The 229,223-nt window shown below is 47.3% G+C and overlaps 10 protein-coding genes across 22 annotated transcripts; 6 read left to right on the top strand and 4 right to left on the bottom strand.

The window, feature by feature from the left end:
- The first annotated feature begins 4,034 nt into the window (after window positions 1–4,034).
- On the top strand, window positions 4,035–18,042 carry ISM2 (isthmin 2). 3 transcript variants are annotated; one of them, XR_009500969.1, is made up of 7 exons: window positions 4,035–4,516; window positions 11,236–11,475; window positions 12,835–13,204; window positions 14,569–14,709; window positions 14,967–15,050; window positions 16,343–16,975; window positions 17,176–18,042. XR_009500969.1 is itself a non-coding variant. In XM_059914754.1 (6 exons), the coding sequence occupies exons 1-6, from the start codon at window positions 4,385–4,387 to the stop codon at window positions 16,858–16,860; spliced, it is 1,485 nt and encodes a 494-aa protein (XP_059770737.1). In that variant the 5' UTR covers window positions 4,035–4,384; the 3' UTR covers window positions 16,861–18,042. The 3 variants fall into 3 exon arrangements, 2 of the variants coding, with proteins under 2 accessions (XP_059770737.1, XP_059770738.1); XM_059914754.1 differs by having other exon boundaries at window positions 16,343–18,042; XM_059914755.1 differs by lacking the exon at window positions 14,569–14,709 and having other exon boundaries at window positions 16,343–18,042.
- Window positions 18,043–22,065: 4,023 nt separating this feature from the next.
- Window positions 22,066–29,928, bottom strand: AHSA1 (activator of HSP90 ATPase activity 1). Its single transcript, XM_059914752.1, has 9 exons — window positions 29,705–29,928; window positions 28,167–28,357; window positions 26,387–26,469; window positions 25,868–25,985; window positions 24,675–24,763; window positions 23,688–23,816; window positions 23,126–23,227; window positions 22,580–22,631; window positions 22,066–22,462 (listed from the first exon to the last, which is right to left on the bottom strand). The coding sequence occupies exons 1-9, from the start codon at window positions 29,782–29,784 to the stop codon at window positions 22,290–22,292; spliced, it is 1,017 nt and encodes a 338-aa protein (XP_059770735.1). The 5' UTR covers window positions 29,785–29,928; the 3' UTR covers window positions 22,066–22,289.
- A 481-nt stretch (window positions 29,929–30,409) lies between these two features.
- VIPAS39 (VPS33B interacting protein, apical-basolateral polarity regulator, spe-39 homolog) lies at window positions 30,410–54,694 on the top strand. 3 transcript variants are annotated; one of them, XM_059914742.1, is made up of 21 exons: window positions 30,410–30,498; window positions 31,865–31,915; window positions 33,247–33,339; window positions 33,966–34,068; window positions 35,880–36,023; window positions 37,130–37,168; window positions 37,522–37,586; window positions 38,311–38,367; window positions 41,934–42,026; window positions 42,680–42,713; window positions 43,221–43,323; window positions 45,312–45,339; window positions 46,709–46,782; window positions 48,519–48,594; window positions 49,042–49,176; window positions 49,784–49,825; window positions 50,149–50,238; window positions 51,634–51,720; window positions 52,310–52,399; window positions 52,820–52,924; window positions 53,681–54,694. In XM_059914742.1, the coding sequence occupies exons 3-21, from the start codon at window positions 33,247–33,249 to the stop codon at window positions 53,699–53,701; spliced, it is 1,479 nt and encodes a 492-aa protein (XP_059770725.1). In that variant the 5' UTR covers window positions 30,410–30,498; window positions 31,865–31,915; the 3' UTR covers window positions 53,702–54,694. The 3 variants fall into 3 exon arrangements, with proteins under 3 accessions (XP_059770725.1, XP_059770723.1, XP_059770726.1); XM_059914740.1 differs by lacking the exon at window positions 31,865–31,915; XM_059914743.1 differs by lacking the exons at window positions 31,865–31,915; window positions 50,149–50,238.
- Window positions 54,695–54,746: 52 nt separating this feature from the next.
- NOXRED1 (NADP dependent oxidoreductase domain containing 1) lies at window positions 54,747–74,335 on the top strand. The gene is made up of 7 exons (XM_059914751.1): window positions 54,747–56,521; window positions 58,348–58,519; window positions 60,225–60,436; window positions 64,773–64,953; window positions 65,517–65,668; window positions 66,300–66,522; window positions 74,158–74,335. The coding sequence occupies exons 1-7, from the start codon at window positions 56,518–56,520 to the stop codon at window positions 74,333–74,335; spliced, it is 1,122 nt and encodes a 373-aa protein (XP_059770734.1). The 5' UTR covers window positions 54,747–56,517.
- Window positions 74,336–76,163: 1,828 nt separating this feature from the next.
- Window positions 76,164–85,698, bottom strand: SAMD15 (sterile alpha motif domain containing 15). The gene is made up of 4 exons (XM_059915239.1): window positions 85,693–85,698; window positions 83,829–85,577; window positions 82,880–82,978; window positions 76,164–77,112 (listed from the first exon to the last, which is right to left on the bottom strand). The coding sequence occupies exons 1-4, from the start codon at window positions 85,696–85,698 to the stop codon at window positions 76,876–76,878; spliced, it is 2,091 nt and encodes a 696-aa protein (XP_059771222.1). The 3' UTR covers window positions 76,164–76,875.
- Window positions 85,636–125,878, top strand: TMED8 (transmembrane p24 trafficking protein family member 8). 5 transcript variants are annotated; one of them, XR_009500968.1, is made up of 7 exons: window positions 85,636–86,010; window positions 98,836–98,917; window positions 103,154–103,283; window positions 105,034–105,160; window positions 105,903–106,208; window positions 107,121–107,217; window positions 107,499–107,580. XR_009500968.1 is itself a non-coding variant. In XM_059914746.1 (7 exons), the coding sequence occupies exons 1-6, from the start codon at window positions 85,893–85,895 to the stop codon at window positions 107,147–107,149; spliced, it is 792 nt and encodes a 263-aa protein (XP_059770729.1). In that variant the 5' UTR covers window positions 85,636–85,892; the 3' UTR covers window positions 107,150–107,193; window positions 107,499–107,586. The 5 variants fall into 5 exon arrangements, 4 of the variants coding, with proteins under 4 accessions (XP_059770729.1, XP_059770728.1, XP_059770727.1 ...); XM_059914746.1 differs by having other exon boundaries at window positions 107,121–107,193; window positions 107,499–107,586; XM_059914745.1 differs by lacking the exons at window positions 107,121–107,217; window positions 107,499–107,580 and adding an exon at window positions 125,640–125,878.
- Window positions 120,124–130,211, bottom strand: GSTZ1 (glutathione S-transferase zeta 1). 2 transcript variants are annotated; one of them, XM_059914749.1, is made up of 9 exons: window positions 130,048–130,211; window positions 126,984–127,035; window positions 125,088–125,155; window positions 124,461–124,541; window positions 123,961–124,086; window positions 122,882–122,960; window positions 122,283–122,335; window positions 121,447–121,496; window positions 120,124–120,674 (listed from the first exon to the last, which is right to left on the bottom strand). In XM_059914749.1, exons 1-9 carry the CDS (start codon window positions 130,060–130,062, stop codon window positions 120,548–120,550), a joined length of 651 nt encoding a protein of 216 aa, XP_059770732.1. In that variant the 5' UTR covers window positions 130,063–130,211; the 3' UTR covers window positions 120,124–120,547. The 2 variants fall into 2 exon arrangements, with proteins under 2 accessions (XP_059770732.1, XP_059770731.1); XM_059914748.1 differs by lacking the exon at window positions 130,048–130,211 and adding an exon at window positions 127,338–127,425.
- A 166-nt stretch (window positions 130,212–130,377) lies between these two features.
- Window positions 130,378–177,891, top strand: POMT2 (protein O-mannosyltransferase 2). Of its 4 annotated transcripts, none has more exons than XM_059914739.1 (21): window positions 130,378–130,794; window positions 138,725–138,809; window positions 143,333–143,437; window positions 145,195–145,303; window positions 147,475–147,583; window positions 148,826–148,985; window positions 150,351–150,457; window positions 151,246–151,328; window positions 153,464–153,573; window positions 157,493–157,559; window positions 163,835–163,904; window positions 165,930–166,008; window positions 167,163–167,314; window positions 167,763–167,854; window positions 168,923–168,999; window positions 172,495–172,566; window positions 172,848–172,907; window positions 173,000–173,105; window positions 173,968–174,108; window positions 174,287–174,401; window positions 175,248–177,891. In XM_059914739.1, the coding sequence occupies exons 1-21, from the start codon at window positions 130,547–130,549 to the stop codon at window positions 175,351–175,353; spliced, it is 2,253 nt and encodes a 750-aa protein (XP_059770722.1). In that variant the 5' UTR covers window positions 130,378–130,546; the 3' UTR covers window positions 175,354–177,891. The 4 variants fall into 4 exon arrangements, with proteins under 4 accessions (XP_059770722.1, XP_059770720.1, XP_059770721.1 ...); XM_059914738.1 differs by lacking the exon at window positions 130,378–130,794 and adding an exon at window positions 130,996–131,087; XM_059914736.1 differs by lacking the exon at window positions 130,378–130,794 and adding an exon at window positions 131,203–131,269.
- A 4,333-nt stretch (window positions 177,892–182,224) lies between these two features.
- Window positions 182,225–186,252, top strand: NGB (neuroglobin). Its single transcript, XM_059915798.1, has 4 exons — window positions 182,225–182,313; window positions 183,850–183,961; window positions 184,586–184,705; window positions 186,118–186,252. The coding sequence occupies exons 1-4, from the start codon at window positions 182,225–182,227 to the stop codon at window positions 186,250–186,252; spliced, it is 456 nt and encodes a 151-aa protein (XP_059771781.1).
- Window positions 186,253–195,081: 8,829 nt separating this feature from the next.
- Window positions 195,082–228,458, bottom strand: TMEM63C (transmembrane protein 63C). The gene is made up of 22 exons (XM_059915797.1): window positions 228,309–228,458; window positions 227,679–227,758; window positions 227,185–227,266; window positions 223,023–223,060; window positions 218,011–218,153; window positions 216,558–216,606; window positions 214,626–214,734; window positions 213,133–213,206; window positions 212,439–212,519; window positions 212,203–212,326; window positions 211,316–211,449; window positions 209,742–209,864; window positions 209,132–209,285; window positions 207,807–207,913; window positions 206,688–206,774; window positions 206,044–206,109; window positions 203,386–203,548; window positions 203,044–203,149; window positions 202,511–202,678; window positions 200,164–200,273; window positions 198,718–198,786; window positions 195,082–195,823 (listed from the first exon to the last, which is right to left on the bottom strand). Exons 1-22 carry the CDS (start codon window positions 228,456–228,458, stop codon window positions 195,623–195,625), a joined length of 2,418 nt encoding a protein of 805 aa, XP_059771780.1. The 3' UTR covers window positions 195,082–195,622.
- Between the last annotated feature and the right edge of the window lie 765 nt (window positions 228,459–229,223).

Here is a 229,223-nt window from a genome sequence, read left to right as displayed (position 1 = left end):
ACCACAACGAAGAGTAGCCCCTGCTCGCCACAACTAGAGAAAGCCCATGCGCAGCAACAGAGACCCAACGCAGCCAAAAATGAATAAGATAAATTTTTAAAAATTAAAAAAAAAATACCCATTAGCTTGCTTTTTTGTATACAATGACAAGTTGATAAAATTTATGTGGAAATGCAAAGGACCTAGAATAGTCAAAACAATTTTGTAAAGAAACTTATACTACCTGATTTCAAAACTTTGCACAAAGCTACAGTAACCAAGACTGCAACTGGCATTAGATTAGTCATATAGAACAATAAAACAGAATAGGGAGTCCAGAAATAGACCCACATGTGTATGGTTAGCTGATTTTTGACAAAAGTGCCAAGTTAATTCAATGGGGAAAGAACCTTCAACCTTACATCACATACCACAGTTGACTCAAAACAAATCATAGATCTGAGCATAAAAAATAAAAAAATATGAAACTTCTTGGAGAAACTATAAAAGAAAATCGGTGACTTTGGGTTGGGTGGCAATGATTTCTTCAGACACAAAAAGCATGACTGAAAAAAACTGATAAACTGGACTTCATCAAAATGAAAATTTCAGAAGACAATGTAGTTTGCAGACTGAGATAAAATATCCACAGTAGATATATCTGACAAAGGCTCTCTATTTAGAATATATAAAGAATCCTTAAAGCTCAATAAGACAAGATTATTAAATTAAAAATTGGCAAAAGATTTGAACAGACACTTCACAAAAGGAAGTATACTAGTGGCCAATAAACACATGCAAAAATGCTTAATATCATTGGTCATTAAGGAAAGGCCAATTAAAATTGCAATAAGATTCTACTACTCACCCACCCTCTAGAATGGCTAAATATAAAAAGAATTACAATACCAAGTGTTGACAAAGGTGGGAATGCAAAATGGTACAGCCGTTGGAGAAAACAATTTGGCAGGTTTTTGACAGCAATTTCACCCAAGAGAAGTGAAAGCATGTCCAGAAGAGAATTGGCACTTGAATATTCATAGCTCCTTTATTCATAATAGCCCCAAACTGGAAACAATCCAAATGCTATCATAGTTAATGGGAAAAGAAGCAGAATGGTCATATGATGAATACTACTCAGCTGTGAAAAGGAACAAGTTACTGACACCTACAACTAGATGGATGAACCTCAAAACCATGCTCAAAGAAAGAAGCCAAACAAAAGAATACATGAATGTGACTGCACTGATACAAACTTCTAAAACGGCAGGACTAACCTATGATGACAGAGTGGAGAAGTGCTTACCAGGAGCCAAGGGTAGGGAGGTAGGGATTAACTGTACAAAGGGACTGTTAAAAGATAATTTTCAAAAACAAATAAAATCATGACTCTTACAGATGTAAAAATGAAAGATGTCATTTAACTCATTAATGAGAAAACTGTTAAGGGTATTACAGCCAATTCAAAGGAGATATTGAAAAACAGAAACTTTATAGATCAGGAACACTGAAGTGAATGTACAAATGAAGACAAAACTGATTTCTTCCACACTGGGGGAGGGAGGTCAATCGAACCTCCACAGAACAGGACAGAATTTGCATTTATATAGACAAGAAGTATTTTGCTTTGCTATTAGTTACCTACAACCTACAAAGTTGTAAAACAGCCCCAAGACAATGAAAGACTAGAATCAGATAACTCAAAAGGATGCATTGTATGTAGACAATGCATTACTTTCCACTGAAGCATATTTATTTTTCCTGCAGTGCACAGAAGGATATTGGAGTGATGAGAAATTTCTAAATCATGATGGTGGTGGTGGTTACCTGGATGTATACATTTGTCAAAACGCATTGAACTGTACAATTAAAATAGGTGTGTTTATTGTATGTAAATTATATCTCAATAAAGTTGATTGAAAAAAGAAAACAACCAACAGCATTTGGGGAGGAGAGAGTGAGAACGAGTAGATACAGCAGGACTAACTGGGAGGCTATTATAGCTGTCCAGGTAATGGGGAGAGGGGCTCCCATTAGCGGTAGTTACTGACTTGGAGACAGATACACATGAATGAATGAATTCCTTATTTTCAAACTCCATGTTTAATCTGTGGGAAGATTCAAAAGTTTGATGAAAAGACAAAATATTCGACTGGATGTGAAAATAGTTTTACAAACAAAAAGAAAAATCCTAAAAAACAACACAGTTGCCTCACATTTAGTAAAAGCAATATGGCGTAGCAGGTTGCTCAAATGCTAGGTTTCTTTGGGCTAATATTTGAGTGTTTACCATGTACCAGGCATCTTATTAGGCTGAACCACATGAAATTGCCAACATTTGACCCTTTTGACCCAAAAGTGGCAACTTCCTGTAGTTCATCCTAATATAAGTCCTTAGATTCTTATTTACTCCTCACACCTGTGAGGTGGGTAGCCCCTCCCTACACCCCAGACTTTTACAGATGACAAAAGCACCCACCAAGGGGTCAAAGAATTTGCCCAATAATATCATCTTCTTAGTAAATGATAGAAGCAAGGTTCAAACCCCTGTGGCGGACTCCAGACCGGCATTGTAACTAACCCCTGTGATGCACTATTCAAAACACTGCAGAAGGATTTCCCTGGTGGTGCAGTGGTTAAGAATCCACCCACCAACACCGGGGACATGGGTTCAAGCCCTGGTCCGGGAAGATTCCACATGCCGCGGAACAACTAAGCCCGTGCACCACAACTACTGAGCCTGCGCTCTAGAGCCCGCGAGGGGGAGCCCTGTGCCAAAACTACTGAAGACCACGCGCCTAGAGCCTGTGCTCCACGACAAGAGAAGCCACCACAATGAGAAGCCCGCACACTGCAACAAAAAGTAGCCCCCTCTCGACGCAACTAGAGAAAAGCCCGCACGCAGCAACGAAGACCCAATGCAGCCAAAAATAAATAAATTTAGTTTTTAAAAAAAGACAACTGCAGAGTCCTGGGCAGTGCTGTTGGGGATAGGAGTGGTTTCTCAGAAATGTGCCCAGTCTCCTAAGAGTTTCTAAGGCTAAACCCAGATCCCAAATTTTACCCTATGGCCAGGTTTCTGGCATGCTTCCCAGGACCTCCAGGGATCTGCTGTCCCTGCCCAGAAACCAGGCAGCCTTTGTGTTCCTCCATATGGCCCCTGGGTAGGCATCTTCCTAATAATGCCTTCTGACTGCTCCTCACCTACCTGTGCAAACCCCACCCCACCTGCCCTGTGTCACGGAGCTCACAGTCCCCAACAGCCCCCAGCCATGAAAATCGTCACTGCCACTCATAGTTCCTGATCGTTATCATAAGCTGAGGTTTTATTTCATGACTGCACGCCCTACACGGGAGGATCCCTGCACGAGTGTCCCTCTGGAGGGAGTGGGTGGCCCCACTGTTTTACCCAGGATGAAACTAGGTGACACCCAGTGGCAGGGCAGGATCTTCTGACCACTCCTTCAAATGTGGCTAGCTGCTGTCCTGGGACTTTATCCTCACATCTGAGTCTCAGCTCTCTCCTGGCTCTTGAAGTGCTGAACACCGTGGGGAAATTGGGTGCAGAGTGGCAGGTGTTTTTTTCGAGTCTCCACCTCCAGCAGGGGAGCTGGAAGAGCCTTGGGGGAGTTACTTCCAGGCCTTCCTCCCCAAGCCAACCTACCTGGGTGCACATTTGCCCAAGAGCTGAAGGCTCCAGCGTTGGGCTGCGGCGTGTCCCTCGCCCGCGAGGCTCTGGCGGTCGGTGAGCCCCGGCGCCGCCCTCAGGACCCCGCAGCAGTCGCACAGCTGGACTGGAGAGCGCCGGCAGGCGGGCTGCGACTTTCCCCGAACAGGAATTCGCTTGGGGCTGCGCCGGCGACAGCGGCGGGCACTCAGGGCGGGGAGGCGGCCAGATCAAAGGGAGCCGCCCGCTGGGCCGAGACTTGTCCGGGAGCGCGAGGGGCCACCCCTCCGGGGAGGGCGGGGGATATCCCGAGCGCCGACCCGAGAGCAGCCGGGGCGCCCACGCCGGGCCAGGGAGAGAGAGAGAAGAGAGAGAGAAGAGAGAGAGAGAAGAGAGAGGGAGGGAGAGAGAGAGAGAGAGAAAAGAGAGAGAAGAGAGAGGAGAGAGAAGATAGAAGAGAGAAGAGAGAGAGAAGAGAGAGAGAGAAGAGAGAGAGAGAAGAGAGAGGAGCGAGAAGACAGAGAGAGGAGAGAGAGAGAGAGGAGAGCCGCGCGCCCCCGCCCCGCGCGCCCCCGCGGCCGCCGGAGCTCCCCTCGCGAGCCCTGAGCGCTGGCGCGGCCGGGCCTGCGCCGCCGTCCCAGCGCTCCCGCCCCCGGAGGAGGCGAGGCCCGGCGTCAACAGACTCGCCCGAGCGGGCCGGGAGGCGCGAAGGCGCCGGGCGGAGCAGCCTCGGAGAGGATGCCTCGACTCCCCGGCCGCGCGGCGCTCCCCCTCTGCGTGGTGCTGCTGACCGCGCTGCTGGCCGCGGTGCGAGGGCTCCCCCTGCGGAAGCCGCGGGGCCCCGGCTGGAGCCACGTGAGGCTGGCGGAGGTGAGCGGTGGGGCGCGGGCTGCGGCGCGCTGGGTCCCTGCTCCCCCGGCCCCCAGCTCTGGCCGCGCGGGGAGCAGGACCGGGACGCGAGTGGCGGCCCCCGAGTGCGAGGGGCGGGACCGGCCCGGACGTCGGCGGGCACCGGACGGTGGCCAGGTGCGCCGGACCTGCGGGAAACACCCTCGGGCTGTGAAGCAGGTCAGCCTGGGGAGAAGCGTCACTTCTGTGCTGAGTGAGGTGCGCAGACACCCTGCAACCGCCCGGCTTCCTTTCCCTTCCGCCCTCCGCCTCCCCGCGGCTGCCTCGCCCTGAGCGAAACTCTCCTGCAGCCATGCGGTTCAGGTGCGCGCTCCTAGAGGAGTCCGGAGGATGCTCGAGGACCGCAGCGCTTTGCGGAGCGGCGGGCGGGTGTTGCTGAGGTTCCAGCGGTCAAGTGAGCCCCTGGTGCAGCCTCTTCAATCAAATCTTCAAAGGATTTGGGTCCTTTGGGGTGTGAATTGAGAGAAGGTGAGGTAGTAAGTGGGGGCCTCCAACTTGCTGAGTGGGACCTTTATATCATTAGGTACTTGAACAAGTAGAAGAGGTCGCTAAGAGGTAGAGGAGCGCTTTCTGGGGATGGGGAGGGGCTGTGAGTGGGCTTTTGCGGGCGACTGAAGACAGAGGAGTGAGACCAAGAGTAGTTTAGACACGAAGAGAAATCACCGTCTGTCAAAACCCGCGTCTCCCGTCGCCAGGGGTCAACAGTCCAGCCGTTCCCTCCTGGACCACAGCGGACACAGCCCCATGGGGACAAAGCCCGCCAGACTTGTTCCAGGGTTCGCAGGAGCAGGCCTGTGTGGCAGGGGGTCCTGGCCTCTAAGTGCACGGAGCAATTCTAGGAGGAGGCCAGAGTGGCTCTTCTCATTTTCCAGATGAGGACACTCAGGGCCCGAGGAGGGTGCAGGAGAGCAGTGAAGTGAGCGAGAGCCCCAGCCCCAGCTTGGGGCCCTGTCAGTGCCCAGGCTGCTGAGGCCCTCCAGAGGCAACGGGAAGAAAGCACGTCCCCTGCATTTTAGGGGGGGTCTCTGTGGACCCTTGTTTGTCCATCTTTTCTTCATGACTGCCCTCCCTCCTAAGGAGATTTTTAGACTCTATTTGTTCTAAGTGCCTCCCCCATGAAATTTTAATACCACAGATATGCTCTCTATTCATGCACTAAGGCCCTTTGGAGTGTTACAAACCATTGTATTGCAATAATACTTAGATTTTTTTGCCTCCTCCTCCGAGATCTAATTTTTGCCCCTGTTGAGAGTACATCCTGTAGACCAGGGGTTCTCAACCTCCGCCCTACCATCATCTTGGGGTTATACAATTCTTCGTTGTGAGTTGTAGCATCGTAGGATGCTTAACAGCATCTCTGGCCTCTACCCACTAGATGCCTGTAGCACCCACTGCCCAACAGAGCCAGACGTTATTCCCTGTGGGATACCCCCTCTTCCTGCCCGTTGTTGGGGGCCACGGCTGAAGGCAAATCCAGAGGAACTGAACAGCCTCTGGCCAGTCCACTTCCTCAGTGGAGATGACAATGGAAATAAAATTAATTGAATTGGCATTTTTTTCTACTCATTTGGCATAAATACTTTTTTACTTACCCCTTTGATTGTAATTATTTTTAATATGTTTGCCCCTTGACTATGAACTTTGTTCTCCCTCCAGACCATTCTTCTCGCTCTGAGAGGTCAGAACCACTGGAAAGCTGGTTGAGGGAGAGAAGGAAGGTCAGGAACTGGGGCCTGGAGGCTTGGCTGCTCAGTGGTCCCAGGCAAGTCCCAGCCTCACTGGATCTCAGTCTCCTAATCGTCCCTGCCCTTCTCACCTCACTTGGTTGTTACGAGGATCAACGGGAAGGATGGATATGAAAAGCAGAGCATCCTGTCCTAGTGTTTTGTTCATTCGACACATTCCGCACCCCAGAGTGGCAGGCAATGAACCAGAAAGTGTTGCCCGTGCCTGGAGCTGGCAAAGCACAAGGGTTAAGAGCAGACTCTCTAGCCAGATCATCTGCCTCAAAACCTGCTCTGCCAGCCCCCTGTGTAACCCTGAGCAAGTTCCTTCACCTCTCGGATCCTTGGCTGCCTCCTCTAGGAAGTGAGGGTGATACTGGTACCTCGTGGTTGTGAGGATTCATTGGGTCAGTACCTGCAGGGTGATCGACAGCACTGGCTTCATAGTTCATGGGGCCCAGTGCAGAATGAAAATGTGGGGACTCTAAGCATTTCAAGATGGCAACAGCAGAGCAATAAACCCAGTGCAGCGTGCTGTACAAGTGCACAGGTCACGCAGCATGAAGCCAGCCCTGGTGCTTGGAGGGTGTGCTCTGAGGTAGGTCTCCCTCCCAGGCCAGGGTGGGCTGGGTTAGAACAGCACACACCAGTGAGGAGGGTGACGTCCAGCCCCATTCCTCTGCCGGTGGTCCTCTGGCCTGTCTGGAGAGGCAACTGCCTTTGAATGATGGGGCTCCAGCACCTCCGGGAAGCCGAGGTGACTGTGTGTGCAGCCGGGCTCTGTAGGGATGGGCCCGGGCCTCAGCAGTGGCTGCGGGGAGGAGAGGTGCTGGACTGCACCTGGCAACTGGATTTGATTATCCGGAACAAGTTTCTGACCCCTGAGAGGAGGCAGAGGGGAGAAGGGAGAGTGGGGGGACTGTGAGGGGAGCTGAAGCAGGTTAGCAGGCAAAGCTCAAGCAATGCAGTAAGGGTTTGTGGGTAGGGGGGGCTCTTAGGTTAACTGGAAACACATGGGTCAGGGCTGCCCTGCCAAGTCTGGGAGCATATGCGTGGGCCCGTGTGTGTGTGTGTGTGTGTGTGTGTGTGTGTGTGTGTGTGAGAGAGAGAGAGAGAGAATGAATGGTGGGGACATATCTTGGTGTATATCTATATATCTCATGTTTATCTGGGTAATGACACCATCCCCAAAAGAATGGAGCTGTGTATGTGTACACGTGTGAAACTCCACATGTAAGCATAAAAGATGTGGGAGGTGGTCCCGTGGGATAGGGCAGGTGTTCTTAAACAGGCCGGAGCCTCAGAATTTGCTTCAGAATGTCATGGAAATACACCGCCCAGAGATCTGCATCAGTAGTGGAGGGGGGCAGTCTTCAGACCAAATAAGATGTAAAGAACCAACACCGTGCTGGTGAGAGGGGTGCTGCCCGCTCTCTCTCTGAGAACTATCTGTCACCACCTCTAGGTAACACTCACTGCATGTGCCAGGCGCCGTTCTAACTCAACAGCCCTATGAGACAGGGATGGCTGGCCCTTTCCCTAATTTACAGGAGGAGAAACTAAGGCAGATTAAGTAACCTGCCCACGGTCATACAGCCAGTAGGGGTCCAAGTTGGGGTTTGATCCCAGGTGATGTGGCCTCCAGCCTGCACTCGTTACCACCACCTTCAGGGGCCAGACAAGAAGGTGAAAACCGAAGCGCTTTTTGAAGGCAGAGGGGGTTGCGCTTGAGGGGTTATTGGCCTGTCTGCGCAGGCGCGTGTGCACCGATGCCTGGGCGTTGAGATCCGGCAGAGCTGAGTTTGAACCTAAGCTCCCATAGTGTAACCTGTGAGACCGTATGTAAATCCCTTCCCCTCTCTGAGCCTCCACAGCCTCATCGTTAACACAGAGATAGTCACACTCACCCCTCATCACTGCTGGCGTTCATTCAGTCACTCAGCAATGATTTACTGAGTGCCTGTAGCGTGCCAGGCACTGTGCTAGGCATGCGATACAGCGTGAACAAAGCAGACAAACATTTCTACCTGCATGGAGCTTACACCCTAGCTGGAGTAAGTGTCAGAAGGTATGTAAAGGGCCTGGTCCAGGCGTAATACGGAAGATGCGCTCAGACAGTGCTTACGTGTCAGGGCTCTGAGTTGTCTGCCCACATCCCTGCAGGCCTCACTTCCAGTTGCCTGAGGGCTTTTGCTGGCACTAGGGCCTGCTCTGAGCTGTGCACGGCCAGCCCGAAGCACCTGGAGTGCCCATCCTCTCCCCCACCCAGCCTCCCTCAACCGATGACTGATGGCATAACTGAGGTGCCCAGTGGGATGCACTCCAGTTGTGCACCGTGGTCACTGGCTTCATGGAGCATTCTTTATTAGCTGCCTCCCTTCCCTGACTTGCTCCCCCACTCCCTGCTGGTGTCTCCAGGGATCACCTTCCAAAGGAACCACTTGCCTTGAATCTTTGTCTCAGGGTCGGCTTCTCAGGGAACCCAAACTAAGGTCAGATGTCCCCCTCCGCTCTGGGGAGTTCCCCAGGGGCTGACACACAGGGCAGGAGGCTCCAAGAGAGGAAGGCTGGTGTGTGTGGCTGTGATGTTGAGCCAGGGCTTTCTATGGTCTCTGCTCATCGTCTGGTCCGATTGGGCACCAGGGTGGGGAGGGCTGGAAACGGACACTTTGAATGCCTGCTTGGTACCAGCTCTGTCCCATCACTGTCTCCATTTTACAGATGAGGACGCTCACAGAGGTTATGTCGCCTGCCAGGGTCCCACAGGTCAGAAGCCAGGCCACCACTGGCATTCAGACCCAGGCAGCCTGACTCTAGAGCAGGGTTTCTTAACTGCAGCACTGTTGACATTCTGGGCTGGATAATCCTTGCTGTGAGGTTGTGCTATGTATGCATTGTAAGATTTCTGGTTTCTACCCACTAGATGCCGGTAGCACCCGCTTCCCCGCCCCAGCTGTGACAACTACAAATGTCATTGCCAAATGTCCGCAGATGAAACCTGGTGTTTATGCCCAGGAGGCTGGGGCGTCTAAATCAGCCAGAAAGGCTGCAGACCCTGAACTCCTGCTGCCCCAAGTCTGCCTGTTTCTGTGCCCAGAGGCTGCAGACAGAGGAGCTGCTGAGCAAAGTCGTGGGAACAGTTAGGGCTTCCGTGGAATTATGGGTGGGAACTGCTAGGAAGGTGGCATCTGGGGATGCTCCAGGCCTCCAGGATTGGCCAGAGAAGGGGTTGGGTTGTTCCATTACTCATCTGTCCATCTTCTGCTCATCCATCCTGGCTATCTGGACCAGAGCACTTTCACTCATCGAGAGACTCTGGGCCCCGGTTGAGATGGGCCCACGGCTGTCCTGGGACCAGGTGTTTAGTGCAGGAGCCTTGTTTCTTTTGGTTCTGTTTTTTGTTTTGTTTTGTTTTTTTGGCTGCGCCACATGGCATGCGGGATCTTAGTTCCCTGACCAGGGATTGAACCCGTGCTCCCTGTAGTGGAAGCATGGAGTCTTAACCACTGGACCACCAGGGAAGTCCCAGTGCAGGAGCCTTGGAGCCAGGCCTCTGGGGACCACAGAAGGAAGGGGTCAAAGGGGAGAGACATGAGAAACAAGACTGATTCAGCCCCTGATTTGTGAAGTAGACTCTCAGCGCTCTCACCTGCAGTGTTGGAGCATGATGGTTAAGAGTGTGAGCTCTGGCTGCCTGGTTCAAATCCTGGTTCTAACAGTAAATGTCTGTGTGACCTCAGGCAAGTTACTTGCCTTTTCTGTGCCTTAGTTTTCATGATCAAAATGGAGATGACAGCTAGCTCTTACCTCTGAGGGTTGTTGGGAGGATGAAACAAGTGATTTAAGTGTTTAGAATAATGCCTGGCACACAGTGGATGCTGTGGAAATGTTTGATAAATAAAATTCTGACAATCCTTCCAGGTAGGAATTATTATTCTCATTTTGTTGATGGGAAATCATCAAATTGAATGAGCAAGTAAGAAGGAGAGCTGGGATTTGAACCCAAGCTGATCTGACTCTCCAGACCCTTGTTTTTCAGCCGTACCACACTGCCCGAGGTATGAGGTGGGAGGTGAGGTCCAGGCTGTGGCCTGGGTGAGGCAGGGTCCACAGGCCCCTGGCCCCTGAGGCTCACAGGGCAGCTCTGGACCTGGGCAATGGCTGCAGCCTGGAGGTAGGTGCTGACCCAGTGCTCCACTGTCTGAGCAGGGAAGGCCAGAGCAAGAGTCAGAGACATCCAGGATCTGCTTTCGCTTATTATTTGAGCTGCATCAAGGACAGTCCCAGTGTGGACCTCATGGCACTGGCTGGTGGAGGGAATTAACTGGCAGACAGACGCCCACACAAGCAGCCTGGAATAGGAAAAGGGGCCGGGCCCCAGGTGAGCAGGCGGAAGGTCAAGGATGCCGAGAAGTACAGCCCCCGCCCGGATGGCTTGGGAAGGCCAGGTGGCAGGGCACTGTGCTGCGGGGAAGGGCCTGGGCCTGCTGCCCACGGCCCTGTCGGCCTTCCTGAGCCTTCCTGAGCCTTCCTGCCCTGACGGGGGAGGGCCTGGGTGTCTGTCCTCTGACAAGGGCCCTGGGGGATTCTGAGGCAAGTGTCTGCAAACTGCACTTCGGAACCACCGCCTTAAACATCTCACTTCCCCTCTGGGCCTCAGTTTGTTCATCTGTGAAATGAGCAGGTTGGGTTGTGTTTCTTCCATGTGTAGAAACTGATTTGAGCCCTCCTTCTCGTGCCTCATGCTGGCATCATTTGCCCGAGCACTTTGGGGACGCAGTCCACCCTCTGAGGTGGTAAAGAAGACATGTTTGGATACACGGTCGCAAGGCGAGTTTGTGACCTGGTCTGCCCCCAGGGCTCCCGAATCTCCCCCTGCTCCCGCCCCCCACCAGCCTTTTCCGGGTTCGCATGGGCCCTGACCTCAGGCACCCCTCCCTCCCATCTCTCCCTCAGGTCTCGGCCTCCCCAGACCCCAGCTCTCCTAGAGAAGAAGAGACCCCTCTGCTCTCCAGAGCCCGCCTCCAGGCAGGGCTGCGCCGACACAGACGCTGGGCTCTAACTGAGCCAGCAGCCCTGACCCTGGACAAGACCTCCTTGCCCGGGACCCTGGAGGACGCTCCCTTGCTGCTGGAGCTGCAGAAGCTGCCGGGATTGGCCAACACAGACCTGAGTGCCCCAAACCCCAATATCCAGGTGAGAGCTCCAGGGGGGCCGTGGGCCCAGTGGATACCTGGAGAGAAGCTGGGCTGAAGAGCTCAGCTCTGAGGTCAGGCGTCCCATCCGGTATTGCTTGGAGGACAGGGGTCCTGTGCAGGTCAGAGAAGGTGACTGCCCCCGCCCTGCCTGTGGAGCAGTGGGAGGTGGAGGTGCTCCCCCCTCTCTAGCTGCAGACCGTGAGCAAGTCCCGTGGCTCTCTGAGCCTCCATTTCCTAGACCATAGCAAGGGGCAAACAGCACCAACCCGGCAGGGCTGTCATGAGGACCAGACGAGCAGAGAATGTTTTGGGAGCTGCAGGAGATTCCTGGAATATGGGGAGAGGTCTAGTAGAAAGGCTGAAGGTCTGATCATCCCCCAGGCCCAGCCCTTACTGCAGGCTCCTGGCGAAGGACGGGGTGGGCTGGTGGGGCGGTGACCTGCCCACCAAAGGGGCTTTATGGGAGAGAAAACTAGAGGGGTTGGTGGAATTCCAGTTTACATACTCCACCGTCAGTCCCGAATCCCTAATGACAATAATTCCTGCATTTTGTGTACCATCTATAGCTTACAAAACACTTTCACCAAAAGAGAAAAAAGGTCACAAAAATATAGAACACACAACGTTCTAAAGTTGTTTAAAAGTGTGTGTGTGTGTATGTGTGTGTGTGTCTATATATCTAAACTTGGAAGGTTAATCACCAAAATGTTACCTGTCAGAGATGGAATATGGGTGACTTCCATTTTCTTCTTTATATTTTGCTTGTTCTTTTCCCCAGATTTTGTTCTGTGACCTCATATCGCTTTGTAATAGCCAAAAGTGATGTTTTTAAAGTTCACTTTCACATAAATGGTTTCACGTTACTTATTTCCTGTCCACAATGTAGTGGGTGAGAGCCCTCCCCAGGGCTGTCGTGGGGATCTGCTGTCATTTGGCCTCATTTTCCGGCCCTGGAACGAGGAAATGGAGGTTCAGGGCGGTCAGTGGCCCCAGCAACTGGGCAGCCTGTGGGCTGGTGGAGCCAGAATTCAAACCCAGCTTTTCTTAAATGAGTGGGTCTCCACCCTGGCACATGTTAGGACCACTACGCCTGGCCCTACCTCACACCAGTTAAATCCGTGTCTGGGGTGGGGTCAGGGGGTCAGGAATCTCCAGCAGATTCTGATGCACAGCCAGGTCTTAGACTGTGACCCTGTGTGCCCGGGGAGACCAAGAAGGTGGACCAAAAGAATGGGCTGGTTTGGAGAAAAGGTTAGGCCTTCCCCCTGCCCCTGCCCCCAGGCTTGTCATCTCCCCTGCCTTTGGAGTCTGGCTCTGAGCCTTCCCTCACTGGCCGGGTGTGTCTGTACCTCTGCAGGTGACCATCGAAGTGGTGGAGGACCCCCAGGCTGAGGTGGAGATGGACCTGCTGGCTGAGCCTAACAATCGCTGGTCCCAGGGTGCCCCCAGCTGGCTACCTGCCAAGGAACTCTTCTGGCCCCTATTCTGGGGCTACCTGGAGGGCGAGGAAGGGAGGCCCAGCCTCAAGGGCAGAGCCCCAGGGGAAGAGGAGGAAGAGGAAGAGGAGGATTACCCTCCAGAGTACAGTGAGAGTGAGGACCAAGAGGACAGCGATGGGGAAGACGATGACGCCGACCAGGAGCGTGGGTTCAGCGGGGCCGCAGGAGGCTGGGAGCAGGGCTGGCTGTCCCCCGGGGACCGGGCCTTCAAGGAGCCTGAGAGCTACGGTGAGCTCCCCCATCCTGACATCCCCAGCCCTGGAGGTCCTGAGTGGAAATGGGGGTGAGAGCTTCCTGGGCAGGGGCAGCTGGGGAGAGGCCTGGAGCTTAGGCCTGTACAGACACCATCATCAGCCAAGCATTACCCATAGCTTGCAAAGTTTGTGGTTTTTTTTTTTCAAACATTTGACCCTCACAACAGCCCTGAAATCCCCTAAGCAGAATAGACATTTGTTAATAATATATATATTCATATCTGTTTCCAACAAATCAAGAAATATTATAAATCCCACCACTCACAACTGACCTCATCTTCAGATTGTGTGAGTTTGAATCCTGGGTCTGCTGCTTACCAGCTGAGTGACCTTGGGCAAGTTAACCTCTCTGGGCCTCAGTTCCTTCTTCTCTAAAATGGAGATGGGCACAACCCTGACTACGTAGAATTGGGTGTAGAGAGTAGTAAGTGAGTTAATACTTTTAAAGTGCCAGTGCATAGTAAACAAAGTATTGGCTATTACTTTTTTTTTTAGAAAGCAACATAACAACATAGACTATTCAGAAAATATCACATAAAGCCTGCCCCCCGTCCCATGACAGGCATTTTTTTTTTTTGCATATTGCAGTTTCAATTTTCCCTGGGTACAGACATGTTTCACACACAGTTATAGCACTTCTCCCCAGAGCCCTGGTGTCTCATCGTTGGTTCAGACTAAGTCGTAGCAGGCTTTTTCCATTTCACCAAAGTCATGTAAGCTAACAGGCAGAATTTTCATGACTTTCAGCTTTTCTTCCATTGATTTTCCTTAAACACTTGGAACCAGCCTGTCAGGCCTGCCTGGGAAGCGAGGAGAGAGCTGGGTGTGTGTGTCAGTACTTTGGGGGTTCCACAGAGAGCCCTGGGTCTCAGGCCCGCGCAGCCAAAGGCCTGTGGGTGCTGTCGTGGTGCATTTTGGGTCCCTCAGACCAGGACGTGGAGAGCAGGGACATTCTTTAATACCCCCAGTGCCAAGGAAGTATTGTCACCCTTGGTTTTGATTGACATAAAAACTGTAGCTCAGAGATGTAGGGGGACTTGCCCAAGGTCCCCTCAGCAGTGGTCAGGTGGCCTCCAGGTAGCTTTACCTCTTCGTTGCTGTGTGGGCACAGAGTGGGTGGCTGGGAGTTGTGACACCTCCTGCATTTTCCGGGTGTTCACCGCACAGGGGTACCCAGATGAGCAGACGAGTGGGGCTGAAATTCAGCCCATGCTCCGTCCGCTAGGGGCGTCCTGGCCCGGGCCGTATCCTCCCAAGGAAGGGGTGCCTTCTGCTAATTCGCACCAAGGCACCCCATGGGCTCTGCTCCCTCACCCCTGGCTCCCTGCCTTGACCCAGACTCTGAGCTTCAAGAGGAATGGAGCCCCTGGTCTCCCTGCAGTGGGAGCTGCGGCAGCGGCAGCCAGCAGAGGACTCGGCCTTGTGGCTACGCCTGCACTGCCATCGAGTCCCGTGCCTGCGACCTGCCCCCCTGTCCTGGTGAGACGAGCCCCAGCTCCCGCAGAGGGAGCGGCTTACACGCTGGACTTGGTCCCCTGGGAATGTGGGCGTGTAAGCCTTGTATAGGGTGGGCTTGGGAGAGGGGAGGCAGGAGGCTAACACACACGGTGGTCCTGCCCCGTGCCAGGCCTGTCCCAGATGCCGCGGGCACCGAGAGCCTAGTGAGGGCTGGGCTCCCCTCGGGAGCACAGAGGTGCCCTGCGGCACCACCAGTCTGGCCTCCTCTCTTCCCAAAGGCGCTGAGGACAAGGACCCCTCAGGCTTCCCCAGTGAGAGGTGGCAGCCCCTGGCCCACAATGCTACGGACATGCTCAGCCCAGGTCAGTGGGGGGCTAGGCCCTGCCCCTGGGGGTTTGGGGGAAACCTCTCTCGGGGGGGTGGAGCCTCACTGCACGGGCAGGAATCTTGCCTCCATCCACTGAGGCGGAGAGTACGCCTTCCAGGTGGAAGGTTAGCCTCCCCGGCAAGGGGACCGTAACATTTCCAAGCCCCCTAGCCAGGCCCATTGGCCTTTCCCAGCCTGATATTCCTGCTGGGAAGAAGGTCTTGAGGGGAGCCCAGAGCTTGGAGATCATCTAGTGGGGCGTACGCTCCCTGGCAGCAGGATAGGATGGGGACATTCTGGCTTCCACTCCCTGGGCACTCTTGGAGGCTCCTGGCAGGCTCTTGTCTGGCGAGCAGTTGCCCTCAAAAACAGGTCAGGGTCCAGAGCTCCAGGACTGCTCCTTTCAGCAGCTTGGAGCGGGCCGTGCTTTCCCCAGCACGCTCCACATCTGTGTCTCTTGCACCCCACAAGGAGGCAGGCAGCTGCCGACAGCCCCCTTGCAGATGGGTCCTACGCTCAACGCCGCAGACGCTCACTGAGCGGGGAGGGTGCCCCCGGCCCTGTGTGGGGCAGGGGATTCCCAGAAGACCAAGCCCAGTCCCTGCCCTCAAGGGGCTCAGGTCTTCGGGGGAAAGACGCACACAACCAGCTTAGGTACAGCACTGCCAAGTGGGCCCAAGGGTCTGCAGCAAAGAGGGAGGAGCAGTTCGTTCTGGGTGGCCAGGGTCAGAGGCCACATTTTCCAAGGTAGGGAGAGGGGAGGAGGGCAGCATAGACAGAGGGGTCACAGGGGGCCCAGAAAGACAGAGTGAGCCTGAGAAAGGCAAAGTTAAGAACAAGAACGGGCCAGTGGTGAAAACAGTGGAACATTTTCTTACCAGGAGGCTAAAACTGCTGTCCCTGCCCCCACCCACCCCAGCTCGTTCCCCACGATCCCAGGACCTCTCCCGCCATCCAGCATCTAAAGGGACAAGGCCTAGCTCAGCAGAGGGCCTGTAGGCCCCTCCTCCAGCCCCTTGGCCGACGTCCATTCGGCCACGGCCTGTTGCTTCAGCTTGCCTGGGTGGTGTGTGGTTGCCCTTATCTGTCAACAGTGGCAGCCAGGTCAGACTGCCCCCAGCTCTGCCCCAGGTGGGTCCTTCCCCTCCTGCCCCTACGGCCCTACCAAGCCACAGCTTTGCACCAGCTGGGGCCTAGGCCTTCCCCCTCCGTGCGTTGGCCCTTGACCAGTCCCCCCTACCCCAGGGGCTGACCGGTCCCCTTCCCACGCTCCCCTGCCCTCTGCAGATGTGGACAGCTGTGAGAAGTGGCTGAACTGCAAGAGTGACTTCCTAGCCAAGTACCTGAGCCAGGTGCTGCGGGACCTGCCCAGCTGCCCGTGTGCGTACCCGCTGGAGGCCGTGTCCAGCGCCGTGAGCCTGCAGGACGAGCACCAGGGCCGCAGCTTCCGGTGGAGGGACGCCAGCGGCCCACGCGAGCGCCTGGACGTGTACCAGCCCACGGCTCGCTTCTGCCTGCGCTCTCTGCTGTCCGGGGAGAGCAGCACGCTGGCCGCCCAGCACTGCTGCTACGACGCGGGCAGCCGGCTGCTGACCCGAGGCAAGGGTGCCGGCGCGCCCGACCTCGTCAGCACCGACTTCTCGCCCGAGCTGCACTTCAAGGTGGACACGCTGCCCTGGATCCTGTGTAAGGGGGACTGGAGCCGCTACCACGCCGTGCGGCCCCCGAACAATGGCCGGGCCTGCACGGACAACCCCCCCGAGGAGGAATACCTGGCGCAGTTGCAGGAGGCCAAGGAGTTCTAATGAGGGCTGCTGTGCTGGAGAACTTTCCTCGTGGGCCACTCACCCTGCCTGGCCCAGACCTGGTGAGGCCAGTCTGGTGCCTCGAGCCCTCTGCCTTCGAACCCGAGGCGGGGAGGTCAGCACCCCAGGTGTCGGTGTGGGGTTGGGGAGAAGGTTGAAGCGTGTATAAGGCCCAGGGTGAGAGGAGGGAGCTCAGCTCCCAAGGCCCCCGGGGCTGCCGGGAGATGCGTATCTGTGGCGGCCTTACCTCTTGCCTGCTGGGAGGTGCTGTCGCAGCCTGGACACCCATTGTCCTCCCTCTCCCTCTGTGCTCAGGTGTGCGCCGGGCTCTCCACACACCCTGATTCCCGGGACCTGCGGTGAGTCACTTAGAGCCCCAGCCCTGAGGGCCAGTCTCGTCGTCCTGGCCCGCGGGCCAGCGGCCAGCCAGCCCTGGGCCAGCAGCCCTCCTTAGCGCTGAGCAGTTGCACGTGGCCCGCTTGCCCACCCCCGCTGGGAGGGTTAACCTCAGCCCCGAGCTGCCTTTCGTTGGACACCACTTTAGTCTAGGGCTGAAGGCCATCAGTGGGACCATAAGTGGATAGACAGGCCGTGGCAGCCAAGACAAGGCAGGATCCAGGTGCAGAACGGATCCATGAACTCTGGTCCCTTTCTTTGTCCAGCTCACCTCTGTTCTGTCCAGGTTGTGGGAATGTGTGGGGCTGGGAGTTCACAGCGCCCTGAATGAGCACAGCGGCCAGGCTTGGGGTGGGTTCAGAACCAGCCCAGAAGGATGTGTCATGTGCAGGGTGAGCTGGTAAATCAGCTCTCCCGGGGGGGTGGCAGGGGGACAGCCCCAATTTGTAGCATTTGGGCAATTTCTGTGGTGTAAACGTTCCCACCGTGGCCCACTTCAAGCTCCCACGGTGATGTTGCTGAATGCACTGAGCTCAGGGTTGGGAAGAGATGCGTATGATCAGCTCTCCCAGCACATCTCGTGCCCCTTCCCTGCCTCTCCTCACCCCGCTTCTCCCCCTCCCCTCTGCAACCACACTTTCTTGCCTTCTGTGGGGTCGACATGCTGATATCCCAACTGTCTCTGTTCATAAAAGCCTCCAAAAGTAGGGAAGTTCAGTCCTAGGCCCTAGGCAGCTGCCCTGAAACTCTCTGGGAACCTCAGCAATAAAGCACTTTATTTTCAAATTCTGTCTGATGAAGAATTTGGAGCCCCAGCAGAGCAGAGGGGCGTAGGGAGCCCTTGCTTGCAGTCCCAGCCAAGCTCCCCTGGGCTGCGTTTGTGATTACCTAACCCTGCTGGGCAGGCAGAGCTCCGGGGTGCAGAGTTTAGCTTAGACTAAACATCAGTTAGGTTATCTTTACTCGGTTATCTTTACTCAAACTCGTGAAGGGTTACCTGGGAAGCAGGGAAGAGCTAGCAGGACCTTAGGGGCACGCTCACGCCAAGTCCTTTGGTCAGATAGATCGAGTGCCCTTACACCAGAGGAAGCGACCCCACTTCCCCAAGCAACTTGCTGCAAGGGGCTCCGATGCGAGCTGTCCCAAGAACTACACCTGTGAGAGAGGTGGACCCGCCCTACCTTAGTTGGTACCCTTACCACACACTCCACTGTCACTTCTGGCATCTGGGGAAGTCACATCAGGAAGCAGAATGAGACAAGGTGTGTTCAGAGTCACTACCTGGAGAAACTCAGAGAGCCAGATATTTCCAATTACATCACACCTAGAGGGAGGTTTATTAGTCTGGTCCTGGATCACCGTCTAACAGCACTCTGGGGCAACTAGAATATTACAGGGTCAGAGAGGCCAGGATCTCAGGTCACTAGGTGGGAGCCAAGTTCCCTTCCCTGTCTCTTGTCTGGGGAATTCAATACGATTAGCACAGGAATGTTTTAATTATGTTTTAGCTGAAACTTAAAAAAAAAAAATAACAAGATAGAGATATCCCGGAGTCTGTTTTCACAGGAAACTGCTAATTCCCCTCCTTTCTAACATAATTTACCTTGACACTTAAACACACTGTCTAAATTTAATCTATACCTAATGCTTTGTCTATTACCCAAACTGAACTTAACCAGCCCCATTTTTAATCTAAGTGACATGCTAAATTGCTACCACGTCAGGCCACAGATGAGAGAAACTAAAGAAAAGGGAGCTGGAAAGGAGCCTTGAAGGGGCTGGGGCATTGATCAGCTATAAAATGGTGTTTATTCAAACTGTACAAAGGAGAAAGAGATGCTGTGCAGGTGGCTGCCGGCTTAGGGAACACCTGTGTGTGAGGAGAAAGAGTCACAGAGGGGTCACTGACCCTGTTAAAGGGAGGATTTCAGGAGCCGCTGGTATCAGCCAGGAGAGGCCCATGAAATCAGAGAGGACCCTCCCCGGCTCTGGTCCAGTGTAGGCCGTCCTGGCTCACCTGGCTATTCTTCCCATCCTGGACACCAGGAGCCATCCGTGGCTACGCATCCAGCACGGACCCCACAGCTGTTTCTAACTTAGCTGCCCCGGCCACCTGGATGTTTTTGCCCCATTTTTCCTCCTCTGGGTTACCTCGTAAAAGGTTCTAGGCTACGCAAGACTGGTCACGTTGAGAGCTTCCCTGGTGGCCCAGTGGTTAAGAATCCGCCTGCCAATGCAGGGGACACGGGTTTGATCCCTGGTCCGGGAAGATCCCATATGCCATGGAGCAGCTAAGCCCGTGTGCCACAACTACTGAGCCTGCACTCTAGAGCCCACGAGCCACAACTACTGAGCCCGTGTGCCACAACTACTGAAGCCCGCGCACCTGGAGCCTGTGCTCTGCAACAAGCCACCGCAATGAAAAGCCCACGCACCGCAACGAAGGGTAGCCCCTACTCGTCGCAACTAGAGAAAGCCGGCATGCAGCAACGAAAATCCAATGCAGCCAAAAATAAATTAAAAAAAAAAAAAGACTGGTCACATTGAATTCTTACTAGGGTTTAAAACAACCAACAGTACAAACCTGCCGGATCCTGCTGGCCTCCCTCGTCTCTTGGAAGACAGGATGTCTCAGATCCTTTGTCTCATTGTTCACAAGAGGGACCCAGATGTGCTTCTTTGGCTCCTCTATTACAATTAGATTTTCTTAACATGTTGAAGTGCTTCTCAAAATTCACCCCTGGTATCAATATCACCTGGGATATTAAAATGTAAGCTCACAGGGCACACCCCACACCCACTAAGAGTATCTAGGGGTGGAGTCCACTTTCCTGCATGTAACAGGTTCCCCTCAGGTGGTTCTTAGTTAAGAACCCTTGGCCTAGGATTTGCAATTTGGCCAATTAACCAGATTTTCAAAAGATCAATTCCTGCTCACGGGAAAACGTGTGGGCTTGGGAGCCCAGAAGTCAGCAGGTAACATGTCACCAGGGGCCAGTGCTTCTACATCCATCTCTAATGCTCTTATAGGTACCTATTATACTACCCATTTTACACGAGGAAATTTGCCCAATTTGTTAGCAAGTGACACATTTACAATTCAAACCCAAGTCCAAAGTTCTGTTTTTAGCTCTGTCATTCTGCTTTTTAGGCTCTGATGGCTAACCAAAATGTTATCAGTGAAATGGAAGTGGTGAAAATTGGAACAGCCGTCAGTACTGGGGATATGAATGTTACCGAGCTGTCATATAACAGGAACTTTGCCTGGTGCTTTGGTTATTACTAAGACACTTGTAAACTTCACTTCAGATTTTTCCTAGGTATTATGGAATTGGTAACTCTCCCGCCAGGTGTGAAAGGGGTCCTTTTTTGTCACTGGTCTCTGTGTTAGAAGGGGTCCTTGATTTGCTTTTTGTTTTTGTTGATTTTGGCCACGCCGTGCAGCACGCAGGATCTTAGTTCCCTGACCAGGGATCAAACCCATGCCCCCTGCATTGGGAGCACGGAGTCTTAACCACTGGACTGCCAGGGAAGTCCCAAGGGGTCCTTGATTTGATTCAAGCTAGAGCACAGGTACTTTATCAAAAAGTATCTGTTCGGACCCCCAGGAAGCAGATATAATGCCGAACTAGATGCAAATTAGTTCAGCCCAGCACTTGTTGGATTAATTCAAGCCAAAGGGGGATATTGGGGGTCTAAATTATCCAGATCAGTACTGATTTCCTACTTTAATTACATTTTGGCCAAGTCATGTTGGTTGGATTAGCCTGCAGGCCTCACTGCCACCTAATAAAACAGGCAAGGACAGATGAAGGAAATAGCTGTAACTGCAGGAGGTAGTGTCTGGATTAGAGCGTGCTGACTCACACTGGGGTCACCAGGGCGGGGCTTGTCGAGGAAAATGACCCTCCCTGTGAAGGTACAGTTTACCTCTTCCTGCAACGTGGCAGCCTGGACCCCACTGGAACCCCTTCGCCAGTGCTCAGTGAACTTGCTTAATGGAACCAGGTATTTAAACATACTCTATATTCGTTTCTTCCTTTCTCTGGGAGTAACAACAGGCCTGGAATTTCCTATTCCAGGAAGGATGCCTAACATGCTAGAAATGCAGCTGCTTCTTTTCAGGGATGAACGCGACAACAAGGCAGTAGACAGTGGTTTGGACTTGAGCACTGGCTCTGCCGTTATGGTTCTTGTTCCAAATTCCAACTCTGCTAAATCATCTGTTGTAGAGTCTGGGATATGCGTTAAGAAATCCAAGGACTAGGTTCTTGTAAAACAGAAATGATGGTAGTATCTGTTTCATGGGGGCTAAATAAGCTACTGTAAGGGAACTGCTTAGTACACTGTCTGGTACATAGTAACCGCTCAATAAACAGAAGCTCAGTGAACGGAAACCCAAAGCCCACAGTTCCCCTTGGTCACAGGGTGGGGAATCTCTTTCCACACCTCAAACCAGCACCTGGTTGATCACCTCTTCTTGGAAGAGGATAAGAGGCCATGGAGAGTGGGAAGCCCAGGATGCCACCTGGACCAGCAATAAAGTTTCTTGGTACCGTTCACCCCAGGGAAACTCCACCCCACTGAGGGAAACTCAGTGAGGGGAAGAGACCCTTTTTGCGAGTCTGCACTATGAAAGGACATGAACTCAGGAATGCTTGCTGGTGAGAAGTAGGCTCTTTTCAGGCCTCTTAATTATGTACACTTACACAGAACGGAGATAAAACCCCTCCGTTGTTTTTTTTTTGTTCAAAACCTTCAAGGGAACTCTTAATACCAGCCACCCCGTCAACACAGGTTCCAGCCATGCACGATTTTTAAATTACGTTTATTTAGCGTATGTACACATAAAAGAGAAATCACCCTCTGTTCCCACCCAGCAGAAAACATGCACAAACCCAAGGTATACATGAAGGGAAGGGGCCCCAGCCCCAAGTTAGTGGTTGGGATGGTGCAATCCTGTAAGTCACAAGCCCCAGTCAGGAGAGGGCTGGACTGAAGTGTTCGGTGGGCTGTACCCCCTGCTGCTGGTCCTAAAATAAGCGTGCGCCGTAGCCAAAGGTCTGTTTGATGCCCTCAAAGTAGTACCGCTGCCAGCCCTGCCGTGTCCTCTCCTCCTCAGGGGCAGGGATGCCTCGGCCTTCCATACACAGCTCAGTCTCTCCATTCTTGTCAATGAAGGTCAAGGTGATGGTGGCAAAGTGCCCTGGGGAAAGGCAAAGGGGAGGGAGGTTTCAGATCCAGGGTTTCCATGTGGGTCTGAGGCTAAGGGGAAAAGAAAAAGTTCTGGGGGCAATGGCAATAACTACATATGCTTACTTACCTTCTGGCCAAGATTTAAACCTCCACTTCATCACAATATGTTTCTCAGGGATCTAAAATAATCAAAGAGGTCAGCCTATACTACAAACTGCAACGTACCCAATCCTAGCAAGCATCACCCATCTGCCTTTCACACGGAGCCCATCATCTGCCGCTGTACTACTGATGAGGACAAAGTGGACCAGAGTTGGTAGCTTCGGCACTGACATCAGCCACAGCCTCTCCTCTTACTCCTAAGTTGGGTCCAGTCACCTGTGCCCACGTGAAATTTCAGTGCCGCAAACGGAAAGCCGTAAGCCACCAATGTGGCTAGCCACCTCTCTTCCATGTTTGATTTTTCCAGGAAGAAGCAATTTTACCCCATTAAAGAAACATTTATATGAAAGCAAGAGAATTCAATTGTAGCATTCTTTTGAAAAACAAAATGAAGTTTTACTAACCAAAGAGATTACAGCCTTAAATTTTATCTACAGGGCTGAAAAAGAAAAGGGGGAAATGTTATTCTTCTGACCAGACAAAAGCTATATCCTGGCAAGCACGTACTCACCAGATCAGTGAATTCTCCAGAGACACTGCCATCTACCAGGTGAAACTTGCCACCTTTGTCTGCTTCTAACATTGCAGGAGCATGGGTAAAGGCCTGAACAAGCTGCAGAGAATAAGGAGGTAAGAAGATGCATGGCTCTCAGTGGGACTCAGAAGAAACGCCAGCTGACACCTGCAGGCCTCAGCTCTCACTTCCAAAGACACTACTTTGCCCAAGAACCAGGTTTAGGCTCTTTTCTGTTCCACTAGAGACCAGGCTTCGACTCAAGTAACTCTTTCTGAACCTAGGATGCCATTACTTCGAATCCATTTACTTTTCTAACGAGAATGATTCCAGTGGTTCCCACTTACATGACCCAAAACTAGCATAAAGGAGAAAAAAGAAGACGCATCCACTTTGACGAGGGGGTTGAACAAAAGTGTTTTCCCTTTGCCTCTGAGCGTACAAGGAAAGCTTCATGGTTCCACTCAGCACTTCCTCCGCACAGTGCGAGGATGTGCCCACAACTCCAGTCACTCGGGACAGCAGATGCCAGGAGCTGGAAGGACAAGACTATACTTACCTCCTGGGTGGTAAAAACTCTATAGAGCTCCTCTGGTGACGTCAGGAAGGTTTCTCTAAGGGTGATCTTACAAGTGGGGATTTTGACACCAACAGGTCTTGCCTGGGTTTTTGAAGGAGCAGACTTAGCCTGTGGAAGTGGCAGTGAAATTGTCAGTTTAGAGTAATGGTGAAACCTCAATTAACAGGGCTTCAGAGATAGCCCTGCTATTCATTCTCACAAACTTTTTCACCTCCAAGGCTAATCATTCCAGGGAGTTAGAGGAAATTTATGTGCACGGGCATTTCAGTCAGAAGGGGAACTTTCCCAGAAAATCCTCAATGCCACTCTAGGTGAAAGAACAGTGACACTCACTTAAAAGCCCATTGATGAAGGGCACACCAAATCATAAGGTATTTCTGAAGAGCCCCAAGTGATTCTTAAGCAGAATTTCTATGCTTAAATAGCTGGAAGCAGCACCCCCAGCATATCCTTCAGTGTGCTGACAAAAGGGCAACAGGGCTGAAAACCAAGTGCTGAACCCAAACCACACAAGTTCCATCTCCAGAAAAAATATTTGCTCACCCTGCAAATGGAGTGAAATCCATCAGTTTCCTGTTAGGTGAAGTTAGTGATCTAAGTAACCCCTGATACCTTGATGACACCTTTAGTATCAAAGTATGAAATGTAGACATAACACTTAAGATGCATGTAGGTGAAGAGCACCCTGCGTTCATAACCTCCCCACTGGGGTTAAACGCAACAGTCGGACTCTGAAGTCCCTGATGGCTTCCATTTGCTCTAAGGGGTCTGTTATGAATGAATAAACACCAGGTTAAAGATGGGGAGACAGACAACTACACTCTGTGGACTCTCTACAAAGCACCAGCTCTGGCTCAGAGGTTAGAGTGGGAGAGAAAGAGCTGAGATAGAGACTTATGAAGGAGGCAGTGCCTTAACTCCCTTTCCAGACGGCCTCCCGCCCCAGCACATGGGGACACCGGTTACCTTGTGCTCCTCAGTTTTCAGTGCTGGCTGCCTGGCTGGGTCTACTGACTCTCCATTCATTGTAGGCAAGATCATACCCTGCGTGAACTCTGAAAAGACAAAATCCCAGCTCTTGGAAGTTATTTCTTAGTAGCTGAGACTCAGGGCTTCATTGTAGTTTGACAAACATGGCCATCTTAACTCAGATGGAGGTCACGACAAGGGAGGGAAGAGTAATCCACTTTAGCGTCTTTAACTTTGATCTATGCCAGACAGGTATCTGAGTGTATGCTACAGAACACAGTATGTTCACTGGGAATATTTTAAACCCCTGACTCAATTAGAAGCATCACGACTTGTTAAATGTACGTGAGGTCTACTGTGGATGGCAGCCAATGAATGCAGTGGCACTTCCAAAGACCTCAAGAGCGTGTCAAGATACCCACAGCTGCATGTTTAGTCCCCTTTCTCCACTCTGCCTTACCTCTGTAGGACAGCCACAACTAGTTATGGCATCAGAGCACTGGTTCCCACCAAAAAAGGTTTCCACCTCTATACTGGTTCCCTCTGATGATCATCATATGTACTCTGACGCCAAGATCAGAACACACTGGCAGAACTAGAATTCTAGGGGACAGCTGAGCTGACTACTATTCAAATAACCTTCTAAATGTCCCTGGAGAATGCGTATCAAAAACAGTGCAGGACTATGCTCACGTGGTGAGTCTGGGGCTGCCAAGTCTTTAGATCAGCAAGTCTAACAGAAGTACAATCTCAACCTCAAATGTAATGTTAAATTTTCTAGTAGCCACACTAAAGCGTTACAACAAACAGGTGAATTTAATTTTAACAATATACTTAACCTAACATATCCTAACTACCATTTCAACATGTTATCAGTATCAAAAAATTATTGAGATATTTTACTTTTTTTTAAAATACTAAGTCTTCAAAATCCATTGTGTTTTTTGTACTCACAGCACATCTCAATTTGGACTAGACACATTTCAAGTGCTCAACAGCCAACACATTAGACAACATATCTGTAGATCTTTCCCTTACTTAAAGTTTATAGACTGATTTTAAGATGAAATAAACCTCCTCCCCCCAAATTTTTATCCATTTGCCAAAGAAAGACCTGTCAAGCCCCTTAATTAGCATCTGACAGGTGGAAAACTATCTTCTCAAGGCACTCATAACTACTCAAGGGATACCTGTTTTAAGGGTGCTGATGTAAATCCCCATTGCTTCTCTTAGAAGTTTCACCCCTTCTTCCTTCATTAAGGCCACGAGATTCGTGTCAGGCTCATCCTTGGCAAGGCTCACACTAATCTGAGTGAAAGATCAGAAGTAGGTGGTAAATAACTTGAGAGGCACCCACATTGTGGAATGTCGGTGCTGAGCAATCAGATAACTGCTAACATTTCCAAAGGAAATGAGGGTTGAGGTTTTTGTACAATTCCCATGAGTGTTCCTTCTCGAGGTCTCTCTGCCAAGACAAAGGTGGCTAATGTTAGAACCCACACTACTCACTAAAGCAAAGTAATTAAATAAGCACAAGCTGCTCTGGGAGCTCCCGATGGCACCAAAGACCTAGAAAATCATCTGCAGACTGGGGTTCTGAAGGCTGGGGCCAAGCCTGGCCTGTAATCTTGAATGACAGGTCATTTTTCTCATCTGAGAATAAGAGGATGTGGAAGACTCAGACAGATGAGGAAATAGAAAGCACAAACCTCCACTTCATCCACGCTATTTTCATCAGACAAATTGGGGATCTCCACATGGCCCTTGTACTGCACCCCAGACTTAGAGGTACCTGTCAAAAGTAATGCAATGTTATCAGTCTCCTTCTCTTCTCTCCTCCTCTTCTGCTCTGGAGTGCTAACTACTATTCTGCTTACACTTCTTTTGGACAACTGAACTGACCTTCTTTATTCTGAGAGAATGCCACGCCAGATGCAGCCACTGCCCCCCACCCTGAAATGTCTTTCCCCATCAGATTTCTTGAGGCTGTGCTATTACAGTGTGGGACCAAGAACTATGTGAATTTGGCACCAGCATGAACTCTGCTAAGGAGGACTTGGTTAATAGTCAATACAAACAGCTCTGCTAGAACGCTTGTTTTGAAAATACAAATTTGTTCCAATACTAGTGATATATTAAGGGACGATTTGATCATAACATGAATTTCATGTTTGCTTATATGTGATTTCATCCTTGAGAAACACTAGGTGAACCCAAAGAAACCCAAACCCAGCTGAATGGAGCTGTATAGGAATACGCGAAATACACATCTCAAACATCTGTCTGCCAGTGACTTCAGTTCACGGTGTGTGTTAGGAGCCACGCCACCCACTAGTGGTGTTATAATGCTCCTTCTGATTTCAGGTGACTCCCCTTCCACCACCTCACAATAACCCACATGCCTCAATGCTTCTGAGGCCCACTTTCACAAGCAAACTTCAGGTCTTTGTCAAGGTAAAGCATCATATTTATCATGTTATTTATGTATTTCTTATGATTTAACATGTGTAAACTGTGCCATCAGTTTTTACATTCCTAAATTTAAAAAAATATCACTGATGAAACTTTTGAGTATAGTGTCATGTCCCTAACCCCATCTTCCCTATAAGCCCTGTGGTTTTTGTTGTGAGATTCTGCGTAGTGTGGTGATTTTTAGAAACACATGTGTCACGTTACAGCAGAACTAACTGTATTTCAAAGTTAACTCACAAAACACTTATTTATCTTTACTTCTCTAGGCCTCAGTTTCTCAATCTATAAAAAGGAGACTGGGCAAGATGATACCTAGGTTTCTTCCAGACTGCTGTGCTTTAGTAGTTTAAAAAACAAAAAAAGACGATAAATACATTTCCCCTCTTTATTAACATTCACTTGAGAAATGTTTATTGAAACAAAAATTTATTTCATGCTTCGCCCCATACATGTACCTTTTTAACTTTACTGTCTTTTAAAATTCAGCCTTCCAACAGTCAGGACAATCTAACCATGGGCCCAATTCTATGTTAATATTTTCACAAAAGGGACATTAAGCTAGAGAATAAAACTGACCCAAGTTATAATCACATGCAAGCTTCATTACCACAGCACTCTGAACTGTTAGGGTCACACTGGAGAGAGTTAAAAAAAATTAAAAAAAGAAAGAAAACCAAAAAACTCCCCCTCCCCACTTTAAAATCATCCAAGAGGCAGAAACAGCTAGTCTGAGAAATGTCACATTATATGTCCCAACACAGACCAGGTCCAAAGATTCAGCAGCTCAGCTGCTTCATCGGTGGGGACTTGTAAGACCCAGAGAGAGGAAACCCATTTATAGTGTCCCACAGTGGCAGAAGAATTTCAGCATCCAATACTGTTTTCAACAGGACTCCAAAACAGCACTATCTCCCTTGAAAAAAGTTCATAACCTCTCAAAAACTGTTCTCCCTGGCTCCTGAACAGGTCAATCAAAATGCGGTTAACCTCTGTCCTAAAACCCAAGCATAGACTTACCTGTCCAGTTTAGTTTGATGCTCCACTCATAAAAGAAGATAAGTTTGCCTTTGCGATTGTTAATAGATGCCTCTCCATCAAGCTTATTCACTTCTGTCACCTCGCACTTGCCTTCCTCATTTTGCACACGCACTGCGAGGAACAGTGTTTTCAGCTTATCTGTGGACCAGTTTGAAGCATCTCTCTCTGTCCTGCAAAACAGAAACAAAGCTATGGACCAGCAGCCAAGTGAAGGATACAACTGCTTGCTCTACGCAAGAGCATCCAAGGCTAAAGGAGGCTGGAAAAGAATACAAAACCCTCAGCCCCACTCCAGTATGTCCACAGACGTGTTACTCCTTATTGACAGTATGGGACTCCTAAAAGGAAGACCAGGTCAATTGCTGTAATAGAATGGTTTCAAACTAAATGGAAAATTCTGCTTTCCTTTCTCAGCATGATGGTGCTGGGGTCAGCATTAGACACTTTAACGTGGCGCCCCCGTCTGACCAAGTGGAAAACTGCACATCTTGCTGAAGTCAGGAGCACACAACGGGGCCACAGAATGCAGTATTGAGCTAAAAGGTCCAGTAACGAATAAACCAATAATCTTGATCTCATTAGCACAGTGTTTTGACCTGTCAAATTCAGTCTATGCTATAAAGGCTCTACACATTCTATGCCCTCTAAATGGCCATGAAAACGATGTAAGTCCAGCACTTCAAAACAAACAAAAATTAAGTCAAACACTCTGTGTTAAGAGGAAAGGAGGCAGGCTGAGATATAGAGAAGAAAAACTATCTACCTCCCCACTTTCTAACTAGTAGAGAAAACAACAGTAAAAAGAACTGCAACAAAATAAAAATACAGTAAAGACAGTATGAACAAAGTTCACTGGACTCAAAAAATAAGACATTACTTGTAGAGGATTTCATGAAGGAGAGCAGGCTTTTAAGAGTGGTTGGGTTATAAACCATCATTGCCCGGCAACCAGGGGCAGTCCCTGGAGCTACAATACAACTAACTTAATAGTTCCGGGTGAGAGGCCACACGGCGCCTTCAGCATCACTGAGCTCTGGGCACCGGCAGAACACGTTCTAAACCTTAGCTTTCTGGAGTGAGGCAGCAGTCCCCTATGACTGACTTTGAATTCCACCCGTAAGCCGGAAAATAGGAATTCCAACCCTCCCGAGACTAACACTGCAGTCTCCCAACACAATCCACAGCGGTTTGGGTCTCACTGACTCCTGCGGCTACGAGTGGGAAGCATCTCCCCGCTCAGGCTGAATGCAGCAGCCAAGGGGTTCTGTTCTCATATCTGAAACCCCTCGTCTGGGGCGCAGCCCTCCATGTCGTCCCCCCGCTTCCCCCGCCAATGAAACGGAGACCGGAGGGTGGAGGGACCTGGGACTACGGACCCCTGCAACAGGAAGGACCCACGCCCATCTCTGGGCAGGAAGGGCTGCCTCGGCCCCAGCTTTGTCCCGGCCGAGGTTCCAGGGACCCTGCAACCCTGGCCCGGCCGGAGCGCTCCCGCGGCCTGGCCCGCTGGCCCTCACCAATGCCAGTTGTTGACGTTAGTGGCATCCGCCCGCTCCTCCACGATCCAGCGTGGGTCGCCCTCACCCCACTTGGCCATCGGCTCTCCGGTCGCGCCGCCACCAGCTCCCGAGCAGCCACAGCCTCAGGACCGCGCGGACCCAGCCGCCCAGCAGCGCCTGGAAACTACTAGAAGCGGCCGCAGAACCTCCTGGCTTGCTTTTCCCTCCACCTCCCCGCCCCCGCCCCCTCCCCGCCTTAACTTCCGGCTCCTCCTCCCTCCCACCAGGTGCTTCCGTTCCGCCTCGCCGGACCTTAACTTCTGTCTCTTCTAGGGATCCTTCAAACTCCTTCGGGTTATCGCCTAAAAGACACGAAATGCAACCGCTCACACGATCATTCCTCACCCGTGGAGACACAAAGGACACTTCTCATTGTTTCCCTGAACCCTTAATCGGCCTTGCTAAGCCTCATGGGAGTTGTAGTCTTGTTGACTGACCCGCAGGATAACCGCGGGAAATGCAGAGGAAAAGACTTAAGCGCGGTACGCTGTGGATTCTGGGAGTTGTAGTCAATAGGCCCCTGTGGCCCGTCCAGGCAGCGCCCGATGACAGAGGCGGGAGGAACTACAACTTCCAGCATGCCCTGCGGCCGCTTTTTTGACCCCACGGTCCCCACCCACACAGCCGACCGCCTCTCCCCGGGACTATCCCCTTCCGCCTCTTTTCTATGCTGCATAGCCTGTCTAGAAAGGCCGGTCCAAAGGCTGAGGACTCTGACGCTGACCTGAGAGGGAGGGCTCGGTGTGGAAGAGGTGAGGGTGTCCCAAAGCCCTTGGGCCACATATCTGGCCAAGTCAAGCCTCTCCGCATCCATATCCTTTCACCTTGTTCTCTGAGGCGTCCCTAGACCCCCCCAGGCCTGACTCTGTTACTCCGGTCCCGGCGACCCGTGGGCTGGGAGCCGCTGTCCACTCGGGGTTGGGGCCGCGAGTGAGCCCGGACAACTGATTTTGAACGAGCATTTACTGTACCAGGGTTCTGGGCTCTGGCCACTGCGGTTGATCCGTGTTTCCTGGACGTTCGCCCGTAGAGTCTTCCTAGTTTAACCCACATTTCTTCGTCTCAGTTCGTAGCCTGGCTCTAAAAATGATAAATGAATCCGAATGTAACTTCTCAGTAGCTGGTTTCTGGGGTGTCCTAAGGCCGGGAGGGTGTTGGTTATAGATATTTTTGGTTGAATCGTTTTCCTTTCTTTGTCGTGTTCCTGTTCTTCCCTCGGATCTACTACCCTATATGGTGGGATCTCAGTAAACAAGTGACAAGGACAAGCCTTTGAAATATTTTAAATCATGTTGAAGCAGCTTTCTCAGTCCCTCTTAAAATTGTACCTGGTTGCTTTATAAATTCTAGAACCATTAAATCATTATCTTTTTACTTGCTAAGTAAATCTGTGTTCTGACTTGGCGCTAGAAGTACAGATTAGTGTCAGATGTCCACTGCTGTTGCATGGTTAAAAAAGATTCCAGAAATCCTCTGGTGGATTTTTGGGTTTGTTAGACACATTCTATGCCTATCCGTAGATATTTACATTTATTTATTTACTGTAGTAATGACCTGCTCTCGTTTTCCCTAGAGTGATAAAAGGACCATGCAAATCAGAGTGGAAATGACCCAGGAGACAGAAAACCTGGATTAGCTAGGAGCAACTAGCTTTAGCTTAATACTTTGATAATGAATCCTTTTGTGTCTCATTTCCCTCATCAGTGAAATGGAATCTGCCAGGCCTACGTTACAGGGTTGTTCTGAGGATTACAAAGTGCTTTATAAACCGGCATCTGTACCAGAGGCATTTACCTGCTGTATGCACACCTTCAGTGTTTGTGATGGCTACTCAGAATTTTTGTATCAAAATTTTTTTAAGCTTCAGGAGTGCTTTGAAATATTCTTCTAGCTTTTTCCAAGATAGCGATTTATTAATACTAAAAATTAATACTGAACATTAATTTTCTGTCAGCACGTGTGCTTTACATGTATTGTTTTAACTGGTTTAAGCCTCACACCAGTCTTAAAAGGTAGGTTTCTGTTGTTACGCCCAGATTTTGCAGATGGCCGAGATAGAAAGATGGCAGAAGATATCCTATACTAAAAAGAACTAACATTTAGTATTTATTTTACTAGGCACCTTGTTAGCTGTTTCTTGACTCCTATTCTTCACTGCAACCCTGTGAGGTAGGATATCACTTTCTCCAAGGCTTAGAAGTAAATAACAATATTTACCCAGTTTGCTCAGAATTGGAGAAGCGACATTTGAATTCAAGTCGCCTGACTACAAAGCCTATGCTTGTTCCAATATAAGGGATGATTTTATTGTGTCTGCTAGCTTTTTTATTTGCTTTTGACTCCCTGGATTAAATATACAAAAAGATTTTTAAGCCATATTTGGGTTCAGTAGAAATCAATTAGTGATGTCCGCAATGGGAAAGGATCAGATAGTAAAAAATTGTCATCCTACCTTTGCCATCCCTAGATCCCCTGAAAACACAGTGAGAGCAGAGTATGTTAAGGGCCATTGGGAGCCTCAATGGGGCTGCCATGATGAGTGTTTCTTAACCTTCTATTGAGAAAGGTGCTACTGAGATGAAAGAAAAAGCAAATTGATACTTTAGAATTTGACACTTTGTAGCCTTTGGAGTTATTTTGGGTGCTGTGGAAGGTTCCGTACCTGGTTCTTGGCTTACATCAGTTTTCACTCTAATCCAGTTGGCATTGATAGTTTAGTCTGTAATTCTAAGGCAAAACTTTTTTTTCGGGGTGAAATCTAATTTTAGAGTAGTTATGAGAGGGACTTGTCATGTTTTGACTGATTCTTTATATACTTTTTTGGCCATGCCCTCATTTCCCACATTTTGGCCAATACTTGTTAATAAATTAATCATGATTTGAAGATACAAGGGGGATAATTTAGCTTCCTTTAATTGCTTGCTTGCCTCCAGGCATTTAACAAGCACACATGAGAGCAAGATATATGTCAGTTTTATTCACTGTAGTATTCCTAGAGCCTAGAACAGTGCCTCAGAGATGGCACTCAATAGATATATGTTGAATACATGAATGCAGTTATTATCTGTTTTATTCATGCTTTGTTTGATCTTGGATATTCAGCAAAGTTCGTGATGCATTCTTTTAACACTTGCCTGCTTTGTACTATTACCTTTATACATAACCTATGCTGAATACCCGAGTTCTGTTGTAGGGTCCTTCAGAGAGAGACTATTTTTTGTACTTTAAATTTTCCTTCCAGCACCTGAGAGAGTGCCATGAAGAAAGTAGCTGCTCTAGGAATGAATGACTACTTGTGGGTAATCAGAGGATCAAAAGTATGAGTTGATTGGAGACCCAAGGATCTGATTTTATATGGCATGTTCAGTATTTGCTTTACCAGACACTTTCATACATCCCTGATTACTGTGGGGAGTTTGTAGTCTAGGAACTTAAAGCTTTTGGAGCTCTTTTGAGGGGAATCCAGAAAGGGACATATATCTATCTTCCTCTCACTCCAGATGAATCGGACAAAGGGTGATGAGGAGGAGTATTGGAATAGCTCCAAGTTCAAGGCTTTCACCTTTGATGACGATGATGATGAGCTCTCACAGGTGGGTTTCCATGAACAATTGCTGAAGGTCTCACCCTCTTCCACTGTGCACCCTTCCCCTTGCATCCTCAGTAACCTGTCTCCATGAGGCTCAGAAGTGTTTTCAGTCAGATCTTTAGAAAAATCTTCATGGAAAAGAACCCTGAGAAAAGAGGGGGATTGTAAAAACCAACTCTCTGCCCTTTTTCCTTTACATTCTTAAGATGATTCATTTCTTTGAGTTTTTTTTTTTCAAGAACCCTAAGTCTTTTATCGTGTGATATAATTTATTATTTTTGAAGGATGAACTGGATTGGAAGTTTGTCTTTATTGTGTCTATTTTACAAATGGGGGAGCAGATTCGTTTTTGGAGAGATGGATAACCTCACTACAAAGCAAGTCAATACCAGGAGTGTGATTAGAATTCAAAAGCGGCTTTGATTCCTCCTAACCTTTTGCCACTGGACTCCAGTGTTGGCTAAAAAGCAAATTGTTTTCTTGGCAGATGTCTAGCAGGCTAGGCTTTCAGTTGCAGAGGGTGAAAATGTTGGCCATCTTCAAGTCCCAGTTCCTCAGCCTTCTTGGCTGTCAGAGAGAGAGGTGAGAAGTGGTGACCGCCTGAGTGCCCTGCCTTATGTCTGTCTGCAGTTAAAGGAATCCAAGCGGGCAGTGAATAGCCTTCGAGACTTCGTGGATGATGATGATGACGATGACCTGGAGAGAGTCAGCTGGAGCGGGGAACCTGTGGGAAGTAAGTAGAAGAGGCCCTAGGAAGGATTAATTAATTATTCAGGGTTCTTACCACTAATAAAGTCTCCTCAATACTTGTCAGGAAAGGGAATGAGGCTAAACTATTTTCACATGAGCATACATCTGGAAATTTAACCCAGGAGAAGATACTGGGGAAATACAGCAGTAGTTTCCATATGGCTATCTAGGCCTGCTACCCTAGGGCTAATGCTTGGCTGGCTATTTCAGACTTATTTGGGGTGCTTGTTAAAATTAGATTTCTATGTCTCACTCCAGAGACTCTGCTTCCGTAGGTCTTGGGGTTGGGGGTGGTTGGGAGGTAGAGTGGGGTCTCAATTGATAATAAGCACTGCAGATGCTTCTGATATGCAGTCATATTTGGGAACTGCTGACTTAAATGCTCATAACTGGCTGGAAGAACTGATTTCCTTAGCCACCAAGTCTCACTGCCTAGCTGTTCTATAATACCACTTAATACCTTTGCAGAGTCCATCTGACTTTTTAAAAAATTTTTCATTTATTTATTTATTTATTTGTTTGTTTGTTTATTTATTTATTTAGGGTGCCTTGGGCCTTCATTGCTGCTGGCGCGTGGTGCTCGGGCTTCTCATTGCTGTGCTCAGGGCTTCTTGTTGCGGAGCTCTAGGCTTGCGGGCTCTACAGCACAGGCTCAGTAGTTGTCGCGCACGGGCTTAGTTGCTCCATGGCACGTGGGATCTTCCTGGCCCAGGGCTCGAACCCGTGTCGCCTGCATTGGCAGGTGGATTCTTAACCCCTGCGCCACCAGGGAAGTCCCTTCATCTGACTTTTAAGCGTATTTTTAAAGGTTTTTTTTTTTTAAAATAGGAAATACTGTCACATGATTTAAAAAGTAAAAAGTATTTAAGGCACACAGTGAAAAGTTCCCCTCCCCCACTGTCATGCATCTACTCAGTTCTCAGGCCCTGGACACCCAAAATACAACTGCTGTTGTTTGCTTTCTGTGTATTCAGCTAAAGATTCTTTTTGCATTTGGAAATACATATAGGAATATATATTTTTACTCCCTTTTTTACACCAGTGGTAGCATACTTTATACCCTGCTCTTTTCACTTGACAGTATAGCTTGAAGATCTTTCCATATCAGTACATAAAGAGCTTTCTCATTCTGCCTCTTCCTTTTTAAATATAGCAGCATAGTATACATTGTATGGATTTCTCATAATTTATTTACCCAGTCTACTGTTGATGAACTTTAGATTGTTTCCAATCTTTTGTTGTTTATATTGCTGTCAATAACCTTGTATTTTGCCCATATAAGAGGGCCCGAAAGATCAATTCCTAGAGTGGAATTACTGGCAGAGAGTATTTGTATCTGTGTTGGTTAGATATTGCCAAGTTGCCTTCCACAGGGGTTGCACCAGTTTGCATTCCCACCAGCAGTGTGAGTATTCCTTTCTCCACCACAGCCTTGGCAACACAGGGTATTACCAAACTTCTGGGTCTTTGCCAATCTTATAGGGGGCCAGTGGTATCTCAGTGTACTTTTATTTTGTGTAATTCTCTTATTAAGAGTGAGGTTGAGCATCTTTTCACATGTTTAATAGCCACTTGTATTTCCTTTTCTGTGATCCATTTATTCAGTTCCTTTGCCCCTTTTTTCTGTTGATTGGTCTATTTGATTCTGTCCTTTCTCCCTGCCCCAATTTTTTAAGTTCATGTTGACAAGGGACCAGAGCCTCTGATGAAAAGCTTTTAGAGTTTATTGGAATGCTGGATGCCAAGGCATTATTTTGGATGAGAATTACTGATCTAGATCTTATTATCTTGCAGGTATCTCATGGTCCATCAAAGAGACTGCTAGTAATAGTGGGTCAAACCATGAGCGTGAACAGCTAAAGAACCGAAACAGCTTCTCCTCCTATGCACAACTACCCAAACCTGCTTCTACCTACTCCCTGAGCAGCTTTTTTAGAGGTAAAGAGTGATGGTTAAAGGGACAGGGAGTCCTTTTCTTTTTTAAAAAAAACCACTGAGGCTATAATTTTCATTTACTCTGTAAGAAAAAGATTATTGAGGGATGAAAAATCTTTGGAGCTGGCAGTTGGGGATCAGGAAGGGCAGAAATGAGGGAAATTCAGAGGGGTTGGACTGGGTTTCTAGAACATGATGAACAAAACTGACATTAACCCTGTGACAGGTACTGAAGAAATTTGCGTAGGTCAAAATTCCTCCCTACCCCTGTGCGTTTCTGTTGGGAATCCTTGTGCACTGCTGGTGGGAATATAAAATGGTACAGCCACTGTGGAAGACAGTTTGGCAGTCCCTCAAGAAATTCAACATAGAACCGTCATATGATCCAGCAGTCCACTTCTAGGTATATACCAAAAAGAGTTCAAAGCAGGGACTTGAACAGGTATTTATACACCAGTGTTCATAATACGATTATTCAGCATAGCCACAATATGGAAACAACCCAAATGTCCATTGACTGAAGAATGAATAAGCAAAATATGGCAGGTATATGCAGTGGAATATTATGCAGCATTAAAAAGGATCAAAATTCTCATACATGCTACAACATGGATGAACCTTGAGGACATTATGCTAAATGAATTAAGCCAGACATACAAGGACATATACTGTATGATTCCATTTCTATGAGATACCTAGAATAGTCAGATTCATAGAGATAGGAAGTAGAATAGTGGTTACCAGGGGATGAGAGTGAGGAGGAATGGGAGTTATTGTTTAATGGGTACAGAGTCTCAGTTTGGGATGATGAGAAGTTTCTGGAGATGGATAGTAGTGATGATTGTACAGTGTGGATGTACTCAGTACCACTGAACTGTGTACTTAAAAATGGTAAAGTTTATGTTATGTATATTTTAACCGCAATTTTAAAAACTGTTCCTCAGTGCTTTTTTTTTTTTGTAGCACCTCAAATTTCTGAAGTTGAATAAAAACTTTTCTAAGCCTTAAGTTCTCATATTGCATAAAAAAGTTCTATGTGCACTGCATCCTTAACCAAGTCTGAATGGCTCTGACTTGAACTGTTGACCTTATGTGTACTTTACCTTTAGGGAGAACTAGACCTGGAAGTTTCCAGTCCCTCTCTGATGGTAGGCATTGACCCTCTTCTCTTGATTACTGTGGGAGATGTTACTGATCTGGGGTACAACATGGGGAGTCATGGGGACAAGTGATAATTAGATGATGACATTTCTTCTGAATCTATCATCATTATTAGAAAGATTTTCTGATGCTGAGTAAGGAGGTCAAGACCATTCTGGTTACAGGGGCAAAGGGTAACTTCTAGGGATGCTGTCTTTGGGGGAGGAATGGGATCTACTTTGGGCCATAATGATGCCTTGGGGGCCAAATGAAAAAAAAAATGTGCCTGAGAAGGAAGCAGTAGAGGAAGGGAGTGGCAGGAGATTGTGCCCTTCTGAATCAGTTGCCTGTTTTTTTTCAGCTCTGTCGGACACACCTGCCAAGAGCTATGCTCCAGAGCTAGGGAGACCCAAGGGGGAGTATAGGGTGAGTTATATCTTACACTGTGTTATATCTTTACACAGTTTGACATACCTTGACGTATGTCATCTTGCTTGATTTTCTCAAATCTTTGAGCAGGTATTATTTTAAACCCCTTTTATAGGTAAGAAAACTGGATTTCTAAACATTAGAACTTGCCTGGAGTCTCACAGCTAGTTAAATGGTAGAACTTGGACTCAGAATCTCTATTTTCTGATTCAGTCCTGGCACACTTTCCTTACCCATTATGCTGCCTTTTTTTAGGTTGTACTTTGAAACTTTTGATCATCACTGTGGTCTGGAAGCTTGGTGGAACTCATATTCCCATGAAGCACATAAAAAAGCAAATCGATTCAAAAGGAAGAAACGATATCATAAGGTCCAAAAAAGGAACATGTTTCTCTCTTTCCCTCTGTTGGCAAAGCCGTTATTTAGAGTCCCAAAACTGCATTTAGGGGTTGAAATCCTGAACCACTTAGGCATAGCGTTGCTGGGTTTGTTAGTTGATCCATTCCCTGTATGATCCAACTCCTCCTGCCTGTATTGTCTCTGTTCTAGTTCCTTAAGAAACTCAGAACAAGACCATCCCAGTTCTTGTTTTTTCATCCGTTTCCTTCCACAAAATATCTTCCCTTTAGGGACTAAGATTATGAGTTTGAGATGAGGAGCGGGCACACTTATAATTCTGATCCCTTAACTTCCTGGGATTCACGCGTTGCTAATATTCCAGGATTACAGCAATGATTGGAGCCCCAGTGACACAGTGCGACGCCTTCGGAAGGGCAAGGTAAGGCCACTGGGGAGAGAATTCTTGTGAGATTTTTTGGGAAGCTGGGCAGCTTGACCTTTCTCTTCAGTTATATTTGTTAAATGAAGTGCTTTTCAGGAGGAAAATCAATCCACTAAGATGACAAGTCAGCTGCAAAATTTCTGATTCTCCAGGGTTTAGTGTTGCTTTGATGGGGAAGGGGGAAAAGAGTGATGGATGAGAGTGAAAAGTAGTGCCTTTAAGAGTGAGAACAATCTTTTATGTTTAGGTCTGATCCATTGTGAGTTAACTTTTGTGTATGGTGTGAGGTAAAAATTGACATTCATTTTTTCCCACGTGGTTCTCCGTTTGTTCCAGCAGTATTTGTTGAAAAGACGATTCTTTCCGCATTGAATTACTTTGGTGCCTTTGTCAAAAGTGAATTGACCATATATATGTAGGTCTCTTTTTGGACTCTCTTCTAATTGATTGATTTATTTGTCTATCCTTATGCTATTACCAAGGCCTTGATTATTGTAGCTTTGTAGTAAATCTTGAAATCAGGTAATATAAGTTATTCAACTTTATTCTTCTCTTCCAAAATTATTTCAGCTATTCTAGATCCTTTGTATTTCCATATAAATTTTACTATCAGCTTGTCAGTGTCTACAGAAGAGCTGCTGGGATTTTGATTGGGATTGCATTGAATCTATATACCAATTTTGGGAGAATTGACATCATAATAATTAATGGATCAAAATGGATCATAAACCTAGATGTAGAATAAGTGCTAAAACTGTAAAACTAGAAGAAAATATAGGTGAAAATCTTTGTGACCTTGGGTTAGGCAAAGACTTATTACCTAAACACACAAAAACCATCAAACGGAAAGGGAAAAATTGAAAAGATGGACTTCACCAAAATTAAGAACTTTTGTTCTTTAAAAGCACTGTTAAAAACACAAAAAGACAGGCTTCCCTGGTGGCGCAGTGGTTAAGAGTCCGCCTGCCAATGCAGGGGACATGGGTTCGAGCCCTGGTCCGGGAAGATCCCACATGCCATGGAGCAACTAAGCCCGTGCACCATAACTACTGAGCCTGCGCTCTAGAGCCCACAAGCCACAACTACTGAAGCCTGTGTGCCTAGAGCCCGTGCTCCACAACGAGAGAAACCACCGCAATGAGAAGCCCGCGCACCTCAACGAAGAGTAGCTCCCACTTGATGCAGTTAGAGAAAGCCCTCACGCAGCAACGAAGACCCAATACAGCCAAAAATAAATAAAATAAAATAAATTCAAACAAACAAACGAAAGAAACCACAAAAAGACCATAGCTGGGAGAAAATATTTGCAAAATACATGTGTCATAAAGGATTTTATCCAGAATATGTATATAAAAAATAATGAATTATCTTCAGTAATAAGAAGATAAACAATCCAATTTGTTCTTTTTTTTAACTTTTTAAAATCTTTTTGGCTGCGTTGGGTCTTTGTTGCTGTGCGCAGGCTTTCTCTAGTTGCGGCAAGCGTGGGCTACTCTTAGTTGCAGTGCGCTGGCTTCTCATTGTGGTGGCTTCCCTTGTTGTGGAGCACGGGCTCTAGGTGTGCGGGCTTCAGTAGTTGTAGCATGCAGGCTCTAGGTGCACGGGCTTCAGTAGTTGTGGCACACGGGCTTAGTTGTTCCGCAGCATGTGAGATCTTCCCGGACCAGGGATCAAACCCATGTCCTCTGCATTGGCAGGCAGATTCTTAACTGCTGCGCCACTAGGGAAGTCCCAAACAATCCAATTTAAAAATTGGCTCAAGGGGACTTCCCTGGTGGTCCAGCGGTAAAGAATCTGCCTTACAATGCAGGGGACGCAGGTTTGATCCCTGGTCAGGGAACTAAGATCCCACATGCCATGGGTCAGCTAAGCCCACGAGGCACAACTACTGAGCTCGTGTGCCTCAACTAGAGAGCCTGTGTGCTGCAAACTACAGAGCCCACACACCCTGGAGCCTGCACGCCACAACTAGAGAGAGAAAACCCACATGCCACAACTAGAGAGAAGCCCGCGTGCTGCAACGAAGAGCCCACGTGGCAACGAAAGATCCTGCATGCCTCAACCAAGATCCCGTGTGCCACAACTAAGACCTGACGCAGCCAAAAATAAATTAAATAAATAAATAAATCTTTAAAAATAAATAAATAAAAATTGACTCAAGATTTGACTAGTTATATCACAAAAATGATACATGAATGGCCAATAAGCATTTGAAAAGATGCTCAACATTATCAGTTATCAAGAAAACATGAATTAAAACTGAGATATCACTATACAGCCACTATAATGGCTAAATTTAAAAATACTGATCTTACCACACATTGGGAGGATGCGGAGCAGCTGGAACTCATACAGTGCAAGCAGGAAGGTAGAATGGTAAAACTACTTTGGAAAATAGTCTGACAGTTTCTTACCAAATTAAACACATTTAGTTTCACTACTAGACATTTACAATCCAGGAGGAATGAAAATATGTTCATACAAAGACTTGTACACAGATGTTCATAGTAACTTTATCTGTTACAGCCCCTAAAGTGGAAATAACTCAAATATCCATCAGTAAGTAAATGGATTAAAAAATTGTGGTATGCCCATACAATGGAAAACTACTCACCAATAAATAGGAGCAAACTACTAATACCACAACATATAGATCCATCTCAGAAACATTATATTGAGTGAAAAGCCAGATACAAAAGAGTACATATTGTATGATTCTGTGTTTCTGAAAGTCTAGAAAAGGCAAAATTTTAGTGACAAAATAGATCAGTGGTTGTTGGGGGGTAGGGATGGGAGAAGGGTATTGACATCAGAGTGGACAAGGGAACTTTCTGGGGTGATGGAAATGTTCTGTATCTTGATTGTGGTAGTAGTTACATGGAATTATTGTCAAAACTCACTGAACTGTACATTTAAATAGGGTAGATTTTATGCTATGTAAATTATGCCTCATTAAAAAGAGAACAAGTTGGCCTCAGATAGCTGGTCCCCCACTGTCCCCAGTGGCGTGGCGTACCCTGCGGCACATCGGGACCGGGGTCCAGTGCAGAGAGCCCTTCGTCCTAGGACATGGGGCACCGCTGGAAAGGCGGCCGCCGCCTTGCCCATCACACACCACACGTTCCTGGGGAACCTGGTCCTAAACTATTCGTAGACGACCTGCTTCTGGGTCGGCGTCTCGTTCGTAGCAGAGCAGCTCCGTCGCTGCGACCTACTGAAGGTTGGCCCTCGACACAAGGGTTTGAAAAAAAACAACCAAACAAACAAACCGAAAAACCAGATTTAAAGAAAAAGAGGAAAAGAGAACAAGTGAGCTCTCTACCCGTTGACTTTGGCAAGAGTTCATCAGGACATCAGCATCTTCTAGGGCATAAGGCTCAACTAGGGAGGGTGTGATGGGAATCTCTTGGCTCATAGAGTGCTGGGGGCTGTTGTATGAAAACAAAGAAGCTCTCCTTGGGGACATTTTAGTTTATTCTTGCCCATTCTTCAGTATCCAGTGACAAAAGAATATAGGAAATTGTCTTCTTCCTTGCACACCAGTTCTGTTCTTACTCTGCCAGGTCTGCTCCCTGGAAAGATTCCGCTCCTTACAGGACAAGCTACAACTCCTAGAAGAAGCAGTAAGCATGCATGATGGAAACGTCATTACTGCAGTGAGTTGTGGGTTTTGTTTGTTGTTTAAGTATTGTTTTCATTAGTTTCTGAAAGTCTAATCAGAATAGATTTTTTTAAAATCTCTTTATTTATTTGAAGTATAGTTGATTTACAGTGTTGTGTTAGTTTTGGGTGTACAGTGAAGTGATTCAGTTATATATGTAGGTATTCTTTTTCAGATTCTATTGGGTATAGTTCTCTGTGCTATACAGTAGGTCCTTGTTGGTAATGTCAAGTAGAGACACTGGGTTTCCTCTTGAAGTGGAAGATTCTCAGAAGTACGTGTTCTAAGGCTTAGCTGGCAGGATATGCATTGTGTGTGGCACTCTTGATTATGACCCAGAAGCAGTAGGTTGGCCACTTTGTGTTCTCAAAAATAATCTGAAGGAGGAGAGTTATGAGAGCAGCTTCTCACACAGGGAGGGAGGTGCCTCTCACCAGTAGGGGCACAGGTATGTGGACTTCCAAGACACAGCTCATTCCATATGTCCATCACCTGTCCTTCTATCACATAGAGAAACCTGTTGTATAGACTGGCAGAGATTCCTAATGAGTTGGCTGGCCTTATTCCTAGACATCAGGTGCTCAGACAGGGCCTTGTGTTTGGAAGGTTACACAGGATAATTCATTCTTGGTTCTCTTTTTCCTCTAGGTTCTGATCTTCCTGAAGAGGACATTGAGCAAAGGTGAGCATGGTTTGAGGGAAATCTTCAGTCAGTAAGGTGTCTACTACATTTGAAGGGAGAATGGCATTGTGGCTTTCATACCAGAATTTACCAGCATCAAGTCTACTTTAGGGACAGCTGGGGTGGCCTGAGACTTCTGAATACACATCACAACCCTGAGGGCAGTTGTTCTTCCTTCAGGGTGATAACTACAGTAACTACAAAGGCCCTCCATTTATCGGACAGACAGATGGCTGTGTGGGTTTGAGGACGTGAAAGTCCATGCTCAGTGCCTGATGTTTGGGTTGGTGAGAACTGAAAGTTAACACAAAGGCTAAGCATTGCCCTGGACCATGGAGTATGTTGCTGGTGGGTTGAGCCATAGGGATGGGCACCATAGAAAACCATTCCTAGCTTCTATGGATTTTGAGGAGATCATGTTTGGAATGTGTGAGTAGGGAGAGCAATTTCCTATTGAGTAATAGGCTTTAATCTTTCCCCGTCTAACTCCTTCTTCCTGCCTGCTAGAGATCCTCTTCCGAGAGCTGGAGGTGCGGCAGGTTGCCCTGAGACATCTCATTCACTTCCTTAAGGAGATAGGGGATCAAAAGCTGCTTTTAGACCTCTTTAGGTAAGAACTGATCATCTGGTCTATAAAGTTCGTTAAGTACTTTGTTCAAAGCACTCTGGGCGATAATACAAAGAAAGAGACGACACTGCCCCTCTTTTTTTTTTTTAATTTTTTATTTATTATTTATTTATTATTTTTATTTTTGGCTGTGTTGGGTCTTTGTTTCTGTGTGAGGGCTTTCTCCAGTTGCGGCGAGTGGGGGCCACTCTTCATCGCGGTGCGCGGGCCTCTCACTATCGCGGCCTCTCTCGTTGCGGAGCACAGGCTCCAGACGCGCAGGCTCAGTAATTGTGGCTCACGGGCCCAGTTGCTCCACGGCATGTGGGATCTTCCCAGACCAGGGCTCGAACCCGTGTCCCCTGCATTGGCAGGCAGGTTCTCAACCACTGCGCCACCAGGGAAGCCTGACACTGCCCCTCTTTTATGGAAACGCTTATCAGACAGGATATTGAGATGTGATGGGAGAATTCCTTGGCGGTCCAGTGGTTAGGACTTGGCACTTTCACTGCCATGGCCAGGGTTCAGTCCGGGTTAGGGAACTAAGATCCTGCAAGCCGCGCAGCACGGCCAAAAAAAAAAAGAAAGAAAAAAAGAAACGTGATGGGATAACTAATAATGTACCACAACCTGTGATAAAGTGACCGTGCAGCAGGTGGTTAAGAACCAGGCTCTGGAGTCAAGCACCTGTGTTGACTGTTGTCTCCACCACTTAGTTCATAGCGTGACCTTGAACAAGTTACTCAACCTCTCCAAGCATCAGTTTTCACATCTGTAAAACGGAGATGATTTTACCCACCCCACAGGTCATTATGAAGATGAAGAGTTCGTGTGTGTAAAGCACTCAGCATAATGCCTAGTCTGTAGTATTAATATTTATTAAGTATTTTCTTACAAAAGACCTAGGATAAATGTATCTTTTCTTACTTGGTCCCCAGTGATGCCAGTGAGAAGTACAGTGGAAGAGCAGAAGAAGCAAATATAATTTTCAGTCAGGATATCTGCAGAGAGCCTCATGGAAGTGATTAGGAATTGAGTTGGGCCTGTGAGACTAGGTAGGATTCCGATAGGTAGAGAGGCAAGAGGTAGGCGTATCTACTGGGGGTGGCTGTCTTCTATCATGTGTTTCTTCCCTGTCTCATTTCAACTGGTAGGGACTATTTTATGTCCTTTCTTCAGTATCAGAGAAGGGGTTGGAACCTCTGTTTAGGCTGACATGTGGCCCAAGGTAACTTCGTTTACCCCATGGCTTCAGCACAGCGATGAGCTGCCCGGAAGCCTAAGGTGGGGAAAGCAGGTCACCTGGGCAGGGTGAAGATTACAGATGGTTAGCCAGGAATTTGCAGAAGACATGTTCCTCGAGACAGGTTGTTCCCCCAGCCCTTTCCTCCCTCCCTCCTTCCTTCGTTCCTTCCTTCTTTCCCTCCTAATCAACAAGGCTTTATCAAGTATCACCTCTATGCCAAATTAGTGATGTTAATTATAGTGGTCCATTCAGGGTAAGAAGGAATCAGAAGACAAGTCCTTGTTCTCCAAGGCCTTACCACCTTTGGGGAGAGACCAAACACATTGTATGCTGTACCTGAAAACAACAGAGGGCAGTATAGACAATCTGTTTCCAAGATAGTACTGACCGAGAAGAATGTTTTCATCTTTAAAAAAACCCAGAAGGCTGCTGTGGGCTAAGGTCTTGTGGAGGCTCTGAGCCTTTCTGTCAGGTCTGTGAACATTACAGTTATGAGTGCCCTGCAGTGTCTTGTCCTTGCTCTTTGCTCAGCCAGGTGGACGGGGGAACGATGATACCTGGTTCACCATGTGTTCTCAAGGGGTTGCTGATTAGTAGAGAGTTTAAGAAGAGAAGGGCTTATCTTATGTATGGAGGCAAATGAGTTTGAACTGTGTTTCTTTTAGAGCAGTCATACCATTTTGTGAGGTTATACTGCCACACATCAATAAATAAAAATGCCCTGCTCCCTTCTGCTTCTTCCCAGGTTCCTAGATAGAACAGAAGAGCTTGCGGTAAGTGTGGCCTTTGTTTCAGTTGGGGGCCTCTTTTAACAGAAGTCTAAGCCAAAACCCAGCCTCCAAGATCCCAAACTGACTGAATATTTTCTTTCCTTTGGTATTGATTATATCCAGGGGAGAAAGGCATCTGGGAAGCCTAAAAACAATCCAAATGATGTACCATTTTGTTTCTTTTTATATGCTGTTTTGATTAGGCTTATGAATAATTTTTTTTTTTAATAGCTGAATGAAAACTGGCCTGGTCAATTTGGAATTTGTCTCTTAATTTCTAGTTGTTTTCAATTCTTGGTTTGTTGGAGCTTTGGGGTTTTGGCTTCTAATACTAAAGATAATACTGAAAGCAAAGAGGGATAAGAAACCAGATACAGGTCATGAAGGAAGATAGGTCAGGCTGCTGGTGGTGCACCCAATACACATTTTGGCTGAGAGCTCAATGACTAAGTGTTAAAATTGATTTTGGGCAGATTTTTACCATGAGAGAAGAAACTCCTGGAATACAAGAATAAATCTGAAATTTTACCCAAAATGTAATTGTATTATTCAGACTTCAGTGATCCATTTAAAAAGTTGAACATTATAGTTCAGGGGTAAGAATTTCTCAGTGCCGTCAATGTCAGGATTGTCCTTTTAGTTGCTGTACCACACATTGGTGGTAATATATTTTTAACCTTCTTTGCACAACAGAATATAATTCAGGAAAATGTTTTTCAGTAATATTTTGTAAAAGGAACTTGTACTTAATATTCAAGGCATGGGAAAATCTCAAAAACCCTTTATCTTAATCTACTCAAAATGATTGGGAATCTGTAGTAATCATTTTGAAAAACTTTTTGTTTACATTTTTAATTCTGTAGGTTCAAAACTATAAGGAATTTTCTTCAAATAGCATTCTTATAAAGTTTGTTATTTTGAAGTTTGATTAATCAGTGAAATGTGTTTTGCATAACTTATTTTTATCTAAAACTTTCATATTTTCTTCATATTCTGTATTATGTCTGAATTGAAGGTGATTTATCATGCATGCTGTTGTATATAAATTTGGAGTTTTTCAACCTTGTAAACTTCGGAATTGGCAAAGCTGATAGTCTGCTTTTAGTTTATCCCCGTAGAATATGAAGATTTCCTAAGAACAACTTTTTCTTGAAACTAGTGGCTAGTGGCTACCATATTGGATAATGCAGTTAGAGATAATAATTTTGAATCATTCTTTGCCCTCCTCCCCACCCTCTGCCACCTCATCTATTCACAGAGGAATCTCTGGTAATGAGAATTTAGTTTTTAAGCATGGGAAATCTACTTACAGAGCTACCTTGCCCTTCTGAGGAAAAGAAATAGCTCAAAGCCTTTCTCTGTTTTTTTGTAGCTAACCCATTATCGAGAGCATTTGAACATTCAGGACCCCGAGAAACGAAAAGAATTTCTTAAGACCTGCATTGGGTAAACGGGGGAGAAATGTGTTTAACTATAAATACTCTTATACAGAGCATGGAAGAGACTAAAAAAGGGTAGAATGGATAGATGGTTGTAGGGAAAGGCTAACAGTGGATCATACAAGCATCATTAATGATCATCTCATTCAGTGATTCCAAACACTAGTCCCCCACAGAGTTTTCTCTGATAGGTGGTAAGTTGAGAATAATAAGGGCAATGTAGAGAGTTTTCTCCTAAAGCTAAATTTATTTAATTTGAAAGACTGCCTTTTATTCTGGGATTTTTTTTCCCCTCCTCCTCCACCCTCTTTTTGGTAGAAAAATGGGTTATAATTTTTTTTGTGTGACCTTATGTATTAAAAGAAAAAGTTGGCAACATTTTACCTTATATATTATTTTCAATGTTACTGGTCCTTGAAACTCCACAGTCCAAGAACTACTGATTCAGTCCAGCTTTCATTCAGAATATAAATCCCTGTAAAAACCAGCCCCTCATATTATTCTTCCAGTGATGGGGCACATAGTTCTCTGGGAAGTAGCTTATTTTATTGTCAGATAGCCTTCATTATTGGAAAGTGCTTCCTTATTTTGAGCTAAAACTTGCTTTCCTGTATCTGTCAAGACAGGTGTGGAGTCTACCCAGTAGACCTTGCTCGAGGTTCAGTGGTCACAGTTGTTTCAGTCATTCCTCATGTGACATGATTTCCAGGTTTCACATTTAGAAATTTGTTTATTTCAATGCAATCTGTAATTTTAACTTTATCAGCTACTGAGCTGATAGGTCGTATGGCCTCTCATAAACAAAGAGAAGTTAGAATAGTGAAGTAACTGGAACCTTTTGCTGTCTTCTTTATCTCTTCCAAAAATTGGCTGGGGATCACACTTATCTGGGAGAGTGTAATTGAATTTCAGAATTCTTCCTGGAGTGAGTGGAGTAGGGGAATAAGGCAGCACTTTCTGAAGGAAGGTCTGGGAACTGGGAGTTTAAAATCTGGCTTCTATTCCTGGCCTTACTCATTGACTTACCATATAGCTTTTAGGTAAGACACTATTTGTCCCTCAACTTCTTCATGTGTAAAAATATAATGTAGTGTTGAAGATGGGACCCTTGACATTATGTAGAGCTCTGAGATCTTTACTAATCTACAAACATACCGCCGTGCTGTGTAACTTGATTTTACCTTATTACTCTGCATTAAAAAATGGCTAACATGATTCACTTTGCTGTACAGCAGAAACTAACACAACATTTTAAAGCAACTATACCCCAATAAAAATTGCTCAAAAAAAAAAAATTGCTAACAAATGTAAGTGCCCCTTAAGGAGAGTTAAGCATTGACATTAAGCAATGACAGGAACCATGTGCTTCACGGGGATGTGGATGATAGGCAGCTGGCTAGGCTCACTCACTAGCTAAGTGACTCGTCCATCAAACATTCCAGCTCCCACAATGAGGGGATTCCAGTTCATTCCTCAGCAGAATCGCCAGTGACTGTGTATATTTCGTGGACTTTCAGGCTCCCTCTCGAATTGACAAAACCTTTAATATAAAATCCCAGCCAACGGTCTCCTCTATTTTCTGCTTTCTCTCTCTCTGCCTTTCAGGGATGCTCTAAAGGAGAACTGAGATCAGATTTATGAAGCCCCATGAGCTTTCTGTGCTTACAGTGGTGATTTGGTTTAGTTGGGTTTGTTTCCTGTTTGAGTAGAGAATGAGGTACTAACCTTCTGGCCCTCTCCCAGTTTGCCATTTTCAGCAGAAGATTCTGCACACATACAAGACCATTACACGCTCCTGGAACGTCAGATCATTATCGAGGTTAGACTCCTCGTCTCTACGCTTTCTGCTTCAGTGCCAAAGCTCACTGCCATTCAGCAGCTAGGAGACTTCTGCTCTGCCCACATAGGTCATTTCCTGTTACGTTTTCTAAGAGCCTTTCATTCTCTGTCTCTACGTGGTAGCCTTCTGTCCATTGTCTTCAGGCATCCTTTTTCTTCTCACTTGCTGTTAACCTGGAAGTATTTCCTCTTCATCCCAGAACTCCATTTCATCACTATTTCTCTGGTCTTCCTCCATCCAACTTGGACCTGTCATCATTTTCTGGATTTTAAGCTCCTCTGGGCTATCCTAGGCAATTTCTTTCTTTTTCTCTTCTTTGCCTCTTTCTTAGGGTAGGAAGCACAACTGCTGTAATATTAAAGGCTTCTCTCCTGCCTCTACTCCATGGACATTGTTCTTTTTTTCACTTGGCTCACGCCACCACAGGCAAATGATCGACATCTAGAATCAGCAGGACAGACTGAAATCTTCCGGAAGCACCCCCGCAAAGCTTCTATCCTCAACATGCCGTTAGTGACGACGCTTTTCTACTCCTGCTTCTACCACTACACAGAGGCTGAGGTACAGGCAGAACGTGAAAGAAAGGCCCCACACATTCTCACTGCACAAGACGAGCATATTTCAAAGCCAGTACTTCAGCGTATCCTATTTACAATGGGTGCGCATAATTCTCGGCAATCCATCTGGGAAGCCTTCCCGGCTCTCACCAGGGGTGAACCGAGAGGAGAAAAGAGGTCTGTAAGGGTTTGCATGGCTTCCAGTGAGCTGGCATCAGCAGTGCTGCTCCCATAGCAGTCTCTGTGCAAAGGTCCATCGTTTCAAATGGATTCACACAGTATAGGGAAGAGCAGCGGGGGGTAGATACTTGTGGGTACTTTAAAAAAATTTTTTGAAGAGGTGTAAATTTAATGACCGTAGGTGGGCATGATCATAATGATCATAGGATTAGCATAAAGTTGGGAAATACACCATACCTATTAATCCAGTCCTCTTAAGCTGGGTTGTGGTGATATCCAATTAGACCTGATGGAGCTTTTCTCTTAAATTAATTTCCGGGTTTAAATGGTTACAGAGTGAAATGTAGACTGTCTATGTAGTGGAAAAGAAAAGGGGAGATGGGTAGTATTTGAGAAATACCACTAAAATTCCTTCTTCACTTTCATCCTAGGGCACATTCAGCAGTCCGGTCAACCTGAAGAAGACATTTAAGGTAGATATAAATTAGTCAGTGTTTGGTAAAAGTAGTATCAGAGTAACTACATGGAGTGGATGTTGCTTTCTATCCCTGCACAGTAGTAAGTCCCTTAACGTTCAAGGTTAAGGGGAAAATGGAGTAAGTTTGTGGGAAGTGAGGGAAGGCTTTAACCGAATGGCCAGCAGCAGTGCTGGGGCTTGGAAACCTGAGAGATTTGTGGATTTTAAGAGGCAGAATCAACACCAGGGAATATTTTTGCCTATCTTTCCAGAATTCTCAAGCACCTCCCCTGATGCATTTCTACTTCTCCTTAATTTCCCCTGGCCTCTGCTTTCTAGATCCCAGACAAACAGTATGTGCTGACAGCCCTGGCTGCTCGCGCCAAGCTTCGGGCCTGGCATGATGTCGATGCCCTCTTTACCACAAAGGTGGGTGCCCTGGGACTGTTCCATGCCGCTGATGCCTTGGCAATACCATCTTGTCATTCCACGCCTCCTGGGAGTCTCAAGTTCTAGTTACTGGTAGACATTTTTCCTTCAGATTTTTATTTTCCAAAGTTTCAAACCTAAAGAAAAGCTGAAAGAATAGTTAACAGTCTTCACCTGCTTCACTAATTTGGTTGTTTTTTTTTTTATAAATTTATTTATTTATTAATTTATTGGCTGCATTTGGTCTTCGTTGCTGTGCGCGGGCTTTCTCTAGTTGCGGCAAGCGGGGGCTTGCAGAGCACGGGCTCTAGGCGCACGGGCTTCAGCAGTTGCAGCACACGGGCTCAGTAGTTGTGGCTCACGGGCTCTAGAGCACAGGCTCAGTAGTTGTGGCTCACGGGCCCAGTTGCTCCGCGGCATGTAGGATCCTCCCAGGCCAGGGCTCAAACCTGTGTCTCCTGCATTGGCAGGCGGATTCTTAACCACTGTGCCACCAGGGAAGTCTCACTAATTTGTTAAAATTTTTGCCATATGCTTTTTTCGTTTGCTGAAACATTTGAAAGTAAGTTGCAAATATCATGATACTTTTCCTTTAATTACTTAGGCATTTATCTCATTTGTAACCACAATATTATCAGTCTCAAGAAATTTAACATTAATATAAGAATATTATCATACACATAAATTAGCTCTTTAGAGCTGTTTTTTGTTTTTTTTTGTTTTTGTTTGCTGTCAGGATCCAGTCAAGGATCTTGCATTACATTTGGTTGTCATGTCTCTATTAGTTTATGATTAAATATCCATTTTTCCATTATGGGTTTGACAATTTTTTGTTCTCCCTCTTTGTTAGTTATTTAATTGGCTACATTAACTACCAAAGCAATATATGCCTGTGTCAAAATCAAACACGATATGACAATGTAGAGGGTAAAGAGTGAAGTTTCTCTTCCATTGTCCACCTGTTCCTTTCTCAGTCCCTTCCTCAAGGCAAGCACTGTGAAAAGTTTGACGGGTGGCTTTCCAGACCTTTCCTCATGAACTGACAAGTAAACATTTATATGAATATAAAGATATAAAGGGTAGGATTAGTCTACCCAGATAAGTTCATAGTACAAGGATTGTTAAGTAAATTGCTTATTTTATTTAGCCATATTTCACAGACATTTTTCTGCATTCGTGCCTATAGATCTAAGGGCTTATTTCATACCTCTGACTCTTTTCCACCCTCCTGAGTTCCTTGACTTTTTTGAAACTCTCATCTCTCTTCATTTCTCTCTCCCCCACCTCCCATTCATCCACTCCTCATCACCATGTTATTCTAGTCTGACCATAAAACGTAGGGAGATTAGCTCAGATGTCTGGCCTACCCACGGCTGCCCCATCTTCCTTTTTCAGAACTGGCTGGGCTATACCAAGAAGAGAGCACCCATTGGCTTCCATCGGGTTGTGGAAATTTTGCACAAGAACAGTGCCCCTGTCCAGGTAATGGCTCTTAGAGGGTACAGGAGGAGGGTACAGGATCTTCTAGGAAACCTAACTTTTGGCCTCTAATGCTCAGCGATGGGAGACTTGACCTGCTCTGGTCTTATCTTAAAGGCAGCATAATGGCTGTACTGCACCTTGACATAGAAAAGGCCAGGGAAGGAAGTTCCCCTCTGCCCTTAAGAAGTAATCCCAGTCTCCCCTCTCTGAGGAGCATCTACTGTGTTTAGCCCGGGTGGAGTACTGACATACTATTCAAATGATGCAAAAAGAGAGCTTAATGAGAAAGGACATCAAGGAGCAAGGGGGCACAGCATGGGGTCAGATCTAGGGCACACGTGTTGCTGGCATGGGTATCTAGCTCCGGGATAAGGAGGAATGGGCCCTGCCCTTCTTTCCTGGGGGAGCATGGAGGTACTGCAGGGAGTCCACCTCATTTCCCTCTGCAAAACTAGTCCTGTGGTTGATGGTAGGAATTGTAGACAGCAGATACTGACTCTTTTCCTTCTTCAGGATTTTTTTTCTACCTTTCAGAGCTCTGGGTTTAGTACATCTGGGAATCATTAATCAGAAGTACTTCTTTTCACAGATATTACAGGAGTATGTCAATCTGGTGGAAGATGTGGACACAAAGTTGAACTTAGCCACCAAGTTCAAGTGTCATGATGTCGTCATTGATGTGAGTCCATAAGAAATGAAAACCCTGAGTTAGACCTCAGTGGAAAGTGGGAGATTATAGTCGCAAGTCCTAGATCCTGAGGTTCGTCTCTCAGTTTCAACTCAGTGGATAAAGTGGTCTGGCAAGAGTTAGTTTGGAGACCAGCACTCCTGTATGATTTTCCCAGCCCTCTGACTGGTTTCTCTCTGCTTTTATAAATTCGTTGCACTTGGAGAATTCATAGAACTGAATCAAGCCATGTAACCTCTTGTAGACTTCTCTTCAGCATGAAGTTCACTGGGTGCTTGACCCCACTGTCATCCCACTCTAGCTTCCTGGATTCTCCTTGAACCTTAGCTCAAAACGGGAGTGACAAAAGGAAAAAGGCCCTTCTGGAGAAGGCTGATTGGTGGTTTTTATTGTTGTCTGTTTTGGTGATAGACTTGCCGGGACCTGAAGGATCGTCAGCAGTTGCTTGCGTACAGGAGCAAGGTGGATAAAGGATCTGCCGAGGAGGAGAAGATTGATGCCATTCTCAACAGCTCGGTGAGCAGCTGCAGCTTACCCCTCCAGCAGTGTCAGTAGACAGTTCATAGAGTAGCGCTGAGTTTATATTCCCACGGCCTGGATGGGATTGCTGTCAGCCAAGCCTGTGGATCTCTTGATAAGGGTCTCCTATGGGCCTACAGGGCAAAAGCACTGGTTAGGACAGCAGAAATCACTCCTGAGATGTGGGATGACATAAGGGTGATGTGGGGACCTTGGCTGACAATTGTAGTCCTCCGATCATTGTTAAACCTAGCAGGTAGGAAGGACTAACTACTGGGAGTCTAGAAACAAACATTACAGATTCAGAATATCCAAACTGTATAGTTTCCTGGGGCTGGATGTGACTTACCTGTTGCAAGAAAGAAGTGGGTGAAATAGATTTTAGCTATTTGGGGAACACAGCTGACTCATCTCTCATAGCATAAAATTGCTGAGCTTATTGTTAACGTGGAGCTTAGGTCCCTGTTAGATATATTGGAACCTTCCACAAGCTAAAGCTAGTGAATCTTTGTCCTCGGGCGGGCAGAACCAGAATAAATGCACTGAATCAGGCTTGTAAGATACAGAATAGGTATTTAATCCATCTCTAAATAAATGAACTCCCTCCCACATTAAAAAAATTTTTTTTCTCAACCTCCCCCCTCCATCCTTCTTTTCCCTACATTACCTAGCTGTGGGCCTTGTTTTATTGAATTCCCTCTGCCTATCTGTAAGGATCAGTGAAAAACTGATCATTGTTTGTTTTTTTCACAGCAAATTCGATGGAAGAATTAAGTGGCATCAGCTCCCTTGAAACCTGCCTCATTTCTTACTTTCCTGCCTGTGAAAGTAGAGAGCGCTCTTCTTGGGAGAGTTAAGCATCACATCGCTTGGGCCCATCGTCAACAGGCAGTGCCTGCTACCCGTGGGACAGAGACTAGCACCTGGGCACCGACAGCTTCAGACCGATCTTTTGTCCAGGGGCCATCATCTGAGGGGCAAGATCTAAAGCTTTGCCTCATGAGAGACTCTCTCCACCTGGTGCTCTTGTGAAGGTGGGAATAATTTCTAGATTGGGCCCATATTGGGCAGGATCTCTCTTGGTCTGCGGAAAGGGACTGCTCCAGAAAGGAAGTCTCCTAGACTGAGAGGTACAGGTGTCATAAGGTGGCCACTCCATTCCCCTCAGCTAATTATGACCCTGGACTTGGTGCTGGACATTGGCAGTTTTGCTCTGAAGGAAGTCAGGACAGAACCAGAAGGGCTCTCTCCCAGGGGGCCTCAGGAAGGGCTGCCAGTGTTGCCAGGACCTGTTGGAGGTGCCCTCACACTGTACAGTCCTCCGCCTCATGACAGAGATTGCCAGCGTCCCTCTGCTGCCATGGTCTTCCCTTTGTACAAAAACTGTGGTTCCTCTCTCACCTGCACCCTGAGGTGGCCCTGTGTGAGAGATGAGAGCATCCCCCTTACCTTTCCCTCCCACCCAGACCCCTAACCTTATATGGAGCTCAGATTCAGCATTGCTGGAGCAAGCTCTCCTTTTCTGTACAAATCTCATTATTTCACTAGGACCTTCCACAAGTTGCACCGGGGCTAAACTCAGCAGCTTTTCTGTTAGGCTATTAAGATGGAGGTTTTAGTTTCATGGTTGGTTTTCGAGAGGATATTCTGTAATGCCAGTTTCCTGCATTCCTGTACCAATATTAGCCTTTCTTCTCTGTGACTGAACTGGGTTTCCCAGACATGCCTAGACTCCTAATAAAGCTGCTTCTTCCTTGGTGCCTTCTCTTTCCCTCCCAGTTATTTTGTACAGAACAGTGAAGCATTTGCCCTGTCTCTTGGGACCACTACAAATCTGCCTTGGTGACTGCATTCAGCAGCCTGTCAACACTTCAGGTTATGGAGTAACAGTGCTTACGGCAAAGCAGGGCTGTGTGGTTAACAGAGGGAGCGCTGCCCCCTGGCTAAAGACCTGGCCTCTCGTCCCAGCTCTACCGCCGACAAGCTGTGTGGTGCTGGGCGAGTCCCCTTCTCTCTGGACTCATCTTAATCTGTGAGGGGAGGGCACGATTCTCTCAGAGCTTGTAGGATTCTGTGCTCTTGTGGCTGTGTGGAGTGGGGGCACACACTGAAGTGGTGCCCTACCCTGAAGTGGTAGGGGGAAGAGAAGACGCTCGTACAGAGGCACACAGCAGGATTTAAGGCAATGTGGTTCTCATCTGGGGGAAATTTTGCCCCCCAGGAGACGTGTCAATATCTGGACACACTTTTTTTTTTAAGAATTTATTATTTATTTATCTATTTATCTATCTATTTATTTATTTATTGGCTGCGTTGGGTCTTCGTTGCTGTGCGCGGGCTTTCTCTAGTTGCGGCGAGCAGGGGTTACTCTTTGTTGCGGTGCACGGGCTTCTCATTGCAGTGGCTTGTCTTTGTTGTGGAGCATGGGCTCTAGGTGCGCAGGCTTCAGTAGTTGTGGCTCGTGGGCTCTAGAACGCAGGCTCAATAGTTGTGGTGCACGGGCTTAGTTGCTCCGCAGCGTGTGGGATCTTCTGGACCAGGGCTCGAACCCATGTCCCCTGCATTGGCAGGCGGATTCTTAACCACTGCGCCACTAGGGAAGCCCTGGAGACACTTTTTGTTGCCACAACTGGATGGAGCTCCTGGCATCTCGTGGATAGAGGCCAGGGATGCTACTAAAGATCCTACAATGCACAGGCAGCTCCCTACAACAAAGAATTATCCGGCCCCAAATGTCAGTAGTGCCAATGCGGAGAGAAAGCCTGCTCTAAGGGGGTCAGATTCCATCTTTTGCTCCTCTACTTTGCAGTGGCCTTTGCAATTCCAGGTAACCTCATATTTGGTTCCTTTCTGGATCAACCCTCTTGCTATTGAAGAAACAGGAGTTTAATTCGCTAAGTTGTGCTGAAGTTATTGGCTGATCTTCAAATAAACAGTGGTGACCTAACTAGTGTATGAGGGTTCATTTAGAGAAGCAGAACCACTAGGAGTATATAGTCTGCCAGTCTGTCTACCTATCTAATCTATATGTGGGATTCATTACAGGGCTTTGACCTTGCTCAAGTATGGCAGCTGGTACAGTCTCTGGAAGGTTTGTCCTCATGTCTGGTGGTAGAGCTAGAAATCCGTGGGGAAGGGAAGATGGATAAAAAGTGAGGGGAGAGGGAGCAAGGATGAGCTGGAGCCCATGAGGATGCACTGGAACCCCTGCCAGTTCTCACCGCCGCCAACCTGAGGAAGTGGATGACCTGCAGGGGAAGCTCACTGGCGGCCTTTGTCACACAGCTGAACACACACCTGGCCCAGGAGCGTGAGAAGCTACAGGAGGATCCCAGGGAAGGTATAGCAGTTGCGGGCCCGACTGCTGCCCCATAGCCACAGCGCCGCCCACAGACAGCGAAAGTGCCCGCCCAGCCTCGCAAGCACAAATGGCTGCTGCACTTCCACCTCCAGATCCTGCACGGAAACCTCTCCTGTGGTGGCACACCCTAACTGGAAACAGACAGGGAAGGGAATGCTGGAAAATGTAGTTCAGCCTAGCCAACTCGACGTGTTACAAAGCCACAAGCAGCAGATCCCCATTTTTGAGAATGCGTAAGTAAAGGATGGGTCTAGAATCCACGCTTATACAAGTTAATGTGTGCTGCGTTGTCATGCTGGGCTGGAAGGTTTTGAGCGTCTCTTTCCTTCGGATCAGAAAACATCACTTGCAACATTCAGATGGCCTACCCACTGTTACGGTCTAAGGAAGGGTTTCTTAGACTTGAAAACTTGTCTGCTCTTCACTTCAAGTGCTGGAGACTTTGCTTTTAAAGAGATTGAGAGAGTGACCTAACAGCCCTCCTACAAAAGGGATTAGAGAAGCCAGATACTAAAGGTCACGTTTTGTATGATTCCATTCATGTGAAATAGCCAGAAAAGGTAATTCCACAGAGATAAAAAACAGATATGTGGTTGCCGGGGGCTGAGTGGGAGGGTGGGGAGGAAATGGGGAGTGACTGCTTATTGGGTATAGTGTTTCCTTTGGTGGGAGTTGAAAATGTTTTGGAACTAGAGGTAGTGGGTGAACAACATTGAATATACTGAATTGTTCACTTTTTAATGGGTGTTTTGTGAATTTCACCTCAATAAAAAAATTTTTTTAATTTAAAAAGCAGGTTAGAGAGGAGTAGTTTTGAATTCTGATCTCAATTTTGCCATTGCTATAAAATAGATTAGAGTTTTGAATATTATTTTTCCCAGCTTTATTGAGGTATAATTGACAAATAAATATTGTATATATTTAAGTGATAACAATATAATGATTTGATATACACTGTGAAATTAGTACCACAGTCAAGTTAATTAACGTGTCCATCACCTCACAGTTAACCTTTTTTGTGTGTGTGGTGAGAACACTTAAGACCTACTCTTAGCAAATTTCAAGGAGACAATACAGTATTCTTACCTATAGTCACCATGATGTACATTAGATCCCCAGAATTTATTTTATCTGTTGTTTTGTTTATTGTTTTATTTATTATTATTTATTCATTGATTTCTTGAACACAAAAAGAAGGGGTTTGAAAAATAACTCTTTGAGTAGTGCTAAGATCTGTATGATATTGCAGTCTGCAAGAAAAAAAAAAAAAACTAGAAGTCTAGAAACTTCTGTTGGGAAAAGGGGGATCCCATACTGCCCTGGTGTAGTACTCCAAGAAGTAGTGAAGGAATTCTTGCCCTCATGTTGCAGGTCTGGAAAACCTCTAAGTGGGGCTGGCCCCTTTAAGGCTCCAAGACTGAAGTAATCCGGTAGCTAAGGAGTCATAATGACAATCTTCTTGGGTGATTCTCCCTGAAAATGTAGTTCTTACCCTCCAGGACCAGAACCACTGAGGAGCAGAGCCATCTTCTCCGTTTGGTTGGTGAGAGATATATGTGGATGGGCTTGTACATCTCTGGCTTCATTTTCTAAAATCTAGATGTCCCCGCCCTAGACAAAGGACCGTGATATTTAGTTTGGGTTCTTTTCTACCCTGTGGGGAACACAGAGATTAGTGAAAGGGGGGAATTTCTGTGAAATGTGGTCTAAGTGTTCAGTCCTATTTCTAAAACCTAGGAGAGAATGGAAGGGAGAAGAGTGCCTGTGAAACCCATTGCTAATGTAAATGCATCTGCTGAAAACTGTGCCTGGAGCCTATATGGATTTTGTCCAGGTTTTTCATGAATTCAGTATTCCTGATTCACGGGTAGTCAGTGCTTAGGAATTCTCCAGGAGTCACACTCAGAGAAGTGGATGAGAGCTGCCAGTTCAGAACTGGGAGGACAGGTGCTGAAGCCACCATCAGGAGAGCCTGAGACTTGGGCACACACACCCTCCTGCATAGACTCCTTCTTCTTCCCGGACAGGGAGCCAAGTTGATTGGTATCTGTTGTTGCAGGAGATGCTGGTTTGGAGATGGACATGCTAGAGGACCTTGAGACACTGCAGTTTGAGTATGGGATTCAAGAGGAAGACCACAGCTGGCTGTATCTGCTGGGCCGTTCTCATGGGCTGATGACCAAGGCCTGTGCCCATGCAACCTTCTTCTGCAAGCTACTCCATAATTTGAGGTAAGCTGGGTCTCCAAGGTCAGACAGACGGAGAAGAATCTCACTGCAGAGAATCCAGATGACTTAAACTTTTTATATTGGAGAATAACTTTGGCAGGGCGAGTGTCTTCCTACCTTTTCCAACCCACACTCAAGTACTCCTGGTCTGAAAGCACCAGGGAAATGCACACCAGGGTCCCTTGGCTGTGTTTATGTAATAAAGCACGGATTAGTGGTGATTTCCTTTCGGTGAGTAGACATTAAATAATCCATTCATTCATTCGTTCATCTATCCATCCTATCATTCACTCCCTCATCAGGATGACCAGCTTGTCTGCCACAGCTACTAATCACTAGCCATTCCTTGGCTATTGGCTGAAAATGGGGTCATTTTTTTCTTTTGGGGCTGAGCTAACAGTGGAATGCTTCCTCACAAGAAAGCTTCCTGGGAATTTGGGGGTCCTTATGGCCGGATGACTTGCCTGGAAACAGGAATACTGATTTTCAAAGAAGCTCTCAGTCCAGTCCTGGCTTCTGACGCTTAAATAGGAGGTGTGTGAGAGCCAAGTACCTAGGACTAGGCTCCTGGATTCTGTAACTCTAGGTCACTCCTGGAGCATCTGTCCCCACCCCGCAACCCCTCAGTCTGCTTCTCAGTTTACTTTTCTCTGAAATTAGGTTAATTCCTAGATGGTGGGACCAGATCTGAATTAAACATGTTATAGATACAGCACATACCCGAGGAGGCAGACTACTCAAGAAGTTTGCTGACTGGCTGACTGATGCAGATGCGTAAACCTATTGGCTGCTTCCAAGATGAGTGACGAGAAACCAATATGGGAAACTTCCAGGAGGCATCTTCTATTTGCAAGGATCAGGCACAGAGAGAAAATGCTCTCCTTTTAACCAAAAGAGAAGCCTTAAATGGAATGGGGCTTGTGATGCTTACATGGAAACTCCAGAGCTTTAAGACTCCAATTTTCACAGAAATACAGAACAAATATAAGATTGCCATATAACAACATAAAAAATGCCTTATGTATTCAGAGGTCAGACTTTGTTCATCTTGGGTCAAGTGAACCTCCAGAAAGAGAGGCCTCAGGTCCTTGATCCTCAGTTTCTTAGGTCTGTTTTCCCTCATAAACCATTTACTTTTATAAATCATTATGTTTGGAAAAAAGCTAAGTTACGTGGTTTCCTGGGTTTGTGCAGAACTGAAATAGCAAACTAGAAAGAGGAGGTGTATAGTAGGAGAGGGGTGCACTCATCCTGATGGAGATGGAAATTGACAGCTGTCTGCACAGGAAACAGTGAAGGAACTGGCTCCCCATGTTCCAGGATAAGGTGTAATTATAATTAGGCTGTTCACAGTGATGGTCCTGAGTCAAAGAAATGGTTAAATAGTCAGACCTTGTGTTTAAGAAGGCAGGGAAATGCACGATACATATAACCAAAGAAATGTTCACTTAAGAATGTTTTAAACAAGTTCTGATCCTTTGAAAGGGGTATGCTTTACTTCCTGGAAAATTCACTCAGGAGGAAACATTCCATTCCATCAGTGCAGCTGGATCAGTGGGACATAATTGGAATTCTTCTCTCTGAAGTACTTAAGGTGACACAGCAGGCTGCATGTGAGGAAGTTAAACCAGAGAACGTCAGAGGTTGACAGTCAAGAAGGACTAAGGGTCTGCGTTTATTTGGGTGTGTGTCTGTGTTCATTCTCCAGAGAATCATTCTCCAGAAAATCATTACAGGAGAAGCAAACTTCTAGATGTCCCTTGACTGGACTGCGTGAAGACACTCCTGATGACGATGAGTTAAAGGTGGGCATCATTGGAGGCGGCCACCTTGGGAAGCAGCTGGCTCATACACTGCTTCAGCTTGTCCCCATCCCAACTGACAGCCTGAGGATCTCCACTCGGAGGCCAGAGGCCCTGGGTGAGGAGCACTGCGCAGTAGAAGGGGGGCTTGGGTGTGCTCTTTAGGTGGTGACGAGGCCATTTTGAAAGGGTCCCTCAAAAGAGGAATCCTCACATACAGCATGCCGAGTTCTCAGCTTGCTGGCCCTGAGAAAAGCCAGAAAGATGGTTTTTTAACTTGTTCCTTGAAGCAGCTTTCTTCTCCACCTAAATATTTATATCCATCTCTCCTCCTTGTGCCCTTGGTGGCGAGGTATCTTTCTGGGTCTTTGATATAGAGAAGCTTTCCAAACAGAATTCAGATCTTCTAACTGGACCAGTTAGAGTCCGAGTGGTGTCTACCAGTTCCAAATATTTGGCCTTATTTTTTTAAAATAACATTTACTGAAAAATTGTTTTAAAGTTTTATAATGATTCCATTTATTAACTTATGGTGATAGAAATCAGAACAGTGGTTGCTTCTGGGGAGACTGAGAAGAGGCCCAAGGGAACTTTCTGGGGAGCTGGAAATATTCTGTATCTTGAGAGAGGTGTGAGTTACATAGGTGTATGCATTTGTCAAAATTGATCAAACTATTTACTTCAGATCTGTGTGTCGCATTGTATGTAAATTATACTTCAAAAAAATGTTTAATGTAAAATAATATATGAATGTTATAGAAAATTTAGAAAACTACTCTATAGGGAAGTAAATAATAACTACCTATAATTCTTCTAACAGGGTTATCATTTCTTTCCCATTTTTTCCTCTCATTATATCAGATTATATCAGTAATTAACACTCTACAAAGCTTTTTGTAGCCTGCTTTTTTCACTTAATGTATCATGAGCCTATTCTCATGTTATTTGACAGTCTTCAAACTCAGGATTTTAAGGTTGTATAGTATTCCTAAGTATGACTGTATGATAATTTATGTAACTGTGCCTTATTTAGTAGGACTTCCTTGTACATAATTTAAAAAACAAAATTACTAGGTCAAAGTACACGTACAGCTTTATTAAGATATACTTTGTATATAATAAACTACACATTTAAAAAAAAAATTTCTTGGTCAGGCCACAAGGCATGTGGGATCTTAGTTCCCCAACCAGGGATCGAACCAGTGCCCCTTGCATTGAAGTGCAGAGTCTTAACCACTGGACCACCGGGGAAGTCCTAAACTGCACATTTTAAAAGTGTACACGGGGACTTCCCCGGTGGTCCAGTGGTAAGGAATCCGCCTTCCAAAGCAGGGGACGCGGGTTCAATCCCTGGTCAGGGAACTAAGATCCCACGTGCTGCAGGGCAACTAAGCCCGTGTGCCACAACTGCTGAGCTCACGCGCCTCAACGAGAGAGCCCGCAAGCCACAAAGTACAGAGCCCACATGCTCTGGAGTCCGCGTGCCACAACTAGAGAGAGAAAATCCACGGCCACAATGAGAGAGAAGCCCAAGCACTGCAATGAAGAGCCCACGCACGGCAACGAAAAAAAGATCCCTTATGCTGCAACTAAGACCCGACACAGCCAAAAAAAAAGTAAATAAAAAAAAAAATAAATATTTTTTAAAAAAGTGTACAGGGACTTCCGTGGTGGTCCAGTGGGTAAGACTTAGCTCCCAATGCAGGGGTCCCAGGTTCAATCCCTGGTCGGGGAACTAGATCCCACATGCATGCCGCAATTAAGAAGTCCACATGCTGCAACTAAGAAGCCTGCATGCCGCAACTAAAAGATCCTGCGTGCTGCAACTAAGGACCCAGCGCAGCCTAAATAAATAAATAAATATTTTAAAAATAAAAAAATTAAAGTGTACAGTTTGATGTTTTGTGACACATGTATACTCCTGTGAAACCATCAACGTAATCAAGGTAATGAATCTCTCTACCTCCCTTTAGAACCCACTCAGGAAACCACTGATCTGATTTTTTTTTTTATTATTTATTTTATTTTTGGCTGCGTTGGGTCTTCGTTGCTGCATTCAGGCTTTCCCTAGTTGCAGAGAGCAGGGGCTACTCTTCATTGTGGTACACGGGCTTCTCATTGCATTGGCTTCTCTTGTTGCGGAGCACAGGCTCTAGGCGCGCAGGCTTCAGTAGTTACGGTGTGCAGGCTCTAGAGCACAGGCTCAGTAGTTGTGGTGCATGGGCTTAGTTGCTCCACGGCATGTGGGATCTTCCCAGACCAGGGTTCAAACCCGTGTCCCCTGCATTGGCAGGTGGACTCCCAACCACTGCGCCACCAGGGAAATCCCCACTGATCTGATTTCTGTCACTACTGATTAGTTTGCATTTTGTAGAATTTTGTATAAATGGAGTCATACAGTTTGTACTTTTTCTTTGGTCTGAATTCTTTTTTTAATTAATTTTTTTATTGAGGTATAGTTGATTTACAATGTTGTGTTAGTTTCAGATGTACAGCAAAGTGATTCAGTTATATATATTCAGTTATATGTATGTATATATATAGAATATATTATACAGAATATATTTTATATACATATATTCTTTTTCAGATTCTTTTCCCATATAGGTTATTACAAAATATTGAGTGTAGTTCCCTGTGCTATACAGTAGGTCCTTATTGTTTATTTTATATATAGTAGTGTGTATATGTTACTCCCAAATTCCTAATTTATCCCTCCCCACAATGGTCTGAATTCTTTCACTCTGCATAATTATTTTGAGATATATCCGTGTTGTTTCATATATTGATATTCTTTTTATTTCTGAGTAGTGTTTTATAGCATGGATATTCCATAGTTCATCTATTCCTCTGTTGATGGACATTCAGGTTGTTTCCAGTTTGGGGCTATTACAAATAAAGCTATTATGAACATTTGTGTACAAATATTGGTGTGGAGAAATGCTTTAATTTTTCTTGAGTAAACACTTGGGAATGGGGTGGCTGGGTCATATGGTAGGTATATTTAATTTTTAAAGAAACTTGTAATATATTTTTTCAAACTGACCTACAAAGGATGTTGTTCAGGTATAAACTTTCATCAACAGTGTGTAAGAATACCTATTTTACTCACGCTTGTCAATTCTGGGAATCTTTTTTTTTTAATCACCATTTTAATATGCCTTTACAATTTTTCTTATTTTAATATGTCTTTCACTGATCACTAGAAGAATTAAAATTTTTTATAGGCTTATTGCTATTTCATCATTTTTGAGTTCTTTTTTGTTCAATTTTTCTGTTGGATGCCTGTATGATTTTTCTTATTGATTTGTAAATGTTCCTTCTATATTAAGGAAACTAAAAAAATCTTAACCCTTCAAGGCAGATTTCTTAAATCTCATCAATAGGACCAGTATATATGACACTTCAATAAAATACATATATTCTTCTGGGAAGCAATATGTTTATTAATAATAAAATTACAGTTATAGAATATCACTGTATGTTGTATTAAGGAAGCAAGAATTCAAAATGCTCAGCATCAGCTTCTGTGCACTTTTGAGAACCACACATGGAAGAAGAGCAGATGTGCATGTTTTCTAAAGTTCTTTGTCCTATGTATCTTCCTACCTGGAAGTACCTGAGTACTTAGATAACCTCAGCATCAACTTTATCACATACTTGTGGTGGTTAAGGGAAGAACTGACCTCTGCAATGTCTAACGTCCTGTTCTCCGATAACACTTAAAACATACTACCGTATGTGAGTTCACATTTTTACTTTTGAGGAACCAGATCACAATAAGTACAATTAAATGATTAACTACCAAGAAGTGCTTTTAGCAACTACATGAGTTTCTTTCTACATTTATAAATATCTTATTGACATTAAATTGTGTATACTTTACTGAAACTGTAAGCATATTTTTCCAAATTCCTCCCAGCCTCTGCCCTATACTCTTCCACTCTCTCAGTCTTTCCCACCATTTCAAGCCAGTTAAGCTGTTTTAACTTCGGCCCAGTCACAGAATTCTTGAAGCCTCAGTTTCCGCATCTATAATATAGGAATAATACTAGCCTCTGTCTCATAAGGTCCTTATGAGATTCCCTTAGATAACGTATGTACTTTGTGCATTATCTGGTACACGATGAATTCTGTAAATTGGAGAAGCCTTCATTCAGACTTTTTTTCTTCCTAAAAAAAAAAAAAATCTGAAAAATTCTAGCATTTGGTCTAAAACATAAGATAAGGATGAATCATCTTACAATCTCGAGCACTGCTGCAGTGGCACCTGCTGCCATAGTCATGGGGTCAGGGCTTTGCTGCCTGGCTTTTAGAAGGCATGAGGGAATCTCTTCTGATTTATGTGGTGACAAGACTTGAGATCAAATAATTGTCATCCTCTCCCCACAGTTGATGTTGAGTTCAAAGTTCTTTGTACTGTGATCTTTCTGACTTCCTTTATTCCCTCCCAGATGAATTCAAGAAACTGGGAATCCAGTGCTTTTACCATAACTCTTCTCTGGTGGAGTGGGCCAGCGTGATATTCCTCTGCTGCCTGCCATCTCAGCTGTCTAATATCTGTGTAGAAATTCAAACCAGCCTTGGAAAAGCCTGCATTGTGTACAGCTTTGTAGCTGCCGTCCCACTACCCAGGTATCTTGTTAGGGGGAGCACAGGGTTGGCAGAACTGCTCTGTCTCCTCATCTCCACCCCCGCCCCGACCTCTTGGAGTTGGCCATTCCCAGTCATAAGGTGGAAGCAGCTTCATTGGCAGAAGGACCCAGCCAGCCTTTGAAATTGTGTCTTCCCCGCTTTTCCACTAACAGCACTTGTGGGTGGGACCTTTTCTTTGATGTGCAAATATTCAGAACTGCAGTAGAGCATTACTTCCAACTACTTGAAGCTGATTAGTGTTCCCCTTGTACACCACTCAACAGCATGAAAATTGATCTAGAGCATGTGTCAGATATTATTTTTGTACCTCGAGTATCTAGCTCAGTGCCTGGCTCGTGGTGACATTGAATAAGTGTTAAGTGGATGGGTGAACAATCCAGCTACGATGTAGTGCCCCAGTGCCAACCCACACCTGCGTTTGCCTGTGAGCGGTGCTGTTCAGGGGACTACATTGTTGGGGCCGGATGTGAACTCAGTGGGTCACGTGGTGCTTTATTCCAGTCCGGGCCCTGTACTTCCTGCATTGGTGGCTTTACTTTCAGGTTGAAACTCCTACTGAACCACACCAATGTCTTACGGCCTCAGTATCAGTGTGTTGAAGATCTTGCCAGCATCTGGGGGGCCAATAAGGAAATCACAGCTGCTCTCCAAGACCCTGTGATTCTTCAGGCTACCTGTCCCTACAGTCCTGCTGGTAATGGCTCACGATATTTTTGGCACTTTTAAAAATTACCTTCCTCTTGGCCTGTTGCTATCTTATTAAATCCCTGAGTGTGTGTGTGTGTGTGCGCACGCGCGTGCATGCGTGTGTGCTGAGGGGGTGTGTGTGTAAGTACAAGCTAGATACATTCTCAGCTATTTAGGTTTTACATGGGAATAGCTTTGGTGGCAAAAAGTAGCCTTTTTAGGGAAAGCTAAGAAGTGTGATTAATCGGACCCTTTAAGGATGAATTGGAAACAACCAGAGGAGAGAGCCTATTTAAACCAGAGGATGCAGTGTCTGGGACTAAATGGCTTTTCCTTACGGTAATCTTGCAGTTTGGCTTATTGGCAAGGACCGTTCTAGAGATTTCTAGAGATGCATTTGTCATCAGCAATGCCTACATTAACATATCTGTCTTCCTCTGGTAGGGTCAACACGTGATGTGTTATAAAGGGCACACACAGGGCTCTTGGCCTGGAAAGGAAGAGCGCTTATCTTGAGGTTCATATAACCAAACTGTCTTGGACAGAAGGTGGCTGTTCACCGTCTGGGGTTTGTCCTAGGTTCCCTGCAAACCTTTTTGGTGGTGCTAACTGGTATTTCCTTTCTCACTGATGTTTAGGGGGAATAATCCTCAATATCAAGTGGTTGGAGGGAGTGTTCTATGCAGCCATAAATGTCTGCACGGCAAAGGACATGCCCCACTCACAAGTGCTGCAGCTTCTGAATGAACTGTTCCTCTCCAAGCACTTTGAAGCCTGTGAGAAGGACAGAGTGTCTTTCCAAAAATTTCAAGCACAAGATTTTGTCAGCAAAGCCTATGCCAAGAACCTGTCTCGGAAAAGGTAAAGTATTAGACGAGTGGCCATTCTAACTTCTCCCACACTGTTTTCTTAGCAGATGCTTTTAATCTTTTTCCTTTCATGTTATCTTTAAAAATGTATAAAACGAATACATTCTTATAAAAAAATCCAACTAGTGGAAAAAATCCAACAAGTGAAAAAATCCAACTAGTGGAAAAAATCCAACTAGTGGAAAAATCCAACTAGTGGAAAAAACCTCCTTTGCCCCCCAAATCCCTTTTCATAGACTTTACCTCTGATGGTTTTTGTATTTTTGTCTTTCTACCTATGCATTTACAAACATATATTTATATTATCATTATAATGTATATGCATATCTGTATCTATATATACATTTTAGAAACATGGGGATTATACTTACTACATCATAGCTACCATTCTATGTTAGTACAATCATATCTATTTCATTTATGAGCACTGTGCAGGCATCCATTGGATACATTTCTTTAGCTACATTTATTCATCCTATTTCCTCTTGATGGCAATGTAGTTCCCTCTGCCCCACATTTTGCACAAAGGGCTGCTTTGAACATTTCATCCTTAAACTTTGCACACTTGTACCAGTAGAATTTCTGGGTCAGAGGTTATATATAGTTTATGTTTGATAGGTATTCCTAAATTGCTTATCAAAAAAGTGATACTTATATTTCTACCAATAGTGTATGAGAGTGCCATTTCACTATAGCTTGATAACTATTAGATCATTCTTTTTAATCTTTAATAATCTAATAGGGAAAAATGGTTGCCCTTGTTACCAGTGACTTCCATGTCACTAAATTCACTGGACACTTTTAAATCCTTTTCTTCCTTGGCTATTGAACATGCCTTCCTTCTTGAAACAATCTTTTCTCTTAGCTTTCATGATACCCTCACGTTCTCTTCATTTTCCTCCTGTCCCTCCGATCCCTCCTTTGCCAGCTCCTCTTCTGCCCCATCCTTAAATCTGGCAGTTTTCAGGGCTCTGTCCTAGGCCTTCTTTTCTTTTCATTCTACACTTTGTTCCTGGGTGATCTTTTCCACTTCGGGGACTTAGGTTGCCATTACATGCTCCTTCGCAGAGTTATTCAGGCCAGAACCTGGAAGTAATCCTTGATCTTCCCCCCCTCTTATCTTTTGTGTTCTAATTAATCACCAATGACTTGTGGTACACTTTCAGTTTGGGAATTTTCCTTCCCCCTTAGCCTGGGATTCTCTTCACCTCTCTCTTATGCTGTATCTCTTTTTCCTAGACCCCTCTTCCTCTGGCTTCATTTCTTTCTTCATTATGGTGGAATCTGTCCTCCTCCAGTAGCTTCCTTAGAAAAGCCTGCATAGGAAGTAATTTTTAGGGACTATGTCAGAAAATGTTTTTATTCTAACCTAATATTGAGAACATAGCCAGGTATAGAGTCTAGGTTAGAGCAGAAGCAAGAACTACAATCCTTCAGCCTGTGGAAAGAAAGCCACATTCACAGAAAGATAGACAAAATGAAAAGGCAGAGGACTTTGTACCAGATGAAGGAACAAGATAAAACCCCAGAAAAACAACTAAATGAAGTGGAGATAGGCAACCTTCCAGAAAAAGTATTCAGAATAATGATAGTGAAGATGATCCAGGACCTCGGAAAAAGAATGGAGGCAAAGATTGAGAAGATGCAAGATATGTTTAACAAAGACCTAGAAGAATGAAAGAACAAACAAACAGAGATGAACAATACAATAACTGAAATGAAAACTACACTAGAAGGAATCAATAGCAGAATAACTGAGATAGAAGAACGGATAAGTGACCTGGAAGACAGAATGGTGGAATTCACTGCTGCGGAACAGAATAAAGAAAAAAGAATGAAAAGAAATGAAGACAGCCTAATAGACCTCTGGGACAACATTAAACGCAAGAACATTTGCATTATAGGGGTCCCAGAAGGAGAAGAGAGAGAGAAGGGACCCGAGAAAATATTTGAAGAGATTATAGTCGAAAACTTCCCTAACATGGGAAAGGAAATAGCCACCCAAGTCCAGGAAGCGCAGAGTCCCAGGCAGGATAAACCCAAGGAGAGACATGCTGAGACACATAGTAATCAAATTGACAAAAATTAAAGACAAAGAAAAATTATTGAAAGCAACAAGGGAAAAATGACAAATAACATACAAGGGAAAAATGACAAATAACATACAAGGGAACTCCTCCCATAAGGTTAACAGCTGATTTCTCAGTAGGAACTCTACAAGCCAGAAGGGAGTGGCACGATATACTTAAAGTGATGAAAGGGAAGAACCTACAACCAAGATTACTCTACCCGGCAAGGATCTCATTCAGATTCGACGGAGAAATCAAAAGCTTTACAGACAAGCAAAAGCTAAGAGAATTCAGCACCACCAAACAAGCTCTACAACAAATGCTATAGGAACTTCTCTAAGTGGGAAACACAAGGGAAGAAAAGGACCCACAAAAACAAACCCATAACAATTAAGAAAATGGTCATAGGAACATACATGTCGATAATTACCTTAAACGTGAATGGATTAAATGCTCCTACCAAAAGACACAGGCTCGCTGAATGGATACTAAAACAAGACCCATATATATGCTGTCTGCAAGAGACCCACTTCAGACCTAGGGACACATACAGACTGAAAGTGAGGGGATGGAAAAAGATATTCCATGCAAATGGAAATCAGAAGAAAGCTGGAGTAGCAATACTCATATCAGATAAAATAGACTTTAAAATAAAGAATGTTACAAGAGACAAGGAAGGACACTACATAATGATCAAGGGATCAATCCAAGAAGAAGATATAACAATTATAAATATATATGCACCCAACAGAGGAGCACCTCAATACATAAGGAAACTGCTAACAGCTATAAAAGAGGAAATCGACAGTAACACGATAATAGTGGGGGACTTTAACACCTCACTTACACCAATGGACAGATCATCCAAACAGAAAATTAATAAGGAAACAGAAGCTTTAAATGACACAATAGACCAGATAGATTTAATTGATATTTATAGGACATTCCATCCAAAAAGAGCAGATTACACTTTCTTCTCAAGTGCGCACGGAACATTCTCCAGGATAGATCACATCTTGGGTCACAAATCAAGCCTCAGTAAATTTAAGAAAATTGAAATCATATCAAGCATCTTTTCCCACCACAATGCTGTGAGATTAGACATCCATTACAGGGAAAAAAACGTAAAAAACACAAACACATGGAGGCTAAACAACACGTTACTAAATAACCAAGAGATCACTGAAGAAATCAAAGAGGAAATCAAAAAATACCTAGAGACAAATTACAATGAAAACATGATGATCCCAAACCTATGGGATGCAGCAAAAGCAGTTCTAAGAGGGAAGTTTATAGCATTACAAGCCTACCTGAAGAAACAAGAAAGATCTCAAATAAACAATCTAACCTTACACCTAAAGGAACTAGAGAAAGAAGAAAAAACCCAAAGTTAGCAGAAGGAAAGAAATCATAAAGATCAGAGCAGAAATAAATGAAATAGAAACAAAGAAAACAATAGCAAAGATCAATAAAACGAAAAGCTGGTTCTTTGAGAAGATAAAATTGATAAACCTTTAGCCAGACTCATCAAAAAAAGAGGGAAAGGACTCATATCAATAAAATTATAAATGAAAAAGGAGAAGTTAGGACAGACACCACAGAAATACAAAGCAACAAGGATGTCCACTCTTGCCACTATTATCCAACATAGTTTCGGAAGTCCTAGCCACGGCAATCAGAAGAAAAATAAAAGGAATACAAATTGGAAAAGAAGAAGTAAAACTGTCACTGTTTGTAGATGACATGATACTATACATAGAGAATCCTGAAGATGCCACCAGAAAACTACTAGAGCTAATCAATGAATTTGGTAAAGTTGCAGGATACAAAATAAATGCACAGAAATCTCTTGCATTCCTATACACGGACAACAAAAGATCAGAAAGAGAAATTAAGGAAACAATCCCATTCACCATTGCAACAAAAAGAATTAAAAAAAAAAAAAAAGAATCTAGGTTAGAAACAATTTTCCCTCAGAATTTTGAAGGCATTGCTCCATCATCTTTCAGCTTTTAAATTGCTGTTGAGAGGTACAGTGCCCTTCTAATTCTTCAATTCATGCTTGGTCTGAAATCTGTTCCTTTTCTCTCTGGAAGCTTATAGTATCTTTTGACTTCAGCATCCTGAAATTTTATTATGCATCATGATGTGGATCTATTTTAATGCACTGTGTTGGGCAGTTGGTGGGCCTCTCCTTTTCTTCCCCTTAACTTAAAAAGAAAAAGATTGTGAAATATGTACACAGAAAAGTACCTATTCCATAAATTCATAAATATACAGTTTAATGAATTATTGTAAAGCAAATATCCATGTAATTGCCACCCATAAAAGAAACAGAACATTCAATGGTCCTTCTCAATCTGCATGTCAAGTTCTCCAATTTTCTCCTATTATGTTTTTGATAATTTCCTCCCCTTCCCTCTGTTTTCTCTGTTCTCTCTTATGAATATTTTATTAGCCAAACGTTGGACCTCCTGGGCTGATCTTCTGATTTTCTTTAGCTCTCCTATTTTCAGTATCTTTGCCTTTTTGTTCTGCTTTCTGAGAGATTTCCTCAACTATCCTGTTTTTACTATTATATTTAGAACATATTTTCATTTTGCTGTATTTTGACTTTCAAAGATTTTTTTAGTCTCCAAATATTCCTTTTTTATGTAGCATCCTGTTGTCATTTCCCTATGCAATACCATCTCTTATCCCTTTGAGAATGTAAATGATAGAGTTTTTTTCTTCTCTGAGGAGTCTTTCCTTCAGGATTTTTTTGACCATTTATTTTGGTCTCTATCATTCATTTTAGAGGCTTTCTTCAAGTATATGGAGAACCTTGATTGTCTGCTCATATTTTTTTTTAAATAAATTTATTTATTTATTTATTTATTTTGGCTGCATTGGGCCTTCTTTGTTGCGCATGGGCTTTCTCTAGTTGTGGCGAGCGGGGGCTACTCTTCGTTGCAGTGCAGGGCTTCTCACTGCGGTGGCTTCTCGTTGCGGAGCACAGGCTCTAGGCGTGCGGGTTTAGTAGTTGTGGCTCACGGGCTCTAGAGCACAGGCTCAGTAATTGTGGTGCACGGGCTTAGTTGCTCTGTGGCATGTGGAATCTTCCCAGATAAGGGCTTGAACCCATGTCCCCTGCACTGGCAGGCGGATTCTTAACCACTGTGCCACCAGGGAAGTCCTGTCTGCTCATATTTAAGATCCTGGTTACTAAAAAGTTGCTTGGAAACTCTGTGTTTGCTACTGTGGTCTTTAATACAGAGTGATTTGATCAGCTTTTTCCTTGGGAAACCCTGAATATTGGTATCTTTAAGTCTTTGGGACCCAACTTGGGGAAAGAAAGCTGCACATGTATAGGGAGAGGGGTGGTCTTATCATTCAGAATATATTTTTTCACTTTATTTCTCCCCTTTTCAGCATATTCTTGCCACTCAAACTGCCTGATAACCATGCCATCATCTGGGAGTTTGTTTAGAAATGCGGATTATGGGTCCCCACCCCAGATGTATGTAATCAGAATCTGCCTTTTTACAAGCTCCCAAGTGATATGTCCATTAAAGTTGGAAAAGTGCTGCTCTATGGTCTTTTTCATCAGATGACCTGTTAGAATGGGAGGCATGGCATATTAATATTTCTACTATGATTGTAGTTTCTCAAATTCTCTTTATATTTCTAATCTTTGTTTTATAAAGTTTGAAGCCGTATCATCTGATGAACAGAAGTTTGTACTTCTTACATCTTCTTGGTAGATTATACTTTTTAATTCTATCCCCCCCTTTTAAAAAACTTTTTAGATAATTTTGATTCACATGCAGTTATTAAGAAATAATACAAAGAAATCCCATGTACCCATTTATCCAGTTTCTCCCAATGGAACAAACCATAGTACAATATCTATACACAGATATTGTAAAACTATAGTACAATACCACAACCAGGATATTGACACTGACACAGTCAAGATACAGAACAATTCTATAACTAGGGATCCTTCATCTTGATCCTTCCTCCCCAACTTGGCAACCATTGAGCTGTTCTCCATTTCTATGATTTTGTCACTTCAAGAATATTATATGAAAGGAATCATATATTATGCAACCTTTGGGGATTGGCCTTTTTCATTTAGCATAATTCTCTGGAGATTCATCCAAGTTGCTGTGTGTATCAATAATTTATTCCTTTTTTTATTGCTGAGTAGTTTTCATGGCATGTATGTTTTCATGGCATGTATGTACCATAGTTTGTTTAATCATTCACCTGTTGAAGGACATCTAGGATGTTTCCAGTTTTTGGCTATTACGAATAAAGATGCTTTGAACATTCATGTACAAGTTTTTGTGTAAACCTAAGTTTTAATTTCTCTGGGACAAATGCTCAGGGGTGCAATGACTGGTTGCATGTTTATTTTTTTAAGACACTGCCAAACTGTTTTTCAAAGTTGTTATATCCTTTTACATCATTAGCAATGTATGATTCAGTTTCTCTGCATCCTCACCAGCATCTGGTGTTGTCACTAATTTTTGTTTTACCATTACATCTATAGATCAATTTGTGGAGAGTTGACATCTTTATAATGTTAAGTTTTCCCATCCATGTACACAGTATATCTCTCCATTTATTTATATCTTCTTTATTTCATCATCATTTCATAGTTTTCAGTATACAAGTCCTGTACATGTTTTGTTAGATTTACACCTAAGTATTCTATTTTGTGTGTGTGAAAGGAACTGCATTTTTAGGTTTTTTTTGCCCAAGTGTTCATTGCTAATATATATAAATAAAATTTATTTTATGTTTATTTTATATCCTATGACCTTGCTGAATTCGTTTATTAGTTCTAGGAGATTTTTTTTTTAGATTCCTTTGGATTTTCTACATGGACAATCATGTCATCTATATATAGCAACAGTTTCAGTTCTCCCTTTCCAATCTGTGTGCCTTTTATTTCCTTTTCTTGCATTATTGCACTGGCTACAACTTCTAGTGGTATGTTGAATGTGTGGTGAGAGCAGATATCCTTGCCTTACTCCTGATTTTTTTAATACTATAAAACCCTATGTCTTAATACTTTTTAAGTTGAATTCCACTACAGACTAATATTTAACATTGCCCCATTTTTATTTGCATGTTAACTCCTACTTCTTTCCCTATACAGTTGAAGAGGGTATCTTTTTTTTTTTTTGAAGAGAATATTGTAAAAGAATGGACATTAGGACATTCCTAATGTCCATGATCCTCTTATGTATTTTCTTTCTAAATTCAAGGAAAATATACTGAAAAGGATGTTGATTTTATTGTCATAATCATTCTCTAATTATGAATTCCTCCCCAAATGCACTTAGAGAATTTTAAGTGTGAAAACTCATAAGTACAATTAAATCCACGTGTTGAATAAACCCAGATGAATTTTTAATTTAACTAAGAATTTTAATTAGTTTGATATAGAAAATGAATAACCTTATTTCCAAGTAGAGGAGAACTTTCTTTAAAGGAAATGTTTAACAGCAAAATCAGATGTATTAAACAGACATAAAAATGTAACACTATTTTTTTCCCTACCCCAGGCCTTTCCCCTGGTTTGATCTGACTGCTGTGCAACTCAAGGAAACTCCCTTTAGCCAATATCTCTTACACAGCACTACTTTTCAGGACAACCTTACCCATCTATACTGTGATTCATTTGGCATCACCCTAACCAAAGAACAAGAGCCAGAGGTTTCCACGGGTTCTTCATCCCAATAAGAGAAGAGACCTCAGGAATCAGGATTTCTTTCTCCCTCTACAGTGGTAGTGCCCTGATTATCATAATTGACAGTGGAAGTCATGTGACTGTATGGTGCTTGCCATATGCTAGGCAGTAAGGAATTAGAAAATTGTACTGATGGCTCTTTAAAAACTAGAATAAAACAAGAGGTTCTTTACATCAGTATATTTGGGTGTGTCTGGCTTTTGGAAGCAACTGAATGAAACCACATAACCTGACACACTTAAGTAAGCTGCTTCCCCAGCAGCTAATTATCAATTCAGTTAATTCAAATTATCTCTTGTCTAAAAGCTAAATTCAAGAAGTTATACTGTCATTATTAAATGGTTACATACTTCTTCTGTAGCATTCTTTTCCTACAATATATAGCTACAGTACGTAGTTACATTCTTTCCCTGTAGCAGTATGTAGCTGACAAATGATACACCTTGATTGTCCCACACTTTGAGTAGAAAAATAAAATGTGTGGTAAACAATCTTAATTGAATTATGACTCATTTTAGGCTTATTTCAGCTAAACATGACTGTTCTGGTACTATCTTATTTAAAGCTGTTCCCCTTTAAACTATTTTAAACCATAAAACCATTCTTAAAAATAGCTGGCATTACAACTACTGAAGACTGCATGCCCTGGAGCCTGCATGCCCTGGGCCCACACGCCGCAACTACTGAAGCCCGCGCGCTCTAGAGCCCGCGTGCCACAACTCCTGAGCCCATGTGCTGTAACTACTGAAGCCTGCATGCCTAGAGCCCATGCTCTGCAAGAAGAGAAGCCACCGCAATGAGAAGCCCACGCGCTGCAAGGAAGAGTAGCCCCTGCTCGCTGCAACTAGAGAAAGCCCGTGCGCAGCAACAAAGACCCAACACAGCCAAAAAAAAAAAAAAAAAAATAGCCGGCATTTATATTAAATGGCTAAAAATAATTCTGCAAAATATAGATTTTATTCCTACAGTTCAAATTTATTTCCTTTACGTTTTGCAATTACTTTATGTCAATCATAATAGAGTAGAAAACAATAGCAGTAACCATAAAGTTGAGAAAGCATGGCGCTGACTATGCTCTGTCACTGAACAGAACTATTGTTTGCCAAATGCTAAAGCGCTTTGGAACAAAACCATTCACTCTACATGTAAACCACCATGGTCTTAGGTTAATCATTTACATTTTTCTTTTTTGCATGCTTGTGAGCCAAGCAGACTCAATGGTATGGTGTTAAATGGTATAAGATAAAATTTTGCTAGTCCACTTGGGAAAAAATTAGGTTCATCATCAAACATTAACATGTGACATGAATGCTAATTTGAGGCACTGTTCTTTCTCTCAGTAGGAAAAAAAATGGATTCCTTTGACTATTCATTCAGATGTAAGGAACTGCATAGGGTACATCATTGCGCTTCTGGATTATGGTAGCCCTACAGTGGTTCTTAGGATTAAGAAGTTTGGCTGGAAAGAGAAAGAGAAGTTAGTCTATAAAACTAGAGAGGAATCGGAGTCATTCAAGCAACAAGAAGTATTTTTAATTTCTTTTGAACAGTCCAGTCACAGGTAGACTCTGGTCTGAATTTCATTTTATAAAGGTCTGGAGTTACCACATAAAACGCCTTGTAAACAAACCCCAGACCCTAGTCCATGGTCAATGATATACTTCTATAAGCCATGTTGTTTTAACAGGTAAATACAAATCTAAAAAAATATTTTTAAAATTTTGTTCTCTGATGCCAAAAAGGAATGAGAACTTCCCCCCTCCTTTTTCATAACACATTTCCTTTTAAAAACTTGTAATATAAATCCTTTTTCTCTGTTTCCGAGACGTATGCTAATCTTCTAAAAAGGTGAATAAACCTTCTGCCAGTTTTACATCCCAGGACTGTCTTTTGGGGGAGGGGGCCCTTGGAGCCACCTCTTTGAAATGTGAGCATTTAGAAGAATGGCACTTTGTCTCCCTGACTCTGGGGGTTTAGCCTAAGTGCCTGGCTCCAGGTAGTAACTTTCTGTTTGTCACAAAGATTTGAGAACTTTTATTTTTCCTTTGGATACAGACAGTTAACATGTAAATAATGGATTATATCTGCCTGGCTATATAGAAGGGTGAGATTTCCTTGTCTTGGCAATCTCTTTAGTGGCCTGCCTGTAATGTGCATCACAGTCTGATTTTATGCTGATTCAATAATAAAACTGTTTCCTGTCTGCACTTATGAAGAGGATTATCTGGGTTGGCAGGTGATTTTACTTTTAGTCTGTTTCTCCAACATGTTTCTACTACCAGATGAAGTACTAGACTTTATCAGGAATTCTTACAATTACCCAGAAAGAGAAATATTGCTATCTTTGTTTTAACAAGGAACTAAATTGACACACAAATAAAGAGAAGGTGCTGTGAGTCAGTGGCAGAACTAGGAATGGAGCCAGCAGTTCTAACTCTGATCCTGAATGAAGAGAAAAAGAAAATGCAGAAATACCACACTTCTTCCCCCACATAATTTAATTTGATTTTCAAGCTAAGTGAAACGGCTTGCCCTATGGTTCAATGGAATATGATGCTGCATCCTCTTCAGGGGTGGTTATTTCTGGAGCATAATCCTGTAATCCCACTGCTTGCACAAATTCAGACAAGGTCAAGGAATCAGATTTAACTCCACTATGACATTTTTGCTCTAAAAATAAACCGATATTGTCCCTGTAGGGAAGGCTGATGGAGCGTGTGAATAATGGCTCTTCAATTCCCAGCAGCTCCCGGGTATGCTGAGAAATTAGCTGTAATGCAAGGATAATTTTTTAATGGGATTAACCTGAAAATACAACTAAATCAAGTAAGTTTTACTTAGCTTCCTAGACCTCTTGAATGCTAACCCCTTAAGCTAATTCTATGGGGAAATAATAATGAAATAACACATTGAAAGGCTTCCTACCCTGGCATTATCAAAACACAGTTCTTAAGAGAAACATCACATGATTTATCTTTTTAAAAGTACCACTTAAAGATGTTTCTAGGCCCTTGCATCAGATAGCCATGGATGGGTTCATTTCTTTTTTTTGGCTGAGCAATTTGACCAACGATATGAGCAGATAATATGCTCAGATTAGGAGCCATGACTTTCTCTAGGAAGGTTAATAAATAACTTTATAAGGGGCTCAGTTAATATTCAACTAAGAAAAAAATCATTACTCAGTTATTCAATTTATTTGCCTGGAAAGAAATCTCAAACACTAAAAAGCAGACATTAAAGTTCCAGTTATTTTATTAGTGCCTATACTTGTATATTCTTTTAAAATATCTTTTGCCACAATTTCAGTGTCTCTAAAACATACTTTGTATTCATTGAGTACCATGCCACTTGATATCCTAAACTGTCATTGCATTTTCAAAGTCTAGTTTTAATTGCAGGTCTGTTATAACACTGCTATTTGAATTCATATTCTGCCTCTGGGTGAGAATGTAGTCCGTGAAATTGCTGCTAGAACACAGTCAAAGGAGTACGTGGAATGGATTTTTGTTTGTTTAAAACTACTGGCCATAGTTACAAGGCTGGAAAATTCACACCACAGACAATTCTTAACCTGATGCAAAACTGCCCATTAGGAGTACATTTTAGATAGGCAAAATACCATTATTAAAGCAGATGTATAATGTCCTTAAGATCTGCTTGTTGATTCATATAACAGTGTGGATTAATCTTAAATGCATTTTGCTAAGGGAAAGAAGCAAGACTCAAGGCTTACATATTATTTGATTTCATTCGTGTGACATTCTGGAAAAGGTAAAACTATAGGGACAAAAAACAGATTAATGGTTGCCAGGGATTAGGTGGAGGGATAGGCTGACTACAGTGGGGACACGGGAAGTTTCAGGGTGATAGAATCGTTCTATACAGTTCTGTGGTGGTGGATACATGACCCTGTGCATTTGTCAAAACCCACAGAACTGTATACTAAAAAGAGTGACTTTACTGCAGGTAAAATTTTTAAAAGCCAGGATGTTGTGGGAACCCATGATGGAATATAAACTCTGGGCAGATGAATCTAACTTTATTACAAATTAAGATATAATCTCACTGAAGGGGGCTGGGAAGAAAGGAGCTGACCTAAATAACTTTAACTTTGAAAAACAGTGCTTTGTCTAGTTAGTGTAAGGCTAATGACAAAAAGAACCGTACACAAATACTGTACTCTTTTGGTAAATTTGTTTCTCATAGGGATACATATTTATAAATAAGCAGAGCCAGGTTTCTCACTGTCAGAGAAAGAAGTTATAAAGAAGCAAAGTGGGGTAGGGAGTAGGAAGGATGAAAGCTAGTATGAACCCTGTGGTGATGGACTAGAGTCAGGGATATCAGTACGAACACATGCTTACAGAAATAAGATAAATATTTGTGTATACATGGGTTAGTATATATACATATATTTCCTACATGCTTCTGCTGAGGGTGCCTAGAAGCAGTAACACCTCAGTAGCAACAAGCACAACTAGTGACCACATCTTGGTTTCTAAATACCATTCTCTAATAAAAGCAACCAGGGCTCCTTGGAGACATGCCTGCTTCTAGGGCTGTAGCAAGGAAAATAGAAAATGAGTGAAGTGAAGTGTAGTGCCAGAAAATGCTAAAAAATAAAATAACAGAAACATGTCAAAAGGACACAGGAGACAAACTGAAAGAGTTCCCAAATAGGGAAGAAGGGACAATTAAACAAAAGAGTTCCTTAAGCAGAGTTCCAATTAAACACGGAAGGAATGAGGAAATAGAAAATCATCATTAGAACAACATAGTAATAACTGATGCAGGCAAGATACACTGATGAATGCTAAAATTAGTGGGCAAAACTTTAAGAAGAAACAGGTAATTTGCATAGCCTCAAACTACCTCCCCCAGTATATCTATTACTGTGGTATTTACTCTATGTCCATAAACTCTTTGATACTCTTCCCTCCAGGAGGTGGAGATTAATTCCCCTCTCTTTGAGTATGGGCTGGACTCAGTAACTCACTTCTAATGAATAAAATATGAAAAGGGAAACACAGTAACTTTGTAGTGAAGAAACCTGCAGGCACCACCTTGACCAACTGATCAAAGTTAACATCTCCAGTAATAAATCACATTGATACCATGTACTCCCTGATATGATTAGATGAGAAGGGCTCATCATCTCTGTGATAGTCTCCCCCCAAAGCATAATCTCATGGGAAACATGAAACAAACTCAAACTGAGGGAAATCTACAAAATACCTGATCACTACTCTTCAAAGTGTCAAGGTCATGAAAGATAAAGATCAAGAAATTGTCATATATTGGAGGAGACCAAAGAAACATGAAGCTAAATACAAGATAGTATCCCCAACTGGATCCTGGAACGAAAAAAGGACATCAGTGGAAAAATTGCAGAAATCTGAATAAAGTCTGTAGTTTGTTTAATAGTACTGTGCTGGTGTTAATTTCTTAGTTTTGATAAATATATAAATGGTTTGATAAATGGTTACATAAGATGTTAACATTAGGGTAAGCTGGGTTAAGAGTATATGGGGGACTTCCCTGGTGGTCCAGTGGTTAAGAATTGGTCTTGCAATGCAGGGGACGCCAGTTCGATCCCTGGTCAGTGAACTAAGATCCCACATGCCGTGGGGCAACTAAGCCCATGCACCACAACTAGAGAGCCCAAGTGCTGCAACTACAGAGCCCGTGTGCCACAATGAAAGATCCCACGTGCTGCAACTGAGACCGACGCAGCCAAAAAATAAATAAATAAATAATTTTTTTAAAAAAAGAGTATATGGGAACTCTCTGTACTATCTTTGCAACTGTTCTGTAAAACTGAAATCATTTGAAAATTTAAAAAAAAGAAAAATATTTTTGTTTAGTGACGATTGCTGACATGTTGTTATGAATTTGTGCTATTTAAATAGCTTGCAATAAGGCAGGTGTAATAAAATTCCTGAGATATTATTAAGCTTATAAGGCTCTACTTTGTAACATAAAATCATGCATATGAAAGGAATAAGCAATTCATCTATATTCTTCTCCAAATATTTATCACAGAGTTCTTTTGTTCACTTGATGGAGTGAATAGTTTAAAATATTTTGTGAATTATTTTCTAAGACAGAAAGCTGAAGTAAGTGCTATCTTGTCTAGCTTGTCCCTAGAATAAATAAGATTGACTTTCTCTCCCCTTTTTACCAAGCTAGTGCATCACTATAAATGGGAAAGACAGAATAGTGGTTTCCAGTGCTCCCTTGGCCAGGTGAGAAGAATCAGTGTTTCTCTTTCACAGAACTAGAACAAAAAATCTTAAAATTTGTATGGAGACACAAAAGACCGTGAATAGGCAAAGCAATCTTGAGAAAGAAAAACAGAGCTGGAGGAATCAGGCTCCCTGACTTCAGACTATACTACAAAACTACAGTCATCAAAACAGTATGGTACTGGCACAAAAACAGAAATATAGATCAATGGAACAGGATAGAAAGCCCAGAAATAAACCCATGCACCTATGGCCAATTAATCTACGACAAAGGAGGCAAGAATATAAAATGGAGGAAAGATAGTCTCTTCAATAAACAGTGCAGGAAAACTAGACAGCTACACTAAAAAAATGAAATCAGAACATTCTTTAACACCATACACAAAAATAAAGTCAAAATGGATTAAAGACCTAAATGTAAGACTGGTTATTATAAAACAGAGGAAAACATAGGGAGAACACTCTTTGACATAAATCGCAACAATATCTTTTTCGATCCGTATCCCAGAGTAATAGAAAACAATTGGGACCTAATTAAACTCAAAAGAAACCATAAACAAAACGAAAAGACAACCCACAGAATGAGAGAAAATAGTTGCAAACAATGCGACTGACAAAGGATTAGTCTCCAAAATTTACAAACAGCTCATGTAGCTCAATATCAAAAAAACAAACAACTCAATCAAAAAATGGGCAGAAGACCTAAACAGACATTTCTCCAAAGAAGATATACAGATTGCCAACAAACACATGAAAGGATGCTCAACATCATTAATCATTAGAGAAATGCAAATCAAAACTACAATGAGGTATCACCCCACACCTGCCAGAATGGCCATCTTCAAAAAATCTGCAAAGAATAAATGCTGGCGAGGGTGTGGAGAAAAGGGAACCCTCCTACACTGTTGGTGGGAATGTAAATTGATACAGCCACTATGGAGAACAGTGTGGTGGTTCCTTAAAAAACTAAAAGTAGAGCTACTATATGATTCAGCAATCCCACTCTTGGGCATATATCCAGAGAAAAACATGGTTCAAAAGGATACATGCACCCCAGTGTTCATTGCAACACTGTTTACAATAGCCAAGACATGGAGACAACCTAAATGTCCATCAACAGATGAACAGATAAGAAGATGTGGTACATATAATAGAATATTACTCAGCCATTAAAAAGAATGAAATAATGCCATTTGGAGCAACATGGATGGAACTGGAGATTATCATACTAAGTGAAGTAAGTCAGACAGAGAAAGACAAATATCATATGATATCGCTTATATGTGGAATCTAAAAAAAAATGATACAATGAACTTATTTACAAAACAGAAACAGACTCACAGACTTAGAGAACAAACTTATGGTTACCAGCGAGGAGGGGAGGGGTAGATTGGGAGTTTGGGATTGACATGTACACACTGCTATATTTAAAATGTCTTTCCATGAAAAAAGAAAAGAAAAAAAGTTAGTGTTTCTTTCTTCCTGCACCCCTCACCAGTCTCACCTATACCTTCTCTGGTCATCTTAGTATTTTGTAGGAAGAACAAAGGGAAAGGTGAGTCATTCCTGTAGGTGTTAGAGACATAAAATGTATGAGAGCTTTGGAGGAGAGGTTACTGTGGGCTGGGAAGATCAGGAAAGACTTCATGGGGAGATGAGAATTGAGTTGGGTCCTGAGGGATGGTTAAGATTCATATTAGTCTTGCGGGGGAGGGGGGAACTGAGCAAAGATGTAGAGGGAGGAATGCACAAGACAGGTTTGTGAGGGTGTGAGCTGGACCTGTGAGGCTGAGGCAGAAGATTCACATAGAAGAGTACCAGGCGAGAGAACAGTGGTAGGAGAAAACTTGTGGAGGGCCCTGAATCCTAAGCTGAGGAGTTGAGACTACTTTGTAAGTAGAGGGGATCCAAAGAAGCTTTGAGTAGTACGCTGTATAAATAGTTGGAAGGTGAGAGTCTAAAAGCAGGGTCCGTGAATCCAAAGGGCCTAGAGACAGAGGCTAAAAGCAGGCTACTGGAACACTCTAAGTACATTCTAGTAAAGGTCTGATAAAGGTCTGAACAAGTGGGAATGGAGAAAACCAGATGCTATAGGAGGAACTGATAGTTCTTGGGATCTTTGTGGGGATCAAAGGAAAGAGAGGAAGCAACCACTCTGAACCTGGGAAACTAGGAGTATGGTAACACCGTTGGGAGAAACTGGAGGCCAAGTTGGAATAAAAGGAGGATGGTTTGAGATAGATGGTAGCACTGTTTCAGTGCTCTAGTGGGAAACTATACACAACTCACCTTCATGTCCTCGAAATCTGTTATACCCATCTGAGGGAGGTTTGAGCAGTTTATGTGGATGAGTTTTCGGCCACTGATGAAGTTTGTGGTAAAACACTCCTGTCAGTACAATGAGAACATTACTCAAAAGATGTACGGCAAATACAGGAAGAAAAAAAGCAAGAAAGAGAAAAGGAGGTGGGAAGGAAGGAAAGAGGGAGGGAGGGGAGGAGGAATAAATAAATCATGTTTGTCTCTAGCTCTGTACTGAGAAAAAATTTTAATTTAATAATCCCACATATTTTCCATCTAAACTCTTGATTAAATTTCATACTGCTGCTTAATTTTTTTTTTTTGGCACGATACAACCAGTGCTTCTTTCTTGCCTCAACTACATTTTTAAGTACAGTGGTACCAAAGATTTCAGATCTTGTTTTGTTTTTGGAACATAGTTGGCAGTGAAATAATAGGATTCACCCTATTTTAAAAAGAAAACTATCCTTGGTTAATTGGCTATATAAATTAGTACTGTTAGGTGATCATGATACATATAACACATTTGGGGCAGACACTAAGATTAATAGTACAAGTTCAAGTTAGGGGAGTTGCTACTAAAACAACCTAACAAAGTACCAAAAAGTCTACCTTGGATGAAGTCTTTTTAGAAATACAGATTTCTATGAAAAGAAACCTACATAAATTTCTTAGTCTTTATTCAAGGATTGCAGAGAAGTATAATCACTGTGATGAATAGGAAAAACAAACAAATGTGACCTTTCCTTCCTCTCCCAATATACAAATATGTGTGTATCAGTGGAAAGGCCAAAATTAAAATCCAAGTTACCTCTACCATAGTCCATGCCTCTTCTACACTCCTTCTAGTGAAGATGCAAAAGCTCAGGTAAGGATAGAGGAATAAGAGGTAGAGGAATGAGAGTATACGATTTCAAAAAATGTTATTTTTGTATACCTTGTATTGAGGGAAGCCTAGCTGGCAAATCCACTCTGCAACTTTCTCTGGGCTCCATTCAAGATACTCAAATTGTAGGTCAGTACTTTTTTTTGGCTGGGTTTCTTTATCTTTATGTACCAGTGTCATTGACACTGGGGACAGATCTTTCTTTTCATTAGAGGACTCTTTTAAATTCCTCTGAGACTCAGAGAAATATGAGTAGAATTCATAATTGGTATCAGAAGGCTGAAACAGATTTTGGAGTTCTTTAGAAAACTCATAATCTGTATTCACTGAGTCTACTTCACTTATTGGAAGAGACTCTAACACAGAGTCTTTTGAAACATCTTTAGTTTCTTTTACTAACAACTTTCTTGTTTGATAGTCAGAGTACTCTGGCTCATCCCTGTCTACAGAATGCGTAAGTCTGATTGGTTCTGGCCTATCTTCCTTGGCAAATTCTACACGTGTCTCTCTTCTAAGTAGTGGTTTGGCTTTATATGGTAACTCTGAATCTATCGTCTTAGTTGGCTCTGTTTGTGTCTTCTCTTGCACCTCTGGTATGATCTTCTGTGGTGGTACCTGACCTGTTTCTTCAGTTGACTTTCTCGGTTCTTTCTTTGGAAACTCTGGTTTAGTCTGTTCTGGTGGCTCTGGAACTTTCTCCTCAGTCGACTCTCTTAGTGTCTCTTCTGATCTGGACTTCTGTGATGGTGCTAGACCTGTCTCCTCAGTTGATTTTTTCTGCTTATCTTTTTGATCTGGGGGTTTGGTGTCCTCTGGTGGCTCTAGAACTTTCTCTGCAGTTGACTTTCTTTGTGTCTCCTCTTGAACTTCTGGTTTGGTCTTTCCTGATGGCTCTAGAACTGTCTCCTCAATTGGTTTTCTTGATTTTTCCTCAGAAAACTCTGATTTGATCTCTTCTAGTGGCTCTGGAATTTTCTCTTCAGTTGACTTTCTTTGTGTTTCCTCAGTAGACATACTTGGTTCCTCTTCTGGAAACTCTGGTTTGGCCTGCCCAGGTGGCTCTGTCCTTTTCTCCTCAGGTGACTTACTTTGTGTCTCCTCTGGAATCTCTGGTGTGGTCATCTTTGGTGGCTGCAGATCTGCCTCTTCAATTGATTTTCTTGGTTTCTCACTTGGAAATTCCGGTTTGGTCTGCTCTGTAGGTTCCAGACCTGTCCTTCCATATTGCTCTCTAAGTGACTCCTCCCAAACTGCTGGTTTGGTCCCCTCTAGTAACTCTAATCTTGTCTCACTGATTGTGGCCCCTGGAACCTCAGTTTCCTTTCGTAGTATATCCTCTGCGACATCTGGTTTGGCTTCCTCCTCTGGCTCCCCACGCTTTTCGTCCACAGGGACCTCCAAATCCTTGAAAAGCTCTACTTCTATCTGTCTGGATGTCTCCGACTTTACCTTTTTGGGAATCCCTAGCTCAATCTCGCTAGAAAGGTCTGTCTTGGACTTGTGGGGAGCCTCTTCCTCGGACGTCCAGGTGGGTTTCAGGCGTAGGTGTATATTCTTAGCACTTGCCGGTGTCTCCTCTTTGAAGCCCTCTTCTTCCGTCTCTGGTTGTGGCTCTTGGTCAGTCTCTACAGGCAGCTCCGGGACTGCCTCTGTCATGCTGCCTGGTTCGACATCTTCAGTCACCTTAAGAGACTGAAGTTTTGGTCTTTCAGGCTGCAGGTCTTCATCTTCACCGGGGCCGGAATCGTAATCTTCTGGAACTTCATCCGTGACGCAGACTAGCCGACGCGCCCAGGCCTCCTAGCAACCCCAATTTCCGATAGCGTGTCTATGGATACCACGACTTCCGGCCGGGTCTCACGGAATCTTCCCCAGGTTTCGTTTGTTCTTTCAAGCACTGACTTTAAAAACCTGCGACCATAAGCACGCAGTAACCCTCCCCGAGCCCGCGTCGCAGGCCTCCGCTAGCCAGAGCTCTCGCGACCGCTCGGGGGCCGACGCGCTGCCCCTTCCGGCCCGCAGGCTCCGCTCGGCTCTTCCCGGCGCGCTGGGCCTTCGGCTCTTTCCGGAGCCACTTGCGGCAGGCTGCGGAGGCGCTGCGGACGCGGGCTGCAGATGTCGGACCGGCGGGCGGCTGAGGGGCCGGGCGTCTGGAGCCCCGCAGCCCGCCGAGGGCCGGCGCGCGGCGTCGGGGACGGCCCGGGAGTGGAGGGGAGCCAGGCGGCCGCCTCAGGTACGCAAGGCCGGGCTCCGGCGGGTGGGTGCCGCCGGCCTCGGGGCCCCGCACCTCGGTGCGAGGCTCGGCCGCGCTCTGCCCCGCGCTGCCCGGAGGAGCGGACCGGCCTGGGCAGCCCCTTCGCGCGCGGAGCCCCGGAGCCCCTGCCTTGGCTCCTGCCCGGGCCCCGCTCCCCCGGGCCGCAACTCCCGCCCCCGCCGCTGCCATCCTTCGGGCCTGGTCTTCACTCGAGATTATTTTCTACTCCTGTTTCGAAATGCCTTGGTTCCTGCCCCGCTTCCTTTCTCAGAACAGCCCGGATGGTAGTGACAGGGCATCTCTGACCCTGGCGCCTCTTCAGCTTCAGCACGCCTGCCCATCTCTCCTTGGCTGCCGACCCCGACCCCACCGGCCTCGCTGCCCCTGCTTCTGGCTCCCCACCCCAGTCCTCACCTCTGTCCCAGGTCCCAGCCTTTCCACGCGCCTCTCTGCCCCCATCCGACTAGGCAGCCTCGCCTTCATCTGTCCAGAATCCCGTTTGCTCTAGCCTCCCTGCATATAGGCCCCCGCGCCTCACCTCGCATCCATCCTCTCCGCCTCTCAGAGTGGGCGAGATGAAAAGCGCGGTTGCAAATAGGTGGGCTCTGGGGTCTTTTGAACGAACATAGCGGCCAGAGCCAAGGCAGGAAATCGGGGCCGAAATAGGAACTTTGGCGACCTCCCTCATTCTCCGGGACCCTCCTTTTGTTCCGGAGACTGTCTTACTTCTATCCACGCTAGTTCCTCCGTGTGGATTACTTCATTGTCAGTGTCCGAAGGCGAAAGTGTCCAGCGATTACACTTTTACCTTCCAAACCTCCTTATGATCACCACACAGGATGCAACTAAAAAGATGCTCATTTGAAATACGGAAGGGTAGGTAGGGGGAGAGTACTGGTCTCACTAAGTAGCAAGTAAAAATTAAATTTCCAGTTCTGAAATTAAAATAGACACCATGAAGTATAGCGGTAGAGGTGGTGCCATGATGCCTGGGTTGGAGTGTGAATCTTTAATTTACTTGGGCAAGTCACTAATCTGTGTTTGTTTCCTCATCTATAAAATGTGGGCACTATAAGATTGCATGGACCACTGTGTTTGAGGCACTTGGTGCCTAAGCCACGGTACACACTAAACTGGTATTATCCATTATGAGAATAAGAGGTCTGTTTTTTCTCACCGAAACTCCACGTGCTGTCAGAGGAGGTGTTCCTGGATGTGTATCTTCGGGTGTGGTGACTTTCCCCGTCTTTTACTTCTATCCTAAATATCTCCCATTTCCTAATGCTGCTTGGGTCAAACACACACACACACACACACCTTTGAATCACCCAGCTTTTTCATGTGACTTTATATTCTCTTACTTTAAAATATCTAACAATTGTTGTCTTTTTTCCTTCTTATGCTTTGTAGTAAATTCAGAATTACTGGCATGTATTTAACATTATAACAATAGAAATTTTAAGCATACTTTCTGAACGATTAAGCAAATGAACACTTAGAAAGTCTCATAAACATCTGTCCCTTGCATGTGTTAATATTTATAAATTAAGGATTTTTTTTTTTTTACTTCCTCTTTAGATCCTTGTGGCAAATATACCCAAGCATTTTAAACAGAAAGGTCTTAAGAATAGTCCAGGAATGTATTGGAGGATAGTGGGTTTGTCTCTGGTGTGTCTCCCCCCACCCACAAACCTTGTAATTGGTTCCTGCGTTCACATTTTCCTCCCAAGATATAGATGGAAATACTTATGATTACTTTCTTCCTCTTGCCCTCAGAAAGCAGGGTGAGTGTTGATTTCTTTTATGTCACGTAGGGGTTTGTTACTGTAGCCCAGAGCAAGCTCTTCCCCTTGAGGTAAGATTTGTTGCTAATAAAATAGCTAATAAAATAATAGTAATGATAACTTACATTAATTGAATGCTTACTCTGTGCCAGAATGTGGAAAAAGATTTCCTTGTATTATCTGACTTAATCCTGTCAACAGTCATTTCCTCCCCATTTTACAGAAGAACAAACTACAGCTGAGAGAAGTTAACTTATTTGCCCAAGTGAGGTGTGGAGTTTTTACTGTCTGTCTGAAATTGTCACCTTGTTATGATGAAGTTCAGAACAGTTTATTTTTTATTTTTATTGGCCATTAATCAAGTATTGGTATTCTAGGGCAGGTTATGGTCTTTGTTGTCTAGGGGTTTTTAGTTTGGTGAGATGAGAGTACCCAGGAAGAAAAATCGACAATTCAAAACTTTATATAATTGGGTGTCTTTTATTGCAATTCTTGCCACGCTGTGCAGCATGTGGGATCTTAGTTCCCTGACCAGGGATTGAACCCTCACCCCCTGCAGTGGAAGCACAGAGTCCTAACCACTGGACCACCAGGGAAGTCCCTATTACAATTCTTTATGTACGTACCCCCAAGAAACCAGCTTAAGGGTAGGGACAGAATCTATCTTGTCTGTTTCTCTCCTAGAGTCCTTGATGTGTCCTAGAGGTTCTGTAAATATTTGCTGGATTGTGAGACAAAGTCTCGACACAGACTTGAAGGAGCATCAAATGAATATGAGGAATTAGGGTTGAGATATCAAGAATGCTCTTTAGGTTAAAGCAGTGGTTCTCAACCAGCAGCGATTTTGCCTCTCCCAGGGGACATTTTGATTGTCACAATTTGGGTTGGGGAGGAGGGGGAGCACTGTTACTGACATCTTGTGGGTAGAGGCCAGTGAACCTGCTAAACATCCTCCAATGCACAGAACTGCCCCCACAATGAAGAATTATCTGGCCCAGATGTCAGTAGTGCAGCTGTTGAGAAACCTTGAGTTAGAGTTCAGCTGGGTTTCCAAAGTGGTGTGCAAAGCATGCATTTGACTTAACTCAGAGTTGTATAGGCTTGGGAGTAAACTCAAAACACTGCTTGGAACTAGCAGTTTGTTTGATTGGATCTTTCTGCCACCTTCCTCTGGAAAATGATCCAATGAGTAAGCAATAGAGGCCTAAGAATGAAATCAAAAGAGGTTTCGGGGGACTTCCCTGGTGGTCCAGTGGTTGAAGACTCCATGCTTCTACTGCCAGGGGAGCAGGTTCGATCCCTGGTTGGGGAACTAAGATCGCACATGCCACGCGGCCAAAAACAACAATAACAACAAAAGAGGTTTCTGTCATTCTCTCAGCAATAAGAAATGAGATTGGACATTCAGTTGTTATTGAATTAAGGGTTTTGATTTTTTTTCAATGTGTCTTGTTCCTTCAAAGCAGGAATTTATAATTATCCAGAATAACCATGACTTGTTTTTTAAAAGTATTCTAGGCAAAGAATACCTTTTGAGGGTCTTCGTGTTTGTCAGCTGCAGTTTTGGTTATAAAGTAAGAAAAATGTTGATGTTCTTCTGAACTAAGCTCTTCATTGGTCATAGTGTTCTTGTTGTTTTATGAACTGTAATTGTTTTTAATAGTCTTTTATTTGGGGGCACCTGGGTCCTTCAGTTCTGAAGAGGAGAGAGAGAACACTCTTTATATAGTGAAACTCTCTGAGGCATATGTTACATCACTTAAGAACAGGCCTTTTCTTTCTTTCGTTGTTTTTTTTTTTTTTTTTTTTTAAGTTTAGGGAGCTTTGGGGAAAATAAAGGGCAAAGTCTGTTATGACCTTGAAGTGAGCAGAACTTGGTCTGGTATATATGACCCTGAGAGCTATCAATGCATGTAGACGTCAAGGACTGCAAACAGGTCAGGTGAACTTGTTCATTATTCTTATGTAGGACTTAGAGCAGTGCAGTAAGTCTTTCTGCAGTGATGGAAATGTTGCTTGTCTGTGGCTATTTCGAGTTCAATTAAAATTTAAAAATTGGTGGTTACTATAGTAGGTGGAGCAAAAGAGTGGAAGTCTATGCCAAACAGCCCCAGTGGTTTTTGGGTTTTTGTTGTCTTTTTTAAAATTAATTAATTAATTTATTGGCTGCGTTCGGTCTTCGTTGCTACGCGCGGGCTTTCTCTAGTTGCGGCGGGCGAGCGCGGGCTACTCTTTGTTGCGGTGCGCGGGCTTCTCATTGCGGTGGCTTCTCTTGTTGCAGGGCACGGGTTCTAGGCGCGTGGGCTCAGTAGTTGTGGCTCACGGGCTCTAGAGCGCAGGCCCAGCAGCTGTGAAGCTCGGGCCTAGTTGCTCTGCGGCATGTGGGATCCTCCCGAACCAGGGCCCAAACCTGCATCCCCTGCATTGGCAGGAGGACTCTCAACCACTGCGCCACCACGGAAGCCCTGTTTTCTCTCTCTTTAAAACAGGACTGCATCTTCCGCACTTTAAACTTCTAGAAATAAACATATATTTCTTTCTCCTTTTCTTACTTCTTGCCTCTCTGAATCCAATTACAAGTTGTTTTACCAGTAGTTCTTACATAGTTTAGCGAATATCTTTAAACTTAAAAATCAAAAGCAATATCTCTTTTCACTTTTTTTCCCTGCATACATTAAGTTGTTAAGATGCTATGAGAAGTGGCTCTTCACACATGAAAGATGCTCAACCTAACTCACAATAAGGGAAGTGAAAATCGTAACTATGCTGGGTAGTTCAATATCTCACTATGTTGGTAAGGGTGTGCAGAAACAAAAACTTTCATGTATTGCTGATGGGTGTGGAAATTGATACAAATGCTATGGAGGGCAATTTGTCAATATCTTTCAAAATTACAATATATGTCCTCATTGATCCATTTTCTTCCAGGAGTTTATCCTATAGATCACACACCTATTTAACGACACAGACACAAGGTTATTATAGCATTGCTTGTAATGGTAAAAGATTAGAAAGGACATAAATGTCAATAGGGAAGTGGTTAAATAAATTATGGAATATCCAGCCATTGAAATATTAATCAGCTGTGGAAAAGAATGAGGAAGTTTTTTATATATAGTTATGGAAAGGTCTCTGAGATGTTAAGTAGAAAAAACGTGTATGCTAGCATGTCTAGTATGTCCATTATTTGTGTGAAAAAGTATATATATATATTCTTTTTATACACACATACACACTTTTTTGATGCAAAATATCTCTGGAAGACTATATAAAACCTAGTAACATTGGAGGTAGGGACTGAGATGGGAGGAAGTTTTCACTGTATACTTTTATGCTTTTTGAATTTTGAATAATGTGCATATATTACCTATTAAGAAAAAATACACACAAGCATGTCATGAGATTCTTCACTGTGTTTATATTGTAAGTTGGAGCCATTCTATGTATCACTTTTTGCCTTTCTGCTCATCAGGAACTGACCTCTTCTGGGTTTTTTTATCTCAGATGAAGTTTCTATGAAATACAGTTTGTAAATCTCCTTAGGGATTATTTTCATACAATTCTTTTTTAAATTGAAGTATAATATATAAATTACAGGTGTACCATATAGTGATTCACAATTTTAAAATGTTATACTCCATTTATAGTTATTATAAAATATTTGCTATGTTCCCCGTGTTGTACAGTATATCCTTACAGCTTATTTTATTATGTTACTCTTTAAATCCACTACTGACTTCCTTTATTCTTGTGCTAATTTTCATTTCTGTCTAAAAATTCAACCTTATCGAAGTCTTCATTGTGATCCACTACTTACAGAGGCTGATACTGTTAGCCAGTGACAGAAAGAAGGCAGACTTGTAAAAATTCTATTTTGTTTCCATTTTATTCACGAAGGTATCTTAAAACTGAAAAGGGTAGAGGCAATGCAGGTTTCTGTTTTGAGTAACGGTAGACTAGGTAATTGGGATTATTTCTCCCACTGGGGACAATTAGGAAATAATTGTCAAAATATAAACATCTGCTTGAAGATCCTGGAAAGCTAGTCAGCTAGTCAGATAATGAATAATTATTAGGCTATGATCCATGTGAGGGCAGAATTATAAAGATAGAGGTCCAAGGATGAGAGTCCAATTTGGGGTTCCTTTCTCCTCTGAGAGGATATGCTGGACTCCTAAGTGGGGAGGCTGAATGGCAAGACTGTGGAAGTGCGTCTCTGAACTAAAGCAACAGGGGTTAATCAAGTAGGGGGAACCCTGGTTAACCCCCTTTTCTCTGGGTTAGGACCATGAAAGGCCATGTTCTAGAAGTAAGGGTAAGTTAGAAGCAGGCCATTGCAAAGACTACAGCTCAGCTTCAGAAACATCTGAGTTCATGAAATTGGATTAAGTTAACCCCAGGGTGCTAGTGCCCCCAGGTATGTGGAAGAAGCAAAGGCAAATCTTTTCTGAAGGGTCACTGTAGTCTTCAAATTATTTTGACAAACAGTTTTACAAGAACAATTTCTGGCATGTATCAAAAATGACCAAATGCATGAAAAGACACAATATGAACAAAAATCAAAAGAAACGACAGTAAAAATGGATCCATAGGAGCATCAGATTTTTGAGTTACCAGATACAGACTTAAAAATAATTATATTGTGGGCCTTCCCTGGTGGCGCAGTGGTTGAGAATCTGCCTGCCAATGCAGGGGACACGAGTTCGAGCCCTGGTCTGGGAAGATCCCACATGCCGCGGAGCGACTAGGCCCGTGAGCCACAATTACTGAGCCTGCGCGTCTGGAGCCTGTGCTCCGCAACAAGAGAGGCCGCGATAGTGAGAGGCCTGCGCACTGCGATGAAGAGTGGCCCCCGCTTGCTGCAACTAGAGAAAGCCTTCGCACATAAACGAAGACCCAACACAACCATAAATAAATAAATAAATAAAATTTAAAAAAAAATAATAATTATATTGTAAGTCAACTATACTTCAATTAAAAATTATATTTATTATGTTCAAGGAGGTAAAAGAGAAAGTTGAGAAATTTGGCAGAGAATTGAAATTTATAAAAATAGAACCAAATAGCAATTCTGTAACTGAAAAATACAGATGAAAATGAAGAATTCTGTTGATAGGTTTAACAACAAGTTATTAGACCTGAAGAGAGAACAGTGGACTGGAAGAAAGGTCAGAAGAAAATATGTAAAAATACAACAATGGAAAATTCAGGAAAGAGATGAGACATAGCGGATATGGTAAAAAGGTCTAACATTTGTATAATTGGAGTCCTAGAAGGTAAGGAGAGCAAGAATGGACAGAAGAAATGTTTGATGAGATAATAGTTATGAATTTTCCAAAACTAATGGAAACTACAGATTCACAAAGCCCTGTACACCCCAGGTAGGGGTATATAATCCACAGTAGGTACACATTAAATTAAAACTGCTATAAAACCAAAGCAAAGACAAAATATTAAAAGTAGCCAGAAAAAAATTACAGTTTGCCTTCAAAGGAATAGTAATTAGACTGAAAGCTGACTTATGCACAGAGCAGTGAAAGCTAGATTATCTTTAGAATACTGAAAGAAAATAACTACCAATATAGAATTTTTTTCAGTGAAAATAGTCTTCAAGAATGAAGGTGAAATAAAGATATTTTCAGGCAATCAAAAACAGGATTTATCACCTACAGGTAACTAAATTCTTTAGGCAGAATCAAAATGATCCCAGATGAAAAGAAAATTGCAGTTTAATCTCCCTCATTAACATAGATGCAAAAAGTCATTAGCAAAAGATTAGCAGACTGAATCCAGCAATATATATGACCAAGTTGGGTTTTTCCAGGAATGCAAAGTTGCTTTAACATTTTTTTTTAGAAAGTCAGCTGTATAATCACCATTTTAATACAGTAGAGGATAAAAATGATCAGTTTAGCAGAAGGAGAAAAAAGTGGTAAAATTCAGCCTCTACTTATGATTCAAAACTCTTAGCAAACGAGGAATAAAGGAAACTTTCTTAATTGGATAAAGCATATCTACAAAATCCCTACAAGCAGCATCAAACTTAATGGGGAAATTTGAAAGTTTTCCTTTTGAGATTAGGAATAGGACAAGGTTGTCCACTCTCACCACTTGCTTTTCATCATTTTACTGGATATTCTAGCTAGAACAGTCAGGCAAGAAAAATAAAATATATGAGGATTATAAAGGAATCCTATTCAGTCTGTTGTTTGCAGATGATGATTGTGTACATGGAAATCCAAAAGAATCTATAGATAATTTATTGAAATTAATAAATTTGTCAAGATTGTTGGATATAGGTCAATATGCAAAATTCCATTGCATTCATGTATACTAGCAAAGAAGTTAAATATATATATATATATATATATATATATATATATATATATATGTAATTTACTATAGAGTAAAGAAACTTCAAATACCTAGGAATAAATCTCACAAAATATATGCAAAAACTTTATGCAGAAGATTATAATACATTATTATTGAGAGAAATTAAAGAATAAGTAAATGGAAGGATCTACCATATTCTTAGTTTGGAAGACTCAGTTTTGTAAAGATGTCAATTCTCCCCAACTTGATTTATAGATAAAATACAATCCCAGTAAAAATCCTAGAGGGTTTTGGTGGGCCTTTTGGGTGGAGTTTGACAAGGTGGTTCTAAAATATATATAGAAATGAAAGGCCATAAATACCAAAGACACTCAAGTAAGAACAACAAGATGGGAAGATTTGGTCTATCAGGTATCAAGACTTTTTTTAAAAAGTTTTATTGAAATATAGTTGATTTACAATCAAGACTTATTTTAAGGCTTTTACAGAATAGCCCAGTTAAGCCCTAGGAATAGAATAAAAGCCTAGAAACAAAATCTTTCATTTGCAACAAAGATTGTACTGTAGAGTAGTGGGGCAAGAATGGTAAATATTGCTGGTAAAATTGAATATCCTAAGAGAAAGAAGGAAAAGAAAAAAAACCTTGATCCTTATCTCACACACCATAAACACAAAAAATCAACTCTAGTTGGATTGTAGATCAAAATGTGAAAAGAACTACAATAAGCTCCTAGACGATAATAAGGGAGAATATTTTCTTGATCTCAATGTAGGGAAAGACATCTTAAACAGGACACACAAAGACTAATAAAGGAAAAGATTGATAAATTTTGACTACATTAAAATTAAGAACTTTGGTTCATCAAAGGACAGACACCATTAGAAGAGTGAAAAGGTAAATCGCAGAGTGGAAGCAGGTATTTATAACATACAACTGACAAAAATTTGTATCCAGAACTCCTATAAATAATAAAATGACAATCCAGCGCTCAGCTTTTGGCTCAGAGGAGGCCAAAGTGCAGCTTTCTTTGGTTGTCCCTAATCCGGGCTCACCTGACACCAGCTGCCTGGACCCCACCACGCCTTGTTTCTTTTTGCTTGAATGCATTATTTTCTGTCTCTGACAGTTGTCTCCTCTGCTTAGTCATCTGCTTTTGCATGGCATGCAAAGGCTTCTTCCAAAAGGTAGCCTCAGTCCCTGACCCGACTGAGGCTCTTCACAGTTTGTTTTGGTCTCTGGTACCAACCCCAGACTTGGGGGAAGAGAATTGCAAACTGTGGGGCAGATGTTCACCCAAAACCAATAGCAACATAGTGTTCCCTGGTCACAGGACTGCCCCTTCAAGGCTGTGGACAGGCAAAGTTCTTAAGAGAGGGTTGTAGACATCTCTAATATAACATCATTCTCTATAACAGGGAAAGATTTGAAACAGAGTCTAGCTCTAACAATAGGGGCTTGGGGATTGGTTAAAGAAATTATGGTACAGCCTATGGGATAATATGCAGCCATTTAAAATTATTTTTTTAGTCCCATTTTTATTGACCCTGAAAAATTTTCATGAATAATGTTCAATAACATTAGGTACATGTCCTTCAGAAATATAGGTATATAAATAGAATTTTTATATAAATATTTATATAATATGTACATATATAAATATTATATATACATTTATATTTGTACTGAGCCCTAGAATGAGTAGAAACTATGAAACATTACTGGAATAATTAATGAAAAGCTGTATTCATACCTGAGCTAGTAGGTATTATAGTCCAACTGATCAACTCATGGTACAGTATTGTCCAGTAGAACCTGTGGTCTCCATGCCCCACCGAAAGTTGGTTGCTGGGGATAGGGGGGAAAATATATAAATATACAGATGTATATATGTATACATTTATCTATATATGTAATACATATAAATATGCACATATATGTGTATGTATATGTATAAATATATTTCTGAAAGGATATGCACCAAAATGTTAACAATGGTTATTTTTGGCTAGTGGGATTGTGTTTGGTTGTTTTATTTATTTCTTGTCTGTATTTCCTGATTTTTCTACACTGAATAATGGATTATTTGTATATTAAAGTCTGGAAGGGTAAATGCAGAATGTTTTCTTATCTGTATTTAATTTGTTCTACAATGCGCAAAGCACGTACTTGTGTCACTTCAAAAACCTAATTTAAAATCAATAATATGGATACATAAAGTCCTGCATTTAAGTTAAGAAGTCAGTTATTTTCCAAAAATCTGTTTCAAAAATAGAGCATAGGAGAGACTTAGCTTGGAATAAGTTTATTTTTATAAGCCCTTGGAGATCTTGATTGACTTATTTAGGCCAACGGGGTAAGTTTGCAGTTAAAAAAATCTAGTGCCCAGTTAATGTCTTACGTCAAGAAATACTGTGTCCTTATTAAGAGATGATTGTCTCCATGTACTCTGCATGGTTTAGAACTCATCTGAAAAAGTTGTCCATTTTAGCTCTTTTCTTGAAATGGAACAAAGAGATGATGGAGAGAGCTGGAGATGGTAGGCCTGGGAAGGAACTTTCAGGAAATGTGATAGCAGGCTGTAAATATTTGAAAGGATATTGTGGGGAGTAGTGATCGAAGAGCAGAATTTATTAGGAAGCAAATTTTACTTAGGTCAACATAGGGAAGAACTTTCTATTCTCATTATCTCTTGGTGAAAAGGGCCTCTTCGAAGACTAGGGGACCCTGGGGAACGTCTGACTTTTGTCTTAGTTCCTTTGTTGAGAGGTGTAAAGAAAACCTCAGTCCTCCTGTGTTTCTCCTTTACTCTCTCACACAGCCACACTCTCAACACTTCTGACACCAGATGTGTGGAGTTTTTTCCCCATACCAAGCAATTCTGCAACACCAGCTGGGTGTCCTACAATTTAACTCAATTCTAAACACCATCTACCTGGAGATAGTGTCAAATCCCACTGGTTAAGGGCTCAGTCCTACAAGATTGCTCCCATCCCACTTCAGATGCCAATCGCCAGTAGTAGTTCCCCAGGTTACCCACAACTTCTGTCAGACTTGACTACAAATTGGTAGTTCCCATGACTTCCTCCCCCTTGGGTTTGATTAAATGCCAGAACAGCTCAGAGGACTCAAGGAAACACTTATGTTTACCAGTTTATTAAAAGATATGGTAAAGGTTACAGATGAACAGTCAGATACAGAGGGCGAGGTCTGGGAGGGTCCCAAGTGAAGGAGCTTCTGTCCCCACAGAGTTGGGGTGGGTCACCCTCCTGCTATAGAGATGTGTTCACTGAGCTGGCCGCTCTCCAAACCCAGTACTTTTGGGATTTTTATGAAGGCTTCATCATGTAGGTGTGATCAATCATTAACTCCATTTCCAGCCCCTCTCCCCTCTCTGGAGAATGGGTGGTGGGGTTGAAAATCCCAAGCTTCTAATCATGGCTTGGTCTTTCTCGTTACCAGCCCCCATCTAGGGGCCCAAGAGGCACCTCTTTAGAACAAGAGACATTGTTATCACCCAGGAAATTCCATGGGATTAAGGGACTCTGTGGCAGGAACCAAAGTCAAAGACCAAATATTAGAACAAAAGGTACTCATAGTGCTCTAATCACTTAGGGAATTATAAAGGTTTTAGTTCTGTGCCAGGAACTGGGGGCAGAAACTAATACATGTATTTTCTGTTATCTCACAAGAGGAAAATCAGGTGGCATAAGCTCTAAGGTCTTTCTACCTATGAGAATGTGAGTTGACAAAAAGAAAATAGATCCTATTCACATACAAAAAAAAAAATGAGACTAAAGTTGAACACAAATATTTACCTATCATTTATACTTTTATGTTGCTACCAAACTCTGAAATTTTCAGTGTTTGAGGTTTACATCAATAAGTTATATTTTATATTGAGAAGTGAACTTTGGGCTTCAGTTTTTTTGCTGTCTTAACTAGAGGAGGTTCACCAGGCGTTATGTAAACACACTAAACCATATGGTTTTCTGAGTGCTCACGGAAAGGCTAAATGAATACACCATGAAACTTAGTAACACCTAATGGTTAAGAGCATAATTGCCTGGGTTTGCATCCTATCTCTATGCCTTAGTTTCCTTACCTGCAAAATGGCAATGATAATACCAGTCACAGGCTTGTTGTGAGCCTGGGAAACTGGACTTCGTTGTACATTTCACCTGCATATTCCTTGATGATGCCCAGCAGTTATTCAGTAAGTCATTGGTGAATGAGTGAATGAGTAAATGAATGAAATTACAAAAATCCTTTACCTGACCCTGGATACAGTGATGTGAGCTGATCGAATGTAGAGGTGGCACTCTCTGCTTTGGCACTGAATTCCCGTTCATTTCATTCTACATTCCATTCTGTCCTCTACGTTCTGCCTAGTTTAACCATTTGCTTTCTGTGAAATGTGATTCTTGAATTAGGATGAATTCTGTGGGGACTTGTTTTGGAAAATGACATTTTTTTTTTATGAGTGGGTTATAATGGTCTGAGAATACTTGGATGTGATGACTTGAATAATTTATGTACTAGGCCTCCCAGAGTATAAAGTTTGTGCCTAGATTATTTTTGGAAAGAGAAAGTTGGTTGAAACTGCCAGATTTTTTAAAAAGATACAAGATAATTATTATTGTGTTCCTTCTCCAGTACTGAAGTTTTCTTCCTGTGATTTTCTAGACAATGAAGATCTAGAAGTCACCAAGGTCACCTCTCTAGCAGCTTCTGCCTCTGATCCAGAACCCCATTCCTCACCCTACAGGTAGGGACCGCAACTACTTTGGATATAATGCTTCTCGGGGTTTTATCTTCTGAGACGGTAATTGATGAAAGAAGTAAACAGTGACTTTAAGGGGGAAGACAAGATGAAGTGAAGAGTATGGAGTGTTTTGTCATTAATTAATCAATCCTTAAGTGTGTTCTCATCAAATCCTGTGAGAAGAGTGTCCTTCTGTCCTTCTGTTTTCCTGCCACCACCCTTTTTCTGCACATGTTGATTTTTGTTTGTTTGTTTCGTGGCCACGGCCCGTGGCATGCGGGATCTTAGTTCCCTGACCAGGGATCGAACCCCTGCCCCCTGCAGTGGAAGCGCAGAGTCTTAACCACTTGACCACCAGGGAAGTCCCTGCACATGTTGATTTGAAGGATCCTTGGGGGATGGCTTTTGGTACAGAGCTGATTTTTTCATCCTAAGAGTAAATAAATTTTTTGAGTGAAGAATATAGACTATTCTTAGAAAAAAGGAGATACAAATTACAAGTTTTGTTTCTAAAATCTAATGTGTGAAGAAAAAAAATCCAGCATGCATGACGCCTGAAGTCTGGTGTTTGTGTTTTGTATATTTTAGAAATGGAAACGGCATGACTCTCGATCTTTTCTAGTGAGGCTGGCTGGCCAATCTCTCCCTCCCTTTGGGATGGCCTCCCTGCTCTGGGTTAGCATAAACCAGAAGGCTTACAGTGAGAGTTTTTCCTTTACATGGTTTATCATCTGCATCAAGTGATTTGCAATTTATCTTTCCCAAAGTACCTTTCACTAATTCTTCAGAGCATAAAATGCTAATGTGAATATTAAATTTATGTAGCTGTGCATGTCCTGTTTAAAATATTTTTTAAATAAGCAGAACCATATTTGTGCCAAGTAGCATGCACAAAGGCAAAGAAGAGACTACATTTTAGATGCCATATACAGTAAGGTCAGGCTGATGGTCAGATTAACTATTGTGTTCTCACATTCCGAATAGTTGTCTTTTGTTCCCCAACAGAAGTTAACTTATTCATTTATTCATTCAACAGATATTTATTCAGAGCCTGCTATTACCTGGCAGTGTTCTAGGCACTGAAGATACCACAAATGAATAGACAATCCATATCCCGGGTCTCATGTAGCTTATATTCTAGTGGGGGAGGTAGATGGAAAAAAAGTATACATCGTATTTCATAGAATCTAAGTTGTCATCAACTATAAGATGTACTGTTATTTTATATATCACCAAGAAAGGAAAGAATGCCCAAGATAGGCTAATAAGAGACCTCCCGCAAAAGCCTGCACCTTCAGTGAAAAGAGAAACGAGGAAAGAGATTGCTCCACACAGAAAAGGAGCTCAGGGCAACTTGAATGTCTCAACCTTGGCGCTGTCTAAGGCGGGAAAAATACCTCCCCTGAGAATATGAGCCACAAGTCTGTTGTGTAAATTCTCTCTGCCAGTGTGGTCCAAACAAAACTCTTAAACAGAACATAAGTCAAGTCACCTCAGTTGGTAGCATTCCCAAGCCCTGGCAGAAGCAAATGCAAATCCCCTGAGGAGGGATTCCGTGTCACTCCAGGCCCACGGCAGTTTTAAGATACCACCAGTTTTTAGGACATCCTGTATTTCAGTTGTATTAAAATCTGAAAACAAATATGCATCTCGCAGTCAACAAAATATGTTATATAATATGTCAGGCAGTCATCAGTGCAGTGAAGAAAAATGAAGCAGGGTAAGGGTGTAAAGAGTGATGAGCCAGGGAGGGGAAGCCTCTCTGAAAGTGATGTCTGAGCAGAAACCTGAAGGACGGAAGGAAGCCCTGAGTAACTGGGGGAAGAGTATTCTAGGCTGAGGCCATAGCAGGCCCCCAGACCCTCAGTGGGGGAGTGCTTGAGGTGCTTGAGGACTCTCAGAGATTCAACAGGCCATTGTGACTGGCGTGGACTGGGCAAGGCAAGAGGAGGTCATTCTAGGAGATGAGGTCAGAGTGCAAAGGGCCTTAGGGTTCCATGCGACAAGCTTGGCTATGGAGGCTGTTAGTATAGAGGGAGTAAGACCCAGTCCCTGCCATCAAGCTCACCTCCTAATAGAGGAAGAGACATAATAAGTAGTGCCAAGGAACCAAAATGGACTCTAATTTCTGGGTTTAAGGGAATAAAATAGGCTCACAGCCTAGACCAATTTACAGTTTGCACAGAATAATCAACCACAGCTCTGATTTTCATAGTAACTACCTCTTGTTTGTTCTGAAGTAAATTGGAGTGACTTAGATATTCCAAAAGATGGCTCTGTTTTATCTGAAGAAGAGGTAATTTATAAACTAGGAGTGATCTTTCTTGTTTATGTTAAAAAAGAAAGAAAGAAAGAAGAAACTAATGAACTCCAAAATAAGCCCTCTGTTTCCCCATGCAGTTTGTAGTGCTGTTTCCCAGTTGTTTGCTCAGCCTGTCTGAGGAAATGGACGATACCCTAAAGCAGCAGTTCTCAAAACTTTACACTCTTAAAGTTATTGAGGACCTCAAAGAATTTTTGTTTATGTGAATTATATCTTACAATGTTTACTATACTAGTAATTAAAACTAGAAAATTAAAAAATAGTTATTCATTCATTTAAAGTAATAAGGAACTCATTACATGTTAATATAAATAACATGTCTTTAATGAAAAACAATTGTTTTCCAAAGAAAAAATAATTTAGTGAGAAGAGGGATGTTGTAAATCTCTTTAATGTGTGTCTTAACAAAAGACAGTTGGATTCTCAGATCTGCTTCTGCATTTATTCTGTTGTGATATCATATGTCATGTAGTCTCTGGAAAACTCCACTGTAAACTCTTGAGAAGATGAAAATGAAAAAAGGCAAATAATATTTTAGAATTATTATGAAAAGGTTTTGACTTCACAGACTCCCCTGAAAGAGTCTTAAGGATGCCAGGGGTCCCTGGACCATACTTTGATAACTGCTTGTCTAAAGACTCCACGCCACCTTTTGTTGGCAACAGATTTCCAAGAGGCCTGGGATATTGTGCTACAGCCCCAGCTCTTAACTCATTTTCTAGTCTCTCCAAAGCCAAAAGAAATGGAAGAGAGCATAAATTATTCCCTTGCTTCTTTAAAATCAACTATTAGAATAGTGATTTTCTTTTTTTTAATTTTATTTTTGGCTGCGTTGGGTCTTCGTTGCTGCCTGCGGGCTTTCTCTAGCTGCGGTGAACGGGGGCTACTCTTCGTTGTGGTGCGCGGGCTTCTCATTGCAGTGGCTTCTCTGTTGCGGAGCATGAGCTCTAGGTGCGCGGGCTTCAGTAGTTGCAGAACATGGGCTCAGTAGTTGCGGCACGCAGGCCCTAGAGTGCACGAGCTTCAGTAGTTGTGGCATGTGGGATCAATAGTTGTGGCGCATGGGCTTAGTTGCTCCATGGCATGTGGGATCTTCCCAGACCAGGGCTCGAACCCATGTCCCCTGCATTGGCAGGCGGATTCTTAACCACTGCGCCACCAGGGAAGTCCCAATAGTTGTGTTTTAAGTTATTGGGATAGTAGATTAACGTGCTTAAAAAAGTGAACTGGGTGTGCTATGGATATCAGCGATAGGGTGTGAATGGAAACGCTGAACTGCTCCTGGCAGAGAGGGTTGCCTTGCTAATCAGTCTGTACTTCCTTTGTTTTGTGATCAGTTTCTGGCTTAGGCGAGGCCTCCTCCCTTTGCTTCTAACAGCAGCTTTACGTGTGGAACAGAACTGGGATTCTAACACTTCTTTTGTTGAAATTCTGTGCGGAGCAAATGGCTTGGGCCCCAGAGTGAGGAATAAAAACCAGACCTGCGGTCTATCTCAGATAACTGAGCTGTGTGTTTACCATGGTTCTCGGAGCCTGGGATGTGGTGTTGTCAGTCCTGAGCCCTCACATGCTGTCACTGCTTCATTGTAGGCCATTTCAGCCCTGGGCAGTGGTCAGCTGAAATGACGGTGGGCCCAAATGCCAGAGGAAAGCAGGGCTTGGGGGTACCCTTTGAAGGTTTTTTTTCTTTCTGAGTTTCTCCAGGACCATTGTGCCTTTGGAAAGAGTCCTTGAGGGGAATTCCCTGGTGGTCCAGTGGTTAGGACTCCACGCTCTCACTGCCAAGGGCCCGGGTTCAGTCCCTGGTTGGGGAACTAAGATCCCACAAGGGAACTAAGATCTCATAAGCCGCACGGTGCGGCTGGAAAAAAAAAAAAAAAGAGTCCTTGAACTGACATGCTCTCTTTCTCGGGGAGGCCACAGATGGTGTCTCCGGTGAGGGAGGATGCCACAGAAGATCAGCAGAAGGCAGCCGGTGCCATGGAGGCACAGGCCTCGGTGGAACAGGAATTGCTGTCTGCAGACCAGGCCCAGGTCCTCAGCAAGGTAGGGCGCACATTCTTACTCTCTCTCTGAAAAGCACTAGTTTGTGGCAACAGAATTTAGATGCATTTGGATGGGTTGGAATTAGAAAGCACTGTCATCTCAGGTTTAATTATTTGGGGAATGATCATGTGTATCCTCCCCAGGGCCCATCACTATACTAGTACCCAGTAAGCATCTTTTCAAAAAATAAAGTGTTATAATGAATGTTCCCATGTTGTCTAAAATCCACTCGATGTGAGGAAACTTTAACCATTGGATTATGTGTTAGTCTCAGTTTTCTTGTGGTAGATCTACTTGGTATTTATGGTAAAGATTCCATAGAAATGGTACCAATAGTAGTGGTCTCCCTGCCATGGAAGGATGGGTTGTTTGTATCATTATTAACATATATATTAGAATAACAAATGGTGTCAGTAAAGACAATGCTGAACATTATAGTTACATTTGTATGATGCTTTAGAGTTTACAAAGCATTTTTATCCATAATACAATACTTCATTTACTCCTGAGAACAACCTTGTGAGATAGGTACCATTATGTCCCCATTTTAGAGATGAGGAAACTGAGGCTAAGAGCTGTTAGTGACTTTACTAAGTCTATGCAGCTAATAAGTTGCAAACTAAATCTTTTGTTTAACCTTCTGTAAGAGGAAGGACTCATTCAAGCAAGTTAGTCAAAGTCTGATTTACCTCATTTAACATTGGAAATAAGAGCTGAAGGACTTACTCTTCAGAAACAGATACTATGAGAAAATAGTCTGGGAGGATTACAGCATTCATTTATTCATTCATTCATTTATTGCAAATATAATTCTGATTCCTTAACTGGACTGCTGTCTCACTGATGTGCTCTTCCGTGTTGGCAGTAGGCGTACATTTCTTCTTGAGTTGCTTGTCAACTGCTTGAGAAGGAGCAGGAAATTAAGGCATAATAGCATGAAATAGGGGAATGGTAATCTGAGTGGTTTGAAGTGAAACCCACTAGGGAGAGACTGCAGGCTCCTGCCATGGGTCAGTGAGGGCTTTGAGTATTGAGTGATATTTGCACTTATGTGCAAGTTAGATGTCTGGCAGCAAATATACTGTTTAAATGTAAATCCTGGGGCTGGTCTAAGGTGAGATTGTGATTATTTATACAACATTGTTAGTGAATGAGACAACCTATAGGGTAAGACATCCAAGGTGTGCCATGGGTGAGAGAGAGAGACAGAGACAGCCAGAGAGTAGGAGCCAGATTCTCTCTCTGCAGTACTTTGGTGAACTGATTGACAGTGACCTGGAAGTAACCTTTGGATGGAAATTGTAGCAGGAGGATGTGTGGCCGAGTGAAGGTTGAGCTAAAGCCCAGATGCAAGAGCTGTCCTGAGAGGAGCCGAAGGGAGGGACTGCAGGCGTGGCCCAGAAACGCTGGACCCAGAAACGCTGTCGATGGAAAAGTCAGTAGCAAATTTTGAGGATGTTCGTGGGCAAGGATTTTATGAAGAGTCTGAAGTGGGAAAGTTGCAAAAAGCAGGAGAGAACAAGAAAGAAGCTTTAAACTAGGGAACATGTTGATGGCATTAAAAAAAAAAGTTGATAGAATTTATTAGCAACCTGTAGCTGGAGGAGAGAGCGGGAATGTTGACTAGCACTCTCAGACTGTGAGTTGGGAGAGTGGAGGTAATAGGGCAGGGGAGGCAGCCTTCAGGTTGAAAGAGGCTAATTGGAATCCGCCTTTATATATGTCCCGTAACCAGAGTTCTCTTGTGCAGATGGCCAAGTACCATGGTCTGCCAAGGTCTGGGGACATCGTTATGATCCAGTCTGAGCACACAGGAGCTGTAGATATTCTTTCAGCTGATTTGGAATCTGCAGACCTTCTGGGGGACCACAGGAGAGGTGAGAACTTTGGGGGTGTGGAAGGTGTTTTTTTTTTTTTTGGTTCCCAGTGGGTACTTAAAGAAAGGCAGGCAGACAGATGGAAGGAAAGAAAGAAAGGAAGGAGAAAGCATAAGATTACATAGGTGATGGGCTTCCCTGGTGGCGCAGTGGTTGAGAATCTGCCTGCTAATGCAGGGGACACGGGTTCAAGCCCTGGTCTGGGAAGATCCCACATGCCGCGGAGCAACTAGGCCCGTGAGCCACAACTACTGAGCCTGCGCGTCTGGAGCTTGTGCTCCGCAACGAGAGGCTGCGACAATGAGAGGCCCGCGCACCGCGATGAAGAGTGGCCCCCGCTTGCCCCAACTAGAGAAAGCTCTCGCACAGAAACGAAGACCCAACACAGCCAAAATTAAATAGATAAATAAACTAAAAAAAAAAAAAAAAAATTAAAAAAAAAAAAAAAAAAAAAAAAGATTACATAGGTAATATATTACAAAAAGAGGAAAAACAACTAGTGTCTGAATATTACATTCTGGATAGAGTACCAGGTATATATATGGTACTTAAAGAGACCTATTTCTTAAGCTGAGTAGCTGACCCACCTCAGGGCAGTGCTCTCTCCTTCCTTGTGAAAAGAAGTCAGGGAAGCCAGTAGGAAGAATGTCTTCGACTATGACAACCTCTCTGAGCAAAATGCCGGGTGTGGCAGCATTTCCTCTGGGTTTCTTTCTCAGTAGTAAGCTGCCTGTCCTTTCAGTCTCCCCACCTCTGATGGCTCCTCCGTGCATCTGGACCTTTGCCAAGATGAAGGAATTCAAAAGCAAGCTGGGCAAAGAGAAGAACAGCCGTCTGGTGGTGAAGCGGGGTGAGGTGGTGACCATCCGGGTACCTACCCACCCAGAGGGGAAGCGTGTCTGCTGGGAGTTTGCGACCGATGACTATGACATTGGCTTTGGAGTTTACTTTGACTGGACCCCTGTAACCAGCACTGACATAACGGTGCAGGTCAGTGATTCCAGTGAGGATGAGGATGAAGATGAGGAGGAAGAGGAGGAGATTGAAGGTAAATTTAATTTTAACATAATTTGCAGTTTCCTTTTCTGTCTCAACCTAATTTGCAGCGATCACTTCCTGTGTTGTACCAGTCATCCTCTTCCTGAGAATGCAGGTGAAGAATCCCTTTCAGCATGACAAGCTAAGTTGAGTGATGCAGGTCAAAGTCAGACCCTCAAAGAACATTCTGGTGGGGTGGCTTTGATGCCTTAGTGGGAAGCTTCTTTTCTTTTTAATCAGTACCTAGCCATGTCCCCCAAGATCTCCTTGGGGCCAGGGATGGGTCGGGGGCAGGGAAAGGGGTGGGTCCGTGCTGGTGTATGTATGGGCAGTGTTTTTCAGATCACATGTATAAATCTGAGATTATTTTATGTTTCTCTCTTACTTGTGGGATATTTACATTTATTCTTGGTCTGGAACCAAACTGAGTGATTACAGTTTGCTAAATGTACCCATTCTCTCCTCCCTCCAAACTGTCACAGCTGGTTGACAAGAGCAGTTTTAAAAATAGTCTGTGTGCTCTGTTCCAGCTGTTACTTGCAGCGCCTACTCACATGGCCCTGAAGCTGCTTTTTTTTGTTTGTTTGTTTTGTAGATTAAGAGTAGATTCTAAGCATTAGCCTTATTCCTTTATTTTCCTGTATAATCTTACGGGAAAGATTAAGTCATTAAGTCATTCCCTTAACTTGCTTCTTCATGGAAAAGCAAGTCTGCAGGGAAATCAGCATGTATTCAGGAAGGAGGAGAACCTCAGATCTTATTTGCTGCCCTTCAGGCGGACCAGTAGGAGTTCGGGGTCACTCCATATAGCACTTTCACCTGCATTTCCTACCTCCTTTAGCTAGTTCTTTTACCTGTTGGATGAAAGGATGTCAGAATTTTCCCTTCTAAATATCTTTTTCTCCCCCTTGAAAATTTCCAGATACTCCTGGAGCTAGGAAGGCTCTATAAGGCTAAATCATTGTTTCTCAGTGCAGATACTGTTGGCATTTGGGGTGAGACACTGCTTTGTTGAGAAGGTACTATCCTGATATTTAGCACTCCTGGACCCTTGAGCACTAAATGCCCCTATCACCCAAATGCTGTGACCCGTATCACTGTGACCCATATCACTGTGACCCGTATCACTGGTCACTCTGATGGCCCGAAGGCCACCAGACATTTCCAAATGCCCGTAGGAGGGCAGTAGTATCTCCCCTGGGTGAAAGCCACTGGGTTACCTGGTCCATCTTTTCACCCTCAGGTAGGTGTATTTGGTCTCTGAGCTCATATCCAGACACTCTGCCTTTTGCTCATGCAGACCCTGTCCCAGCTGGAGACGTGGAGCGAGGCTCCAGGAGCTCCCTGCGGGGCCGCTATGGGGAGGTCATGCCCGTGTACCGGCGGGACAGCCACCGGGACGTGCAGGCCGGCAGCCACGACTACCCTGGCGAGGGCATCTACCTGCTCAAGTTCGACAACTCCTACTCCCTGCTGCGCAACAAGACTCTCTACTTCCACATCTACTACACCAGTTGAAGGCCCGCTGGGACAGTGGGTAGGCGGTGTTCGCTGGCTGGAGCAGGCTGCCAGCTGGGGCCTCTTGTTTTGGATAGGCAAGAGCTAAAAGTTGAGCGTGGGGCTCCTGACCCTCACGCCCTGGCTGGCGTGCCTGACTGTTGACCCCATGTAGCTTTTCCCCCTCCCAGGCTTCTGCAGATGGTGGTATAGTGCCCCTGTTCCGCGGTCCCTGATTCACGCTCTTCTGGCTTTAGACTCCAGCAAAATCTTTCTGTGGAGGAAACCATCAGGCAAAAGCCTGAAAGGAAGTTGGGTGTTGCCTTTTAAAAATAGGTTTGTTTTGGTACAAGGTGTATTATTTCAGTTGCTGTTCTCTTCTCTTCCAGAGCCTTTATTGCAGATGTGTTTAGTGGCACCCACTCTCTTCACTTTTTGAAAGGGCTGGAAGAGGGCAAAGCGCTTTGTCCATGAAGGAGCCCAGTTTCCTGGATGGAGAAAGCTCTGTCTAGCCTCTCACCACTGCCATGTTCCCACCTGCGGTTTCTCTGTGGTCTCTAGCACGGGCTGGGGGCCCTCGCTGCCTTTGGAGGGGTGCTACTAGTCCTGATGGTTTGACTCCGCCTCTTTCTCTCCTCTTTTCCCTTTTCTAAGTCTGCGTCTTTGCCATTACAGCAAGAACTTCCATGCAATCCAAAATGATGATCACTGTACTCTATGATCTTCTGGGAAGAAAAACTGCCTCCATCACTCCCTATTTCAAGAGGCACTGGTGGTCGAAGCGGAAAGGGTGGAAATTAGGTACTGGATTGATGTCAGAACCCACATTTTTGAAAGTCAAGTATTAACTAAATTATTATTTTTTTGTATAATCAAACAAGGAGGGGTACAATCTGAGAGAGGAGGTTAAAAAAACAAATAAAACAACACTCCAGATTCCCCACGATTTTTTTTTTTTTTTTTTTTTTTGGTCTTTAGGAGTGTTATTTAGAAATTTTGCTTTGGCACCAGTCAGATTTCCAGAGTTTCTGGATTTAGATTTCTTGCATTGAGGGCTCAAAGCTTTTGGTGTTCAAAGTCTCTCAGGAAAGGTGATAATGAAACTTCACTGTTGCTGCTGGTGTATTTGTTCTTTAGTCCCTGGTGACCGCATTTTCCACCCTGTGAGCCCTGAGGCCCAGGGTGCTGCAGCCAGTGTCACCAGAGCAGTAGGGTGTCCAGGCCCCCAGCAGAGGAGGGGGCAGAGAAGGGACCACTGCGATTATCTGTACCTCCTTCTTTCTTATCCCTTGTGTCAAGCCTGTTACTGCCTTAGGATTCTGAGGAATAATTAGATTTATTTATTACTTTATTTATTTTTAAAGCACATTTCATTTTGCCTTGGAAACAGTTTCCGTCTGTTTCTCAGAAGGCTTCCATCTGCTGTGAGCCATTGAGGGCACCTCTTCTGTGGAGTTAAAGCTGACGATTTCAGGAGGAGTGGGGAAGGGCTGATGTTGCACTCCTGCAGGTCAGTCCTGTGATGCTTTGGGAGGAGTCCGCCCCTTCTCAGACGGACGGGTTACGCCAGCTTACCCCGGCACTCCCTGTTAGGAATTCTAGATTGTGAGGGGATCTGCCCATTTGCCCCAGATTGTGCAGAGGACTTGACTAGCCAACCAGAGGCATCCTGTGATTCTAGGACTTCAAAGTCCTTTGCCTACTCTGAGGAGTCAGCTTCTTCACGATGTGTCCTTTAGCTCATTCATTCCTTGTGTGGGTGCCTCACACCAAGCCTTCCCTCTGCACAGAAGCAGAAACTCAAAGAACAGGGCTTCTCACAATAGTTCTGTAGTGGCACCTACGTTATGAACAAAAGGGCGATACAGCCGCACCTTCTGTTCCTCTGGGGGCAAAGCCCCAAGTAGGAGAGGATGCTGTAGACCACCATAGCATCCCCATCCTCTGAGTGGCCTCATACCTCCATTATTTTATATTTGAGTGCATTTTATAGAGGATTATACTGGCCCAAATTTATATACCTTGTAAGAAGTTAGAAATTATTTTAGTGACTGCCTATTTGGGCAGTGAAAGCAAACTTGCTGTGCGTCATCCCATCTGGTAGCTGTATGACTGCTCTTTTCATCACTGAAGTTGAATCATGCCTTAGCTAATTGAATAGAATCTTTATAAAATAATTTTCTACTGAGCTGTTCTCCAGTCAGCTAAAGCCTGGCTTATTTTTCCTGTTTATTATTAACTTCTGACTTTCTCTTAAAATGGAGCTGTCAGGCCATTGGAAGCTCCCTGGGATAACATTTATTGTTGTTTATTTTTGCCATCAGAGCCTGTACTTATTTTCTTTGGAATCCTAGTTCTGTGGCATCAGGGAAGCCTGAGGGACTTGTTCCCATCGCCTCTGTGTGCCTCTTATTGTCTGGTCACTTTTTAAGTCCTGGACATTGTTACATTTCATTCTATACTGGTGTTTCATTAACAGTCAGTGCTTCTTTGATCCATTCACAAAAAATAGGTAAATTAATTCACCGTCTAATTAATTCACTATGCTGTATTAAGTATCTGAAATTATTGAACTTTAGGGACAAAATATTACTTACCGAACACAGGTAATTACTGAGAATTTCATAGTCCACCAGACCCCTTCACCCTCTTCTTTAGAGGATAAATAAATATTAACATACAATGGAAAGAAGATACTTCACAGTAGGAGAGAGACTGGAAGTCTCTCCACAGAGTGGCTGAGTTCTTAAGTTTCTTCAGTTTGTTTAGTTTTGCTACTTTGTTGAGAGACAGGGCTTTTAGAAAGTTTAGAGTATTAATTTTTCCCAACATTTTATTTTGAAAAATTTTCAGCAAACAAAATTTAAAAGAGGGCTTCCCTGGTGGCGCAGTGGTTAAGAATCCGCCTGCCAATGCAGGAGACACGGGTTCGAGCCCTGGTCCGGGAAGATCCCACATGCCGTGGAGCAACTAAGCCCGTGCGCCACAACCACTGAGCCTGCGCTCTAGAGCCCGCGAGCCACAACTACTGAAGCCCGCGTGCCTAGAGCCCATGCTCCGCAACAAGAGAAGCCACTGCAATGAGAAGCCCGCACACCGCAAAAAAGAGTAGCCCCCGTTCTCTGCAACTAGAGAAAGCTTGCGCGCAACAGTGAAGACCCAACACAGCCAAAAATAAATAAAATAAATTAAAAAAAAAAAGAATGTTTAAAAAAAATTTTTTTAAAGAAGTATATAGTAAGCACCCTTATGTATATCCAGCACATAGATTTTAAAGTTATAAATTGCTAAGTTTTAAACAAAGATGATTCTGCCATTCTGTTCCTTTTGACAAGTATCCAATAGAGTATATTCCCTGCACAGACATCGGCGCTCCTATGTCAGAGAGCTCCTGGTTTATTAGCAGAATTATTTCATGCAATGCCAGTTACCTGGGGAGGTGGTCCTCATAAAAATGTTTCTTGGTCTCCATCTTTCAAAACTCATGCTGTATTTCCCCTCTCCCTCAGGCCATAATTTCTCATGTTTTCTTCTCTACCTGGCATGTCAGACTGAAGGTAATTGTGAAACTGCTCTGGAAGGACTTTATTCTAATCTCTGTTGCTTTCCAACCCATCCTCAGAACTCTGAAATTAAAACTCAATCCTCAGATAATATGTAGCTTTAAAAGGGAAGTAGGTAGCAACTTGAAATTAGGCCATTCTTAGTTATTTTTTTCTTAATTGATTCATGCACTTTAAAAATATTTTTATCTGTTATTTAGGAAAGAAAATCTTAGACTTTTAAAAAGTATATATTGTCCCTTATAATATGTATATGGAAGAGTTAAACCTGAAAGCTCACTGTCTTATCTTGATCACTGGGTTTAGATATTGTTGTAAAACATCATTTATAGAAAATATGTGTTTGCATGTTTTTGATGAGCCCTATCCAGTCCCTCTTTGAAAGAATTAGGTGAGGCCCAAACCCTAAAGTCTGTATTTTTATATTTATTTTAAGACTGCTTTCCTGCAAAGGGTTGCCTTTTAACCCCAAAGTATAAGGTTCTAAGGTACAGAGCTGAGTGACCCTAACATTTACACAAAAGGCTATTGTTTTAGAGGAAGGGGCAAGAGTGAAACAGTTCATGCAGCTTGTGAACTGCCTTGTTACATTGATAGTAAGGAATGAAAACAATGAGAGGAAGAGAGAAAAGCTATCAAATGTATCCCAGAATTCTCCTCATATCCTGATTTTGTGTAGTTCTTTAGTTTGCATTTCATCCGTTGGAATTGTTCTTTAGGCCAGAAGCCTCACTGGTTCTCACTGTGCTTGTTGGAGAAATCCCAAACCTACCTGTCTTTTCCAACAGGATCGACTTTAGAAATATTTTTGAGTAGGTCTCCTCTGCTAAGTGTAATCCTGACCTGAAGATTGATTTCATCTCTATATTCTCTGAGACTTGTGAGTCCAGTGCCATGAAAAAAAGATGGTGAGTTTAGAAAGAGGCTAGGAGGAGTTCCAGCTGTGTCACTGTAGCCTCAGTTGGTTTTGACTATGGCTAAAAAGGGAAGAAACAGGTTAATTTTGACCAACATCCCAGAAGAGCCTCAAGCCACAAGAGTGTGTTTGTGAACAAGCTCTGCCCTCTGTAGGCTGACTTCCCTGTGAGGTGTAGGAATTGCCATCTTCTTTAATCTGTGTGGGACAGTCATACACACAGCAGGCAATGGGACCAACCAAACAGACACAGTTTGTTCTTTATTTTAGAGCTTCCATTTAGAATTTCTCCCGGGTCTAAAAGGTCCAAAGCAACCACTTTAACTAGTCTCTTTCCACCTGGCCAAAAGTGTAGACCTTTTAGAAACCTGAATTTGCTAGAAAAGGAAAGAGCACCATCCATGTAGAATCTCAGTGGTTGAAAAGGGAAAGTGAGTTTCTGTCTGAAGGAAGGTGATTTCATTTTTTGTTGTTGTGAGGGGTAGCTTGCTAAGGGATTTATGCTCTCTAGAGAGCAAGTCATTGTATTCATTGTATTTGATTGTGCTCATGGAGCCATGATGCATGATTCTTTGGGGAGTAAATAGGGAATGGGTGTCTAAAACCAGTCACAAGTTGGGTGCTTTCCAGCAACCCAGTATATGGTGAATATTCATATGGCCAAAGTCCCAATTTTCATGCACATGGGATCCTGCCCCTAAGCCTTCATTCCCACACAGCTGAGAGGTAAAGAGAGGGACTAGGCCCCCCTCCACTTCTCTTATTTATGGTATTGTTTAGCACTGGCAGCATGGTATCCAAGGCCTCAGTTTACCTGGTTAACCAGAATTAAATAATAACGTGAGTTGAGTAGATAAAGGCAATCAACCTAGGTTGGAAGTAGGGCTGAGGAGGGATTATGACTTATAGTCCCACACTGGGGTAGCTGGGTAACTCGTGTATGACTGTGTGGTTGGAACTCTTACTTTACCAGGTGAGTGAAGCAAGAGCTGCTTTGGCTCTCTTGGTACCTGGTTATGGTCAGTGTTGCCCCTTTGCTCTGTCTAACCAGTCCAGCACCTGTGGGCATTCCTTTGACACCTACCCAGTTATTTAGGTAGTGAGGTTAGGGTAGGATTTGGGACCTAAAGGGTGAGAGAAACTTTGCTAAGTATTGCGTGGCCAGATTTCAGAAATCACTGCTCCCTCTGGGGTGTTGCATGTCCCTGCTGGAACCAAGAAGGCCAAACAAAACTCCTCCTATTTAAAAGTCTTGTCACCAACCTGAGAAAACCCAATTAATTGCCTAAAGCCTTGATAGTGGGGTTCATTTACAGTTAGTCCCTCAAAAACTAAGTCCAAAGGCACAAGACTCTGGCTTTGAAATTATTTGTAGTCCCAGTCACTGGTTTGAACTCATGATCTGATTTCTTTTAGTCCCCCAGGCATGTGGACCAGAGTTAATTTCATGGCTGTTCTTCACTCTTAAGAGATAAGGAAAAGGTGCCCCAGAAGTCTAGAGATACAGGCTTTTTCAAAATTAAATTCCACAGTTTTCTGTCATTTTAAGCAGATAGTTTTGACTTATCTAGGGATAAAATAATATATGTGAAATGATTTCCAGGGGACAAAATGTATTTTCTAAATGTTCTGATATAGGGTCATGAACAATTGTTAAGTTTTGGTTTGAAATATTATAGTATATGGGATTACAGAAGAGCCCTTAACTCACCGTCATGTAAAGGAGCTCTCTTCCTGAACTCTTTCTCTCACTCAGGTTTGAAATGCCTCATCTGTAATGTTACCTGTAAGTGATTGTTATTGTTGGTTTTCAGGTTCAGGCAAGAATCATCTGGAAAACATTATCCTAGTTCCTTCTCTCATGTCCTAAGCAGTACATTTTACTAAGAAATTCTGTATTAAAAACAGTAACAGCCCTTTCTGAGATTATTGTCCCATAAATGAATTTGTTTTTATTTAATCAAGTTGAATTATTTCCATTTAGCCATGTTCAAGAGCAAGTAAAGTCTGGAGAAAGCAATCCAGTAACCCATGAATCTGGTGTACCCATTCCCTTAATAATGGGAAGTGTTTTGAAATCCCCAGAAGAAAGCTGCTTTGTAATTAAAGTGATGGATTGTAAGGAAGCCAGACTTTGGGTAAGGATTTCCCTAAACTACTTTATGCCACTTAGCTTATATTTCTGAAAGGCCTGCTTTGGTGCCATGCACTGAGATCTATCAGTTGATTGAAAGATGATCACGCTTTCTTGGTAAATATTTAAGCAACTGGCAACCACAACGGCATTCTTATCGTTCTGTATCATGCACTGAAGCTGACGTTACAAAAAGGGGTCTGGAAGGGAAACAGTGTCACAGTCTTTTCTTTAAAATCAAAGTATCCCAAGCAATCGTTTATTGAGGTCAACTTGTTTTACATGTACCCTATCATGAGGAATGCTGTCAGCATCTCCTATGATTTCTAAGAGCTCTGACCGAAATTGTTATTTGTTATGTCCTGCTGAGTGGTTTTTCCTTTAAAACACCATACTTTTACCACCCTGTGGCACTGAATGTGTTGCTGAGATACATAGATGATCCTGAGCTATGGTTCCTGAAATAGCTCAGTTCTTTTGTTTTTATATTATGTAACAGTTTTGTGATGCTTTTGTGCATTCTTTGTCTTCTCTTCCGAATTTTGGAATCTGTCATAAATAAACTTTTTCACTATGCACCTGAAACATTTGAGTTATATCTTAATGAACGTGACTTAGAGTTAAAATTTTTTTATTCATCTCTCTTCTGCATCTTAAGAAGAAAAGTATTCTTTAAATCTATACCAATTATTTTATAATCTATTATTATAAAAATTAAGAAAAATTAACAATTAAGAAAAATGGAGAATGAGATTAATGATAGATCTTTCATCTGCATTTAAATTTATGGCTGAGTATGAACTGGGATCTGGGTTTGGCCCAAGGGCAGAAAAATTGGGTTTAGAGTAATGATTACTTAATAGAATATTACTGAGTTTTGTTAGTATTTGGTCCTCAGTGATGTTCATTTTCCAGTGGACTGACTTATCTATTCAAATTTGGAATCAGTAGTTTGGACACCACGGTAACCATTTAACATAGTCTAGGTGATATTAATCCAGCCTACTTTCATTTACAGAAATGACACCATAAGATATCTTTGACATCTCTCAAAATGCTGCCTCAAAAAAAAAAAAAAAAATGCTGCCTCTGCACATCCTTGGTGCCTATTACAGAACAGGAAGGACTCACATCTGAGCAGAGAGGGGTGCCATTTAAATATTTTCTTCGGTGATATCTGTGGTCTAAGATGAGCCTGTTAGATCTTTCCCTGCCTTCCTCTGCCACATATTTTAGAGGCTGATGTATAAAGGAGGAAGAGATCTGAACTAATTGTGAGTTAGATGAGTATAATCTTCCCACCAAACTACACCACAAGCAATAATAAAAAGCCCAGGCAGACTACACATAGCTGGGGAATCTTTAAAGCGTTGTGTTTGGGTGAGCCAAATGTAGTATGTCACTGCTGACACAGAACATATTGGAGATTATTTTCCAACTTTTAAAGGCACTCATATCTGCCATATCATTGACCCTGACATAGTTCAGGATCATATAAATTTGTGCAGGCCACACATTGCAGCCTTGACATCCAGCCTGATGCTCCTTAGCCCACGAGGTTCTGGCTACACTCAGCAGCCATCTTAGTTCACATATTCGCCCAAATGGGATGACACCTGCTTACGTCCTTGGAATCAAGAGCTAAATAGCTTATCTTTAAAAGTTAGGAGGAGCCAGTAGAGTGAGTACTTATCTTATGAATATGTGTATCTACCTGCTTGTCCAGTAAGTTTACTACTTTCCTTAATGGTTATATAAAATTGCTTTGGAATAAAATCGTATATATTTTGCTTTGTTCTCAAAGATTTCCTGGCAGCACCCCCTTCCTGTTTTCATCCTTCTAAAGTATTTGCCAGGACTTACTACTTCCATAGAGTTGGAAGATCCTCCACATCTAATTACCAGCATCAGGCCACTCCAACGTCTGTTCTTCATCCGCTGTGGCCACAGCCACTGCGGGAAGATGGCAGATCAGATCTCCCTGCGGTCCCTGGTGTCCCAAGATCAGGTGTCTGTGGATCGTTCTTCACAGATCTAACAACTGATGTGGAAATGAAGAAGGACCTGACTTTTCACCATTCAGTCAGCCTTTGGGGAGAAACCCCTCCTGGAAAACATCCTCTGAATAGGTGATGGCTTTTGGTTTGAGAGATACACCTGACCCCCCAAAATAACAATTTATTTGCAGACTTGAGGGAATTGAAGGGGGGGTAGTTTTTACAAACCCTTTATAGAAGCTTAATTATTGCTAAGCCTTGGAGCCATTGTCTGACCTCTAGAGAAAAGTCTATGCACTTGGGGAAATATTTGCTCCTTCATGATCTTCCAGGGCCCTGAAAGAGGAGAGAGACATTCAGGGAGGGAGGGGGTAGCCAGCCACGGTTGTACGGGAAGGATATGTCTCAGTTTCACATGCATTCATGGGGCAGGGCTAGTCATCTTGCTTGGTACTGGGGCAAGAGAGGTCAGGAGTGTAGCCCTAGAGGAGCTTGAGAGAGCTCTGCTTTCACATGGGGAAGAAGGCTTAGTAACGCTGCATTCTCTTACTCCTCAGAGCACAGCTAAGTTCCTCTGGGAATAGAGAAGAGGCTTCCCTTCTCTCCCATGTATCCAGCCCCAGGTCCTGGGAGGATGGTTCCCTAAGGGGAGGGGCTGCAGTCGGCCAAATCTCAGGTCTCCACATTCCTGAGCAGCAGGGCAGCTACGCATGTCGATGACCTGGACCCCACAGAGGCCCCGGGCCTGGAACACGTGATAGTCTCTCTGACATAAAACTGCAGGCCCAGAAATCCACAGAGGCTCTCCTTTCTCATGAGCTGTGGTCATTCAGTGAGGCCTCAACTCTACTCATCCCACTGCCCCCCCCCCAGTCCTTTCCCATCCCTCAGGGGGTCCTGAGCCGGTGGCTCCCCTGGGCCTGCCTTCTCTTGGCAGCCCTTCTGAATCCATCCCCCCAGGTCCCCTCACCTCTACAGCCCCAGCCCCCAAAGGCCAAAGGAGACTCCAGGAAGTTCTGGCAGGCCTTTGGGAGCTGAGTTGGTCCTGCATTAGTCTCCTTGGCTCCAGGTGAAGAAGGCAGCAAGGATGGTTCCCAGCCCTGGCCTGGAGACCAGCTTGTGTTGCTACAGACTGTGTGGAGAGCTCTATGGCTTAGGTTCTAGCTTTTTTTTTTTTTTTTTTTTTGGCCGAACCGCGTGGCGGGGTCTTAGTTTCCCAACCAGGGATCAAACCCGGGCCCCCTGCAGTGCAAGTGCGGAGTCCTAACCGCTGGACCACCAGGGAATTCCCATGGTTCTAGCTTTAAAACACAAAAATCTCCTTCACAAAAGCATCATGAAACAAGGAGGACTACGGTTCTCCTACAGCTGAGAACCACAAAGGTTAGTCCGCCGTGTCTCTGGGTGGCTCAGGTCATGGATGTGGGGACACTTGAACCCAGCACTTCCCAGGTGAGGCAGCTCAGAGGAGGCTGGAGTGAGTTTCTTTGGCTTAGACACATCTGTTTTTGTGAGGAAGGACAGCTTTGTCTGGGTTTGGGGAAAACCAGATGATAAAGGAGGGCCTCAGAAATGTCATGGACTCCAAGGATCTCACTGAGCCCAGAGGAAAAGCCACAGCGTTTGATCTCTACCCTCCCCTACCCACGGCTGGTTTTCACCTCACACTCAGACACGTATCTCAAAACTCCTGTTGAACTAGAGGACCGGAACTATGAGAAAAATATTAAAATGAGTTTTGTGCATTAAATGCGGATGGTGTTTATAAATGCTTGATAATGGAGGCTGTATCGCCTCTTTACCTGATTTAGATTTCCTTAAAATCTAAATTTTAAGGTGGCCAACTCAGTTTTGGCCCCCAGTTTTAGGATGGCTGATGGAGCCTCAGGTTAACCAAATTAATATTTTGAGACCGTCCAGGAGGAGACCTGAGTCAACTCTTGGATGCTATCTCAGATCAGACAGACAAGCAGATAGATAGGCAACAGGCCCATGATGTTGAGGGGTGGAGATAGAGATGGCCAGTTAAATTTCCAGGAATAAGTGGAGGGACATAAGCTCAGTAAGAGCAGGGGCCATGTCTGCCATATCCCCAGTCACACCCCCCAGCTCCCAGCGCGGGGAGTCCCCTGGGAGGGCTCACTGCATGCTGAGTGGGGGGATGTGGGACGTGCATTACCAGCCGGAGCAGGACAGCCACCAGATAGTTTCCTTCTACGAAGAACCCCCGTCCGCCCGCTCGTTATACCTAGTTCCCCATAGACTCATTCAGGGCTGGGGAGTGGTCTCAGGTTGTGTCTGCGCCTGTACCTTGTCCTAGATGTGGATTCTATCTACTGCCTGTACTTCCCAGAAGTCTCTGTGCTCCTCTGTTGCCTAGGAACGAGACTGGGAGGAGGGAGGAGTAGGGGAACCTGGTAACCTCAGCAGTACTGGAAATTGTTTTGGATCATTTGGGCTCCCAAACGCACCTGTTAGTGACAAGCAGAGCCAGCTGCCTCCTTAATCTGGGAAAGTGGTGGCAGCTCCCCATTTGGCCAAGCCTAGCCCCTGCAGCTTGCCCGCTGCTCCTTGCTGGCCCCATTGTCTCTCCAGGGCCGGGGAGCACACTGCCGTGGGAGTTGCAGGAGCACAGCCTGAAGTATGGGGCCACCCTGCTTTCCCCTGAGTTCATTTTCTCTTTAAAATCCACAGGAGCTTGAATCACCTTCAATGTCAAAAGTCCAAGTCTGGTGACTGGTCACTGATCCCTGAGCTGAGGAGATTAGTCTCTTATCTCAAGTCAAGGTTTCTTGGCGAGAGCCCAGGTGAGCCTTATGCAGCCAGGCAGGTCTGGAGTAACCTGAGGAAAAGGTCCAGATGGCAGCAGGCAGGGCAGGCACAGTCTCCCTCACCATTGCTGTGTCCCCTCTACCTTCCTGGGCTTCTCTCTTGGCTCTGCCAGGACAAACTCACTTTGGGAACAAGAGTGGCCCACCTTGGTCATTCTAGAGCCTGGAACCCAGGCCATCTAAGAGAGGAGGAGAGGCCACTAAGGAGCCCAGGATGAGAGGGGAGAACTAGGTGCCCTGGGATTGGAGCTAAAGAAAAGGGACTCATGGCCGAGAAAGGTGGCTTCCATGTGGACCAGACACATCTATCTTAATTCCCTGTTTAAACCTCAGCCACACAGGGGAAATGAAATCTCACGTATGGAACATAAAAGTCATCTTGCTTCACTCCCAGAAGTGACCCGCATCTCCCTACAGTACCTCTGCCCGAGGTGATCCTGGTTCTGGCTGAGCACTGCCAGGCGTGGGGACCTGCTCCCCCCAGGGCAGCCCAAGGTAAGCCGTTACCCGGCTGGCCCCCTGCTAGCTTGGTCAGTAGCTGTCCATACTGCCCACGGAGGAGCCTGCCTCCAGCTCCCAGGACCGCTCACAAGTGGATGTATCCTAAGCACCTAATCCTGAGGCTGGTCCAGAGGACGCTGCCCCTGAAGATGAGGGACTGGGTTGAGAGGGCCAGCGTCTCCTCAGTGCTGCCATGGCAGTGAACAACGGGACCACTCCCAGGCCTGGGCACTCATCTGGTCACAGGAGGCTTTCTTTCCTGCTTCTTATACCTGGATAAGGTATAAGGTTCTCTTCTGGATCTTGTCTGATTTTCTCAGGCAGGCTTTTGGGCTTATTTCTCTTCCTTGCCCTTAGGTCCCAGGGGCCAGGCCAACCACAGGGTGGGCAAGTGGCTGGCTGGCTTTCTCTCCTGGTCCAGACGCAGAGGGATTCCAGCTAGGAAGAGTGTTCACCTTCTGGAACCCGGAGGGAACAACCCGGAGGCCTGGGCTTTAGTTTAATTATCAGATTTCAGTGTGGGCATTCTTTGGAGTCAGGTACAGTCGAGGGGATGGGAAAAGGGGCTCAGACTTCCTCATGGCTCTCTGGTAAACTCGCCATACGTTTTAGTCTACGTTCACTTCATCTTCATGACTGCCCGCGACACAGTCATGAAGACTTCCTGCCTACCCGCCTCCTGGCATTCTCCCACCCCATTCTGCCCGCATGTGACAGATGAAGGGGCTGAGGCAGAAGGAGTTTCATTGGGAAGGCAAATCCAGGGCTAGAGTTCAAGTTCAAGGGCTAGGAGTTCAGGTCTTCCGCCTCTCCAGTTAAGGCTCGCTCGTTTCCAGGCCTCTTCAGCCCATGCAGCTTCTGCTCCTGCACCCGCTCCCTGACCCTGCACCAGTGGGGCACGGTTTGAGAGCTAGGCCCTCAGCTCAGGGGGTGTATCTGGCTGCCGGCAGGGGTGAGACACTTGGAAGGCCTCCAAGGCCAGCAGTGACTTGTTGATACGGCTGATGGTAGGGTAGGGAGTGAGATCCACCTTGAACCTGTGGCAGAGAAACATCCACCTAAGCCAAGGTCTGCAGGGGCACAGGGAGACTGCCCTGCGGGCGATGGGGGAAGCACAGAGGCAGGGCTGGATGAGGTCCCTGGGGCTGGCCAGGGAAGGCCTAGGAAGGCAGCCCTGCCAGGTGGGGGGGTCCTTGTTCACAGGTAGCTCTCTGGGGAGGGACAGGTCTTGTGCAGTATCGTCTGGCATCTCAGTTTCCTACTGCTCCTATTCCAGGCCATGGCTATCTATACAACCTACTATGTGTACGGCCAGTGCTGGGCATTTATATACAGATTATCTCCCCACCCATGTCATAAGCTTCTCAGGGGCAGGGAATGTGTCACACATTTCCATACCCCTAACAGTGCCCAGCACGATGCCTTCCACAGAGAGGTTCTCATCTGTGCCTTCCTGAAGGGCTGATGGAGCAAAGCGGAGGCAGAGCTCACTGCCGGGCACAGACACACCACGTCTGGGGAGAGCAGGCTCTTGGAGTGGACTCTTGCGGCGGCATCCACCAGGTGAGACGCCTCCTCTTAGGAGCGGGGGCTATGCGGTGTCACCTGGGCTGCAGTGGGCATGGGAAGGGTGTTACACCGGCTTCTGCCCGTCTCTTACGGCCACAGTGGCTGCTGGGGGCAGTGGGGGAGAGTCTGCATGAGATGCTACCTCAGTAGATGAAGTCAGGGCCTGACTGTACAAGGGAGCTGGGCATTTTGAGGGGAGGAGCCAGGAGGAAGAGGGAGGGTGGCACGGCTCTCTCTTACCTGTCGGCATTTGCCACCTGAGGCGCTAAGCACAGGTCAGCCATGGACACCTGCAAAGAGGGTCGGGCGGGCTTGCATCAGGGTGCGCACCCCAGACTCCCACCGGTGACAGTACTGGGGTGCTGGCCCCTGGCACTCCCCTCTGCTTCTGGCTCTTCTACCCCACCCCCACTGCCCCACCCCCTCCTCATCTCCCCGGGCCTGGCTGGGTCTGTCCCTGTAGCTGAAGCGCTTCTCCCAGGCTACACTGCAGTTGCGCTGACAACCAACTCTGTGGGTAGCCAGAGAAGGCTCGATTGCCTTAGTGGATGTTACTGTGCTTGTTCAAAATTGCCATCACAGGCACTTAGTGAGGGCTCCCAGCAGGGAGGGAAAGCCTCTGGGTGCAGGTGGGGGGCTCTGGAACCAGAATTACCATAGAGCCAGGGCCTTAGCCTGTAGGAGTCAAGGGCACCTGAATCCTAGAATCTTAGCATTGGAAGGGAATGGAGACATCACCTAGTCTAATCCCTCATCTGATGGCTGGACCCCCTCCTCATCTCAGAGATGAGGTCTTCAACTTGAATACCTCCAGCAATGAGAAACTCACTTCCTCTTGAGGCAGCTGACCAGGAAGGAGCTGAGAAGCTCCCCGTGAGCTAACTTCTGCTTAACGCAGAGAGGACGACCTTGGGTTGCTGACTCCCCACCCGTGCTACAGCTGCCCCCTCAGGAAGCTCTCTGAGCTGTGCCTGCCCTGGGCTGGAGGGAGATGGCAGAGTCTAAGTGGAAGACAGTGGCAGCCTTAAGTAGGCCTGAGGGAGGAGGCCACCCCCGTGGGCCTGGGGAGAGCTTACCTCGTCTCCCACACAGTACTTGCCCGCTGTGCTCTGCAGGATCTGCTCCAGAGCTGGAGGGAAGCAACATGAATACTCTAAGGGGAGAGCAGCCTTTCTGGGCCTTGGTGCATAGCTATGACATGGCAGCTATCTGAGTGGCAGGCTGGAGTGTGTGCTAGAGGGAACATGGCAGTCAGATCTGGAGAGAGGTGATGGGCACATGGGGATAAGATGACGCCTCCCTGTGCTCTGCAAGCTCAGCTACCATTCCCTCCCCTGAGGGGACAAGGTTGCCACTGGCCAAGGCAGCAGTTCTCACACTGATGTGCTGGCGCTTTGCTGGCCTTGGCTTCCTGCCTGGAGTGGGCAATGGAGCGGAAGTTGGGCCATCCATCTCCAAAAGGCCTCAGGCATGAGGTTCCCAGAAGTGCCAGGGGTTGAGGCCAGGTTGGATTCTGCCCAGCCCACTGCCTCCTCGGCCCTGCCCACCCCCCCCCCCATCCATGCCACTGTCAAGGCCAAAGAGCCCGGGAGGCTGCCAGATGCCAGGGCCCCCGGTGTGAGGGCCATTTCTCTAAGAGGTCACCAGGGGGCAGCTCACAGGGGCAGGGACTCACCGTTAAAGCCAGAACTGATGGCCTGCTGGGCCCAGGTCAGCTGGTTCTCCTGTCCCACTTGCTTCAGGACAGACAAGTTCTGTGTAGCCCAAGAAGAATCTGGGATGAGCTTTGGGAGCCAGGCTGAGCCCACCCACCCAGCCAAGTCCCCTCAGGCGAGCTTGGTTCCCATGTGTCCCTGGCTGTACACCTGTCCTACCCTGGACCCTGTGAGCTCCCATCTGGGCCCTGAGGTGGAAGGGAGGTGACGATCCGAGGCCACCTTCTCTGGCTGCCCCCGTGGCCCCTATCACTCTGGCAGAGATGTGTAAGGGTGGAGGCACAACCCAAGGCCTCTCTCCCTTGCATCCAATGCTTCTCCCTGACATGGTCCCTTGTGAGGAGAGGGAGTGTGACACAAGGTTGGGGAGGGCAGCATGGGGGAGGCACATAGGATTGGCTTTCAGGAGATTTGGATATCTGTCTGCTTCAACCTCCTCTGTTAAAAAAATTTAAAAAGTGACATGGGGCGGGGCGGGGGGGCACAGGTACACAGTCAGGGGGTCTGTCACACTTAGAGTGACTCTGCAGTCACTCCACCTTTCTGGGGCTATTTCCTTATTTGCAAAGTCAGGGATTAGCATAGATGAATTTTTCTTTTAAACAGATGAATTGTTTTAATACTTTTTTGTTTTACCAGTGAAAACTTACCAAAAAAATCTTAGGAGAATCCCAATCTATGACACAGAACAGGTGAAAGGAAGGCTGCTCTAGTTAAAGGCGGGAGGCCGGGACATGTGCTGCTCAGCCTCTCCCTGCCACCTGGCCCTTTCCCCACCTCGGCAACTCCGGACGTGTCCTTGGAAACCTGGGGCTTCCTGGAAGGCGGTTGGGGTCCCAGGGAGTGGATGCTTTCTGGCCTCCCTCCTCCCTCTGCCACAGGGGCCAGGGCCAAGCCCCTGAGAATCCCCTCTGTCCTCCTGTCACCCCGCAAGCTGGGCACCTCACAGTGGGCTGGCCAAGGCGCGCATGGAGAGCGCGTGCGTGTGGGGATACGAGGGTGAGAGGCGCGTGAGGGAGAAAGCGCACGGGAGCCGCACCTGCAGGGGCTGGATGCCGCTGGCCAGGAGGTGGGAAATCATGCGCACGTGGGCCCTCTTCTTTGGGTCCTGAGGCAGGAGTCGCGGCGTGGGCCGGGTCTCCTCCAGGTACTCAATGATGGCCAGCTGTCCGGAGGGGAGCAGTGAGGCAGGGACCACGGGGGGACTGTAAACTCCTCTTCCTCCCCCACTTCCAACACCACCATCGTCACCACCCCCCTTCTTACCCTTCTTACCATCCTCCACTTGAGCCCTGTGAAGCCAAGAGGCTCCCCAGGAGGATGAGATCATTTTGGACCCTTGCCCTACAGAACTTAGTCCCCCATATGCTTGAGTCTCCCTTCACTTCCCAAAGCAAGCAAGCAACCTTCCTCCCTCCCTCCCTCCCTCGTCCCTGCTAAGAGCTGGGTGCCTGGGGCAGACACAGGCAAGGAAGAGCGGTGAGGTCCTCTTGCTCAGGGCACCACGCTCATGAGGGGCCTCCCAAAGCCGCCACTCACTGACTGGCCAATGGTGATTCCGTCAATCTTCAGGACTGGCACCTGCTTCATGGGATTCAGGGCCTGGAATTCTTCAGAGAACTGTGGAGACAAGGCCCTGGTGGACTGGGCAGCCTGGCCTGAGCTGGCTAAAGCAGAGTCTGGCAAGCAGGAAGCCCCTAGCCTACTGCCCACCTGTACCTCCCTCCCCTGGGAAAGGCCCTGGCTCCCAGGCCCAGGGTGATACCTGGGGGATCTGTGAAGTATCCTGAACCCCAGTGGCTGCTGAGATACAGGTTTCATCCCAACGGCCTGGCTATGTGCTTGTCCCTGCACCTTATATGTGGTCACCAAGGCACATCCAGAGGGCCTGGCATGGGGCAAGGACCCCCTCACCACCCACACTTCTGGAGTCAGATGTGGAGAAGCCAGGCTGTGGCACGGAGCCTGGAACCTGGGCCCTTCCCATGGCTCCTCTTGCTGCACAGCTGGCCGCCCTGTCCCACAAGGGAGAGCCAGCAGCCTCCTCTGGCCATGGGGACCACAGGGCGCATGTTCATCTCTTGCCTGCAGAAGTCTGCACCCCCTGCCGGGTCCCTCTCCAAGGCCTCTAACTCCTACATTGTGGCCTGGGGGCAGCCTCCTTACCTGCTGCCCCCCATCCTTTGTGAGGTTGATGGTTATCATCTCATAGTCCATGTTTTTCAAGGCCAGAGCTAGGAGAGACGGCAGACAACAGTCGGTGACAGCCTCTGACCACACTTCCCAGGGTGACGAGAGGGAAGGAGGCTTCTTTCTCCGCACTGCTGGGTAGCCCTGTCGCCTTCTTCCCAGCTTCCTGGATCACCACCTGCTCCCCTACCCCAGGGCCATGATGCTCTGCCTCTCTTGCCCCTGGACTCTCTGTATCCCCAGCGGACCTCTCATGCCCCTAGGTGGTGCTATGAGGGTGTGTGCCCTGGCCCGCTGAGGGCTCCTGGAGGACAGCAGGGAAATGTCCCCTTCATCTCTGCCCCCGGCAGGGCCTTACCCAGTGGCAAGCAGGGCTTACTTGTTGGAGACATGCAATCATTCCCCCATAAAGGTCATCTGAGGGCCAAGGGAAGGTGCTCAGTGACTACGCAGGGCCCACACAGGCAGAGGACACTCTTGTTCTGTTTAGAGGAGAACCCCTTTCTAATCCATTCTCTCTGTTCTCAGGGCTGTTCACTACAGATTCCAAGGCATCAGGGCTCTCTGGTGACCTCAGCACACCTGCTGTGACTCCCAGTGGCTGGATTTCCTCTCCATCTCCTTTGATGCTTTCCTCCCAGCAAGGTGAGGGCAAAACACTCGGTCAACCCTAGTGGAGGAGACTGTGTGTGTAAGTGTGCACACTTGTGCATTAAAATATGGTGATGGCCGGTATCAGGCAAACGAGCGAGGGGAGGAGGGCAAGACGTGTCACAGTCTGCAGACAGCCCAGGAGACGCGGGGCTCCTCCTCAGCGCTGGTCAGCTCCACCCTGGAGAGTGGAAGCGGTCGGGGCCAGGCAGGAGGCCAATGCATGGTGGCCCTGCAGAGACAGTGCCCACGCTGCTGGTCTGGCCCAGTCAGGGCAGAGGCTCTGGGCCCAGGGAGGGCGTCTTCTTGGAGAAATGTGTCCTCGGGCACCCCAGTGCTCTTGCCTACTGAGTCTAGCAAATACCAAGTGACTGTGGGAGGGGGAGGGTCATGAGGTTGGCTTCCGAGTTGGGACCAGGTTCCTGGCAGCAGGCTACCTGGGTTTAAATGTCATCACATTCACTTGCTAGCTGTGTGGCCCTGGGCAAGTAACGTCAGCCTCTGTGCCTGTTTCCCCATCTGACAGGCAGCATAGCGTAGTAAAGAGCATGGAATAGCTGCAGCTAGGCTAGCTGGTTCAGATTCCAGCCCTGTCTCTTACTAGCTACATGATCTTGGGCAAGTTATCTAACCTCCCTGTGCCCCAGTTTTCCCACCTGTACAATGGTGACAATAATAATACCTCCCTCCCAGGGTTGTTGCGGTTTAAATGGAATCATGTACACAAAAACACTCAGCACCGTTCTCTTTCTGTATGAGCTGCTATGACTACGACCTTGGCAGAGGCTGACTTAAGCTGAGGGAGAGGAAGGTCAAACCAGGACTAAACCAGAGGGCCCAGTTTCTCCTTCCCTGAAGCCTCTGGGGGCGACACTGGCCAGCTCTGTTTAATTTGCCAGATCAAATAAGATAAGAACTGAGGAAGGCCAGCTGTTGCCTGCCAGTTACCAAGGATCTCTGGATTCTGTGAGCCTGCCTGAAGCATGGCTGCTAAGGGGCTTTGGAGAGCAGAGTGGGAGGGGTGGCAGGCCCAGGAGAAAAAACGCCCCTCTCCCCCTTCCTCTAGGTGGACTTCCGAGGTGGAGGTGCCATTCAAGGCTGAGGGCTCCAGGAGACTGGGGATGCTGTGGCTGGTGCCCTGTCTGACAGAGGCTTTTCACCCAGGCCTCCCTCCACCCCACACCACCCCACTCCGGCTCTCAGTGGAGGTACAGCTCTTACCGATTCGAACTCTCCATGAGCAGGAGCTTCGGAAATAGGAATAGAGGATGGGCTGAGGAGAGAAGACGAGGATGCATGTTACCCATGCTTGGTGGGTTCTCAGCCCCAGGAGCCCACTGGAGGGGAGGCAACAGCTCCCAGACAGGGGGCTCCAAGCCAGCACTGTTTCTTCCCAGCCTGCTAGGCCTCCTTCCTCAGGCCTGCGTCTGGAAAACTCAGGCCAGACTCAGAGCTCTCTGGGTTAGAGGCCTAGGGAGTCATGTGGCGTCCCTCAGCTCCAAACTGTGCTGTCATGCATTCCTGATGTCCGGGGGGCCCCCAAAGGGGCAGCCAGACTGCAAGTGCCCTCCTTACCTTGCTAGACTCAGCCATGATGATGTGGTGACCCTTGGCCTCTCAGGGAATGTCCCCTCCCACAGAACTGCGGGGCAGGGGGAGGAACCCTAAAGGGGTGGATCCCATGAGCCAATGGGGAAGCTGAGCTAAACAGGCAACAGGAGAACTTTGACTCTGGTCAGAAACGGCATCTCTTTCTAACCTGGGGGAAGCTTTTTATGCTCCTGGTGGAGCCAGGTCTGGTGTCCTGGGCAGACAGCGAGGCCTGGTTTTGAAGCAGTAGTTCATGTGGTGCAGTGGGCTGGGAGCTGGCATATCAGGAGTCTGGTCCCAGTGCAGGAACTAGCCCCGTATGACTGGGGACAAATCCCTGCCTTCTCTAGTCTTCAGCTCCCTCATCTGTAAAACGAAGGGTTGCCCTAAAATGATAGCTTATTTCCTTCCAATAGTGGCAGAAGGACCAGGAAACCTAGTTTTCTGCGCTTTGGTGCCCATCTCTTTCAACATTCCACCCACCAGTCCTCCAGACTCTCAGCTGGTCTCATAAAAATAGCATCTGGAAAACTCAGGCCAGACTCAGAGGGGGGAACTTTCCTGGCGGTCCAGAGATTAAGACTTTGCCTTACAATGCAGGGGGTGTGGGTTCGATCCCTGGTCAGGAAGCTAAGATCCCACATGCCTTGCAGCCAAAAAACCAAAAAACATTAAAGAAAACCAGAAGCAATATTGTAACAAATTCAATAAAGACTTTAAAAATGGTACACATCAAAAAAAAAAATCTATAAAAAAAAAATAGCTGGGGAATATGCCCACTGACTCCAAAGCTGAAGTCATAAGCTGGCAGCCCACAGTGTTCTGTTTGGTCTATACTGTATTTTAAAATGTTTCAATTCATTGCTAACATTAAAAGTCACATTGTTTCATATACAAATCCTGTTGTCCGTTTTTTCTTAAAAAAAAAAAAAAAATCTGGATAGTGAACTCAGTTTCCTGAGGAGCAAAATTGATCAGAGCCAATTAATGGCCCCCTTTAGAGAGGGTGTGCCCTCTCAGATCTTCCATGGCCCCCACCTGGCCCACTTCTTTCATTTTTGTCACTCTCAGGCCCCTGAAGGCAGCAGGGTGTGTGATCTCTCCTCTATAAAGTTTAGGGAACTCAAAGTTAATTTCTCTGGTGCTTCTTGGTCATCAGCATTTCAAAGCAGAACCCAGAACAGAGTTACCAGTAATTAGCACTCAAGAATCTTTTGGCAGACACATATGTAGCCTTTTGGATGAGGGAGAACGCAATAGAATTTCTTAGATCACCCTTGTCTACCATCCCTCTGACTACAGACATTTCAACCAAGTTCGCTCTCCCTTCTGTATGCCCCAGCTCACCAAGCTGCTACCTGACCTTGCTTTCATCACCAACTCCATCTTCTACTCCATCTTCTACATGGGCAAGGGCACAAGTGGGAACCCAGTCCCTCCCAAGTTAGTTCCTGAGCCTGGGAGTTCCAGTCTATCCTGAAGGCAACTTTCGAGGGGAAAGTGAAGATACACAGTTCTGGCACAAAGGTCAAGTGATAGGCAGCAGGCATCCTTGGAAGGAGAAGAGTTCGTTGGCTACAACTGGATGTACCCTGTTCCAGGGTGCATCCCTTTCCTTATTTGGTTAGGCTGGAGGGGCCCCTGGGGCCAAGAGGCAGCGACACCGAAACAGAATGGAATCATTAGAGAGCTGCAGACATCAGCTTAGAATCCTTAAAGAAATGCCTTACCTAATTACTAAATGTTACACCTTTGACCTGGACTAAGGGTGACCACAGAATCACTGTAAATGCCCTGCCCTCAGGTTTCTTACTTATGGGCCATCAGGAGATGTAATGCAGGGCGGTTTCTGATCTTTCTCTTACCAATGATAACTGCATAAACCATCCCATGTTCCTTTTTGCATTTGTAGGGTTAAATTTTAAGCCCAAGTAAAATATCCATTTCATCACCACTCCTGGAGGAATTATTTTTAATTCAAATATGGATTCTCACCCCTCTAGCAGATTTTATTTTAAAACCATCTCTTACACATGATTTTTGAAAAAGACTCCTAAACTCCCATTTGGGAGTGGGAGGGCTATACACTGTTAAAGTGATGCTATATCCCACCTGATGGGCCTGCCACCTTCCTTTGAGCTACAATAGCTGTTCTCAATCTTTAATAAAGAGATTGATAACAGTGGTTCTGGGGCGGTCCTGGGAAATGCAAATTAAAACTGGTAATAAGGTCCCCAAGTGACTGTGATTACTATAAGTGCCACAGCCTCCCCTCGCCCCTGGCGCTCTCTCAAAACGCAAACAACCCTGAAAGGCTATTTGTTAACTGTTAAGACCTGCCGGGCCGACCGCCAGGGCTGTGCGGAACAGGGAGACGAGGGACGACGCTTGTAAGTCCTAGCAGGTCGGGTGGGGTTGGGGGTGGGTGGAGACACAGATGAAGAGCAAGGGTACAGCCACCAAACCAAGCCGGGTACTCTCCACGAGGGCCCAGCACCTCGCGCCCAACACTCTCGGGATCACGGGCCACAGCGGGTAGCGCGCAGGTGCAGAGCGGTGCCAGCGCGGCGCATTGCATGCTGGGAGTCGCCGTAGGAGCTGTGGGCGGGGCCGAGCGGCTCACCTTTGACCCCGCCCCCCAAGATTTCTCCGTGTTTCTAAGTAGAACCTCTCTCCCCGGATGCGTGACACAGACCTTCCCCACTTGCATCTCGCACTCTGGGCGACCCCTCTTCCAGGCCAGGAAACTTCGCGCCTGCGACTCTCCGAGTCGTCGACGATTCAGGCCCAGTGAGACCCCGACACGTCAGAACGTACGTTTTCGTCTCGGTAAAGCTAGGGCTTGGACTAGAGTGAGCTTTAAGGTCTCTTCTAGCTTGCCCCGCCCTGCCGCCACGCCCCCACTCCTGGCGCTGCTGGGAATTGCAGTTCCGTGAGCCCGCTTTCTCCCCGGCCCGCCCGGACGTCATGCTCTGCGCCACTAGCCGCCTCCTAGCGGCCCGGGCGGCGACCGCACTCCCCTTCCAGCCCAGAGACCGGGGCAGGGAACTACATTTCCCAGGGCCCCCCGCTGCCGGCGCAGGGAACTACATTTCCCAGGGCACCCCGAGCCGCCCCTTGGTGACTTCTTGGCGGGGCGGCTCGCAAGACCCAGCGTGCTTGCGGGCCGGAGGGCCATCCTGAGGAGGGGAAGGATGCCGCCGGCCGTAGGCGGAGGCCTGGCAGGGTCCGAGCTGCGTCCCCGGAGGGGCCGCTGTGGGTCCCAGGCTGCTAGGGCCGTGGGCCCGGACGTGGCCACCGAGGCTACAGCACGGAGCCCCAAACGGCCTGCTCCGAGCTCGCGGCGCTTCGAGGCGCCCGGCCGGTGGGCTCTGCTGGCCCTGGTGACGCTGATGTCCTTCGCCACCCGCTTCCATCGTCTGGACCAGCCGCCGCACATCTGGTGAGTGATGGGAGGGACTGGGCAGGCACCATGGCAACTGGGAGGGAGGGGCGCGCCTTCTCATTGGTCCGGAGGCACAGAGAGGGCGGGATTCACAGGCGGAGGGGCGGGGCCGCGCTGGAAGGGAAACAGGTTTCTGGTGGTTGCCTCTGCCCAGGTGCAGTCTCCGTGAGAGAAACCTTTTTGCTCCGGTGTGTGGCGGTGGTATTCCTTAGGATCTGAGGAAGCAGTCTTCATGTCTTGCAGTTTATGCTGCAGCGTCTCACCTGGCTCTCAAATGGTAGCTTTTAAAGGTGCTTTGAACTGACCCAGGAGAATTGGAAATTATTAGTACAGAATTTCCTAAGGCCTGAGTTCCTAATCTGCAGGATTTCCAGACCTCCGCGGAGGGGAACATTCCTATCTGAGTACCGCATTCTCGGGAGCCGGGACAACCTGTGTGTCCACGGATGATAACAAGGGTCCCAGGAAGCAGGTCTGGGGTCATCCTGTGAGGATGTATTTTTTTTTTTTTTAAAGAAATTCACGTTCTTTTATTTATTTATTTATTTATTCATGACTGTGTTGGGTCTTCGTTTCTGTGCGAGGGCTTTCTCTAGTTGCGGCAAGCGGGGACCACTCTTCATCGCGGTGCGCGGGCCTCTCACCATCGCGGCCTCTCTTGTTGCGGAGCACAGGCTCCCAGACGCGCAGGCTCAGTAATTGTGGCTCACGGGCCCAGTTGCTCCGTGGCATGTGGGATCTTCCCAGACCAGGGCTCGAACCCGTGTCCCCTGCATTGGCAGGCAGACCCCCAACCACTGCGCCACCAGGGAAGCCCACAGGATGTATTTTCTTAAAGGCTTTATTTTGTAGGACTAAGGTGCAGGAGTCAAATTTCGTTAAAAAAGCTTAAAAAGTCTCCAGCTCGAAGGAGGAAAATTTTTATACAGTTTGAAAATGGTTAATTTGTTTGGCCAAGACGTGATACCATGTTTTCTCAGTATCACTGAGGAGAAAGTTAGTGTAGAGGTTGTTAGAAATGGAACTCCTTGACTAAAAAGCAAGCAGGCTAACAAACTATCAGGGTTACCCTACTTGGAAGTTAATGAATTAGCTTGTCACTATTTCATGAGTGCTGGCAGAAGATGTGAGACTCCTGGGTCAGAGTCAAAAGATTATTACTCGTAGCAGAGGAAGCAGGATGAACATCGGCATATTGGATTCAGTTTCTCATGGCTCCGAAGTCCCACGGGGTGACATTATGGGCTCAGATGGATGACTGCACACACTGTGCGTTGCCTTGCAGCTAAGGAGCAACAAGTTTGGGGAATTTACAAAAAGCAAGCGTACTTTTTGTCCTGGAGAGAGATGTTACCTCATCTCTCAAGGCTGCTTGGTGCAAACACAACTTTGGGAAATGGCCCTGGTAAAGTGCAGTCAAGGCCCTGCATTCTCCGCATACCCAGCAAGATGTGTGGAAGTACAAGAGACCCGTGGAGGACTGTCTCTCCCAACAGTCTCACTCCTTGATTTTACACTCTCTTGGCTTCTAGCAAATTTTCACATGAATGTGCAACTCCATTGGCTACTCAGATTAACCTGGCTGAGGCAGGACCCAGTCTGTCTAGTTTGTTTCATACAACATTTAATTCAGGCTGCTCTCACCAGGAGTCAAAGCAGCAGGGTGAGGCCAACCTGTGGTGTTAACCTGTGCCCTCCGGGGTGCTGGATCCAGCCCCCTGTTAATAATTGTGTGTGTTGCAGGGTGGAGTGGGGTGGGCAGGGACCAGGAAGTCTTATTTCAGATAGCTGAGATGTAGTCTAAGGCCAGTCTGTTATCCATTATAGTCTGTACACAGGTGTTTAGACTGACCTCTGATTTTTGATGTCATTGCCAATAATTACAATGAGTTCTCCCATTTAAAAAGCAACTCCCATGCCCAGTGGAAAGACATTCCACAGCCCATTCTTCCCTGCATTCTAATATATTACCTGAAGGGGTGCACATCACTCCAGTTCAGGATGTTTTGTTAAATTTTATTTGGATTTCTATCAGATTTGATTTAGATCATCATTACAGTGATTTGGTTAAGCCCCATGGGCAGTGAGAGTCACTGCGTAGTTGCAGCCTCAATCACTATACAAGGCATAACCTAGGGTCCCTAGGGTGTCAGGAGAAGCTTATGAATTTATATCAGTCACACTAACAGAAGGTTGTGCCAGTCTGTGCTTTTGCGCACATGTGAGGGAGGTCCGTGTTTGGGAGTTAATGTTGATGTCGTCAGGGACATGAGGATAGTTCAAGACCGGCCATGTCCACATGAGTTTTTCTGATTTCATAGTGGAATAACAGAGTCAGCAATAGGTCAGATTGCTAGCTACAGCTGCCACTTGACTTAGTTGAACCGTGTTAGTATTTTGCCAGGCTGGGTGCTGGGCCTAGGAGGCAAAGAGAGCATTAATTGTTTCCCTTCTCTTTACATTTCCAGGGGCCTAAGATGTTCCTTTCCCAGGTGGAAAGATGGTTTCTTTCCTCCCACTGCCATATAATCAGTATGTCCCACTCTAGTAATTCACCTTTACTCCAGTTATTGCGTACTACTAATATCCAGACCTTTCTGTCATGGGCACTGTCAGAAACTTGACAGAGACTTATTACGTCTCCCACCTTGGCCCATGTGAGCCACTGTAGCGGGACTTCACAAGCAGTGTGCTCAACCAGGTGAGCTTTATGCACTAAAACCACGTCACTCCAGCAGGAAAACCCAAGTGACTGAACTAGAATTAAGTTTGAATCCCATAATCCCCAACCGCACCCCCGGGCTGATCCAGAATTGCTGTTAGGGGAGACCAGTTGAGCCCAGGAATAGTCAAGGAAGAATCTCAAATTTTCAAAATAGGTTTTTATAACCTTCCACCCCTTTTGTTCTGATCATTACCCAGTTGGTGGCCAAGAGGAGATGAACACCTAGTTAGGTGACCAAACTACTTGACTAAGGTGTGTGAACAAGGAGGAGGGTGAGGGAAGTTGACTCAGAAATCTTTTTGAGAAGACTGTTCAGTGCTTGGCAATATCAGATACCTGTGGATGGTCTGGAGTGTGGAATGTCATCAGATTTTTGGCTATTGAGACATTGCAAAAAAAAAAAAAAGGTGTACCATTGTCAGACTGTAGATGGTTTGGAAAGCTGAAAACACAACACAGTTTAGTTCCAAGGACCGCAGTGATATATCTAGAGTCAGATGATTGGACTGGAATAACATCATCAACACTAACCCGAAACGGTGTCAACAGCAGTGGGGCACCAGTGACAGCCTGGAACGCGGAGCAAAGTCCTTATACAGTCAGTTTCCTTGGAGTGGTCAATACCCCACGCAATGTGGCTTCCTTTACTGCAAGGCAAACACGCCAACCTTTGGCAGGAGTCACAAGTTACCACAATGTAGCGATGGCTTCTGCTTTGGAGGCATATAGTCCTTTACTTTGTGTCCAGTCCGTGGTGGTAGATGTGTTTCCATGCCTGGTGTATTGATGTATCCAGGTGGCAATGCAGCAGTCTGGGTGGTGCAGGTTTGATCAGCAGCTTGATTCTAATCAGTCTTATCAGAATACTGGCCCTTACTGGGGGCATCTACATGAGTGATCCAGATTGTCCCATTGGCAGGCAGCCATGATTTTTTTCCACAGTTCTTGGCTCCGAAGAGGGGTGTTTTACATTTCTTAGTATATAGCCTTACAAGTGACACACCAGATGATTAGGCCAATGGCAAAAGCCTAAGGGTAAATAAAAATATAACTTGTCTGTTCCTTAGGAGTATTGTCTAAGGCAAGGGTGATGACTTTCAATTCAGTGCGTTGTGCCAATCAACCCTTATTGCAGTCGGTCTTCCAGAAATGTCAGTAGGGCTGGATGATAGCTACTGCCCTGTGGACACTATGTGCTTTTAATTTAGCCTAACTATCAGTGAACCAGGCACTAACATTAGGAGGAACCTCTGGGAATCAGGACCCCACTGAGTCAGCGGCTTTGCTTCAGGTGGTGGAGTGGAAGATAGTTTCTTCCAAAGGGGCAGCTGCCACCTCTTCTTGAAAAACCCAAGCTGCCTCTAGGGCCAGGCCGGCTATACTCTTGAATATACCACTTCCATTTCACCAGCGAGGCTTGTTGAGCCCTTCCGTCGTTAGCCATAGATTTCAAGTTGACCCACTCCAAAGTGACAGTATCAGGCCAAAGAGTCCTAAGGTCTTCATGGTTCAGGCCCTTAAGTTCAACAAGAGCTTAGTAGTAGGTTGACAGTTGCCTCTTTAAAAGGGTGTGTACTTGGTGCCTATGTCCAGCAGATGGTGCTGTTATCATGGAGCACTCCAAGCCCCCCCTCCCCAACCCCCCTGCCCCGAAATTCCATCTTTAAAGCTGTAATGTCCCTTTCTCGTCTTGTGATTTATATTATTTCTGTAGGACCACTTGGGAGGGGACAGGATCACCTCTCACTAATGTAGCAGTCTGTCAATGGGATAATCTTGGACACATATGGGATAAATATGACTATGCCTTCAGCAGTGGGAGACACAACGGTAGTTGCAAGGGACCTACCCACAAGGCCACTTTCCCTTCCCTTCCCCGCTGGGAACTTGGCTCAGACCCTATCAGTTGAATTTCGGTGCTTTTTCCCCTTTCAACTAACAAGTCTAATAGGCCTGCATCAGGAGCTATAATGACAGCCACCTAGAGGTTATGCCATTCCCAGGTGGGAGGTGTGGCGAGTGCTGGATGCAGGGCGCGGGAGGAGGCCTTTTTGCTCCTTCAGCCCCTCGGCAGGCTTGGCACCACTTCTTCCCAGCCTGCTTTCCTGTGTCTGGTGAGCACCTGGGCTTAGGGGCTTTTTCTTTCAGTCCCTGTGCACACTGCTATGGTCCTCCCTGCAGTCCTCGGCACCTTTGGTAATCCCTGCACCTAGCAAATCCTCCTACTCCAAGAGATTGAGTAGGTGCTCCTGTATCCAGTACGACTGTGAGCTTGAGTCCCTCTCCTCCCCAGAGTTCCCCACCACACGAGGATGGGTGTGTATGGCCTTTAGTCCCCTTTAGGGACAGGGAGACCTTAGCCCCACCTGTAATCATCTTACTCTTTAAAGCAGCTGAGATTGTGGCAGAGGGCGAGGGATCATGGGACACGGAGGGACGGAGTGGCTCTGAGCCTCTAAGCAAGGCACACCTTCAGCTTGAGCACACAGCTCACCCAGGAACCTTTCAATGTTTTCATTTTACCCAGAGTTCTGCATTGAACAGCAAGGTCCTTACTGCTGGCACCATTTATGTAAGCTTTGGGCCCTCCTAGATTCATCAGCCGTGTCCATCTTGCCTTTTGGCTGGGGCTGCTTAGCTTATTGCCCCAGGGTTGTGATTATATCCTTTCCTCCTTTTGCCCAGAAGGCCGTGGGCAGTAACCAAGGCAGCATTCAGACGGTTTGTTTCAATCCTGCCTCTCTCCACTCAACCTCATTCATAGGCAGGACAGTGGGGGATTCTTACTACCTGCCTTCCCCACCACTCGGGCAAGAGCATTCGCTACCAGATTCCAGGGAGTCTTCTCTTATCCCCTAACCCAGTCCATCGTGGCCCTTGTCCTTTCTCTTAAGGAAAGCTATGACTCAGCATCCTATGCTTGTCACCAAAACCGTCAGGGTTTGGGGTTTTATTTTTATGCTACTTGCCAACTAATGAGTTAGCCTGTCAGTGTTTTATGGATGCTGGCAGGAGACAAAGTCCTGGGTCAGAGACAAAGGCCTTTATTTCTCACAGCACAGCAAGCAGGATGAGCATCAGTATGTTGGCATCAGTTCCCCTTGCCCCCAGTGTCCCGTGTGATACCCTGGGTCTGGATGAATGCCTGCACATGCAGGGGGTTGAATCGCAGCTGAGGAGTGTTGATCTTGGGGAATCCGCTGTTTTATAATAAGCAGTAAACAAGACTGCTCTGTGTCCCAGAGGGAGACGTGGTGTCTTCCTCAAGGTTGCTGCAAGCATAACCCTGAGAAGTGGCCTGAGTAAAGAGCAGCCAGGACCTTATGTTCTTGGCGTACCCTGCAAGGTCTGTAGAGCAAGAGAGAGCCAGAGAAGACCGTCCGTCCCACCACAAACACGCAGTAAGCCAAGAGGAAGTGTGACTATTGCTACTAGTTTTACTTGAAGTAAAAATCTTATACCCCTTTATCAATATGTTTCCAAACAGACTTCAAAACTAACCACAAATGTTGGGACAGTTTAAATAGTGCCCAGCACGTGTGGGACTTTATAGTCTGCAAAGTTCTTTCCCATGTGTTACCTGATACCTCCCTGCGAGGTGGACCGGCAGGTACTGTTGTTGTCTTCATCACGTAGATGAGAAAAGGGATCCGGAGAGGGTGAGCGATTTTGCCGGGTCACGCTCCCACAGTGGGTGGCGGAGCTGGGACCAGGTCTCTCTTTTTTCTGCAAATGTATTTTGTCACACTGCTTGGAAGTTATTTTTCTGTTTGACATCGCCGTGTCACCGTCCTCATTTCATGTCAAGCAATGTGCTTAGCAGACACAGAAGTAGATTTACCCTTCTGCCTATTTATTAGAACCAGTGTGTAAAACACACAAACAAAAAAAAGAACCCTACATTTTTGGTAAGAGCGTGTTTTGCCCCTTATTTTGTAGGACAGTGATAACTGCTTATAGAAGCTGACCTGGGGATGGATAGTCACGAGAAAGCAACTGTTCTTCTGAGCTGCAGGGAGAGATTGACAAACAGAAATGGTCAGGTTCTGCTGGATTACTAGCCTGCCGCTGTGAAGCCCCCGTGTAGGGTGTGAAAGGTTTACTGTGGTTGTGTAGAAGAACAAGATTTTTGCATTGTGTTTAAAAGCTAGTGTATTAGAATCACTTATTTACTTGCAAGATAATTTTTAAATAATTTGTAAATAATGAGGATAGGTTTTTAGACTGGTTGTTAACTTAGTAAGAAAGCCCTCACTTTTTATATACTGGTTAGTTCATTATAATAAGGTCAGTGAGTTCATAGGTAGCAGGTTAATTATCACAAGGTTGGGAGCAAAATCAGACTCCAGGCACAACCATGGTCTATAGGCTCTTACTGATCAGTAGCCCACAGTGTAGTTTGTAGCAGCAAGAGTAATGTAGTTTCTAGTAGCAAAAATAGTCTTAGGCTTAGAAGTTAGCAGACTTGGGGCTTCCCTGGTGGCGCAGTGGTTAAGAATCCACCTGCCAAGGCAGGGGACATGGGTTCGAGCCCTGGTCCAGGAAGATCCCACATGCCGTGGAGCAACTAAGCCCGTGCGCCACAACGACTGAGCCTGTGCTCTAGAGCCCGCGAGCCACAACTACTGAGCCCATGTACCACAACTACGGAAGCCCACGCACCTAGAACCCGTGCTCCGCAACAAGAGAAGCCACTGCAATGAGGAGCCCTTGCACCACAACCAAGAGTAGCGCCTGCAACTAGAGAAAGCCCGTGCACAGCCACAAACACCCAATGCAGCCAAAAATAAATAATTAATAAATAAATAAATTTATTAAAAAAAAAGAAGTTAGCAGACTTGGAAGAAAACTCTTATTGCAAAACTTTTTATAGTATAGGAAACTCTTTGCCTTTTTAAAATAAATAGAAACTCAAGATACAGAATAAGTATAGATTTAACTTAAATTTATGATAACTGGTTGGCAAGTATTTGCTAGCCTTTCTCATCTGTCTAAATGAAGATTAAGGACCAGCCTGATGTCTTGCTTCCTCAAATCACTTGTGTCAAAGCTTTTTTTTTTTTTTTAATCCAGATTTTCTCATTAATTGCTTGAAACTTATAACCTTTGGTTTTAACTGTAATTTTAACCATGCTTTATTAAGGCTGTTTGGGTTGTATGATAATTTTAAGAATTTCATTTCTCTTTCTGTTTTCTTTTTAGTTGGGATGAAACTCACTTTGGAAAAATGGGAAGTTACTATATCAACCGCACCTTTTTCTTTGATGTGCACCCGCCTCTGGGAAAGGTGAGCAGTGTGGTGAATGACAGCGCTCTCCTAAGAGTTGGAGCCAAGTCTTAGATTTAGATTTAATTCTTGGGCTTGTAGAAAGAATGCCCTGACATTCCAGAATAGCTGCTTTCCTGGGAAACCTTTAGTGTTTTTAGGAGTCCTCTGGGCTCAGAAATGGAGAGAGATTCCATCAACTGATGGATGGATAAACAAAATGTGGTATTATCTATACAGTGGAATACTACTGAGCCATAAAAAGGAGTGAAATATTGACACATGCTGCAACATGGATGAGTCTCATAAACATTATATTAAGTGGAAGAAGTCAGACATAAAGGGCCACATATTATATGTTTCCAGAATTGGCAAATCCACAGAGACAGAAACTAGATTAGCAGTTGCCAGGGCCTGGGGGGAGGGAGGATTGGGGAGTGACTGCAAATGGGTGTGGAATTTCTTTTTGGGGTGATGAAATAGTCTGGAATTAGGTAGTGGTGATGGTCGCACAACCTTGTGAATAAACTAAAAGCCACTGAATTGTACACCTTAAAATGGTGAATTTTATGTATATGAATTTTATCTTAATTGAAAAAAAAAAAAGAGATGGAGAGAAGGAATCTGTTGCATAAAGCAGAAATAGCTTAGGGGAGCTGATTGTCCACAAGGGCCTGAAACTCCTTTCCACTCCCCGCTCCCAGCGTGCACGTTGTTTGGCTTGTTCCTTTCACATGATGTACAATTAGAAATTCCACCAATCAGAATTCATTTTACTCTCTTAAAAACAAACACCCCCGAGAAGGCTAATGGATTAGCCCTGGCATTTCGCTCAGTCCTTTCTTCCTAACTGGAGGCTGAGCTCTTTGGTACTAAGGGGACAGGAATTTGCCTGGTATGAAGATGGGGAGTGTTCTTGGAGCATGGAGTACTTGGGGATGAAGGCAGGGGGTGAGGGGTGGCAGGGGTGGTGATCTGTGACAGGTGGGCTTAGGGGGAAAGCACCAGAGCATGGGGTAGGGACCAGGGACAAGGCCCTGCAGGTGGGAGGGGTGGAGAGGAAGGTGGGATAGGTGGCCTATTTCTTTCTTTCTTTCTTTTTTTAATATTTAATTTATTTATTTGGCTGCACTGGGTCTCAGCTGTGGCACGTGTGATCTTTAGTTGCGGCATGCGGGCTCTTAGTTGCGGCATGCAGGATCTAGTTCCATGACCAGGGATCAAATCCGGGCCCCCTGCACTGAGAGCGTTGAGTCTTAACCGCTGGACCACCAGGGGAGTTCCTAGGTGGCCTATTTCAAAATTAGCTCCGAGCCCAGAGAAGGAGCAAAAAATGTCATGCCTCTTTCTGTCTCCTTTATAAGATAACAACAATAAGATAGGAGCAATTGAACAGTCTCTTTTAGTCACTTTAGATGCATTAACTTATATAATGCTCAGAACAACCTTATGAAGTGTAGGTACTGTTGTATCCTCATTTTACGGAAGGGGAAACTGGGACTCAGAGACGATAAGTAGTTTGCCATAGGGATTAAAGCTAGTAAGTGGCAGAGTCAAGGTTCAGACTGGCTTAGAGTCTGCTCTCTTAACCATGATACCACTGCCTGATGAACTTGCCTTGCCCCAGCATTCGGGCAAGTACATCTGTTACCGCTGTAGAATTAAGCCACAGAACGTGCTGAATATTTGCACTGGGCTAGCCTGGGAATCAGCCCGCCAGTAGAGGAGATTTCCATAGGAAACCTAGCCCAGTCTTTCAGCTGGGGACTGCCTGTCTGTTTTTGGAGTCTGCTAGTGCTCAGCACAGTGAAGGCGTGTGGAAAACACTTGCTGATTTGTTTTTGCTGAAGCCTTCCCTTCCTCACATGTGGCTCCTGTGTGAAGGGAGAAATGTGAGGCTTCTCTCTAAGGCTGCCGCCAGAGAGTGTGGTCCATCTGCCCCTCTAATTTATCTCCTGATGGTCCTGTGCTCTACCTCGGTGAAAGAGAGTGATAAGCAAAGTAGCTTTCACAGGTTCTGAGGCCAAGTCAGTCAAAGAATCAAAAAGCCCCTTGAAGTGGTGAGTAGAACGTTTTCTCCTACAGTACTGACCCCAGTACCTGCCCCTTCACACTGGTCCCAGCCCTGGGCGCCAGGGGCTCCAGGGGCTCCAGGGGCTCCAAGGAAATAGGTACTTTTAAAAGAAATAAAAATACCTGCACATAGCAAAAAATTTGATCAGTACAGAAGGAAATAAAAGGTCAAAAGCTACCTTCCCTCACATTTTTATTCCTCAGAGGCAGCCAGGGTCACCTTTATTAACAGTTTCTTATATGTTCTCTCAGAAACTTTATACAAATATAAGTGTGTATGCATTTCTACACACACATATATTAGTACACGTAACCAGCACATTATGTATGCAAATGGGATCAGACTAAAATTGTTGAGCAACTTGTATTTTAAACATAATGTATCTTAATTTCTTTCCACATCAGTACATAAAATGTACCCCATTCTTTTTCATGGCTGTAGATTATAGATTATTCCGTTATACAGTTGTGCCATAAATTATTTTGCCTCTCTTCAACTGGTGGGCATTTATGTTATTTCCAGTTTTTAGCCATTACAAAAGGTAGTGCAATGAACATCCTTGTACATTTATCTTTTCATAGTTTTGCAGGTGTAGCTAAAAGAGCCTCAGCGGCTGAACTAAAGAGTCAAATAATATGCACATTTAGATTTGTGTTAGACATTGTTAAGTTTTCCTGCAAAAATGCTGTGATAATATGTACTCCCACCAACAGTGTATGAGGGTGCTTGCTTCCCTCACATCGTTGCCAGCACTGGTATGATCATACTTCCAAAATTTTGCAAATTTGAGAGTAAAAAATGATATATCACTGTTTTCATTTGCATGTCTTTCTGAATTATGTTGAACATTTTTCCATATGTTTATTAGCCATCTGTGTTTTGTTTTCTATGAAAACATTTTTCTAGTAAGTTGCTCTTATTCTTATTGATTTGAATGAGTTCTTTAGTTAGGAAATTAGCTCAGGGCTACTTTTAACCTTATGGAAACTGAGAGGGAACTGAATTTTGAGTGCTTGTTAAATGCTTGTCAGAGTGCTAGGTGTTTTACCTACAACATTACCTCTAAGCCTCACAACCATCTGCAAGGAAGGTTTTATTACCTGTAGTTAAGAGATTATTAAGTATTGTCTATGATCAGAGAGCTAGTATGGGGGGCTCTGAGATCCAAACCATCTGTGCATTTCTTCACTCTACCAGGCCAGCCAAGAAGTCTGGGAATTTATGCCAGCACCAGGCGGGTCTGTCCTCTGAGATCCCAGGGGGGAAGGGACATTCATTAGATTGTCATTTGTCAGTTTAAGTTCACCTGGGTATTCAGATGGCTCTGTCTTCTCAATACCTTATATTACTTTACATTAAATTAATTAATATTAAATTAACTTCTGGACCCTGGGATTCCTTTTTTTTTTTTTTTTTTAAATAAGGCTTCATAATAATTTACTGCTGAACTTTGGCTTCTGTACCTTGACACAGAACTACAGAGAGTGACTAACTGTGTTTAGAACTACTTAGAGAAAAAAGTGAGCTGGTTAGTGGTCGAAATCCAAGCCCCCACAAGCAGCATCGCTGGGAAGGGCTTTCCCTCCACACAGCCAGTGTATTCTGCCCCTCCACACAGCTGAACCCGAGCACAGGGGTCAGGCTGAGGCAGCCTGGGGCTGTTACAGATGCTTGATATTTGCTGACAGTTTTTATGTTTTAGCTGCTTCTGATTACGTGTGTGGAAAAGAAAATTTTACACTGTTGACGGTCAAGGAAAGACAGAAATGAAGAGGCTGATCCTCTCGAACGTTTTGAAGGATTTACAGCTCACAGTCTTAGTTTACAGTTGATTTGTTCTGTTTTGGGATGTGCCAGGGTGGCCTCCCTTTGGAATACCGGCGGTAGGAGAAACCAGTCCCTGGCCTTTTGGCATTGTTTCCACTGGGACTCTCTCTTCCCCTCTGGGGAAATGCATCTGTCTTTGCATTCCGCTTTCCCATTTTCTTCCCTTCTCTCTATTCCTGGTGTGTAGCAACTTGGCCACTTTCCTCCCTCCTCATTCTGACTTGGAACCTCATTTTCTTTTCAGTGGCCCAGTCTCCCAGGAATCAGCCCCTGCCCATGGCCTCCCCCATGAGCTGTTGTGTTTTATTTCATAGCAAATGAAAGAAGGCTGAATGAGAGAGCCCCTCACTGGCCCTGCCCTTCGAATTGTGGGATTTTTTTCTTCCTAAATACTCAGTCTGCACTGTTCCCAAGAACTTGGCCTTAACACAAGAGAGGATTTGTTTCAAGCAATGAGCTCTGTAGACAAAAGATTCTTTGCTCTGCAACAGCTGCCGGAGAAAATGTCACAATGGTGGCTCCTTCTATGGACAGTAGTCCAGGGAAGCCAAGGTCTGGGTGCAGCTGGAGGGAAGTTCAGGGGGCGGAGGAATCTTCTCTCTGAGGTCTCTCATCTGTTTGTTTGTTCTCCTTCTCTCCTCAGATGCTGATAGGTCTTGCTGGCTACCTGAGTGGATATGATGGCACCTTTTTGTTCCAGAAGCCTGGGGACAAATATGAGCATCACAGCTACTTGGGAATGAGAGGAGTAAGGCTTCCTGACTTGCTATTGCCCGACTCAACCCTGGGGCCACACTCAGTCAGAAATGTTACAGTTGGAAGCCCTGGAGTGGTGGCAGGTGTAGATAAAGGGACTTTGGTGGGGGAGGATGATTGGACCTGCACCCTGTAGTAGAGATTCAGAGCTGGGGTGGGCAGGAAGGGAGAGGGAGGCCACAGATAATACAGCGATGACAGACAGGAGCAAGCGCACCCCGTCACCTGTTCTCCTGCCCACGTGAGGCATCAGATTTCAGATCAGAGGGCAGCCCGGGACTCAGGCAGCCAGGAATCTCCTGCAGTCCCAACATTGGCCTCAGCACATTGGCAGGCTACGCATCCTTCCCCTGCGGCCACAATTGCTAGAGTGTTGCCTACCTCTGAGGGCCTTTATTAACATTTCAGCATCCCCACACCCCTGTCACCAGGTTCTTCTCTCTTTCCCCACGAAGGTTTCAGGCACACAAGGGGTTTTCCAGTCTTTTAAGGGAAGTGTGTGTTTGCCTGGTCCCTCTGTGCTCTGAGTCCCAGCACCAGCCTTGATGGGGCATGGCAGGACCTAAACACCCAAATGTCTGGGGACCTTGTACCTGGAGCTAATAAGACCTGTGGAAACTGTCCTCCAATGTGGAGCTCTCAGAGCAGGTTGCATTTACAAGCCCCTTTCCTCAAGGAAACTGCTGTATCAAAGCAGTTTAGATAAATGCCATGTGATTACTTGGGCTAATCACTGACTTGTTTGTGTGGTCATATCATTCCATATTAAACAAGAAGTGTCCACTACCCTCAAGTTCATATTCTTAAGTGATTGTGTGTCTTCCTAATGATGTTTGAATACCACATAGCATACATAATTGGATATAGGCCTGACTCACTGTGAACTTGCTATGGAAATGAGAAGGCCAAATATATCAGCCCTGTTCCCTTTCACACTAGAGCACATTGCTTTCTGCTAACAAAAAGTGACAACCCAAATGTGAGAATTTCCATTCCCCTGGGTTTGTCTGATTACTTTTGATGGACAGGGTAGGGGGATGGGGAGAACACTGGTGGTTAAAAACAAAACAAAACTGAAAAACAACCCTCCAGATGCTGAAGTGTCAAGCAGTCTTTTTTCTAAAATCAAAATACAGCCTATAGATTAAAGAGTGATTCCTGGTGTGATTGAAGAAAAGGACCAAGGGAGAAATAACGGAAATAACATTAGAGTTCTCTAAAATATTAAAACACCTTCAGAGAGGTATTTCTCAACTTGCACCCAGTTTCGTAACAGAAGCTAGTGTTTATCAAGAACTTTCTGTGTGGTAATAAACTTTAGCTCATTTAATCTAAAAAGTAAACCCTGTGAGGTAGGAACTGTTAAGTTTCACATTACACAGAAGGAGAGGCTGAGATACAGAGACGTGACTTTGTCAAGGTCACAGCTAGCAATGATGGGACGGTCCATTGCCGGAGTCTCCCACTTGAAATCGTGGGCCATCTTGCCCACACCTCCCTGGCTGAACTTTGCTGATTTCTTGTCAGTGCACAGGTTGGTGCTTAATGGGAACGTAAATGTTGCTTGATTTGATGCTTCACTGTTACACCACCCCTTTCATATTTAAACATATTGCAGGTGATTTTAGGTCACCAAGTCATGCCATCATCAGGGCCCTCCATCTTAAAAGATTAGTTTGTACCAAGCCAAGTAGGTCCCTGATGCTTTGCTTAGTTAGTTACTTGACTGCTTCTCCTGTCCTTCCACAGTTCTGTGCGTTCCTCGGCGCTTTGCTGATCCCCTTTGCCTACCTCACTGTACTGGAGCTGTCCCAGTCCCTCCCGGCAGCGCTGCTCACGGCTGCCCTCCTCACCTTTGGTAAGTTGTCCTAGACCACGTTTCTTGGGATATTGACTGCCACACTATGAATGTAGCTGGCAATCAATATGCTTAAAGATCCTGTCTACGGGCCCAGTTCTTAAGTAACTTTAGGATTGGGTAAATGTATTACAAGTCTCCTTTTGTTCACTAGTAATACTTACATATATAAATACTTATACGTAGCAAGCCTTTATATTATTGGAGTGGTGAGTTGGTATGGGTAATCCCAAGGAATAGATTATCTCCAAGTTATCCACATTTGAGTTTGGAATGGATAATAAGTTTATGTGTGCTTGTGTGTAAGTGTGTGTGTGTGTGTGTGTGTGTGTGTGTGTGTGTGTGTGTGTTTGAAGGAGGCTTACAGTTCTAATTCTGCTTCTCTTAGGTTACTGTCAAGATTAGTTTGCATTCCTTAAGCTAATTTCAACTGAATGCAAACGTAGATGCTGCAGAAGTAGCTGGGTGGCAGAGGATAACAAAATGGGAACTTTATTTCTGTGGATAATTCTCACATGGCTAATTGAGAGTTGATCCGTAGAAATTGATCCTGTTTCTAGCCTTGCTCATATGAAAGTGAATTCATGACCTCATACAGCTTAACATTTGAAGAAGTCCAGACCAGTTTAGGTGGTTAATTTAAGGGCGATTCTGGCTTTGCTTTTTTTTTCTTTGTCTTCGTTGGGTTTTCGTTGCTGTGCGCGGGCTTTCTCTAGTTGTGGTGAGTGGGGGCTACTCTTTGTTGTGGTGTGCGCACTTCTCATTGTGGTGGCTTCTCTTGTTGCAGAGCATGGGCTTTAGGCGTGCGGGCTTCAGTAGTTGCAGCACACAGGCCTTAGAGTGTGTGGGCTTCAGTAGTTGCGGTGTGTGGGCTCAGTAGTTATGGCTCGCGGGCTCTAGGGTGCGCGGGCTTCAGTAGTTGTGGTGCACAGGCTCAGCTGCTCTGCGGCATGTGGGATCTTCCCGGACCAGGGATCAAACCCATGTCCCCTGCATTGGCAGGCGGATTCTTAACCACTGCACCACCAGGGAAGTCCCTCTGGCTTTGCTTTGACAGATAATGTTGCAAAATTACAGGATCTCTTTCTAGAGGACTGGTGGCTTTTTCCTTGGGTCTTTAATTTCCCTCTTCAGTTATTCATTTATTCATTTTTCATTCCACAACTATTTTCAAGCATCTACTCTGTGCTAAGCCACTTTCTTGGCCTCAGAGGATACGCTGATGAGACACTGCTATCATGGAGCTTGCTCATTAGTGGGGCAGATGATAAATAAGCAAGTAAATTAAGTCTGTAATGTAGCACCTTAAGCAATAAGTACAATGTAGAAAATAGGGGAGGGTAAGGGATAGAGAAATGGGGAGTGATTCTGTTTTAGGCAGGGTGGTCTGTGAAGAGCCCCCTGAGGAGGTGGCCTTGAGCAGAGACCTGAGTGAAGCCAAAGATTAAGCCATGCAGAGATCTGAGGGAAGAGTGTTCAGGCAGAGGAAATAGCATGTGCAGTGGTCCTGGTGCAAGGCAGCACTTGGTGGATTCAGGGAACAGCAAGAAGACCAGTGAGGCCAGAGTAGAGTGAGTGAGGCAGAGGGTGTTGGGATAGGAGGCTGGATAGGTGGGGAGACCATGAAGGCTTTGGTGGCCGTCTTGAGGCTGTCTGAAGGAGCTTGTTAGTCTGAATGAGATGGGAAGACATTGGAGGACTTAGGCCAGGCCATGATGTAATGAAATTTTGTTTAAAAAAAAAATCACTTCAGCACTTGCATGGAGAATCAACTCCCAACAGAGACTTCATATGAAATGGTAAGATTCTTTCCTGAGTGTATGTAGATTGTGGCTGCATAAGCATGGTAGCAGAACTCCCTTTTTGATGGTGGAAATTAGCAGGAGCCCTCATCTCAGGATCACTGTATCTGAATGAATGACATGATCCCTTTGTGGGTCAAGGGCCTGGAAGCAGTGTGAGTTATTCTTTCATATCATTGGGCTTTGGTGTACCCCAAAGCTGTGGCCTTCCACCTTCCAGATGACTCAGTTGCCCATCTAATCTTGACTGCACAAATGCTTACATGCAATTAAGCACAAGGGGGACTGTTTCTTACCACTGGGGTGTTTGGTTCTCAGGGGGGCCCATCTCTGATTCCACTTTTTGACCACTGAGCTCATGTTTTTCAGACACAGGATGCCTCACTCTGTCCCAGTACATCCTCCTTGACCCCATCTTGATGTTCTTCATCATGGCTGCCATGCTGAGCATGGTCAAGTACAACTCCTGTGCCAACAGGTCAGAAACACCATCTTTGGGAGGGGGTGTCAGAAGCTGTGGCAGCTCTAGAATTTCTATAATGGCCAGGGACAGGGTGGGTGTGGTGGTTGGGGTGGGGGTTGGGCACCAGAATAGATATTGCCTGGGAACTGTTTGTCTCCCTGCCCTCAGTGGTTGCAGCCAGTCCTGACTTGGTGACGGGAATAAGGTATACAAAGGTTGGCTTGAAGAGTATACATCAGTCAAGAGGATCCCTGCAGGCCCCGGTCAATTCTAAAGCTGTTCTGGAGGGCCTGGCCTTCTTCCAGAATAGTCCCTTCCAGATCATCCTTCTGCCTCTGAGAGAGTAGAGTAGGTCATTCATTTTATTCAAACCAAAAGAGCTGGCTCTGCCAAGGCTTTTTCAGAAGTCACCTTGGTTTCACCACAACCAAGCAGTGACCGCCAGCTCTCTCCAGATTTGGGTTATCTTCTACTTGCACCACATCCCCTTCCACCTGCCATTTCTTGAATACATACTATGTGCCAGGTACTGTGCCAGGAGCTAGAGGTACAGGAACACATAGGTCTTGGCTGTTCAGGAGCATTTGCTCTGGCAGGGGGTCAGCCAGGGGATGAGGAGACTGCAGCTCAGAGCGCCAGGTGATCTAAGTGCAGCGAGCTTGGGAACCGGCTGCTGGGCTTAGCGCTGTGCTCCCCTGCTGGCTGGCTGTATTACCTAACCTCTCTGTACCTCGAGTCCTCGTGTGCAAGAAGAGGCTGACGACAGGGTCTGCCTCCAGGGGGTTGTAGTGAAGGCTAAAGAGTTAATACGTGTAAAGTGCTTGCAACAATGCCTGACACGTAGTAGGCACTCAGTAATTGCTGGCTTTTACAGGGTCCAGAGGTGGCACAAAGGACAGGGCTGACTGAATCCATCAGGCTTCTCTGGATTTTCCTTTTCCTTCCACTTGATTGGTCACCACTGAAGAATAAGCCTCTTGCTCACTTGAAGCCCTGTACTTAGCGAGGAAAGCGATGGCCCTTCTCCTCAGAAGAATCACCTACTCACTCTCACACTGTGCTTCCTGCAGTTTCAGGGGTTTCACAGACCACATCCTGCTCGGAGCCATGCATGGTCCCTGAGGTTGGGAGCCCTCAAGAGAGAGGCCACAGTGCAGCCTCCCAGAGTCAGAGGACCTCTGCCTTCCCCATTGCTGCTCTTGCTTTTGAGTTTGGTTCCAGCTGCCAAACTGAACTCTGTGCCTTGTTGATTTTCAGGCCCTTCTCTGCCCCCTGGTGGATCTGGCTCAGCCTGACTGGCGTTAATCTAGCTGGTGCTCTGGGGGTCAAGTTTGTTGGCCTCTTTATCATCCTGCAAGTGGGGTGGAACACCCTTTCAGACCTTTGGCACCTGTTTGGAGACCTCAATCTTTCAATGGTGAGAACCCAAGTGCTTGTAGAAATGTCTTTGCTCCCCCCTTCCTCGCTCAGCAGAGCCAGTGGTCTTTCCCCACTTCTGCTGCAGGTGGCAGAACAGCTGTGTTCTGGGCCCGAGGTGGGCTGTATCCGGCTGCCCTCTGTAGGGAGCAGGGCAGCAGGGAGTGGGCCATGGCTGACAGGCTGGAGAGGTATAAAGAGAGAGGATGGACTGATATCCTTGGGATTCTCTTTTGGCATTTGTTCCTGCATTGGTTTTTAAATGCTTTGCAAACAACCCAGCCAGGGGATTCTGTCCATCTGGTTTCTTGCCAAATGTGTGACAGACACTGACTGCCTGGGACTTGAGGTAAAATCGGTGGACTGACTTTCTGAACTTAAAATTTTCTTCTCCTGACCCAGAGTCTCTGGATCTGGAGGCCGGTAAGGGCCTTATGGTTTATTACAATATTATTTATTAAGAGCTGACTCTGTGTCAGGCAGTATGCAAAATGCTTTACCTTCATCATCTCATTTCCTCCTCATAACAAACCCGTGAGGCAGGTAGTTATTACCGTCTTGACAAATGAGGAAATTGAGACCTAGAGAGGTAATAACGTTCCCAAAGTCATACAAGTAGTAGAGGTAGATCTAGGATTCAAACAGGCGAGGCTGACTCCAGGCCTGAACTACTGATACTTTGCTGTAATGCACCTCTGGACCAAAGTCTCAACAAGTTCATTTATTCATTCAGAACATATAGACAGACCATCCGCTAAGTGTGAGACACAGAATATGCAGATGATTAAGACAAGATTCCTGCCCTCTAGAGACAGTGGAGAGAGAGAAATAAGAAAGAAAGAAAAGAAAAAATAAGTCATGGTCCAGCCAACAAGTGCTGTGAAAGCACAGGGGAGAGCACGAGCCCAGTCTCGGGCAATCCAGGAAGGGTTCTAGGAGGAAGCTGAGGCCCAAAGTTAAGATAAGGAGCACTTATCAGTGTGATGGGTGGGGCTGGTACAGTGCGAGAAGCATGGGGAAAGTGCAGGGTGTCAGTGTGACTAGGATGGAGAGGGAGTGATGAGTGACGATGCTGAAGATGCAGGCCACACCTTGGCAGTAACGTGGGGGCAGCCCGGGGTCCTGGGTGAGGGTCTGGACAGGCAGCGGAGGGCTGGCCCAGGTTCAGCCCCCTGCAGTGCTTGGTTGGTGGGGTGTTATGGGAAGGCTTAGGGTTTCCCCATATCTTTCTTTCTTGATAGCCATTAGTTTTTCAATTGTTTCTGATTATGACTTATACATAAAAACTTACAAATAACACACATGTCAGGCATAAGGCATAATAATGCCTCATATGCCCAGCACCCTGCACTGGCTTGGTTTGCAGGTGACTGTGGGAAAACACCTGACCGCTCGCATCCTGTGCCTCATAGTGCTGCCGCTGGCTCTCTACACGGCCACCTACGCTGTTCACTTCATGGTGCTGAATAAAAGGTACAGCCAGAGCCTTTCCAGTGTCTCGCTTCTGGTCTTCCTCTTGCCTCTAAGCCCATGGAGGGGCCGTGTGATTTCCTGGGTCTGGTTGGGATGCTCGGAGGGGACCCAGGGTTTTTTTCCTGTTGGTTTCCTCCTATGTTCTATCTTTTGGGTACCCTGGCCTGAAGGAAGAAGAGAATGTCCTAATAGCCAAACTGCCCCTTATCCCTAAACTCAGTTCCTTGTGCTTAACAGGGATGGGCCACCATAAGCATGTGCAGTTGGAGTGAGGATAATAATAACAATAACACCAGCAGCAGCTCCCATTTAACAGGTAGCGACTACGTGTCAGGAACTGTGTTCAGCATTTTATGTACATTATCTCATTTAGTCATAATAATTCTTTTTTTAAAAAAAATTTTTGGCCGTGCCACATGGCATGTGGGATCTTAGTTCCACGACCAGGGATCGAACCCATATCCCTTGCAGTGTCTTAACCACTGGACCACCAGGGAAGTCCCATAATAATTCTTTTGATTTTTTTTTTTAAATCCCTGATTTATAAATGAAGAGTTGAGGCTGAACAAGGCCAGGTATCTTCCAGAGTTCACCTAGCTAGTAAGTGGCTGAGTTGTATTTTGGACCCCAGTTTCTCTGACTCTATCCCCCATGTCTGTCCACAATACCACACTGCCACTCCCTAGTACATCTTTTAAACCAGCTGTGCAGAGCTCTTCCTAGGGCTCCTGGGAAATCACAGTTTCACTCCATTAATTTGGCTGTCTTCCCTCTGCCTTTCCCCACAGTGGTCCTGGTGATGGCTTCTTCAGTTCTGCCTTCCAGGCCCGGCTTTCAGGAAACAACCTTCACAGTGCTTCCATCCCCGAACGTGAGTGTCTCTTGTCCTTTACAAAGGTAGAAGGGCAGAAGGGATTCCTGGGAGTTGAATTGGAAAAGATGATATGACAGCCTGAGTTATTTTAGATGGGCAAAGTGGGAGAAAGATCTAGTTAAATCTGGTCCGAGCACTCAAGAGTGAATAGGAACACAGGAAGTGCAGAGGAAGACGTCCTGAGCAACGAGCTCTTTGACCCTAAAGAATAACTTGTCCGTCGTGGCTGTGGGAAGACCAACAGAGAGAATCTGGTGAAGGAACAAGGCCCTTCAGGGCTAGAGGTCAGTTCCCACCAGAGTATCCTGCTACTCGCATCCCTTCACTATTCACACCGGGTAACTGAGCAAGTGTTAGCCACGTCGGAGACTGTAGGTGGATGCCCTCCAGAGTAGAGAGTCTGGAGTAGAGTCTGCAGTAGGGGACCTCTACATGATGTGACCGTATGTGTTAAGTATAGAAAGAGGGAATGCAGAGCTGTGGGGATCAAAGGTGTAAGAGATCACTTCTGTTAGGGGGTTGGGGGGTGATCAGAGTGAGTGAGTTGCCTTGGAGTCAGGCCCTGGAAAAATGGGTAGATTTCAACAGAGGGAGACGGGGGAGAGGGCGTATCAGGCAGAAGGGAGAGCATGATCAAAGCTAAGAACAGGGCAAAATTTAAGGCATAGGTTATATGCAGAAAAATACTGGAAGATAAGGTTGACAAGATAGGTCGGGCCCAGGTCATTGCTTCCTGGAGGCAAGGACAACGTCTTTTAGTCTCTCGAGGGCCTAGAACACAGTGGGCCCGCCCAGAGTGTGGGAAGAATGAAAAATAGGAAAAAAGGCAAAAATTGATTCGGAAAGGCAGACACTGGATTCCACATTGGAGAAGTCAGCTTTGAGATGCTTGAGGAAATCCATGCAGCGGGGCCAGTGGGCTTGGGGCTGAGGCTTTCAAAGGAGGACTAGCCAAGTAAGGGATAGTCGATGCTGTGCAGTGGCTGTGGTCTGTGAGGAAACTGTAGAAAGAGGAAGACGACAGGGTGCGGTCAGGCCACTGGGGATGCAGGAGGAAGGGGCTGCTCAGGAGCAGTCCGTGAGGGAGTGTGGGGTTGAGATGGGGGACAGAGCATAATCGAGAAGCAGCTGCGGTCGGCAGCGTGCGGGGCTGCGTGTGTTGACCAGCACGAGAACTTAGAAGGATGGAGTGGTGGTTAGCAAATTTCTACTCGTTATTTAAAAGGCCTAGCTCAGCTCTATTCTCTTCCATCAAGCCATCCTCTTTTTACTCTTTGGGCAAGAATTCGTTCTACCCTACTCTGGGCTCCCACCATGTCACACATTGCCGCACCTTTGCTGGAGCCTTTGCTGATCATCCTGTGCTGCTCAGTGTGTGAGGCCATCGTCCCCAAGACCGGGCTCCACTAGGTCTGCAGCCAGGCCTCCTCCACCTTTGGATCCACCATGTAATCCATACGGTCTAGCGACCAAATGAATGAACGAAGGGAGACAGGAGCAGCCAGCACTGGTGCAGTGAGACCTGTTTTGGTGGAGTGGGGAATGGCGGGCAGCCAGATTGCAGGGTGTGGAGAAGAGGGGCAGTAAGAAGGCAAAGAGGCTCCTCCATAAGCCGGGCCTGTGTGGGGAGAGGATGGATGCATTTGGGTAAGCTGTTTACTCTGGGTTTGGGTTTTGGTTTTTTTAAATTCAGAGTAAAAACCCCAAACACCATTGAACAGTTACTACATGTGGTACTAGATTCAAAAGGCACAAAAGGATATATAGTGAAAAGTCTCTCTTAACAGTCTATAGTAACACTATATCTTGGAGAACATTCCAGATGAAGATATAAGATGCTTCTTCCTTCTTTATTCCATGGAATGTATATGATAGACCTTGACTGAAGGACAAGTTGTTCCTAGTCTTTTGAAGTCCTTAGGAGGGAGGGGAGGGGACAGGCGAGACTATTTGGTGAACTCCTCTTGAGTTGACTCCACTGGGGTGAGAAGGCAGCCGCGCACCTTGCTTTCGGCAGTCCGGGGCCCAGTGGAGTCTGTTAGGGGTTGGGGAGGCCTGTGGCTTCGGCAGCCCCTGCAGTCAGGGGCAGGTCTAGCGCTGCACCAGCTCACGCCGTCGCCGTCTGCCCGCAGACCTGGCCTATGGCTCTGTGATCACCGTGAAGAGCGCGCGGATGGCCGTTGGCTACCTCCACTCGCACGGGCACCTCTACCCTGAGGGCATCGGCGCCCGCCAGCAGCAGGTCAGTGAGCCCTTTGTGCGCGTGTGCTGCGGCAGCACTAAGCTGTTTGCCATGACTGAACCCTCCGTTCTCTTTCTGGCTTCCCCTCCTTTACCCGCACTGTTTCCCCGGCTTGAAACATCCTTTTCCTCTGCCTAACTCCAGCTTCCTTAGGCTTCAGCTGGGGAGTTCCCCTCTGACCACCATGTCCTACCTCTGCCTGCTCCTGGGTTAGGTGCGTCTGGTGTGGGCGGCTTTCTCGGCACCTTTACAAGCCTGTGTGGTAACCCTCTTCGCATTGAATTGTGAGTGCTTCCTTCCTCCTGTCTCTTTGCTGTTTGATTGCTGGCTCCTGGAAGGCTCAGTGCCTGGCACGAAGTGGATGATGGGTAGAGCGTAATGGTTATAAACACAGACCTGGGAACCAGACTAGTTTAGCTGGGTTCGAATCCTGGTTCCACTAGAGTGTGACTTTGAACAAATTCCTTAACCTTTCTGTGCTTCAGTGGGCTCATCTTTAAATTGGGGAAAATAAGTAGTACTTCTCTCCATCATAAGGTTGTTGTGAGGACTAAGTGAGATAATCCGTGTGACGTGCACACTGGAGGATTAGCCGTGAGTATCATCTGAACGAGTGAGCGACACTGCCCGCGTCCACGTTAAGGAGTGGTGGATGTGGCTGTGGTGGACGATGCCCGAGAGGGAGAAGGAGGGGGTTGGAGAGGTCCGTGGGGCCAGATTATGGAGCGGCCTTACGTGTTACAGTAGATTTAATTTTGTTCAGTAGACGCTGGGGAGGCATTGAAACTTATTAAGGGATAAGATGTGCTTAGATTTCTAGTTTAGAAGGACAGCTCTAGCAGGAGTGTGATGGATTGGAAGGAGGAGGAGACTAGAGGCAATAATCATGACAAAGGGTGGTGAACGGAGGCAGAGACCACAGGGAGAGAGGTGGGAAGTGATTCAGGAAACTCTTCACAGGTTGAATGTCAGGGCCTGGTAACTGAGAGATGTCAGGGATGAGCCATGTCCAGGTCTGTAGTCTGGAGGTCAAGGTGTTTGTGTGATAATGCTGTTTCACCATAATCAGCAGTGGAGGAGGAAGCATGGCTTTGGAGATGAGTTTTCTTTGTGTATTTTAGGTCTGGGGCTTGTCTCAGGAAAGAGACGTGAGTGTGTAGCATACAGGTGTCAGTGACACAGTGGGATGGGGGACATTGCCCTGAAGGGGTGTGCAGAGGGAGGAGGGCCAGCAGAGGAGCCCTGGGGAGCAGCGGCAGGTAAGGCAGCACTAAAGGCGCTCAGAGCAGCGCTGGTAGAAGCGGCTGAGAAGGAAGGGGTGGACGGGGAGGTGCGAGGAGAGCGCGAGGAGAGTGCCGAGCAGAGGGAACCTCCAGTGGGAGGAGACGCCAGCAGTTCAGGTGCTGCAGAGACCGCGGGGAAGGGGAGGACAGAGCAGGAGGCCTTCGAAGGGCAACGTGGGAGGCCTGGCAGCTCTGACAAGGATGGCTTCCATGGCGTGGGCAGGGCGGAGGTCTCGGATGCAGTGACCCGAGGAGAGGAGAGTGAGGAGGTCGGGGCTTCGGGGCTGGCTGCTGCTCTGAGAAGCTTGAAGTGAAGTTTCTCTTCCTGCAAAATGACCAAAATCTTTACTTTGTGAAAAACTTTTGCTTCTCAAAATATTTTATTGTTATTATTTCCTTACTTACTAGAAAGGTGACCCAGAGTATTGGGTTTTGGTATCAGTTTCCCATTCTTGACTCTCCGCTTCTCTCTAGTGCAGTGGTTCTCAACCCTGGCTGTGCTTTAGAGTGCACTGGAGAGCTTTTAAAGAATTCTGATGCCTGAGGTCCACCCCAAAGATTCTGACTTAATTGATCGAGGATGGGGCCCCTGCATTGTGCATTTTTGTTTTGGTTTTAAGCTCTCCAGAAGAGTCTAATGTACTGCTAGCCCTTCCATAGTGTTACCTTGCTACTGGTGTCACGTAGGAGATAAAGTTACAAATGTGGTGACCAGGAACATCTATACTGTGCAAAGGGAGAGAAGAGCCACGTTCTGAAAGGCCCTATTAAGCTGGTCTTAGTGTTACACACTTGAAGCCCATGGGTGGAGGCATGAAGTTGTGACAGTCATCTAGAGAGAGCACATTAGGCCAAGGAACAGAGAGTCTGGCTTTGTCACTGACTGAGTCACTGAGCCTTTCTCAGCCTGTGTCTTCATCTGTAAATTGCGGGGACTGCACTAAATAACCTCTAGTAGCCCTCCCTGCCCTGTAGTTTAATGTCTTGTTAACAACTCTAGGTCTCGATTTTTAAATGTTTTTAAAGCATAACGTTTATAAAGTAAAATTGGAAAGTGTAGAAAAGTATAAAAAAAACCCCAAAGTTACACATAATCCAAGGATCAATGTTTATCCCTGTAGTTTGATGTACAACATTCTGCTGTAATAGCATACCTGTGTCCCTAGGAGACCTCATATTATAAAAAAACTCCATTGTAAAAATAAATGTTTCAAGGGGAAAAAGAGGCCATGGACTATATTCACAATAAATAAGTGATTTTTCTAATAGGAATTTTAATAATAATGATTTTTGTAAAAAAAAAAAAAACCAAAAACCAAAATGACAGCAGAGAGTGCACACACGAGCACCACAAAAGCTTAACATCCTTGAGCAAAATCAAGTTGGGTGAACTTGATGTGTGCAGCTTTTGTTCGGGAGTGTGGACTTAATTTCTCTATGGCTGCCACAGCTTTTAACTTGTATGTTCTTAATACCATTATCCCTAATTGTTTCTGAGAAAGCAAAAGCCACTGAAACAAAGCAGCCATAATACACGCATAGTTATTTTCCTACACGCTAATTCCAAATCTCTTTGTAAGTAAATAAGTCATGTTTTGTCCAATTGGAGTTATTAAAACTCACATTGTGAGAGAGATGCCTTTGTTTCCGTTGCTTCTGGGTATTTATGTGCTTCTATACATAATTAGCATAATTGTATGTATGCAGTCTCTATCCTGGGAGCTTTGGAGCTAGCTCCCTCCGTTTGAATCCTGTCTCTCCAGCTGACAAGCTGTGAGACCTTTACTTAACCTCAGCGAATTACGTACCCTCAGTTTGCTTGTAAGTAAGGTGGGGGTAACCATAGTACCTACAACCTAGAGATAAGACGTGTCCAGTGCTTAGAGCGGTGCCTAGTGATAAATGGTAACCATTTTCAACAGCAGCATGTTATACGCTTTCTCCTGGGCTGGGTAAAAATGCCCTGAAACATTTTCTGTGGCTGTATAATATTCTTTCCTGTGGACATAACCAGCACGTAACTCTTCCTTTAGTATTGGACATTTATATTGTTCCCAGGATTTTTGCTGGTAGTTTAATTGCAGCATTACATGCGTGTACACACACGCACACACATACAATTTAAAAAAAATCAGTGTATACAAAATGGCTATGTCTAAAACTTCAGGCTTCTAGGATAAGATATTAATAGAGCTTTTTTCGTTTAATTTGGCCATATTCTAGAAAATATCATAGCATGAATTTTTCATTTAGAAAGTTTGAGACATGGTCTTGATGACTTTTTAAAAATGCACTAAATCCTCTTTGTGTGCTGGAGACTGTGTTACACAAGGTGTTATGGTTCCTCCCTCTAGGAGGTGGGAAGTTGAAAGATAGGATGCAGAGGGGTACACAGAGACAAATCAAAAAGGCTTTTGTGGAAAAAGACCTCTAAATGCAGAAGGAAGGAGAGAAAGTAGCATTCACCAAATGCTACTTCTGAGCCCTGTCGGGAAACAGCCCCTCGGGTTGGTGGCTGGGGATTCTGAAAAAGGCTTAAGCAACATTGGCTTGCTATTGATTGTCCCGGGGCCGGCTGTGCTGATAATGACTGTCTTCTCCCTCCCACCTCCTCCTCCCTCACCCACCCCACGCAGGTCACCACCTATTTGCACAAGGACTACAACAACCTGTGGATTATCAAGAAACATAATACAAACTCAGGTAATGCGGTAGGGAACTGGCGCTTCTTGTATTATTACTTACTCTGAGCCCTCCTTAACATTTCTCATGCCTCCAAAAGAATGGTACTGGGATGGGCTTTCCTGAGCATTCTTTGCCATCTTTACTGATCTCAGTTATCCTTTCAACAGTTATTTATTGAGCCCCTGCTACGTTCCAAGGACTGTTGTTGGCATAAGGATAAGCAGTGAGCAAGACAGATAAGATCTCACTCTTAGAGCTGTCTTTTTTTTTTAATTTTTAAATTTAATTTTATTTATTTTTTTATACAGCAGGTTCTTATTAGTCATCCATTTTATAGACATCAGTGTATACATGTCAATCCCAATCTCCCAATTCATCACACCACCACCACCACCACCCCCCGCCGCTTTCCCCCCTTGGTGTCCATACGTTTGTTCTCTATGTCTGTGTCTCAATTTCTGCCCTGCAAACCGGTTCATCTGTACCATTTTTCTAGGATCCACATATATGGGTTAATATACGATATTTGTTTTTCTCTTTCTCACTTACTTCACTCTCTGTGACAGTCTCTAGATCCATCCATGTCTCTACAAATGACCCAATTTTGTTCCTTTTTATGGCTGATTAATATTCCATTGTATATATGTACCACATCTTCTTTATCCATTTGTCTGTCGATGGGCATTTAGGTTGCTTCCATGACCTGACTATTGTAAATAGTGCTGCAGTGAACAATGAGGTGCATGTGTCTTTTTGAATTATGGTTTTCTCTGGGTATATGCCCAGTAGTGGGATTGCTGGATCATATGGTAATTCTATTTTTCGTTTTTTAAGGAACCTCCATGCTGTTCTCCATAGTGGCTGTATCAATTTACATTCCCACCAATTGTGCAAGAGGGTTCCCTTTTCTCCACACCCTCTCCAGCATTTGTTGTTTGTAGATTTTCTGATGATGCCCATTCTAACTGGTGTGAGGTGATACCTCATTGTAGTTTTGATTTGCATTTCTCTAATAATTAGTGATGTTGAGCAGCTTTTCATGTGCTTCTTGGCCATCTGTATGTCTTCTTTGGAGAAATGTCTATTTAGGTCTTCTGCCCATTTTTGGATTGGGTTTTTTGTTTTTTTAATATTGAGCTGCATGAGCTGTTTATATATTTTGGAGATTAATCCTTTGTCCATTGATTCGTTTGCAAATATTTTCTCCCATTCTGAGGGTTGTCTTTTTGTCTTGTTTGTAGTTTCCTTTGCTTTGCAAAAGCTTTTAAGTTTCATTAGGTCCCATTTGTTTATTTTTGTTTTTATTTCCATTACTCTAGGAGGTGGATCAAAAAAGATCTTGCTGTGATTTATGTCAAAGAGTGTTCTTCCTCTATTTTCCTCTAAGAGTTTTATAGTGTCCAATCTTACATTTAGGTCTCTAATCCATTTTGAGTTTATTTTTGTGTATGGTGTTAGGGAGTGTTCTAATTTCATTCTTTTACATGTAGCTGTCCAGTTTTCCCAGCACCACTTATTGAAGAGACTGTCTTTTCTCTGTTGTATATCCTTGCCTCCTTTGTCATAGATTAGATGACCATAGGTGCGTGGGTTTATCTCTGGGCTTTCTATCCTGTTCCATTGATCTATATTTCTGTTTTTGTGCCAGTACCATACTGTCTTGATTACTGTAGTTTTGTAGTATAGTCTGAAGTCTGGGAGCCTGATTCCTCCAGCTGTGTTTTTCTTTCTCAAGATTGCTTTGGCTATTCGGGGTCTTTAGTGTCTCCATACAAATTTTAAGATTTTTTGTTCTACTTCTGTAAAAAATGCCATTGGTAATTTGATAGGGATTGCATTGAATCTGTAGATTGCTTTGGGTAGTATAGTCATTTTCACAATATTGATTCTTCCAACCCAAGAACATGGTATATATCTCTCCATCTGTTTGTATCATCTTTAATTTCTTTCGTCAGTGTCTTATAGTTTTCTGCATACAGGTCTTTTGTCTCCCTAGGTAGGTTTATTCCTAGGTATTTTATTCTTTTTGTTGTAGTGGTAAATGGGAGTGTTTCCTTAATTTCTCTTTCAGATTTTTCATCATTAGTGTATAGAAATGCAAGAGATTTCTGTGCATTAATTTTGTATCCTGCAACTTTACCAAATTCATTGATTAGCTCTAGTAGTTTTCTAGTGGCATCTTTAGGATTCCCTATGTATAGTACCATGTCATCTGCAAACAGTGACAGTTTTACTTCTTCTTTTCCAATTTGTATTCCTTTTATTTCTTTTTCTTCTCTGATTGCCGTGGCTAGGACTTCCAAGACCATGTCGAATAATAGTGGTGAGAGTGGACATCCTTGTCTTGTTCCTGATCTTAGAGGAAATGCTTTCAGCTTTTCACCATTGAGAATGATGTTTGCTGTGGGTTTGTTGTATGTGACCTTTATTATGTTGAGGTAGGTTCCCTCTATGCCCACTTTCTGGAGAGTTTTTATCATAAAAGGCTGTTGAATTTTGTCAAAAGCTTTTTCTGCATCTATTGAGATGATCATATGGTTTTTCTCCTTCAGTTTGTTAATATGGTGTATCACATTGATTGATTTGAGTATATTGAAGAATCCTTGCATCCCTGGGATAAATCCCACTTGATCATGGTGTATGATCCTTTCAATGTGTTGTTGGATTCCGTTTGCTAGTATTTTGTTGAGGATTTTTGCATCTATATTCATGAGTGATATTGGTCTGTAATTTTCTTTTTTTGTAGTATCTTTGCCTGGTTTTGGTATCAGGGTGATGGTGGCCTCATAGAATGAGTTTGGGAGTGTTCCTTCCTCCACAATTTTTTGGAAGAGTTTGAGAAGGATGGGTGTTAGCTCTTCTCTAAATGTTTGTTAGAATTCGCCTGTGAAGGCATCTGGTCCTGGACTTGTGTTTGTTGCAAGATTTTTAATCACAGTTTCAATTTCATTACTTGTGATTGGTCTGTTCGTATTTTCTATTTCTTCCTGGTTCAGTCTTGGAAGGTTATACATTTCTAAGAATTTGTCCATTTCTTCCACGTTGTCCATTTTATAGGCATAGAGTTGCTTGTAGTAGTCTCTTAGGATGCTTTGTATTTCTGTGGTGTCTGTTGTAACTTCTCCTTTTTCATTTCTAATTTTATTGATTTGAGTCCTCTCCCTCTTTTTCTTGATGAGTCTGGCTAATGGTTTATCAATTTTGTTTATCTTCTCAAAGAACCAGCTTTTAGTTTTATTGATCTTTGCTATTGTTTTCTTTGTTTCTATTTCATTTATTTCTGCCCTGATCTTTATTTCTTTCCTTCTACTAACTTTGGGTTCTGTTTTCTTCTTCTTTCTCTAGTTTCTTTAGGTGTAAGGTTAGATTGTTTATTTGAGATTTTTCTTGTTTCTTCAGGTAGGCTTGTATTGCTATAAACTTCCCTCTTAGAACTGCTTTTGCTGCATCCCATTGGTTTTGGATCTTAGTCTTTTCGTTGTCATTTGTCTCTAGGTATTTTTTGATTTCCTCTTTGATTTCTTCAGTGATCTCTTGGTTATTTAGTAACATACTGTTTAGCCTCCATGTGTTTGTGTTTTTTACGTTTTTTTCCCTGTAATGGATTTCTAATCTCATAGCATTGTGGTCAGAAAAGATGCTTGATATGATTTCAATTTTCTTAAATTTACTGAGGCTTGATTTGTGACCCAAGATGTGATCTATCCTGGAGAATGTTCCGTGTGCACTTGATAAGAGAGTGTAATGTGCTGTTTTTGGATGGAATGTCCTATAAATATCAATTAAATCTATCTGGTCTATTGTGTCATTTAAAGCTTGTGTTTCCTTATTAATTTTCTGTTTGGATGATCTGTCCATTGGTGTAAGTGAGGTGTTAAAGTCCCCCACTATTATCGTGTTACTGTCGATTTCCTCTTTTATAGCTGTTAGCAGTTTCCTTATGTATTGAGGTGCTCCTATGTTGCGTGCATATATATTCATAATTGTTATATCTTCTTCTTAGATTGATCCCTTGATCATTATGTAGTGTCCTTCCTTGTCTCTTGTAACATTCTTTATTTTAAAGTCTATTTTATCTGATATGAGTATTGCTACTCCAGCTTTCTTTTGATTTCCATTTGCATGGAATATCTTTTTCCATCCCCTCACTTTCAGTCTGTATGTGTCTCTAGGTCTGAAGTGGGTCTCTTGTAGACAGCATATTTATGGGACTCAGACAGCTGAGGCTCAGACTTAATCCAGAAGAGGTTACCTGGACACGTGCCTGGGGCACACTGTGGCTGGTTTCATTTCTGATTTAGAGCACATCAAGCCTTGCAGACCCCAGCATGTGGTACAGCTCAGGTTGTCTGGATGTGATAGAGGGCTGCTGCCCACTGGTCATCCCAGGCCTGGGCCAGTCTGTTGGAGATCTGCGGGCCTGCCAGCCCTGTGGCTGGGCTCGTCTAGGCTGGTGCCTGGGGCCTCCCTCAATGCCTGCACATCTGCCTCTGACAGGCCAGGGTGAAGCTGCTCTGAAGCACATCTATCGGGCTCCCAGGGCTTTGTGACAAGGGCATGTCTGGATCTTCTGTTTTTTTGGTCAGACAGCTGACTACCTGCAGACTGTGCCTTTTGCTGCAGCCGAGAAGAGAACAGAACAGAGGGCATCTCCCGCTCACCTTCTGATTGTTTTATGCCACAGGTGTTCTCTCCTCAGCAAACACCACCTGGCTCAGCCTGTCTCGAGTCAGCTGCTCCTGGCCTTTGTGGGGAAGTGGGCAGCTGCTCATCTAAATTTACCTTCTCTGTTCCTTTCCCCACCCCCCCTTATTGCCATGGTTTTTAGGCTTGAAACGTGGCCTACATGACCACTGTCTTTGCATCCTACTCCTCGGTAATATAAATTATGACACCATTGGGCAGGATCTATTTCTGTCCCTTATAGTACTGTTATAGATTGTGTTTTGATTCAACAGGCCAAACATAAGTGGTCTATTGCAATGAAGGGTTCTGAGGGAAGACCAGCTTTCCTTCTAAAGTCATGTGGGCACGGACCAAGTCTTTGAACGTCCCTGTTCTGTTATTCCACTGTGGCTTCCAGGTTAAGGTGGCTGCATATCACTCCAGTGACTAAGGATTCGTGTGAAGGCAGATCACTACAGGCATTCTGGGAAGTGGGAACTGTCTAGACAAAGGTCTTTGTGTTCTTGATGGCCATAAGTGCCCCTCCCCAACAGATCCATATTAAGTAAAACTTCCCTCCCCTTTGACGTATTTGATTTGTCATCTTGCTGATTCTTCTTCTTGTTCTTTTTTTTAAATAAATTTATTAATTTATTTTTGGCTGTGTTGGGTCTTCATTGCTGCGCGCAGGCTTTCTCTAGTTGCGGCGAGCAGGGGCTACTCTTGGTTGCGGTGCATGGGCTTCTCATTGCAGTGGCTTCTTTTGTTGTGGAGCACGGACTCTAGGGAGCGTGGGCTTCAGTAGTTGCGGCACGCAGGCTCAGTAGTTGCGGCTTGCAGGCTCAGTGGTTGTGGCTTCTGTGCTCTAGAGCGCAGGCTCAGTAGTTGTGGTGCACGGGCTTAGTTGCTCTGTGGCATGTGGGATCTTCCTGGACCAGGGATCGAACCTGCGTCCCCTGCATTGGCAGGTGGATTCTTAACCACTGCGCCACCAGGGAAGTCCTGATTATTCTTCTTAAGAGACCTTAGAAGGGAGCGCAGGAATGGGCATTTCTGCAGTTGAGTTCTCTAATTCTCTTGAGAGCCAGTGATTTGTCCTTTTGAAGAGAGCTGGGCAAATGGTCTTTTGCATGGCATTAATATTTGGAAGACTATATTTTTACTTCTAAAAGGAAAATCTTATTATTTAGCTTCCCAGCTTAAAAATCCTCTAGTGGGGGCTTCAGTGCTTGTCAGATAAAGGCCACATTTCCTAGCCTGGCATACACAGTCTGGCCCCACTTGTCCACACCCTCACCTATTCCCACTCTCCTTCCTGCCCACCCTCCCTAACCAAGTGAATTCATTTGCCACTGATTCAGATGAGTTTTGCTCTTTCATACCTCTGTGGCTTTTCCCCACTTGTTCACCTGACAAGTTCTCCCTCTCCTTTGAGAGTCTTTTCAGTCATTATCTCTGGGACACCCTTCCCTCATCCTCTGAGACAGTTTGCTTTGGTCCCACAGCACTCTGTCAGTACCTCATGCGCATACCACGTTGTACTATAACTCTTTACCGGTAGGCCCTTGATTAATGCTAGCTTAATGAGTGAACGGTTTCAGACATCAATGCTTGTTTCTTCTTGACAGATCCCCTAGACCCTTCACTCCCAGTGGAGTTTGTAAGACATGGAGACGTCATTCGACTAGAACACAAAGAGTAAGTAAATTTGCTGTTTGGGATAAATGAGTGGCATGAGCATCAAAGGTACAGAGCTCTTTTAAGCTGGAAATAAACAGAAGTCAAATGTGAATGAGGCTCTAGTAAATGGAACAAGGCTGCTGTGCTAGAATGGGGGAATGATTATTTTGCCTATTTTGGCTTTGGGAAGCTTTGGATTTTGAAGGTACCTTTCAACTGCCCTTTTCCTAGGGGGAAGAAAGAAAAAAATTGAGTTGCCCAAAGCTTCTTCTTAAGGGGCTGCCTTTAGAAAGGTATAGGAGTCTGTTTCTGAATATGGCAAACTAGTTCATTTAACCAGTGTTCTCACTGAAAATGACTAAAAATGCTGGAAAATGTAGAAACATCTTCTTAAAAGCATAAAGAACTGGGCTTCACTGGTGGCACAGTGGTTGAGAATCTGCCTGCCAATGCAGGGGACACGGGTTCGAGCCCTGGTCTGGGAAGATCCCACATGCCGCGGAGCAACTAGGCCCGTGAGCCACAACTACTGAGCCTGCGCGTCTGGAGCCTGTGCTCCGCAACAAGAGAGGCCGCGATAGTGAGAGACCCGCGCACCGCGATGAAGAGTGGCCCCCGCTTGCCACAACTAGAGAAAGCCCTCGCACAGAAACGAAGACCCAACACAGCCATAAATAAATTAAAAAAAAAAAAGCATAAAGAACTGACAAGATAGTAAGGAGTTACTAGATCAAAATCTCAGTGAAAGGGGGAATCCAGAGAAAAAGTGGGACACTGTGGCCACTTCTGCCTTGAACCCACAATCTTGAGTTTTGATTTTTGGGTTTTGACTGCCTCTAGAGAGAAGAAGTTTTAAAGTCAAAGCTCTAGGCTCACCCAAAGTGGTAAATTATTGTGATCTTCCCCCAAATTTGTAACCTCCAAAGGCTTAGGGTTAGGATAAATCCGCCCTATCTACCTATATCCAGAGTGTGTTTGGGAGAGCAGGGCGGGGGGTGAGGTTGGTGGGGACACTAAATCTGGTTCCTGAGAAGTTGTCATTACCAGTTGATCTTCACATGGATTTGCAACCCAAATTCATTTCACCTGGATGGTCTCAAAATCTTCAGCCCATGAATTTAAATGAACATGGTCCTAAGACAGTGGTAATGTTCCCTAGGTGCCTGGCTAAAAGCAAATGTTAATGCTCTTTTGGGAAAGACGTGGTTATCCATTCCTATAAATAGTTTTTCAGTGGCAGGGAATAGTACACAGTAAAAAATAACTAAGCACACAAGGAAATAGGGCACCATGTGCAAGAATGAACAGGAAAAATAGGCAACAGAAGCAGCCCTGCAAACATTTCATATGAATTGTCAGATACAGGTTTTTTTTTAAAATCAGGGATTTTTTAATATACATATAGAAAAGCTATGAGCAGTGTTTTTTCCCTAGTCAGTAAGATTATGGATACTTAAAATTTTAATTTTATTATTATTAAATAAATTTTATTTTTTTAAATAAATTAAAATTTATTAACTAAATTTTATTTTTGCTAATTTCCAATATTTTTATAATGAACATTGATTACTTATTATGGATAAAAGTAAGGATTATTACAAAAAGCACAAAGTAAATAAAATCTAAATTAAACCCTCCACTTCCCCCACAGATCCCCACTTTGTAAAACTGGTGATAGGAGTAGAAAGCATAGATGGTAGGGAGGCAGTTTACCTATCTCAGGCATACGTAGATTACAAATTTTAATTTTCTTCTCCCTAAACCTGCCTCATAAGTCAGGCTAGCTTGCCTCAAAGCCACCAATGTGTTCAGTCATCCCCCTGCCCCCCACCTGAAGTTGTGGGGTGAACAGGAAGTGAAGCCCCTTTCTTGGCATATGGTCCAGTACTCCTACCATCTGTCCCTCCCGATATGTTGGATTTAATGGTTTGGATTCTAATTTTTCTTATCCGAACAGATGACTCTGAGTAGCCTTGGTAAAAGAAGAAACATTGCACATCTCTTTTCTTCAGGATAGTGGCACTTCTCTCTCTTAATTTCTAGGACTTCTCGGAACTTGCACAGTCACTATCACGAGGCCCCCCTGACCCGGAAGCACTATCAGGTCACAGGCTATGGCATAGTAAGTGAGCCACTCGAGTGTGAGCAGCATGTCAAAAAACTGTGGGGCCTGGCTCAGGGCCATGTGGCGGAACACATCCTCCCCAGAATTCTGGAATGTTCCTAACGATTGGCTGCACAGGGACTCTTAACATTTAGGAACTTTCTGGCTAGGCTTTTTGCTGTGGGAAAGGCAGCCTATGAAGTCTATTTGTTTCCATCTCTTGCCTCCCATAATTACCATGCCATTTTTATGTTCTGACACTTAATAAACGTCAAATATGAATACTGTAAGGGTCTCTTTTAAAATCATATTATACTTAGAAGCCACAGGGCCACAATATGACCCCAGATGAATATACAAGTATATCCTTTGCCAGATCCCAAATTCTCATTGGCTTTATTTTTAAGGATTACTTCCCTGTTCCACAGAGGGATATTGTCCACATTGCTTTGGATTTTTACTGCCTTGGGGTGATGCAGTTAATAGAGGAAGCTCTATGAGTATTTATGGCTTGGGGAGTAATTTGGAAACAGAAACAACTAGTGGGAAAGTAGATTTATGACTATCTGTTACATTCCCTTCCAAGGGCTTTGGTGCTTCAGTAAAGATTCTGGGTTCCTTAAGGTGGAATTCCCAACCCTGCTTCTATTTGCTCATCCCATGTTATACTAGAGCCAAGACTCTGAACTTCATCTTTCTCTGGTGGGCATTTCCTGAGGAGAATTAGACACAACTGTCTTAATTTCCACAGTACGATATCTAGGCCAGACCTTTCTCCGATGAGTGAGTGTCCCCATGGCCACAGTAATGGATGCAAATAGCTCAAATTTATTTCTGTTGGCACACGGTGATGTCTTGAGTTTGGTTTAAGGGCAAAAACATTTATTTAGAACTTAAACTCTAGTTCTATAAAGTGAAGAATTAGACTTCAGGTTCCAGGAATTATACTACTTTTCTTGGTTGTAATCGCGAGTGCTGGGGCAATGGCAGTCACCTGGTATATTTCTGTGGCCCTCTTGTTCCCTTTCCCACCTCAATCATTTAGGCCAGTTTGGTCTTTGACCAAATTGTAACATGATGGCATCTGAAAGGGTGACCATCTCCCTTTTCTGATACGTCTTCTCTAAAGTCATCTTACTTCCTTTGTATTTTTTTCTTGATTTATGTGGCAGAATGGAACAGGAGACTCAAATGACTTCTGGCGGATTGAGGTTGTAAACAGAAAATTTGGAAACCGAATCAAAGTGCTGAGAAGTCGAATTCGCCTCATCCATCTGGTGACAGGTTGTGTCCTGGGCTCCTCGGGAAAGGTCCTGCCCAAGTGGTGAGTCTCTGGGGTTTTGACGTCCCATTAGTGGCTCATGCTTTTCCTTTCACACTACAAGGAGTATACCAAAAACTTCCATTTCGCAGTGGTCGATGTTCACCTCAGGTTTGCTTTTTCTTTGTGGTGGATGGAGGGAGGAAAGGCATCAGGAGTTTTATGGAGCCCAGAGCTCCAGAGTTCCTTTGGTGTTTCGTGTGTTGTAATAGTTGAGCATTTGTTCATCTGGCTTGTGATAACTCTCTGGATCTTTGTCTCTTTCTAAAATGGGAATGTTGTGTGCTAGACTCCTCCTAGGATAGTTGTGGAATATAAAAGTGTGAGGCTCAAAAAAGCATGACCACTGGGCTGGAAAGAGAGGGGCACCGTAGACTGAAGAGCAGTTGGCAGTGTTACTCTCCGGTGGGTTTCAGGTCTTCTGAGAGACATCTGTGACTACTTTTCACAGGGGCTGGGAGCAGTTGGAAGTCACCTGCACTCCATACCTAAAGGAAACCCTCAACTCCATCTGGAATGTGGAAGACCATATCAATCCCAAATGTGAGTGAGGCCATGTCCTGGGCTGGCTCTGAAGTGAACATTTCTAAGTAACTCTCATCTTAGGAAAAGAAACCTTTACAGACTCTGCTGCCACTTTATCTTACTGTTGCCATTTTCTTCCTTTTTTAAACCTAATCTCTTCATATGAACTGTCTAGATAGGGAGCTCCTTTTTTCTCCCCATCCACTTAAACTTCCCATCCTCTTTAAACTCCTCTCCCTAAAGTGACCAACGACCTCACTCGGGGCCAGAGCTGGCTGTCTCTGGTCACTTTCCTTGCCTCCTGCTGGATATGACTCTCTTGCCGCTTATAATGCAGGTCCATCTGCTTGCCTCCTGGGCTATTCTATCCCCTCTGTGGTTACCTCCCCACCCTCAAGGCTTAGAGCAGGCCAGTGCTTTCCCTTTCTGCTCCTGTGTAGGCTCCTCCCCTCCCCACATCCAGCCAAGGCTTTTACAGAAAGCGATGGTGCAGCCCTTGATCTGATCCCCATATTTATACTACCAGGCTCCAATTGACATTTCCACTCCCGTGTCATCTTCAACTCAACAAATGTCTGGATTCATCATCTGTCCTCTTAAGCTACCCCCTTCACGCTTCTGCTTGATTTCTCCTCTTCATGCTTCCCATTTCATTCTTTTTACCACCTAATTCAACCAACCAGCTAATTAACTACGTAATTAAACGCTCTTTGTTTAGCTGCTGGGAGCCGTGTGGGGCCCCGGGGATGCCTTGGTGAATGAGACAGGCTCAGCCCCTGTCCTCACAGCCCTGCCTCGCGGGGGGAGCGGCGTCATGAAGGCTGACGGTGCCGAGGGCTGTGCCAGCTCCGGGGGCCAGGGCTTTTCGTCTGTTGCCATTGCCTCCCTCAGAATATCTGCTGAGTGCTTAATACGTGCTGAACGAATGATCGAGAATCCTTCTGTCTCCTCAACGCTCTCACCTGCTTCTTAGCTTGTCAGGAAGGCTACATTCAGACCCTGACAGCAGTGTGGATACCACGGACAGACAGCCATGAGGAGGGGGTGTGTGGGAAAGGTTTACGCCTCTGTCATTTCTTTTTCTAGTGCCAAACATCAGCCTGGACGTGCTGCACCCCGGTTTTCCTGAGATAATGCTGGAGGCCCACATGGTGATGATCCGGGTACTGTGGCCCCTTCCCATTTGGTGGCTTCTCTAAGAGCTCTTGGGCATCCACAAATTTGGATCATGGATCAGTTACCATGGTATAGACCCACTGCCCCCTTGTGGAGGACTTAGGAAGTGTCTTCACCTATACTGGCTTGCTTGGTCTTGAATGGTGGTGGTGATGATGGCATTGAATGGCATTGAATGGTGGTGGTGATGATGGTGACGGCAATGATGATGAACACTTATGTAGCTGTTATGTGCCAGGCACTACTCGAAGCACTGCACATATATTAACTTAATACTTATTACAGTCCTCCAGAGATTATCGTTCCCAGTTTACAGACGAGGGAATTGAGGCACAGAGGTTAAGGAACTTGCCCAGGGTCACACAGCTAAATGTAAGAGGTGGATCCAGGCCTTCAGAGTCAGTGCTAGTTACCACTACACTCCTCTGCCTCTAAGTGATTCTCACATCTGTTGAAGTGGCAGAGCTCCTGAAAATCATAGTGCCCTTGGTTGAAAATCATGAGACACTGATAGGTGATTCCATCATATGAAATTAGGATTAGTTAGGATGAACAGCTAATTTGAGTGTGTTGTTTATATGCAGCATAAAATCCCAACCAAGAGCCCACTCAAGTTCCCAAACAGAAACAAACTGTTTAGGGAGCATGGTTGATTCTTTTTAAGGTTTTAAAGACTTGTCGTTTGTATTCTCTATCGTTAGTAGCTGACATCTGATATCAAAGGTTTAAGAACAATTGAGAGAAGAAATCTTTAAATTGAGAAAATTCTACCTAGTAGCTTAAAGTTTCCCCTGTGAATTGGAAAAACCCTGATGTGTTTTTTTGTTTTTTTAAAAAAATTAATTAATTAATTTATTTATGGCTGTGTTGGGTCTTCGTTTCTGTGCGAGGGCTTTCTCTAGTTGTGGCAAGCGGGGGCCACTCTTCATCGCGGTGCGCGGGCCTCTCTTGTTGCGGAGCACAGGCTCCAGACGCGCAGGCTCAGTAATTGTGGCTCACGGGCCCAGTTGCTCCGCGGCATGTGGGATCCTCCCAGACCAGGGCTCGAACCCGTGTCCCCTGCATTGGCAGGCAGATTCTCAACCACTGCGCCACCAGGGAAGCCCCCCCTGATGCGGTTTTGATGTTGAGGGGGAAACCTCTTTACTTTGGCTTCTGGAAAACCGGTGTTCTGCAGGAACGATGTTTAAGAATCACGGTATCTCAAGCCAGGTTCGTGTATCTCTGCAGGGTTGCAGAGAGGTGTAGCAGTTGTTATTTTTCCCCTGGTGAGCCGTTGTCAATTGGTCTTTCCTGGAAGTGATTACGTAAGCAGTACTCAGTAAATATAGTTGACTTATTTCAACAGATTAAATTTAAAAATTCAAATTTTGTCATTTCTGCACATTGGGAGGTGATGAGTTGACAATAAGCAATCTCTGGGTCCCTTCTTCTCTGACTCTCTGCTTGTAGCTGTCACTCTGGCCTGATAACATAGTTCTTTTGAATATGTGCCTGTCAGTCAATATATCGTTTTAGATCTGGGTAGAATTTTAAGACTAAATGTAAATAAATAGTCTCATTTTTTCTTTCATTATCTAAGAGGTAGAGTCAAAGAAGAAAAGGGACATAAGGAACCTTTCTTATTCAACTGATGCAGAGTCAGGATGGGGAGAGAGATCAAAATGGTCTAGACTATGGAAACTGCAGGGGACAGGGCTTCTGCTAGCTGAGCAGAGGGCCTAAGGCCTGGGCGGAGAAGGCTGCCCAGCCTGCTGAGATTAGCTGGAACAAGCCCCCGAGGCGTTAAGCGTAGAGAACAAGGTACAGATACACATGCCTATAATGGGTACAGATTTTCCTTCCTTCCACTTGTTGGTTTACTAAAGGAGCTGGATTTCTTAAGAGTTTAATGTGTAGGATGCCCTTGGCTTGTTATAGCTCTGGCTGGAGTCCCTGGGTTTGGGACTGGACTATACTGGTTTGAAGGAATTGATTTCCCTCAGCAGCTTCTCTGGGGTCCAGAATGATTCATTCTTCATTCCAAGGCCCTTCAGATGGCCGTAATGGTTCAGGGGCTGTGCAGCTGACCTCTTGGGGTGTGACACCCCACTGGCACTTTTGACCCTGGAGGATCAATCCAGCCACCGTAGCGAGGCCTGCAAATGATTCCCAAGACCTCAAGGAGTTGGGTTAGTAAGGCACTGGGTGGTGGTTCACTGAACCAGACCTGGATCTTTCTTGGGCTAGGCCAGTGGTTCTCAATAGAGGGCGATTTTTGCCTCTGAGGGGATATTTAACAATGTCTGGAGACATTTTTGGCTGGCATCATGGAGGGGTAGGAATGCTTCAGGCATCTAGTGAGTAGAGGCCAGGGGGGCTAAACACCCTACACTGCACAGGCCAGCCCACACCAGAGACTTCTCCAGCCCCAAATGCAATAGTGCTGAGGTGGAGAAACCCCAGCCTAACTCCTAGCACCTCACTCCCCTTCTTGGGAATGACTTCTCAGTCTGTCCTGATGATGAGGCTGACGCCATCCTGCTGGGTAGGATCCAGGATCCTGCTCCTTTTCCTTCTTGTTTTAGCAAAGGCCTGATTTTGCCATTTAGAGACAAGTTGCTGGATATTCTTGGCTGTTGGACTAAATGGGCTGTATCTGGGTCCTTCAGGCTAAAGTGTGCATTCTCAACCAGAGCGATATTGCTCCCAGGGGGTAAAATGTATTCTTGGAGGGTGGGAAAAAAAAAACAACCAAAAAACCCTTAACTTTTTAATGTATAAAGCACAGGTATTCCTGCATTATGTAAACAGATATACAGAATAGCTATGATATTAAAATGCCATGAGGGGACTTATTGTGGTGATTGTTTTGCAATATATACAAATATTAAATCATTATGTTGTATATCTGAAACTAATATGTTATATATCAATTATACCTCAATAAAAATTTCTTTAAAATGTCACAGTGGGGGAGTGTTTAGGGAATAGATGTCTTAAAAAGGTTGAGTGGGGGCAGGCAATAATGGGAAAAAACGCTGAGAAACACTAGGCTAAAGTAACTTTTTCAAAGTCCAGGAACTTAGAGTTTCTGGGTTTGTGTTTGAAATTGGCCTTCCAAGGGAACAAAGTCAGCCCTGATTTTATATGCCCCTCCTCATCCTCTTGACACCTTATCCTTGGCCTGGAGATGGATATGTATTTTGTGCCCATGGCAAACAAGTCTCTCATTCCTCTTTCTCTCAAGCAGAGAGGGTCTGAACGGACTGTCTTTGCTGGGACATGGAGGCTTGCTTGTTGGGAAAAGTCAGTCAGTTTTTGTAAGCAGGTGGGCAGTGACTGAGAATGAGCACCTGATTGTTCCCTGCAAGGGAAGGAGAGGGGAGAGGAGAGAGGGGTTCTCTTGACACCTGGCCACACATCAGATCCCCGTCCCTCCTGTTCCTGTCGGCCTTCTAGAGCTCTGCTTTGACTAGCTTTTCTTTGCCGCTTTCCTGCAGGGGAACAGTGGCCTCAAACCCAAAGACAATGAGTTCACGTCCAAACCCTGGCACTGGCCTATCAACTATCAGGTAGGGCCCGAGGCAAGAAAGAGGGCGTTGAGATTTGGTGGACGTGGGGTGCGCTGGGGGGGCAGGGCGCGGCCTCGCCTGGCTCGGGGTGGCCAGAGGCGGGCTCTGTCTTCTGCCCCATTCGGATCCGCCTTCCCAGGGAGCTCCCGTAGAATGCGCCCACTCCGAGCCTCCCGTCAGGGCTCCCTGTCTACGAAGGGTGACCCATCTTTCTCCTCCTGGAACTCGTGCGGCTGGGAGGAGCTGAGCTCTGGGCCAGCAGCGTGTCCTCTGCTCCACAGGGCCTGCGCTTCTCGGGGATCAATGACACCGACTTCCGAGTGTATCTGCTCGGCAACCCGGTGAGTGCCCCGCGCACCACGCTTTGGGCCCTGAGCTGTGCCCGTGGGGAGCTGCTGCTTTCTCTCACCCTCCTGTTCTCGTTTCCCTGCAGGTGGTTTGGTGGCTGAACCTGCTGAGCATCGCCCTCTACCTCCTCTCAGGGAGCATCTTTGCTGTGGCTGTGCAGAGAGGGGCACGTCTGCCTGCCGAGGTTGAAGGTCAGGTCCCTGGGCTCTCCCGCCCCCCCACCTACCAGTCAGGAGGGTGCCTGCACTCGGGGAGGGCCCGCCTGCTGATGGGCCATCCTTTGCCTTTCCCTCCCCTTCTTCCCTTCTCTTTTGCTTTTTAGAACTCAGTCACCAAATGCCCAGTGCTGTGTTAAACACTACATCCTCCCAACAACCCTATAAAGTAGAGTTTATTACTCCTGCTTTATGGATTAGGAAATCAAGGCACAAAGAGGTTAAGAAACTTGTCCCTAAGGGACAAGGGATAGAACTGAGGTTCACACCCAAGCGGACTGAGTTCAGAGCCTTCACTTTTGACCTCTATGCTCTATGTAGAGCTGCCCACCTTTTCTCTTCTGCCCTTTCCTCGTCCCATGGCCCTGTCCTCTAGTCACGTAGAGAGCAGCCCCCAGGCCATAGGCCACAGCATCTGAGACATTCACACAGGCTCTCTCTGCCTCTGCAGCTCTGCGTCTGAACAGACATAGTCCCAGACCACCCCCTCTCCCACCTCCGTCCTTACCTCTGCCCGTACCTCCGCCCCGTCTGCTGCTGCAAAGACCTGCGTGACAGCAGAGATGTGGGAGCTGGAGCTGGAGGCCAGGCTGCCTGCTGCTGGGGTTTGGCGCCCCTGCCGTGGGTGCCGAGGCCTCCCTGGGCCGGGTAGCAAGCAGTTGCTCCTCTCCTGCCAGCTGCTGTAGGATTGTTCAGCTTGGGCAGAGGAGGGAAGGAAGGCCCAACGAGGTGATGTGGCTTATGCAAGTCACACAGCAAGGAAGGGGCAGAGCTGGGCTAGACCAGGCTCTCTGCCCCCTCCCTGTCGGCTGACCGGGCTGTGCTGCTTGGGGCCCAGGGCTGTCCCAGGTCCTGCTGCAAGGAGGTGGGCAGCTCCTGTTGGGCTGGATGATCCATTACTTCCCGTTCTTCCTGATGGGCCGGATCCTCTACTTCCACCACTACTTCCCCGCCATGCTCTTCTCCAGCATGCTGACAGGTCAGTGCTGCCCTCCTGGACCTGGGTAATAAGGGTGGGGCGGGGGGGGGGGAGGCCACCATGGAGCGCCAGCGCTGAGGGAGAGCCCTCTGCTTCCCTGACCTGGGGGGCTCCGTCTGCTGCCTGCCCAGAATGCATCCTCTGCCAGACTGGTGCGAGGTTTCTCTTCCTTCCATAGGCCTTCTGTGGGACACGCTCCTGCGGCTCTGTGCCTGGAGCCTGGCCTCCTTTTCTCTGGCTGGGCACGTACATGCGCTGGGAATCCTGAGCCTTCTCCTGGGAATTGCCTACAGGTGAGCACCCCCTGCACCTTGCACGGCTGCCCCCCAGCACTGAGGCCTCGGTCCCGGGTGTGTTTTAGAACCCCCTGGCATGCTTTTGAAGCACACTGGTGCCCGGCTCCGTCTCCAGGGGTTCTGATTCAGTTGAGCCCAGTTTGGGTCCTGTCAGCCACAGTTTTTAAAGCTCCCCACGTGACCCGAATGTGCAGCCAGATGGGCGAAGCACGGGCTACCTCTCTGCATTCTTTCCTCTTGCCGGTGGCTCCCAGCTTATGGACCACTCCGGTCCACGTGGGAGGGCGCCCCTCTTCAGTCACGTGGCTCCCAACCAGAACAGCTCTCAGGGGGGTGAGGGAGCGGGTGGTGGAGGGGCTCCGGGGCTGCGGTGCGGCTCCGAATGACTAGGAGGAGGGTGTCGTTTGGAAAGCCGCCCTCTTCCCCACCTCGCAGGTCTCACGGATCTGCGCTGAGAATCACTGGCCTTTAGGGGTGGCGGGGCAACGCAAAAGCCTGAGCAGGGAATCGGGGGCCTGAGGCCCGAGAGCATTTCCACATCTTAACGTATAGTCTGGGCCAAACAGTCCATGACCAGACCCTGGACTGCTCTGTCTCCTGGGCCTCTTGGGAAGAGCCCTTTCCCTCACTGGCATTAAGTCAGCCTCTTCCAAGTTCGCAGACTATGGTATGGCCAGGTGGCAAACTCAGGCAGACGTGGTGACAAAAAGGGGTGGGCCTTGTAGGTAGAGAGGGTCCGATGAGCTCCGGCAGGAGGACCTGGATTTCAAAGGTCTGTAGGGCTTCTCGCCTCCGCGGAGGCACTAGGGTGCCAACGGCCTCCCCCCGGATTCTCTCCCTCAGCTTCTACCTCTTCCATCCTCTGGCTTATGGGATGGTTGGTCCGCTAGCCCAGGACCCCCGAAGTCCGATGGCAGGACTAAGGTGGCTGGAATCATGGGACTTTTGAGGCCACTGCAAGGACTCCAGCCTGCGTCCGGGAACTTCCTGGGGACAGCCAGCTGTGGAGCCAGTCCCTGGACCCTCCCAGCTGTGGAGGAAGCTGCCTGAGGAGCCTGCGGAATCCTGCCACCTGCCAGGACCACGCCCTGGGAGCATACCCGGAGTTTAAGCCACTAGAGAGGGCCATGGCGCTGCTCTAACTGCACAGGTTCCTCCGCTGGGGCTGGCTCAGCAACAGGCGACAACATCTCTCAGGCCCGTTTCCCCGAGTGTGCAGCATGAGGAGGGATGAGTGTGCGAGAGGGTGGGTGTGAGTGTGTGGGGGAGTGTGCGTGTGAGGGTACGTGTGTCCGTATCCCTGTGGAATATAGACCGTGACTGTGGACAGCTGAGTGTCATAAACTCTAAGAAATCGTCCAGAGCTACAGTAGTATTCTCTGGGGTTTTTTTTCACACTGGATTTGGTTTGTAAGATTCATCAAAAATTCTCAGACCTCCAAGAAGGCTGAAAGCACTGACCCTACCTTGGGATGTCACCAAGGGCAGAGCAGATGGTATTGTCACGGCTGTGCTGCCCTCCTTCCCACAAATAAGCAAATACAGCTGAGGCCCCTGAGCCGGAGGGCCCGCCTCCCAGCTGCTTCCCCGCGTGGCTACTGCCGGGAAGTCTCCTCTGTGGCCGCAGGCAGCTGGACTTCCACCTGCAATGTGCGCAGAGGACGGGGCCCCAGAGCGAGGCAGCTGAGGACTCACCAGCCCTGTTGGCCCTCCTCAGCCCTCGGTTCCTCGCTGTCTGAGAACGTCACATCACGAGGTTGGTGGGAGGGACGGCACCCTGTCCTTGGCTACTGTGTGTTCTCAGGCCCTGTGAGCCAGAGGTGGTTTCTGGCTGCCCATCCCTTACCCTCTGCATCCAGCCTGACTGTGAGGGTGGGCCCGATGCATTCTCCTGATTGCAGGGAGAGCCTTTGGGGCCCCTCTCTTAGCAGCTGAGGCGGATGTGTGGCAGAGCAGGGATGTGTATGGTGCTGGGCTGGGGTCCCAGCGGGGCATCGGGGTGTGGGCTGCCTTGGCCTTTCTGGGCTGGTGTTCCTGTCACTCACTAAGCTTTCCCCATTTTTACTTCTCTAGTCCTCCCCTGCTGACAGCCCCCCTCCCTTTCACTTCATTTCATTTCCCTTACTCTGTGTCACTGTCTCACCAATCTCTTTTTCCCCAGAGACCCAGAGCACCAAGAAATGCCTTGGAGCTTCTCCTCCCTACCACTTTGAAGCCCAAGCAAGAAGCTCAGAGCTGTTCCTTTTACTTCCTCCCCATATGAAAGAGATAAAGAAAACCCTTGGGTTAGAACTGAACAAACCCAAGGCCAATCCTTCAGCCGGCCTCTGTCCTCCCGGTGCATGACAAAATATTGTTTTGTCTCAGAGGGCTGTGACGCTTCAAGGTTTAATGATGCATCTCTGCCACACTCCATCGTCCCTCCTCTGGAGCCCCCACCAGCTCTGACAGGGTCAGAGCTCTTTAGAGCATCTTGACTAGGCGGTTGCCACGGAGACTGGAAATTGGTCCCAAGGACAGGCTGTGCTACTTACTGGGTGGTGGGGAGGGAAGCTTCTGGCCATGCTCGGACGTTCAGACCAACCATCATTAACGTTAATAGAGGAAATGCAGCAATGTCAAAAGCAAGGCAGGTTTGTTAATTAGATCTGGGGCCTGATGACCTCCCTTTCCCAGGGCTGCAGCCCTTTTGACTTCCCCCAGCAGGAAGCGCTGCCGGGTGCTGAGTCTGGGCTGCTTGCTTAATTGCATTTCTGGAAGGGAAGGAGAACTGGGGTGGAGAACCTCCCGCTCTCCCCTCCTACCCTGCTTCTCCCTTTCTCTCCCCCAGGCCAATTTCGTTTCTTCTGAGCTGGGTGGGGGCAGCCATCTTGGTGGGCTCTCCTGGAGGTGGAATTCAGGAACCTGTGCTTGGCTCTTAGCAAAGAACAACGGCCCCACGATGACAACCGGAAGGTGGCTGATGTTCCCTCGTGCCTTATTTCCTAACAGGAACTTGCTGGAAGGGAGGTGCTCTGAAGGCAGCCACTCTGAGTGAGGGTGAGGAAGGAGAAAGCTCAGCCAGCTTCCTGCCCATCCCTCCCTCCTAATTCGGCCACACTGGGGACAAAAGTTTCCTTTGTCTCTTACACTGCTTTCCAAAGATGGAGAAGAACTGCCCGCCCACTCCCTCCTCTTCTTTCTCACCCAGACTGGCAGACACTCCTCTGGGGACAAGGCCGCATGGGTTGATGCAGCTTCAGGTACTCAGGTTCTGTTGTTGGAAGATGCAGGGGAGAAGGGCTGTCATGGTGGTGCTCTGAATATGGGCTCCAGCCCCCAGGAGCAGGCAGAATGTGACACGCCCCACAGACTTGCTGGCGGAGGAAGGAGACGTTTGGTAGCTCAACCTCCAGCCGGCTTCTTGAACCACGTTTTATGTTAAAAAAAACTTTCCACAGATAATCAGAGGCTGTTTACTTTTGTAATAAATAGCGCTTATTTTGAACGCCATGTTGTTCTTGTTGTACTTAATTGAACCTGACTTGCCCTCTGGCTCCCAGAAAGAAGAGAAGAATGTTTTGAGTGCAGGAACCATTCCATTGTGTCTGGAGTCTAAGGCCATTCTGATTCCAGCAGAGGCCCTGGGCTAGGCAGGTGAGCCTGATTTCACCAGGGAACATGTAGGCCCTCTCACGGATAAGGTTACTTGAGTAATGTTGGTTGTTATTTTGATTTATTTAAACTTATTCTAAAATAAGTAGGAAGCTGGACCTTACTTCTCTTTTAACCTCCTCTCACAAGTATAGAAAGGAATGAGAGAGAGAGTAACGGTTGTCCACTTCTGAGACAGCTGAGTGGCCCAGCATGGTAGCAGCAATGTCCATTCTGCTTACAAAGAGGCTCCCATCTTTTTTGTTTTGTTTTATTTTGGTTTGGTTTTTTTGTTTGTTTGTTTTTTGGCACTGCGGGATCCTGCGGGATCTTAGTTCCCTGACCAGGGATCGAACCCGTGCCCCCTGCGTTGGAAGCACGGAGTCCTAGCCACTGGACCGCCAGGGAAGTCCCAGAGGCCCCCATCTTGACAGGGGTCATCTGTTATCAGGAGTCATGTTAAGGATCCAAAGGAGGTAAGAGCTGACATGTTTTGGACAGAAGCTGAGGGAGGAGAGTCCACTGCACTGTGAAACTGGGGATCTTCTGGGCTGTCTGAGCGACCTCCTTCTTAGGACCAAGAGTAGCTGGATGTGAGAGAGAGGGGATCCTGCAGATCCTCAGGAGGTGGAACTGCCGACGATAGGCAGATTAGAAAAGGACCAAACACCTCTTGACTGGCACAGCTTAGTTTACCAACTCATGATGCATCTGTGACACTGAATCCTCATAAAGGCCCAGTGAAGTCAGTGCTGTTTTTGTCCCCATTCTCCCCAGGAGAGATTCAGTTAATTGCCTGATTAGTAGATAGTAGAGCCAGGACTAGGTGCCGAGTTGGGCTTTTTCCGCTTCTCCAGCCTGGTCCTGGGGCTAGGAGCACCTGCCCAGGACAGCCTGGGTCCCCGGGGGAAGAGGTGTAGACTCAGATTAGCACGTTCCTTTGTACCTTCCGCCTAAAGCATCGATAGCCCACCCAGGGCCCAGTGTTTCCTGGTGCGCCCAGACCAGTGGTTTTCTGGGAGGAAAAAAGCCCTGATTTGTAGTATATGCCAGTTTTCATGGTGTCTGTACTCCACCATGGCCTGTTTCAGGCTACCAACCTGATGCTCCTGAATGAGAAGCTGGAAAGATGAGCACAGTTGGCTGTCACAAGCCATCTGAGAGCCAGCTCTGACACGCCTCTGACCCAGCCCCAGCGATCCTGGCTTGGTCTGAACTTTGGACACAGCTCGTGGTCACAGTCCATTAGAGTGAGGAAGGCAGTGGAGCACGGAGGCCTAGTGGAGGTGCAGGGTCAGTCCAGAGGTCAAATCCTGGCCCTACCGCTGATCAGCTATGTGACCTCGGGCCAGTTACTAAACTTCGTTGCCTCCTCCGTTTCCTCAACGGCAGAACAGGCTATAACAAATAGGATCTACTTCACAGAGTTATTATGAGAATGAAAAAAGTTAATGATGCAAAGTCCCTTGCACAGTGTCTGGACATGGATGCTCAGTAAATGCTAACTCTTTACTGTGGGTGATAAATCAGCCTCAGTGACAGCACTGGCTGTAGAGCAGTACTTGGACCCTCTCCTCGATTAGAACCTCCTGCCCAAGTTGTGGGCAGATGCCAGGGAGGGGAGCTCTGGTGACTTTCTCCCAGCCCCTCAAATGTGGAGTCAGATCCTCTGTCTCCTGGTTGGAATACACCACCCTGACTGCTTAGGCCCAGCCAGGTTCTTGGGCCTTTTCACTAAGGGGAGCGGAGACTAGAGTGTACTCAGCTCTCTCCTCCTACCTCCTGGCTCTAGAAAGGCAGAGTGAGTGCTGGCTTCACTACTTACTAGCTAAGGCCATCAACTCATTAACCTATCAGACTCCAGACCCTGCCCAAAGGAGAAAACAGGCAAGGAGGGTCCTGAGTGTAGACTGTTGCCAGGAAGTGCAAACTGGGTGTCGTGGGAAGCCTTAGACAAGCCAGGTGGCCTGGAGCACTGGGCATCTGGGCACTGAAAGGTAAAGGTCGTTGGAGGTATACGTGGTTTTCCCCTGTGACCTGCTGACCTGGCTGCAGCGCCATGGGACACCCACCTGGGAGTCCAATCCCTGAGCACCCCGGCCTTCTCCCTTCAGCCCCCAGGCCCTTGGTGTTCTCACTTGGGGACCTTCTGGACTCCTCAGGACACAAGCCAGGCTGCCTTACAGCTCTGCTCCCCTGCTCCAGCCCAGAGCCCCCCGAGATGCGGGGAGGGATGGGGAAGAGAGGAATAGGGTAATATTCCTATATTATTAGCTATATTCCTAATAGCTCTAAACCCTTGAGTCCCCGAAAGAGGGAGGGCAGCGAGATGGTTTCTCCGGGCTCGGCTGGGAGCAAGAAGGAGGAGTTCTGCTGAGGTCCTCAGTCCTGATTGAGGGCCAGCAGGAGAAGTTCTAGAAGGCAAAGATTCAACACTCCAGGCCTGGCACAGGGTTGGGCACAGAGCCTCAGCCTATTCATGACCCAAGGCCCCAGCACACCCACCTTGTACCCAGGGACCGAAGGAGGTGGGCTGAGAGGCTTCTGGAGACCTCGCTACCAACCCCCTCCATACAGCTTAGGAAATGGAAAAAGAGAGGTGGGCAGACTGAGAGGAGACAGGCTCGCAGACTTGACATAATGAAAGATAAATGCGGGTCTTGGTCTTCAAAACCTGGGCCATTGGAACTGGACCGGGGCCTGAGGAACTTTCATGCCTGAAAGAGAAAGGTTTAGGACTTCCCCGGTGGCACAGTGGTTAAGAATCTGCCTGCCAGTGCAGGGGACATATGTTCGATCCCTGGTCCCGGAAGATCCCACATGCCGTGGAGCAACTAAGCCCGTGCGCCACAGCTACTGAGCCTGTGCTCTAGAGCCCACGAGCCACAAACTACTGAGCCTGCGTGCCACAACTACTGAGCCCACGTACCACAACTACTGAGCCCGCGTGCCACAACTACTGAGCCTGTGCGCCTAGAGCCCGTGCTCCACAACAAGAGAAGCCACCGCCGTGAGAAGCCCGTGCACCACAACGAAGAGTAGGCCCTGCTCGCCGTGACTAGAGAAAGCCCGTGTGCAGCAACAAAGACCCAACGCAGCCAAAATAAATAAATAAATAAATTTATATTTAAAAAAAAGAAAGAGAAAGGTTTAGGTCTAATTGACTTCACACCCTGAATGGCAAACATGAGATTCTGTATCCTGAACTTCAAATTAAAGAAATAAATAGTACTTCTATCTGAACATTTACAAAAGTCTATTAAAAATCGCTGAATAGTAGAATGTTCTAGCGTAACTCCCTTAATGTCCAAGTAGTGGAATGCTCACAGCTGCTGCACCCAAGACCCCGCCCTGGCCAAGCAGAGCTGGGTTTAGAACCTGAGCTGACAAATTTCTAAAGATGGCAGCTGACAGATTTCTCAAGAAAACCCAGGCCTGGCTGGAAATGGCTGTGGTCTTGGCCCTGTCCCTAAAGCTGAGAGTCCTGGTGGTCCCCAAATGTCACGGGGTGCCTCAGACCCAGAACTAGGGCAGACCTCCTCCCCCTCTTCCCTGGCTTCCGCCTTGTCACACAGGTAGGCGCCCTGGCATTCTCTGGCCCACCTTGGGGCATAAGGAAGGGGACCCTGTACCAAGGGGTCAGATGCCTCCAGGCAGTGTTTGAGTGGGGCTCTTGGAGAGGTGGCTCTCGCAGAGCTTACCTAAGACGATCAAATTGAACTCCTTGCCCTAACTAGGGAGTGTCACCAGATGAGAAACTGAGGTCCCGAGAGGCTCGACGATTTCTGCGAAGCTCTGAAGCCCGGTCGTTTCCCAGGCCACCGGGTCGTCCCCGGCCGGAGCCAGTTGCCCAGAGATGCGCGTCCTTACGGACGAGAGGAGGGCGGGGGCCGCGGTTGCTTTAAAGCGCCCCAGCCCGGGCGGCGCGGGGCGGGGCGCTCTCGGAGCCGTGGGGTGCAGGGCGCAGCGGCCGGAGCGGGGTCCCCGGAAGCGCCAGCGGGGCCGGCCCGGCGGGGGCTCCTCCACCTGGGCGGGGAAGGAGCGGTTGCAGGACCCCGCCCGGCCGAGGCGCGGGGGCCGTAGGAGGTGCCGACTGGCCGCATCGCCGCAGAGATGTCGCGGCACGTGCGGTGACGGTGCCCGCGCCCCGAGGGTCCCAGCCTAGCGCCCCGCGTCCCCGGGCGAGCATGGAGCGCCCGGAGCCCGAGCTGATCCGGCAGAGCTGGCGGGAGGTGAGCCGCAGCCCGCTGGAGCATGGCACCGTCCTGTTCGCCAGGTGAGGGCGGCCCGAGCGCCCCCGGGGTGCGGGTAGTGGGGTGCCTCGCCAGGAATGGGTTCGAGGAGGCTGAGCTGGCGCTAGAGAAGGGAAACCAGCCCGTTGCTGGGGCGCTGGGGCGCCTCCAGATGTGCGCCAGAGGAGCGGCGCAGGGCGACGGGTGGCGCAGCCCCTGCTGCTCTTCCCGCGACGGTGGCCCGTCTTGCGAGTCAGCACGCCCCGCTCTCTATGGGGCTCTCTGGGTGCCGGCCAGGGTCCGCTCCGGCAGACCTCCTTACACTTGGGCCAGCGGCCTCCGGTCCCCACGCTGCGCCCCCTGCCTGGCTGTGTGCCTCCTGAGTGGTCTTTTCTTGGATGGTGACTGCAGGGGTGCCCACCGCTGCCCATACGGGTAGACTGGGTTGTCCCGAGAGCTCTTGTGTGGGTAGGGCGTACTGGGCGCCTGGCCTGCGGAGCACAGGGTCTGGGCCCCAGAAGTGTGAGCTTCCAGCAACCAACAGAATAAACCTTCCTGAGGAAAGGACTGGGCTAGGACCAGAGGACTGTCAGGGAAGGGATGACAGATGCCCAATTCTCACCACTGGAGAGAGGGGTAAGAGGGTGTGCAGACCCCAAAGGGGAAGGGGAGGCCAGTCTTCAACCTCAGCTTGAGGGTGTCTAGGTAACCCCTCTGCCATCACCAAAGAGGCAATGCTACCTCACCATGGTTTTTCAGGAGCCTTGGCTCCCTAAGCCAGCCCAGAAATTCTGAAGAGGCTTTCACAAAACCTACCCCAAACAAAAAGGGAATAAATTTGCAGAGTTACACAAAACCCCAGTGGCTTTCCCAGATGTGGCTGAGAGCTTCTGCTTGTGCCTCCCAGCTTTCCCCAGACCCACTGTTTTCTCAGGCACCCTCTGTGGCTCTGCTACTCCTAAGCTGTGTGACCTTAGGCAAGTTACTTAACCTCTCTGGGCTTCTGTTTCCTCTTCTATATAACTGGGATAACAGTTATACCCACTGCTTAGGATTGTGAGGAATACATGAGTTAACCATGTGTAAAGTACTCAATTCTCAGTAAGTGTAAGGGGTTCTGATTACTATAATTATCATTGCTGGCCCAAGCCCCCTTGGGCATGATGACATTGGGAGGTTCTGACCCAAGAATGGGAGAGAGGGAGAGGGATAGAGGCAGAGAGGGGGGTGGGTGGGGAGAGAGAGGTTTTCTTTTCTCCACCATGGACTCCAGGCTTCCTGTTTGAGAACCCCTTCCTGTCCCAGTCCCCACCCCTCAGTGGTTTATGGAGGGGCTACCCTATGGCAGGTCGTATGAGAGGCCTGGGGACACATTGTTTTTTCCAGGATGCCACTTCCAGGTTGCGGAAGAGGTGAGAGAGGGACACCGGCAAAGCTGGCCAAGGGGTGCGTGCTAGGTTGGAGGGTGTGCTTAGTTCACAGCCAAGGCTCTGCCCACCCTCTCCTGCTGCTGGGCCGCCAGGGCCCATGGAGCCTGCAGGGGCAACACCCCAGGGCTGACACCGGGCTTCCACCCACAGGCTGTTTGACCTGGAGCCGGACCTGCTGCCCCTCTTCCAGTACAACTGCCGCCAGTTCTCCAGCCCGGAGGACTGCCTATCTTCCCCTGAGTTCCTGGACCACATCAGGAAGGTGAGGGGAAGGCGGAGCACCTTCCTGGGAGAGAGCGAGGAACTCGGGAGAGTTACTTCCGTTTCCTGCCCCAGCCCTGGTCTTAGCCCCCTCCTCCTGCTGCCTGCTGTCAGAGGCATCTGCCCCTTTCCCTTTGCGCTGAGCTGGGCCGAGTCTGGGGCACCCGAGTCAGCCTTCTCCCCCACCCTGCTCTCAGCCAGCTGCTCCCAGCTCTGCCATTTGCCCTTGGCCTTGTCCCCTGGCTCCTGTAGGTGGTGTTGGCGCTGATCCATCAGGGGCCATCTGCCTGTGAAAACCAAGCTGGGGTTTTCTTAGAGGCTGGCGACTCTCACAGGGCCTCAGTGTCCCCTCGTCCCAGGAGGACAACACTGTCCAGCAGGTGTGTTTAGGGCTTTGAGCCCCTCAGAAGAGAGCAGCTTCCTCCATGGTGTAACATGAGTAGTTTGGCCACCATATGTTGAGCGCCTACTGTATGCAGATGCAGGCTGCCTTTCGTCTCTGATACTGGAAAACTGAGGGTCCTCTTTTCCTTCTGGCTGGGACCCCCAGGTTCTGGATTATGGCTGTGAGTGGGGATGGGGAGTTGCTCTGGTCTCTGTTTCACCGCCACCTTGGCCTTGGCAGGTGATGCTCGTGATTGATGCTGCGGTGACCAACGTGGAGGACCTGTCCTCGCTGGAGGAGTACCTTGCCAGCCTGGGCAGGAAGCACCGGGCGGTGGGTGTGAAGCTCAGCTCCTTCTCGGTGGGTAAAGGGGCTCTTTCTCTCTCCAAAGCTCCTGGTCTGAGGCCACCACTCTCTCCCAGGCCTCTCCAGTCCACCTGTTCATCCTTCCCACTCCTATACCCTCAGATGACTGGGGCTGGGGCATGCATTGTTATGTACTTGCTGTGTGACCCTGGCACTGCCTTGACCTCTCTGAGCCTCCAATTTTTCTTCTCTGGTATGGTTTCCCTTAGAACCATAGGAAGTGAAAGAGCCTTTGGGATTAGCTGGTCTGCTCAGTTTTATATTGCTGTGTATAAAACCATCCCAGAACAACCTGGCTTAAAACAATGATTTCTGATTTCTCTGGGCTCAGTTGAGTGGTTCTTCTGTTCCACGTGCTGTGGCTGGAGCCACGCGTGCACTGCACTCAGCTGGGAGCTCAGCTGGGGCTGGAATGTCCAAGATGGCCTGTCATCCTTTGGGATCTCTCTCCCTGTGGCCTCTTATTGCTCAATAGTCTAGCTGAGATTCTTTACAGAGTGGCACCTGAGTTCCGAGAGGAAGTGTTTCAAGAGGACAAGCCAGCCTCTGCATGCATCACTCTTGCTAATGTCCCATCGGCCAAAGCCAGTCACATGGATGAGCCCAGTGTCAAGGGTGTGAATCCTTGAGGTGTGGCTCACTCGGGACCCTGACCTGACAGCCTACCAGAAAGTCACCTTGCCAGACGTACGCACCTTGAGGAAGGCACTGAGTTTGTCTTGTCATTTTCTGCATCCCCAGCACTAGCACAGTATCTGGTATTTAGTGCATATTCAGTAAATATTTGTGGAATAAATAACCTGTATTTTATAATTACTAATAATACATGAGAACCGTTATTATTGTTGAAGACTTACTGTGTGTAGATGCTGTGCTGAGAGCTTTTCATAGATGATCTCATTTAATCATCCCAATAATCTGATGAGTTGGAAGTTTTACATTCCCTGTTTTACTGATGAAGCATCTGAGGCTCAGAGAGGTTACCTAACTTGCTCAAGGTCACACAGCTTGTAAGTAGTAGAGTCAGAAAGTGAACTCAGGTTCATCTCAGGTTGCAGAGCCTGGACTCTTAACATCATGACTGCTGTCTTACAGAGGAGGAAACAGGCCTGGAGGCAATGACTTTGCTTGGTCTGAGCTGGAGGTCCCAGGCAATGCCTCGGCTCCACTCATGGGGTGGTTGTGAGGCTGGGAGTGGAGTGAAATGCTTTGTTCACTTTAAAGCCTCACCTTTAAGGTGTACACAAGGATTGGGGCAGAATCCTGCTCAGGAAGCATGGACCCCCTTGCAGGAGAGAAGAACAGCCCAGGAGTCCTTATCAGTCCCAAGCCTCAGTTTTCTCACCTGTGGAATGAGGGCACGCCTTCCTGCCTTTGGGAATGACAGGTGCCCCTTGCCTCTGCAGACGGTGGGTGAGTCCCTGCTCTACATGCTGGAGAAGTGCCTGGGCCCTGCCTTCACACCAGCCATGAGGGCTGCCTGGAGCCAGCTCTACGGAGCCGTGGTACAGGCCATGAGTCGTGGCTGGGATGGCGATTAAGAGGCGGCCCTGCCCAGCGGCCTCCGCCTGGTGGCCCCTGACGGTCTGTGTCTATCTGTTGGTCTGTGTCCATTGTAGCCCAGGCTCCCCTAGGCCTCCCTGCATCATGGTCCTTGTCCCCTTGGCCATGCTGGAGAGGTGATGGAGCAGGGCTGCGTCTCAGTCTCCCTCACCCCCAACGGCAGACAGGGTGGCTTTTCCTTAGAAAGGGGCCTTCGGATTTCCTTGAATTTCCAATAGCTTCCTCCCTGCCGGCCTTCTTTCCTCTGTGGCCTCCCCTCTTCTTCCAGGAGGAGCAGCGTTTTGGTAGCAGAGGTGGCATGGACCCAGAGGGTATGGGCTTTGAGGGAATGGGCTCTTCTGTCACCCTCCCTTCCCAGGCGAGCCTGGGCCAAGCGGGGCAGTGGGGAGGCTGAGCTTCGGGCACCTTCCCAGCTTGCCTGCCTTCAGTGCTTTTCTCTCCCAGGGGTGTTTGCTTTTCACAAGGAAAGAGGTGGGATAGCTTCAGCCTTCATGGTGGAATCACGGGCAGCAGGAGCAGGGGACCAGGAGAGCTGCTGAGGAAGGGAGACCTGGCTCCCTGATGGGGCTTATCTGGGTCTTGGGGGCCCACTCAGATGCCACCCGACAGAGTAGTTTTTCTTTTGTAGTATCTGGTGGGAGCTCCCCTATTATTGCTCTGTAAGAACCAGCCAGCCGGCCAGGGTGCGGCGAGGCTGTGGAAGGGCAAGGAAGGAGGAGGGCTTCATTCCCAAGAGACCTGACTCCCAGTGGCTCTTGCTCACCCTGCACTCCGTCAGACCCTGAGTCTCATTTCCCTCACCACCCTTTCTGCCTCTGCCCATACTGACGGCGGGTCCACAGCTCCCCATATTTAATACCTGCCGTGTGCCTGTACTTACCTGGATGGATAGAAGAGAAAGCTGCAGGAGAGGCCCCCTGCCCTCGCCCCGAGCTGTCTCCACTTTTATCTTCTGCTGCGTGTTGTGGTTGTATAAACTTATGAGAAATAAACTTATTTTGTGTGCCCCTCTGATCCGCTGGGACTGGTCTTTTCTTTGGTGTTGGCTTGTGGCCAGATGAAGATGCAGGGCAGTGGATGTAGGACAGGGTGGGAGGATGGGTTCAGCAGGGCCAAGGCCAGAGTGGGTGGAAAAGTAGGGAAAAGTGTGGGGAAGCCAGTGGCTGAGATGGAGCCAGGGGTCTGTGGTGGAAACTGGCTGGCAGGGCACACAACTGGACTACATTTCCCAGCGTCCCTTGCACTTATGTGGGGCATGTGACTGAGTTCTGGCCAATGGAATGTGTGGACATGTATACCACTTCCAGACCTGGTCCCCACAAACTCCTGCATGCCCCTCTGTGCGCTGTCATCCTTCCACCAGCCTGATGCAGACCTCACAGTGACCTTGAGGGCCATGCATTGAACGTGGCAGAGTCACAGGTGGAAGGAGCTGGGTCCCTGAATCACTGCTTGGAGGAGAGCACCCACTAATCAGAAGTGCCTTGCAGGGTCCAAGTACGTCTCCAGCATGTAGAGCAGGGGCTCACCGATTTTGAATTTTACAGGAAAGAGACATAAACTTCTACTGTGTTTGTGCCATTGTACATTTGGGGGTTGGTTTGTTACAACATTTACCCACACTAGTCCAAAGTCTGAAGCAGTTCACTGCTCAGGGGTCTGGGAGCCCACCTGCTGGTGGACAAGGTGAGGCCAGGGATTGAATGGATTAGGTGCCAGGACAGGACAGCTGCAACAAATCTGAGGAAAGCTTCTAGATCCTCTTGGCAGGGGAAGGTGCCAATCCCAGGGTGGTCTTTTTAAGGAGACTAAACGTGATAACCTGGGGTGCACATTGGAGTTGAAGAGCAGGTGTGAGTGTGAGTGTGTGTGGGGGGGTGTGGTTATGAGAAGCACGCAGACAACAGTAGAGACATAGCCAGGGGCATGGGGAGCGAGTGACTTTAAGAGCGGGCTTCCTCCAAAGCAAGCTTGGGCTTAACCCGCCACGTGCTCCTGGCCTCCTAGGTGTGGGGTCCTGGAGCTGGGCTGTGAATGGCTGGAGGGACTGCACCCAGGCCAGCTACCCACACCCCGAGGTCCGGTTTTCTCAGCCCAGGCCAATGCCACTGGCACCAGCAGAGCCTCCCTAGCTCCAGCTGGGGCCTCATTTTTGCTGAGCTCAGGGGGCCAGGCCTGCCAGGCTGTGTGACTGCAGACGTTGGGTCTGGAGCGTGTTAGGAGTGCTTTTCCCGCTGGGGCATCAAAAGTATCTTTTTCTTGTGCCCACACAGGCTCCAGTGAGGAGGCCTCCTCTGCTGTGTGACCAAACAGCGGCTCAGGATCTGGTGGCCAAGCCTGGCCTAGGGCTCCTGAATGTTTGACACCCGCCCAGGAGCCTGGGGTGACCTGGCTCCGGAGAGGCCAAACAGCCTCCTCTGATGTGTCTTAAGCCATCCTAAGCATGGGTGCTTTCGCCTCTCTTGAAGGCCTCTCTTCCACTTGTGCGTGTCTGCATGTACGTGCATGTGAGAGTGTGAGTGTGTGAGTGTGTGTGTGTGTGTGTGTGTGTGTGTGCAGGGCAGGTAGTTCCTTCCTCCTCCATTCCAGGTCTCAGCCCTGGAATCCTCTCTCTCTTCTCCTCATTCCATCAGCCCACAACTCCCGTTCTACACAAAGAACCTCCCCTCCCTCACCGCCCCCTTCCCTCTCCAGCTACCACCCTATTTCTTTACTTCCTTTGATAGCAAAACTCTTCAGAAGAGTTGTCTTTCCTTGCCGTTCTCATGTCATCACTCCTGTGAGAGGATGGTAACCCGTTTCAACCAGGCTTTCATCCACCCACCAATCTTACCGTCAAGGTCACCAACAGTCTCTATCCTGCCAAACTCAGGGGCTACGTCTCAGCGTTCATCTTCCTCTTCTGCTCAGCAGCACTTGGAAGAGTTGATCACCCCTTCTTCTATCTTACGTTAACATACACAAAAATCAGAGCCTAACAGATCTCCATGTACCCTTCACCCAGAATCAGCAGTGAAGCAACTCAAGACCTCCCCCTGCCCTTTTCTTTTGCTGGACAGTTTCAAAGCTAATTCCAGACATCATGTTCTTTCACTCGTAAAGTCTTCCATATGAATTTCTAGCTGATTTTTTTTTTTTTTTTTTTTTTTACCTTTTAACTCATGCTATCAACATACCTACCAAGATGAACAGTTATCTCCTCAACATCACCTAATAACACCCAGTTCATATTCAAATTTCCCTGGTATCTCAAAGATGTCTTTCTGCAGCTGGTTTGTTCAATTCAAGATGCAATCAAGGGCCACGCACTGTATCTGGTTGTGTCTCCTAAACCTCTCATTCTCTACCAGCCTCTCGCCTCCTCCCCCAGGCTATTGATTTGTGGGTGAAACCTGGTTATTTGTTCAGTGGCGTGTCCAGCATTTGACTTGGCTGATGCTTCTTGGTGGCGTCTTTGAGCTCATTCCTCTCTGCCCCGTATTTGTTGTCAAGTGTGATTAGAGCTGGGGTCCCCCTTCCCCTTTGAGTCCCTTTCTTCCCTTGGCTTCCAGGACACCAGGCTTTCCTGGTTTCCCTCCTTCCCCTCTGCCACTCCTTTTCAGTCTCCCTTGCAGATCCTCCTTCCCATCTCTCTCCGACCTATGCTTGCGCCTGTAGAGATCGCAGCCAGTCCCATGCTTTCAACACCATCCGGACGCTGATGACTCTGGAGTTTACACCTCCAGCCCAACTCTCCCTTACTCCAGACTCTGTATCCAGCCACCTGCCGCCCAACGTCCACACAAGGCACCATCTCAGACGTAACACAACCAAAACGGAACACTTGGTCTTTTTCCCAGACCTGCTCCTTCCCAGCGTTCTCTGCTTTGGTAAACCAGCTTACCCAGTTGTTTAGGCTGAAGAACTGGGAGTCATCCTTATCTCCTTGCTTTCTCTCAGACCTCCCCATCGAATCTATCCAGGGATCCCCAGGCCCTATTCCGAATTTCACTACCTCTCTCCTCTTTCACTGCCCTGTCCTTGGCTGAGCTACTGTACTGTCGCCCCTGGATGCCTCAACAGAGTCCCCAATGGGGCTTTCTGCTTCCGTCTTGTCCCCACCCAGTGGCTAGTAAGGGGATCATGTCTCTCCCCTGCTCAGAACCCTCCAGTAGCTTAGCCCACGGAGCCCCACGGCCGCCTCAGACCTTGCCTCCTTCCTCTCTTCCCCTCGCTCACTCTGCTCCGGCCACTCTGGCCTCCTCGCTGGTCCTCGGGCCCCACATTTAGTCCCCACTCCCTTCATGCAGCCTCCACTGGCTCACGTGTCTCATGTCGCGTTCCCACAGAGCTGGTCCCCCATCCTCCCCATCTCTAGACAGCCCCCCCATCCTGCTTTATTTTTTCTTCAAAGCACCTATCCTGACCTCCCACTATGTAAATTTGTTTACTGTACTTATAATCTATTGCATTCCACACGCGAAAGCTGTCAGGAAAGCCACTTTGGGCTCTATGTTTGGATGGAAGAGGAGAGGCTTCAAACCATTGCTGAAGGTGACCAGACAGGCAGAAATGACCCCTGAAGCTGGTGTGTGTGTCTCTCTGGTCCAACAGTAGTACTTACTGCAAAGTAAGATGATTACAACAGAAGTTGTGCCCACGCTAGGCATTAACTGCTTGTAAGCCCAAAGGAAAATGCTTGTTTGGGTCTAATCTTTGATTACCTACCAGGCACCTGCCTTCTGAGCTCTCTGGAGGCAGAGTGAAGGGAGGAGAGGTTTCCCAGCTTATGGATTTGTAACTACGGACAAGCTACAGGGCTACCCGCTCCCTGAGGTGAGAGGCAGTGTGAGGTGCTGAGACCAGCTTGCGCGGTTCCAGGACCATGAGGCTGGGATGGTTTTCCTTACGGCTCCATGAGAGCCTTGCTCACTCAACCCTCCTACACACCAGAGTCACCGGGGGGATTTCGTAAAATAGAAACGTCCGGGCCCCACCCCAGAAATTCTGGCTTGTTCGCGGAGGGGGCCTGGATGTTGGGATTGTTTAAAATCTCCCAGGATGCTCCAATTTGCAGCTGGGCTAGAGACCCAGCACTTGAAGCTTGAGAGATGCTGGGCTGCTGGTTGTCAAGGTGGGACCTCAGATGTTCAAAAAACAGCTTCTGTTGAAAAAACCTGTGAACTGTCTTCCCATAAGCCAGGCTCTGCCACGTTTCCCCGGGCCCTTCACAGAGCGAGCTCAGAAACCCAGAGTCCGCCAGCATGGAGCTTCCCGAGCATGACGGCTTTGGGAGGGTGGCAGGGAGCTGCCCCAAGCTTGGCCTCCAGGCACAGCCTCCTGGAGCCCAGGGCCCTTCTGCTTCCTCCCCAGTCCCACAGAGCCCAGCCCGGCACTCAGTCTGGTGCACCAATGCCCTCTTGGGCGGAGCCCCATGGAGCTGGCATCCTGGACCTCCCTGGCACCAGGCCTCCCTCTTGGCCATCTGCCCACTCCCCCCCTCCTCAACCCCCTGATCCCCATTCCCAGGCAGCAGGACCTAGCCCCTCCCACCCGGCCAGGGTGTTCTTCCTACCCCTCTCCCCACTGAAGCATCTCTTGTGGATTTCATCTGACCCGACTTGGAAGATAATTGCTTTGAGGGGAGAGGGATCAAGGGGATGGGCCCTGGCCCCCTGCCCGGGTTCACACCATGGGGGGCTTTGAGCCCTTGCCCATGGGTGGACTATGAAAGCTTGAGGAGAAGGTCCAGTGAGGGGAGCTCAGGAGCCTCCCTTGGGCACCGTGCCCCTGAGAGTGGCCTCTGCCCTCACAGGGAGCAGCGGGGGAGGAAGCCCCCCTCCACACCCTGTTCCTTCTGTCCCTGTGGCTGAATCTGCTCTATTCAGTAATGAGACAGAGTGGTCAGTCTCCTGCTCTCCTGCTTTCAGGATGAGGTGACCGGCCCAGGGTCAGCGAGCTGGCTAGAGGAAGGGCCAGGACACATGTCCTCCAGGGCAGGGAATGTACCCCCCTTGCCACAGGTGTGACAGCAGACATAACTACCCTTTGCTAGAGGGTTTTCTTATCCTGTGCAGGCCTGCTGTGACAGCCCCACATACCCCGCTAATGCCCAGCCTCTCCCTGACCTGCCCCTCCCTCGTGCTGCTGGCGGAGGCTGGCGCAGACCTGAGCCCAGCGTGCTGCTCCCTGCGGGCTCCCACCTGAAGTCTTCGTCTTGTCAAGCCCGGCTGCTCATCTGGCCGAGGGCCCGCTCTCAGGGCCCAGCACTCACCCCAGGGCTTCTGCTGCCCAGGAAAGGCTGCCCTGGTGGCTTCCTGGGTAGCTCATGGACCGGAAAGTTCTCCCCTACTGCTCAGGGGACTCTCAGAGCATCCACGGTGGAAAGAGGCAGATTCACTTCTTGTTTCTCCAGCAGACGAGGTAGCATTTGCCAGGCCTTCCCCTGTGAGGACAGGGGCCAGGGAAGGCCTCAGGGGTCAAGGGTCCTAGAGTGGCAGCTCAGGCCCCAGGGGCCAAAGCCACAAAGCAAGTTGTGGTGCTCCAGCCTGGCCACCTCTGGGAGCTCTGGCTCCTTCTAGATGGAGGGAAAGCCCTGCTGGGCTGGTTCAGATGCAGAGGCACAGGCCAGCAGAGGTTGGGAGGACTTGTTTATTCAAGGCACGGTCATAGCGTTAATAACAAGAAGGTTTGGCGTTCTGGCACATTCCTTTAGTGGTGATGGCCAAGGGAAGTCCACACTCCCCACCGGGGTCCCCAGAGGATGCAATGCTGCTGATAGGCACTTTGCTTCCAGAAGTGTCTGAGGAAGAGGCAGGCAAGCATGGAGCTGCCCTAGGCCCCGGGAGGGGCACTTCTCAAAGGCTCTAGGCAATACCTGGTCCCCCGAGGCAGCTCCCTCCAGAGAGGATCAGGTCTGAGAGGCGGGGCTTGGGGGAACAGATGGGGCGGGGGCAGCTGGGAAGTGGGCAGTGGGATGGGGTGGGTGGTGGTAGGCGGAGGCCAATGGGTGAGAAGCGTGTGGGCCGAGAGAGCAGGTTGGAGGGGAGATGCTTGAGGAGGGCCTGGATGTGGTGTGTAAAGAGCCAAAGGACGCCCACACCCGTAGCGGTGACCACGGAAGGTCGAGAGGCTGTGGCCGGGGTCTCCGGGAAGAGTAGAGAAGCGAGTAGACGCAGCAACTTTCCCAACATCCTCACCGTCTTCTCTCAGAACCAGACTGCACTTGACCCAGATTCAGAGGGGGAAGCCCCAGCCATGCTGCCATAGCATCTGCTGGGACCTTTCCATATGTAGCTTCCACAGGCTGCCAGCTGGGCAGTAGGAGGCGAGACAAGCAGCAGGAACAGTCCCGCAGGGGCTGCGGAGGCCGGGGCGGATGCCAGCAAGTAGTGCCAAGTGAAGGAGAGCCCTCAGGCCAGCTTCTGGCAGGACGGCCCTCACCACACACCTGGGGTTGGGGCAGGGCCTGGAGCTGCCACCTCCCCATGGTGGGCAGGGCTCTGTGCTGGACTGTTCTGGAAAGGACCACTTCCCCCTGTTGGCTGGTGAAATGCTTGGGGGAGATAGCCCCGCGGGGCCTGGGTTTACGAGGGACCAGCTGGGTATAATTCCCTCCTTATTCCTACCTGGACAAGGAGAGACGGCCTCCTCCCAGATGAGCCAGGCTCTCTGGAAAGATCCCTCATGCCAAGGTCTGGGCTGAGCTCTCGTGGGAGAGCAATATTTGCCCCTCAAATGCTATTTCTCCTCTGGGGTCAAGCTTGCAGCTTCTGGAGCTGGGATGTGGGCACGGGTGGAGCAGAAGTGAGGCTCAGGTGATCTGAGCTCAGGCGCATCTGTGTGCCCGGCAGCTGGTGGGAAACACCCAGGTGAGGTGAACCTGGACGCCCACCCTCAGTAGGTTGGCTGCAGGGGCCCAGACCTTTGGAGGAGGGAGTTCAGGAGAGCTCTAGAGCACGCAGACCCCATTTGACTTGGCTCATTCTGGTCCACCCAGGCCCTAGCCAGCCCTTCTTCATGTCTCCCCCCGCTGGCTGCCTGGTGGTCCTGATGGGGGCCTGTCCCCAGAGGCCTGCACCCCCCCGGCCTGCAGCAGTGGTGTCACCAGCCTTGTTCCCACTCAGGATTCGGCTCCTCCAGGCCTCGGGTGGGGGCCGCCCCGGGAGGGCAGCCTTACTATGCCTGTCCACGGAGGACGCAGCCCCCGCCCGTGCCCCTCAATGCGCCGCAGGGCATCCGCAGTGTCTGAGCCAGGACCACACTGGAGGCCACTGGACTGCTCTTCAGTGCAGAGTGCAGGGCGGCCCCGAGAGGAGAGGAAGGGTCCTGCTCGGAGGCCGGGGAGAGGCCAGTGCCTTCAGTTTGCAGCATGGGCTTCTCACCCTCAGCTACCCCCCACCTTGGTCACCCTGGGGGCCCAGGCACTCAGATGGGCACGCGGCCGGAGCAGCTCTCAGTGGCCACATCCTCGACCTTGGGGGTACTCTCATTAGGCCCGGGGGCTTGGGGAGGTATATCTGGTTTCTCATCACTCAGCGTTTTGGGAGAAGACCTTCCATGAATTCTGCCTCTGCCCTGCCCACCTTACAGTAACCAGCAGGCTTCATCAAAGTGCACGCAGGTCCCATTTAATGAGCCCTGAGTGACCACACCCCAGCTGCTCTTGCAGGAATAGAAAGGAGGAGGCTCTCTGCCCTGCTGCTCCCGGGCACATCTGATGAGAGCAGAGGGAGAGGAAGGGGCTCAGTCGCCCCCTTTAAGTCTATGGTCTCAGCTGCCCCTTCCTGCGGGTGGGTGCGGAGACTTTCTCTTTACAGATCCCCAGGCAGGGAAACCCGGAGGAGGTGGCCGTCTGTGTCTTGCTGGCGAGGCCCAGCATACATACCTTTGCTTCCTCAGACTGCAGGAGCGGGGTGGGCTGGGAGTGAGGGTGAGGGTAGGACAGCAGCAGAAGCTCCTTGGGCAGGGCAGCTGGTGGAAGGGTGGCGAAGACCCCAGAGAGTCTTCAGTGGGCTTCCTCCTGCCTCTTCCCTGACGCAAACCTTCTCCACCGTGACGCCAGGAAAGTCCCCCAGCCTTCAGTCTCTGTGCTCAGGGCTCCAGCCCCTGCTCCCAAGACACGGTGCTCGCCGGTATCCTCCATCCCATCCTGGGGTCCCTCTATACTGCCTGTCGTCTCCCGTTCTAGCTGGTCAGCAGGTCGGGGCCTCCACGTGGCCGACAGATAGCCAGGGCTCCGCTGGGGCCTTCCCGAAGTCTGCAGGAGGTAGTGGGGCGGTCCAGGCCACCCTCCTGCCTCCCCCTGCTGGGCTCTCCCCTGGCCGCCACTCCCGGCTGGCGTCGCCAGGTGGAGGCCTTGGGTCCTGGTCAGTGGTACTGGCTCTGGCCCTCCAGTTCCAGCCCTTCCTGGAACTGGGCCGAGTCCAGCTCCCTTGCAAAGCCCCTCACACCACTCTCCTCTTCTCCCTCTTCCGGCTGTCCGTTCATGGTGCCGTAGGTGTGCCGGGCTGGGGAGGAGGCTGGGGTCAGGTTCATCTCTGGCTCTTGCAGCACGGTGGCCACATACAGCTGCTCGGGACAGAGAGGGGAGATGGGGTGAGGTCACATCTGGGGCAGGGCCCTGGGCACACGCTTCCCCCTCACACTTGACCCGCAGAGCCTCTGCCCCTCTAAGCCATGGCTCCTTCCTTCTTCCCCCGCAGCCCAAGTCCCTGGCTATCTGCCCAGTTGCTCTCGATCATTTATCTAGCATCTACGTGCTCCCCGGGCTACTTAGTGCGAGTCTCCTACTCCTAGTCCACGCTTCCTTCAGCACACGTGCCATTCATTCTTGGTTCCAGGTCAGGCTGAACCCAGGGGGAGATGACGTGAGTCTCCCTTACACTGGGGTCTGGAGGGACCCCCCACCCCACCCCGTTCCTGAGCTAGCGCATTTTCTAACACAGCTTCAAAGGCGCATCCAACTCCCTCGGGCTGTGTCATTGGTTGGCCTGTGAATCAGGATTTGAAACTGAGGCTGCTAGCTGAGGTCTTGGTCATGTGACCTGTGAAATCCAGGCATGGGCCCAGGAATGCCTGGGATGGCAGCAGAATAGAAAAGCACAAGAAGTACTAGGGTCAGAGCTGTTTGTCATCCTTTGAAGGGACTTTTAAACCAACTCCTTATTTTGAAAATAGGTAATTATTGGATAGAATTAAACCTTTCCTGTGGGAATTTATTTCAGTGAAACTAAACAGCCCTAGTTGATGAGAGAACACTCTTTCTACAGAAGAATTTAGGTATTTTCATAAGGCCAAAATAAACCCCATAGATGACTTTTGGGTCCTAGGGGAAAAATGGTAACTGAACAATGGAAGAAGCCAGCAGTCATCCCTGAATCAGGGAGTCACTTCAGCATCATTAATGGCAATAAATGGGATATTATATATTGCCTGGTGTGACTCACAGCACTGCCTGTAATGTGTTCTATCTAGCCCCTAGTGTTGAACTTGAATCTATCAAGCCTTTGGATCTAACTTCTAGTTTTCAGGAAATACAGGAGATAGTGTAACCTCCTGTAAGATACCATGAAGAAACAGCCAGAAAAAGCCAGAAGTTGGGACATTCTGCAGGACTACTGGTTTGGTCTCTCCAACAAGTCATAAAACAGAGACGGTGCTAAAATAAAAGGGACATGCACAGGTGCCAGATTAATCTAGCACAGAGACTGGATTGGATCTTGGTCTGGACAAGCTGTAAAAGATATTTCTGGAACATGTAGGGCAAGTTGAATATGGACTGGGTATTTGAAGAGGTAAAAATGTATATATGTAGAAAGACAGAGATTGTCTTCTAAAATGCAGGTTATAAAATAGTGTACAGTATTATGTCATTAAAAAAATATCTATATATCTGAAAAAATATACATTAAGGTATCAGTGGTCATCTCTAGGTGGTAGAAACATGGACTTTTTATTTTCTTATTTTTGCTTCTCTGTTTTTTCCCCATAATTATCTACAACGCTCACACCCCTCGGTTATAATAATGAAAGATTAAAAAAAATCAATTCCAGTAATTTTTTTTTTAAAGCTCAAACTCTAGAGTCTGACAGACCTGGTTCAAACCTTGTTCTGCCACTTCCTTGCATAGTAGTACTCTAGGGTCTAAACTAATTCACCTTTTTGAGCCTCAGTTTCCCCATCTGTAAAATGAGGATAAAAACCCCTACTGTGCAGGTTTATCATAAAGATCAAGAGAGAGAATGGTGAAGCATCTAGTTTGTAAGGTTTCAATAACTGATTAATGACAATATTCCAGAGGGGTCATCTTGGAAGGGCCCCAGGGGAGATGCTATGTGAAGAGAGACTTTCCTGCTTCGAAACCTTTGTTGTCTCTCTGGTACTGGAGCTCCCTCTTGCCTGCCACCTCCCAGAGCTCATCGGGCCCTATCTGTAGGGTTCGTTTCAGAGTGAGGCAGACCTGTAGTTCTATGCACCTGGCGTGGGCACATCCGCCCACTGTTGCGTCTGTGAGCTTTCACCCAACGCTGCCGTGACTAAAGGGCCTCCCCTCCCACCGGTCCCTGCCACCCACTCTGCATTTGCACCAGGCCCCAAACTGTCTTAGGTTCCCCGGTTCTCCAGATTCTCTCTTTGGGGTCTTTGCACAGGCTGATCCTCTTCCTTGAATGCTCTTCCCCCACACACACTCTTCCACCTGGTAACCCCTACTCTCCCATTGCTGGGGTCGGATTAGATGTTCCCTCCTCCGGGAAGCCTTCCCTGAGTGCCCAGGCTGGCTGGTACCCTTCTTCAGTTCTCCCCAAGGCACCCTGGCATCGGGGCACAGGCTGACCTGGTACCCTGCTCGGTGCATGCATCAGTGGCCCTGCAGCCACACTTGTGGCCGGGCTGCGGGCGAGCGCTCACGCCCCTCCAGGCTGAGCTATGGTGTGGGAGCCAACGCCCAGCCTGCTGAACCCCTGCACTCTGAGTCCGGCCTCGTCTCTTCACAAGGGGACGGGCTCATTCATCTGGTGCAGCCCCTGCCTTACCATGCGGTGCAGACCTCCAATAGCTCGCTGCGGCTCTGTCTGCGCCGCTCTGCCTGGCCCCTGCGCCCTTGGAGGCAGCCTTCGGTCCTGAAGCCGAGCCCCAGCACGGCCCTGCGTCTACACGACTGAGCTCGCTGTGGCTGGGTTCGCCCTGACCGTTCTTGTCCTCTCTGAGCTCCTTCTAGAGAATGTCCTGGAGTAAATCCTGGATCTTCTATCTTTCTGAAGGCTCTTCAGCCAGGGCCACGGCAGCAATTTGACCTGGGCCAAGTCCTGCTGCGTCAGAGGAGGGGGTCCAGGGACACCCGGCTCCTCCCCAGTACCCAGCGTGGCCACTAACTGCTGGTGTCCCCGCAGTGCTGCTGGAGTAGCCCACCCCTGCGAGCACCCGCCCCCTGACATGCCCCAGGGCGAAGGCACTGACTCACAAGGGAAGTTGGCGTGGAGGAGGTGCTGCTGGGCTCCAGGTCAAACACGGTCTCCATCTCCTCCTCGGGCTGCAGCGGCGGGAGAGACAAGGAGGGTCACGGGGTGCCCCCGTCCTCCCCACGTCCAGAGAAGCCTGGACCTTAAACTCAGGCTTAAGGGGCCTACTGCTCCCCTTAAACTCAACTCATCTTCTATTTTTCCAGACCCGCAGCCCAGCTGGCAGGGCTGAAGCCCAGCGGGACAGAGAGTGGACTGGGAAGCTGGGGAGACCCTTCTGAAATATTCCATTCGCAAGGACCATGGTGGGAGAGAGTAAGCAGAGTGGAGGCTGCGGTTCAAAGATGAGACTGCTTTGACTCCAGGAGAAGCCTTGACTTCCATAATACCTCTTCTCCTGCCAGAATTTCCCCTCTATCTCTGTAATGAGATGAGGGGTTAGGTCCCCTGTCACCTTCTGTCTCTAGAATGGACCCTTAAGCAACCAGATCCCAGGACATCGTTGCATTGGGAAGACAGAGCCAGAAGCGTCGTTCGCTCTGGTCCTTCACTAGCGTGGACTCGGGCCAGGGGATGGAGGAGGGTCCATCCTCCCAGGATGTGTGGCCCAGGGCCACAGATACGGGACCACTGGAAGCAAGAAGATTCTCTTCTCAGAGGCTCCCTCCTCTGACTCAGCAGGATGCTAGTGCTTTAAATCAACTTCCTTTCTTATTTAAATTCATTTGAAAAGGAAACAATGCACTATTATAAACAGAAATCCTGTGCCAGTTGCCATAAGCAAGGTTAACTAGAAAAATAAATGTGTAACCATGAAAAATATAAAATGTTTTAGTCCACTGGAAATCATTCCAGTACACCTCTACAGTCACCCTACTTTAGGAAGTGCTGATCTAGAGCACACAGTTCTGTTGGCACGGATTAGATCCCTTCTCTAATAATTGGCTGGGCCCCACTGGCAAAGAGCCGAAAGAGTCATGGGGCGCAGAGAGCCAGCCCTCCCTTCCAGGCAAGTTCAATATCCTGAGATTCTTAAAAGTGAGATGACTGTCCCCCTTCCCCAGGTTATCATACTTTACCACCCCCTCTTTTACTCCTTCACTCCATCCTCTCTCTCAACCCTCCGTGCCTTGGAATGGTCCTCACAGCTCAGTGGCTGAATAGGCTCACATCGTAGGAGGGATGGGCCAGCAGCCTGTGGTTCGGAGGAGATGTCAGAGGGGAGATGAGGACAGCTGTCTTCTGGATCTCCCCACCCCGGGAGGCGTGATTCCGGGGCCAGTGCAAGGACACATGCAGCATGTACACCCGTCACTGAGTCTGCACATCCCATCATCAGAGGGAAAGGCAAGAGCCTTTCGTCATCGTGGTGCTTCAGGTGGGCGTCCGAGAGCTGTGTGCCCTGGGACCGGGAGAACGTGTGGAGGAAAGCCAGGCTGGCGACTCACCTCATAGTCAGATGCTTTCCGAAGTTTCCCCAGAAAAGTGCCAACGCAGGCCAGTATCATGGAAACAATAAGGGTGGAGAGGGAAAAGAAGGTGATGGCGTGTAGCGGCCCTGCAAGGAGAAGGAAAGGCATGGGCGTGGTGCTTGAGGAGCAGAGCTGTGGGCAGGGGTGCTGGCTGAGATGCCGCCCGGGCTGACAGATGCCTGCGGCCCAGCTCAGCACCCCTGTAGGAGTTTGGAGCCTGGGGCAGAGATGTCCCTGCCCAGTTCTTCCCTTAACAACTTGATCAATGAGCCCGACACAAGGACATCACTCCTCTGTGCTATTTGGCCAGTTTAGGATTTGGCATCCGGTGGATTCCATGAAAAAAAATTAATTGACTTAAATATCTGTTTAGGTGCCCATTAAACGTCCTCCTCGATGTCAGTTACTTTCCACCTCATGGTCCCTGGGAAGTATCTCTGAGTCACTCATTTATGCCACTGCCCCAAAATACAGTCAGTCTCAGACCCACACCTTTTCTTGTAAGCCTGTTTTTAAAAAAATTTTTTTAAATTTTATATTGGAGTATAGTTGATTAACAATGTTGTGTTAGTTTCAGGTGTACAGCAAAGTGACTCAGTTATACATATACATATATCTATTCTTGTTTCAAGTTCTTTTCCCATTTAGGTTATTATAGGATATTGAGCAGAGTTCCCTGTGCTATACAGTAGGTACTTGTTGGTTATCTGTTTTAAATATAGCAGTGTGTACATGTCAATCCCAAACTCCCAATCTATCCCTACCCCCCTTCCGCCCTGGTAACCATAAGTTCCTTCTCTAAGTCTGTGAGTCTGTTTCTGTTTTGTAGATAAGTTCATTTGTTATCATTTTTTTTTTTTTTAGATTCCACATATAAGCGATATCATATGATATCTGTCTTTCTCTGTCTGGCCCTTGTAAGCCCTTTTGAAGTGAGTGTGCTCAGTTACATGTGCTAATGGCATGGAAAAGCAATTCAGAATTTTTGTTCGGGGAAGTTTGGTAACTTTTTTATGGCAGCAGTTTTCTAACTACATAAATATTGAAAATCAGTCTTTACAGTCAGAAGTTATTGCATAATGATGTTTATTGTTGTGTTTTTATAAAAGCAAAAAATGATAAACAACTTCAATATCCCAACAATGGAGAACTGACTAAAAGTGACAGAATTTAACGCAGACGTTAAAAGGCATGTACTCAACAGTATTTTGATAATGCAAGAAATTGCTCAGAACATAATGTTCAGTGAAGAAATTCAGGATACAAGTCTGAATAGTATAAAATGGATATCACAATTTTGTAAAGTAAGAGTAAACCAATAAACTCCCTCCACTTTGCCCTGTCCCGCAAAACGTATGCACAGAGCGAGGTGTGGGAGCAATAGACATGAGGCTGTAGGTGAGCTGGTAGGTCATTCAAATTTTGATCTTTCAATTTTTTCTATTTTTGATAATAAACATGTAGCTCTTTATACTTAGAAAAAAAGCATTATTAAAAAAATGAAGTCTGCTGGGGCAGGAAAGGCTTCGGGGGTGACAACAAATGGACAACGCACATAAATAACTGAGCCGAATGTTGACTGACGCCACTGTGACAGGCAGTGAGAAAACATGGACTTTCCCTTCTCCACACCACTGAGAAGGTTACAGTCAAGTGTCTTGAGGGAAGGCAAGTGTGGTGGGGGGGAGAAGGAGGATGGGGAGGTCAGCATGAGCCTTTTCTGAGACTGGGAAGGGGCTGGCAGAGACTGCTGCCTGGGGCATGGGTGACTCTGAGGGCAGAGAGCTGGGGGTTCCAGTCTGTGGCCTGTGGGGACTCTCTCTGTGAGGGTGTCTCTGAGCTCACCTGGGTGGGGACAGCAGCTTTGTGTAGCCAAGCTGGCTGCTGGGGCAGGCTCTGAATACTCCTCCAGGTTTTTGACAACACATAAGACCAGGCATCTTCTAGGATCCCAGAGGGAATGTCTTGCAAATGGAGCCTGATAGCTAATATTTTATTTCCTGCCAGCCTTGAGTTAGAATGAAGGAATAGGATGTTTTTTTAATTTTTTGTTTGTTTGTTTTGCTTTGGTTTTGCCCTGAAAGTTGTAAACCAAAATGTATATGATTTGGACCACGTTGGTCCTCCGCTTAGCTTCCAAGGTCTGCCGGGACTCTTAACACGAGCCCCCTAGGCCTAGAGAAGGCACTGGGCTTTGCCCTGTTCCACGAGTAACACCTTGCTCTTCCCAGGCTTTTTCTGCTCCTACACAGTTGTTGTTGAGGGGTGACGGAGCAATGGGGAACAGGCAGAGGCGGGATGGTGGGGTGGGCTTGGTACCTACCTAATCGCAGGATGGAGAAGAAGAGCATCCAGAACAGACCCAGGAGCGGTGCGAAGACGGCCTGGTGGACGGCAGCCATGTGGATCTGCTCGTTGAGTTTGGTGGGTGCGTAGGAGTAGTACATGTTATAGCGGTCCGTGACGTGCTTCATGCACAGGTAGAGCAGCCCTGGGGGCCAGGAGACGGAGGCACACTCAGCGGCCGTCCCAAGGCTCCCCCCCGCCAGGCCTGAGATGCTAGATTCAGGTCTGTCAGAGTGGCAAGGGCCAAGAACAGGCTGTGGGAGCTCCGTGGTGCTGACCTCTGGGACCAGCAAGCTTCCCTGGAGCCCCTAGAACCTATTCTGCCAACAAACATCCTATGTAAACAGCCACCCAACCTTGGCCGCCTGACTGGCTTGGCTCTGACCCGGCCCCTCCCCACCCTTCCGACAGGCTGTCCCAGGTCTCCTCCTGATCCAGGAGGGAGCTGGATGCTGTGGGGCTCCCAGTCCGAGGGTGTGCAGTCCCCAGTGAGCTTCAGGGATGACTCACCAAAAGGGACAACGATGGGGCAGGTGATGCTGTACGCCATCACCACGCTGAAGACGTTCAACATCCATGCGTACTCGCGCCCATACTGGAAGTCCATGGCCTGGTTCTGGGGCAGAAGGCAGGGGTCCTCCTGAGGTGGCCCGGTCCGCTTGGCTTGGCTGCTTCTGTGCTCCTTGTCCGGGATGGCAACCTCCCTTCCAACCCCGGTGTCCGAGGAGCACCTCGCCCCACCTCACCATGCCTCCCACCTCCGGTCCCTCCGTGCTTCTAACAGGCCCCCTTCCTGACACCCGCCCAAGGGAAACTCTGAGGGCTGTGCTCAGGGAAGGGCCTGGCCCTCACCATTCTGATGTGGACTCTCTCTGGCTCCGACCTGGAGAAGAAGAGGCGGGTGGTGTACAGAAAGAGTGACCCCAGGCGCAACAGCTCCATGCCTGTGCCAATCAAAGCTGACGTGATCACGTAGTTGACAAAGAAGGCGCCATTGTCTGGCAGGAACACACACCTGGGTGGAAGACAGCCACAGAAGCCGGGGAAGAGGGAAAGGGCAGAGATATTGGGAGGAAGGAGGAGAGAGAGGAAACGAATTGAGGAAGTGGGGATGGGGTGGAGGTAGAGATGGGGAGAACAGCTTTCAAATACAGTCATCCCTCGGTATCCGTGAGGGACTGGTTCTAGGAGCCCCTGCGGATACCAAATCCAGGGATGCTCAAGTCCCTCATATAAACTGGCATAATATTTGCATATAACCTAGGCACATCCTCCTGTATACTCTAAATCATCTCTAGATCATCTATAATGCCTAACACAGTGTAAACAGCTGTAAATACAACGTACATGCTGTGCAAGTAGCTGCCTGCACACAGCAAATTCAAGTTTTGCTTTTGGGAACTTTCTGGAATTCTTTTCCTGAATACTTTTGATCTGCAGTAGGTCAAATCTGAAGATGTGGAACCCATGGATATGGAGGGCTGACTGTATACGTGTGTTCTCAGACCAGTTTAAGTTAACAAGGGCCCTTCTGAGCAGGGCTGGGGGTGGTCTATGGCATTTGTGGATGGGTTAGGAGATACATGCACTGGCTTGCTCTAAAGAAGGGCTGTTTGACGAATGGATAAAGAAGATGTGGTACATGTATACAAAGGAATATTACTCAGCCATGAAAAGGAACGAAACTGGGTCATTTGTAGAGACGTGCATGGACCTAGAGACTGTCATACAGAGTGAAGTAAGTCAGAAGGAGAAAAAAAAATATCGTATATTAACATATATGTGGAATCTAGAAAAATGGTACAGGTGAACCGGTTTGCAAGGCAGAAATAGAGACACAGATGTAGAGAACAAACATATAGACACCAAGGGGGAAAGCGGGGGGCAGGTGGTGGTGGTGGGATGAATTGGGAGATTGGGATTGACATATATACACTAATATGTATAAAATAGATAACTAATAAGAACCTGCTGTGTAAAAAATAAATTAAAATAAAATTCAAAAAAAAATAATAAAGAAGGACTGTTTGACTTGGATCCACAGACCCTGGAGAGTCCATAAGTAGAATTTTGGGGGTCTGTGACCTTGAATAGGGAAAAGATTACGTCTTTACTTTCTCCGATTTAGTACCTCCTTCCATTAAGAGCGTGGGCAACAAGTCACAGCGATGTCAGCCATAGCCATGAGTCTGTCACCAGTTGAAATGAGGTATTTTCATATCGTGTTGTACTTATTGCTGAGCTCTTACGATACCATTTGTGCTCATCATCATTTCAAAATGATGCTAGTTATTAGTCAGGCCGCTAAATTAGACATGCTAAATTCACATGATTGAGATTCTTCTGTCTGCACACGTGTGTTTGACATAGCTAGCTGGCCTACTTCAACTAGTAGTCATTCAGCCACCTGAATGGATGGTCACACTGCCTGTTCTCACATTGGTGACCCAGGCATCTCTGTTGCTTTCCAGTGTCTCCATCTACACAATTCTGTCACCTTCCTTGAAAAGAGAAATCTGTAAGCCCCTGGACACATTTCAGAACTCCATCAAAAGTTATTCTTTCTTGAGGGCATCAGAGTTGAGTCATGAACTCACAATTCTTTTCTTTCTCATATACAAACTGTATTGAAGATAATGACCTAGCCAAAGATGAACTCACTCATCTTGGAAAAAATCAACTTATTACAGTTATAGTTTAATTCTAGAAAGCTTGGAAAATTCTGGTCCTTGCCTTATAAAGCAAGCTATGAAAGCTTGCATGTCATTTGCAATAATATACCTTTGAAAATTGGGAGTTTCAACATTTGGAACCCTAAAAACAAAACAAAACAAAAAAGAAATTGGCTGGATATCTATCACGACCTGCATGTTGCCCTGTCAAAAATCCACTCCCCTGCCCAATTTAATATTCTTCTTCTAGCTAAGTAACATCAGCTTTCACACCGATGCCTTTAAAACAATAAAATGTAACTTTTGCTTGCCTACCTTTAGAATGCATCAGCCTATTGTTAAATGTGTTAATAGAGATTGCATTACAAATTTGAATTTTAAAATATTTTGATAACTATGTTTCAGCATAATTGGGTTTTGTTATAACCCAGGTATTTTGTACATTTAAGGAAATCTACTCAGAGTACATGTAAAACTGGCAAAATCTGAACAAACTCTGTGGATTGTTTCAACATCAATTTCCTGGTTGTGATATTGTACTATAGTTATGCAAGATGTTACCATTGGGGGAAACTGGATAAAGGGTACATAGGACATTTTTTGGGGCAATTTCCTTTGAATCTACAATTATTTCAAAAACTTCATTCAGAGAAGGAGTCCCTGGGCTTTACCCGCAAAGGGGTCCATGGCACAGGAAATGTTTAGAGGCTGCCTAATGAGAGTGTTAACATGCATTCATCTCTACCTGTATGAGCAAATAAAGGATACACATATCCACCTGGTGTGAAGCCCCAATGCACATTGGGAGTACACCTGAAACATGCACTCTAGTACTCACTGGAACCTGATGGATGCTTGTTCCAGATAGTAGATGTCAAAGAGCCAGCGTAAAAAGACATCCAAACTAGAATAAAGAATAAAGAATAAAGCACAAGAAAAAGAACAAGAATAAAGCAGACCCTTCAGTTAATGAATCTATTACCTAAGGCCTGGGGTTCAGTTCCTCTTGGGCTGGCTTCCTTCCTTTCAACCTCCCTTGCCCAATCCCCAAAGACTCTTGCATCTTAATATTCTAGCTGGCCAATCCACACTGCCTCTCTTCTTAATGCTGGGCCCTAACCCTTTGGCCTTTCAGCTCAAGGCCTCCCCTCTAGCAAACCTTCGCCAGCCATTGCTCCCACAATGTTCTCTCCCTCTTCTGAATTTCTACTGCACATTCTTCCCACCTTGGGCTGTCAGTTAGCTGATAGGTAAGGCTTGTTTCCCCAGCTGGAGGATAAGCTCTTTGAGGGCAGAGTTCATGGCTGACGGCCTAGAGTTCGCATGATACCCGACTCATGCTAGGCTCATGACAGGCACCGGACTGTCATTTGAGGAATGGATTTGCAGCAACCAGAGGTGGGCCTACAGTATCTGAAAGAGGAAGTTACAACTCTAGGGTGAGCCTGGCTGACAGAGGAGAGATAATTGGAGGTGAGGTACCTGGTCAGTCCCATAGAGGGCAGAATGACCACCATAAACACCAGAAAGATGTAGCACTTGTGCACTATGATCAGATTCTGAGTTGATCTAGAAGGAAACAAAGAGAGACGTGATAAGAACCAAACGCCTTACTACAGAATGAAGAGAGAGAGAGACAGCTACCTGGCCTAGAAAATGGTTTCATAGCGCATACCAGTGCCATCTCCACGGAGCACTGTGAGCTGTGCTGTGGCTGGGAGCAGCAGGAAAGAATAGCATGATCAACTAGTGATGTCTGCCTTGGGCATAAGAAAAGGAAGGGAAGGCACACACATACCATATACTTGACATCTCTGTTCAAGGGACATTACTAATGATACTCAGAATTCTTGCAGAGTTTCAATAAGCAACATGAGCCCTGTTCTTGGCCAGAGGAAAGACCAGTAAGGATTTCTGTTAAGATAAACCTCCTGGCTTACTGCCTGATAGGATGATAGAAAGTTTTGGTGCCGGAAATAACTTTTGAGACCCACACAGCCTTCAGGCCAAAGCAGGTCCACCTGCCCCAGCATACAGTAAATCCTTTCTAACTAATTAGCTCCTACCATAGAACTATTAGTGCTAATAAATAGGAAATAGCTCTTAATTGTTTAAGATGTGGGCACTGTGTAGGCTACATGGGTCTACAGTCAGACTGAGTGCAGGGGCTCCTCTGCTATGGCCATAGCAGCTCTTCTGACATTTTCCAAACAAGTCCTGCTCTCTCACTCTCATCCTCTGCCCTCTGCCTGGAATTCCTGGCACTGCCTATCTCTGCCCGCAGCTCCAGACCCTCGGCGCGTGGCTGGAGGCTGAGGGAGCAGCCCGAGGAGGGCTGGGTTTTGACCCCACATGCCTGGTATGGTGGCCCTATCTCAGCATCCCTGAGGCCAGAGGCCCAGAGGCAAATCGGTCCCCTCTTTCTAAAGAAAAAAATATCCGTTAGTGTTTTGGGATGGTTTCAGGCATCAAAGCCACCCCATATCTATTCCATTCCTTAGGCCAGACAGGAAGCCAGAGTACTAAGCTGGTGGGGTTTGGGGGGGCAGAGGAAGAAGCAGGTTCCAAGAGCAGGGCTAGGAGGGGAGGCCCCCAGCTCACCTGGTCCAGTGGGCTTCAAGGAAGGCGGAGAGGTAGACGATCAGGGGCATTATCACCGTAAAGGCCCAGAGCAACAGGGAGGGGAAGAACTGGGTCACGATGGGGCTCTGTAGGGGTGGAGCGGAGGAGGGCAGAGAGACGTCAATGCAAGAAGCCCCATTCTCCTTGCAGACTTCCCTCGCCTTCTCCCACATCCCCGGCCTCTCCTCCAGCTCAGTCCAGAGCAGGCCTGGTGTCCCCGAGGCTGCACAGTGCGCCTGGCCTTTCTGACCCGCCTTCCTGGTCAGGGGTCTGCCTGGCTGGGGCGGCCGGAGGCCGACACCCCAAGGTCAAGTGACATCCCCAAGGAGTGCAGGCCTTCGACGCTGAGGTCACTGGAGGGGTGCCCTAGGCTGCCCCTAGTGACTTGGCCCTAAGGCCACAGCCAGCTGCTGTCACTCATGTCTCAGACCTCAGGGAGGAGACGCTGCTTTTGTTGTGATGTCGTGTGAGAAGTGGCGAAGAGGGGGAGGGTATGGAGCAAGAATTCCCAGGGAGAGCTGTGGTCCCCTGGCCTGGGGCCTACTGTGAAGTTGACAAAGGAGGGCAAAGGTAAGCAGCAGCAGCAGGAGTGCCTGGCTTGACTGCATGCACGTGCGTGTGTGTGCACGTGGGTGCGTGTGTTTTGCTGGAACAGGCACGGGGATAACAGGAAAGGAGGGGCCTTCTAGGATCACTACAACAGCCTTGAGGCTATAGAACTTGGAAACGAGCCAGTCCAGTTCCTCGGAACACCTCTGTCCACAGGAAGCAGCCCTTCCCTCCAGGGACGACTCCTGTGAGCCGTCGAGCACGCCCAGCCAGGTGTGGGTGTGTCTGGAAGTGCGGGAAGTGGAGACACAGCTGGAGGGCCTTCTCCTCTAGAAGGGCTGCCTCGGAACTAACCTCTGCCTGCCCGCCCTCAACCCTGTCTTCAGAGCAGGGAGCCCAGCTCTAGAGAACGTGGGGAGAACAGAGCTGTCACGCTCGCCACACCTTCTGCTGCCCCTTTTGTACCTCTAGCTTGGCCCAGTGTAAAGGAGCCCTCCAAGCCCATTCCCCCAAACTCACCCCAGAACTTGCCTGGGGCTCCCCCACTCTTCAGCCCCGGTCCCTAAGATGGGCAACGACCCACATTCATGCCCTTTAGAGCACGGGAAGCGCTGTGCCACCATTTACACCGCTGCCACTGCCACAAGTGTGTGGGCATCGGAGTGACGTCCCAGTGGGCCTCCCACCCCCTCCTCGCCTGAGTTCCTCCTTCATCTCCCTGGGGCCCCCGCGCCTGGCCTGAGCAGAGGAGGCACCTTCAGCTTCTCGATGGGGCGGGTGACGTTGTACATGTCGATGGTGTTGATGATGATGGCAGGCGTGGTGAGGAAGAAGAAGAGGAAGAAGAGGAAGGTGTTGATTGCGATGAAGCGGGCCCACCAATGGAAGCGGCGGACAGACAGGTGTTTCCTGGGCAGGATGGAGGAGGGAGACGCACTTAGGACCCCGGGTCTCAGCCCTCAGACACAGCCCATGCTGTTTCCTGCACGCCAGCTGTGGACCGGGCTGCCCTGGTCTAATTCAACCCCGTGCGCCCACCCATACCTGCGTGAGACAGCCCTGGGCCTTCCCCTCAGTCACCACTTGTAAAGGCTCTGAATATATCCCATAGGCGAGCCAAAGGAACGATCCGAATTCTTTCTGCAGGAAAAAACTCTTTCCCCAGAGGTTGGGTGCCTTCCACGCTTGTGGTGGGGTGGGTTTGGGGGTGGGCGGAGGCTGTGACGCCCACGAGAGAAACAGCCCAGCGGGGGCCGTGCGCGGGCAGTGAAGCAGGAGGACAGGCCCTGATTCCCTTCGCCGTCCTACGGCCTTCTTCAGTCCCAGAGGAGCTCAAAGGAGAGGGGAGGGACAGAGAGGGCTTACCAAATAATGTCTTTGGGGTGTGGGGCAAGGACAACCCTCCAGTGGTCGGATTTGACGATGGTGGTCACCGAGGACTGTTGGGCCGACACACCGCACTGGATGAACTTGTAATCCTCCAGGATGCTGCGGAGATGTGGGAACAGACAGAGGTCCGGGGGTGAGGACGATGGTCTGGGGTGGGGGTGGGGCTCATGCCAGGGGCCCGGGGCCGCTGTGGCCATCCCACAGGTAGAGGCTCATCCACTTCCTGGGAATTCTTGGAGACTTGGATATGTCTCTCTCGACCTTGTAAGTGGGCAGTCCCCAAGGCCTAGTCACTGAAGGAAAGGGGCATTAGAGGGAGGGACTGCCCAGGAAAAAAGGGGGCCACACGGTTCTCAGTTCATGTCTTTTCCCCTTAACATTAGTGACAGCACAAAGACCCACTCTTTCTGTGAGGTTGACAGGAGAGGTACTCATTTCAGCCCCATCTTAGTATCCATAGCTACCGACTATTGAGTTCTACACAGTGCATGACGCTGTGCTAATTGGTGATTAACATCGTCTTAATTGCACAGATTACTGAAGACACAACCAAAGAGGGGCAGGTGCTGGCACTGGAGCCTCATCTTTGGTTTTCTAATTCAAACATCTGCTGTAATTAAACCTTAGATCCTCTCTACAGAGAGTGTTCTCAGAAAGTTATTGTCTTATGTAGATGTACTGTTTTATATAACACATACACTAACTAGAACACATATCCCTTCTTAACCCTCTGGGAGGAGGACAGGGAAGATGTAAGTAATCAAATTTGATAGATAAGAAATTTGAGGGTGTAAGTGACTTGCACAATTTTGTACACAATTTTTTGCGACTAAACTCTAGCCTGTGCCACTGTTCCTTGGTAGGGTTGGGGTGGGTGAGGACAAATGTTGTGAGTGTTCAGGCTCCCTCGGGGAGAGGAGGGCCCCATAATCCTCAAAAGACTGATTCTGAGGCTCCCATCTATTTGACCCAGTCCTAAGATTCCTTCCAGAACATTCCAGAGTGGCCCTCATCCACTCCCTATCAAGGTGGGGCTGCCAGAGGCTGGTGCGGAGGAGACAGGAGGCGGTAGGGCTATGAATTAGGGGAGGCTTGCAGCAGGAGAGGAGAAATGGCAAGCAGGGCTTCTCTACCCTCTGTCACTTGTGGTGAGGGGAGGGGTGATGTGCAATGAGGGAGAAATGGGTACCATTCTTGTCAAGGCCTGGAAGAGGAACCAAGAGGTCAACAGCTACTCTGACCACTTCTGTGCTGAAGCAAGAACATATTGGAGTGAGGAGCCCAGGGCCTGGGCATCTCTGGAGACAAGCTGAGCCTGGCAGCTGGGGGAATATGGATGTGGCCATGCTCTAGAAAACAAGATGGCGGCTGCCATGCCCATGAGGAGCATGGGGGGGTCAAGGGGAGGGCAGAATATGGCAAACTGGAGGGAGGCTCTCTCTCCTCCTCCCCTTGGCTGGAATGAGGGTGAAAGAGGATGGTTTCAGAGAAGCAGAGGCCCACTGTCAGGGCTGGGCTGGGCACAGCAAGCAGCTGGCCCTGGCACTCACTGCTTTGTCATCCTGGAGTCCTGGAAGGTGACAAAGATCAGGTCCAGACGCTTCAGCCGAACGCGGTTGAGCTCAGCGTTGAACTCATCAGTCAGCTGCTCCTCCAGCTCACTATAATATTGCTCTGCGTCTACCTGGGGTGAGATGTGGCCCTCAGAGCTGGAGCAGCCAGCGTTCCAGGCCTCATGCTTGGATGTGAGGCCTCTCTCCACTCAGGCGGCAGGCCCGAGGTCTTGGTTTCATCCCTGGCTCCCTTTGAAGCCTGGCAAAAAGCTCAGGGCCCCAGGTGGGCTCCAAGATCCCAGCTCTAGAAGAGGAAGAGGCTATGACTCTGAAATTAGCTCCCTGCTCTTAGATCTAGGGAAAGCGAGGTGTCGCTGGGGTAAGGGGGTGCCTTTGGACTCGGAGTAGTCCCCAGAGGAGTGACAGAATGTGTTTGTAGCATTTTCAGGAAAGGGGATGATTCTTTTTCTGGACTCGCTAGAGTTCAGTCCTGCCAAGACCTCCTTCTAGCCACGGTGGTTGGGCGATAAGACTGAATCCACTGCTTTCAAATATTCCTGTCCTAGCTCAGTGAAAGCCTGAGGCCTGGGAGCCTATAGCAGCCTGCGGTGTCCTCGCTGGTTCTCCCATCCAAGCCCAGGAGGGGGCAAGAACAAGCCTCCCTGGATCACTCTGGAGGGGGCCCCAAGAAAGACTCCTCTCAATAGGGAGATAGGACGGGTGGAAAGGAAAGCAGGAGCCAGGTGCCGCAGCACAGAGCAGACCTGAATGAGGCATGTGGCCCCAGGGTGTGGGCAAGGGGCACTGCCCAGAGCCCTGGACAAAGCCTGGAGACCCGGTGCCCTAGCCCCTCTGCTGTGTCCCCCGATGCCCTTGCCAGTTACCTCTTTGAAGCAGACCCAGCACTTGCAGAAGCACAGCCGGGAGCAGGGGTGGATCTTGATCATCACCTTCCCCTTCTTCTTGGCCTTGGCAGTGTAATAGAGCCGGCCCCGCATTGCATGGCGCCTGTCAGCCAATGGGCAACAGGAGAAGGATCTTGTGGTCAGGGTGCCAGCAGAGCCACAACCTCTCCTTCTCTCCCCACCCCAGATTCAGACAGGTCCCGCTACAGCCTCACCTCTGATCGTCCAAGTCAATCAGGGTCCTGACGTCGTAGCAGAAGTGGACTCTGGTCACTACGCACCCTGGATAGGCCTCACTGAAGCCACAAACATGGAGGTTGAGCCATTCTGTAGGGCTGGGGACCTCCCCCCTCCCCCCCCACCCCCTACCCAGAGCTACAGCCTACAGGGCTCGGGGCCTCAGCTACCCATGGTTCCTGGTGCTTGGATGGTAGAATCCACCACTTGCTCCTAAGGCTGAACATCAGGGTTGATCCCTGTTAATCTGAGAGTTGCCACATCTTTCCCAGATGACACAGAACAGGGCCAGGGAGCAGAGCTGGAAACTGCTGCTCATGGAGAGATAATTAGCTCCTGTGGCTAGGAACTCGGGTCACAAAAGTTGCCTCAAGATGACCTGCTCTAGATAACTGCGGTCTGGCAGCTCCCTGCGCTCCACAGTTGGAGGTACAAGGGAAAGGAAAACTAGCATCCCCCATCACACCCATGCCATGCAGAAATCCCCTGACTTCAGAAACCCTGCTCTGGCCCCAACCCGGGCCTCCCCCATTCTGAAAGGCTGATCCTGAGCTGAATCTAGGGTGAGCCACAGCCCCACTCCACCATCCGGTGCATCACTACCCACATGAGGACCCAGGCAGGGTTACCAGGAGGAGGCAATCCATGCCTCAGCCCACCCGACCCACTTACTGAAAATGCTTAATGATGATTTCTGGGTCTTGGATGTCCGTGGGGACATAGGTGATCATTAGTGTCCTTGTGACCTAGGTGGGGAAGGTCAATGGAGAAAGAAGCCTGTGCTCACACAGGACTCCTGGAGTCTGGGTCTTCAGGTGGCCCAGAACCACCTGGAGTAGGTCTTCTACTCACATCAGGCCGCCTCCTTGCTGGGTAAGCCAAGTGTCAGCTTCCCCAGCCTGTGTCCCTGAGGTCAGCAGGCCGTGGGAAGCTGCAGCCAGGGAAGCTACACCTCTGTTAATCTCTGTGCCCCCCGTGGACCCCTTGCCATAGACGGCTGTGATCGAGGGAGGAAGAACCAGAGGCTGCAGACAGGGCCTGGGGAAGGACCACAGCTCCATGCCCTGCAAGGGCTGCTCATGCTCTCTTGCTGATTTATGGTCTCCCTGCACCTCCACTGCTCGATGTGACGTCCCACCTCGCTGGGTCGTCCCTCTCATCAGACCGCGCAGGGGAGTTAGGAGGTGAGCTAGACTCTGGGGAGGGAATGTGGAAGCCCCTCAAAGTCCACATTTTATTCTGTGATGGGAAATGTCTTCCTGAGCCATCGCCTCAAGGCGACAGTATGGTAAACTGTACTGCAAGAGAGGGGAGTCTGGGCAGAAGCTTCTGGTGGCAAGAAGGAAAGCTGAAGTGGCCGAGTCCAGACTGGTCAGGGGTGCCCAAGCCTCCATGACTGGCAGGCTGAAACATTCGGGATTACCCTTCAGGGGTATGTGCATTTGCATTCTGGGGTGGGGTAAAGTGAATCCGTCCTTTAGGATGGACAGCTTGAAGGAGCTGATCTCGCTTTTATCTGCCATCTTCCCTTGCAGAAGACCCTACCCACCTAGTGGTCCTTCCTGGGATCACCTCCCAAACAAGTGAATGTTACTCAAATCCCTGTCTCAGGGTCTGCTTGGGAGGTAGGATGGGGGAAACATAAACCAAGACAGTGGGGACAACACCGGGGCAGGACATGGGGTCTCTGACCTCAGGGAGATGGTAGAAGGGCAAGGAGCTTGGGCACAGCAAGAGTGGGCAAAGTAGTCAAAATATCTACCCAGAGGGTCAGCGGGGGGCACTGGCCGCTGAGGATGGAGGCCCCCTGCAGGTTCAGGGCTTAGTTAAGCCTTTAGTTTTCTGATGGTGGGGAGGTCCAGGGGTCCTTGGAGAGGGTCCAGGGCAGCAGGGGTGCAGGGGGAGGAGGCACCTGGGAGCAGCTATTTACCAACTGGTTTGGAAGTGTATTAGTGGTTTAACAGCCCAGACAGATGTGCCAGGTGACGATTCCCAGGGATAAGCAGAGGAGGCTTGCCCTACTCAGGTGAGACTGCCCCCTCCCCCAGGTGTGCAGAACGCACCAAGCTGGGATGCCTCTGAAGTATGGGCGTGGGATGGTGTCCAGCTGGGGAGAGCCTCTAGCCGAGAGGGTGTTGTTCTAGTAGCTCTTTTCACTTACTCACCTTGTAGCTCTTCTTGGGCACAAACCCTAAGCAGTGATGAGTCATGAAGAGGAAGTTGGTGACAAAGTATAAGAAAGCGAAGAAGCTGTGCAGCCACAGGAACTTACTCCTGCCAAGAACAAGAGACAGGAGGCGTGAGACCCCAACTTCCACCCCACACGGTCTCCCCAGGGCCACCCTCTGGTGCCTCCAGACACTCAGGCACCTTGGAAGGGAATGGAGAAGGGTATGTCCACTCTAACTAATAGAGGCTAACATTGAGTGTTTACTATATGCCAGGCCCAGGGTGGGACTAGATGCTTTGTGTACATTTTTTCACTAGACTCTTGTACCTCGTGAAGGTGGTACTGTGAATGTCTTCATTTTACTTGTAGGGAAACAAGGGCTAGAGTGACTGCTCGAGGTCACTCCTAGCTGTGGCAGTGCCGGGAGGTGAGCCCAGAGCTGCAGAAGCACTTACACTCTTCACGCCGTGTCGTGCTGCCAGCGGCTGTGGCTCAGGCCGCCCCCGCCGACCGTGAGGACAACAGGAGGGGCCACCCGGCCTCTGTGGTAAGGGACTCCGGGGTCACACGCAGGCCTGGAGGAAGGTGGGCCTGCAGATTCGGCCCGCCTCCCTGGGGCAGGACGAGTGCTGGCCCTTGGGCTCTGTGCTCACGTGATGCTGTCCCAAGGCATCCAGCCAGGATGACTGCTCAGAAATAGGGCCTGCCTTATTTGGTGCAGTTGGAGGAGAGAAAGGCTGCCTTGCTTCAAAATATCTCCTCATCACTGTCTCCGTGCTGGCATTTCACCTAACCTTCCCCATCTAGTTACATGTTTCTCTCCTCAGTGTTCTCAGAGGCGGCAAGGTGACACGGTCCCTAAGGGACATTCCAGCTCTCTGCCAGTATGGATTTACAAACGTTGAAGGCTCTTTGCTGCCCTATTAAAATTCACTTCTTGTTGGGAAGTTGTAGGTGCCACACTTACAACAGTGGCCGGCCTGGGAGAGGCTGGTAAGCTCTGCTCTGGTGTTGCCAGTACCCGGGAAAGAGTTGGTTGAAGGTGGAGGCGAGAGGGTGCCCAACCATTCTGCTGAGTTTGGACTTTGATGGATTTGGAATTTGATGGAGTTTGCAGGGGTGCAGGGGCAGAGGATCAGGGGTGGGGCAAGGGGAGGTGGGGCAGGAGTGTGCAAACCCCACTCACACCTGCCGGAAATGCTGCTTCAGCTTTGTCAGGAAGTCGGCCAAGCCTGGCCATGAGACCTAGGCGGGGCTGATATCTCAGCCTGGACCAGCAGGGCCACATCTGGCTCAGTACAGATTGATCTGGCCACCAACTGGGTTGGCTGATGTTAAAATCCACAGGTTCCTGGACCATGAGGGCTGGAGGGGGCTTAGAGGTCATGTCCAACAGCTCTTCCCCCACCATGGACTAGGGATGAAGCTGAGAGGGGGAGGGTGCACTGCCCCAGACCCAGGGCCGGCTAATGGCAAAGCTGGGGCATGAACCCAGCTCCTGTGGTTCCTTAGTCTCGCTGCTGTGGGAATCAGGTCTGGACTTCACTCGGTTATATGAGGGTTGACCTGAACTATTTTGTGGGCAGGGAAGCAATACCTTAAACCTCTGCTTACTACAGTAATCCTGTTGGGAGCTGGACATACTAAGCAAATAGGACCATCTTTCCAAATCTTCAGGAGTGACCGGTTTAGGTAGTTCCATCCATTACAGAGATGGGGACACTTAGGCACCAAGAATACTTCCCCACCAAGAGGATGCAACTTCTGGCATCCCACTTGGAACCTGGGTTCCCAAGGAAACCAGGCCTTTCTTATCAGCAGAGTGGTGCTCATGTTTTGGACCCACGCATTGGACCATCTCTCCACGCTAACACCCACCCCCCCCCCCAAGCCAGTAGAATGGGAGGTAAGAGGATCAGGTACCTACTCTGTGGAGACATTGACAATGGTGGTCCGACCAAAGTGACTATTCCAGTCTGAAAGAGAAGAAAGTTGCTGACCTCAAGCCTGGCACCTTGACTGGTTGGGTGCCAGAATTCAGGGTTCCTGAGTGAGTGCCCGGGGTCTAGAGATGCTTGCCTACGACCTGGTCTTCCTTCTAGTTCCCCAGAGCTTGTCCCCAGCTTCCAAACAGCCCCAGCAGAGGCCTCCTCTCCTCCCTGGGACTGCTGACTGGGGCTCCTCGGCTGTGAAGTGACACCGAGCGTTGGTGCGGCAACCCCAGAGCATGACTGACTCAGGGCAGACATCGGTGAATGCTTGTGGGAGGGACCCGGCAGCCCCACCATGAGCGGAATGATGAAATTAGCAACACTGTTACCGCTGGCAATAATCACAAAACCCAGAACTTCTGAAAATGCATTGCTGCCTCATTCTAACAGAGTAAATCCTTCTGGCTGAGTGTATTAGTGTGCTGGTTTAGACATCTCCAAGTTTTATGAAATCATACTATCATTGCCATACTATCATACTATCATTGCCAACACACTAGCTCTTAGGATGAGAATCTGGGAAGGCAGGGCTCAGTAGTTATTTACTCTGGTGGTGGTATTTGGTAGCATGAGAAATGGGTGTTACCTTGAAGTAACTGAGGTCTACCTCTGGCCGAGGAGAAATAGGTGGAAACCTGAGCAATCAGGGTACACCGGGCTGCCACCTGGGCATTTAAGGTGCTATCCTGTACCACCTAGTTGTATGGCCCTCACACAGCTCTATGTTTGCACTTCCTAGTGAAACCCTGGCTGTTATTCACAGTGCCCACTATCAGGCACTGTGCCAACCACTTGACACGCATTGTCTCTCAATCCCTATGACAGTTGAGAAAACTGAGGCCTGAGGACACTGTATAAGATGAAATAATTTTTTGGGAAGCAGACGTGGGTAAAAGTTGGGGAACCATGATTTTTCTGTCTTTGAAGCCCAAGCCCTCACCCACCACATTATTGTGTGAAAATTTACCCTGTTATAAGGAGTGTGGATAGATTCCCTATGAGAAATTCTGCATGCTGTGTCCATCAGAGTGGGTACAGAGAGAGATCAGGTCCAGAGATCTTTGCAGTGGGTCACATGTCATAACAAGTCCTCCAGGAACACCTGGACAGGTGCAGTGTGGGGTAATAAACATTCAGTTTTAGACTGAATTACTACTATCTGCCTTCTGTGTGCCAGGCCCTGGGCCAAATTTATACCAAAAGAGGTATCATCTCTGGTTTCCATGTGAGAGAACTGAAGCGTGGGTTGCCTAAGGTCACATAACTAATTTTGAGAAGTGCAATTAAAATTTAGATTCCTAGACGCTCAAGACCCAAGCTCTGTCCTGCCTACTGGGCTGCCTCTTAGGTCTAGTGGGCCGGGCCCGGGACCTGCTGAGCTCTGCCTACCCAGAACATTTCCAGTGTAGTTGATGGGCAAAATGATGCCCAAGGAGGGGATGCAGAGGATAAGCACAAAGACGATGAGATGATACTGGAACATGATGTAGATACGGGCATCGTCTCCACACTTGCTAATCAGATCTTCGTTCCTGGAAGAGACACAGAGACAAGGACATTGCTCAGGAGCCAGCGTGGCTACAACTGAAGTCGGAGGTAGATAAGAGGAAAGGGAGAGAAGATGACCACCCCACCCCCGAGTTTTTATCTTTAGAAATATCACCCTTCTCAAAACTTGTCATGCCTGAAATGTATTTCACTGAATTTCACAGGCGTATCAAAGATAGAGGCTACAGATACACTCCTGGGAATCCAGAAGCCCTCTTAAATCAGGCATTTATTTCCTCTTTTATTGCTTGTTCAAACATTTTGAGTGCTTGCTATAGCATAGGCACTGAATAAACCATTAGTGATAACAGGATTCATCCTATTTTTCAAAAAGTTGTTCCTTAAATTAAAAAGGGGTACTTAAAGCCGCAATGAGGTATCACTCCACCCTGCCAGACTGGCCAAAGTTGGAAAGTCGGTGAGGAAAGTGTTGAGAAAGTGCTGGCGAGGGTGTGGGATGCCGGGAGCTCTCTCACACTCATGGGTACTTACTCTGGCACACAGCTCCGGATAAGAGTGGACATTACCTACAGAAGTTGACTATACGTATACCCTATGACCTAGCAATTCCACTCCTAGGTTTATACCCAACAGAAACACATGCACATGGGCACCAAGGGACATGTATAAGAATGTCACAGACACATTATTTGTAACAGCCCCAAACTGGAAACAACCTAATTGTCTATCAGAGGTAGAATGGACACAAGAATTGAAATATATATGTAGTGAAATATATATATAGTGAGCTATATATATCACATTATATGTATGTAATGAAATACCATACAGAGATAAAAATGAATGACCATAGCTGAACCCCACAAACGCAACGTTGAGTGAAAGATGCCAGGCACAAACAATACATACCATATCATTTCATATACAAAGTTCAAAAATAGGCAATACTGAACTACAGAGTTAGAAGTCAGGATACTGGTTACCTTTGGAGAGGTGGGAGGTGATAGGAGATTGGGAGGGAGAAGGAGGAGGGCTTCTGGGGTCTTGGCAATGTTCTAATTCTTTATCAGGATGGTGCTTGTATAGGTTTTGCTTGTGATGACTGAGCTGGACACATTTTTTGTGCACTTTTCTGTACGTGTGTTATACTTCAATTAAAAAATTTTAAAGCAATACATGCTTATTATAGAAACTTTAGAAAATACAAAAGAAGAAAATCATTCACCTACAATCTCATCAAACCTAAGATAATGGCTATTAATCATTTTGGCCAATTTCCTTTAGTTTCTTATTGTATTGCTGGTTTAACTTGTGACTGTAGTATAAACAGCATTTGATGGATTGCTCTTTTGCTTAGCATTTAATCTTAAGTCTTTTCTGATCATTTTACATTTTGTCTAAATATTTTTATGGCTGCCAAATAATAATGGTGACAATAGCCTCTGTTTGTGGATTATTGATTCACACCCAGCCCCAAGCTGCACGCCTCCGCCTTTGGTGGATGTGCCATAGTTTACTCACCTTTGCCCTCTGATCAGACTTGAAGGTTGTATGCAACTTCTAGCATTCAGTCCAGGATTCAGATTTATTTTTCAACAATATTACAAAGAGCATATCTTCAAGGCTTTCAATATCACCATTTAGGTAATTATTTAGAGCTCTCAACCTTTTTTTAACTTCAAGCAGTTAAAATACTTCCTGCCTTGGACTTGAGAATTAAATCCCAAGAATGGGGTGGATGAGAACTGGTGAGAAGGGAGAACAGGGGAATGTCCGCCTGCAGGCTTAGGGTGCCAAGATCTGCTCACCTGATAGAAACAGTGTGCCCGAGGCAGGGTGAGAGCTTCCAACCAGGTGGAGGGAACAGAGGGCTGGACGGGACGAAGAACACAAGAATCTCCTTTCTGGGCTGACAATTCCCGCCTCCCCACTGGGCCCATTGCTCCATCTGCACCGGAAGCGCAGGTTATACTCAGCAGCCTATCTTACAGTTCTGAGGGAAGCCTGAGTTTTTGAGTCTGCCTATACATATTCCTCTACTCAATTCTGTTCTCTTCCCACCACTCTTTAAAGTGCCGTCCCCATGACATTCCAGGCATCACTCTTTCTCCTACTCACAATTAATTCTCATCTCTGCTCTAATCGCTTCCTCTCCTCTACCTCTTGCTGGAGACTTGCTCTACCTGTCTCATCTTTAAATTAACATCCATCTGTCTCTACAGACGCCCACACTTCTTCCCTTTCAACTACAGCCAGGTTCAAGTGCTCACTTGCTACTCTTAAAAAAAAAACCCCAAGAAACTCCTTAAGCATCCACTCCTTCACCAGTTTCCCTTCAAGTTCCATCCAATATCCTTCCTTCCCTGCTCCCACCCACCTCTTGAAAAAGGTGGCTTCCATTCTCTGCCTCTACTTCTTGGACATCTCCTCGTCCTGGAACTGCCCTCCCAGTGGAGACTCAAATCTCCAAAGTCGACATCCTCTGCTGAGCGCTCATGCTACTCAACCTTGTAGGACTGGAGGCTGCAGACCACACCCTGTCTGGACCTCGCGCCTGCCTGGCTTCAGTGAGCCCGTGCCCTAGAGGTTGCCAACTTTTCTTCTTGTCCCAACCACTCTCTCCCTTGGGCCCTTTCCCTTGGGTGTCCCATCTGCTCCCATGACTTCAACTATGACGACCTCTGTGCACCCATATCCCAAGTCTAAATCTCTAGCTCCGACCTTTCTCCTAAGCTTTAATCCTGTTTTTCAACAGCTTGCCGGTCAACTCACATGCTCACCCTGGCCCTATGTCATTAATTTCCCAACTCATCATATCTCCTCATCTCCCAACTGGTGGTATTATTACCCTCCCCAGAAACCAGACCTCGATTTCTCCCTCCTTCCTAAGCGTGTGGAAGCCAGGTGGAAACAACAACCCACTGACTGTTGTTGCCCCATCATCTCCCTCCCCATGGCTCCTCCGCGTTGTTTCCCTGGTCACCACCACCTCTCACCTGGACACTGGAAAAACCTTCTTAGCTGCTCGCGTTGCCTTTGGACTCTTCCTACTGCCATTCACCCCTCCTGCCCCTGCCTACAAACAGACATCACCTGAGTGTCCTGCTCAAAAGTAGTCACTGGCTCCCTGCTGCCTCTAAATCAAAAGCCAAGATTCTCGGTATGGTAGTCAAGATCCCAGCTGATCCTTCTGGCCCAAGCTTTCATCCCCTCTCTTGCTATGTACTCTTGCTTCTAGCCACACCAGAAGATTTACCATTTCTGGACACTCCCTGCCCATCTCTGCCCCAAACCTTTGCTCATGCAGTCCTTAATTTCTGATGGGCCCTCCACATCACAACAGTCAAAATTCTTCCCGTTCCTCAAGGCCTCGCTCAAAACTATGCTTCTTCTGAACCCCCAAATTGGAATTAATTTCTCGCTCTCCCAAATGCCCTTTGCACAGCAATTATGCTCTCCCCATTATCAATTATGTGTAGTGGGTCTTGTTAACCCATGTTTTTCTAACTAGACTGAGTGGGCTTTGTGTGCTGGGACTCTGGCTTCTGCAGGAAAGGGCGGTCATGAAGAGGGGCATGAGAGACTGGAGGTATAGGTTTCTCTTAATAAAAATGTATTTATCCAAGCTTGTGCGTGTTTTAAATATTAACAAAGCAAAACCAGAGAAGGTGCCAAGAAATAAAAGTCCCCCTTCCACTCCCCCAACATGTGGCTAAGATTCCCACCCACGCACAAACTAGCTGTATCACTTCCTCGGGACTCTGGTGAATGAGGAACGAAGACGAGAGGCCAAGGCCATGGGGAGTCCTCCACCAGTGGAGGTGGGGCTCAAACTCCAGAGGCTGCTGGTCCCAAGCCCAGCTCTGGATTCCCAAGGCCCAGTCATGGTATCTTGTGCCCCCAAAGGGTCCCAGGCCCTTCAACAGGTCTGGGGAAAGAAAGGTGCCCTGGTGTAGCTCATGCGGGTGGATGGGATCTTGCGGCAATGTCTGAATGCTCCCAGCAAGGCCCTTGAATGGTGTGGGCATGGAGGTACATGAAGGAAGAAGCCCTAAGGGTCTTGGCCAAGAAGCAGATGTGCAGGTCCAGGCAGGCCCCTGGCGCAGGCGGCCTCTGGGGAGCACTGAGGCTGCACCCTAAGGCAGGCATCACCAGGCAAGGACGGACCCTGAAGGAGGGGTTCGAAGGACAGGCAGGGCAGGCCAGATGGGGGATATTTAGGGAGAGCCCAGGAACATACAGCGCTCTGAGGTGGAGACAGAGCTGTGTGCACACGTGTAAGTGTGTATGCACGTGTGTGTGCATGTGTGTCCACACACGCAGTGGAGGCATGGAGCTCTGACAGGTGTCTGCTCTGCGGAGGCATCTGGCTGGTATGAGGCCATCGGGAGATGACAGGTGACTCGGGGTCTCTCTCCTTGCCAAGTGGGGTCTCACACTAAAGAGATCCAGAAGGTGCGGTGGGCCAGGGGCTGTCCCTCCGTAATGGGCATGGAGGCTGGGAGAGGAAGCCTGCCCTTCTGCCTGGCGGTTTTTGTTTTCTCCATCTAGGCAAATATGAGGAACGATGTTCACAGAAGCAAAGCAAAGAGTACCCGGGAAGGATTTCTTTTTCCTCGTGTGGCCTTCATAAAAGCATTTTTATAAGCATGTGAGAGGGGTCTTTCCTGAGAACTGTGGCAGAGGGAAAATGGGCTGTGGGCAGCGTCCAGTTCCTATTTCACCTACGGAATGCCGGAAGGCGTCCTCTGCCAGGGCCGGGCTGCGGTGGGCAGGGGGAGTGGGGAGTGGACGTTGGGGCACAGAATTTAGGCCCAAGGCCTGGTCCTGCAGGGCAGGAGACCCTGTCCCCACCCTCTCCCAGATAAGGCTCAGGAAGCTCAGGCACTTACTTCATGGTGATGGTGTTGAAAAACCAGGAATAGAAGCCCTGGGGAAAAAGGAGAGAAAGTGTGAGAAAACCCAGCACAGTGAGGCAGTGAGGCAGTGTCCGGGGCTTCCTTCCCCGGCAAGGTCTGGACTGGAATCGGTGCTGAGGGAGATGTCTTTTCAGAAGTCGGGCATCCTGGTACAGCAAGTGGTGGCTTAGAGGGTGGGCCTCAGACTGGAGGGAGAGAAGGGACTTTGGGGTGGACGTCAATTGCTTTCTGTCTGTCCCTCCTTGCTTCCTTCTGGGAAATGCCCCTCCCCTATGCATGTGGCCCGGTGGACTGTCCGTCAAGAAGGTGTCTGCTACCAGTGGTCAGTTGACCAACGGGAACATGACCCAAGAGGGGCCAAGCAAAATGCTCTTAAGGGGATTGATATGGGTGTTGGGAGAAGGGTCTTCCTCTGAGTTCTTGCATCTCGGTCAACACCAGGCATCCTGGAGTGGAGTGGCTTGGTGAGTCTTTGATGCCACATGCAGGAGCTTGTCTGAGATAAAAAGCCTGCTCAGAGGAGAGAGGACCACAGATGGGATCCTGGTGGCAATGCTGGACTTCCTGGATCTAGCTGTACCTGAAGCAGCTGCTTCCCTTAGATTTCCCCGCACTCAGGCCACACATCATCCTTTTGTTATAACGCTAACTTGAGCTGGGTTTCTTCTTCTGCATCTGAGGGTCCTGTCGATTATATATTTCTCTCAGGGTCTTGCTGTCTGGAGTTTCCGGGTGGTGGGAAAAGGTGGCCTCAGCCGGGGGCTGGGAGGGGCTAGAGAGGCAGTCAGCTCGGGAACTGTATGCATAGGGTAGGCAGAGGGCCACAGCTCTAAAAGCTGCCAGATGTGGCAGCTGATTAAGTTACCCTGGTGCATGCTTCCTTCTGGGATCCCAGAGGGTCTGGCGAAAACTTGGAAAAGGTTGCAGCTCTTGATTGGGTCACGAGCACATCAGCGACCCAGGCAGGCCCACTTGGGTGACAGTCCCCCAGAACCGCATGGATTGGGGAAGGGGTATTTCCCAAAAGGAAGAAATGAGGGGCAGGCAAACATGAAACAGAAGGAAGTTCCTTGCTCCCTTAGGTGTAAGGCCCACCTTCTAGGCCTCCTCCCTGTGCTGGGTGGGTTGACAGTGGGAATGCCCATCAGGAATGGCCACTTGTGGGGGCACCATTTCCCCAGCTATATCCTAGGGAACTAAAGTAGGGATAAAAGCCTGGGTATGAGGCAGAGTGATGACGGGAAATGGCATGATGGTGGCAGTGGCGACTGGGAAAGTCCCAGGGAGGGGGTGAATTGCTAGACAAGACTTGGGCTGACAGTCTGGCCACCCCTTCCCTACATGGAGAGTCTTTCCTCACCTCCCACCTCTGGGCCAACATGCAGTTCATTAAGGGAGCAAGCAGGTTTGCTGACGGGCCCTAGTGGATATGCAGAGTGGAGGAGTATCAGTGGGAGGGCAGAGGTAGTGAGTAGAAGTGTGGCCTATGTACCCATGAAAGGCACATGGACACAGATGTGTGAGTGACCAGGTATGGACCCATATTCTCTCTTTCTCTCTCCCTCTCTCTCTCACACACACACACACACACACACACACTCCCCTGCATATATATTGTACCTCTAAAAGGCATAAACCATTCAGAAAACTTAGCAGCTGAACAGCGGGCCTGAGAATCAGACACATCTCCCCTCTTCTCCCCACCCCGAGGAAATGGCCACAGGCTCCCAGGAGCCAGCTCAGCTGACAAGACTGAGTGACAGCGGTCAGTTCACTGCACCCACCTCGGTGGCTCCGTCCTCCCCACTCCCGCCACATCTGCCCTGACCTGCTCAGGGTGCTATGAGGAGACCTGTTCACTTCACCCACTCCACTCAGCCTGGTTGAGGCCTCGCCATCTGCCTGGGGCCCTGCAGGAGCTACCTCACTGCACCCTTCCTCCGTGTCTAATTTCTACCCTCTTCTGTTTGACTACCCCACTGCTGCCATCATGATTTATCTTCTAGATATTTTTAAAATAAAATGTCATTGTACAGAAAAAAACCGCACAAAGCTGAAGTGATGTTTCTAAAGATAAATCTGAGAATTGCCTTGCAAGGTAGGTGTTACTGTCCTTATTCGACAGAGGAAACCTCCAGGACGTGAACCTGTCCGAGGCTCCCGTTCTTGTCGGGGGCAGGTCTTGGCAAGTAAAGGGACCAGGTCTCTTGGAGGGATGAAAATGGATGAGAATTTGCTTCCACCAAATACATATCAGATACTAATTACACGACAGGCTGGACCGGGTGCTGGGACAGTGGCGAGTAAGACCAGTATAGCTCTCACTGGGGGAAGTGGGCACACTAGATTAACTGTGTAGATGACGAATCATCACAGACTGGGTTAACAGCGCTGAAGAAAAGGAATGCAGGGACTTCACTGGTGGTCCAGTGGTTGAGAATCCGTCTTGCAATGCAGAGGATGCTGGTTTGATCCCTGGTCAGGGAACTAAGATCCCACATGATGTGGGGCAGCTAAGTCTGCATGCCACAACTAGAGAGAAGCCCGCGCGCCGCAACAAAAGATCCCGTGTGCCGCAACTAAGACCCGATGCAGCCAATAAATAAATAAATGTTTAAAAAAAATAAAACTAATATACGTTATTTAAAAAACTTAAAAAGAAAAGGAATGCATTTTCCATGAGGGTATAACAACAGATCTGGACCCAGATTTGGGGGCGGGCAGGGATCCCCAGGGAAGTGGTACTTGAGCTGAAATCTGAACAAAGGTTGGGTGTGTTAGCCAGAGAGGAACCAGTGCGGAAGGGGGAGAGGGGAGAACAGGTGAAAGGCCTGGGGAGAGAAGGAGGTGGCACTTCTGAGGATCTAAAATATGGCCAACGTGGTGGAGGGTGGGGCAGTTGGGACAAGAAAGAGAGACTGGACAGGTGGGCAAGAGGCCAAACCACAAGACCATGGCAAGGCACCCGCAACTGACTCCAAGAGCATTAGGAAGCCACTGAAAGCTTACACTTACACAGCCATGTGTCCCTGTTTATGGAGCTCGCTCTGGATGGAGTAGGGGGCACGCGTGGACCTAAAGAGATCAGTTAGAAGCTACCACGCTCCTCCAAGCAAGAGACTGATGGAGGCTGGACTAGGGGGATGGTGGGAGAGGTGGAGAGAAACAAAACTGGGAAGGTAAAGGCAACACAACTTCGTAATGAACTGGCCATGCCCAGGGGCCTGGGCAAGAGCAAGGCGTGTGCACCTGAATGGATGGTGGGAAGTCTGAGACCAGCGATCCAGGGACGGGTGGAGGCGGAGGGAGATCACAGCATGTTTTGGACAAATTGAATCCAAAATGCCCTTACAATATCCACATGGAGATATTTTGAAGGCCATTGGATAAATGGGGCTGGAGCCCAGAGGAATTTAGCTGGAGCCAGGAATTTAGGAGGGATCTGTGTAGAGGGGGCAATTGAAGTCATGAGTGTGGATGACACTGCCTGGGAGAGAGATGGGGAGGGTCTGGGATCTGCTGGGGGGACTCCCGGTGTGGAGGAGGCACCGACAGAGGGAAGACCCAGAGAGCGGGATGCCATGGAAGCAGCGGGAAGTGCTTCCCCTCTATTCAAGAAGGGAAGATGATCTGCAGGCTCAGGTGTTTCTGAGAGACGAGAACTCAGGAAAGCCCATTGGATTTCATCGCATGGGACCGCTGGTGACCCTGGGGCTGTTTGGGTGGGAGCCACGTGTGAGGGGGTTGAGGAGTGAGAGGGAGGTGAGGAGGTGGAGACAGCAAGCCAGACCTCTCTTCTGGAGTTCAGCTCGGACCGGCCCCGAGCGCCATCTAGAGCACTTTAGCTCCACTCCATCGCTCTGGAGGGCCTTCCTTGCTCCCTTTCTCCTGTGTGCACTTACTGCCACCACCTACCTTCTTGGCACCCTAGAAGGCAGGTACGGTCAATATCTCCATATTTCCGACGGGGAAACAGGCTTGGCAAGGCGCAGGCATTTGTTCAAGGTCACGCTGCTAGGAATGGTTGGGTGGCTGACTGCAAAGCCCCGCTGATGAGCCCGCTCCTTCCTGCACATGCCCGGGCCCCTGCCCCCACCCTCACCAGGTCCAGGCCCAGGCCCACCCCAGCACCCACCTTATCCCTGTGTTCCATCTCCAGGGAAATATCCGAGGGAGACGTCTTCTCGCTCTGCTCCCCATAGATCAGCGAGGTCAGGCTGCCGGCCAGGAAAAGTAGTGGGGAGGTGGAAAAGGAGAAAGTTCTTAGGTGCCTGCCTTGCTCCCTGGGCTGAGGGCTGTGGTCCCCTCCTGCCCAGTAGCAGACACGCCTCAACTTGTTTGCTGAGCACACAGCTCTGGGCACAGACAGGTGGCCAACGCATCTTGGGAGTCATGAGATCCAGAAAGGCTGAGATCTGAGAAAAAAGTGGCCTCGTGCCCAGAGGTGGCTGCTCTCCAAGTCACCTTAATGCAGGGAGGGCTAGAGCACGGGCAGGGGTGGCAATGAGATGCCACCTGCTGACGAGACACCTGTGCGGTTTGGGCACTGGTCAGAGCCGTGTCCTGGTCACGGCAGCACATCTCCCGATGAAGCAAGCAGCTCACTCCCGATGCCCAGCCTCTCCTCACCTGTCGTTGTGTATCAGCAGAGCCAGGCGTCCGTAGTCCCACGCGGCTTTCCGGAGGAAGGAGTATACCAAGACGATGACCTATAGGTCAGGAAAAGCAATATGGCGCAAGAGAGCTCATGGATGCCTTCCCCTCGACTGACCCCTGAATTCCCATGGGGAAGACTGTCCCTGAGGTCCCCAGGGGCTCCCCCCTAGGTGGCCAGCTCTGTCAGGGTAGGGGTCATGCCTTCTGCAGCTCTAGATTCCCAGTGCCCAGCAGCATCCTAGCACAGAGTGGATGCTCAGAGTGGTTGAATGAAGGCGCTGGTGGCATGTTTAGAACAATGGACAGAGCACTCGTTGAATAAATCATCAAGGGGACAGATGGGAGGCTCAAGGGTACTGGCCAGGGGGACCTTTGGACAAGGGTGCAAGGAAGAGAATCAGGGATTCCACTGTTCCCGCAGCCTCCTCTTCTCCAAGGCCCACCCACCCTGGGCCGCCCTGGGCAGGACTGACATTCAGATAGTTCCCACCACTGTGGCTGGCATCCACGGACAGCTGGGGCCCCTTGTATCGCTTGTGAAAGCTGGACCATCCACCCTGGGTGAGACCTCTCTGTCTGCCCACTGCAGTGCCCAGAACTCACCACCCACAAGATAACGTTGAGGAACAGCACAGTGGGGATACCCCCAAAGGGCTGCCCCTGCAGGACGGTGCTCCGAGAGTGGAAGCAGTCGTCCGCCGAGAAGTTCCGGGGCTTTTCCACCATATTCAGGTTGCCCGGCGAGACAGTCATCCTGGGAGGCTCCCTGGTGAACAGAGGGGTTTCCAAGTCAAACATGAGGCCCCCCTCCCCCCGCATTATGCAACACGCAGAAGCCTGCCGGGGAGCTGGCAGGGGTGCACTGAGCTTATAAATGGTCAAGGCAGGAGGCTCAGCCCTGAGATGGCATGCAGCCCTGTCCTGTAAGACAGGGGTCCCCAACCCCCTGGGGGCACGGGGTCACACAGCAGGAGGTGAGCAGCAGGTGACTGAGCAAAGCTTCATCTGTATTTACAGCCGCTCTCCATCACTTGCATTACCACCTGAGCTCCGCCTCCTGTCAGATCAGGGATGGCATTAGATTCTCATAGGAACGGGAGCCCTATTGTGAACTGCAGATGCGAGGGATCTAGGTTGTGCGCTCCTTATGAGAATCTAATGCCTGATGATCTGAGGTGGAGCTGAGGCGGTGACGCTAGCGCTGGGGAACGGCTGCAAATACAGATTATCATTAGCAGAGAGGTGTGACTGCACAGAGACCATAATAAATCAGTTACTTACAGACTCATATCAAAACCCTATCAGTGAGTGGCAAGTGACAATTAAGCTGCATCTTACAGAGCAGACTGGTCATAAGCAACACACTTCGGGTGTCACTGTCTCCCATCACCCCCAGATGGGACCATCTAGTTGCAGGAAAACAAGCTCAGGGCTCCCACTGATTCTGCATTATGCTGAGTTGTATAATTATTTCATTATATATTACAATGTAATAATAACAGAAATAAAGTGCACAAT

This window comes from Balaenoptera ricei, chromosome 2 (assembly GCF_028023285.1).
Source record: "Balaenoptera ricei isolate mBalRic1 chromosome 2, mBalRic1.hap2, whole genome shotgun sequence".
NCBI classification, from domain to species: domain Eukaryota; kingdom Metazoa; phylum Chordata; class Mammalia; order Artiodactyla; family Balaenopteridae; genus Balaenoptera; species Balaenoptera ricei.
This window is presented reverse-complemented; position numbering and strand designations above follow the sequence as displayed.

Bases quoted from the DNA above. Each gene is read 5' to 3' on its own strand.
- TMEM63C (XM_059915797.1), bottom strand. From the start codon at position 228,458: ATGACTGTCTCGCCGGGCAACCTGAATATGGTGGAAAAGCCCCGGAAC. The intron at 213,207-214,625 runs GTGAGTAAGTGA...TTCCCCACCTAG, and splicing joins TGCCCAAGAAGAGCTACAAG to GTCACAAGGACACTAATGAT. The intron at 207,914-209,131 runs GTGCCTCCTCTG...CCACCCCTACAG, and splicing joins GCCCCATCGAGAAGCTGAAG to AGCCCCATCGTGACCCAGTT.
- NOXRED1 (XM_059914751.1), top strand. The intron at 58,520-60,224 runs GTAAGCTGGGTC...TTCATTCTCCAG, and splicing joins AAGCTACTCCATAATTTGAG to AGAATCATTCTCCAGAAAAT. The intron at 66,523-74,157 runs GTAAAGTATTAG...TCCCTACCCCAG, and splicing joins AAGAACCTGTCTCGGAAAAG to GCCTTTCCCCTGGTTTGATC.
- GSTZ1 (XM_059914748.1), bottom strand. The intron at 122,961-123,960 runs GTGCGGCTCCCG...TGGGCTACACAG, and splicing joins GCGGCATCCAGCCCCTGCAG to AACTTGTCTGTCCTGAAGCA. The intron at 120,675-121,446 runs GTAAGAGAGAGC...TCTCTGCCACAG, and splicing joins CAGGTGGCAAATGCCGACAG to GTTCAAGGTGGATCTCACTC.
- NGB (XM_059915798.1), top strand. From the start codon at position 182,225: ATGGAGCGCCCGGAGCCCGAGCTGATCCGGCAGAGCTGGCGGGAGGTG. The intron at 182,314-183,849 runs GTGAGGGCGGCC...TTCCACCCACAG, and splicing joins GGCACCGTCCTGTTCGCCAG to GCTGTTTGACCTGGAGCCGG. The intron at 184,706-186,117 runs GTGGGTAAAGGG...TTGCCTCTGCAG, and splicing joins TGAAGCTCAGCTCCTTCTCG to ACGGTGGGTGAGTCCCTGCT.
- ISM2 (XM_059914754.1), top strand. From the start codon at position 4,385: ATGCCTCGACTCCCCGGCCGCGCGGCGCTCCCCCTCTGCGTGGTGCTG. The intron at 4,517-11,235 runs GTGAGCGGTGGG...TCTCTCCCTCAG, and splicing joins GCCACGTGAGGCTGGCGGAG to GTCTCGGCCTCCCCAGACCC. The intron at 15,051-16,342 runs GTCAGTGGGGGG...TGCCCTCTGCAG, and splicing joins TACGGACATGCTCAGCCCAG to ATGTGGACAGCTGTGAGAAG.
- POMT2 (XM_059914739.1), top strand. From the start codon at position 130,547: ATGCCGCCGGCCGTAGGCGGAGGCCTGGCAGGGTCCGAGCTGCGTCCC. The intron at 138,810-143,332 runs GTGAGCAGTGTG...TTCTCTCCTCAG, and splicing joins TGCACCCGCCTCTGGGAAAG to ATGCTGATAGGTCTTGCTGG. The intron at 150,458-151,245 runs GTACAGCCAGAG...CTTTCCCCACAG, and splicing joins TTCATGGTGCTGAATAAAAG to TGGTCCTGGTGATGGCTTCT.
- SAMD15 (XM_059915239.1), bottom strand. The intron at 82,979-83,828 runs GTATACAAAAAT...TTGTACTGACAG, and splicing joins TAGGCTTCCCTCAATACAAG to GAGTGTTTTACCACAAACTT. The intron at 77,113-82,879 runs GTGAGTTGTGTA...CTTGCATTACAG, and splicing joins CAGATTTCGAGGACATGAAG to CTAATTTCTCAGCATACCCG.
- TMED8 (XM_059914744.1), top strand. From the start codon at position 85,893: ATGTCGGACCGGCGGGCGGCTGAGGGGCCGGGCGTCTGGAGCCCCGCA. The intron at 105,161-105,902 runs GTGAGAACTTTG...CTGTCCTTTCAG, and splicing joins TCTGGGGGACCACAGGAGAG to TCTCCCCACCTCTGATGGCT. The intron at 106,209-107,498 runs GTAAATTTAATT...TTGCTCATGCAG, and splicing joins GGAAGAGGAGGAGATTGAAG to ACCCTGTCCCAGCTGGAGAC.
- VIPAS39 (XM_059914740.1), top strand. From the start codon at position 33,247: ATGAATCGGACAAAGGGTGATGAGGAGGAGTATTGGAATAGCTCCAAG. The intron at 34,069-35,879 runs GTAAGTAGAAGA...ATTATCTTGCAG, and splicing joins GAGCGGGGAACCTGTGGGAA to GTATCTCATGGTCCATCAAA. The intron at 38,368-41,933 runs GTAAGGCCACTG...TTACTCTGCCAG, and splicing joins GACGCCTTCGGAAGGGCAAG to GTCTGCTCCCTGGAAAGATT.
- AHSA1 (XM_059914752.1), bottom strand. From the start codon at position 29,784: ATGGCCAAGTGGGGTGAGGGCGACCCACGCTGGATCGTGGAGGAGCGG. The intron at 28,358-29,704 runs GTGAGGGCCAGC...TCTGTTTTGCAG, and splicing joins AACGTCAACAACTGGCATTG to GACAGAGAGAGATGCTTCAA. The intron at 24,764-25,867 runs GTATCCCTTGAG...TTGTCTTTTCAG, and splicing joins CATCAGCACCCTTAAAACAG to AGTTCACGCAGGGTATGATC.